The 222,577-nt window shown below is 38.2% G+C and overlaps 9 protein-coding genes and 1 long non-coding RNA gene across 20 annotated transcripts; 6 read left to right on the forward strand and 4 right to left on the reverse strand.

Moving 5' to 3' along the window:
* The first annotated feature begins 230 nt into the window (after positions 1-230).
* On the forward strand, positions 231-5,908 carry LOC117297964 (bifunctional polynucleotide phosphatase/kinase-like). Its single transcript, XM_033781160.1, has 5 exons — positions 231-699; positions 1,416-1,597; positions 2,598-2,933; positions 3,979-4,213; positions 4,506-5,908. The coding sequence occupies exons 1-5, from the start codon at positions 306-308 to the stop codon at positions 4,751-4,753; spliced, it is 1,395 nt and encodes a 464-aa protein (XP_033637051.1). The 5' UTR covers positions 231-305; the 3' UTR covers positions 4,754-5,908.
* Positions 5,909-8,211: 2,303 nt separating this feature from the next.
* Positions 8,212-22,147, reverse strand: LOC117297512 (delta(24)-sterol reductase-like). 5 transcript variants are annotated; one of them, XM_033780588.1, is made up of 10 exons: positions 22,066-22,147; positions 20,720-21,057; positions 19,919-20,042; positions 17,526-17,663; positions 16,627-16,745; positions 15,141-15,407; positions 14,001-14,141; positions 11,150-11,347; positions 9,698-9,876; positions 8,212-9,133 (listed from the first exon to the last, which is right to left on the reverse strand). In XM_033780588.1, the coding sequence occupies exons 2-10, from the start codon at positions 20,960-20,962 to the stop codon at positions 8,980-8,982; spliced, it is 1,563 nt and encodes a 520-aa protein (XP_033636479.1). In that variant the 5' UTR covers positions 20,963-21,057; positions 22,066-22,147; the 3' UTR covers positions 8,212-8,979. The 5 variants fall into 5 exon arrangements, with proteins under 5 accessions (XP_033636479.1, XP_033636484.1, XP_033636485.1 ...); XM_033780593.1 differs by having other exon boundaries at positions 22,071-22,109; XM_033780594.1 differs by lacking the exon at positions 22,066-22,147 and adding an exon at positions 21,876-21,959.
* An 11,861-nt stretch (positions 22,148-34,008) lies between these two features.
* Positions 34,009-39,888, forward strand: LOC117297513 (E3 ubiquitin-protein ligase RNF170-like). The gene is made up of 5 exons (XM_033780595.1): positions 34,009-34,197; positions 35,891-36,171; positions 36,649-36,722; positions 38,013-38,126; positions 38,816-39,888. Exons 1-5 carry the CDS (start codon positions 34,064-34,066, stop codon positions 39,086-39,088), a joined length of 876 nt encoding a protein of 291 aa, XP_033636486.1. The 5' UTR covers positions 34,009-34,063; the 3' UTR covers positions 39,089-39,888.
* Positions 39,889-42,249: 2,361 nt separating this feature from the next.
* On the forward strand, positions 42,250-100,534 carry LOC117297528 (ubiquitin carboxyl-terminal hydrolase 24-like). Its single transcript, XM_033780615.1, has 52 exons — positions 42,250-42,662; positions 44,174-44,369; positions 46,416-46,627; positions 48,178-48,339; positions 49,488-49,559; positions 50,312-50,452; positions 51,180-51,338; positions 52,311-52,422; positions 53,347-53,450; positions 54,381-54,488; positions 55,473-55,730; positions 56,235-56,315; positions 57,254-57,403; positions 58,472-58,603; positions 59,480-59,668; positions 60,427-60,567; positions 61,232-61,398; positions 64,694-64,871; positions 65,413-65,511; positions 65,951-66,055; positions 66,880-67,007; positions 67,461-67,545; positions 68,331-68,462; positions 69,138-69,334; positions 70,654-70,876; positions 71,511-71,679; positions 72,335-72,481; positions 73,692-73,861; positions 74,043-74,107; positions 74,756-74,817; positions 76,111-76,302; positions 77,145-77,259; positions 77,916-78,060; positions 78,521-78,640; positions 79,117-79,332; positions 79,746-79,828; positions 80,353-80,491; positions 81,517-81,636; positions 82,035-82,255; positions 83,964-84,109; positions 85,626-85,788; positions 86,977-87,205; positions 88,382-88,485; positions 89,351-89,464; positions 90,643-90,868; positions 91,811-91,903; positions 92,960-93,071; positions 93,974-94,095; positions 94,886-94,999; positions 96,739-96,877; positions 97,333-97,487; positions 97,807-100,534. Exons 1-52 carry the CDS (start codon positions 42,384-42,386, stop codon positions 98,098-98,100), a joined length of 7,785 nt encoding a protein of 2,594 aa, XP_033636506.1. The 5' UTR covers positions 42,250-42,383; the 3' UTR covers positions 98,101-100,534.
* A 6,020-nt stretch (positions 100,535-106,554) lies between these two features.
* LOC117298086 (glutaryl-CoA dehydrogenase, mitochondrial-like) lies at positions 106,555-116,476 on the reverse strand. The gene is made up of 9 exons (XM_033781325.1): positions 116,206-116,476; positions 113,498-113,689; positions 112,082-112,315; positions 111,403-111,532; positions 110,654-110,876; positions 109,684-109,787; positions 108,979-109,104; positions 108,199-108,359; positions 106,555-107,725 (listed from the first exon to the last, which is right to left on the reverse strand). The coding sequence occupies exons 1-9, from the start codon at positions 116,330-116,332 to the stop codon at positions 107,652-107,654; spliced, it is 1,371 nt and encodes a 456-aa protein (XP_033637216.1). The 5' UTR covers positions 116,333-116,476; the 3' UTR covers positions 106,555-107,651.
* A 198-nt stretch (positions 116,477-116,674) lies between these two features.
* On the forward strand, positions 116,675-145,527 carry LOC117298087 (MAP kinase-interacting serine/threonine-protein kinase 1-like). 4 transcript variants are annotated; one of them, XM_033781326.1, is made up of 10 exons: positions 116,675-116,823; positions 134,752-134,823; positions 135,373-135,523; positions 137,257-137,397; positions 139,203-139,300; positions 139,728-139,849; positions 140,438-140,574; positions 142,654-142,808; positions 143,516-143,716; positions 144,337-145,527. In XM_033781326.1, exons 1-10 carry the CDS (start codon positions 116,806-116,808, stop codon positions 144,790-144,792), a joined length of 1,551 nt encoding a protein of 516 aa, XP_033637217.1. In that variant the 5' UTR covers positions 116,675-116,805; the 3' UTR covers positions 144,793-145,527. The 4 variants fall into 4 exon arrangements, with proteins under 4 accessions (XP_033637217.1, XP_033637219.1, XP_033637218.1 ...); XM_033781328.1 differs by lacking the exon at positions 116,675-116,823 and adding an exon at positions 121,456-121,755; XM_033781327.1 differs by lacking the exon at positions 116,675-116,823 and adding an exon at positions 128,498-128,667.
* Positions 145,528-154,143: 8,616 nt separating this feature from the next.
* Positions 154,144-157,906, forward strand: LOC117298010. Its single transcript, XR_004519934.1, has 3 exons — positions 154,144-154,162; positions 154,656-155,780; positions 156,437-157,906. It is a non-coding gene; the product is annotated as an uncharacterized LOC117298010 (long non-coding RNA).
* A 6,538-nt stretch (positions 157,907-164,444) lies between these two features.
* On the reverse strand, positions 164,445-185,013 carry LOC117297940 (structural maintenance of chromosomes protein 2-like). Its single transcript, XM_033781131.1, has 24 exons — positions 184,766-185,013; positions 183,736-183,885; positions 183,146-183,268; positions 182,556-182,594; positions 181,119-181,229; positions 180,786-181,001; positions 179,945-180,157; positions 179,016-179,205; positions 177,328-177,503; positions 176,324-176,442; positions 175,362-175,500; positions 174,829-174,975; positions 174,091-174,213; positions 172,717-172,798; positions 171,474-171,609; positions 170,507-170,631; positions 169,594-169,787; positions 168,627-168,770; positions 167,871-168,065; positions 167,414-167,614; positions 166,829-166,954; positions 166,326-166,477; positions 165,565-165,712; positions 164,445-164,994 (listed from the first exon to the last, which is right to left on the reverse strand). The coding sequence occupies exons 1-24, from the start codon at positions 184,931-184,933 to the stop codon at positions 164,749-164,751; spliced, it is 3,663 nt and encodes a 1,220-aa protein (XP_033637022.1). The 5' UTR covers positions 184,934-185,013; the 3' UTR covers positions 164,445-164,748.
* Positions 185,014-185,105: 92 nt separating this feature from the next.
* On the forward strand, positions 185,106-190,812 carry LOC117297605 (2-(3-amino-3-carboxypropyl)histidine synthase subunit 2-like). 4 transcript variants are annotated; one of them, XM_033780726.1, is made up of 7 exons: positions 185,106-185,188; positions 186,238-186,395; positions 186,887-186,999; positions 187,925-188,151; positions 188,772-189,491; positions 189,994-190,176; positions 190,521-190,812. In XM_033780726.1, the coding sequence occupies exons 2-7, from the start codon at positions 186,243-186,245 to the stop codon at positions 190,640-190,642; spliced, it is 1,518 nt and encodes a 505-aa protein (XP_033636617.1). In that variant the 5' UTR covers positions 185,106-185,188; positions 186,238-186,242; the 3' UTR covers positions 190,643-190,812. The 4 variants fall into 4 exon arrangements, with proteins under 4 accessions (XP_033636617.1, XP_033636619.1, XP_033636618.1 ...); XM_033780728.1 differs by lacking the exon at positions 185,106-185,188 and adding an exon at positions 185,357-185,379; XM_033780727.1 differs by lacking the exon at positions 185,106-185,188 and adding an exon at positions 185,382-185,421.
* A 2,705-nt stretch (positions 190,813-193,517) lies between these two features.
* Positions 193,518-207,126, reverse strand: LOC117297572. The gene is made up of 3 exons (XM_033780670.1): positions 206,669-207,126; positions 205,666-205,800; positions 193,518-193,673 (listed from the first exon to the last, which is right to left on the reverse strand). The coding sequence occupies exons 1-3, from the start codon at positions 206,804-206,806 to the stop codon at positions 193,584-193,586; spliced, it is 363 nt and encodes a 120-aa protein (XP_033636561.1). The 5' UTR covers positions 206,807-207,126; the 3' UTR covers positions 193,518-193,583.
* Between the last annotated feature and the right edge of the window lie 15,451 nt (positions 207,127-222,577).

Below are 222,577 nucleotides of genomic sequence, written 5' to 3' on the forward strand. Positions count from 1 at the left end.
AGGTTAGTGAGTAGTTATAACAAAAACTGATGTATTTGACCATTCCAACTGAGTTCCGACTTCAAATGCAATACCATTATCCGAAAAATTTCATTTTTTTAGCAGTTCCGGCAGATCAGGCAGATCAGGCAGTTCCGGCTTTTACCAATTGCCCTATAATGTCAACAGAGAAGATGTGACAGAACCTTGTGTGAAATCTGTTTGCTGCCCTCTCTAGGGAGCTCTCGACAAGAAACACCCCAGTATGGTGCTCGCTGCAGTCTCCTATTTCTTAATCACGTGTAGAAGTGCAGGATTTTTTAGCGATGATTTTGAACTCGTTTTGTGGCAGCAAACTTCCTCCAAACTTGTTCAGACAGGCAAAACAATTTTCAATGTTAATAAATACCAATGGAAATAGTATAAAAACTCAATGTCAACGCAGGATTAATTATTTGGTTGGAACTGCTGAGTTAACAATGCCGAAGAGAAAATCAAGCCGGGCCGCTGACGCCACTGCAGCGAAGAAGGCCAAACAGGCCGAATGGGAATTGAAGTTTGATGCGGACTGGAGTGGGCACGCCCCCCGGGCTGGAGCGAGCAATTTACCGCCAGTGTTTGTGCTGAGTGGCCCGGCGATAAAGGGGTCGTCGAAGATTGCTGCTTTTGATTTGGACATGACGCTCATTGTGCCTGCCAGTGGGAAAACATTTCCGCAAGGTTCAAACATTTTGACATAATCTTTTATTTTAACTAAAAATAAATTTAAGCCCTGCCAAGTGCCATGCCCAGGTGAAAAGACTAAAATTTTGGCGCAATATTTGAAAATGGCAAGTTTAATTTTAATTTTTAAGCAAGGTAAATAGGAACTGGAATGTAGAGATTTTTTACTGTGTTATTTGATTTTTTTTTACTGTGAAGGCTTCTAATAACTTGGACCCAGCCAGATGGTAATTAATTCCAGCTCATAAAAAAAATTGACATTTTGCAGTTCCCTTGAACAAAATGTAAAATGTCAAAATTATTGTAAAATGGGTATACATTACAACAATCCCCAGTTACTCACTACTGGGTCTAGTGTTGGACTTTTGTCTTCCTTGTTCCTAATTGATCTGTGCAAAATGTGAGCGTTTTTCTAAATCAAATGAGCGGGCTATTTTTGATCTTTTACTGGATTTAAACAGTTTATTAATATTATATTGGTAATCTTTATTTCCCAGGCAAATGCTTTTGGCCGAAAGTCAGCTGTGGGACTTGAATTTTTCAGATAATTTTGAACCAACTGTAAGTAAGCTGCAAAATTGTCAGGGGTGAATTTTTAAAGTTTTCATCATTCTGGAGGGGTTGTCAGATATTATATAGGCCTAGAGCCTCAATAGAGAAGATCGTATCCTGTACGAAAATTTTAACAATTTATACTTTTGTAATCTTTTTAGGTCCAAGTGACTGGAAATTCATCAATGATGAAGTAAAACCAAAATTGGAGGCTGAGCGCAAAGATGGCTACAAAATAGTCTTGATCACCAATCAACGAGGAATGGAAAAAGGTCACGAAGATCCAATAAGATGGCAGAAGAAGGTCAACACGATCATAAATGAGCTCAATATTCCTATACAGGTATGTATCCAGTGTTGTAGCCACGGTGGGCGGTGCTGGGCGGGCCTGCCCTGAGCTCACAATGTTTGCCCAGCACTCTGAGCAAAATATACATTGTGTCGCCCACCCAGCGCAGATTTTTAAAATATTGTCCACTACTGTGCATTGATCTTAGACCGGCATAGGAGCATCAAAATATGTCACAGAGAAAGTCAGTCAAAAGCCATTCAACTTAATGCATTGCCCTATAACACAAACAGTTAGGAAACCTGGTCCCACTTCAGCTACAATGGCCCCATAATTAAACATGTTGATCCGCTCGCCTTTGGTGGAGTTGATTTATTGGCAACCACTATAAATGTTCTAGCGTACAACCCTGTATGTATTGAAATATCAATAGCATTCACATCAGGGCTTGGAATCAACACTGGACTGTAGGCCACAGGCCAGTGATTTCAGTGTCTGGCCAGTAAACTCATGAGGTAATTTCTCACTTATTATATTATGTAAAGACTGAAAGCACAGAAACTTGTGCAACAACAGTGTTTTTTCAATCAATATTCTCTTGCAACTTCAATGACCAAATTTTCACAGATTAAATCTGTGAATGTTAGGATTCAAAGTGAGGATACTGGTCTTTGACAATTACCAAACCTGTTCATGGGTCTATTTCACAAAGAGTAAGGACTAGTCTAGTCCGAGGAAATATTACAAACTTAACGCTTGTCCAAAGTTAGGATGAGTAACTTGTCTTAACTCGAGATAAGACTAGAGTCTTAACTCTTTGTGAAATCCACCCCAGTGCCTTTAAGCTACTCGTCAAGGTTGTGTGAAGATACATTTGTAATCACACATGCACTCTTGGAATACAAATATAGTGCGCCTGCGTCCCATATCCAACTCCCCGGGTATGGTATGCAGAACACTGTATTTTTCTAGAAATGGAACAATTCAATGTCAGTTTCATCAATAACCGTCGTCATGATTTTTTAAAAGATAACTGACTGAATGTTGAGTTCAGGTTTTTGTAGCTACTGGTGAGAACGACTTCCGTAAACCAGGGACGAAGATGTGGGATGTAATGGTGAAACATCACAATGATGGTATCAAGCCTGACATGTCTGCATCATACTACGTCGGCGATGCTGCTGGAAGAGCCAAAGACTGGGCACCAGGGAAGAGGAGAGATTTCTCCTGCGGGGACCGGATGTTCGCTGCCAATGTGGGAATCAATTTTAAAACGCCTGAGGAGTACTTCTTTGGAGAGACGCCGCGGGTGTTCGATTGGCACTCAATCAACCCTGCTGAGGTTTTGAAAAGTTATGAGGGAAAACATCATAAGAGCTATCATTCTAAGGTAAGTGATGTTTGAGGCTTTGAATGGTGTGGAAAGGAGAAGTCAGTATAAACAATCAATTTGCGGGTACAACCATGTGTAAAATCTCTGTTTTTGGATAAGTGTTGGCTCTCAAAGAATAGCCATATTATGTAAAATCTCTTTAAAGAGGAGTTTTAGCTCTGAGAAGAATAGGTTGTTCCCAGAGCCAACACTTCTCCCAAAAGAGATTTTACACATGGTTGTACTGCAATTTTACAATTTATAGTTACTTCACATTCTAAAGATAAGATAAACAGGGCTCGCCCTTAACATTAGCCTCTGTATAGTCTAGTAAAAAAATGTGTATGGTCTGATTTTTGTGTCTTGTGTTTCCCTTGCTTGTGGCCTGGCGTTTCGACCCTAGTAGAGTCTTTCTCGAAAATTATCAAAGACTAAACAAATGCAAGGGTAGGAGTGTCGGACTACAAACTATTTTTTAATTTGAAGTGTGTTTTGTCTTTTTAATTGCCATGTACTTTTCTCTGTGATGTTTTCATCGTCAATTTGCAATTCATGCTGTATTTTGGGGGTATGTACTGAGATTTGTGTATGTATTGTGATGCCGGAATGAATTATTTCAATTCTTATTAATGAGCATAATGATTAAAGCATTCTTCAAGGGTCGAAAGGTCGGGCCATTAACTATTTGTTTTGCATTTATACCATAGGTTCTTTAAGTCCTGCGTTGCTTTGTCTACTTTTTAGGTCTTTTATAGTTGTTTTGTGATTTGTGGGATCTATTGTGCTGCATGTTTATGCCCTTTCTTGCCTTAATATTTTCCTGGCTTTTCCTAAGATTTGGGAGGCATTAACACCTTTTGGCGACAGTTAATATAAATGTAACTTTTATGCTCTCCTGGGCATCCCACTATTGTTTAACTTTAAAAGTTTTTATTATATTTTTAATGTGTGCATATGTACTTGTGAATGTTTTGCCCGAATAAATATGATTAAATTATTATTTAGTTGGTAAGCAGTTTGCAACAGCTAATTCTATTTTATCAATTGGTATTACCTTAATCAGAAAAAGGAGCTGATCATTATGGTCGGCTTTCCTGCATCGGGAAAGAGCACCATCGTTAAGAAATACCTTCTACCCCACGGTTACACTCACGTCAACAGAGACACCCTTCAGACACAAGCAAAGTGTATCCAAGCAACAAAAGAAGCTTTAAAAGGGGGCAAGAATGTGGTCATAGATAACACCAATCCATCAGCAGTTGCCAGGGCTGACTACATAAAGCTTGCCACGGATGCCAGTAAGATATTGATAACAAGTTTTACTTTATTTAGGGATACCAAATAGTAAACCACAAGGGAAACTGATTGGGAAAATTTTAAATGATTTGAGGTTGAACCATAGAGCTAAGAAACATTGACTAGAGCAGGATTCTAATCCATGACCTCCAGATTAATGTGCCATGCTATCTAGCCATTATTTTGTAATAGGAGATCTTGCAAATAAATTGTATAATTTGTTGGTCTTGATCAGCAATTTGTATAATTTGTAGTTAACTTGTAATTCATTCTCTTTATGTCTTTGCTGCACAGAATACAAAGTGCGTTGTTTTGTAATGGATACGTCAAGAGAGCTAGCAAATCACTTGAACTTCATGAGGCAGACACAAACTGACGGCAAAGTACGCCGCGTCCCAAAAGTGGGCTTCAATGTCTACAAGAAGAACTACAAAAAGCCGGTCAAATCGGAAGGTTTCGCTGAAATTGTAGAGATACCGTTCCAGCCTGTATTTAAGAGTGACAAGGACAAAGCACTGTTTCATCAATGGACTTGTGAATAAGTAATAATTAGTTTGGCAATATCCGGAGACTGATGACAGAAAGAAATGTAATGTTCTGCAATATATTCTAGAGTTTTCATTACAAATGCACTTATAATTAAACTTTTGTATTTGTGTGTTTCATTGTAATACAAAAGGTTTATTTTTAGAGGAAACATTCAATTTTGAATCAAAACAATAGAAAATGTTTTTAACTCAATTTATAATTAGGTTAAAAATAAAAGGGTTATAAGAAATCCAAGTTAAATATATGTATATTAGATTTTATCTTTTTTATATGCAGCAATACATATTATGTGTGATTGTCGCTTGTCATAAATTTTAAAATACAGACAGTCGTTATTAATTGATTAGTTGTTCTTTATTTTTTCGCCACTTGATGTATTCATAAAATATTGCACTTCCCAAATCCTTTGACAAATCTTTGTCATTTTTATGGAATATCGTCAGTCAGTAGTTGCCAGGCCTGTCTACATCTAGCTTGGCAGGGCTGCAAGTAAGATAACTACTACGGTATACTTTTTTGCAAGTCTGCAAAGTGTTTTCCTAATAATGATCCGACAGAAATCTTTATGAGAGGTCGCCTACAATCACGAGGCCGGAAAGCTACTTTAAGTTGAGTGCTACACTCGACTGAAAAGGGGGCGGTCGGGTGTCACTCCAAATAATTTTTCCCCCAAGGACATGTTGCCACTTAAACCTAATTTACAGTTTATAAGGAAGTAGGATGAAGGTATGGGTATCATCCACTAGGCTTTCTGGCTAATAGAGCAGGCTGTACCTACCCACTTTTTTTTACAAAGCATTTTTGGTCAAGTGCCTTGATCGATAGCACAAGTGTCGTGACCAGGATTGGAACCTAGACTCTGCTGCTAACAATGCCAGAGCATGGGGTTTGGTGTACTAAACCACTTGGCTTTGACAGGCCAAATTATTGGCAATGAGCTTCTGGGCTAGAATTTGGGGGAGAATCCTCACGACCGAAGGACTTGTTGCTCGAAGCATTAAAGGCAGTGGACACTATTGGTAATTACTCAAAATAACTATTAACATAGAACATTTGTTGGTGACGGGGAGGGAGGGGTTGAGGGTCTTAAACATTGTGAGAAACGGCTCCCTCTGAAGTGCCATAGTTTTCTAGAAAGAAGTCATTTTCCACGAATTTGATTTTGAGACCTCGGACTTGGAATTTGAGGTCTCGAAATCAACCATCTTAATGCACACAACTTTGTGTGACCGGGGTGTTTTTTTCTTCCATTATTATCTCGCAAGTTCGAATGCCGATTGAGCTCAAATTTGTACAGGTTTGTTTTATTATGCATATGTTGAGATACACCAACTGTGAAGGCCAGTCTGGACCCAAATTGTTTAAATAAGACCAGAATCAACATGAGAAATACTTCCTGACAGAGTTTAACATGCATTTAAATGTTTTATTTGAACAAACACGTTGGACATAAAAAATACAATTCTCATTTGTACTTTGTATACTTCATCATTCAATAGAATTGAAAGGTATTACATCGGCCTCAAAGTCAACAGTTGAAACATAATTTGTTTTTGTTCGAAATATTACATAGTGAGGTGTCATTATACAATTAAAAATTGTCTAATCCTGTGTTTACTGGCTCAATACTAAAACTACTGACCCTGGGCTTGTGGTCCAGTGTGAAATACATGCCCGAGCTCATCAGAAAGCAATGGCATTGACAATCTGACATCAGAATCAACCTCGGCTCCGAATAACTTTAAAAATGACAGTTTGTATATATTTGTCATCTTAATTTTAAAAGCTCATCATTTTGAGGAAGAAAAATGTAAAGATATCATTACCTTAGTGTAAACTCATTTGACTGGTAAAAATAAACTGCATTCCCGCTTTGTTACTCAAAGTTTACAGACATGCAGACTTGTTGTGGATAGATAAGTTGTTCAATTTTTGTCACAGTGATAGTGGAGACTCTGTGTAAAAGCTTAACACACTCTGTTCTTCATGATTGAAGACTGCTCTCACTATTCTTGCGCCAGGCTGCTGGGGTGAGTCTGCTGGCTCCTGACTGCTTCCCATTTGGATGAATCCATAGTCACGACAGCAGTAATCTAGCGAAGGCCAGCAGTCTGGCGAGAACATTGCCAGTGTCACAAAAATCGAGGAGTTCGAACACTATCATCATAATACTAATGACCGTATTTATAGAGCGCCTTTTCCAAAGGATACAAAACGCCAATCGCTTTACATCTTGTAACAGACAACAATAATGAATTACTTTAAGTCAGGTTGACTTGTAAACAACCTTCAAAATTATACAAAAAATAAATTATTAAAATTATACAAAAAATAAAACCTCTAAAAATTATACAAAAGTAACAAAGCACGCAGGAAGTGAAAGCTCTTTTTGCAAATCAATGTTTGTACGGTATTTGTAGAAAATATGAGACTACTTTTGTGTTAAATGTTATAAACAAACTTGTGACAACCGTTAACAAACATTTAACAAAAATTAAATTACTACATTTTTAATAAAATTCAAAATTTAATTACATGTTTTGGTGGTTATGTTTACTGTGACGCTATTGCATAAATCTGACCTGATGATTTTGTTTCTCTTTAAAATATTATAAGTTATCACACAAGCGCGAGTGGAATACAGAAAAATGTAGCGCTTCTGCGTTCCATATCCAACGAGGCTGGAGGTCGAGTTAGATCTGAGACGCAGACGCCCTATGTTTTCCATATTTCCACGAGTGTGCGTGTGATAACGTTTTTATCTTCAAGCAAACTTGGCGCGTGACATAGAACACACAAGACGCAGGTAGTGATATTAGCCGTGAAACTTAGGTTTTTATCACCACTTCATTCTGCGAATCTGATTGGAGGATTAGCGCGTACTTGAAGATAAAAAGTATGGTACATGTATTGTAAATATTAAATATATAGAATCAATAAATATTTTATTATGTTTGGACAGAATGGATCAGCTGAAATATAAGAACTATTTCAGATTTAATAAAGTAAAATTTACCATTTCAGTTTCCTTTTTGGTTCTTTATTTGAAATTGATATAAACCAAATTATGTCACGGGAGTCGTTAATTCTGATTGGCTGAAAATATTTTCTTCTACCAAAACGGCTGCAAAATTTTATCCATTTCCATTCAACCAAGGGGGTCAAAGTAAAAGTCTAGGCGTCAAATGAAACTTTTCCAGTGTTTATGTTTTAAACTTATTTTTGTTGACCTTTTTACTAAACAAAGTGATTTAAAGGCAGTGGACACTATTGGTAATTAATCAAAATAATTATTAGCATAAAACCTTTCTTGGTGACAAGTAATGGGGAGAGGTTGGTGGTATAAAACATTGTGAGAAAGAACTCCCTCTGAAGTGCCATAGTTTGGAGAAAGAAGTAATTTTCCACGAATTTGATTTCGAGACCTCAAGTTTAGAACTTGAGGTCTCGAAATCAACCATCTAAACGCACACAACTTCGTGTGGCAAGGGTGTTTTCTTCTTTCATTATTATCTCGCAACTGCTAGCCACGTACATGAATGCGGATGAATTTACAGAAATGAATGGCCTTTCAAAGTTTACAGAGCTTCCAACTCTCCCAGATTCTGCAGAAAGTTCCGAAAAAATAAACCAATCTTTTCGTTTTCTGATGAATAAATTTATAAGCCTCCCTACTTATGGAAACTTATTACCTATTATGTTGAATGCAATTCTCAATATCTCCCCGCTTGTTGTACAAAATCTCCTGGAATATGGAAACTTATTCCCTGTTATGTTGAATGTAATTCTCAATATCTCCCCTAGTACAACATCTCCCTTATTAAGTTAACTTGTTACCGATTATGTTGAATGTAATATCTCCCTCATTTGATCCCCTCGTATAAGATGCAACGTTGGCAGCTCTGGGGTTGAAACATTGTAAAAATATTTTGTAAAAAGGATATTTTATAGATATTTTATAGCATGCAACCTTTATCAAACAATAAAATTAAACGGAACTAAAGCCTGGTTCATACTTAAATATGAACCGGTTCATGCGAATGCGAAGCGAATGTTGACGTCACAAATTTGCAACAAATAATTCGCAGCAGTTCAACTCTGCTCAACTTACTTGCAAATGTCACTGCGAAAGGAGAGTTGTGACGTCAAATTCATGTCAAATTCGCTTTGCATTCGCATTAAGTATGAACCGGGCTTAATGCAAAAACCATCCCATCACTCAGATGCGGACAGCTCTGCTTATCTTATCATAGACCTCCGGAAAAGCTTGTTTACAGTTCAACTTGGCTCTAAGTTTGTCGTAGAGAGAGTGGTCGAACATTTCACGGAATTCCTCCTTGGTCATGTGAGTGTCGGCATACAGCATCTGGAATCTATAACAGAAAAAGAAGAATAATAAAGACTTGTTATTCGCATTTAAAAAAAAGATTAATGAAAAACAGACAGATAAAATTAGTCCTTGAAAACCTGTGAAACAAGATTAGTTTTGAGAAGAGATTTAAATTTTTGGTACAAGGACAATGTAAGATTAAATGGTGGAGAGTTCCAGATGCGTGGGGCAGCTGAAAAAAAAAGACCTGTCACCCCAGGAGTGTCAAGACTTGGAGTGTAAAAGACCATTACTGATAGGTGTTCCATGACTGGAAAACTTATGATCAATTAATTTAAACTGCAAAATTGTCGCCCTAAGGGTGACATATTGCTTGCTGCGACGAAACTGTCAGGATCACTTAGAAAATTTAAACTCAAGTCCCTATAAACAAGAAATCATGGGAATGTCATGGAACAAGCCTCACCCCGACACAACCATGCTCAAATCACTCACCGACAGTTGCGCATTCGACATTAACAGCCATTAACAGCCATGTGTGATTGCAAAAAGAAGAAGACATTTTTGAGAGTTAAATTATTAAATAAAAACTACAAAGCATTCTTACCCATTAACGCTGCGCACAAACTCCTCCAAACGTCTTGTAGTTTCAACAAACTGAAAGTTCTTTGTTTTTGGGGTACCATAAGCTCCGATGTCCAAGTACATTTCATCCTCGTTGCCTTTGGGATGTACCATTCCAGGGAGGGAAGGTAAAAGAAATGGACACAGCCAGAGGGGATAAAGCTGATGGGGAGAACATGAGTACGCGTAAATATTATTGACAAAGACCAGTCTATTAACAGGTATAATCTGAGCCAAATTTCATAGCACTGCTTAAAGGCAGTGGACACTAATGGTAATTACTCAAAATAATTATTAACATAAAACCTAAATTGGTAACGAGTAATGGGGAGAGGTTGATAGTCTAAAATATTGTGAGAAACGGCTCCCTCTGAAGTGACATAGTTTTTGCCTTCGAGAGAATTTGAGGTCTCGAAATCAAGCATCTGAAAGCACACAACTTCGTGTGACAAGGTGTTTTTTCTTCCATTATCATCTCGCAACTTCGACCAAAATTGAGAAGACTGGTCTTTGACAAATATCAATAGTATCCAGCCGTCGATTTCACAAAACTCTTCCTAACTTAAGACTAATCTTAGGACTTAGGACGAGTCCCAACCCTGCACTGTAGCATGCAGACCTTAAGATTAATCCTACGTTAGGACGTGTTACTCGTCCTAACTCGAGATAAGACGAGTCCTAACTCTTTGTGAAATCGACCCCTGGGTCTTTGAAGTTAAAGTATATCTTCGGTTTTGTTTAACCGTTAGTTGGTTTAATTCTATATAAATGTAGATGTATTCAATAAAACTAACCTGTGAAGTCGGTTTCAGAAAGTGGTAATGTTTGTGAGATATTAGGCTATGAGGTTTCGGTGAAAATCTGGAGCGGTTATGTCCATGCAGTACAAATAAACCGTAAAACTCAATCCGAGAAACCTCTTGGTTTTTGTTATACACACGAAAGTGCTAGGTATTGTAGTGTAGGCTTAGCTTGTTCGGTTAAGAGTTTTCGACGAGACGAGACGTGTTTTGTGAGCATTTCACAAGAGCTTTTATTGACACAACACAACACCAAACTTTACAATATTCAAGGGTAACTACGAAACACATCCCCGGCAGCCGGGTTACCCAATTGCCCCAGTAAAGAGCGGCCAGTGAAAGCTCCACTGCAGAGAGCTGTGCTGGTGCTCCCCTACCCCTACCCTCTCCTGAAGACGACGAGTATACTGTTTGAAACGTTGAGACCAAACCGGCTCTATTCAGAGCCACCACTCCTTCAAAAGAGATTTTACCCATGGTTGTACCAGCAAGTTTACTATTCCTATTTATATCTATAGTTACTCTTATTCTCCACACCATGCAAAGCTTCAAACACCATTCACAGCTGATTGGCGTCGCCTTAACAGTATGTAACAGTCAGTGCAAGTGGTCTATCAACCGAGTGTTTCACTTACCTTAGTCTCTCTATCAAAGCACTCAATGGTCTCAGGAAGCTTGCTCAGAGGTACTAACATATCCTGGAGAACGTGGTTCTGCTCATAGAGTTTACGAATCGTCTCTCCTTGGGTTAACTTGAGGAGTGAGATCTGGGGTGGCACCATCCATCCACACAGGTAACGGAATACGGGGTTGTTGCCAAATGGAATGATGTCCTGGTGGGGGGTTTAATAATTACGACTGATGTGTAATGTTGGCAAGGTATTAGGTAGAGTGATAGCTTGCTCCCGTTCTGAATGTTTAGTTCTAGCATAGTATGTAGTTTATTGGTTTGAAACTAAACTAAGTGGGAGCGATACCTTGGGCGAAGTAAATATAACTTTCATAAATGTAATTTTTTCGGTCCATCAACAAAGTTATTAGTGTAGGTAAATCTTGAGACCTTTAACCCAAGTAGCTATCCAGGCCCATAAATCCTAGCAGCCACCCAGGATCCTCAAACCCAGCAATTACCCGCCTGCCAACCCAAGAAGCTAATCAGGACCTAAAGGATCCTAGCAGCCACCCAGGATCCTCAAACCCAGCAACTACCCGCCTGCCAACCCAAGAAGATAATCAGGACCTAAAGGATCCTAGTAGCCACCCAGGATCCTCAAACCCAGCAACTACCCGCCTGCCAACCCAAGAAGCTAATCAGGACCTAAAGGATCCTAGTAGCCACCCAGGATCCTCAAACCCAGCAACTACCCGCCTGCCAACCCAAGAAGCTAATCAGGACCTAAAGGATCCTAGCAGCCACCCAGGATCCTCAAACCCGGCAACTACCCGCCTGCCAACCCAAGAAGCTAATCAGGACTTAAAGGATCCTAGTAGCCACCCAGGATCCTCAAACCCAGCAACTACCCGCCTGCCAACCCAAGAAGCTAATCAGGACCTAAAGGATCCTAGCAGCCACCCAGGATCCTCAAACCCAGCAACTACCCGCCTGCCAACCCAAGAAGCTAATCAGGACCTAAAGGATCCTAGTAGCCACCCAGGATCCTCAAACCCAGCAACTACCCGCCTGCCAACCCAAGAAGCTAATCAGGACCTAAAGGATCCTAGTAGCCACCCAGGATCCTCAAACCCAGCAACTACCCGCCTGCCAACCCAAGAAGCTAATCAGGACTTAAAGGATCCTAGTAGCCACCCAGGATCCTCAAACCCAGCAACTACCCGCCTGCCAACCCAAGAAGCTAATCAGGACCTAAAGGATCCTAGCAGCCACCCAGGATCCTCAAACCCAGCAACTACCCGCCTGCCAACCCAAGAAGCTAATCAGGACCTAAAGGATCCTAGTAGCCACCCAGGATCCTCAAACCCAGCAACTACCCGCCTGCCAACCCAAGAAGCTAATCAGGACCTAAAGGATCCTAGCAGCCACCCAGGATCCTCAAACCCAGCAACTACCCGCCTGCCAACCCAAGAAGCTAATCAGGACCTAAAGGATCCTAGTAGCCACCCAGGATCCTCAAACCCAGCAACTACCCGCCTGCCAACCCAAGAAGCTAATCAGGACCTAAAGGATCCTAGTAGCCACCCAGGATCCTCAAACCCAGCAACTACCCGCCTGCCAACCCAAGAAGCTAATCAGGACCTAAAGGATCCTAGTAGCCACCCAGGATCCTCAAACCCAGCAACTACCCGCCTGCCAACCCAAGAAGCTAATCAGGACCTAAAGGATCCTAGCAGCCACCCAGGATCCTCAAACCCAGCAACTACCCGCCTGCCAACCCAAGAAGCTAATCAGGACCTAAAGGATCCTAGCAGCCACCCAGGATCCTCAAACCCAGCAACTACCCGCCTGCCAACCCAAGAAGCTAATCAGGACCTAAAGGATCCTAGCAGCCACCCAGGATCCTCAAACCCAGCAACTACCCGCCTGCCAACCCAAGAAGCTAATCAGGACCTAAAGGATCCTAGTAGCCACCCAGGATCCTCAAACCCGGCAACTACCCGCCTGCCAACCCAAGAAGCTAATCAGGACCTAAAGGATCCTAGCAGCCACCCAGGATCCTCAAACCCAGCAACTACCCGCCTGCCAACCCAAGAAGCTAATCAGGACCTAAAGGATCCTAGCAGCCACCCAGGATCCTCAAACCCAGCAACTACCCGCCTGCCAACCCAAGAAGCTAATCAGGACCTAAAGGATCCTAGTAGCCACCCAGGATCCTCAAACCCAGCAACTACCCGCCTGCCAACCCAAGAAGCTAATCAGGACCTAAAGGATTTGGGTACTTTTTGTTACACAAAACACAATGTCCACAGATTTACATTAAACTTACACCATTGAAGATAATGATAGTAGTACCTTAAAATATTAGATGCTGAGGTGCTGTAGTTTTTTTGAGAAATGAGTAAAACAATGTCATGAAAATACGTTTTTACATGCTAAAATAATTTGCGTCTCATGATCACTGAGACGAAAATTATTTTCATGACATTGTTTTACTCATTTCTCAAAAACTACAGCACCTGAGCAACTAATATTTTCAGGGAAGCTATCTACAATCATTATCTTCCAACGGTGTAAGTTTAGTGTAAATCTGTAGACATTGCGTTTTTTTGTCCTACAATAAAGTACATAGACCCTTTAATAGATGGTAAATTTGTGGAAGAATATTACATTTAATTTTTTTACCCTTACATCGTGTTAGCACTGTATACTCAGTAGTTTCCCGAGTTCTGTGAAACATTTTTACGGGCATATTACTCGGGTGGGATACGAACCCACAACCTTTGCAAATCTAGAGCAGTGTCATTCTTTTTCAAGTTAATAGTTGTCCAGGACATTCAACCAAAAATGATGTCATGGTTATAGGCACTCACTTCTAATTCCCAGAAGATACTTCTTGTATGGCGATGATAGTAATGACGCAATGGGATGTACTCATACCCTTCACCAATGGTCAGGTATTGCTGGACATGCTTGAAGAACCAGGGTTTCCAGTATTTACCAATATCATTGATCTGTATGTAACAAACATGAAACGGATCTTGTTCAATTCAAAAATTAATTATAATAACAATAATAATAGACACCTATATTATAGTAGCACTGTAAGTCAGAGTGGACAGGGAGAAAAACCATAAGAGGCTCGGAAAGGGAAGTTCTAAACGAGCAACGAACGAATATAGCTGGTTCCATGCATTGAACTAGTAACAGTAAAATGTATTGAAGCATTGACAGGGGATTGCGATGCACGCAGCTTTAAATTACACAAGAATATACAAAACCTGGCTGCCTGTCCCCTGGTTCAGGAACCTTATTGACACTCAACAAGTCATGACATTTACACAAAGCAAAAGGCCTCAGCAGGTTCCCCGATGGGCCTGCAGGGAGACGACCAGCAGTGCTCCGACGGGGAGTTGTAGCGATCGATCAGCACTGCTGCTACACTATGTTGTTACAACAGTAACTGTGTAATTTAAGGATTGTTGATTCATTGAAATTTAAATAATTGTTTTTAATTTAATACTTAAAGATAGGCTCAAAGATTCGGGGAGGGGGTTCCAAAGTTCCTCCCACCCCCTTAGTGGTTACTCTAAGTTACTTGGACTTACCGATATTAAGTCCAAGTGCAAACAGCCAGTAACTTACCGGGCTGGTAAGTTAACACCACGGCGCTGTTAACTTAACAGGACGATTTGACCCGCAGTAGCTTAACAATGTTCACTTACAGGGACAAAATCTCCAATGCGAACCCACCACTCCGGTAACTTAACAATACTGTCACGTGACTTCTATTTATAAGCTCTGTTGATGTTCGACTCACCGCTTGCAATACGCACTGCTCCAAAAACGCAGGTTAAATGCAGCCAAAGCCGAGGTTTGAGAAAGGCCCCAGTTAAGTTACCGGACACAAATTAATCCAAGTGCGAACAGCTGTTAATTTACCGGGCCGGTAAGTTAACTCACCGCGCGGGTAAGTTATCAGACCCAAAAGTCCAATTCGAACGTGACTTTACCTTCTGTTCCTCAACCTCGTCCGTCATATTGGCGGTCATAATAACTGCAGTATTCTTACTGTACACCAGCCCTTCCACGAAATTATTTCCCGTCTTTTTTAGTGTCTCCTCAGTGAACACCTTGATGACTTCGCTCATGGAATGTGCCGGCTTGAAGTTCACCTTCACGTATTTCTTAGCTGGCACTATTTGGATCTCTGCTGCAACCAGAAATCCAAGGGTTCCGTAGGACCATGGCACTGCATGGAACAGATCAGGATGTTCATCCTGAAATTAGCAAAGCAGGCAAGAATATTATGAAGCAGAATATTTTAAAGGCCCGCTTGGTCATGACTCTGAAAATTATTGCCAATAAGAACTTAAGTGGTATGAAGCACAGCAGCTTTGGATAGTATTATGCATTTTGAGAAACATTTCAGTTGCGAAAATACTGGGGCTATGGAAACAATTTTTTTATATCTCTATAGGATAAAAAAATCAAATGGTTCCAAAATCCAAATGTATACCCTTTAAAGACAGTGGACACTATTGGTAATTGTCAAAGACCAGTGTTCTCACTTGGTGTATCTCAACATATGCATAAAATATTAAACCTGTGAAAAACTCAATTGGTCGTTGAAGTTAATGATAATAATGAAAGGAAAAACACCCTTGACACACAAAGTTGTGTGCGTTAAGTTGGTTGATTTTGAGACCTCAAATTCAAAATCTGAGGTCTCGAAATCAAATTCGTGGCATATTACTTCTTTCTCAAAAACTATGTCTCTTCAGAAGGAGCCGTTTTTTCCAATATTTTATACTATTAACCTCTCCCCATTACTCGTTACCAAGTAAAGTTTTATGCCAATAATTATTTTGAGTAATTACCAATAGTGTCCACTGTCTTTAAGACATTAAGTAAGGGTAATAGGTTTTAGAACCTATCTAGAGATATCGAGTAACAGAGATCTACACATAAGGATTCAACATCATCTCCTACATCAAAACTGCCATTTTCAAAGGGAACATGTTTACAAAATTGGCTATCACAGAGATAAACAGGGCAGTAAAAAGTGGAATAAGAAAGTACTAAGAAGACTGATGACAACAGAGGAGACAACACAGGTCAGCCAGAACTGACAAAGGAGGTGTGACAGTCCAACCCGGGCCCAATTTCAAAAATTTGTTAAGCAGAAAACACAGTTTAACAAATTCTTTTGCTAAGCAAAAAATGAGTCAGACACAAGCCACAACAATACAAACTTAATGTAATTTGGGCTGGTAACCTGATTCTGCTAAGCAATACTATGCTGTGCTTAGCATGTATTTGTGTTAACGGGCTTTATAATATTGGCCCTTAGGTAAAAAAGTCAATGGAAAAAAGGAGATTAACCATTACACATAACAAACAAGCTTACTAAAGAAACAAACAAAACAATTTATCAAACAAACACCTCAACAAACAAGTATTATGAAACAAAACATCAGGATGTAATCGTAAACCTACCTTTGAACACCTGACTAAAGTACCGTCTGCCATGACCAACTCAAAGGCCACACATGTGTGTTGAAATAATCCAAATTTATGAGATGATGTTTCTATGCCAACACCCATAACCATACCTCCTAAAAATGAATCACAACAAATATCCACAGAATTGGATGAAAAAGAATGATTCAAACTTACACATAGAAAAGCACTGCAGCTAGCTATTGATAGTATCAACTGTTTTAGGAATAGATTCCCTTCAAAGTAATCAACTTTCGATACTGTTTGTTCAATATGGCATTTACCTTGGAATATAAATATCCATTAGTTGTTGAAGTCCAATGTTTTCATTTTTCAAATTTCACTCTGAAAAAGTCATCCTATGAACAAAAAAGAGAGACCCGTTTGTCCCAAACAAATGGCATCAGATGTTTTGGATGTTGACAACAATTTTTTTCGAAGGGTATTGAATTCAATTTGGCAATTTACACCATAGAGAGTGTTTTTTTTCTCACTCACATCCGTATAGATTTTGGAATATGTGGGTACATCACAAAATTTAATAGGTCATTTCCCTTCCTCTTTGCCCATAGGCTTTCCACACAGGGCTAATAATTATTTGCCCCAAGAAGTTAAAGAAGCAGTTTTCATGGTTAAAGGAAGGTACATTCAAACACTCAGTGAAAAACTAACAACAAATCTAAATTTGTTCTTACATCTGAAAAGGAAGAAGAGCATGTTCAACAAGTTGTTTGCACAGTTTGTAGTACATAGCCGACAGAGCAAGTTTATTAGGTTGGCCTATAAAAGCCAGTAGAACTTCTTACTAAACGAGGCTAGAGTTTAGGGTGAGCCCTGATGTATTGGAAGGTTTCTTACAGCTGAAAAGAAGGTTAGAATAAATACTTTTGACGTACCAACAGTAAGAACATCAAGCTCTGGTAACACAGGGAGTGTCCATCCTAGTGGATTAAGCATGGCAGTGATCTGGCCCATCGAAACGAGTGGTTCAACTCGTACCACTCTTCGCTCTGTGTCCACTCCAAGAATGTCAACTGCAGAGAGTTAAAATGAGAGCAAAAAATATATTACCAAACGATTGTAGATTTATATCATAAAGTGTGTTGGTGAATGCGAATTACTGTGTGAGTTATAATACAAAAACTCACACTCGAGAATAGTTCCGCATTTGAGATGGCCAGTGAATTTCAATCAGGGTCCTGTGGTCCCCTGTGTCCACCGGCCCTCTATCAGGGGTTCCTTGGTCCTCCATCAGGAGATCCGTGGTGCCTAGATGTCAGGGATCCTGTGGTCCTCTGACAGGGGTCCTGTGGTACTCTGTCAGGGGTCCTGCGGTACCCTGTTAGGAGTCATGTAGTACCCTGTTAGGGGTCCTGTGTTACCCTGTTAGTTGTTAGGAGTCCTGTGTTACCTAGCTGTCAGTCCTGTACGTGGTACCCATAGCTGTCAGGAGTTATGTGTGCCCCTGTAAAGGGTCATGTGGTACCCTGTCAGGGGTCATGTGGTACCCTGTACACTGTAAGGGGGCCTGTGGTACCCTGTTAGGAGTCTTGTGGTACCTAGCTGTCAGTCCCGTACGTGGTACAGGAGTTATCTGCCTCTGTAAGGGGTCATGTGGTACCCTGTCAGTACCCTGTCAGGAGTTTCAAGGTCCCCTGCTAGGAGTCCTAGCTAAGGTCCCTTGTCAGGGGTTCTGTTGTCCTAGGCTCAGACTTTCCATGGGCCCCTGTCAGGAGTCCTGTGGTTCCCTGTTAAGAGTCCCGTTATACCTTGTAAGGGGTTCCTTTTGCCCCTTTCAGGGGTTCTGTGGGTCACTGTCAGGGGTCCAGTGAAAGTACCCTTATTACCAGATGAGGGTTAACAAGGCAAAGAGATGAAAGGTGAGGAAATCAAAATGTAGAAAGATGCCTTGAGATACTGAGACTTTTTTAAGTAAAACTGCACATAAGTTTTAAGGAGAATTGTCAATTGTAATTGAGACAATATCATATCTGGTAGGCCTTATAAAAGAAAATAGTCTCATATTTGAAATAAATGTTTTTCTGAGAAACATATTGCCTTCTTTTTGCCAAACAATTAATTTGAAGACCTCTCTCTAGATCAATAAACTCCATTTACTAGGAGCTCCCAAAAATATGCAAAACCATTTTTATGAAATCTACACAAACTACAAACAAAAGTCACCAAACATAAGTTATAGTCCACTCTCAGGATATGTTTAAACCAAACCAATGACTATTGGACCGATATAAAAATAGGATTTGCAGTGCAAATAATAGCAAAGGTGAACACTCAGCAATATGTATCATATCATTGAACTTTATCAGAACAGTGATAATAAGTCTATTCTTTATAAGGAAAAATCAGTTCAACTTTCTGACCTTAAATCAATTTGTTTCCTCACAAGCATACTCCAGAGCACTTTGGTCTACTTTAGCAGAGCACTCTGGTTTCTTGTGAAATTATTGATTGATCATTTTTAAACAGAAAGGGGGGGGGGGGTTATGCTCTTGATTTGTTGGGTTCAATGATTGTGCCAATGAGCTATGTACATGATGTGCAATATGTGCAGACTGCAGGTCTGGAATTACACTGACGCAATGTGACTTGATGCCCCTTTCCAAAGTTTCCCACAGACTTTAAAGACACTGGACACTATTGTAATTGTCAAAGACTAGCCTTCACAGTTGGTGTATACTCAACATTATATGCATAAATTAACGAACCTTTGAAAATTTGAGCTCAATCGGTCATCGAACTTACGAGATATGAATAAAAAAATAAAACACCCTTGTCACACAAAGGTGTGTGCGTTTAGATGGTTGATTTCGAGACCTCAAGTTCTAAACTTGGGGTCTCGAAATCAAATTCGTGGAAAATTACTTCTTGCTCGAAAACTACGTCACTTCAGAGGGAGCCATTTCTCACAATGTTTTATACCATCAACCTCTCCCTATTACTCGTCACCAAGAAAGGTTTTATGCTAATAATTATTTTGAGTAATTAACAATAGTGTCCACTGCCTTTAATATTCTAATGGATTGATCATTTGCAAAAAATGGAAATGGCCTTGCCCCCTGGAAGATAAAATTCCAGGCCTGTGATTGCAATTCATACTAGAAACTTGGCAACAAAGGCTCTCTGAAATATTTTAAGAAAACATAAAACTGTATATTACTTTCCTTCAATTCTTTGGCCATGATGTTAAGGGAAAAAATGAAGAAGAGAAAATCGTCAACTAGAAACAACTACATCTACTTTAAAACAAAACACATTGGCCTCTTCTTACCTAGGTTAATATGAACATTATGGTGCGTTTTCTTGTATTTTCCAACGCGTAAGCTGACAGTCTGGTATCCAGGACGCGATGTACACATAGGTTTCTTGGACCCATTTGATCTCCACTCCAAAACCTGTGTAAATAAAACAAGATTGTTGAAAAGCGTTTTCAGATATCTGAATCAGATTTGACTTTGATCATCTTTAAAGCCAATGGATACTTTCGGTAAACAGTATTGTCCAAAGGCCCACACAACTTATATATAAAATAACAAACCTGTGAAAATTTAGGCTAAATCGGTCATCGGAGTCGGGAGAAAATAACGGGAAAACCCACCTTTGTTTCCGCGCGTTTCGCCGTGTCATGACATGTGTTTACTATAATCCGTACTTCTCATTGTCGAGAATTGATAATTGTTTTAATGTTTTCTCAAAAAGTAAAGCATTTCATGGAATAATATTTCAAGAGAAGTCTTTTACCATTACCTTCTGTAAACCCTGTAAGTTATTTGTAAATCTGTGAACTTTTTTTTCTTTTTTCCTGTTCCAAAAGTGTATAATGGCTTTAAAGGCATGTTAGTATTTTGGTAACTTTAACTACCAAAAGTTGTATTCAAGTCAATGACAATTACTACTTACTAATTACTACAAGTATTTTCAAGAAACAAGTCGACTTTAAACCCCTTTTTCACAGCTTTATTCTCTCACATCACTTGGTGACATTGCTAATTTCACAACTTTTGAACCAAATGTGATATCAACAGTTTTAAAGCAATAGGTTTGCTCTACTCAACATAACACAAAGCTGTACCTGTTTTTGTATTTCCTTGACGCGCTTGTCATGCTTCAATGGTGCCGTATTCAGCCTGAACACCAGCCAGTTCCGCACGAAGGTCAACACATCATAGACGACAGACAACGGCAGAAGAAACAGACAAACAAAAATCCATCGCTGGTTTACAATGGTGTACTCCAGTCCTTTGATGCGTATCCAAACCAACAGGCTTACTACGGGAGCAACACAAAGTGTCACTAACCATAGTGGGGGAAACATCTTCAAGAACGCCAAAGTTTTGAAATGTCTAACGACTAGACGAAAATAGAGTGTATTCTCTTGTTTTAAAAACAGGCCTGGTCACACGCCCTTCCCTGCAAAGAAATAAAAGTAAAGAAATAAAACTTAACAGTGGGAACAAAATTAAGTGAGGTTGGCAACTGCACCATGTGTAAATCTCTTTTGTTGATTTCTTTAAAAAGATTTACATACGGTGCTACCCAAAACCTTCTTTTCAGAACCAACACTACCAAAGGAGATTTACACATGTGACATGGTGCTACCGCAAACCTTACCTAATGTTATTGAAGACAGTAATGGACAATTCATGACAGCGTAGTTTGGGATAATTTCATCAAAAGATGTGAAACTAAATGCTCCCTTGTTGAACCTTGAATCATTGATGGACTTTGGATTTGAAATCAGCTGCCTATTGCTGCTAAATCAAGTTTGCTAAAATGCACTGTGCAGGATAGTAGCGATATCAATTCATAACCCTCCTGCTGACGGCGAAGCCAGAGGGTTACGTTATCGCAACTATGTTGCAGGTAAAGCTAGCCACAGCACAAGCACTGCTACAGTGCTAGGTAGTAGTAGGCCCCAATTACACTAGCTAGAAGTACTCTACTGTTCTAGTACTACCACGCTACTTTTATACTTATTAGTAGATTACCAAACAAAAATTAGTAAATTTAGAATAAGTTATATTTATAATAAAAACTATCTGTGATTTTTTTTAAAATTTTTTAAGGGGCTTATTTAGGAAAAATGCAAATGAAACTACCATTTTTAATTGCGCCTCAACTCAACCTCCCTAGAGAAGTTCGGACGAAACTCCCTCTTTTAAGAAAAATATGTTTGCCCCCTGTCAAGACTCAATGTTTGTCATTTATTACCAATTACCCATCCCTACACTGTCAAGTAGAGCTGTGTGAAAAGTTTGTTCCACCATCCTGAAGAAGTGAACGAAGTGAACCGTTGAATCAGCACAGCGTTGAAAACATGAATGTTCCTCATCAGACAAAATGGATGTTCTTAATCATATAACAAAATTTCCAAGTCTAATTACACATATTAATACTATTATTTAATAAAGTATTTACCCTACGGTTTCGTCTGAAAGTTAAAGCCGTCTGTTTACACACACCCAGCCGGCCGTCCGCCGTGACCACCCCTCACTCGACCGTTGTGCACACTGATTGTGTAATTCGGTACATCCCCCCCCCCCCCCCCCCCGCCGTCCGCCGACTGCACCCCTTGGTAACATGTTTGACAACAGAGGGCGCTTGTTTCCAAATTGATTGTGGCACTTTTCGAAACCAGTGGCATTGGCTTATTGCACTCCGTTTATTATTACTAAGATGTTTTGGTTCAGACATTCCTAGATCATTGTTGACTTCATAATTAAACACAGGCAGACCCAAGATAGATAAGATCTCCAGGAATACCTTTTTGGGGGGAAAATGGACTTCAAGTGTTTTAGACGATAATTATTATGGAGTTGCCATCTCAGGCAAACTAACTCAACTTGGGCCTACACGATCTTTCTTTTATTCATGTGGCGGCAACAGCTTCAGTAGATAATTTTAAAAAAAATACATTGTCTTTATTTATAGGCTAAACATGTCTTCGAAGTGGAATGTTTCTCAATTAAAACGCTGCTGCAATAGGCTAAAGGTTTTTTCTTCATTTAAAGAGTGTCGGATACCCCCCCCCCCCTTGCATGTTTCGGTGCAAACCGGTACTTTTTGTACCCATTTAGGCTAATTTCCTTTTAACCCAGCCACCCACAAGGAACCACTTTTCACCCTTTCGAGGGGGAAACGTGCAGTCTTTCCTTGTGTAATTCTCTAACTAGGTACTTTTGTTGTACCCCGTTGTTGACTTCCTCTTGAACGCCCACAGATTCACTTTACTCTTAACGGGGGAAAACAATCAATGAGGTGAACTAAAACTAAAAAGACATAAACAACAGCAGCAGCAGCAGCAGCAGCAGCAACAACAACAACAACAACAACAACAACAACAACAACAACAACAACAACAACAACAACAACAACAACAACAACAACAACAACAACATCAACAACACCTCAACAAGAGACTCAAAGTCAACACAAGGTCCATTATGACAAACAAAACGAAACATAATGGAGGCCTATAATAACAGTTTCTCATTCCCTTATATCAGATGCTTAGTCAGTTCCGCATAATATGAGAAAACTACCTATAATAAGATCACTTAATCTCATACGATTAATTTTTATACTAGTTGGTCTCTAAATCTTTCCCACTACAAAGAGTTAAAATACTGTAAGTGAATTATGATGACGTAGTTTACTGATTGTGCAATATTGTTTTTTTATCAAACTTCAAAATCATCAGTTTACAGTTCCTAGATACTTGTATTCTGGTAACTTTACGACCTAAAAGCCCACTAATCCGGCTATTTTGGGTACAAATAAAAGGGTAACTTAAGGCCACCTTAACACACACGGGGAAGTACCTTTTTACCAGATAGGATATGAGAGTTTTAGGGTCACGGATACTCCTAGCCATTGTTGATTCTGGACCAGCAAAAAACTAGAACGCTGAAAATCATTACAGGCCTTTTATTTTAAAGGCACTGTACACTATTGGTAATTACTAAAAAAAAAAAGTTATTTGCACCAAAACCTCCTCGGTAACGAGCAATGTTAGTATCATTGTGAGAAAGCGGTTTTTGGTAAAAAGATAATTTCTCACTCAAATGATTAAAGACTTCAACTGAACACTTTTATTATATGAATCTTTAAACACACAAAGTTGTGCAACAGGGGTGTTTTTTCTGTCATTATTCTCTTGTATTTTTAATGACCAATTGAGTCTAACTTTTCACAGGTTTGTTATTTTATTCATATGTTGGGATACACCAAAATGAGAATACTGGTCGTTGACAATAGTATATCTGACAATGCCCAAAGATGTCCAGTACCTTTAAGCACTGTTTTAAAGTATATACGTGTTTGCTAATGCCGTTGTTCCATGTTATTTACGCCGGACATTAATATGATGGATATCCTAGAACCTTTTAGACAAAAGAAGGCTACAAATTATACCAACAAAAAAACAAAATTTAAATGCAGAAGAAAAAGGGACGAGAAGACAAATCTCTTGATATTGAATACTCTCTAAATGAGTGAAAAACACCACTCTTTACATTTCGAGCTGTCCCTCATGGCTCTTCAAACAGAGTGGTGGTTATTTCAATCTGTTAGAGAGGTTTCACTCCGGGACAGAGTGAACAAATCATTCAAATAGATGCAAACTTCAATCTAAAAGAGTGGAAGACCACTCGAAAAAGACTAGTCCTTATAATATGGCTTTTCAAAGAGTGCTGTTTCACTCTTTTCTAGGCCCTATAAATAAAACAAAACTCGTCGTGTTCGCAAGTGGTATATCAAAAAAATGCTATAGCCGTTTGATCGGTGGACTTCTCGTTGTTAAAACATAACATACAACTTTTATCTTAATGTAGATAATATAAACAAAAATTCATTTTTTTAAATAAATATATATATATATATATTTTTTTTTTATCTACGAAAAACCGGAGCGGTAACGTCCACGCAGGAAATAATTAAATTGGTAATTGGAATAAACAATCTGAGAACATTTTCTGATATAATTATTCAAATGTTGGCGGATAAAACCTGATGATATCTTAACATAATTACTTTTCTAAATGAAATATTTCTCAAAATACATTATACTATCAAAAGCTGCTGTTTCTTTAAAGACATTGGACACTTTCGGTACAGAAAAAAAAAATAAAAGTTCACAGATTTACAAATATTTTACAGGGTTTACAGAAGGTAATGGTGAAAGACTTCTCTTGAAATATTATTCCATGAAATGCTTTACCTTTTGAGAAAACATTAAAACAATATCAATTCTCGATAGCGAGAACTGCGGATTTATTTTAAACACATGTCATATATGACACGGCGAAACGTGCGGAAACCAAGGGTGGGTTTTCCCGTTAGTTTCTCCCGACTCCGATGACCGATTGAGCCTAAATTTTCACAGGTTTGTTGTTTATATAAGTTGTGATACACGAAGTGTGGGACTTGGACAATACTGTTCGGAAGTGTCCATGGCTTTAAAGTAAAGTTTATATTGCGCTCATTTTAGGAGTGGTATATAACCAAACGAGTAGGCCTATCCTTGAATACTATCGTTTTTTAAAGTTTTTTTTACTACTCTGATGGTGGTGGGTGGGGTGCGGTGGGGAGGGCTCCCCCATTCAAAGCTGAAAGACAGTGGACACTATTGGTAATTGTCAAAGTCTAGTCTTCACAGTTGGTGTATCTCAACATATGCATAAAATAACAAACCTGTGAAAATTTGAGCCCAATCGGTTGTCGATGTTGCGAGATAATAATGAAAGAAAAAGACCCATGTCACACGAAGTTGTGTTCTGATGCTTGATTTCGTGACCTCAAATTCTAAACTTGAGGTCTCGAAATCAAATTCGTGGAAAATTACTTTTCTCGAAAACTACGTCACTCCAGAGCGAGCTGTTTCTCACAATGTTTTATATCAACCTCTCCCCATTACTTGTAATCACTGAGAAAGTTTTTATGATGAGAATTTTTTTGAGTAGTTACCAATAGTGTCCACTGCCTTTAAAACGTTGCATTTGTACTAATTTAGTTTGAATATTACATAGGCCTATTACGATGAAAAGTGCTTCAAGCAGAACCATAATTATCACAATAACTTCACACACAATATTGTTTTTTTTTTAATTGAGCAGTGAGCTACGCCGACTGCAAACAGCAAAATATATTTTAATTTGCTTCGGCGCGTCGGGCTCAGTATGACCCCCGGATGTATAGTACTGATGATTTGGACTTGTTGATAAGCTTGTGTTGAAATAACATCCAACCGGAAAGCATATCAGTCTGGGTTTTTTCTTATAAGAATGATAATGAGCCCCAATTGTTGTTGTCACATGGCATGCAGTGACACCACATTTTCTTTAAGTATTTTTTTACAATAAATAAATTTTCACAATGAATACAACTGTTGAACAGGGTCGGCCAATGGTATACAAACAGTCATCGAAACTTATGTTCAATCAGACCCCCTCGACGATAAAAACATAGTTAGACAATTAGGGCCTACTAAAATTGAGACTGCACACAAAAGTCTTGTAAAGATCACACAACAGTAAAACACAAAACAAAAGCATTTCCAAAACCTGGCAAACAAAACAAACCAAGGCAGGGATGAAAGATCATGAAAGAGCCTCCCAGGCTCATACGAAGTGGCCTTTTGTCAAGGCGTTTGGAGAGCTGCGAACGGGAGCATGGGAGAACACGCACGCATGCAAGTGGCGCTGTTTACGCCACGAAGGCATTGACAAAAGGCTACATGAAGGGGCTAATAAAACCTTCCAAAAAAACTTTCTGGTATAGGAAACTAACAAATTGATGAAAACTTAGCAGCAATTTATAAGCTCGTATCCAATCACCAATGCATGGTGTGATTTATAAACCGAATATTATGCCCTACCGGTACTTTGTTTAACTAAACACAAACACACGTTTTAAAATCACCCTTAAAGCCATACACTATTAGTGATTACTCAAAATAATGCCCCCTCTAAAGTAACGTAGTTTTTGAGAAAGAGGTAATTTCTTACTCAAACATTAAAAGGCTTTAGGCCTGAGTCTTTTAAAATTTTTGTAGGCATCTGTTATTATGTCCACCGATTGGAAAAGGAATTGCAAGGAGATAACAGGTGTGAGTTGCAATGTAAAAAGGATGTTTTATTTTAGGCTCTTCTTTAATGGAACACAGATGTTACAGATGGGGTGAAAATAGCCAATTACATGTAAATAAACTTAGTAATCTAAACAATTGACATCCATCCAATTTTACTTATTGTTTTTTTCCAGTTTATAATTTATTTTATTACAATATGCATAACAGCACAATATGTGCTACTCAAAGAGCTGAAAAAATACAGCTATTGTACACGAGATGTTTCTTTGACCAAGGATGAATAATATATTCATTCACTGGTTTTACGCATTCAAGGTAATGATAATGATATTAACAAATATATAATAATTTATATAAATAAGTCTTTTTCTATATGGTGCTTTAAATAAATACTTGTTAAGGAAATACTAATAGTTCAGACAATGGCAATGTTAATATAATATCATAAATAGTACAGGTCACTGTGCTTTAATATACGTTGGCTCGGTCTATTAGCACACTGTAACGACATTGTCGGTTCTAAAACTTTCGATTATGACCTTGCCTCTTTAAATATAAATTGACCTCGTACAAACATGTTTCAAACAGTTTTATAAATAAATAATATGATAGATTTACGTATTGTTAGAAATGCAGCAAGAATTAAGTCAAAACAGAATAAGTTATAATTAATAAATTATAACATAAATAGCTTATAGTTATTGCTTAAAATATAAATAAATTTTCTAAATAATTTTATAAATTTATATAATTTTGTTGTCATTATGTTATACAATTATCTGTTATAATGATAAAATGTTAATGATATTTCGTCTGCTCAGAACTATAAGATCATTAATGGCAATTTCATAATATTCGTATTGATCAAATGGGCATTAACTGAAATCCAACAAAAGAATGTCTTAACTTCAAGATCACTCTTGATCATTAAACCCAATTTACCATCACATCTCGAGTTAAGACGAGTTATACTCAACCTAACTTAGGACTAATGGTTTTTAATGTCATAATAAATAATGCTCTTATTCTTTGTGACATCGGGAGCCCCAAAATATGCAAAAGCAATTTTATGAAACCCGTTCAAATTGCGCCAATGACCTTTTAAGATACGAACAGATGATTTTGTGGATTTACGCAGTGATAATGCTTTGTGGATAATAATTGCACCAAATACAGCGTGTGTAAATAATAAACACACGTAGCCACTCCATCCAAATAAAGCGAAGCTTACAGTGCAGGACGCACACACGTACACGCAACAGGAACCTCTTCGTAATAACTCTCATATCTGCAAGAAAAGATGAAAAACAAGATTCCAACTTAGTGAAAACTTAGTCAAAACTCAAACCTAAGCCAACTTTGCAAAAAACAAGATGGCATTATCATCTGTGATTAAAGGGGCTGTGTCGTCATAATGTGAACTCTCAACCAGATACCATACACGTGCACCCTCACCGTATCATCTGCAGTAAATAATGCACCATGTCTGCCATGAATGACACTCCTGGGGCCGAAACATCGAATTTGTGGGGCTCGTTTAGAATGATTTTAAGAGACCATAAATACAACATCTTGTAATATAAAGGGGAGGTGCACATAATTATTGCTGCTAGGAGACCAGTCTGAAACACCGGGACAAATTTGTGTGCATTACACAACACACAAGACAAACGGCTTTACATCCCATCAAAATGTCGAACAAAATTGGTGAAGTGTCTTGCTTAAGATACAAAGTGTCACGACTGGGACTTGAACCCACACTCTGCCGAACAGAAACACAAGACTCATGGAATAATTTGTTACGCTTTTCTTTGGTAATAAGAGAGAAGGCTAAATGACACCACAACAACAGTGTCAGTGTAAAATTAATACTTACATCTGAATTCCATTTTGGCAGGAGACTTTACGCAATACTTTTACACTGTAGACTATGGGGCGACAACTGCCCTCTGTTGAAAAGCTCTGCCCAGTTGGTTGAATACAAGACGGACACGAGCACTGAGCGTAAGCCATCTTCTTTGGGTGCCTGAAAAAAAAAAAAAAAAAAAAATAGTTATAATAACAGCTGCTTTGATGAAATACCAAGTCCTCAAATGATTTACAGTAGTTGAAGGGATGGCACATAATATTTCATTTATTTCATTGTTTTCTCTAAAGTGCATTGCCATGGGGAGTCAAAGTCCTTGCTATCCCAGACTGGACTATTCCACATAAGAGGAGGGGTCGGGTCTCACAGTTGTGTAGTGTCGGTTTTTTGAGTGGTGACAAATATTTTCAACCATATACCTCGTGCACACAAAATTGTACAGAATATTAAATTTGTATTGACCTATACCCAGACCCGAACCTTCTGACGAAATACAAGTTCTTTGTTAGGGTGCATGGCTTCCAGATCAATTGCAGAATGCTTGACTTTCTGGGGTGCCAGAATCCAGTGGAATTTTATGTATGTGTAATGTTTGAGGTTACTTCCCCAATTAAAGTTAGTAACTTAAGTCTCACCTGTTCTCGTCTGTGTGTTCTACGTATGTCCATGGACATAGTGTCCTCTCGTTTACTGCGTTGCTACCAATTGACAGCAAGCTTGCAGGACATTCGTCGACGGCATGTTTGAATTCAGCGATAACATCCCTGGTCCCTTCAGTGACATTTGAAATACATCCAAGGCTCACACCAGCTTGTGCTGGCAGTACCAGTTGTTGAGAGTTACTACTATGGTGAACAGCTTGCATAAAAGGTTCCACTTCATCACCTTCGAGGCCCTCGAATACGGCGAAGCCTTGGGTCTGGGTACTCCCGTTGGTATCGGCGGCCACTGACCGCTTGTGGCCTACCAGTGTCTCGCCGTTTGTGGCCGGTAGGAGGATCTCGGAAGCCTGCTGGCCAGAGCCAGACATGATAGAGCTACTGATAACTTGAACTAAGTCTGGTGCTGTGGAATCTGTGAGGACACCATTGTTTGTGTGTTGATTGGACGGTATGACGTGGCAATCGGTCAACAACCCGTTCAAGAATACAATAAGAACCAAAGTAGCAGTTGCCTGTAAACAATACAAAAAACACAATATTATTTGATATCTATTGAGAACAATGTCATACTTCGCATTATATCTCTACTGCAAAACCTACATTGTGTTTATTACAACAAAAAATACACAACGGTTGTCACATTTTTGTTACAGATACCGAAACAAGAAACAAGATTGAGACCAAGGGTGACTTATTAACATCAATTTATGCCAACACATTTGCATTGACGTGATGTTATCAATTGTAATGATTTGTATTGTCTCTTGGGTATCTACAAAATGACAACACCCATGCATGGTGTCAAAGTGAACACCCCATCGTTTGTGCATTGTGGAAATTAAACTGCCAAATATTAATTCGAAGTTCTAAACACAAGCACCTATAAGAAACCAGTAACAAAGTAGAGTTGCCTGCTCATTTGCCTAAAATGAAATGCAAATCAATCTATAATTCATGCATGTTCACTGTCACAATGTGGGATCATTTTGTGAGACTTCCAACGCGTTTGAACACGTTTGGTATCTATCCAGTCAAAGTTAATTGGCATAAAACCTTACTTGGTATCGAGCAATCGAGTTGCTGAATGCATTGTGATAAACAACTCCCTCTGAAGTAACGTAGTTTTTGAGAAAGAGGTAATAATTTCTTATATAAATATTTCAATCTGAGAAATTTCTCACTAAGCTATTTGAATCTGACAAAATAATTCAGGCCTGAAGCCTTTCTCAGGAATCTGAAAGCACACACATTTTAATCAACAATAGGGTGTTTTTTCTTTCATTATTTTCTCGCACATTCGATGACCAATTGAGTCCAAGTTTTGTACAAATTTGTTTATATTTTACACACCAACTATGAATCTAGGCATTAAATGTGTATAAAATAATTAACACAACAAAGTTGTGATGAATCTTACCTTATTAAACATCTTGTTTAGAGTCTCGCTCTAGTCTTGTAAAGAACCTTGGTGTACAAAATGCAAGCAAACAAACTGATCGTGTAGCAAAAAGCCTTAATTAACAAAAGTCGGCACTGGATAGTTGTATCGTGCTTTGAAGTTCGCAGCAGTTTGCAGCAGTTAATCACAGAGCTGGTTCGAAGGGTGATCTTAATTCTCCTCGATTAAAATTGGGTTATATAACTTTTCAGAGTGAACGTGGATCCGGCATTTATTTCTTAATCTTCTAAAAATAAACGCCTTGCGCCGCTTTGCAAGGCTGAAAAGAAGAAAAAACCCTCGGTGGATACAACAACAAGAAGCAACTTAATACCAGGTAATTATTTCACTCGTGGCTGATTCAGGTCCCTTAAAAACACCGGCAGACTGCGGTCAGTCAGTTTAAGCTAATCGTTTGTAATGTGGATCCAAGTCCGGGAATTCAACACAATTTCCCCTAACTCGATTTCCGAATCCGGACGTCAAGCTAAAAATATGAAATGAAGCATAGGCCTTATGTGTGCTGAGTGGTGAGTATGAAATATCAATTAAATAATATTATGATGGGTCAAGTCAGAATATTAAAATGTTTAAATGTTTTTCTTATTCAAATTGTCGGGTGGGCAAAACAAATAACTGAAAATCGAAATTCAGTTTTTGTTGACAAATGTATATTAAGATACGAAAAAGATTAAGACATCATACCAGCTCGCCAAGATCATCAATTTCAACCCTGATTAAACTACAAAGTTGTTTGTTTCAGCCATGAAAGGCCAAGTTAAATTAGTCAGAAAGTGTGGTGGTGATCGAAGGCAGCGTAAAACAACTTACTGGGAAAGTGCCCCCTGACCGTTTAATGACCAATTTTTGCCATCTCTCGTCTCAATATCATCTTCGCCCCATAGTGACAAGCCCCCCCCCCCCCACATCCGTTACCCTTCTGCTTCACCCGAGCCCAAATCAACACCCCCTTCATGGTGTTACAGCATGGCCCAATTTCACAGAGCTGCTAAGCACAAAAAGTATAGCCGCGCTAAGCACAACAGAATTGTGCTTATTACCAGAATAAGGTTACCAGCCAAAATACCATGTCATATGTACAATTTGTGACTGCTGGTATCCTGCTTTCAGATAAGCAGAAAATTTTTAAGCAATATTTTCTGCCCCCAAAAAATCATAAGCCCCATAAGCCCCTGGGCTTATGATTTTGGGGAACGCAAAACCCTTGCCATTTTATGAAATAAACACAAATGCAGAAATAAAGATTCATTTGACGAAAAATGATTAAAAGACCCCTCCCAAAGTATGTTTTTGCACGTGACAAAATCTGGGCGTTATAACGCCGTAATAGGGCGTTACAACGCCGTACACCGTAATTTTGGCTTAAAAACGTTATAACTCGTCAACGTTACTCGTCTCTATAATTTGCAATGGACCAATTTCTTTATTTTGCAGAAGAAGGGAACAACATGTTCCTCGCAAGATCTTTTGGAATCTGAGATATCAACAATTATTATTAATAGTTTTTTTGCACAATGATCGGCCAACGTTTGGGCTAAAACCTGTTTTCATCTTTTCATTTTCAATGATATAGACTTCCTTGATACTCTAAGAAATAATTCCCGCCATCAACTATAGGCTTCGTCACATGGAAAATCCCTCCGCCAGAAGCAACGATTATTTGGATGCAATTGTGTAATATGCCTACAAGATTATGTTTATTAAAGGGAAGGTACACGTTTGGTAACTACTCAAAACAAATATGAACTTAAAAACTGAATTGTTAGCGAGCATTGGAGAGCTGTTGATAGTAAAAAAACATTGTGAGAAACGGCTCCCTCTGCATTAGCATAGATTTTGAGAAAGAGGTAATTTCTCACTATAAAAATAATGAAAGACTTTTAGTCTGTTTGGTAAGACTCAAAATATATGGCACTAAAAACCTGTGGTTAGAAGCTTACAGCAGTTTGACTGAGAAACATTGAATTCGTATAAAAAATTATGATATCAGTTTTTGATTCCCAAATTTGAATCTAAGAAGCTTAAAAATTGAGTCCGTGTTTGTGTTCAAGGGGAAATAACCCATGGGTACAAAAAGTATAGTTTGAGTTACACCAGGAAAGACTGGATGCAGTTCCCCTTTTGAGGGTCCGTGTGATGGGAAATCAACCCACTTGGGTACCCGGCACATAAACACCGGGAAGCACGGATAGGTGCATAAATGCGGTTACATTCAGGAAGGCGTGGAAAATAGTGGCTGAAATGTTTTAAAAAGGGAGGACGTTTGCTGTTAATCCCTCTTAAAATTAATGGCAATAAAAACCCGTGGTAACAAGCATACGGCAGCATTAAAGCATTGGAGAAACATTCTTGACTTCGAAGAATATGGTTATGTAAAAAGATTTTGAATCTGAAAAGCGTTACCCAGTAACTTAAAAAAAAAAAAAAATGTGTATTCTATGCCTCGGGATCATTCTTCCTGCATGTACATAATTCGCGCCGATATCTGGCGATATCTTATAAACACACGAACACCAGTGTTCAATTCAATTCAATTAATACGTTTATTCATACTCTTGTTTGAGAAAAAGAACAATCGTGAGAATTAAACAGTATAGGCCTAAATATAGAAATGTATATAAATCAAGAAGCGCATAAAATGGTTTTAATGAAAACATAGTACATTATTGCTATCAGGAAGACCGGTTTGCAACATGAATGTGTAAAGGCCTACTGTGATATTCCGTTTGTTTTTTTTCTGATATAAATTTAATGTGATATAAACTTTTAGGCTGTGTTTGAGAAGTGATGATGCACATAGCATAGGCATACAACTTGACTTCACTGATGCACACTTTATGAAATGCTTTAGGGAAAACTTAGATGTATATGAGATATCCAAACGGAACAGTGCTTTATGATTTATCGATGTCGAGTCTGCAACAGTTGCCAATAAAACTCTATTTCAGGGGGCGGGGGCAAGGGTGGCAAAGTGCCCCCCCCCCCCAAATGGAAAAACACAGAAGAAACAACAATTGTACTGTACGGCTACGGCTATGGTTCGATTTCCGTGTCCTCGTGCAGACAAGGATGTCCTTAGCAACATTACAGTTAGCAAGAGGTCGTAGCCGTAGCTCTAGATGTAGCCTAAGCACGTTGTCAGTTGTTCAATATTGCAATTGTTCAATTGACAGACTACGTCTGAAGTCTGTACTTCTATTATTACAACTACACAATGAAGCTATCTCTCACTAGTTTGTACACGAAATATAGGTGGATTTTGTGTGGAGATTCCCGACTGGGAATTGAACGATGAAAGATTGCACAAAATTCAACAAGGTTACTACAGAGGAGGATTAAAGATGGAATCGTTCACTGGTGTTGATTCTCCAAGATCAGGAACAATCATAGAGGGCGTTGGAGATGAGATTGTGCATTCTGTTTTCGGTGTTTTTATTGTAATTGCAATTCCTCTCACGATTGCTTTCCTCAACAGGTGAGTGAGACTAGTCTAAAAGTCACGGAAGTGGGGAGAGTGCCCATACAATACATAACAAAACAATAACATTCGTCATTTATGCACGACTAAGAATTTTTTTATACTATTCAGTATTCTTATTTTGAAAAAGAAGTCATTCGTCATAAGATGACTAAACAGTCAAGAAAGTATCTATTTTAGCCGTTTTGCACCCCTCATCATTGTTGCTCTGCTGTACTGTAGGATAACTGATGGAAAAGTTTCCGTATGGCGCCACCACTTTTTCATTCGAAATAAAATAATATAGTATCTAATTTACCTGATAGATATATCCCTTTTTGTAAAATAATGAGTGAAGAAGTGGTGGCGCCATACGGAAAGTTATCCTAACTGATTACTGAGTGATATACATTAGTCATTAGTCATTACTAGGGCCACACAAATTATTAATATCATCAATAGAAATCTTATAAATTAAAAGTTGACAGGGATCTCCCGTCCCCGTTGACTGTTTCAGCTGAATACATTCAAGTGTCCACTTCATTCAGTGAACAGCAAAATAACTGTCATCATGTTTTCGAGAATTTACTGAGAGTGGGAACCAACTTTCGGGACCCAACTTTCGGGAAGGTTTCATTCAGGTTTGGAACGGACCTACTTGCACCTGCACCATTGATATCCCGAGAGTGGAGTTTGTGTGCAGTACCGAACAGATACAGATACTTACAACAATGAGTACAAAACACCAAATTGCCATATTGGTAACTCCATAAAAGACCATACCTTTTGCCCTAGACCCAACTTCATACTTCTACTTCTACTTCTACTTCGATACTTGGCATAGTCCTTCAGTCAGGATATAAACGCCAAGGATAGCTGCTTATGTGCGGGGCCAAGTGTTGCAGGTGCATTTTATTGTACAAGGTGCGAGTAAAAAGTTGGGAGGTAGCTAAATGATTGCTCCAGACCCTGATGGATGGGAGCTCGAGGATCTGGCTGGGGAGGGCATTCCACCACAAGACTGTTCGTTGGTAAAACGAATATTTGTAGAGCTGGAGACGTGCTGGGATGGTTTGGTATTTACATTTGTGGTAGGATCGAGTACTGCTTGGGATCATGGGTATGAGGTATTGGGTTGGATTGATGGCTACTAGCTGATAGCAGATCTTGTACATCAAGGAGATACTAGCAGCCTGTCTGCGTTTTTCAAGAGAGTCCCATTGAAGGTCATCTATCATTTTGGAGACGCTGTCCCTGCTGTGGTAGTTGTTGGAGCTTACAAAGCACACTCAGTAGTAGACACAGTAACTGGGGCCCTGTACTCTTTTTTTCAAAATTTTGACATTCTCTGTCGAAGACTACTTTTTTCGAAATTTGGACATTCTCTGTCAAAGACAGAGAATGTCAAAATTTCGAAAAGACAGAGAATGTCAAATTTTTTTAAAAAGGAGTACAGCGCCCCAGTTACTGGGTCTGACTCAGTAGCTAAAAGCGCAACAAAAAATACTGACCAGATTAAGGGTACCAGCCAAACTACCATACGTCATGAATATTTGTTGTACTGGTAATCCTACTCATTTCCGCATAGCACAAAATTGTTAAGCAATATTGTTGCTTTTAAAAGCAGGTCTATGCAATTTGGTCCTGGTGCTATCACTGTACAGGCAAACTCAACCTTGTATAAAAAGTGTGTTTGTTTTGATTTTTTCAGAAACCAAACTGGTTCAAGAGTTATCCATCCAGACAATGTGCAGAGGGTTTTTGAAGCAAGGCAACGATTAGGGGTTGATTCAGAGACAGTGAGCGATCGACAACAAGAACAACAACAACAACAACAACAACAAGGTCAACATCAACATGATGAGCAGCTCCAAAATGGCAATGCCCAAACCCCACCCATTAGACGGAGATACAACTTGGACCCCACATGTCCTGTTTGTCTAGCAGAGTTAGCGTACGCTACAGAGACAAATTGTGGTCATGTTTTTTGCGGTATGTTTTTCGCTTAGCTGTATTTGTGAATTTAAGACGGTTTTCTTGCAATGCTCAAACTGAAAGAGATTCAACAATTTGTGTTGTAGTGACTTTGTTTTAAGATCATGCCCAATTTCATAACTCTGTTTGCTGCAGAATTCTTTCCTTACTGGCCATAGAGCTGTACAGGGGGCTGTAGCTAAGTGCAGAATTTGGCGGTAAGCAGCACCTTGAAACTTGGCTCAGTAGGCCTAAGTTGTGTTTTTTAGCCTAAACTCAAAACATCTTCATTCTGTTATGTCTACATTTTGACCCACTGGTCTGTCAACAGAATTAAAAGAAACCCAAAAACAGTGAATGAGAGTATGAAATTCACACCCAGAAGTTTCTTTCAAATTCGTGTATTAATTTATTTGTGTTTTGCTGTTTTTTAGCTTTTATTACCATGTATTTTATCAATCATTAGTGTTTTTTATTACAAATTTTGTACTGCAGGAAACTGTTTGATAACCTACTGGAGGCATGGCAACTGGCTTGGGTCAATCAGATGTCCAGTGTGCAGACAACAGGTGTGAAAATCATTACTCAATTTACATTTTTTTTAGAAAGAAAAAAACATTTTCAAGAGCAGTATATCCCTTTTTGATGAGTGTCGACGTGAATATTTCAACTGTGTGTCATGGTCACCGTACCTCCTGCTTCCTCTGTTTGCATCCTACTCCTTTCTTTTCACTCCTTTTCCACCTGACTGCTATTTGATTAATTACACTAAATGAGGTGTCATGGCCGAGCAGATAAGAGCACGGAACTCAAGCTCTGGTGTTTCTGTTCAGCAGAGTGTGGGTTCGAATCCCGGTTGTGACACTTGTGTCCTTGAGCAAGACGCTTAACCACAGCTTCTCTCCACCCAGGGGGTAACGGGTACCCTGCGAGGGCAGAGATGGTTCTTGTGATTGATTAGCTTAGTGTGCTACATACTTGGCAGCACGAACTGTACTCCCCAGGGAGCTGAGATGGTTTTAGGAAAGATTTAAGGCCCAGTGACCAGGGGTAATAATGTGGAAGCGCTTTAAGACGCCCTTCGGGTGTATAAAGCGCTGTATTAAAACCGACTATTATTATTATTTTTATATTGCACTCACCTCTTACCCCTGTGGGTGGCCCTGGTTCAATTCCTAGCCACATGACATTATTTTAGTTCAGTTGTGCATTGGTCTTTTCTGAGCTATGAGGGTTTTCTCCAGGCCCTGTGGTTTTCCTTTCTTTGGACAAATTCAGCACTTTCTGTCTCTGGCTTTTCTCCATGTACTGGCTACCTGAGGCATCTTGCATGCCTGTGGCTTTCCCATGTTGTAGTCACATCTTTCACAATTCAGCTTCTCAGTCAAGATGACTAACCTCCCAAATTATTATATTAACGACAGTGGACACTATTGGTAATTGTCAAAGACCAGCCTTCTCACTTGGTGTATCTCAACATATGCATAAAATAACAAACCTGTGAAAATTTGAGCTCAATCGGTCATCGAACTTGCGAGATAACTATGAAAGAAAAAAACACCCTTGTCACACGAAGTTGTGTGCTTTCAGTTGCTTGACTTCGAGAGCTCAAGTTCTAAACTTGAGGTCTCGAAATCGAATTCGTGGAAAATAACTTCTTTCTCAAAAACTATGTTACTTCAGAGGGAGCCGTTTCTCACAATGTTTTATACCAAATGAGGTTATATGCTAATAGTTATTTTGAGTAATTGCCTTTAAATACATTGTTTTGGTGTCTCTCAGCCTTTGAGAAAGACTCTGCTAGTGTCCAACCACCCCAAAAAATATTTCCATTTTCCTTTTTATCAATTAATACACAGGTGACTCTCTTATTGCCATGTTTCCGTGAAGTTGATCAAACCACAGATGATGCCCAGCAAGTTATCAATGAGATCAATGAATACAACAGAAGATTCTCTGGCGAGCCGAGACCAGTAAGTAGAAAAAGTGTTTACAGGCATAGGCTTCGGCCACACCTAAATGAAGCAATTTTGGCTATGGCTAAGTGCTTAGGCCACACACGAATGAAGCAATGTTTGCTAGGGCTAAGGGCTTAAGGCCACGCCTGAATGAAGCAATGTTTGCTAGGGCTTAGGGCTTAGGCCACACCCAAATGAAGCAATGTTTGCTGGGGCTAAGGGCTTAGGCCCCACCAAATGAAGCAAATTCAGCTATGGCTAAGGGCTTAGGCAACGCTCACATGAAGCATTTTCCGCTTTTGCTTAGGGCTTAGGCCACGCCTGAATGAAGCAATTTCGGCTATGGCTAAGGACTTGGGCCACGCCCAAATGAAGCATATTTGGCTATGGTTATTAGGGCTATAGGCCGCATGCTCTCTCTGTCTTCTCCCACTCTCCAAAAACATCAAAGCCGCACAAACTCTGGATCAATTTCGAAATAGCTTTAAAAACGTCATTTCAAAACTCATTTGTTAAACTACCTATGACAAATTTTTTGTTTGTTCTCTATTTACTTTGTACAGGGCATTGAGACTCTATGTGTAATGCACTTTATAAGAATGGGTTTATATTTGGTGTGTTTACTGAACACTTGAGGATTGTAACAAATTTATACATTCAAAAACCAATGATGTAATATATAATTGACCTTTGACCTTCCTCAGCTGATGGACTACGTCCGTGACCTCCCGACCCTCTTTCGCCACGCCATGAGAGAGTTCTTCACCCTTAGTGGTCTCGTGTGGATGTTCCGTCTTCGCATCATCATCTGTTTCTTCGCCGCCCTCTTATATTTCATCTCGCCGTTGGACATCATTCCCGAGGCGGTCTTCGGCATCCTGGGTTTCCTTGACGATCTGTTCATTCTCCTTTTGCTCGCAATTTATGTCACCATCATATATAGAGGATTTATCGCAGCTAGAGCCGGGGTCGCCTGAAACAAAAAAACAATCAACAAATCATATTTTTTATATCTTTCACAATGAAATGGTGAACTCGTTTTGGAGATGCAGCTGCAATATACACGTGGTATATGGAGGAAATTTGAATTTTTGCAACTTAAGTTGGTGTGTTTCATTCCTTGATATAAATGTTACGAATTCTTTTGAATTTTACGGGCGGTAGGATTAAAACGAAAACCAGAATGTTGTGTAGGATTCTGCTGGATTGCTAATGCTTACATGTAGGAATCCTTGAGATTTAACAGGTTTGAGTACATCCGGGCAGTTGTTGCTTTGTAACAGTTGATGATGATGATGATGCGAGAGTGTAGTCTATCCTACACCAACTCGGGACTTGGTGGCAGCCCTCTACTCTCTCCTGTCCAGCATTAAGGTCCTCATCTCCCTGTGTCACTGAGGCCAACATCTAGCCATAGAGTGTCAATGAATGTGGCTCGCCTCCCTCCCCTTCTGCCAGTTAGCTGAGTGGAGGGCTGCGACCAAGTCCGGGGTTGGTGTAGGATAGACTACGCTCTTGCATCATCATCATGAATATTTTTCAGGCAAACGTAGCGACCGCTAAGTTTGATGTCATCTGTAGATCTGTCAACATTCCAATCCTAATTTCCAATTCATGTCTTTGAGTTGGAGAAGGTAATTAGATACCTTGAGCCTTGCTTGGTTCCAAATGAAAAGTTCAAGTGCACTTTTAACTTTTAAACAAATAGTTGTTGTACCCATCAGGAACACACGTCTACCTTAATAATGGCTTGTCAAAAAACAAATTCTTGCTCAAACATAACAAAACCAAGTCTACAAGGATCAGAAAGTCTGGTTCCTTTCTCAAAATCGGAACTGGAACTATCAACTGTGTATTCAGGGATCCAGACAAAGAAGGCAAGGGATTTTAAAAGTGCAAACACTGGGGCTGTGATGTTGCAATAGAAAGGTCTATAGGGAGGTTGTAAAACTTGTCAATCATTGTTTCCAGCATTCGCCTGAAGATGATCAGAGCATACTGATCGAAATGTTGAGTTTTCAAGCACCGGTTCTTTCAGAACCACCACTGCTCAAAAGAGATTTACACATGGTGCTACCGCAAACCTCACCTGATCATACTCCCATCATGCAAAGTTTCAAATCCTAATATTTTTTCTCTCCTACCTACCATTCCAAAAGCCCTAAAGAAGTAGGCCTTCTAGTCTGAAAAGTTTATGAAGATTTAGTCTGAAAAGTTTTTGAAGATTTAGCGCAACCAACAGGCATGCAACTTTGCAGCTGATCTGGCCCAGTTCGATAAAACTGTTTTCTGTAATTTCTATAGCAGAAAAAACATCCATAATTATTATGCAAAAAAGCATTTCATAAATGAATGGATTTGAATTGTTGCATCACTAATGTGCTTAATAGAACCACAGAAACAGTTGACCAGCCAAATGTACCGGTACCTTGTATCATAAATAATTTTGACCAATGCTTTGTGTTCTCCAAGGTTTTTTCTTTCTTCTTCTTTTTATTAAGCTCTACAGACAAAACAAACAAACAAAACTTGTTATATTTTAAATTTTGAGGAAAGGGGAATTTCAATGAAACGTTTGTTTTAGTAGTTTTGTTTCTATGGTTTGTAAATTCAATCACTGTATATGAAAACAATTTTGTATTCATTTGGAACTTTTTGTAGAAATATAACTTGGAGAATGCTGAGTGTGTATTGATTTGTCGTTAGCTAATATATAGACCGCCAAAGGTGCAAGGTGGGAAACTCAAGCTGAAATGTGCACTTGACGCCATTTTAGCAAGCAACTCTTGTGACGCAACACTAAGTGACTTTTGACAATGATCATTGCTATTAATGATACAACAAAACGTTTGCTTACTGAAATGGGGCGCATTGTTTTTGGTTTTTGAAGAGTTTGAAGTCATGTCCCTTTGTGCATTTGACATTTGTGAAAAGCTCCTCTGAATGGATGAGTTCTAGGCCATTTGAAATTTGGAAGGCCTCCATCAGTTTGTCTCTCATTCTTCCAGCCTCCATCTGGAACAGGTTCCCCGGGTCAAAATTCCTGTTAAACCCAGTTAACTGGGGGCAACTGGTTCTAACTGGACAGTGTCTAATTTCCATATTAAACCAACTGGTTTGAACTGTGTTCAACTATGTGAACTATTCTTTATAACAGTATAAACCCAAATTCCATAATAAACCACCCGGTTTTAACTGTGTTTAACTAGTTTATCAACTGGTTTTCAACTGAATCCAGTTAAACCCAGTTTAGGTTCAAATGGATTAACTTTTTAATAATGATAATATTATGAGAATCATACATATATGCCTTTTAAAGTGCCATTTTTCTTGGTTAGTTATTGATAGTAGGAACTTAGTAACTTTTCAAGGAGTGTATTCATAATTGCTTTAAAAACCAGCCTTGTGTGACAACTAAACTAAAAATTGTGGTGTTATATATTTTTCATGTTAACGCAGAAAATGCAATTTTTGCAGTAAATGGCAGAAATATAATAAATTTTAAGTTCAACAGCTCTACTAGCTTTGTTAAAGGAATGTTATTTTTTCAAATTAGGTACAAGATTGCTTGCACATTTCACTTTTTGAACCAAGCCTTTGCAATTAAATTATGACAAATGACTTTGTAAATAATAAATAATAATAACAATAAAGAACTTTTAACTGAAGTTTGATTAATTCTCGAGTTTTAGAATGTTTGTGTTTTATTTATGTATTTTTCTCATAATAATAATGGGATGAAAGTGTAAATTTGTACAACAATTGGCATTGCCTATGCGTCGGGAAGTTGTGACAAGTATAATGGGGGGTGGGGTTGAGGCTAGGAGGGGGCGGGGCATGTTATATCTATCCAAAACATCTTTTTTTTTAATTTATATTTTGTGAATAATTTAAATTGTATATTGCATATCAAGAGAGAGGAGAGGATGTTTTGGTGCATTCACCGAAATTATAAACTAAAGTCATGATCTTTTAACTATAACTTTAGTTCGTTTTGAAATTAATGAGATCTACTGAATAATGTGAAACATCACGACACAGGGCTGGAGAAGGACAAAAATCATAGTGCGGGTTGCAAGACAAGCGCCCTCTCGTGTCCTCGTTTCTAAAGTTGATATTACAACATGGCGACGTACAGTGCGGTTAATTTTGGGGTGTTGCCGTCTTGAAATATCTCCACTTTGCAACCACTTCTAGGACGGTCTACCCCCCTTGATTGACCCCCATCGTTGAGAGGGAAAGAGGGCAAGAGCCCCACGGATCGTCTCAACCATGGATCCGAATGAAGACAGCCTTCAGATGCTCATCGGAATGGGGTTTTCCGACCTGACCGAGATAAAACGCGCGCTCTCCCTGAGCAAGAACGACTTGAATGAAGCCGTAGCTATTCTCACGAACGAGCAGCCAGGCTTGTCGTACGACACGGTTGATGAAGTCGTTGAAATGAAGGACAGAGGAGGCTCTGGGAAGTCCAAAGGGGATCGCCCAGACCAGGTGCGCTTCTCAGACCCAGCACCGCCCAGTTACGACGAGGCGGTTGAACCAGACGAGGTGAGGTGTTTACTCACTTTCATACAAATGACTTGCTCACAAAAGTCAAAGTGCTGCAGGAGAATGCATGCAGTCTCTGACTTGAGTTTGAGTGTCACGTCCAGGCCTGGAATTACAAGCAGGCCACGACAAAGGACATGACCTTGGTTGCCCCTGGTCTTGGCCTGTGCCCCTTCGACACTTCAAAGTGGAAGTTTCCAATTGACGTTTAAGATTACCCAATATGGAAATGCCCTTTGCAAAATGAAAATGACCTTGCCTTTTTTCAAAGCTGAAATTCGTGGCTTGCATGTTTTATGGGAAAAGTTTCAGTATGACACCACTTTTTCAATCGATATGAAGTTATATAGTATCTGATTTACCTCAATGAGATATCCCTTTTTGTAAAAATCAGTGAAAAAGTCTCTAGTCATTTAACTCATTACATGTACAAGTAATGTTGTTTGTTATCATACCATAAATCCTAAAGAGTGAAATGGAAACACCACAATTCATAATATTCTGTGACAGACAATGAACGAAATGCATTCAATATTTGTTTTATTTTACTCATAAAATAGTCATAATAATATATATAGTCAAATTGTCTTTTGAAATATTTTCATAAATAAACACTACATACTTGACACAGAAACTTGTCCATCCCAGCCCACTCTCTTAAAGGAACATGTTGCCCGGATCGGACGAGTTGGTCTATAAAAAGCGTTTGAAAACGTTTGTTATGAAATGCATATGGTTAGAAAGATGTTTTAAAAGTAGAATATAATGATCCACACAAGTATCACTCAAAATTGCACGGTTTTGCTTTTACGTCGTAAACTAACATGGTCGGCCATTTATGGGAGTCAAAAATTTGACTCCCATTAATGGCCGACCGTGTTAGTCGACGAGGTAAAAAGAAAACGACGCACTTTCGAGGCATACTTGTGTAGATCATTGTATTCTACTTTTACAACATCTTTCTACCCATATGCATTTTATAACAAACGGTTACAGAACGCTTTTCAAAGACCATTTCGACCGATCCAAGGCAACGTGTTCCTTTAAACTCAATCTGAAAACACTTTCCAAATATAAATCCCCCAAGAATGTATGATAAAATGAGCCAACTCCATCCATCTGCATCTGTTTGCTACTAAACTGTGCAAACATTAATCAACAATTGGCTGGATATCTCGAATAAGAGCAGACACCAACCTTATGATCACATAATCTTGAATTGTTTGGATGAATGAGCGGGAACAATTGTCCTGGGAATGACTCTGAAAAAAAAAATCATTGGTAGACCTGATTTTTCACACGCAGACGATTGCCTCCTTGCCCCCTGGTTATTGCCTTCGTGCCCTTAAAAATACTCCAGTAGAAATTTACAATTTCCTCATTGGGTGCTCTTTACCAAGGAGAAAATGCCGTGGTGCCATTGCTCTTTCAAAAATTAAGCATACAGGCTTGTGCCACCCGTCTGCTTCAAGCATTTCGATCATTGATTCATGTTTAATATTTTCTTTCAGGGAGCAAAGGTTAGTCCAGAGCAGTCGACCATGGATACCGGGGAGGATCCCAATGCAGAGACATCCAAAGAGTTTCCGGCAACCAACTTGTACGAATTGGAAGGGAGGGTATTCACCGACCAGTGGTCCATTCCTTACAAGAAGGAAGAGTCTCTTGGAAAGTGTCTCATTGCAGCGGCTAGATTTGCAGAGGAAAGTAAGTATGAAACAACAATAACAAATATAGGATTTGAGGCATTACATGGTTAGGTATCAATGTATATTTGGTTTGTGGTAACACCATGTGTGTATCTACTTGCCAGGTAGAGTTTGTTCTTAGAGAACTGTCTTGCTTTATTCTACTGCCGCGGAATAGATAATCAGAGTTCGGGACACTTCTCAGTTCTGAAAAGAACTGTCCTGCTTTTTAACTATTACCAGGGCAGATGGTATAGAAAATAGACTGGACTACTACTTAAGCTTTTAGGATCATAATTAACTGTACTGCCGCGGAGTCAGTTCTGAATTAGTCTCAACGTTTCAACTAGCTTGCCCTAGTCATCGTCAGGAGACAACAACAACAAAGGAGCTAATGGTCTCTACAGGGAATGAGGAGTAATATAAAATTTCTAAGAAATTACGACATTCTTGAAATGAGTATACTATATAACTTTAAGGCACGATTGATTGGGGTTTTGAGGAAATGTCCTAAAAGTTATTGTCGAGGCAGAAAAAAGTATTCCAATGAGAAAGAATTGTTTACCATTCATGAAAATTGAAGGTTTGACACTTAGCTGGGGGGCTTCATGTACTACAGGTAGATAGCTAACAGGGTTTAATGGCTAAGCGGTTTAGAGAATTCAATTCAAGCTCTGGTGGTATTTGGTAATGATGTGGGTTCAAATTCCGGTCATGACACTTGTGTCCTTGAGCAAGATGCTTTACTATAATTGCTTCCCTTCACCCAGGGGTATAAATGGATACCTGCGAGGGTAGAGGATGATATGGTGTTTGAAAAAGCCTTGCATGACCTCTGTGTAATTCAAGGCCTGTAAAATGAATGCAGAAATTCGTACTTTTGTTCACAAACTTTCTGCGATTAAAAATATAGGCCTAAATACTGTTTATTATCACCATTATTATTTAAGTTGGTGATGCACAGTGATGCATTCAGAAATATTCCAGACAACTGAAGACAGAATTCAAACAACTTCATGACTGCCTTAAAGAGAGAACCTTTGGTAGTACTAGTTTACTCTAACAATTATTTATTATAAAAACTTACTTGGTAAAGAGCCCTGGAGAGCTGTTGATACTTTACCACTTAAAAACAAACACAAACACAACACAAACAAATGGCCCCACCACAAGATTGAGAATTTGATCTGAAGTAAACAAACAAGTATCAAACATAATTTTGTTATTTTGTACTGGCTGCAATGCACATGTATCAGCCTGCAATTTGTGCATATTTGCCTGTTCTGCCAGTTTGCTCCTAGGGAGAATCAAGTTTCATTCAGAGAAGTCTATGATGAAATTTCCAGTTTTAGATGTTTGAGGAAAACTGTGAAGTACAGTTACTTTGGTCGGCAAATGTTTTATGGAGTAGGCCTATTTGCTGCACTATATAATTTGTGGAAATTTGTTATGGAAATTGTAGCTATGATGTGTACATGTATCTTTCAAGTACCGGTAGGTCAAAGTCCTCATTGCCAGCAAACCATTATCAATAATCAGTGGATTTGGGGAAATCCAGGGTTTTACACTGCAGACTCTTTGTTGGGAAATTCCTGTAAAAAATCCCTTTGTATACAGTTATTGTATGATCATGAATGTAAGTAAAATGCATACAGTAGGGTACAAAAAATGTACACATTCATAGTAATTTTGGTTTTACCCATACGCCGATGTGTGTTAGCACTGTATACTCAGTACTTCCCCGAGTCCTGGCTGGTGACCTATTTTAGTTGAAGGGTTTTTAAAGGTTATTTTCCCTTTTCCCCCTCATATTTTGCATTTTGTGAACGTTAAATTGATCTCACTCACTCAAATAAGAATCTCACTCACTAAAAATCTCACTGACTGAAATCTCTTTAAGATATAATTGGGTCTCAGAGTTCATAAGCCAGTAATATTTTCAGGGAAGCTTTCTACTATCATTATCTTCAAACGGTACAAGTTTAGTGTAAATCTGTGGACATTGTGTTTTTTGTCCTACAAAAGTTACATAGAGCTTTTAATATTATTATTATTTATTATACAGATCTGATTGACACGGATGAGAACTGCCAGCGTTTTGTGAGTCGATGCATGCCAGAAGCCATCAAGAAGTTGATGGTATCCAACGCTGTGCATCGATGGGGCGCTGAAATACAGGAGGGTATTTATAACATGATGCAGCTGACTGTGGATGTGATTGCTGCCAGACTCAAACACAAGCCAGTCCCTGTCGAGTTACTTGGTGTACTCACAATGGTGAGATTCTGTACGAATTTCAGAGGCTCGAAAACCCCACTGGTCCTCATTGGGCCTGCAAGCTCACAGTATGATTGCTCACTCTCCCACATGTCCACGCCAGACAATTAAATGTGTTTATGTAGTTGCTGGGCACCTCTGAAAACAGTGTTTCAGTGAGAGGTTTCTCCAGGGTAAATAATAAACAAATAAATAGACCTGGCCCAAGGCCCAATTTCATGGTTCCGCTTACTGCTGAATTATGCGCTTACGATCACCATTTCAATCACTAATCCCTCAATGATTTATAATCAACAAAATCAATTTAGATAAAATAGTTTTACAAAATAAAAAATAAAAATTTTGGTCAAAATAATTTCATAGAATGCTCAGCACCATAAACTATCTTTGTTACATTTCACCTTCCGCACAGAAAGAAAATTACACCATTTTGTCAGGGTCATTAACATAACAGGATTAACATGACCTTACCTTAAAGTGTACTTTGCTTTCGTCACCTTTACAAAAACATCAGACAAACTATCAGACAAGAATCCCTCTTCCGAACCTTGTCTCCATTTAGTTCAATAGCCTGAACCACTTCCTCCTACAAATAGTGTCCACTGCCTTTAAGGGCCATGTGACTTCCTGTACACTCACAGAATACTGCTAGTGTTCAGTTATCAGATCTTGGAGCCAGGCACTCGGCTTGTTTAACAAACCTCTCACATTGCGTGAAGATAGATAGTCTTCCCCTTTTGACTTAAAAGTGGATGCTAATATTGAAAATTGGGATAAAGTTTCTAGTTGAAATTTTCTATTTAATGAAATTTCTTCTTCTTCCTTTTTCCCTCTTCAAATTTAAAGAAAATGTCATGACTATGGGGTGCTGAATATATTGACACCAGTTTTGTTTCCTAGATAAATTTTAGTGGTGGGCTTTAAATCCAATCAGTCCACCAAGGGCGGCTCAGCAAAATTATTCATGTTTAGATTCGGGAAGTGCAATCTGGGGGAAATCTGTGCTGGGCAGCATAGTGTATTTTGCACAGAGTGCTGGGTAAAATTTTTTAGTTCAGGGCAGGCCCGCCCGGCACCGCCCATTGTGGCTACCAGGACTGCTATTTGCATTTGTGTAACCAGTTCCAGTAATAATAATAATAATAATGATGACCCGTTTTTATATATCGCTTTTCACACCCGAAGGGTGTCTCAAAGCGCTTCCAACATGGCTACCCCTGGTCACTGGATCTTAATTCATTCCTTAAACCATCTCAGCTCCCTGGGGAGTATACAGCCTGTGCGCAATATATGCGCTACTTGGCTAAACCAAACACTAGAACCATCTTTGCCCTCACCCCTGGGTGGAGAGAAGCATTTAAAGTTAAGTGTCTTGCTCAAGGACACAAGTGTCACGACAGGGATTCGAGCCCACACTCTGATGAACAGAAGCATCAGAGCTTAAGTTCGGTGCTCTTATCCACTCGGCCACGACACCCCAGTGAGTGCTTGGAACCCAAATCAGATCTTAGAAATGTTTCTATGATTTTGTTTTTGTTTTGTTGTTGTAGGTTCTAAATCCAGAGACGGAGTTCCATTACAAGAATCGATCCAAAGCCTGGGAAAAGAATCACTGGGAGGACACCTTCGGAGTTGGTCAGACTTATGCCGTCCCTCCACTCTTCAATACCTATAAGGACCCATGTGGATGGCTGGTTAACCTGGTCAACAGGGTGAGTTTCTATGTGGGCTGAACAGTATAGAGCTGTTTTAAATGCACCGGACACTATTGGTAATTGTCAAAGGCCAGTCTTCTCACTTGCTGTATCTCAACATATGCATAAAATAACAAACCCGTGAAAATTTCAGCTCAATCGGTCATCAAAGTTGCAAGATAATAATGAAAGAAAAAACACCATTGTCACACGAAGTTGTGTGCTTTCTGATGCTTGATTTCGAGACCTCAAATTCTAAATCTGAGGTGTCGAAATCAAATTCGTGGAAAATTACTTCTTTCTAGAAAACTACGTTACTTCAGAGGGAGCCGTTTCTCACAATGTTTCATACTATCAACAGCTCCCTATTAGTCACTACCATGAAAGGTTTTATGCTAAAAAAAAAATTTGAGTAATTACCAATAGTGTCCACTGCCTTTAAATGCATCGGACACTATTGGTAATTACTCAAAATAATTGTTAGCATAAAAACTGACATTGTAATGAGCAATAGAGAGCTGTTGATAGTATAAAACATTGTGAGAAATTGCTCCCTCTACTGTAGTACTGTAGTTTTTGAGTAAGAGGTAATTTCTCACTCAAATAATATTAAAATGCGCCTTTTTTTATTACGCATCTGAAAGCACACAAATTTGTGCAACTTCGATGACCAATTGAGTCCCTTTGTTCACAGATTTGTTATTTTATCTCACTCAAATATTAAAAAAAATCTGAAAGCACACAAATTTGTTCAGCAAGGGCGTCTTTTTCGGACATTATTCTTTTGCAACTTTCAAAGATTTCTTATTTTGTGCATATGTTGTGATACACCAAGTGAAAATTCTGGTCTTTGACAATTACCAAAGGTGTCCTGTGGTGGATATCACAAAGAGTTAGGACTAGTCTTATCTCGAGTTAGGAAGAGTTACTTTTCCTAACTTAGGACTAGCTGTACGTTTTTGTTATCTCTTAGGACTAGTCCTACATGTAAGTTAGGACTAGTCCTAAATCTTTGTGAAATCGACCCCAGTTCCTTTTTAGCTTAGTATACACAGATAGTATGATGCGGTGATCGAGCTACAGCCAGTAAATCAGACATGGCATTCATGCTAAAAATGTCCTTGGAATTCATTGTAGTCATATGTTTTTTTGTTTTTTTCTTTCAGTTTGCTGAAAAAGGTGGTATGGAAGAGCTCAAGACCAAAGCACTTGAACCGTTCGAGGAGCTTGATCCAGCGGTGAGTTGTCAAATCATAGACAAAGTTGTTTTCTAAATTTCTGATTTTGAAAGTAAATTGTTTCAAAATGGAAGATTGGTGACCTTTGTGAAGATTGGTGACCTCTACCTGTTTGGTTAACCAATTGTGTCGTTCATGACTACTCACGGCAACATAATTTACTTACAAAACACAATCAGACATCAGTAACAGAATCCTTCAATCCATTCAGCGTGAATTTGACTATCGGCAAATATTAAAAAAACCATATAATGCCGCCCCAGATTGCAGAGTGGGGGCTTTTTAAAAGGGTAGGGAAAGTTGAGTAGTGCCGCACAGAAAAAAAATGATTTCATTGGCAGAATACGGATTTTTGGGCTTCAGAATACGGATTTTCTCAATTGAGGGTTGGCAGCTCTGCGTAACGTATCTTGGTAATTGGAAAAAGTTTGAAGCCGCAACTATTTGAGGCGCGTCTAGTTGAGTAGTGAATTTTACTAGTGGCCCAGGCCTACCCTCGGCCATCAGAACTTGAGTTTGATGCTCTTTAACTGCTCAGCCATGATATGCTTCAGGTTTAGGGTTAACCAATTTATATTGGATGATGTCGTTTATCCGTTTTGTTTGTTTGGATAAACAGACGCACGGACATGTTTTGTTTAAAAAGATGTCTACAATTTTCAAAAGAGTAAAATTGGCCACCCGGAGACTTTTCTGATGCACTGTGTACTGAATCGTTTACACTCTAAATCAATTTGATGTTTATTTGACAGATCATGGCAGCCCTGCTGCAGCCTGTTGGGGTGTGCTCAGAGTACCTCAACCCACTACGAGTTGCCACCTTCCTGGGCCCCGTGTCTAAACGTACCCTGACGTATGTCCGGGAACTCGCTGATAGTGACCTCAAACAGAAGGTAAGAATCGAACCGCTTTATTTTAAGATACTTAAAATCTGTTGTAAAAAATGCATTGATATGTGTGGCTCTGCGATGTGTGTTGTTGTTAATAGTTTCGGGTTGAACATGTTGAACAAAGATAAATTTAACAAACGCCTCTGAATTAATGTGGTGGCGCTCTACCAACCGATATTCTCTTCATCCAGACGTATAAATGGGGACCTGCAAGGGTAGAGTTTGAAAAAGCCCTGGACACTATTCCCTGTTTTTGTTTATACTCCACAGAGAGCTGAGAGAGATTACAGGAATGTTCCTCAGCCCAATGACCAGAGCACTTATATAAAGCGCATTGATATGGTTATTGCCAACTTTGCTAAATAAGAACTTACTCTGTTATTGTTATTAATGGGGCTTGAACCCACACTCTGCTGATCAGAAACACCAGAGCTTTAGTCCGATGTTCTTAACAAGGCATGCCATTTCGGGGTGTAAAGTTTTTGACTCCATAATATTGCCAACCATGTTAGTTCGCAAAGTAAAAGGAAAACCATGCAGTTTCGAGGCATGATTGTGTAGATCATTATAATTCTACTTTAAAAACATCTTTCTTACCATATGCATTTTATAACAACTGGTTTCAAACGCTATTCATGGACCAACTCGACCGATCCAAGGCAATGTGTCCCTTTAACCGCTCAGCCAATACAGACTATTCATGCCAGTGTTTTCTGTTCTGACTTTTCAGAAAGCTGGCAGCGTCTCGGATCTACTTTCCACCATGAAGCTCCTATGTCTGAACTTCTGGACAGAGGATGTGAAGGAAGTGGATGACCTGAGGCTGGACATTGCTCTCAGGATGCTGAAGTCACCTCACTTCAATGCCAAGATGAACAGCCTCAAGGAGGTACTGACTTTCATACATAAAATAACTACTTACAGTATGGGTAAGGGAATGAAAGAGTAGGCGACGAGGTCTTAAGCGGTCATTTAAAACCGACAGGGTAGTGGTCGTATATTGAATGCGTTACGCATAAATTTTCGCTACGCGTAAGCTTGCGTGACCACGCCTATGTTTAAACACTTTTATCTGTGATTATATCCCAAGATTATATCACGCGATTCAGAATGGATAAACTGTTCCTGGTATTTATGAAGCAATTATCAAAGGGCTTGACACCAGTTTCAGACAGGTGCGCTAGAGTCACGCCGAACCAAATAAACTAGGAGTGACTATAGGTCGTACCAACTGTTGGTTTCAGAAATGCGAACTAAACATTTACATCAGCTCATGACAGGATCGACGTGTGAAACCAAGGCACTCCAGAGTCGCTCCGACCGACTGCAACAGGCGATCTTGCAACTTCTAGCGCGCCCAGACATTGAACTTTTCATGCACTTTATTCAGAATTTGGTTCGGCGCGACTCTGGAGCGCCTGTCTGAAACGGGTTGTACACTATTTACTACCCCATTCATTGTACCAAAAGCATTTTCAACCCCTTGGAATTTTAGCCTTGGCTGACAAATTGTCACATGTAACAACTTCCCTTTTATGGTGCTACATAAATATGGTCTCATGTCTTAAGCCCGGTTCATACTTCCTGCGAATGCGAAGCGAAATTGAGGTGAATTTGACGTCACAACCCTCCTTTCGCAGCGAAATTTGCAAGTGAGTTGAACTCGACTCAACTCAGTGCGAATTTCGTTGCGAATTTGTGACGTCAACATTCGTATCGCATTCGCATTCGCAGGAAGTATGAACCGGGCTTTAAATGTTTCTGTCCTATTAGGCGCCTTGAGTTCATCATCGGGAGATACGTGCGCTTTATAAGACTATACATATTATTTCTGTACATGTATGCATTTTTCTATGGACAGATAACTAAACTGATTGAAGACTCTTCAGCGAGGAGCAATCGTAATGCGATCCAAGAAGACGTCATCTTAGATTGGTTGGTTGAAAAGAAAGTTCTGTCAATCGCTCTTGAAGGTACTTCATCCTTTGTTGTTTGGTTATTGCGATTATTTGGCAGCATTGTGCAGGGACTAAATCATATAGCTGCGTAAGCAGAAATATTGCTTTACATTTTTGGGGCTAAGTAGAAATGAGCAGGATACCAGTCACAAATTGTACATGTGACATGGCATCTTGGCTGGTAAACTTATTCTGGTAAGCATAACTTTGTTGTGCTTAGCACGTTTTTTTTATATGTCAGCAGCTCTATCAAATTGGACCTAGGCCTGATACTTTTGTTTTGTGAGGGCAAGGTGTTTTCCTTAGTAGAGGGAAGCATAGAGGGAAACAGCAGTTTGTAGTAGCACATTTCAAAAGGCAACAAGGCAATAAGTCACTTTGAGATCGGGTACATGCAGGCGCTTTACTAGCGCACTATTTGGTTTGTGTGAATATGTCTATACACACCCAAACCACATGGTGTACTCCTACAGTGTCCTGTGGGATTTTGTGGCAAGATTCTGTTGGGCAGGATGTCCTGGCGGAACGGATAAAAGCACCGAACTCAAGCTCTGGTGCTTCTGTTCAGCATAATCCTGGTCGTGACACTTGTGTCCCTGAGTAAGACACTTTAATTGCTTCTCTCCACCCAAGGGGTAAAAGGGTACCTGTGAGGGCAGAGATGGTTCTTGTGATTGATTTAGCCAAATAGCGCATATTTGTTGCACAAAGCTGTATACTCCCCAGGGAGCTGAGATGGTTTAAGGAATGATTTAAGGCCCAGTGACCAGGGGTAATAATGTGAAGTGCTTTGGGATGCCCTTCGGGCGTAAAAAGGGCTATATAAAAACTAACTGCATGTTTTATTATTATTATTATTATTATACAGATAGTAATAAATAAATGATAAAAACAGTTCAGTGTATCTAAAATATTAACTTTCGACCTTAAACTCTGCAGGTAACATTGATCAATCCCAGTACTGTGAGAGACTGAAAGGTATCGTGGTCTTTCTGGGAACAAAGCTGTCCCTCGATGAACTCACTGGGATGTGGAATATGCAGGTAAGAAAACAATCAGGAAAAGTCGCTGTTTTCTCAACAATTTTTCTTCAATAATGGGCATGCAACTTTTTTTCACAGATTTTGGTTTCTCTGCTGTGTCATTGAAAGTTGACAAAACAGAAAGAAAGTATTTCTGCCCCTGGAACTCTCTTGTTTGTCTCTGATTTGGGGATTATTTTGCAAACTGCAGTTGTATGCCTTCAATAATTTCACTCTAAAGCCCGGTTCATACTTCCTGGGAATGCGAATGCGAATTTTGACAACAAAATTCGTAACCCATTCGCATTTTCAGGAAGTACGAACCAGGCTTAAGTGTTTAACAGCTACCTGAGCGGAATGTTTTTAATGGAAATGGTATTTTAACTTGTTTATAATGCACTTGTTGACCATTTTAATGTAATTTTGAAATGTGTACACTTCTAAATTGTTCGTAATTATCGATTAAAAAATCTGGCCCCAACCTAAAGGTTTGTAAAAACTAAAAACACTTCTGCCGTTGAGAGGGCGCGTCAAAGGACAATGCCGCTGACGTCATTTGTGGGAGTTTGCTTTGTTATACCTCCACGCTGCAACAAAGCGGCTTTACAAATTGGAGCTCCCAACTATGACGTTTTGAGAGTGATTACGTATGGGGCTTTTTGCAAATCTCTCAGAAAAGCGTTGGATAAGGGTATTCGAAATGATTGTTTTTTTACACAATCAAAAGCTATTAATAATCATATGACTCGATTTCCTTATTCATTGAAAACATTTTAAATGGAACTCAGCAAAGTTCACGACTTGACATTTTCGTTCAACCAGGTCTTTAAATTCAAAAGTTTAATTCTAGTCTTGGAAGGAATTATTGCTAGCAAATGTTTTGGGGTGTTTTTTGTGAGCTGGTTACAAGTAGACTTTGTATTGATTTTTGTTTTTTGTTTCTCTTTGCAGAATGATCAGCCATTGACTGTGGTGGAGAACATGCATTCTATAATGGCCGCTGCTGCAGTCAAGTTTAGCTCTGAGCAGCTGGAGCATCTGTTCTGTCTCATACAGAAGGTAAGTTTGGGGCCACCACAATTCAAAGACAAACTTCATTCTAGATTGTGTCTCTACACATGAAGTAGCCTCTCGAGGTGGGCAGACACTAACCAACGTGGACCAGTTGCGTTGTGATGCTGCATTAACTTCTGCAGCTGAGATCATGACAGCTATGTGTGGCGTGTTTTTTTAGTGTGATGAGAGTTGAACTGATGATGATGATGATGATGATGATGTGTTTCAACCACGCCTTGAACACCCAGTAGGGTGGATATGTGCGCATTACAAGTCTTATTATTATTATTAACCATGCAAAGATTAAAATGGTACTTATCGGGTTTCATGGCTTAGCGGTTTTGCGCATCAAATCAAAGTTCCGTTTGTTTAATTATCGGGGTGTAGGTTGAAATCACGGTCAGGACACTTGAGTCCTTGAGCAAGATGCTTTCCAATAATTGCTTCTCTTCACCCAGGGGTATAAATGGTACCTATAAATGGTAGAGGTTGATAATGTATTTGAGAAAGCCTTTCGGAGCACCACGGCATCCCGGGGCTGTATAGGGAGCTGATAAAGATTACAGGAATTTTTGGCCCAATGACCAGGCCACTAATGTATAGTGCATTGATACGTTGACTGTAAAATGCACTATATTAAAGGGTCAATGTAACTTTTGTAGGACAAAAAACACGATGTCCACAGATTTACACTAAACTTACACAGTTTGAAGATAATGATAGTAGAAAGCTTCCCTGAAAATATTACTTGCTGAGGTGCTGTAGTTTTTGGGAAATGAGTAAAACAATGTCATGAAAATAATTTTCGTCTCATGAGACGAAAATTAATCTAGTTAATTTAATTAATTTGAAGGGAAGCTTTCCACTATCATTATCTTCAAACCCTGTAAGTTTAATGTAAATCTATGGACATTTTGAAAAGGTACCCAAATCCTTTAAAACTAATTGTTAATGTCATTAATTTTTTTATTTATTTTTATGAAACAGGCCTGGACGGGGGAGAATGACCGCATCCAAGAGAAACTCCTCAGTTTGATTGGCCGTATCGGCCGCGAAGCGCGCAACGCCAAGACCACTTGCAAGGTCCTGGAGCTACTCTGGGACTTGGCGCATCTGGCCGGTATCGCCACGCCCCATCTGCAGCATGCTCTGGACGAGCAGTTGGTCATTCTCAGTGATTCCTTTACAGTGAACATGACGGTCAAACAGAAGTACATCAGTAAATGTGTAGGAGATATAAAGAAGGTAGGAGTTCATGGAATCAGCTTCTTTATGGACAGCCATCCTTGAAAAATTTACCCGATAATTTATGTTTTATTTATTTTAAAAAAAAAAAAAAATTGGGGGAGGTTAAATTCTTATGTTTATTGAAGCCTGTGTGCATTGATTAGAATTGCAAACTGTCTCGTTTGCCCATGAACTGCCCCGATCTCAAAGTTAAAAAATTACTCAAGATGCCCCAATTTTTAGTGAAGGATTTGTGGTATAAAACATGATAAATAAACATATGTTTCATACTCCGCTGAATGTAGCTCCGCTGAATGTTGGAGCGCCATGAGCGTCACCAAGTGACGGATTAAAGTGTTATAAAAACCAATCACTATTTTAAATATGGACCAATTAGCAGCCCTCTTCTGACCTCTGCAAGTGGGCGGCCTACTTCGATGATTATCCTCCATAAAGTCCCCCAAAGTCTGCCATTACAACGTTATCTACAAATAGTAACTGTAATTGTGTTTTAACTTACAGGGTTTGTTGGTCGTCCCTGCATTGAGGCAGTTGCATTCAATCACCAAGGGCATCACAAAGCAGAGCTATACCAAAGACAAGGTCAGTAGGTTTCCTCAATTACTTAAATTGACCTCATTTCAATGTTTCCGCAAACAATTTAGTGAACTGAATGGTTGCTGTACACAGTCGTTATCACGTAGCGATAGACAGCCTATAATATGTATAATGGTGTCGTTGGTATTGTCAGCTGCAGAACACGGATTTGATACCCAATCATGACACTTTTGCCCTTGAGCAAAGCAGATAGAACCGTAAGTGCTTCTTAAGAAGTATAGAAGGCGGTACTGTACATTTTGCTCTGCCAGCCAGGCTCCTACTGGATAACACCCAGTTCTAAGATGCTTACACCTCCTCATGAGTAGGTGGCAGCATGCCCCTGGTGGCAGTTGATTTGGGTTGATAGCCCAAATCAGTTAAGTGTAGACCTCATCTTGAAATTTTTCACCTGTCCTTGTAATGTCAACGATCTCCTATAAAAAATAGAAGAGAAGAAAAAAAAACGAAGAAAAGAAGAAGACAAAAAACTGTAACAAGCAAATAAATGTAACTCAGATCTTTTTCACTCCATTTGAAAGGATTGCATAATAGCAACCTTACTAGAATTTCATTTTACTGTGATTGGAAATATTTCTCTTACCAACCATTGTAACACGAACAGAACCACAAATTCATAACCAATGGTCTGTACTCGGGCTTGAGTGTTTTGTTTTGTTTTTGTGTTATCTTGGTGTGCAAGAAGTCACCGAGGGTAATAAGGTGGGGGGAGGGGTAAGAGTGCAAATGTCTTAAGTTGCCTATGGTAAGGAAGAGGGGGTATGAGTACTTAAAACTAGAGGGGGTACACGTATGAATGCAGTCAACTAAAGTCGGCAAAGGTAAGGAGGAGGGGTATGAGTGCGATCAACTAAAATTGCCTATGTTAAGGAAAGGGTTAAAGACTGATATCTAACCACCCTTATCACATTTGTTTTGGACAGGGCTTGCCCCAGGAGCTGAACAGAACCTATGATATCATCAAATTAACTACGCAGAGTCTTCTGAAGTATCACAAGATGGCCGTCTCGTCATTAGAAGGCATTCCCTTAGAACCTCAAACTATGATGGATGGAAGATACTCGCATGAAGAGGTCTGTAGTTATTTATTTATTCTGGTTGTGAAGCAAATGCTTCTCAGAAAATAACATAATTTCAAATATAAATCTATTTAAAGGCACTAGATACTGTTTGTAATTACTCAAATTAATTGTTAGCAGAAAAAAACTTACATGTTAATGATCAATGGAGAGCTGTTGATAGTATAAAATATTGTGAAAAACAGCTCCCTCAGAAGTAATGTAGTTTTTTAAGTATTTGAATTTGATTTTGAGACCTCAGAATTAGATTTTGACGTCTTGAAATCACGCACCTGAAAGCACACAACTTTGTGTGACAAGGGTGTTGCTTCTTCCATTATTATCTTGCAACATAAACGACCAATTGAGTTCAAATTTCCTGGTTTGTTATTTTGTGCATGTGTTGAGATATGCCAAGTGAGAAGACTGGTCCTTGACATATACCAAAGATGTCCTGGGGTCGATTTCACAAAGAGTTAGGACTCGTCTTGTCTCGAGTTAGGACGAGTAACTCGTCCTAACTAAGGATTAATCTTAAGGTCTGCATGCTACAGCGCAGGGTTGGGACTCGTCCTAAGTCCTAAGATTAGTCTTAAGTTTGGAAGAGTTTTGTGAAACCGACGGCAGTGTCTTTAAAGGGTTTTGATGTAGATCAAGTTATTTGGCCATGACATAAATCCATACTCACTGTCAATGAATATTTATGTAACATAATTTACCTGTAAAATTTTCAGCTTCCTTAGGCTTTAAGATTTTAAGAAAAAAAGAGTTAAAATCACAGAGCAATGTTTTCAGGAGAGCTGTGTAAATGTACATGCTAAAATAATTGTTGTCTCACTGAGACAAAATTTATTTTTGTGAAATTGTTTTACTCATTCCTCAAAAAGTTACAGCACCTCAGCAAGTAAAATTTTAAGGGAAGATTTCTACCATCATTATCTGTAAACTGTGTGAGTTGAACGTTAATTTGGGGACATTGTGTTTTGTGACGTAATTAAAGTACCCAACCCCTTAAAATATAAAACTTAAAAAAAAAAAAAAATACCAGATCTGTAAAAACTCATAATATTTTTTTGTCCTCAGTATGTGGATGTGCATCTAAGGTTCCTGGCCTTTATTCTGCAAGAGGGGGCGCTCTATCTTCACTGGCATCGAGCTAGAGATATATGGGACTGTCTAGTTGCCAACCCAGATGCCTGTGAATTAGACAAAGAGGTAATTAGTTCACTTGACGTAGTCATCATAGTAAAGTTGGTGCGCCATTTTGGGAGACGGTGTCCCTGTGATTTGAATGTTCAATACTGCAACTTAACTTTCAAGATGGCGAGTGTGGCGGACAGTATCAGGTGTGGCAGGCGTTGCTTCAGAGGGTCCATACACAAGACCATCTTGAAAGAATTTTTCTTCATTTGAGAATTTGACTGGGATTTTTTTCAAACAAAATTTCCTTCTTACCTGTTTGTTAGATCTTGTCTGTTTGGCTTTGTACATGTTGTAACATGTCGTAGCTGAGCCGATAAGAGCACAGATTCAAGCTCTTGTGTTTCTGATCAGCAGAGTGTGGGTTCCAGTCCTCAGTCGTGACACTTGTGTCCTTAAGCAAGACCTTTATTGTTGTGTCCTTTGGGCGCGGCGCAAAGCGTTGGTCTTGTATGTTGTGTTTTATCAAGTAAAAGAGTCTAATGCGCTTAGCGTAAAGAGTAGGGGTTTGACCCAGTGTTCTTGTATGATTGGCCGCATATTGTGCCATAGCACCTTGTTAATCATTTAACGGGGGTATAAAATATTAGGTTTCTTTTTTCAAATCGTAGCTCATAAAATTCCTTGCAGGAAAAACCCAAAAAACAGTGCTTTGATACATCCAAACCCTGTGTTATTCATAAAAAAAATAAATACATTTTAAACCAAGTATGCAGCACCCACAGCCAAAATTGTACACAGGTTGCTAATCATTAACATCAACAATCTCTACCCTCACAGGTACCCGTTTACCCCTGGGTTGTGAGAGGCATTTGTAGTTGGGTAGCTTGAGCTGGGTGCCGCTAATAATAAAAAGTTGATGTTTCCTCTTGATTTTTTTTCTTTCTGCAGACCTGCTTTGAGTGGTTCCGCATTGGTCTGACGGATCTGGAACCGGAGCCTCAGATGCAACTCTTCAAGGAGAAACTCCTGAAGCTAGACCCGACCACCCTCTCACCGACAGGCTTCGAGTGTGTCAAACCATTCTTTGAATCCATTAATATGAACAACCATTGCCTGAAGAAAACCTCCTCCGGTCTGGTAAGTCTAGAGCATGAGATTAGACCAAACAAGTGCTCGAAACAAAATGTACAAACACAATCAATTGTGATCTTCAATAATTGGCTTGTGATTTAATAATAATAACCAATTCTTATATAGCGCATTTCACAATAACCGTATCAATGCGCTTTACATTAGTGCCCTGGTCATAGGGCCAATAACATCCCTTTTTAATGTTTCTCAGCTCCCTTGGGAGTATACAACCTGGGCAACAGTTGATATCGCTCCAAAGGCTTTTTCATTCACAATATCAACCTCTACCCTCGCAGGTACCCATTTATACCCCTGGGTGAAGAGAAGCAATTATAGTAAAGTATCTTGCTCAAGGACACAAGTGTCACGACCGGGATTTGAACCCACACTCCGGTGAATTCGCAACAGAACTTGAATTCGATGCTCTTAACCACTCGGCCATGACACTTTACACTCTATTATTTGCCATAATAATAAGCTGCGAGCGTCAATTAGTCAAACATGCACTTCATTCTCAAAAAAGTCTTTATTTTATCAGGTGTGAAAGTTACACACGTGCACTCAATGCATGATGTGTGTGCAGATACATTCTTATAATATGGCACTTCTACGTTTTGACTTGATTTTTATACATACAGGAGCTGTGTGAAGCCTTTAGAATATCCCCCAAAATATCATTCATATGTGTTCGCTACCACATCAAACCCTCTCATCATTTAACTCCCTTTTATTGTATTCATTTTCTTGGTCATTATTTTGTGAAGGTTGTTGAGAAGCTTGAGCTATACGGCCTTGACTTCATGTGGCAGATTGCTCTGGAGACGACCTCAGAAGAAATTGCAGATCAGGCCATTAGACACCTGATGAAGATGTGCTATACCAACTTGTCACCCAAACTTAAGAAGGTATGAGGGGGGAATAGATGGGGTATAGTGGGTAAGAAGTAAAGTGGTTTTGAACATGTAACATGGCCGGGGTGGTGTAGTGGTATCTTTCCTTGCATTCCACCTCTAGGACCCAGGTTCAAATCACACCAGGGGCCGATTTCACAAAGATCTAAGATTGATAGTAACTGCAAATCAATCATAGTTGCTATGAAAATGGTGATGTCACAATACAAATTACTATGGTGATACTGAAAAATTGTCTTGCGATTAATTTGATTGCTTTGTGGATTGGGTTTCCTCCCACATCTATATGAAACTTTCTTCCTTGTCTTCTCTCCATTTGGTTCTTGGCTAGTAGTACAGTGATTATTAAAGTTCGCTTTTTCTGAGATTCATTGGCTTCACAACCAGAACAAATTAAATGAAAGTGAAATGAAAGGACTCGTCTCCACACCAAATGAAACTTTCTCTCCATACTTCAATATTTTTAATTCTTGATACGTTCTCACCCCTGGCTTCTACAGGACCTTGTAAACCATTACATAGTGCTATGTCAAAGGAGTAGGTCTCATAATTCAAATGAATTCCCACATACGTTGCAGGAAAATACTGAATGTGTGCTTAGAAACAACCGTATTAAGCACCTAATAAATGTTGTGTATTATTATGTTATTGTCAACAGGACCCTGTGGCACTACACAAATCCTTTATAGCTGAGTGCTACAGGAGGTTAGAGCTGGCCTCCATCACTATTGGAGGTACGGCAATAGCATTTGTCATATCCCAGGCCACCAAGACTCTGACTGCTGCCACCGTGCCGGAGGTCGCCACTCTACCAAGTCCCTCAAGGTGAGACACTCATTTATTTCCTTAAAGGAACATGTTGCCTTGGATCGGTCGAGTTGGTCTTTGAAAAGCGTATGTAGCCCTTTGTTATAGAATGCATTGATTAGAAAGACATTTTAAAAGTAGAATATAATGATCCACACAAGTATCACTCGAAATTGCGTGGTTTTCCTTTTACCTCGTCGCAAACACGGTCGGCCATTTATGGGAGTCAAATTTTTGACTCCCATAAATGGCCGACCGTGTTAGTTTGCAAAGTAAAAGGAAAACCACGCAATTTCGAGGCAAATGTGTGTTGATCATTGTATTCTACTTTTTAAACATCTTTCTAACCATATGCATTCTATAACAAACGGTTACATATGCTTTTCAAAGACCAACTCGACCGATCCAAGGCAACGTGTTCCTTTAAAGACAATTCTGATTTAGACTTGACTCAGTGGCCTGTCGGAGATATGTGTGCTGTTGTTATGATTTAGACTTGACCCAACTCCCTGTTGGGGGATGTGTGTACAGTTTATCTGTTTTAGACTTGACTCAGTCCCCTGTCAGGATGTATAAAAAAACATTCTGAATTGATGCCTGTGATTTGTTTCACTGAAATCAGTTAGTACTGAGTATACAGTGCTAACACACATCAGTGTATATGTGTAAAAACCCAAATTAATAGTTTCTGCTTTAGTTAACAAGTTTTTGTGCTTACAGGCTTCATGAAATCTGCTCAGTGAATTTTGCCCTTGATTACCAAAATGGAAAAAACAAATTCCCACTCAGAACCAATCTTTTTAACAATTTTTTAAGAAATATTTGTGTGATACTTTCATTCCCCCCTTATTTATAATAATTCCTCCCTTAATTTGTTTACCTGTCCAAAGAAAGCAACCAGTAATTGCGTTAACCAAACCAAGTGACAGGTAAGAACCGAAAAACACAACACAAATTTGACACCCTCAAGTGTTCCCTAAATGACATGAATGACCTGACCATTTCCAGGAATCTCCCCATGCACAAACTAGCATCTTGGGCCAATATGCGCAATTTGCAGGTCACTACGTGGTAAACCTGAGGTTGCCACGGGGAAAACAACAGTCCCTTTTGCATGCCAACAAGGTTTAGTTCCCCCCTCCACCAAAAAAAATAAAAATAAAAAATGTGGAAGTGAAGTTGTCATTTTCAAGAAGTCCACATGGTGAATTTAGTGGTGAAATATTTAGAGCCACTGGAATGTTGTGAATATATGCAAACTAGGCTTTTGATGTTTTGTCCAGCCTTTTGTGTAACCCAAGGGCCGTGCAAATCTTGTGTGTATTTAAAGGCAGTGGACACTATAGGTAATTACTAAAAATTGTTGTTAGCATAAAACCGGAGAGGTTGATAGTATAAAACATTGTGAGAAACGGCTTCCTCTGTAGTGACATAGTTTTCGAGAAAGAAGTAATTTTCCACATCAAACATCTGAAAGCACACAACTTCGTGTGACAAGGTTGTTTTTTTTCTCTCATTATTATCTCCAACTTCAACGACCGATTGAGCTCAAATTTTCACAGGTTTGTTATTTTATGCGTATGTTGAGATACACTAACTGTGAAGGCTAGTCTTTGACAATTACCAATAGTGTCCAGTGTCTTTAAAACAACTGAATGTTTCCGAAAACCAAAGGTTTACTTTGCCTTTGAGGTGTCCTAAAGTTATCAGGCATGCTTAGTATTGGCTGAATTCCTCTTGTGAAATTGTGCCATAGAAACAATTTAAGACACTGTACTTACTTAAAGCTTGGTCATTTTTTTCTTTTTCTTTTTCCAATTTTCCAATTACAAATTTGCATGGCATAATTTTAGTGGGGTTGAAGTAATTGCTTAAATGGAAAAGCAAGTGGTTTAACTCTAGTAGTATACCCAGGTTCGTTGGTAATTTAGACCAATTTAGGGATTGTGTATAAAGCATTCCTATTGGTTACAACACGCCACGCAACCTTAAAACGACCTTTATGAAGGTTATACTTGTCACCGAAATAAAGTTTCGGCAGTTAGCTTTGAACTTGTGTATACTCGACTGCCGCCATTGTACACCATTGTTTTTGTTTTTCAAGTACATGCACTGGAGTAATTTTAGTAGGAGTTTAGATTTGCATACCGAGTGGTGGGCCCTCTTGGGGGTTAGACTCTATCCCTTAAAGGATCTATGTAACTTTTGTAGGACAAAAAACACAATGTCCACAGCCCTGAAAATATTACGTGCTGAGGTGCTGTAGTTTTTGGGAAATGAGTAAAACAATGTTATTGAAAATTATTTTAAGCATTTACAAACATATTTTCATGACATTGTTTACTCATTTCTCAAAAACTACAGCATTTTAGTAAGTAATATTTGCAGGGAAGCTTTCCTCTATCATTATCTTCAAACCCTGTACGTTTAATGTAAATCTATAGACATTTTGAAAAGGTACCCAAATCCTTTAAAACCCAACTCCCGAGGTGTACCTCATATTAACATGTTCAGGATGGTGTTTGTTGGATTCTCCCCTCCACCCCACAGCACACACTTTTGAGGTGACTAATGATATTAACCAAAAACACACATTAATCCGAAACATGTTTGAGGATGAAACCCCAAAACCTTTTGCTGCACAAGCAATTCTTGAGGTGATGGATTAACATTGGTTCTTTTGCATTATATCTAACCCTAAACAAAATTATGGTGGAATGACCTTATCAGTGTGATGTACATGTACCTTGCAAGTAACTCACATGAACTTCACATGTTCATTCGCATACCTCTTGTACAACTAACCTGTACCTCACATCTACATGTACCTCACATGTACTTGTAATGTACCTCACACACACACACAGTGCGTAAACACCTGCAATCGGTGACCCTCCTTTGTTCAATTCTTTTTGAGAGCAACCGGGGACCACAATTATTTTCTTTGTGATAGCCACCCTGGACCCATTTTCCCTTTTGTTATAGATCCCCGGTTTGAATGTGGATACCTACCCACACACACACATCTACATACCTCACATTTACTTGTAATGTACATTATACCTCACACACACATGTACAATGTACCTCACATGTACTTCACATGTGCATATATACACCTCACATGTGTGTACCTCACACACACATGTACACTGTACTTCACATGTGCATGTACCTCACACACATGTACAATGTACCTGATTTGGTGATTTAGTTTGGAACCTCTTATGTACCTCACCTACTATTCACCCCCACATACTCCTTGTAACATTATGATTATGGAAAGTCTCCTTTTTTTTTCCCCCACCAACAGGTCAGCAAAATTGTTGGTAATTGAACGCCTCCTGAAGCTTGCAGAGACATACATCACCACGGTTGAGGATCAGCACCTCTCCCCTCGTACAATCCTACCTCACGGTGCCTCCTACCAGGGTCACCCCATCACGATGCAAGTCACATGCGACTCACCAAAGTATGACTTTGTCCTCGTGGTGAGTTTAGAACATCAAGCCTTCTACATCTTCTTCTCTACATGTATTTCATAAATGAGCAGCTTCGTGAATGCCACACCGTGCCACATATCGAGCACTAAATGATTTCAACATGCCTCCTACTAACCCCGCCACACATAGATGCCACTTCTACTGCGATGGAAAAGTGGCCGAGAGCGTGGCACATCGCGAGCCAAACGTGGGAGGATCCCCATGAGAGTGGTTTTCATGCTCGGGTTTGGATCTCCAAGGTTGGAATGCTGCATTCTTTGTGAAAATGCACAAAATAAGCGTAGCCGGGTCGTAGCTAGCAGTCAGTCGTGATGTAGTCTTTAAGTTGCAAAATTGCTGGATTTTGACATGGTAGTGCCCCGATTTGGTAACTTTTTGAGATCAGGGTGATCAACATTGTCTTGGTAAGGTCGTTGGGCTGTGTGAACGGGGGTTTTGAGCCTTGGTGCATACTTTTTTATCATCAATAACTTGCAATCCTATCAACCGTCTTTCATGTTAGTTACGGACTTGTCTTTTTTTTGTACAGGGTCACGGAAATGAGACATTACAGAGTGTGCGTCAACGTATTGCCCATCGCATGAGAACAACAGTTGAAAACATCCAGATTGCTGCAAATGATAGAATGGTAATAATAATAAAAGTTCAAAGATAATAATTATAATAATAATAGCTAATTCTTATATATGTAGTGCATTTCATAACTGAAATAAATACCAATGCGCTTTACAAAAAACAAAAGGCAAAGGGCAACAAAATAACAAATAATACACCTTTATAACAGGCAAACTACATTTTAAGGATTAAACTTAAAAATAGAGAAAAGAAAACAAATGTGGTTGAACTGAGTTTTGATTTGTTCTATGCTCTGTTGAAAGCTGATGTAGCTGGGAAGATAAGCCCAAAGTGTTAGGGCAGCACTGGAGAAAGTCCTTGAACCGAAAGATCATGAATTCAAAGAAAAATTCAAACCGGTACTCGACAGGGACTCAACAGGGACACGAACCCACACTCTGCTGAACAGAAGTTTGAATCTCAGATCTTGAATTGTTTATTTGTTTTTGTAGTTGACTTCTAGCAAGTATCCAAAGCTACTGAGGCAGCTAGAGTTTGAAGATCAGCAGTTGCTGACTGTGAAGCAGCTAGGAGCGACCGTGTCAAGAATGGATGAGGTGTGGGAAGATAGATGGGTAGACAGATGTATATTAATAGTAATAATAACTACAGGCCTGTATTTTGTATTATTTGTCGCCACACACACAAGGCTTGAAGGCCACTTCAAGGTGTGGGCTACAATTATTTTTGTCAAGAGGCCGTTGCCACCTACTCCTAGGGCTGAAACAGGGTTACCCCTTTTACAGTTCATACGGATGTAGGCTTGGGTATCATCAGTCCGAAGCCTGGCCTGTAGAGCAGAAAGCACTACCTCCCCATTTTTAGGTAGTAAGTGTCACGACCGGGATTCGAACCCACACTCTGCTGATCAAACACCAGAGCTTGAATCCGGTGCTCTTAACCGCTCTGGCAAGGGCACCGAGGCATTTTCTTTGTGGTAAAGGGCACCCTATGAGGACATTGTAAACTTCTACTGGAGCATTTCAAGGGCACCAAGGCACTGACCAGTTTGCCTTCTCTGTCTGTAAAGTATTAGTCCTGTAACCAGCTCTTATATAGCGCATTTCACAATTAGAGTCTCGATGCGCATTTACATTATCGCCCTAGTCATTGGGTCAATAACATTCCTTTAATCTTTCTCAGCTCCCTGGGGAGTATACAGCCCCGAGCTGAGGGCAAGGCCATACTTCCGTCATGTCCTTTGGAGAATCTTTACGTCTATGGGGAACTTTTGAAGGCCTGCTATTAATTGGAAAATGAGTTCACCACAAAATTGAATTGGACATTTCCCTTTTCCTCTTTATATTTTTTTATATCAATACATCACACCATTTAATGACCTGATATTTTCTAAAATATTTGTAATGATTTCGTTCTGCAGAGCATACCATTCACTGGCAGACAGTCCTACATGGCCGAAGTGGAGAGGTCGTTACCGGGTGTTGTCATGGCGATGGGAGGTCAAGTCTTTGAGATGTTGTACCAGCTGGCCGAGCTCGAAGGCTCAAGGTTCGGACTTTGTTTAAGATTTCTAAGATTATTATTATTATTATTATTTATTCAGCCATTTCAACGATGCAAGACAATAAAAAATAAATTCCAAATGGGCAAGGAGAAACAAAAGCAATATCGTAACTGATCCATAGACCCGCCTCCCCACATCTATCTAAGCTGTTTGTGAAATTGAGCCCACCAAGATTTATGTTAAGACGGTGATTTTTGACATGTGCAGTGCCTTCAAAGTATTTTGTCAAATGTCCTGGATGCGCTAGAGATTAATTCTATTAGGACTCAACATCCTTCAACACATTCAAGTCACTTCTGAAAGCCCACTTGTTTCAGGATGCCTACCATCAATGACTTTATTTCTTCTGTGCCACAGCGCCTTTGAGCAAACCTTTGATTTGGGCAGTTTGTTAATGATTGATTGATTGATTTACTGATTTGGCGTCTTTGTTGTAGGTTAACAGAGCGAGTTAGGAATCTCCTCATGCTTATACCAACGGACCCTACAGTACAAGAAGCTTTAGACTCAATATGCAGACAGGTAAGCCAAGATGAATGAGAATTACAGTGGGTCGGCAAATCTTGTTTGTGTTTTTTTGTCAGGACATGATCTCAAATGAGTTTTTTCCTATGTTGGAAAGATTTCACCAGAAAGTAACTTTGACATGATCATTTCTGTGCACACCCTGGACTGCGTACATACTAAGTGTCAAGTGTCTGGTAAACTAAGTGTAGGTCATAGAGTTATATATAAGAACTAGAGGGCGCACTGGTGATGCTTCTTGCACAAACGCGACGGGACCGCGAGAAAACACGCGCACCATTCTGCACGCGCGTTGAATATGAAGTACATGTTGGAGTTTGTGTTTATTGAACGCTGACGCGATCCTGTTTTGTCAACTTACAAAATGGCCGCACAAATACATGCTAAGCAATGCCTGTTTGTTCAACTTAGAAAATGGCCGCCTGCGCGCATGCCAGGGGGCGTATATACATAAGTCAGTGCGCCCTCTAGTTCTTATATATAACTCTATGGTGTAGGTTCAATTCCTGGTCTTGGCAATTGTGTCCTGAAGCAAGACAGTTTGCCATTTTTGCTTAGTCCTTTGGATGAGGCATAAAACCACAAGTCCTGTGTGTTGTGTAATGCACATCAAAGAACCCAGTTACAATTATCACTAAGAGAAGGGGTATATGCCCCAGCATTACTGACTGTGGCTGCAATATTATTGTTATAAGTATTTAGTCACAAATTTTATGAATGAAGAACTTTTAAAAATATCAATAACAGTGAAAGCTTCACTCTTGTTTTGTTTTTTACCCCAGAGTGAAGGAACATCAGTGGATTGGGGCGATGGTTCCAGTTCTCCTAAAGAAACCACCAAAGCCACACTGGATTCCCTCTTCAAGACTAACTCACAAAGCATGTCAGCATTCAGGCTACTCTATAATCTAGAGGTAAGGGTTAAGGCTAGTTTAAAGGCACTGTACACGTTTGGTAATTACTCAAAATATATATTACCATAAAATCTTACTTGGTAACGAGCAACGGAGAGCTGTTGATAGATTAAAACATTTTGAGAAAAGACTCCCTCTGAAGTAACGCAGTTTTTGAGAAAGAGGAAATTTTTCACTAAAATAATATAAGACTTCTGGCCTGAAAGCACACTATGTAATCTTTATGCACTCGTTTACCTTTCTATAACAACTTTTTTGGACAGTTGAGACAGCTCGACCATTCAGACAACTTGACTAAAGACCAAGACAAGTTGACGTATGGCCGAGACGGGGGCCTCAGCACGGGGCGTGCACAGGGCCGGGAAGGGGGGGGGGGTTAGGGTTAAGGTTAGGGTTAGGGTTAGGTTGAGGATTTACAGGAAATACGTGTAAACATGTCAGTAACGGAGGTCGACAGTTGAACCATCGACTTGTCTTGGTCATCCGCCGAGGTGTCTCAAAGTCGAGTTGTCTGAACCGTCGAGTTGTCCGGACGGTCGAGCTGTCTCAACCGTCGAATTGTCCAAACCGTTGAGCTGTCCGAACCGTCGAGTTGTCTGACATCCAAAACAACAATAGTCTTCATTTCATTCAAGTTCATCTCTAAACATTGCATCCTTCTCTTACTCCCTCAAGGTTCTAAGCAGTCGGCTAGTCCCATCCCTTCAGGAGGACAAAGCAACGCAGATGAGCGCGCAGACGTTCCGAGAGAACTTCCTGAACGCAGGTGGACTGAGTCTAGTGATTAGCGTTCTACAGAGAGAATCTATACCACAAGATATGGATGAAGAGACGCGCAGAGGATGCTATATCATATGCCTGCATTTAGCAAGGTGAGTTGAAGGCAAAACATTCCATCCTGAGAAAAAAAAAAAAACCCCAAAAACCAGCAGGACTTTCTTTGTGCTCTTCAGCATTTCTGCTGATTGACACCAGCAGTAGGCTTGTGGGTCAGGGTCAGGGTCACTGGCCTTTGGGAAGTGGGTTCCAGGGTGAACGTTTTCTAAAACAATAGACCCTTCCCATGAAATATGTAAATTGCACATAGCGCGTGCGCACTAACGTTTTGGTTGGCAAAATGAGGGAACATCGCGCTGTTATGTACACGGCTAATGGGTGCGTGACGCACACGCGATTGCGCGTCTGCTTAGTGCACAACTCTATGGTGTTTGCCAACCAACAGGGTCTGTACGCATGCGTGAATGTAATTAGCATATTTCATGGGAAGGGTCAATTACTTGAACAGCTGATAAGAGTCACAGTGATACTGGTGAGTAGAGACCAGGGAGTTGGTTAAAGGCACTGGACACTATTGGTAATTGCTCAAAATAATTGTTAGCATAAAAACTTACTTGTAGCGATCAATGGAGAGCTGTTGATAGTATTAAACATTGTGAGAAATGGCTCCATCTGAGGTAATGTCGTTTTTGAGGTAGAAGTTATTTCTCACAAAAGTATTTGAATTTGATTTTGAGACTTCAGAATTTGATTTTGAGGTCTCGATTTCAAGCATCTGAAGGCACACAACTTTGTGAGGCAAGGGTGTTTTTTCTTCCATTATTATCTTGCAACTTCATCGACCAATTGAGTTCAAATTTTCACAGTTTGTGTGTGTGTGTATATGTTGAAATACACCAAGTGAGAAGACTGGTCTTTGACAATTACCGAAGGTGTTAAGTGTCTTTAATGCTAAATTCACGTAATGGGCACCCTAAACAAAGACGACAACATTAGGAGATTGCCAACCGCTTCATGAAGACGGCTCAGTTGGTGGAGTGCCACTTTGTCCATTTGTAGCCACAGGTTCAAATCCTGCTTGAGTAAATTTGTCTTTGTCCATCTCAAAACTAAATTCATCTTTGTAAAGTGGTGGAGGATTACCTAAATAGGCAAGCCCAAATTGACCATATTTTTTACAGCATAAGGGTGGATGTCTTCCTTCACAATTACAGTATCATCTTACTTTAACTTACTATGTGTAGCTTTCTTGCATCAATGACGAAATACCATAACATGTTATTAATATTATTTTTTTTAAAACCTGTCTGCTTACTTGTTTTTGAAGTCCTCACGCCATCAAAAATCCAACGATTTTTAAATAAATATATACATCCAAACACCTTTTGAAGATGTTTTTCATTGCTATCACCAGATTCCTACTCTGCGGAGAGACCACCACTGACGTAATGGAAAGTGATCTGTCCCTCACTGAGAGCCAAGCTGAGGTTTCAGCCGATACCTCGTCAGGAAATTTATCATCGAGCTTTGGAACATCACCTCGTAAGATGAGTCTTGTGGAGAGGATGTCTAGCGTGGAGGCCAGCGGCGATGTCGCATACCGGGAAGGGACGTCAAAGGCTATAGCTGTCATACAGGTAAAGGTTCCTGTCAAAATTAATCCAGGTAGTTGGATAACAATTTTTGTGTGAAATTGTTTTGTTGACAGACAATATTTTAGTAACAAACACAATGATAATATGGTGCCTAATCACCGGAGAATTTAAATAACCTAACATGGGATAAGAGAAAAATCAAATGGTCCTTATTGGGATTGGAACCCAAGACCCAAGACACTGCGGGCAGATGCTCTACCAACTGAGCTATGAGCCACAGTGGTATACTCCCTTCAGGTTTTTCCTAAGAACCACATTTTTCTCTCGGTGTTGCATGGATGCGCAACTGGCAAGGTTACAAACACAATATTTGGTATGGTGCCTAATCGCTATAAAAGTGAAAAAAACAAACATGGGATAAGGGAAAAATCTAATGGTCCTTATTGGGATTTGAACCCAAGACCCCTGACACTCCGGGCAGATGCTCTGATTTTTCCCTCATCCCATGTATGTTTATGATAATCATTGTCCAAGATGCTGTTTGTTGTATCTGAGAGCTAAGTATTTCATGTCCTTCGCCATAAAATTCCAGCGTTTTAAAAAGAATTTGACCTCTACATAAACTTTGCCATGATTTACAGATTCATGTTTGTTCTCCATTCTGTCGCTCCCACAGACAATGAGTACATCTGAGTTCTCGTCTATGATTGGCTGTCTAATGCGAGTATGTTGGGCAGCAGCTGCAGGCCAGTTGCGTCTAGCCAGCTCAGCCAATCAAATCAAAGAGAATTCCCTCGGTGGATTCGCCATGGGGATCAACAGACGAAGCAGACATAGCAGCGGAGGTAAATTTATCTCCTTGCACCTAAACAAGCAATTTTTACAGTCGTATTAACAGTATTACATGGATCCACTTCAAATTCCTGACAAAGTTTGAATTTTTGTTTGTTTTCCGATTTACATATTCAATTGTTTAGTGGCATGTCACGACCCAGCAGATAAGAACATGGGACTCAAAGTCTGGTGTTTCTGATCACTAGAGTGTGGGTTCAAGTCCTGGTCATGATACTTGTGTCCTTAAGCAAGACACTACACAAGTATTGCGTTGTCCTTCAGATGGGACGTAAAGCCGTTGGCCCTGTGTGTTGTGTAATGCACCTATAAGAACCCAGTGCACTTATTGAAAAGGGAAGGGGTTCGTCTGGTGTTCCTGGTCTGAACGGCAGCATATTGCCCCACAGCACTTTGTAAACCATCACATGGTGCTATGTGCTATGAAGGAATAGGCCTCATACTTCCAAACATTGCAGGAAAAAAACTAGGAGTGTTTCAATACGCTCCTAGGGGTGTGATGAGGTGCTACAAGAACCCGGTATTATTATTTAACCAAAAAATTGTATTGCTTTTAAACAAAAATAAATTGTTTAAATTTCAATGACAACAGGAAATTTATTTTACCCAGTTGAATCCAATTTGTTCAACTCTTTGTTCTTTTGACAGGGAGTTCCAGCAGTGATGTAGACAGTCAGAATCTTCATGCTGGTGTGTGTCTCTTAGCAACCCACGTATCCACCAAGGACGCCATGATAGCTCGAGAAGCTCTGGAGCTACTGATTGCCTGCTTGCAACTCAGGAGTCACAACCTTTGTAAGTAACAAAAATAATAACAATAGTTAGTTATATTATAGCGCTTTTTACCCCTTTTTTTTATTATTACCCCTGGTAATCATGCCTTAAACACACTGGACACTATTGGTAATTGTCAAAGACCAGTTTTCCCAATTGGCGTATCTCAACTTATGCACAAAATAACAAACCTGTGAAAATTTGAGCTCAATTGGTCGTCGAAGTTGCGAGATAATAATGAAAGAAAAAACACCCCTTGCTACACGAAGTTGTGTGCTTTCAGGTGCTTGATTTCGAGACCTAAAAATCTAATTCCGAGGTCTTGAAATCAAATTCATGGGAAAATACTTCTTTCTCGAAAACTACATTACTTCAGGGGGAGCTGTTTTTCACAATGTTTTATACTTTCAACAGCTCTCCATTACTCTTACCAAGTAAGGTTTTATGCCAACAAATTATTTTGAGTAATTACCAATAGTGTCCACTGCCTTTAAACTACTTAGCTCCCTGGGGAGATACAGCCTTGTGCAACAAATTAGCGCTTTTCGGCTAAATCAATTACAAGAACCATCTCTGCCCTCACCGGTACCCATTTACCCCTGGGTGGAGAGCAGCTTATGGTCAATTGTCTTGCTCAAGGACTTAAGTGTCATGAACGTGATTCGAACCCGCACTCAAACACCAGATCTTGAATCCGACTCTCTTAACCGCTCGGCCACGATACCCCACCCGACACTCCTGCAAAATAGCACACAAGTAGCAATCTCTGAGGAACACTCGGGCTTTGAATTTCATCTTTGAGAGGGCAAGGCCATTTTCATTTTGCAAAGGGAACTTCCATTAAGTAGTTACCAAGTAGTTGTTAAGAAGCAGGACAGTTCTTTTCAGAACTGAGAAGTCTACGGGATTCCGAAAATCTACTCGACGATAGTAGAATATAAAGCAAGACAAGTTCCCAAAAGAACATAATCTACCTGGCAAGTAGATACACACATGGTATTACTACAAACAAATATATATTGATACTTCACCCTGCAATGCCTCAAATTATTTGCCCTTCCATTTGTTATTCAAATACTCCTTGATTTTGAGGTTCAATTATTGGCAGCTCTGCTACAAAATGCCCCCACTTTTAAATGCTCCTTTACTCTGCAAAATCTTAATGTCCTTACTTCCAAACGTGAATTAAAATCATTCACTCTTTTCCTTCCATCTCACATCTTTCCTTCAGCCTCGTTCTACAACATGGCAGCCATGGGTGATTTTGTCATCGACATCCTCTTAGCCTGTCCCCACGGTGAAGTCAGGTCAACTGCCATGGAACAATTCTTCACACTCAGCACAACCAGTGTCAACCCAGAGACAATACGTACTCTCCACCCTAGACACTTCCTTCTCCAGGTAACATTTTCCCATCAAACACATCCCAACCCTGAGACTATACGCACCCTCCACCCTAGACACTTCCTTCTCCAGGTAAAATTTTCTTATCAAACCCAGCCCTGTCCTGATGAGACTATAAAAACAACAAACTTCAAAAACATGTTTCCTTTCTTTTATTTATTTATATGAATTAATATAGGTTTTGTTGAGGGTACCAGTTCCTTTGTGGACATCTAGCTGCCTGGTCAGGGGAACCAACCAAAGGTGCGATATTATCAGAAGTCTAAATTTCAGTATCATGCATTGGCTAAATGTTATAGAGCTGCTTAAGCAGAAATTATTGCTTAACATTTTTTTGCTAAGCACAACTATAGACACCAGTTACATTTTGTACATGTAAAATGGTATTTTAGCAGGTTACCTTATTCTGTTAAGCTCAACTTTTTATGCTTGAGCAGCTCTGTGAAATTTGGCTCTGTTCAAGGTGTTTTATTATGGTTGCTTTGCCTGGTGAAATCATTATTTACTACAATCTTGGTACGTTATAAATGTACTTTAGGGAAGGCCTGCGATCGAGCCGGGACGTTACTCGTCTTTCCATCCCAAAGAGTAGCAGACGGATAGGCGATGGATCGTTCAGTGTTTTCGGGCCAACTCTCTGGAACAAATTACCTCATACCATAAGATCCTCTCCAACAGTTTTAGCTTTCAAACGCAACCTCAAAACGTATTTATTCTAGTGCATTATAATTGCTATTGTTTGTAAAGCACATTGATTTTTTTTTTGGAAATGCGCTATAGAACAGCTGGTATTATTATTATTATTATTATTATTATTATTATTATTATTATTTAGTATTATTATTTAGTATGGTATTGTTTTAACGTTCCTGTTCCTCTCTTATATTCAAGGATACTCGGGCAGTGTACACAGTACTTTGAATTAAGATGCCGTCTTTTGGAGCAACTAACGAGTAAGAAAGAAAACTATGTTAAATTTTCAATCAAGTAAATGAGATGTGGGTTCAGATTCATCGAAGAGGGGCTCGAAGGTCAAATTCAACTTTGTGATCCACTCATTTTCTCTTCGATAGAGTCGTCATGAAAATGGGAAGAAATTACCAGTCTCTAACCTCTGGTTAAAATGGTGTAAAATGCCTCTGTGTTTGATACCCTTAAAGGGTCTATGTACTTTTTGTAGGAAAAAAAAAACAATGTCCACAGATTAACATTAAACTTACACAGTTTGAAGACTATGGTAGTAGAAAGTTTCCTTGAAAATATTACTTGCTGAGGTGATGTACATGTAGTTTTTGAGAAATGAGTAAAACAATGTCATGAAAATAATTTTCGTCTTGGCGATCATGAGGCGAAAATTATTTTAGCATGTAAAAACGTATTTTCCTTAAGATCCTTATTTTCATGACATTGTTTTACGCATTTCTCAAAAACTACAGCACCTCAGCAACTAATATTTTAAGGTACGCTTTCTGCTATCATTATCTTCAAACTGTGTAAGTTTAATGTAAATCTGTGGACATTGTGTTTTGTGTTACAAAAAGTACAATTTTTTGGTCAATTGTTTTGGGGAAATTTTTCGTTTGTCCTTAAATTCTAATGATGTTCAACCAAAATGGCATTCAATTTTTGCTGATGACTGGGCAGAAATACCTCTATGGAATAAACAGACCCATTCTTTGTTGCTTTTTGATGATGTTGTTAAATAGTCAATCATTTTGAAATCAGCACCAGCTGGAATTTCTGAGAGATTTTTTAGATTAGAGGGCAAGGCCATTTTAATTTTGAAAAAGCACTTCCAAATGAAATCTTAAAATCTGTGAAGTATAAACACTTATTGTTAATATTATCAGTGGTTTCTTAGAAATGCAAACATGGCGGCAATAAAGCTGAATTGCGGTTGCATATACAGAGAATAAACATATTACAAGTTTTATTCATAAAAATACACAAGGAAACGGGTATAAAAAGACAAAAACATAGACCAAAATATTGAAACACTTTAAAAAACTGTGCAGGTCATTAATTTGTAAACCACAGCAAAAAAGCTAACATTTGTGATTAAGGAATACAGCTGTTGTTATATCTGCTGGTTATGAATTTAAGAGCTGTAAAGCTGTGCAGGTGGTTGTTAGGTGGTTGTTCCTATTAAGAGGGAGCCATTCTCGGAGACTACTGAAATTTAAAATAGACTTACCAAAATTTAATAAATGTTATATTTTTAATTTTTTGCCCCCTCTCTCACCTAGTTGAGGACCAGCGCTTCGTCAATATCAACCCAATGTCTATGATACAAGACGAGATCGACTGGTTGAATAACTTTGAGCCGTGTGACGTTGAAGAATCCAGCCTCTCACAGACGGACAACATTATCATCGCTGGGCATCTACAACTCGCCAAGACGTTGCTCACTTGTGAAGGGGTCGACAAGAGACAGATAGGTGAGAGAAGTTTGTGCATTTTTACAGTCCGAGATTAAGAGAAGTTTCTGCATATTTATCGTCAGTCAGAGATTAACGACACTGGCGACTTTGGTAATTTACCGTCAGTCAGAGATTAACGACACTGTCGACTTTGGTAATTTACCGTCAGTCGGAGATTAACGACACTGGCGACTTTGGTAATTTCAAAGACCAGTATTCCTACCTGGTGTATCCCAACATTATGCAAAAAATAAAATACAGTTTAAAAAAATATAATTTGGGCTCAATTGGTTTTCGGAAAAAACACCCTTGTTGTAAAAATTTGTGCGCTTTCAGATACATTATTAAGGGCTTTGGGCCTGAAGTCGTTAAACATTTGAGTGAGAAATTACCTCTTTCTCAAAAACTACGATATTTCAGAGGGAGCTGTTTCTCACAATGTTTTATACTATCAACAGCTCTCCATTGCTCGTTACCAAGTAAGTTTTTATGCTAACAATTACTTTGAGTGAATACCAATACTGTCCATGTCTTTAAGAGATTAAGAGGTAGTTCAAAGGGACCTCAGTGAACAGAGACCTTTTCAGAATTAATCCGGGATAGTAACCCATCATTAATTTACCTTATTTGAGTGGTAGAGGTCGTGGGTGCGATACCCACCCAAGTAACATGTCTGTGGAATTTGTTTTCACAGGACTTGGGAAAGTTCTCAGAAAACATTATTTTAAACACGTCGGTGTTTGGGTCAAACCAAATAACATTCTTTATCCTAAAAAAAATTAACATCTTTTCATGATTATTACTGAACCTCTTTCACCAACTTCCTGTTTTATATCTGATATTTGTTATTTTGTTACCAGGGAAACAGTTGATTGACACCTTGCTGAACGACTACCTGTTCCCAGCCTCTAAGCTGATCCTAGAGAGCTCCAGCAATCCAGATAAACTCAACCCTCAGGCGGAGTACAATCCCAAGTAGGTCCAACATTTTGGTTTACAATTGCACAGGTTTTGCTTGAACTGTGTTTTTCTCTCAAAAAGACTCAGGGTTCTCACCATGCACAAGAAAGCGTATCCGGCCGATTCGCGCGAATTGCGTGCCGATACAATCAAATTTCGGCCGATATGCAAAAAGAAAATATATTTATTATTATTGTTATTGTATTATTTTGTGGACCAACAGACTGCCACAAAGTACTATCATATCGTGACCATACCTTCTAGGCTAGCATTGGGTACATGGGTTTTCTTCTGTTAGTACAGCTGGTATTATGTGGAAACCCCTATGGTTGTTGTACCGTGGACTTCGGAAAGAGCAAGTTGGTCAAGAGAGTCCACCGACAGTATTGGGTTATTGCAAGGAAAATTGGATCTAGATTAAATTAAGAGAGTGAAAAATCCCTTTTAGAATGGTTAACAAAAACATTACAATTCCTATAACAGAAATTTAACAGATGTTATAACTAGAAACAACGGATGTTTAGATTCCAAAAATACAACTTGAGCATAAAAAAAGCAGTTGTCTGCCAACATTGCCAACTGTACCGCATCTTGATTCAAAGAGAGTAAGCATATCCATAGCAACAGAGTTAGCATGTCACAATTTTTCATACATTTTTATTTGATTGTAGAATCTCTGGAAGGGAGAGTCGCATCGCGGCCTTTGACCTCTTGGTGACCCTGTGTGAGTTGTGTACGGAGAATCTACAACAGGTCGGCACTGAGCTCATGAATATGCATCATCAGCCTGACCTTACTATCATGAAAGAGTGGGACGTAAGTTATCCCAAGTTATGTTTGAAGCTTTGCATGGTGTAAAAGATAAGAATAAACTATAAATAAGTCTTTTCGAACAGTGTACTCTGCTCGTCTTCAGGAGTAGGTTAACCCCCCGTGAGCCAGGCTCATGTTTCCATTGAGTGACTATTGATTAACTACTGACAAATTACCAAAATAGTTATTGGTTACAGCCACAGAAATGCCCATCTAATTGTTCCAATATTCGCTTTTGCGTGTTGTATTAACCATGTTTTGATTGCACAATTTATTTAGATTGTGATACTGGTCCTTGAAACTGATTTCAATTTTGAGTTCAATATGACAGGTGAGAATTCAAACAAAAACTTTAAGCAGAGTTTGGGATTCTTAGTGGATCTATAGAGAATATTTCAAAGGCATTTCTTATGACAAAATTCAGACTGTTTACTTCAATTTGGCACTTTTTGTTTCCACCTAGTACCTTCCACCAGTGGATGGGCGGTCACCCAGCAAGTATGTGGGACTGAAGAATGGAGGTGCAACATGTTACATGAACTCAGTTATACAGCAGCTGTATATGACACCGGGTATAAGAGAGGTAAGAAATGAAACTTTGACGTGATTTTGGAGGGTATCAAACTTTCCTAAATCTACTGAAATTCCTAAGCTGGTTTTTCCTTGGTATAGACAACTGAGAGACTCACTACACTGCAGGGAAACCAGAAATACCACAGGGCCAGAAATACAGATACAAAGAAAGGATGTTTTTTCAGGTTTGCAGTTACACCATGGAAATAAAATATTTGGGTCCCCTGCCTCTTCAAGGATTTGGAAAAAAAAAAAAAATATGTAGTTTCTTTTATCAGAATTTGGTTTCTCAAATTATTCATACTCATGAGCCTCATTAAGTAAAGCAGATGCACTGGTGGTATCCAATTTATCCATAGTCCAGGGTCTTGAGACTGATGAAGACTTTTTCTTCCACCAGAGTTTGGTATTCATTTTATTCATACTCCAGGGCCTCATCAAAGTAATATAATTTGCACTTATTAATTTGATTTATTCATATTTCAGGGCCTTCTGAAGGACTTGGAAACAGACGAAGACACCGTCTTCTACCAGATGCAGTCTGTCTTCGGCCACCTAATGGAGAGCAGACTACAGTACTACGAACCAGAAAAATTCTGGAAGGTCTTCAAGCTGTGGGGGCAGCCAGTGAACATCAGAGAGCAGCAAGATGCCTTTGAGTTCTTCACAAATCTCACCGATCAACTCGATGAGTACCTCAAAGTGAGTGTCTGTTTCTGAGATATTTTAGTAGCCGTAAATGCTGGCCTAATACTACACGAATGAGAAAGGATGAGAAAATGCAGTGTATAAAACACGGGGTCTCTATCGGTCATGCTTGTCGGAAAAACACTCATGATGAATGTGAGCTCCCTCAAGTTACACATATACCTATATGTTGCGAAACAAAATCCAATACGCGGCTGACATGAACGGCTACTGTTATCAAAGCCGTATCTGTATCTGTATCCGCACGCTTACGAAACCTCTCAAATAATAAACATATGGACCCAATTTACTTGGTGGTCTTGTGAAACTTATTCCAGATTGGATTATTTGTTTGCTTATCTACCAGCTTTAGGACATTAAACAAAGGACTTGGTATTGAAATGTGTAATTTTTGTTTTTATTTTCAGAAAAATAAACGGAAAGAAGTTTTTAAGCCCAAGTTCCAAGGTTTCTTCTTGGACCAGAAGATTTGTGAGGACTGTCCACACAGGTAAATACCGCTGACTTACACTCAATCAGTTATGTCCAATGAAAATCTACCTGCCGGGTAGATTATGTTCTTTGGAGAACCGTCTTGCTTTATGTTCTACTACCCCGGAGTAGATTTTCAGAATTTGGGAGACTTCTCAGTTCTGAAAAGAACTGTCCTGCTTTTTAACTACTACTGTACCTGGGCGGAAGGTAGAAAATTGGCAGGGACTACTTCTTTAGCTTTTAGTGGATTGCTGTTAACTTCACTATTGCGGAGTGAGTTCTTAATTGGTCTCAACGTTTCGACTATCTTGCTCTAGTCATCATCAGGAGACTACCGCACACCAAATATATATTGATACCTTACCAAATCACATATTAGTAATTATTGCTTAACAATGAAAATATTGGTGCTTACCATCTTTAGCCATGGTTTGTTTCTGCATCACCACCAAACCTATTTGAGACAGTATACGCATTTGAACAGTTCGTCAATCGGTTAACCTATGGCCTTGTGACATTTGACCTATGACCTTATGCTAGGTATGAGAGAGAGGAAGAGTTCTTTGCCCTCAACCTGACGGTCAAGAGTCACAGTCTTGAGTCCTCTCTGGATCAGTTTGTACGAGGGGAGATGCTAGACGGAGACAATGCTTACTTCTGTGAAAAATGCAACGAGAAGGTAAGTTTTCATCCGCCAACATTTTCTAAGTAATTATTGCAAATAGGCTCAAGTTTTAAAACTGAGCAACTACATCTGTTATCGATTTGTCTATTTGGTTCATTAGTCATCTGGGGGTTTGTTTGTTGGGGTGTTTGTTTGTTTGCTTGTTTGAGATAAAAAAAACCATCTTTTTAGTGCCACACTTGGGTGTTTTTATATATATATTTTTTTAAGGTTGACTTCCCATTTAAGATTGTTTCCATGGGTAGAGGTGTCTGTCTCATGAAAAGTTCAAAACATTACCAATGCCAGCAGGGATAGGCCTGTATGTAATAAGCAACTTTCAGTTCCCTGTGGGCGGGAAAGATGCATCCCTACGTTGTGGTTTAGGCACTGACCAGTTTGGTTTCTGTATCATTTTCCTCCATTCTATGCATTTTAAAACGTGTTAAAGCCATTGGACACTTTCGGAACAGAAACAAAATTAAAAGTTCACAGATTTACAAATAACTTACAGGGTTTACAGAAGGTAATGGTGAAAGACTTCTCTTGAAATAGTATTCCATGAAATATTGTTGAGAAAACGGATTTATTTTAAACACATGTCATGACACGGTGAAACGTGCGGAAACAAGGGTGGGTTTTCCCCGTTATTTTCTCCTGACTCCGATGACCGATTGAGCCTAAATTTTCACAGGTTTGTTATTTGATATATAAGTTGTGATACACGAAGTGTGGGCCTTGGACAATACTGTTTACCGGAGGGGTATAATGGTTTTAAGCCTGCTTCATACTCCTTGCGAATGTGATACAAATGTTGACATCACGGGGCTTTTTTTGCAGTGAATGTTTCGCACAGTTTCGGGGGTTGAGCACAGGGCAACTGATGCGAATTATTTGTTGCGAATTTATGACGTCATCATTCATACCGCATTCGCAATTGTAGTAAGTATGAACTGGGCTTTTTGCGCCTTTGATCGTTTTTATGAAAGGGGCCCAAAACACATCTTAAACTTTGCTTATTTTTTATGATTTGCTTGTAGCGGAATACAATTAAGAGAACGTGTATCAAGACGTTACCGCCAGTGCTAGTCATTCAACTCAAGAGGTTTGACTACGATTGGGAGGCAGGACGAGCGCTCAAGTTTGATGACTACTTCAAGGTATAACTTGGTTTTTACCAAAACTGAAATTTCTTTATTGTCTTGTTTTCAAAAAGTTGCAGTTTTAAAATTTTGATGTGTTTGTAGTTGCTGGGCACCTCTGGCTAACAGTGTTCCACTTAGAGGTGTTTCCAATAGGATGCTTTGCCTACTGTATAACTCAGACTTAGTTTTACCCAAAACTGAAATTTCTTCATTGTCTTCTTTTCAAAAAGTTGCAATTTTAAAATTTTGATGTGTTCGTAGTTGCTGGGCACCTCTGACTAACAGTGTTTCACTGAGAGGTTTCCCCAGGGTAAAAAAAGAAGAAAAAAAAAAGTGATGTTTCTAATAGGATGCTTTGCCTACTGTATAACTCAGACTCACATTCAGATTCTCAATCCACTATCTTCATTCAGTTTCCATGGTTACTTGACATGGAGCCATACACGGTTCGAGGCACAGCGAGACGAGAGAGTCAACAACCAGTCGAATCTCAACCCGATGCCAGCCCCGAGACTCACAAGGAGAAGTTACTCACTCAGAACTCATCTGAGGATTGGTACCAGTTGGTTGGAGTGATTGTCCATAGTGGTCAAGCCAATGCTGGTCATTACTACTCCTTCATCAAGGACAGATGGTAAGTTAGGGAATAGGGAGGTGGGTTATTCACACTAACACAGATGGTAAGTTAGGGAATAGGGAGGTGGGTTATTCACACTAACACAGATGGTAAGTTAGGGAATAGGGAGGTGGGTTATTCACACTAACACAGATGGTAAGTTAGGGAATAGGGAGGTGGGTTATTCACACTAACACAGATGGTAAGTTAGGGAATAGGGAGGTGGGTTATTCACACTAACACAGATGGTAAGTTAGGGAATAGGGAGGTGGGTTATTCACACTAACACAGATGGTAAGTTAGGGAATAGGGAGGTGGGTTATTCACACATGACAGATGGTAAGTTAGGGAATAGGGAGGTGGGTTATTCACACTAACACAGATGGTAAGTTAGGGAATAGGGAGGTGGGTTATTCACACTAACACAGATGGTAAGTTAGGGAATAGGGAGGTGGGTTATTCACACTAACACAGATGGTAAGTTAGGGAATAGGGAGGTGGGTTATTCACACTAACACAGATGGTAAGTTAGGGAATAGGGAGGTGGGTTATTCACACTAACACAGATGGTAAGTTAGGGAATAGGGAGGTGGGTTATTCACACTAACACAGATGGTAAGTTAGGGAATAGGGAGGTGGGTTATTCACACTAACACAGATGGTAAGTTAGGGAATAGGGAGGTGGGTTATTCACACTAACACAGATGGTAAGTTAGGGAATAGGGAGGTGGGTTATTCACACTAACACAGATGGTAAGTTAGGGAATAGGGAGGTGGGTTATTCACACTAACACAGATGGTAAGTTAGGGAATAGGGAGGTGGGTTATTCACACTAACACAGATGGTAAGTTAGGGAATAGGGAGGTGGGTTATTCACACTAACACAGATGGTAAGTTAGGGAATAGGGAGGTGGGTTATTCACACTAACACATAGCAGACCCATTTCGCATACTTTTCGTACCACACAAAACACAAACGTCCACAGATTTACACTAAACTTAAATGGTTTATGGAAGAAATCTTCCCTTAAAATATTACTTGCTGAGGTGTTAAATTTAGCACTGAAATAAATGTTGCCGATGTATAGCCAAAAAACAACTCGCTTCTCTTGTACTGTGTTTCTACAACATGGGGTTTCAATAGTATTAAAGCATAAATTATGCTCTTTTGAAATGTGTTACAAAAGTTACCTGGGTCAAAAACGACTCCTTTTGCTCGTATATCATATGTGACCCACTCTGTGAAAATGAGTCACATGTCGCCCAATGCAATATTAAGTTATGGAAAGTTTAATGTGGAAAATGTATAAATAAAACAATTTAAAAAAAATCTTTTTTCTCTTTTGTAAGATCTTTAGTTGCATGGTTAACCTTTAGAACACTTACTTTGAGGCAATAAATCTATGAATACAACAATTTTGTGATCATACTTATGTCTAATTTGTATCCTTTTGCACACAATGGTAGTTTAACATATCATTTTACTTGTAATTCGTTTTTCACAAAAAATGGTGTAGTGGCTAATTTCAAACGGGAGTAACTCAGCAACGCGATACACCCCAAAGCTTAGACACATACCAAATTACTGCTGCTGATGTGTTCTTTCCAGCCATGCATATAACTCAATTCTTGAAATTGCCTACATGTGACTCATTTTCACAGAGCGGTTCACATATGGAGTTGTATGAAAAATAAATGTTCTATTGAATTGATTTGAATGACTAGGGGCACAACAATGACCAACAACACCAAGGGGAAATGGTTCAAGTTCAACGATGTGGTAGTCGAGGATTTTGATATGTCGGAGGCTGCTGTTGAAGCTGAGTGTTTTGGCGGCAACTACAAACCAAAGATCTACGAGCCCAGTGGCAGTAAGTAGTACTTTCACTTTTGAATGTAAGGGCCAATCATAGAGCTATATATATTGACTAGAGCGCTAACTTGCTCCGCGTTTTGAAGCCACCCCGAGCGCAGACATGTTTGATGTGTTGCGTGACTACGGAACGATTTTAATTTTAAGAGAACACACATTGCTGCGATTTTTTTTAATTCGGCATGTGCGCTTACGTACGCGACTGCCCATTCGCGTACGTCAGCGCGACGAAAACTGTTGATTGACGTACTAAAAAAAGTATATGCGCCTTTTAACCATGACGCACATGACGCTCGCAGTTTTGTACGCTCATCAGCAGATTGTACGTTCGCATTTGCTGCTTTTTTTGGTTCGATGACGCATACAAAAGAACAAACGCACTATCATGCAAATAGCCGTACAATTGCCGTACAAAATTTCGAGCTTTTATATTGGTTTGTACATAAACATGGATGCGCCCACACGGCTTTGAAACCTTAGTGCGTGTATAACGGGGTGTTAGTGCTCTAGTCAATATATATAGCTCTTTGGGGTCAAGTCACACGAGGCAATTTACAGGCAACCAGTTCCAGGCAATCTTAAAGAAGAGAATTCATTCACATTCGAATGGTCACTCACATAATTTTCTTGGGGATCGTTTGAAACATTACCTATGTGCTACCAAAGTGGTCCTGTAGCATGCACTGCAGTTGTTTGCCGCTAAGTTGCCTGTAAAAGTTGCCTCGTGTGACAACAAAATGGTTGTGGTGTCCTCTTGGATGTTGTTAAAGGGAAGGTACATGTTTGGTAATTACTCAAAACAAATATTAACTTAAAAACTGACTTGGTAACGAGCATTGGAGAGCTGTTGATTGTATAAAACATTGTGGGAAAAGACTCCCTCTAAAGTAATGTAGTTTTTGAGAAAGAGGTAATTTCTCACTAAAATATTAAAAGACTTCTAGCTAGAAGTCTTTTATTCTTATCTGAAAGCGCTTAAACTTTTCCAACAAGGGTGTTTTTTCTTTCATTATTTTCTCGCAACGTCGATGACCGATTGAGCCAAAATTTTCACAGGCGTGTTATTTTATGTTTATGATGGGATATACCAAGTGAGAACACTGGTCTTTGACAATTACCAAACGTGTACAGTGCCTTTAAAGGATTTTATTTGATGATCAGCTGATTTTCTCTCTCTTTTTTTTTTTATTAATCGACAATTGAAAATACTGCACATGTACAATTTGTGACTGTTATCCTGCTCGCTTCTGCTTAGCAGTAATGTGTCAAGCGATATTTACTGTTTAAGCAGCTCTATAAAATTGGGCCCTGGTAATGAAGTTGCAAATTTTCTGAGTATTAAGCTGAGCCCAAGCTCTATCCTAAACCATGTTTTTTAAAATGGTACTGAGCATTTCTATGGATCTGAGGGTCAAGCAAAGTTTTCATGACTACAAGCTTCTGAAATCGTTTCCTTTAGGAAAAGTTGCATGCATTCCCGGAGAGTTTTTTTTATTCATTTCTTTCTTTCCTAGGTTCTTACTCATCTGAGACCAGGCTTCGTTACTGGAACGGCTACATGCTCTTCTATGAACGACTGGAAGGAGCCAATACCCCACTGGGACCAATGAGCAAAGTACCAACCGGTACCAACAGAGTCACGTTACTGAAACAAGACAGCGAAGGCGAAATCCACGTGTGAGTATTTTATAAAAAACTCCATCACTGCAAACCAACATTAACTTAATCCATTGATACATTTAGGTTTGCCTGAACTAAAGTAGAAGCCCAGGGGTGGATTTCACAAAGAGGACTAGGACTAGTCTTATCTCGAGTTAGGACCAGTTACTCGTCCTAACTTAGGACTATCAATGCAATTTGTATATCTCCTAGGACTAGTCCTAAGTTAGGACTAGTCCTAAGTTAGTCCCTGAGGCAGATTTCACAAAGAGCTGAGATTGATCGTAAAGGCAAAGTATACCTTTGTTTTTTGGGACCGTTTGATTGTTTTAGTCCTAAATAAGTGTACATGTGTATAACAAAACTGAAATGTAAAAATTTCATTTTAAAGCAATCGCACAACATCGGTAAACAGTATTGTTCAAAGGCCCACACTTCGTGTATCACAACTTATATATAAAATAACAAACCTGTGAAAATTTAGGCTCAATCGGTCATCGGAGTCGGGAGAAAATAACGGAAAACCCACCCTTGTTTCTGCACGTTTCGCCGTGTCATGACATGTGTTTAAAATAAATCTGTTATTCTCGATATCGAGAATTGATAATTGTTTTATTGTTTTCTCAAAAAGTAAAGCATTTCATGGAATAATATTTCAAGGGAAGTCTTTCACCATTACCTTCTGTAAACCCTGTAAGTTATTTGTAAATCTGTGAACTTTAAATTTTTGTTTTGTTCAGGAAGTGTCCAATGGCTTTAAAAGCTGGTCTTGTTTTTATGGTATCGCCGAAAAATTGGGAGTGAATAATTATGCCCATGCAGAAAGAATAATCCCTGATAAGAATACACAACCTCTATAGTCAGAGGAATTCAAATTTAAGCAATAGGTGGTGACTAGGCAAGTCATTGTACTCTAGTAAAATCTAATTCGCAACGGCTTATTAAAATGGCGCTATTTACAGCATACAGTGATTGCATTGGTCACAACACATGTGACTTTAAAAAAAAATTAAATTCTGCAAATATTGCCAGGTCGCCAACAAATATTTTCTCAAGACATTTGCAAAGTCGGCAATATTTCAAAAGATTTTTTTGATAAAAGTTGCGACGTTGGTAATACTTGCAAAGATATCTGAAGTGAATGGTATACCTCTTTAGCACCACCATGAAATCATATTCACATAACCATTTGTAATTCGTTTGCAGCATGGAGCCAGTCAGCTCACCTGAACTCTCTCCCCACCATGACGGGGATCGGCTAAGTGAGCTCACAGCCCTGGTGCGCAAGGGCGAACACCGGGGGATGTTTGTGGACCGTATGCCCCCCGGGATCCAGCGAGTTATACGAGACAACAATCTACAGTTCCTTCGCAATCGGGCCATCTACGACCCGGACTACTTCACCTTTCTATACGCCCTTGCTACGTGCAATATGGTAAGATGGATACTAGACTACAGTAGGTTTTCCCCTGCTGGTGAGGGAGGGGCACCAGTGAGTGAAGTGAAACCTTTGGTTTTTGCCCTAAGAATGAACTTCTACAAAAAGTAGTTAATAATAATAATAATAATAATAATAATAATAATAATAATAATAATAAATCTTATAAAGCGCTGGTACCTAGAAAACTATTCACTGCGCTAAAATATGACCAAGGGAAAAATTAATGGTAGGCTTGACTGAAGAGGTAAGTTTTGAGATTGGATTTGAATGAAGAAATGTCAGGTTGTGATCTAAGGGTGAGAGGCAAGCCGTTCCACAGGCGGGGGGGCTGCAACCGAGAAACTTCTATCCCCATAAGTTTTCAACCTGGAAGGTGGAACGGCAAGCAAGTTGGCAACACTGGACCTTAGCTGGCGAACGGACCTGAACCTCTCCCGTTTCCCTCACTCTATAAGCTGTTCCCAGCATAGGAGATACAAAGTGTTAGCGCAGACATCACGCTATAGTTTCTTAAGTCCAAAAATTGTATCTGGATTGTGCTGTACATTGTATCTATCAAGAAAATTCTCTGTTCATAAAAACGTATGTCTGCGTGTATTTGTTTTGTGTGACCATGCAATTTGAACAAGATACAACATTTTGGCAATCTCAAACTTGCTCGTAATTACTATTTGTGACCCACTCTGTGAAAATGAGTCACATGCCGCCCAGTGCAATATTAAGTTATGGACAGTTTAATGTGGAAAATGTAAAAAAAAAATATAAAAAAACTTACTTTTAGGCAATAAAGCTATGAATACAACAATTTTGTGATCATACTTATGTCTAGTTTGTATCCTTTTGCACACAATGGCAGTTTAAAATATAATTTTACTTGTAATTCGTTTAAATAAAAATGGTGTAGTGGCTCATTTCAAACGGGAGTGACTCAGCAACGCGATACACCCCAAAGCTTAGACACATACCAAATTACTGCTGCTGATGTGTTCTTTCCAGCCATGCATATAACTCAATTCCTGAAATTGCCTACATGTGACTCATTTTCACAGAGCGGGTCACATTTTAGGAGGTACAATGTTATTGCATTGACCTGATGATATATCTTTTGATGATAATGCAATATCTGGATAGACACCTTGATCCCAACTTTACATGATATCTTCCCTGTAGTCCCTTACATTGAGCAATCAATATGACTCCTTAGCAGTCACCAGCCTCCAGCTAGCCTTCCAGTTCCTATTCAACACATACTTCAGAACAAAGAAGAAGTTAAGGTGAGTAGTGGTACAATTTAAATTTCTGTAATTTTATTTATTTTTGATCAAATAAAAAGCCCCATTCCCTTAAAGGATTCAGGTACTTTTTGTAACACAAAACACAATGTCCACAGATTCACATTAAACTTACATTGTTTGAAGATAATGATAGTAGAAAGCATACCTTTAAATATTAGTTGCTGAGGTGCTATAGTTTTTGAGAAATGAGTAAAACAATGTCATGAAAATACCTTTTTACATGCTAAAATAATTTTTGTCTCATGATCACTGAGACGAAAATTATTTTCACAACATTATTTTACTAATTTCCCAAAAACTACAGCACCTCAGCAAGTAATATTTTCAGGGAAGCTTTATACCATCGTTATCTTCAAATTGTGTAAGTTTAATGTAAATCTGTGGACATAGTGTTTTTTGTCCTACAAAATATACACTGTCCTACAAAAAGAACACAAACCCTTTAAGTTGACCGCCTAGCTGCCGCTTCTCATGTTGTATTGTGAACTTGGGTGTGATCCCTGGCTACACAGCAGTTAACAATTGCATGGCTTCTGACTGGCACCCCGACCATGAAAGATATTAACAAACATGGAGACTGCCAATATGGAGCACAAGAACGTTAATCTGGAGGTTGATGGTTCAAACACCGCTCTAGTCAATTTGTCTTTGTTCAACCCCAAATCATTAATGTATTTTTTTTACAAACAACCCATTCCAGCCAGCTCGGTATGGTCTAAGCTTCATTAAAGAAAGAGGCCAGAATAATACATCCTTTTTGTGATTACCAACTCACACCTGTTATCTCCATGTAATTCCATGTAATAATAGCAATAATACTAATAATAGTATTTGTTTCTCTTAGGTGTGACATATCAGAGTGGTGCTCTTGTATCGAGATACTTGTTGCTAACAGCAAAGAGGTTTGTTACTGGGCTCTCAACTTCATGGCTAGTCCACAAGGCCAGGCGTACATCAAGTGAGTTTCTTCTTCTATTTGGTATTACCTGGGAAAGTGTTTTTTTGCCACAGCAATTGTCGTGGTGCCCTGTGCTTTTGCTGTGGTGCCCTTTGCACAAAAGTGCCCCTAAACCAGAGGCAAATTGCTGTGCCCCTGCAAGGATGATATTCGAGTCCTGATGATTACTTTCAGTGTATAATAAGGGAATCAATGTGTGGTGAAGAGGTTTTCAACTAGTGGTTTTCAACTAGTGGTTTAATCCCAACGAGGCCTGGTTCTTAGAACCAGGCCTCGGCGGGTTTAAACCACTAGTTGAAAACTTTGATTCCCATTCATAAATACCCTTTCGGTCAAAATCATCAACACTTTTTGGTTAAAAAGTAAAATAAATGCAACAATTTTAATTGTTTAATGATTTCTTTCAACACAACACCTCTCCAGCTATGAAATGGTAAAGCCCTTCGCAACCCTCAGGTAAACAACTCCTTAAAAGGGAATGCTGTGCGCGTCGCGCGTATCGCGTGATGTGGCACAACTGTTTCAGCCGTTGCTCTCGACCAATAGGAATGAAGAAACTGTCTTATAAGATCAGGTGCAAGCTCGCGTATCACGTCCATGTTTCAACACTTTTTACTAGTCATAAACAAAGGTTTATACACACCCACGTGACGCGCTCTCCACCAATAGGAATAGCGAAACTGTCTGAGGTATTTATGAATGACCAATTAAAGGAATTGGGTACTTTTTGTAACACATAACACAATGTCCACAGATTTACATTAGACTTACATCAATTGAAGATAATGATAGTAGAAAGTGTACCTTAAAATATTAGTTGCTGAGGTGCTGTAGTTTTTAAGCAAATGAGTAAAACAATGTCATGAAAATACGTTTTTACATGCTAAAATAAATGTTGTCTCATGATCACTGAGTCGAAAAAAATTTTCATGACATTGTTTTACTCATTTTTCAAAAACTACAGCACCTCAGCAAGTAATATTTTAAGGTACACTTTTTACTATCATTATCTTCAAACTGTGTAAGTTAAGTGTAAATATGAAGACATTGTGTTTTTTGTCCTACAAAAAGTACATAGACCCTTTAAAAACTCTTTTGACCCAAAATGAAAAACCAAAGAATCTTAAAAGATTAACTTATAAATAACTTGTCTTTCTACCCCGTTCTCATTATTCCAGACAATTCCTTTTAGAATGTCCGATGCTACTGCCAGAGGTCCGCATGGCTTTCTGTCGCATCATGCAGTACATCGTGGAGCATTTCATCTCCTATACCCGCTCCACAGACTCCCCTCAACTGAACTCCATCATTGAGTATCTACTCTCGCTGCTAGACAGGGAGGTACCAGACCACTGCAAGACGTGTCAGCAGTACTTTCTGCTCCTTAGTGCTTACTTGGATGCGGTGAGTAAAACCTAGCCCCATAAATTGGTCCAGTCCACTCTGTATCCTTGGCCCCAGCACCATTGACATCAATTTCTTTGGTTTTGTTTTGTTGAGTTCCCTTAACCACTTATCAACAATTGCTACAATTGAAGAAACCCGACTAATAATGAGAGCGTGTGCACGCTTCAAAGACGGGCAAGTTGTCAAGATCATAGAGAAAGTTTGCACTGAAAAATCATTTGATTTTTTTTTCCAAAATGTGTGATGTTTTTTTTTAACAAATCCAGGCGTAGGGCTATCTCTCTGTATGGTTCATAATGCAGATCGTTGCAGATCGTTTTTAAGAAATTTATATTAATGGTGCTGGGGCCAAGGATATGGAGTGGATTGGACCAGTTTATGGGGCTAAGTAAAACCCAGATTCTGTTCTCTTGTCCTAATCGTTCCTCTTGTTCTAGCCTGGTCCCCTGTCTCTATCCGCAAGGTTAAAGACAGGCACTGGTTCCCCAAGCGCCCAATGATTTTATCTGATACAATGATTTGGTTAGATAAACGTGCTGTGACGTAATCTTTCCAAATCTGTGTTATGATTTGTGCGAGGTGATGTAGTGTCCGTCTCCTTGCACTTTCTTTCGATCATCTGCTCGAGCGTCTGGTGCATAATGTGGTGTACATCATGTAGTTTTATTCACTATGTATATGTGTGAACTGAATGCAAATCCCTGTGTGAAGTGACTGCGAGGTCAAAGGTGCATTTGGCAACATCTTGTCAGGCAGGCATCTCGTGTTATAAACAAGCCTCAAAGTGTGACGTCATTAAGCCTTTCTGGAAATTTCCTCATAAGTGTAGGTGAAATGACCTCTCTGAATCAACCTGCGCTGAATTAATGAATATTCAGATGGTAGTAAGCATGTGACCTCATTGATCATAACGATGACCTTTGTCTTGTTATTTCTCAGGATATCATGTGCTGCCAGCATCTATTTAATAAGTCAGCATTTCGTCATCTTATAACATTCCTCTTAGGTAAGGAGGATCCTCAGAGTGAAGAGGTGAGTTCCAGACATTTTAGACATTTTTTATTTTGTTTTATTTGTTTATTTATTTCCAGGCAAACAGTACATACAAAGAATAGGCAATAAAAAATAAGACTACACAGAGAACAAGCCTGGGGATAACCAAAATAGCGAAAATAATCACTATCTAAAGGCGATCCAGACAATAAAAATAACAAAGGCACAAAAGGGCACAAGGACAAAAACGACATGAAAATTTGAAAAATTGCACATCTAATACCATATCAAATATAAATATAAATAAAATCTATAGACAATCAATTAAAATCCAAATAAGGGCATGACAGCAAATTTGGTATAAAAAAAATGGATTAACCAGAAAAGACCACACATCCTCGCTCCTTTCATAAAAGGTAGGATGCCAATCATTTTCCCTTTAATTATTCCTTTAACCTTAATACTTGATGTCCTACAAAGCCAATAATACATTACATTACCCCTGTTCAGTCCCTTGAAACCTTTAAATACATCAGGGGCCAATTTCAAATAAAGTTCAGAATCATCTTAAAATGGGGATCGATCTCAATTGCCAAGGAAAATGTGGTGTAACAGTAGAAATCACTACGGCAATATTGGCAATATGGAAAGGTTTGCGGTAACACCATGTAATGACTGTCTCTAAATGAGTTGGGGGGGGGGTGGTTCTGAAAAGAACCGTTGGTTTCAGTATGCTCTGATCGTCTTGCCAATGGATTATATCCCCAAATTCAAACCCTGGTTTGGGAAATGAAGCTCAATGATGTACAACTTCAGATGATTCAGAACACAGTACCCCTCTACAGGTCGCACAGGAGAGGGTGTTTTGAGTTGACTGCTTTGGGGAAAATGGCCTCTACAGGGAAACTTGTAAAAGCCAATCCACAAAGTGTTCCCGGCAGGATTCAACCAGGGTCATATAGAGGTGGAAGGCGAGGAAAGATACCACGACGCCAACCTGACGACATGAACAACTCAATGTTTATTTCTTCTTGACTTTCCTTGTGTTTCCTACCTCCAAGACTGACTTGTCAATGACTTTCCAACTTCTTTCAGGACATGCAAACCAGACGGTGGACGTCGCTACAGACCAGAGAGTTTGGATTCCTTCATACAATGCTAGCAGTCATGATACTGTACTGTGACGCTTCAAAACTAAGAACAGTTGGTAAGTTCAGAAATCTGTGTTAAAAACTTAATCTTTAGGGAAGTGATTTCTTCGTTTTAAACCGGGAATCTTTTTTTGCGCCCCCCCCCCAAAAAAAAAAAAAAAATCAAGGCCGTAAAAACATGAAGATAAAAACTGTATGAAATGCCCCATATTGCAAAGTAGGGTTATTAAAACTAAAGATAAATGTATATAAGCAGGCTTCTTGCTCCCAAGCTTTCACGCTTCTTGCTCCCAAGCTTTCACGCTCCTTGCTCCCAAGCTTTCACGCTTCTTGCTCCCAAGCTTTCACGCTTTGAGCTCACAGTTCATTTTTTTTAAAACAACCTATCACATCCCTGAATCTTGCATTGACTATACTGTTTCGAGTGCAGTGTGTTGTTTTCATGTTAGTTTAAAATTGTTGAATAAAATCTCCAAATTATTATATACACGAATTGCGAGTTTGGAAGTGTAAAAATGCTGTATCACGCTAAGCTTGTCGCTGATGTATATACAAAACCTTAAAGGGACACATTGCATTTTGGGCTTTAAAAGCGTTTTGTATGGTTGGAAAGATGTTTTAAAAAGTTTAATATAATGATGCGCACAAATATCCTTTTACCTTGTGAACTAACACGGTCCGTAATCTTGTAAAGTGAAACATTTGTTCCACAACATTGCTGACTGTGTTAGTTGGTGAGGATGCCATGCGCATAAATCCCTTTTGAGTACAGATCTAGGGGTTTGACAACACAGGGTTTCGATCAGTATACTCAAAGAGCAAACTGATTGAAACGCCGAGTTGTCAATCCACCTGTTCTTCTCAAAACCACACATGGTGTCACCACAAACCTCGCTTGATTAAACTGTTCAAGTGGTAGATTAATCTCTCTTTTTTTTGTTTATTGATGTAAATTCAGAGCAAGGTGACTATCCATCAAGACAAAGGACGCTAATCATCCCGACTGATAAACCACTGCCGATGCCCATCGATATGGAACAAATCCTGTGTGGACCGAGGGGTGTCAAGTACATCAGAGAGGTGTGTTATGTAGATCTATTCAGTTCTTATATCCATGTTTTGATTTGTCATCTTTTTTTTTATTCACCTTAGTATGAAGGCCTCATGTGTACATGGAGGTCAGCTCAATACAATGTCCCTTTATTTTTTAAGAACCAAATGTCAATCCTGTATAATTGCCATGCACAATGATCGACAAAGTTAGTGCATACAGAATCTCGGGCATAATATTGTTATTATTATTATTATTATTATAATAATAAATATTCTTCCTCTTTTAGTCTGATTTCCGATTTTTTGCCATTGGAAAAATTTGAAAATGTGTGATTCCAGAGCCTGAGAGAGTCTATTAAAGTCTACTCCATGTGTACATGTAGGTCAGTCCTTGTACTCAATAAATTGTTCCTACTTTTTTCCAAGAACAATATATTATGTCTTGTTTAATAAAGACAACGTAAGTGGATATTGGCACTTTAAAAATGTCTATTATTGTTATTGATAGACTTCTTTCACTGCCGTCGATTTCATAAAGAGTTAGGACTCGTCTTATCTCAAGTTAGGATGAGTAATTCGTCCTAACTTAGGATTAATCTTAAGGTCTGCATGCTACAGCGCAGGGTTGGGACTCGTCCGAAGTTCTTAGATTAGTCAGAAAGTTAGGAAGAGTTTTGTGAAATCGACGGCTGATGTCGCACATGGATAGTGTCTGCCGTGATCTACCATTTCATAATGTATGTAAAGACACAGTGCGCATATAATCGCATACCTATCACCTAAACTGCCACTTTACAGTAACTGTTCTTTTCTGCAGGTGATTCTGATGTTCCGAGAGGTACCCAACGTGACAACTGCCTTGTTAGATATGCTACTACACTGCTGCTACTGCAATGATAACTTCACCTTATCGGTCATGCTAATGATTCACGTAAGTTTATCTTTGTTTGTTTGTTTGTTTGTTTGTTTGTTTAGATGATCTTCCCATCAAGGGAACTCGGCAAACTCCCACAAGGAGATATAAACACCAAACTGGCAACAGCCAATCTCTCTCATAAACATTGGTTTAACGTCTATGATTATGAATTGCACAAATCAAGAAATCGTACAAATCAAGAAAAAAGTAACAAGAGTCACTCAAAATCGCGTGGTTTTCCTTTTACCACTGTCCTCGTCGACTAACACGGTCTGCCATTTATGGGAGTCAAATGTTTGACTCCCATAATGGTCGACCGTGTTAGTCCGCAAAGTTAAAGGAAAACCACGCAATTTCAAGGCAAATTTGTGTGGATCGTTGTTGTATTTTACTTTTAAACCATCTTCCTAACCATATGCATTTTATAGCAAACGGTTACAAACGCTTTTCAAAGACCAACTCGACCGATCCAAGGCAACGTGTTCCTTTAATTTGGTTAATCTGTTATTGCCTTATTTTATGCTGTATACATATTGCTTTGTTTTGTGCTTTAACTAATGTTCTGAACTGATATAGCATTGAAATGATACTTTTAACCCTGTGATGTGATTGTTAAGAAGTTTATTGTCATCCTTGCATTATTTTGGTTAATATGTTGTTGACATTGTTGTGTGCTTCAATTATTGTTCTGGCATTAATGATTGAATATATTTTTGATGTGTTTATTCTCGATTGTGTTTTTGTTCTGTACTGCTGAACCCACTTCCTTATGACCATCCTGTATCACTGAAAAACTGTTTTTTCTTCATATTTTATTTGCATCTTTTGTAGTGTTCGTGTAAGTTCATAGCTGGGATCCAGTGTTTTTAATGAATGTTTGTTTCTGTGGAACCTTTTATTCTTTTTTTCTTTATTGTATTACTGTAGTTTTGGTGTGAGCTAGGATCCAGTATTTTTAAGGATTGTGTGTTTCTGTGGAACCTTTGGTTCTTTTTTATCTTTAGTTCATTTTTGTAGTTTTGGTGTGAACTAGGATCCAGTATTTCTAATGAACTTTAAAAAAAACACACAATTTATTGCATTTTTGTAGTTTGTATGTGAGCTCGGATCCAGTGTTTCTAATGAATGTGTAATGTTTTTCTCTGTCAATTTATGTACATGTATATATATATTTTTGTGCATTTTTGTAGTTTTAATGCGAGCTAATAATTGGTACTTTTAACGAAAGTATAATGTGTTTGTTTTGGTAACCTGTTGTTCTTTTATCTTTGTTGCATTTTTGTAGTTTTTATGTGAGCTAGGATCTAGTGTTTTTAACGAATGTGTAGTGTTTTTCTCTTTAAACTTTAATTTAATTTTTATTGCATTTTTGTAGTTTTTATGTGAGCTAGGATCTAGTGTTTTTAACGAATGTGTAGTGTTTTTCTCTTTAAACTTTAATTTAATTTTTATTGCATTTTTGTAGTTTTTATGTGAGCTAGGATCTAGTGTTTTTAACGAATGTGTAGTGTTTTTCTCTTTAAACTTTAATTTAATTTTTAATGCATTTTTGTAGTTTTTATGTGAGCTAGGATCCAGTGTTTTTAATGGAAGGGTATAGTGTTTTTCGCTGTAACCTTTTGTTTTATTTTTATTGCATTTTCATAGTTTTTTGAGAGTAAGCTTTTTGTACTATGATCTTGTTAATTGGTGGTATTTTTGATTGGCAGACAATACCTTGAATCTAATCCTTTGTTTCTGATTGGTCCATACAGGATCAGGTGTCTTCAGCGCCCACCATTGAGCTTAAGCATATCTTCATCCTACTACTTGAGTTATTGATGATGGAGGACCCCCTGCAAGGCAAGAGACTCAAACTCGCTGTTGAGGGCAACAACAACAATGGACTGCTGGGTAAGTTTAGGGTTCTATGTTGTTATCAGGGATGAGATTTCTCCGTTTTAAACCTGAAATTCAGTTTCCCCCCCCCCCCAAAAAAAACCAAAAAACACAAAGTTCATTTAAAAAATGAGGATAAAAACTATATAAAATAGCCTATCACATCCCTGTGCTATACATTAAGTTGTAATTAGGAAAAAAAAAAGTATTTAACAAGATGTGTTTCTTCTTTTAGCAAAAATCAGCATATGTTTTATCGCGATATTCACATTAATGGTAGGGGTTTGCCACGGTGTTTCTGGCATGGTTGTCAACCATAATATTACTATAAAAAAAATTATCTTATAATCCAAACTGTTATTAAGTGTTTTTTTTTGGGGGGGGGATGTTTGAGCATTCCCACAGTGGATATCTTCTAATAAAAAGATGATATTTCGTACAAACACCTTTTTTTAATGAATTTTACGCAGAGATTATTCGAAACTGCACGTCCACCGACAGTCGGCGATCGTATCAATGCATTAAGTTCCTGGTCCATTTATCCAACAAGTCACCAATGGCTAAGGAATATCTGATGACCATCTCGGGACGCTGGCAGTGGGCGGTCAACTGGCTCAAGAAGAAGGTATGGTCAAATCAATGGGAGACCCACGCCTGGAATTCCACGGAGGCCACAGAGGTCACATTTTTTTTGATGACATTTTGTTTTTACTTGACCCTTTCATAATTGTAATTTTTAACTTTATATATATATTTGTATTTTTATATTTTTACCTCGTCTTTAATGATTCCTGTAAGTGGCGGTTATCAATAATAAATAAATAATAAAAAAATGAAGAAGACAAAAAAAAGATTATTGTATTGTAGAAATATAAAATAAAATTAAATAAAAGTAGTGTTTGACAATCGCAATAGAATTATTAACATCTCTCTTCCCTTCACAGATGAGCGAGCACTACTGGCCACCTCAAAAAGGCTCCAACGAATCCTCGGCCGGAAGGTCATTCCAGCGCACCATCAGCGCCCAGGACACGCTTGCCGAAGCGACCGCCCTCCTGGATGAGCTCAACACACGGGATGGGGAGGATGACGAGGACATGGAAGATGACTCGAATAACAAGATGGAGGTCAATGGGTCATCTGAGGGGTCAGAGGTCAACGGGAATGAAGACAGCTCCGAGTCTTCCAAGACGCTGGTTCAGGATGATGTTGGTGATCTGGACGATATTGACACATAGTAAATACCACTACAGAAGAGTTGCCCTTTATTTTCCCTTCCTTGTATATCAAATGAAATGTAACTAATAATTATGGGGTCAAAGGTCAGAGTTCATGGGGAATTGAGACGGTTCTGAAGAATTATGCTTAAAATGTAGACAATAGACCTTATGCATTACGCATCCAACCGCCATCTTAGAGATGAAACGATTACGAAACAATCATAACGCACAGATTTGTACGCGCAACGCACATGACTGGCCAATAAACAACCACCTTTTTACCTGTCGGCGAGGGCGTCCTACTAAAATGACGTCATGTGCTTAAGGGGGCTAGATGTATGGTTGTACGCTCCCTAAAGTGAACGCTGCTAAAAGGAGTAAACCAACAAAATGATAAAAATTGTATTAGTGCCAAATGTTAAACAGGGCTTGCCTGGAGGTCACCTCTTGATAACAGTTGAGCCAAACATGTATAGTCCTAGTGTTTACTTTTGTTCTCAGGCTGTGTATTCGGCTCTTGGAACAAAGTATGAACATCTTTTTGAGGACAAGGGGTGCCATATGGTGTAGAGCCGGCCCAGGAGGGGTGGGGCTCTGGAAGGATGGGGCTCTACATACATGTAGGTTTTGATAGGCAAGATTATTTTTCTGAGGGTATAAAGAAAATTGGGAATCAGAAATAAGTAGGAAGAACATCATGACTACATTAGCAGTTACTGCATATATCCTATATGTATTTCATGGTAGTCCCGATGCACAAATATTGTACCAATTGCACTGGTACGTCAAAGTATATTGTAAATAAAACCAGACGGGTTGTAAGTAGACTCTCAGTTTTTATAGAAAAAAAAGAAGAAAATTGTAGAAAATATAAAGTGCGTGGTGACAAAAGAAAGCAATAGATCCCATGCCAGTAGTGGATATGGAATACTTGCGCCCAAGGGAGCACAATATTTTTCAATAATTTTGCCGCATTAGAGCAGTAGGACATTATAATGAGTTACTACTTTGCTGTAATAACCGATCTTTCAACACCAACAGGGTCGATTCTCTTTTAACGAGTCCTGTATATGTACAGTGTATGCATGAAGCCAATGGAGTGAGATACAATACACTCTGAGCCGTCTTGTGAGACCAAGGAACAGAAAGTTGCGTCACAAGAAATTTCAAGTTAATCTGGTCACTAGTTTTGTGAAGTCACTCTGTACGTCTACAGACGAATGTACACACAGTTATCGCCATGGCTTGGATCAGCCACGTCGTGTAGAGCCTTGACTTCATGTGTCTTCTTCTTCCTTTCAAGTGCTGCTTCAATAATTGACGATTACCGCACTGCGGCTGGGCGCACGCGCGAAACAATGAAACCGTAAGCCAAATCAGGTGCAAAATATTTATGGTGCGAGTAAAAACTGGCCAGCAAGATTACTTGCATTTGTATTGGTTTTATGCATCTGTTTGGATGAAAGTATCATTACATTACCGCAACAATGAAGACTTACCTGATGGGTGTAATCTTTCCTCGCCTTCCACCTCTAGGACCCCAGTTCAAATCCAGCCGGGAGGCACTATGTGGATTGGGTTTTCAGCCCCAACCTGACCGCTTGGGTTTTTCCCTAGAATAATTCTCTGGAGTTTTCTAAACTTCCTTGTCTTCTCTCCATTGGGTTCTTGGCTAGTACGGTGTTTAAGTTCTCTTTTCTGAGAGTCCTTGTCTTCACAACCAGAATAAATGAAATAAATAAATAAATAAATGAAATAAAATTTAACTGTTTTCTATTTACTGTTGTTTCCAATTTGAGGCTCTACACACAAATGGCTGATCATGCAAAGGGCGATTAGAGACAAACTACATATAGCCTTGTTGGACGCCAGTCTCCGTTGCATTGCACTGAAGGAGTCCAACCCGGGCTCAATTTTATGAAGCTGCTCAAGCAAAACATTGCTTAACAATTTTCTGCTAAGCAGAAATAATAATAGTAATAATAATAATAGTAATAATAATAAGACTTGTAATGTGCACTGATCCAATTTTTTTTTTTCTTTTTTTTTTTTAATACTATCCATTGAATACACAACTATTTTGTTACAACTAACACAGCTGATTATACGTCAAGTTATTTTTACACACTGAAACTTTCTTCCTAAAATAACCATGAACCCGGTTGTATGGATGGGTGTTTGTGTCTAACCTGCTTGCTTACGGGGGGTAGGTACTCCCGGTAATACTGATGCAGTAAATGACAAATGACTTTGCCTCCTCCGTGTCTGCGGCTGCATCCCGGTGTCATTTCACCACACAAACAATGAATACCATAAGCAGTTACAACATTGATAATTAAGCCCCACATCGTTCAACGGTGAAAATTTAGTTACAACTTTCATGCGTAAAGACAGTGGACACTATTGGTTCTTGTCAAAGACCAGTCTTCTCACTTGTTGTATTTTAACATTGTGCATACATAATAAATCTGTGAAAATTTGAGCTCAATTGGTCAGCAAAGTTGTGAGATAAAAATGAAAGAAAAAAACCCCTGTCACACGAAGTTGTGTGCTTTCAGATGCTTGATTTCGAGACCTAAAATTGTAAATCTGAGGTCTCATTCTGAAAATGTTTTATGTTATAAAACCCCTTACAAATATTCTGCCTTTTGCACTTCGCATGATAATGTCTTATTTTTACTAGAAACGTATCCACCCTGCTGGGTGTTCAAGGCGCAGAAATGAGCAGGATACAGTCACAAATTTTGAATTTGACATGGTAGTTTGGGTGGTATCCTTATTCTGTTAAGCATAATTTTTTTATGCTTAGCTACTTTTTGTGCTTATTTTTAAGCAGCTATATGAAATTGGGCCCTAGGCTGTTAAGAGGCAAACCATCAACCAAAAACACGTCGCTTATGCATTGTTTTGATGGTTTAAGTTATTAACAGATAATTAATTTCATACATCAGAGATTGGTGTGGCACTCTAAGTACTATGTGATAGCAATATTATGCAGATTCTTTGTCACACTTCCATGTATATATTAATTTTTAGAACAATTTAAGTTTGTACACAGAACAGTTTTGCAATTTGGAGAATGCAACTTCTCATCAAAAGTGTAGTTATTGTTTTAGTTTGGATATTGTTAGTAAACTTTTACGAGTTTGTTTTCTCTAATTCTTTAGTAGATTTTTTCAAATCAGTGTGGAATGGTATTTCTCTATCACAGTTGATGCTAATCTGATAGTTTGTAAGTTATTCACTCCATAAAAAAATGTTTTTCGAGGCCAACCTGTGAATGTAACACCATGGCAGATAATAATGCTGAGCCATTCATGTATATTTTGTAAATAAAATGTCATAAATTTGTTAGTTTTTAATTGCCATAAATCGGTTGTGTTTCATACCCTAAAAATATATTGTTTAGGAACAAAATTATCATTCTTATCTTAATTATTAGTGCAGATTATTTTACTCTAGTTTCCTTTTTTTCTAAAGGGGGGGGGGGGAATAGTATTGTTCCTATCCTAGAGGGACAACTTAAATTATTCAAATTAAGTAATGGTGCCATGGTACCAGTCTTTTTATTTCATGTTTTAAAAATAAGTGAGGTTTATCTTTTAAGATACAAGCTTTTTCCAGAAACACTAAAATATGATTTTGCAATTTATTTCAATACTGTTGTTTTATTTGTGTGTAACCTATAAATCTGAAATTTTGAAAATTTGTTTTATGGTGCTCAGAAGAATATTTACTCATTATTTTAACCCCTTGTTATTTTGAGTTTTCAAACTCACCAGCGAAAAAAAAATGGAATTGTAGAATTGTCCAGCTTTTAAATTTTTTTGAGTTGTTCTCACATTAAATTCATTGTACATTATGGTCATGATCTGGAATTTTTTGGTTCAAATGTTATAGAAAATAATCTACAAATCTGTGATCGTAGTAGAAAGCGTTCTGATGAATTTTCCCACCATTTTGAATAGGTCAGTTGATCAAACATGGAATTTGGTACAAAGTAGAAGTTTTCAAAATGACATACTATATTAAAAAATAAAATACTGAAAAGAACACAAAATTAACTGATTTTTTTACCAGGTAATGTTTGTTTGTACATCTTTTGGTTTTGATGCAATGGGAGACTTTAGGATGCTTGGTGGCAGCAGACTTACCGGGTAAAATCCATTATTCTCAGTAATGTGCGCACGCTCAGAACTACGTACATTTACCTGCTAAGTCTGCTGCCACCTTTCGTCCAAAAGTCTCCCATAGCACTTTGCATCAATGGAAGCACTTTTGCTCAAAATACCTGGCGAATATTCCACTCAAGCCATCACCATAATAAATCATTATCTTGCCAGGTAACAGTGGTACAAGTACAGTCAGTACAGTTGTTTGAAAAAAACAAAGTTTGGACATTTACACAAGTAGTGTCATGACCGGGATTGAACCCACACTCTTTAAAGCCTTCCGACATTGATAAGATACAAAATAATAATGTTCATGATGGTCATGGCGGAAAACTTTAGGGATTTAAACAAAACCTAAAGTTTTACAGGTTTGTTATTTTATGTATATGCTGGAGACTGCCGTCGACAATTGCCAATACTGTCCCTGTACTAACTTCAAAATGACTCGTACAAAGACATATATGCATCATTGTGTTTTTATGTTGATCCAGAGAAACCATTGGGTTGTTTACACCAGGGATTCACAACAATCAACAACAACAAAATATCCAAAGAAGTGCATGAAAGTTGAGCAAATGTTGTTTTTTCTTTCCTGTTGCTATCTATGATGTACCTTACCATTCAAATTGTGAATTTGCTTGTTTTATATTTCGAGAAACCACCTCGATTGTAAAGTATATATGAGAATTGTGTAGGAGTTAGTCACATACATGTAGGAGCCATTAAGAATCACCAAGTTTTAAAAAGTTCTTTGAAAATTTCCTCCTGCTTTGTCAACTACAAAGTTGAATGCTGATTTAGAATCTGGAAAATTGGAAAAGCCATTGAAATGTTCTGAGCTGTGAGAGCAGTGCTCTAAAATATCTGTTTCTTTTGAGGCATCAATTTTGTCCTTCAGTGTGTAGGATGTTTCGAGTAGCCAGTCAACATGTTTTAAATCGAGGATTTGGGGAGGTGGATGGGTCAATTTCGGGGAAAAAGGCAAATGGAATATTAAGACCATGGTGGTAGTACCTCCATGGTTGGACCTATAGTTTGTTAAGTGAAGCTGGGCTTTATTTTCTCTTTAGGCAAGCCAGGGCAAGTTGGCATGGAGGACGATTGATACAAATATTTTTTTAACTCCCATAGCTACAATTCATATTAAAATGATTGTGTATTTTTGTGGAAAAAAATTTGTGTCTTTGTTTCGAAAGGAGTCACTTTGAACGCTCCAAGGCATTTCAGGCAAGATAGTACATTGGTCATAAATTTGGAGATATGTTGCATCTGATCTTCATTTTAAAAGTTGATCTAACATAACAGTAATAAGAATCATACACTGTCATCTGTTAGATGAAATGTTTCTTTCATCACGGCACTTGGCGTACACACTCTTGGCTCTTAGGCTCTTATTCAAAGACGATGATGACATGATTAACGTAATTCTATAGGTGCATTATCACTGTGTGGTCGTCACTTGTCAATTTTCACCTCGCCGAGGAGCAGAATCTTAAGTGCATAAATGGGACAATCCCAACTAGTGCAGGTGGCCAATTATACACCTGGGTGAAGAGAAGCAAATTATGGGGACAAATCCACCATGACTTGCATTAATAGGATTCAAATCCCACTTCTGCTGAATCAGCCATCAATAGATAAATGCCATCTTCGTGGGCGACTTGAGTTTTGGCTTTGGGCTGCGTCCAACACTCTGATTTTTCTAAGCAGCAAGAGGGTTCACACATGCAAGGCATTTGATAAAATTCATGAGTGTATTTGCACAAAATGTATAGTTGCGTAGTCAAGAAATGATACTATTGCCATAAAGATGGCCCACTTAACACAGCAAGAACTTTCTATACGAGTAAAACAAATGCTGCACAAAGAAATGGGTTTGTCTTTAAGATATGTTAGATGTTAATTGAACTGACATATCAGTCGGCCATTGCTTTTATTTTTTGTTGTACAATTAGTTTTATTTAAACATTTTTGGGAAAGTGTGCTAACATAGGTCAGTTAAGACCCGAACACTTTTTCACTTATTTGTGCAAACATGATTTCGTACAAACCTGTTTGAATTGTTACTATTTTTTAGAATTTAAAACAGCGTTATATAGGCACAGCTTAGGGAAATCGTATGAAATATGTTTAATGAAGAGAGAATATATTCGGTAAAATATTTTTTGGAAAAACAAAAATGAAACAATTATTGGTATATTTAGCTACACAATGTTCATGTGCACATCTAGACTGATGTTACATACGTAGGATCCCCCCCCCCTCACATTTTGTGTGAACTTGCATTATTGTTGTAATTTTCTTTTGGCATGGTTCAAATTGACTTCTGTGCTTTCGAATATATCAATTTACACAGACTGAAAAAAATTGTTTAATTTAGTAAATCAGGCATGAAGACTGATCCAGTTTAAATCACATCAATATAGGCCCAGTTTCATAGAGCTGCTTTAAGCACTAAACATTGCTTAACAAGTTCCTGTTAAGCAAAAATGAGCAGGATACCAGTCACCAATGATAGAGACATGGTATTTTTGCTGATAACCTGAATCTAGTAAGCATAATTGTTGAAAGAACGGTAAAGAGAATTGACGAGTTTGATTTCTATTGTGTTAAAAGTAATAATTAAGGCAAGTTGTAACATACGTTTTTTTTTTTAAATGCCTTTTGAATTTGAATTTTGTTAATTTCAATTTATTTGAAGAAAGAAGATATGAATTAAACCGTTCAACCGTTGGTCGAAGTATATGCCTTATAAAGTCTTCTTTTGTTATTACAATATGATAACAATATCATTCCAGAGCCGCAAACATGCATATCTTACAACCAGGAAGATTTTGTACAACAATCCGGGAGAAATTTAGAATTACATTTTAACAAAATAAAGGACGTGATTCCGGAATCAGGGAGATTTTCAAATTTGTATCAGAACGTGGAAAGATTTTTTAATTTTCAGGGAACTTTGTGCAGAATCAGGGAGAGTTGTTAGCTTGGTTCTAGTTTTACCCATACACTGATCGAATTGTGATAACCCCTTTTTAAAATCCACAGACAAAGATAGGATTTGAACCAGCAAACATGGGTGGCTGTTGCCTAAAACACTTGCCTCTCACTTTTGTCTCTGGTTGTGCTCCATGGTCATACATGGGTAGACTGGTCCCTAGTCTTTATCCGCAAGGATAAAGACTGGCACTGGTCTTACAGGCCTAATGATTTCATTGGATACAATAATTTTATTGCTTAGTGCAGTGGCGTAAGCTTTCCGTGTGTTACGATTGGTCCGATGTAAGGCGCTTTATAAGCATTACATAGTCATCACACAAGTGCGAGTGGAATACGGAAAAATATAGTGCTTCTGCATTCCATATATACATGTATGGATATGGGACGCAGACGCGCTATATTTTTTAATATTCCACGAGCGCGTTTTATAACAAATTTATCTTCCAGTTTCACGTGCAACGCACAAAGTTTAAAATTTCAGAACATTATTTTGCGACGAACAGCATATAAGTGCACAAAGTTTTGAATGTAATTTTTGCACTGACCGTATACGGAGCGTGACGCATTGACATTCACAATGCGCACTGTGCAATAAAAACAGAAGAGGTACATGTAGTATATAAAACAGAGGAAGTAGTATAGGTTTTTTATACAACCCTCCAGTTAGAGCATCTGATTAGTGGATTAGCGCATACTGGAAGATAATTATTATTTATTATAGCTGCATTGTTTACTTGGGACAAAATATATCCCGAGACAACTTTGAACGAATACAAAGTTGTTGACTGCTAAACTTCACTTTCCCTTTACACAAAACCATGATCGGATACACAATGTAGGAAATGTCTACAACAGTTCTGATAGATTTATTGAGCACTGCAACATCTGTCTGTGAAATAAACTTTGACATGATTGTTAATAATACATTTTATCTGTACACAAATGTATATGCATGAATACCAAACCAACCCAGCCCTCACGTGACATGCCTTAAAGGCAGTGGACACTATTGGTAATTGTCAAAGACTAGCCTTCACAGTTGGTGTATCTCAACATATGCATAAAATAACAAACCTGTGAAAATTTGAGCTCAATCGGTCATCAAACTTGCGGGATAATAATGAAAGAAAAAACACCCTTGTCACACGAAGTCTTGTGCGTTTGGATGGTGGATTTCGAGACCTCAAGTTTTAAATCCGAGGTCTCGAAATCAAATTTGTGGAAAATTACTTCTTTCTCGAAAACTATGGCACTTCAGAGAGAGCCGTTTCTCACAATGTTTTGTACCATCAAACTCTCCCCATTACTCGTCACCAAGAAAGGTTTTATGCTAATAATTATTTTGAGTAATTACCAATAGTGTCCACTGCCTTCAACGATTCCAAAACTGTTCAAACCACTACAGGATTCATTATTTAAAAAAACTTAGGAAAACTTTATTGCCTAAAAGTTTCAATCTGAAAGTTCACTGATTTTATATAAACTATACTTGCATCTCAACACTAAGGCAGAATGCTTTTGAATTTCCTCCAAATCACTGTTTACTTCAAGTGTGCCCATAATCAAAAACAATTTTCAATAAAACTAACCATCGAGTTTGATGAAATTTCCACAAACCAGTATCGGGCGTTGTTATTCAATTGGTCAGGTCAATTAAAAACCAGTCTCTATCAGTCCTAGAACTACACAGAGGTCGCGACCATTAAAAGCATTTCAATTTTTCAATTACCAAACAAAATTGTTTTAAACAAAATAAACTTTTTTAGTTAAAGCATGGGACCTCCATGGATCAACATTATCAAGAAAAGCCATGAAAAATAAAATTAACAGCTGGGAGTGGCGAACCTTCCAATTTCCTATATAAAGTGAAACATTATAGTTAAATTTGTTTTAAAATTTAGCTAAAAAACATAAATAATATATCAAGGGTTGGACAGTTTTTGTGGGTGAAAAAAAAGCAAATGTGACAAACTGTAGTTCAATAAACTGCATGAAAAAATAACAATAAATGAATAAAACCTCTTCTATTTCACAAACAAACATATTTCAGGAAAACCTTATAAATTAAGCATTATTTAGCAGCAGCCATCTTTGTCAGATTCCTTGTCTCCGAATACTCTAATACATGATGAGGGACTGCAGTGACTTAATTTAAATGAACACCACAGTGGACAGTACACAGGGATTTTTTTTGTATTCCTATTGTAAGGAGTGTGGTATAGGGTTATTCTATGTTGAAGACTCATACACCAACTTTTTATTTCCATAAAGAGAAAGGGTTATACGCATTTTGTTCTTTATTTCCATGATGAGGAGAGGTTTTCTTCGCTGTACTTCTGTGATGAACACTAGCCTATACTCTCGACAGACTGTCGCCACATTGTAATGAAGTTTGGTTTACTTAGCTGGAACGAAGGCTTGAAGACCAGTGATGCCACGGCCGATGATAAGGGCATGGATGTCATGTGTGCCTACAAAACAAAAAATGCGCAGAAATAAATAAAAATGTTCACATAATACTTTCTGATGAAACTCATTGACTAAAACTTACAATACTTGGTTCTTATTTAGGGTACATTTTCTATAGTGACTAGATTGTCATAGATGTTAAATTTGCATCGAGGATAAAGAATATTAATTTTGGTTTTTACCCACATACCCCTACATGTATGTGTGTGTTAGCACTGATACTCGGTACTTTCTTGAGTTGTGTGTTAAAAAATCACAGGCATATTACTCGGGTGGGATTCAAAACCCATTGACTGTAATGCCCCCAGCGGATACAAACGCCATATGTTCTCAAAACCAATTGACTACAATGCGCCCAGAAGTTACAAGTGCTATATATTGTCCTCAAAGCCCATGGACTATAATGCTCCAAGCAGATCATCAAAATCAAAACCTCCTCAAAACCCATTGACTACAATGCTCCCATCAACCTTACCTTCGTATGTATTGACAGCTTCCAGGTTCATGACATGTCTGATCACATGATACTCATCACAGATGCCGTTACCGCCGAGCATGTCTCGGGCCAACCTGGCAATGTCCAACGCCTTCCCACAAGAATTCCTCTTGATCAATGAAATCATCTCTGGAGCAACCCTGCAAGAGACAGAAACAACTCGTCTTTAAAACAAATTCATAAATACCCCCAGACAGTTTCACTATTCCAATTGGTGGAGAGTGCGTCATGTGGGGGTGTTTAAACGGTTGATAATGACCAGCTGGAGTTGTTAAAGACCGGCTTGCTTCGCGTGTTGGGCGCGCAAGCTCATGTACGCCAATTTAACTTATGCGGAACACAATTCATAGCTATTAGTAACAGCCCGTTATATGTGTCTACATGCGTGTATACACACAACCCAATGCGCATAAAACATTTTCACAAACTATTGTGTAAATTTTGCAAACTTCAACAATTCGCAATGGAAACAAGTGGCTGATTGTTTAGAATTGTGCAACTGTTTAGCCTTTTGACAAAAGGGCATTTTTCAGCTCAGGCCTTTATCACATGGCCACGAATCTGCCGGTTTTAAACGGCCGTTTAAGAACTCTTCGCTACCCATGTGGCGTCAACATTCATATCGCATTTGCATTCGCAGGAAATATGCACCAGGCTTTATTAAATCTGTTACTGGAGCAAAAAAGAAAAAAAGCCGAAACCAGAGTGAGCCTACATAAATCAAGAGTTTTTTCTTTTGATACTCCCACTACATCTTACTTGTTCTCGTCCTTCATTCGACCGACTTGGATGCAGGATTGAAGTCCCAGTGAAATCTCAGTCAACATGTCCGCCATCTTCTTCTGCATCAGCTGGTTCTTGGCAAGTGGTGACCCAAACTGAACCCTGAATTGCATAAAAAATCATCAAATATGGTAGTGTGATGTTGTTTTTTTGTAGAAACTGTTCTTCTTCTTTAACCCTTTCTTCTATTTTGAGTGTTTTTGCAAGTTATCAATGCTGATTACTTTACATATTAGGGGGCAATATAATCTTTTTTAATAGTCTGTTGCTTTTTGGGATAATAGCCTCTCGAGGATAAACTGAAGAGGGCCCACTGTATTGTGAATGTACCATAGAAAAGGCAATGTATTGTTTTAATCCTAATGTAGAATCCTCAAAATATTTCATTTTAAAAGGTGGTCACGCTTGTTAGTTATCGCTGAAAATTTGGAGCGACTTTGTCCACTCAGAAAGATTAATACATTTAAAAATAGGATTACACAAGCTGAGAAAAGTTACTAACAAGTGAGTGAAAGGTTTCTCAAAATGCTTTTTACTATCGAAAGCTGCTGTAGGCTTCTAACCAAAAAGTTTTGTTGCCATTAATTTTAAAAGTGATTACCAAAATAAACCTGTTTGTTATTAAGAGGACATCCAAAAGTTTAAGCTGGAGAGAGAGGGTATTTTGCTAACATAGCTTACCTGTCTAATGTGTACTGCCTGGCTGCATCTAAGCAGAACTCAGCTGCACCTAGTGTGCCCCATGCAATGCCATATCTGGCATTGTTCAGACATCCAAATGGACCCTATAGTGGTAAACAGTTGAATACAAACATAATCAATATATTTCTTCAAGTTTCTGAAGACGAGTATACTGTTCCGAAACGTTAAGACTACAGCGGCTCTTTTCAGAGCCAACACTCCCACAAAAGAGATTTAATAATAATTGTATTAGCGACCTCTTATATAGCGCTCAATGAGTCTCATGGCACTTCAGCAGTCAGTATTTTCCTACAAGGTATGTTGGACTGCGATTGAATTATGAGACCTATTCCTTTTACAAAGCCCCATGTAATGGTTTACAAAGTGCTGTGGCGCAATATACTGCTAATCAAACCAGGAACACCGGAGCAAACCTCTCTCTTTTTTATAAGTGCGCTGGGTTATTTTACATGCGTTTAACAACACACATGAAAACGCCTTTACGTCTCATCTCAAGGACGAAGCATCATGGTCAAGTGTCTTGCCCAAGTGTCACGACTGGGACTCGAACCCACACTCAGCTAATCAGAGACACCAGAGCTTGAGTCCAGTGCACTTAAACCCTCAGCCATGACACGCTATGATATAGACGATGTGACCTATGTTTACATTCAAACCGCCCTCTGTTGACAAAACACTATATACGTCATGTTTCGCCGGGCACTGAGTTGCGTAGTCATAGTAAGATTGCGTACACTTTCTAGCTGGCTGCCAAAACACAAAGGTTTTCGCCGGGCACTGAGTTGCATAGTCATAGTAAGATTGCGTACACTTTCTAGCTGGCTGCCAAAACACAAAGGTTTTGCTCGGCGGTATGCGCACGAATCATGTTATGGTTTTCGTGTGACGTCAGAGGTTACATCGTCTATAGACATTTCAGATTTCAATGATAAAGACTTTATTTTCTTACCCCAAGTCCTTTAGCATTTGGCAGCATGTTCTCTTCAGGAACTTCAACGTCCTCCATTACAATTTGACCTGTCGTCGATGCCCTCAGAGAGAACTTCCCCTCGATGGTTGGTGCAGAGAGCCCTTTCATGCCCTTCTCTAGGATGAAACCTCTGATCTTACCGCCCTCTGCCTCGTTCTTTCCCCAAACTACAAAGACGTCTGCAATGGGGGAGTTTGTGATCCTAGAAAAAGAAAACACCAAAGATATGGTTTAGCTATTTAGTGAATAGATATCCGGGTAGTTTTTAAGCTTTTAGAAAGCTTCAACAACAGTGTTAACCATATTTGTATTACGTGGAGTGACCGTGTACAACTTTCAAAGGTGTTCTAACATTTACATGTCTGCTGCCACCTAGTGTTGCAAAGTGTCTCTTGGGAGAAATGTTGACGGCTGAGAGGGAGAAATTTCATCCAGCAAGTATGCATAGCAAAACATTTTGACTGACCTTATTTTAAGCACAGTGAATGCCAATATTGAATAGCAAATCCTGATTTTTGTGTATCATCATCATTCGGCATAGACTTGCATCCGTGGCCGCCTCGTCCTAAGATTGTAATGGGGGCGCACTCCTGGAGTCGCTGCCATCACCTGGTGTCTTTGTGTAGCAACTGATTTATTTTGTGTAGCATTTTGCTCTGCTATGCAAGGAAAATCGTTCACTGGGTGAAGGGGTGGTGGGAATGAAGGCCCCCATTTTGTTGCCTTACCATGATTTAGTTCCATTGAGAGTGTATGTCTTTCCTGAAGGGTTATAACGAGCTTTTGTCTCCATTCCTGCTGGATCACTCCCATGGTTTGGTTCCGTCAGGCCAAAAGCACCTACGAGTTCACCCAAGGCTAGATAAAACATAGAACTCATTTATGTTAGCCCTTGCTAAATAGAAAAGGTGCCAATCTGACAAAAATTATGTGCCTAGTTTCGTCATTCAAATAACTTGTTCTCAACATTATATTTTCCAGTGTTTATCTAACAAAGTTGTGGTTTATTACTTGAACACTGAAAAAAAGTGAATAAATACTTGGTATTGTATTCCAAAGCTGAGATGAGAGTCAGTGCTGACAGAAGGTCTAAAACCAGGATCCCATTTTTATCCCCAGTGCTAGGAAAGTAGATCAAAGAGCAGGATATCAATGTCAAAAATGATAACTATCAATTTTTTTGACAGGAAGATACAAATAAATTCAGAATTCAAACAAATGTCTGCCATTTCTCATCCTTGAAATTGGGATAGTTGAGGAAAACAATGCAGTTTTGGTTGACAATTCACTCATGGTTGATTTCTCTCATGACCAAACAATACAATAATTCATTTTTATAATGCTTTTTTCACAAAACATTTAGCACCTTTTCATTTTGGCTTTCAAAGGTTCACAAACAATTTGTACCTAATTTTGGAAGATACTTCAGTCGCTGTTCCTCAGTTCCATATGCATGGATGGGATGCATAACCAGTGACGACTGCACGCTCATTGCCGATCGGTAGGCGGAGTCAACTCTCTCTACCTCCCTCGCAATCAAGCCATAGGCAACTGATGACACACCGGCACACCCGTAGCCCTTAATGGTAGGACCCAATACACCAAGCTCACCCATTTCATTTAGGATCTCTCTGTGGAACACTGCATTTCAAAAAAAGGTAGGATTAGTCTTCACTGCCCATCTGACCTGTATTTTCTTTCTTTAGGCCGCAATGACTAAGTAGAGACTGTATTCAGAAAGCTTTGCAATGATTTTAATTTCTTAAATTCTTATAAGACACCCTTGCCATGGCTTTTTTTTTGGGGGGGGGGGATACACCAGACTGCAGGGCTCATAGCTATAAATGTTCACATGACCAGAATGTTTTTTTTTTACAAAACCAGAATTAAAATGAGAAAAAAATACATCAAGGTGACACACAATTTTTAACTTTTGAGCTATTTTAATATGAACAGGCACTACGAGAAGATTGATCTGGATTGCGATAAGTATTCTTCAATAATAATAAGATTTTTAAATAATCCTTTTCAACCCCAAAGTCACCATTTGAACAAAATCACAAGACAGCCGGACTTTTTTTCAGAAATGAGATTACTGGCCTGATGCCAAAGTCACTCAATTTTGAGCACTGCCTGCTTTAAAGGCAGTGGACACTATTGGTAATTACTCAAAATAATTATCAGCATAAAACCTTACTTGGTAACGAGTAATGGGGAGAGGTTGATTGTATAAAACATTGTGAGAAACGGCTCCCTCTGAAGTGACGTAGTTTTCGAGAAAGAAGAAATTTTCCACAAATTTGATTTCGAGACCTCAAGTTCTAAACTTCTCGAAATCAACCATCTAAACGCACACAACTTCGTGTGACAAGGGTGTTTTTTCTTTCATTATTATCTTGCAACTTCAACGACCAATTGAGCTCAAATTTTCACAGGTTTGTTATTTCATGCATATGTTGAGATACACCAAGTGAGAAGACTGATCTTTGACAATTACCAATAGTGTCCACCGTCTTTAAATGCCAAAACCAAGGATATAATACACAAACATGAGAACACTACTTTAAGTAATTTACTGCAGTAACACTTTCTCAGATTCAAATTTTTGCAGGATAAAGAGTGATATCTTTTCCCATAACCACGGTACTTCATACTAAAAAGTTTTCAAAATGCATCATACTTTCTAAAGCTGCTGTACTTTCTAACCAAGTAAGTTTTCATTGCCATTAATTTTCAGAGCGATTACCAAATATATACCTTCCCTTTAAATGAACAAAAACTCGCAGAGCAAATCCCTCCCTCCCAGTGCCACTCAGCTCCTACCTTCATTTCTGTTGCCCATAAGGATCCTTGGCATGAGTTTCTCCTGGCAGTAAGCATGCATCTGATCTCTAACCATCACTTCCTCCTCCGTTAGAAGTCTCTCAAGATTCAAGGCATCCTTCCAATCAAACACCACAGCTTGTGACGATGCTGAGCGAACAGAACTTGAACTACTCCCTGTTGTGGAATCACCTTTGGGAAAACTAGGTTAAGGGTAACAATATTGACAACAAAATAAAATAGCTAAACTTTCAACCCGTCAACCTGAGGGTGCTCTATAAAAAAGTGCCATTTGATAATTGATAAACTTTATCCGATGTGCAGTGCACTTATCCTGTCTACCATTTGGGATTCAAAATGTACACAAAGGAATTGACTCCCAAAATGGCAGAAATGGTCGATGCACATTTTAACAATAACTGTAACAATAATAATAACCTATAAAGCCATTGGACACTTTCGGTACAGAATTTCTTGTTTAAAAGGTCATAGATTTACAAATAAGTTACAGGGTTTACAGAAGGTAATGGTGAAAGACTTCTCTTGAAATATTTTTCCATGAAATGCTTTACTTTTAGAGAAAACATTAAAAACAATATCAATTCTTAATATCGAGAATTACGGATTTATTTTAAACACATGTCATGAAACAGCGAAACGTGCGGAAACAAGGGTGGGTTTTCCCATGATTTTCGCTTAACTCCGATGACCGTTTGAGCCTAAATTTCACAGGTTTGTTATTTTATATAGAAGTTATGACACACGAAGTGTGGGCCTTGGACATTTACTGTTTACCGAAAGTGTGCAATGGCTTTAAGTGCACTTTCTGCAAAAAAAGAACTTTGCAAGGCGCTAGCTATGTACAGAAAAGTTACTACACACGACACATGCTCTTGAGAAAGGCATTTTATCATAATTGCTTCTCTCCACTCAGTAGTACAAAAGGGAATCGCTGAGAGTGAGAGTTTGGGAGTAGCCTGGGATGGACTGGCATCATGTCCTGAAGGAAAAGAAATATTCTAAGTTGTTTAATGCCAATGATATGGGATATAAACACTGGCCTGATAAACCATACCTGCCAATTGGTACAGACTGAACTTTATTTTCCATGATTTTACTGATTTTTGGCAGCATATTGCGCCACAGCACCTTGTAAACCATTACATGGTGCTTAAGGATTAGGTCTTATACATGTATCTCAAAAATTCGCCCCACTCCTCTGTATCCTTTGGCAAAAGGCGCATTATAAATACGGTTATTATTTAATTATTGTTATTTAGAAGTTTGATTTATAAAAAAAACCTTTTTGGACAAGCAGTGATCCTTCACAAAGAATTTCATTGTTAGAATGTTTGATTTTTTGTTCCATAAATACTTTGTCAAAATTACTTTTTTTTGCATTTACAAACTTTTATCAAACCCTGGGGAAAAGACGTTGGTCAGATTAGCCGAAGAAAAAAGAAAAGAAAAATGCATTAGGTCCTACATGACAATTTTCCTCATAGGATGTGAGTCACACTTGGCCCCAACAGAATTCAAGGTTAAAAACACAAAAAAGAAAGAAATTTAAACAAGTTATCGCCAGATGTCAATGACAAAATGACCATGGATTATCAGTAACTAATCTAATAATTTTTTGAATTTTTTGTTGTTAAATAAACTGTCTTCAAGTTAAAAATAAACTTGAATTGAATTAAATTGTCCCAAATTCTTGACTCACTGCCCTTTTATCAAAACAACTATTACTCAGATTCAAACCAGATGACAAGACAGGTTGTCATGGCCGCATAAAGGGCCGAGCCGAAAAAAACCAAGGAGTCGTCACTCTTTTCATAAATGATCTTCGTTTAAAAATAAAAGCTTTTACAATTTAGAGGTTTGTACGCAGGGTCGCACTAAATACCGACAACTCATGACCCCTCGCAATTTCCGTTTGCTACTAAACTCGGGGTAAAAAATACTTTTTTTACAACTAAAAATACAATTTTTTCACAGTGCATTTAAAAATTGTTGTCGTGAGTTGTCGTGAGGGGTCGTGAGTTGTCGATATTTAGTGCGACCGTGTACGCCTATAAAGTTTTAGCGCAAGGTTTGTTTGTAAGCCCCTTTTTCCATCCCACAGTGCCTTTCGGCAATTCAGCAAGATCAGTCGGATGGTAGTTGTGATAAACCTTATTGAATGTATTACACGTAATATTGATTGAACACATTGTAAGGGTGCATGCAACACGCATGTTAAAACTGGCTACTGTCACAGTCTGGTATTTTTGAATATTTTGCTTTATTTTTCAAAAGATAGATTTCTAACATAAAGTTGCAGAAACATTATGTTTTTTAATATGACAAGCAGAATTATTTCAGAATCAACATTTAATTTACAAACAAATCTGTCATCATTAACATAAATAATGGAAAGTGTGTTGTGTGTGATGTGACCATGGAGATGAAACTTTTTGTTTTACTTTTTTAGAATTTTTTATTTAAAGTTTAATTTAATTTTAAACTTTTATATTAAAATTTTAAAATGATAAATTCTCTGTAATGACAAACTGCTACAAACATAACTTATGTCTGTAGCAGTTTAGCAATACAGTATACACTTTGAATGATCAGAGGAAAAAACAATAATTTTGTAAACCTAAATCAAACAACTCCATGAAAGAGGAAAAAAATAGGGAATTGATTAGTTGACAAAACAAAAAGGATACCGACTTTAGCATTCCCTTCTGCTGAAAATGATACCGCCGCCGCTGCCGTTCCTTGAAATCGTAATGACGACGAAAGTGCTGCAAGTGGCTGCCAAAGTCTTCTTGACGCGATTTTATTCAAAGCCATTTTTAAATGTTATTTATATAGTAACCAAAAACAATGTATCGGCTAATTAAAATGAACTGATGAAAAACACGATGAAAATCGAATAATGCCTTCCTTCACATACGTAATCAAGCCAAAAGCGAAACTTTCATAATACTAGTCTGGAACTATTTTGCGTAGATGCAACACACGTTATTGTGACATGTATCCTGACGTTGTAAATAGAAACGTGTCCCCCGACGCCCACAGCAAACAATCACTGAAATAACAAGTGACGGAAATGATTACGTTTTGACTCCGACTAAGGTAATTAATATTCATGATTTGTTTTGGAAAATTTGAAGGTAGTTGAAAAAACAAGAGAATTTTAAATGAGCTTTCTACCTCAAGTGCTTTTTTTTATGTGAGCGAAAGGCTGCTGTTGTGTGGTTGACAGTATCAACAGTGCATGGTGTGGAGGAGACAGAGGGTAAAGCTGCTGGACGGCGTTGGAAATGAGCCACAAATTCTGGGTAAATTTAAATTTTGTTTGTTTTTCTGTTTAAAAAAATCCTGGGACGTGTGGTTTTGGGGGTGTGGTTGGGGGTGTGTGAGTGGGCCATTGGGCCGAGGATCCGGGGTTGGTGGACCGTGCGGGGAGGTCGAATGCGGGGGCCAAAGGGGAAGAAGGCACGACAGCATCCAGCTGTGTTTTTAATTCTGAGGGAAGCTGTTTAGGGATAAAGATAAAAAATGAGATGCAAAATAAGTAAAGGCACAATATTATTTTACAACAACAACAGGCAACAGCAATATTAGATACCAGCCAGTTTTATTTTTATTTTTATTTTTTTTATTTTACCATTTGCAATTTTGGTTGCTATTAGTTGCATGTTTTTCCATTTCTCTTGTTTGTGGTTTTTTTAACAGACATGACAAAGGTAGAAAAATAGACTACCCGTACCTCCAATTTTGTAATGACAAGTCCCAACAAGTCTCATATCATTCGATATGAAATGATATAGTATCTAATTTACCTCAATGAGATAAAAATTTGTAAAAATTTGTAAAAAAGGTGTGGCGCCATACGGAAAGTTATCCCTATAAATAAATATGAAAATGGGTTTGGGTTTTTCGTTTTTTCTTAGGGTATCACTGGTTAATATTGATGTTTAGTTGCGATAAGTCAGGAGGAGGGTTACGTTATCGCAACTAGTTATCGCAACTAGTTACGACACTACATCCTATACTTTGGATGCTGGTCACCTGTTCCTCCTTGTCACCCATTGGCTTGGAATTGGATTTATATTTTCATTTTTCCCCCTACTGTCAGCGTCATATTGCAATACTTTGCTCTATGTTTTGTGTGTTGTAACTTTTACTCTAATAATTTGTTTGCTAGTGTAGTGTCGGATGTATTAAATTGAAATTAATCAGTCTAAGGTGGACAATTTTGATTTATGAAAGCAGTGCCTGAATATTTGTTGGCCATAATTTAAAAAGGTGATATTTTTCAAAGCAAAAACTCATAGTTTTATTTATAAAAAATAAAATGTTCCTATTTTCTTGTCAAATAATCAATTTTTTAAGGCCCAAATAACAAGTGATTTGAGAGGGCTCTATTTATTTTTAAAAATTTCAAAGGGAAAACTTTTGATGGCGCATTAAACAAAAGGCCAAAAACAGGGGGACCAAAGTCCATGCCTCCCTGGCCTTTTTGTTATTCCAATCCTGCCATACTAATCTGATGATTAAGTACAACATGTCCTCACTGTTTAGTGACCATATAGAGTAAAATAGTGGAGGATTAAGGTTGGGCATGTGGACCTTGGAATTATGGAAGTAATGATAAATTAAATCCTAAATTTGTTTTAAAAACACTCAAAATCTAAGCATGGCTAGTATGTTTGCAATGTTATAGAGCTGCTTTAAGCAGAAAACATTGCTTGTAGACAAATTACTCGCACTGAGTAAAACTAGCAGTCCTGTGCCAGTCACAGATGGTACTGATAGGCCTACTAAGTATAATTTTGTTCTGCTTAAAATTAGCTACTTTTGTGCTTTTAATAATAGCATAGCAACTCTCCCGAAATTAACAACCAAACCGGCTATGAAAGCAAACTTTGATTTCAAAATGTTATAGGTGAGGGACATCCTATCATTAGAAATGGGTTGCTGGGAGGGAGCTGTAGTTACAATGGCATAGAACTAATGTTCTTGTTGAATTAAGAGACTAAGCCTATAAAGAGAACAGCACGTCTATGTCAAACATAATCTCATCATGATCAGTTCAAATACTATTTTGGTCATGGCAATTTGACCTTGAGGGCCTTCCTGTTTAGGATCTGATACATCAGGTCTGGATTTATCATGAGATTTTTAGACTTGATGTTCCGGCTTTTATCACTCTATATTGCTCCATGCTAAAACATTCCCAGCATTTTATTTTTATCCCATCCAAAACTGAATCTGGAGAGCAAAGTAGTTTTGGGTCCTTATGGGAATCACACTCAAACAACGTTGCCACTTGACACAAAAGGTGTACAACAAAAGATCATTGATGAGATTAGGGATCAAAGGACATGACAAGGGCACTTAAAATCTGCTTGCCCCTCCGGCTTCGAAGTTCAGGGGCATTATAAGACAGTTTCAGCTCACCATTGTTGTAGTGCCCCAGAGATATTTTTGCTTTTATGTATCCCCAGATACTTTCTGTGTTTACTGAACGTATACTGACTTTTTTCCCCCATGATCAAAAGACTTGACAATGAAACTGGAAAACAAGGTGTAAGCTTTGTATTCTTCGATCATGTATCATTTGCAAAACATGACACATTTGGTTTCTACATGTTGATAACATAGCAAAAAATAATGTTGTTTTCAATGATTCAAAATATTTTGTCAGTGGGCCAAAGATTCATGTTTAATTGTTATTCTTAAAGATGCTGTATTGACAACTGGTTCACCAGTGGTTGTCAAGAATCTATAGCTCGTCGTCTTGTGAGCAAATCAAATGTAGGTGGCCTAGGAGTGTGATGTAGGTGGGCCTACTTGATGACTTTTATAACTAGTTCATTGAATTTTTTTAAAGTTATCTAGTTAAGTACATGAACTTGAAATACATGAAGTAATGTCAAATGTCAATGATACAACTCCTTCGATTTGAATTGTATGAATGTGTGACAACAGATGTTTGGCAGTTATGCATGCCTTAGAACTTTTTGTTTGTGCCGCACGAGTGAACTGTAGTGTAGGGCCTCCACGATGAATCCGAACCCATGTGTGCACATTCTTGGGATACTGATGATGAGTTTAAACAAAACAAATGCAATCTCCATGGTCACAGGAATTGACACAATTTCCAGTGACCTAAGATGTGACGAAACATGGCTCTCACACAAAAAAATGGGAAGGAAGGAAATTCCTCCATGATAAAACTGAGTAAACTGAGGTGTATTTCATGGAAATTCACATGACCTCAACCCCACCCCCCAACTGGGTCCCCTGTCTGATGCAATAATGCATTAAATTGCAAGGCCATAGACCCAGCACTCTACAAAGAATAACTTTGTTGGCACAGTGCCCTCTTATAATAGCCTGCCCTCCATACACAATCTTTAATCACGTGAGTCCTATTATCAGTAGTTTCCAAGTAGCTCTCTATCTAGCTCTGTGTGCCAAGCTACTATGGTTTGCATTTAACCTAGTCATGTGATGGCATGTTGTGCCTCACTCCAGGAATCCACACCAAGTTCCACGTCACTAAAATTCCCAGTCAATCTCCTTCCCATTGACCTCATTGATGGGCCAGTACACTTTGCTTGGAGGGGTGGGCAGAAGGGGTGGGCAGAACTAGCACGTAGGCTGTATGATACATGTATGGTATGGTATGCTAGTTTTAAACTTATAATAGTTCTTTAAATTAAAGGGTAGGCCTAGCCTACACCTTTTGTAGTTACTTGCCAGGGATCACAATTCCGCCCTGAGCCATCAAATTATAATCTTCCCCTTTGAATGTTGCAACATAAAATGTGTCCAAACAGCAAAATGATGAAAAAATGATCCCAATGGTCGAGAGTGTTATTGCAATTATTGACAATGAACAGAGTGTCCTTCCTACATGGTTTGCTCAATATTTTACCTTCTGGAATCACCCCATAAAACTAATGTAAGTAGCATTGCAGCTGTTGGTTATAAATGTGTAACATTTCGAAGAATGATTTGATCTTCTTAGGAACAGAAAGCGATTCAAAACATTTCGCGGGATTATTCTTCCTCTGTGGGCCAAGCCGCTCCAGATTTCCGGCAACATCTCAAAATAACTACCACCTTTCTAAGTGAAGTTTTCATGGGTTTTAAGTTTGATTGTATCTGGGCTATAAGCTCCCTGTTTTACTTGTAGGCATTAAAACAATCAAACAGTTCCAAAATCCAAAGGTATTTATACTTCCCCTTTAACCAAACTTCCCTAGGAGAAAAAAAACACAATTTTGTACACTCCTCCACTAGTTTCTGCAATAATGTAATAAGACATCTGTCTTCAGGATGCTTTGCCCCAAAGAGGAAGGGCCACCCGAGGCTCTTGTCTTCTTCCTCCATGATCACAGCATGTAGAAACTATCACAGAGAGAGTGCCCCATTGAGACCCATCCTTCCTGGAAAGCCAAGCTAAGATAATCTTATTACAAGAGCACGCCATCCATATCACCTTTCACAGGGTAGGCCAGTCTCACCTGAACCAATAATGGATCAGACCATTATTAACAGAAGTAAACACAACTGGCCTTGAGTTGCTTCAGTCCTTTGGTGTAAAGTTTGTCTACCCCAGGAAGACCACCACATCCCAAGATGTCCTTGTGCGATTTAAAACCTTTTCTGTAAACATTTATTCACAAATGATACCTTGTTTTCAAACTTTTTCACATATCTTGTGAAAATATGATAGCCCCCTGAAGTTGGTGTAAATTGTTTTAAACATTAGATCATTGAGTGAAGCAGACCTTCTGCTGAGTACAGTGTATTTGAATTGTAAAATGAGATCAAGGGATTGAGACAAGTTTATGTGACCTTATTAAACAAGGGACCTCCAGGGGTGGCTATGCCAGCTTGGTGTGCTGTGTTGATCAACAATGGTTTTTGTACGGATTTCGTATTCCTGAACCATAGAGTCATAACAGAGAAGGAGACCGATAGGGAAGGTACATTACGCAGCCTGCAGGCTGGCACTAGCTCTGGCAGGGCCAGATAGATGGTAGTTACCCATTTTAGACCTACCAGAAAGCAAGGTGTTCATGAATGACTAGTTTTTCATCTACCTCAGTAGCTGTCCAGATTCAGAAAAACTGTCTTTGTGAGGAGCATTGTTGCTGTCCGTGCATTGAGTACATCAAGTTTGAATGTGGTGCAAAACAAGTTGGAAACTGTAAAACCTTGATTGGTCACTGACTTGAGTCTGAACCCAGAGGGTAAGTGGGTTTTGTTTGTCTTTGTGGGAGTAGTATTTTGCTTGAGGAATCTCCACATGTCATTTTGTGCAACCGAAATTCAATTCATTTCATTTGAGCCTTTGTGTGTTACTGTCATGACTACATTACAGACACTACCCTATGCTTGGCGATTTATTGAGTGGGCTGTGTGTACTCCTGGAGGTTCGTGTCCGCTATCAATTCCACGATAGAGACGGTATAGCGGAACGAACCTCTAGGAATATGAGGTTCGTTCCCCTGTCATCTCCGCTATCGACTCCATGATGGAGACGATAGCGTTAGTTGGCCACCTCTTCACCTGTTCACTGTGGGCTGTGACTGACTGATGCATTTTTTTAATACAGGTTCATGTTGTCACAGATTGTCCAAGGACATGCTTTATTTAAACTTTCCAACTCATTAATTTACCACATTAAAATTTCAATATAGAATGTCAAACCTTGATGCTTTTAAATCTGGTCTTGACAAAATGACATGTTTCATGTTTCAGAGGTACCCATAGATCATAAAATTCATAGATGTCAAAAAAGGAAAAGTTTTTAGCTGTTGGAAAATGCTTACCAAATAGTGTTTAGTGCAAAAAATAGTTAATGGTCACACCTGTCGTTCCTGGCAGAGTTCTCATTAGCCTTTGAGGCAGACTCTGCTAGGGTCAAAACGTCAGGAAATTAACTTGTTGGGTCAAAAGTTTTAATATTATTGTTGTTGTGATAATAAATTGTACGCTTGTGTCAGCTAACCCTTTGAATTTTATAAAATGTGTTTCGTCAGACAGTAGTGTAATGGCTGTGGAATGTCTGAAATGTGTCAGTATTCTTATTGATCGCCTGCTTTCTTCTAATTTTTTTCTAATTTTAAGAGATGAAGGTCAGTAGGGAAAATAAAGACAAGGCCTCTGTACATGTACCACAATTTATAAAAATCTGTTCCTGTTAGACTCTGAGGACATACCAATAGGACTAATTTTTCAGGGTTGTTCACTCGCATTGTACAATCGCAACCCCGCCGAATGTATTCAAGCTGACATACGTCATTTTCTTGAAGATGACAACGTTTTACAAATTATTTTACTCTTTGGAAAACTACAGGAAGATTTTACCAGTATAACATCTAGTTTTAGATTCTGTAGGTAAAGTGCTCCCTCCTAACACCGCTGTTTACAATTTTTCTCTTTTGTGACTGGTGCACAACTGGCCATGAACTTCATGCATCACTGAACAAAGGCAGGTTGTGGGCAACACCCAATATTTTCTGGATAGCCATTGTGTTCGGATTCAATCAATAGTTTCCATAGAAATTATTGTGCGTTGCTACCACTTTCTGTATATAGACTTCCATTATTGTGTACTCTGTAATCAGGATGCAAGTTTACAACAACAATGTTTGTATGCACAAATTTTGGAAAGTTGTTTAGAGTTCCTGTAACATCCTTCAGGGCAAGTTTCGTACAATTTCTAAAATGAACTTGTGCCAAGACTGCCAAGTGGATGCACCATGGTACTACACATCCTTATTTTTTTTTAATTGACATTTGATAAAGAACAAAGGTCATGGCTACTGGAGTAAACACTGAAGACACTCAATTTTCATTCTATCACAGATAACTTTTAAACACTGTACATTTTTACAGTTTTTCACCCATTTTAGATTTTACCCTTTTGCAATTTCATTCTTCTTTGGATGATCTGCCCCTCGTCAAATGTTTTTGCACAAATTATTTCACCCGGAAGTTCAAAAAATCTCAACCAAACTCTAGAACAGGGTTTAGATTCATGTGCTGTAAGGATTTGACAGGTATTTTCTGTCCATGTACATGTAGATTTCCTTGAAAAAATAATTTCTGAAGGGGTTTGCCCCAGTGGTCTAGCACAGCTGGCTCTCAAGGAGGAAGAACATTTATTGTGCCTTATCATAGAACCCTGACAAGGTGGGTTGTCCAAAACTGGGCATGCCTGTCTGAAAAATTGTTTCAGCATTGAGATTTCAAAAATCATACTTCCCATTAGGAAAATGAAAGTTTCGTTTTGAAAGCAAAAGCAATGTTCAAACAAATAGGCTATTGGGCAAATTACTTAATTTACTTTCAGATCATCTTAAGAAATAATGCATTAGAAACACATCCAGAAATGTTCCTGTTTCCAAAGTATCGCCTTTCAGCCCATTATGCTCATGATCTGCATGGGTGTGGATACATAGCCTACTATATACATACTGAGTACTGAAGACATTTTCCTCGGTAATCTTTGGCTGTCAATGGGGCATTTCCCTTTCTCAAACAGAAATAGCATAGGTTTTGGCACCATGCCAACTCACCGGATAACACTTCTGCCCTGAACCATTATAATCGTCCCTTTTGAATGTCGCAACATGAAATGTGTCCAAACGACAAAATGATCCCCTAATGTTAAAAAGAAATCCCCTAATGTTAGGAGTGTGTCGCAATCACTGACGATCCTAGAGTTATATATTAAAGTGCAGTTTTGTTTCCTTCACTCTGAGTGTGCACAACAAAAAATGTAAAATAAAAAATAGAAATTCACAGTTTTGCACATTCACTTTTATGGTATGTATTATAATAAAGATGGTCATGGTGGAACACTTGCTCAGAAATATTTTTGCCTGAAATGCTGTATAATTGTAATATGTAGGCCCAAAAGGTAGTTTTTGAGAAACGAGTAAGTTTGTATTTTTTAACCTGGCACAGGTTTGAAAAATGTGAACACACATTTTAAGTTGTTGAGGGTTTTTTCCTGCACTTTCTTGAGACTCCAATTACTGATATGAAGCCTAAATTTCCACAGGGTTAATGAGCTATAACTTGGATCTTGTCCATGTGCTTTAAATGATGCATTTATGATGCAGTTAAATAAAACCAATAAAAACAGCAATGTGGGCAGTCTGCCAAAGTGACGTGGCCTTTATTAAAATTCCCCTAGATTATTGCATCACATGTTTTAAAGTGTTTGACTTTTTGGATGATGTGGGTGTGCAGGTGCATTATTAACTTCTTCTTTGAAAGACCTATGAAAAATATGAACTATATACTTTTGTATACTTTGTTAATTTTTTGTTAATTTTTTTTTTCGCATCAAGTTATATCTTGCATCATCTTTCAATACATTTTGTAAAATCCCCTAATGTCCAAGTGTGTTGCAATGAAGCTTGCAGAGTGTACTTTTCTATTAAAGTGCAGACCTTTAACCAACAACTACAAAAATACACAATCATAGGTTAGCTGAAATCTGTCAAAATCATTTCAATTTGTTGGCATAATTTTAAAGGCAGTGATCACTATTGGTAATTGTCAAAGACTAGCCTTCACAGTTGGTGTATCTCAACATATATGCATAAAATAACAAACCTGCGAAAATTTGAGCTTAATCGGTCATCGAAGTTGCGAGATAATAATGAAAGAAAAATTAACCCTTGTCACACAAAGTTGTGTGCGCTTAGATGGTTGATTTCGAGACCTCAAGTTCTAAATCTGAGGTCTCGAAATCAAATTCGTGGAAAACTACTTCTTTCTCGAAAACTATGGCACTTCAGAGGGAGGTGTTTCTCACAATGTTTTACACCATCAACCTCTCCCCATTACTCGTCACAAAGAAAGGTTTTTCTGCCAATAATTATTTTAAGTAATTACCAATAGTGTCCAGTGCCTTTAACACTGGAGACATGACTGCCAAAAATAAAACTTACTTAGCCGCCATAACATACACATCACTGTCATTTGTCATCTTCACACCTGTGTGCAAACAATAACACACATGATTTTAATCTGCCATGACAATGCCTGGAGGAATGCAAACATAACAGAACAATGTGTCATTGTATGGTAATCAAGCCACGGAACCGAAAATTGACAACTGCAAATGTTGATTGTTTCAGTCATACTTTCTGGATTGGATTGTATTTCATTCCCTTTTTGTCATCAAAGAAACCCTGGTGTGAATTGTACTTTTGCTCATTGGTCTACTCTCACCCTAGTGTGAACTCGAGTCTGTCAGCAGAGTATTGTATGTAAATCAAAGTTTCATGCTTTAAAAATTCATTGGTCTAGTCACCAGTGAAAAGGGCAAGGTCTTAGTATGTGCCAACTTAGTTTACTCTCTCTATGCTCTCACTGTCTGTGATGTTAATTTGTATTTTGCAACTTCACTGCTCATGGGCTCCCAAAGTTGTTAAGAAAAACAAGATAAGGCCTAGGTAATAACAAGACGCTCTCCTTGAGTCTCCATCCTGGTGTTTTGTTGAACCTTTTCATGTGGTACTGTCTAGGCTTTCTCTATGGCATGTATGGTAAGAAGTTACAAAACCGCATCTTGACCTGGTCCCGTGATGTACTGGTAGCGCACTTGTGTACATGTACATGTACTGTACATAGTTGTGTGCAGGCACTGGGGGTCCTGTAGAGCCATGGTTACAGCTTTAGTCACAATACTAGGAAATGTGCTGTTCTTTTAACTAAGGAGTCGAGTCCTTGCAGGGTTACATAAATGTAATTCCAGACACTGTGAAGTTGGTTTCTAGACATACACTTTATGCATTTACCAAGGGAGACAAAATCTGTCTGTGACTGAAAAATACTAGCACATGAACACTAGAAGTACAGTGTAATTATATTTGTACATTGCTGAGAACTTTCGGACTTTCATCTGAAAGTCAGACATTTTCCTATTTATTAATCAATTATTTAAAATTATTGATTATTATTATCATTATTTAGATGGTGAAAAAAGTACCTCTGTTATTTTCCTGTTCTTTGAACAACTTCTCTAAAACGTGCACCCTACAATTTACCATGGAGGCTCCATGAATTTACAGACCCTTAAAATTTAGACAAATGGTTGTTTGTTGTCTGGATCTGGTTGTCTCACTCTCAGCGGTTTCTCTCCCTGCCTTTCACCTCTGTTGACCTCCGATTGGAATCCTGTCTAAAGCTGACACCTTCCATGTGAAATGAGTTTTCAGTCTCTACACATGATTGCATCATGGGTTTTCCCCATTTAGTTTTCTTCCTCCCACATCTAAATGGTTTTCTTCTAGTTTCCTTTTGACCCACACTTGGTACTAAGTGTGCTGTTGGATGTGTAATAAATAATAAAATCAAATTTAATTAATTTATTTATAATTATTTATTTAAAATCTTGAGACATACACAATAGTTACAAGTTGTACAGGGGCTGTCAAGGTTAAAATAAAAGTTTTAAAAACTGTCATCAAAAGATGTGTAAAACCAGACCCCTGCTGCCAACGATAAAAATACATGCATAAAGAGATAATATTCATCTTAAGTTGAGTTGTCTGATTTACCATAGTGATTTGCATCGTGACCTCATACTTTGCTTAGCAGTTAAATTAGAAGTTATAACTCTTTTGACAATCTCCCCCTGGGTTACCATAGAGCAAGGTTTTACCATTATTGTTTTCGCAGACCCATATAGAAAATTCACTACAAATCATCAACTCCTTAAAGTACACATTAAGCATGAACAGTGAATGATTTTCCTTGTAGCAGAGCAAAATGTTCCACAAAAGGCACTTGTTTGCTATGCAACATTGCTGGATGAAATCATTCCCGCTGATGAAACATATTTTTCTAAAATTATGCCCTTTCTGGAATCTTCACTCTCCGGAATATTCCACAAGGCTCCGGGACCACTACTGTATCCTTCCTTTTTCTATAGAAAGCAAAAGGAAACAATACAATGGAAATATTCAGTAGGCCCTAAATGTATTCACTACTATGACATCATTATTTTTTATTGTCATATTTTTATTGTCATCCTTTTGTTATAAAAAACAATACTGTGAAATTAGTGAAATCTGCAACCTTTCAGTTTGTGAAATTATTTGTTTAATTTCTAAACTCAAAGCCACCCCCACAACAAGGATGGAGTGGTCCGAGATTGTGTTAATGTAGGGTGTTCCATTTACTTCCTGGGGATGTTCTACTACTAGGATGTTGTGTTGTGATGGGAGTTAATGCCCAAATTGGAAGGTGACTCATCAGCCTGTGCCTGGTTAAACTTGCTAAAGTCCTTTGTACTTGAAGCTGCCCTTAACAGTTTTACTGTACTTGTTGGCTGGAACATGGAGGTAGAAACAATAGATTGATGGTTGGAACAATAGATTGATTGAAGTGCAGATTGTAAATTCTGTTTTATCTGTTGTGTATTATTGTATTGTTTTATTTAAAACAAAATGAAAATTGAGGGGGGTTGCTTTTTCAAATTTGATAGCTGTAAAGATGTACATTACGAATTCACAAATTGTTGTAACCCAGCGCAAGTTGCTGTCAGCTCGCCCAACACAATGCAATGTTGCGATTCTTCCATGATAAGACTCCCTTGCTCAATGACTACACAAACTCTCTTCAAGGATGAGCAAGTGTTCCTGGGTTTTAAATGTGTCCGAAATTTTTCTGGAAAAATGCAGATTTGGTTTTTGGTTTTTATTTAAAAAAAGCATACACTATTACATTGTTTACCTAAAGCAAAAACACTGACAAAACTGACTTCATAATTTGACATACCATACATCACATGTCTGGTACACAGGTTGGCCATTGGCTGTTCGAAATGATATCTTTTTTTTTAAACATGATTTCAACAAGAGATAACTAAACCAGAGGACTTGATTAAGTTTAGTGTTGTGCAGCTGTTGTTATTTCTCCCATGCCATAGTCCCATGATGACGTGGTCTACGTGTATTGTGGTGTGTGTTGAGTTGACATCCGTGGTGCAATTATGGCAGGATAGGGATGTTGCAATGAATGCAATCTAGTGTGTGTGGGTTGTTGGCTTAGTTCCTCCTTGGATATCAAGAGAAGAAGACCTACACCCAGAATGTGCTTGTCTGATCAGAAAAGAATCTCTTTAGAATTGGAAGGTAATAATTATGCATGGCTTTTATTTTATGGCTAGAAGTTGAAGAGACAAAACAGACTTGGTTTATATTTATGGAACATTGTTGTTTGTAATTGTACTCATATTTTGCAGTTTGATATCACAATAATGAGTGAAATGCAAACAAAACTCTCGTATTCAACGAACATATTGTACAACACTCAAGGTGCTATTTGTAAAATAGAAAACATGTTTTCGTTTTAAATGGAACAAAAAGCTTGGAAATGTTCATTGGTAATTAGTAAAAAAAATACAAACCAAGTACTGAAATACTTGGGTAGCCTAAATGAGAGTTTGGTTCTACACTTTCACAGTACTTTTGTTCATTGTTGATAAACAGAATAATTGTTAAGTTAAGTAGGATTTGAGTTGACTGCTTGGTGGAAAAACAATCTACACTTCATAGCTTCATGCTTGAGCCATAATGTAAAATTGTAACCATGGAGGAATAAAATCCTCCATGCTTGTAACATGTTCGACTAGGTTGCATTTTGCAAACCCCACCTACGTAATATTTATGAACTTGTGGTAATAGACCTTATGCACATGACGTCATTTCAGTACGGCGCACCCGCATTGAGGTCAAAAGAAGGTTGTTCATTGGCCAATCTATGTGCGTTTCGATTGTTTCGTCACCGTTTGACCTCAAAGATGGCGGCTGGATGACGTCAATGCATAAGGTCTATACCATGTACTGCATCTTGAAGCCACTTGACAATCTGTGTATGGAGCATCTCTATTTATATATGTCACAACTGTACATGTTCAGTTCTGAAATGAACCAGTGATGTATTGTAATATTAATTGTTACTCAACGTTGCGATCATAGTGCTTTGAATTTGATCGTCTTCAGGAGAGTATGTTTTAGATTATTTTATAGGCTCTTGTGATTTTGCCAACTTTTAGGAATTCATTGCTATAGTTTTGGATTGCAATTTATACATTATAAATAAAAGTGTTGGTGTAGTGTTATGTAGTGTAGCCTAGTACTGTAGTGTATCTGATTTCTTGGGACTGCGGTTGCATTGTTTTTGTTTTTCCATGATAATTCTGTTCATATTACAAAGCACACATAGTTCCGATATGGATTATTTGCCATTTTGGGGGTGTTTAAAACTTGTTGTCGGCGCTCTGGACTTGTTGTCGGCTTGTTGTCGGCTTTTAGTAGGAACGACTCAGTCTGTACACTACTCCACTCCCCTGGTCATAATTGCCTTGGTGAAGTTTTTAAATTCCTTTAAAGACGTGCCTTCTTAAAAAGAATGAATACCTTGCCCTTACACAAGATTGAAGTGTCAGGCCTGGTTCATTAAGTCTCATTAAGTAATTACTACAATTGAACTTTCAAGGTTAGTAATATACGTATAGTATGGACACTTTAGCGCACATTTTAGCCTTGGTCAATCACGTTCCTATTGTCCTTACAGTTAGTTCTACTGTGGTCATTATCTTGGCGCACAGTCAATGTACTTGACTCTCTATTGACCGTTTGAATAAAATGTACATTAATCTGGATTCAATGTCATTCATTAAATATTCATGAGATATTAATGATTATTCATGAGATGCAGCTGATTGCTCCTTCTGATTGGTCATTGTAGGCCATCTGTAGTGTATTGGAATGGAGATAGGGGTAAATTTAGGGCAATGGCGGGATTGTCTCAGTATGCTGCCCACCCAGGGCTGGTCATTGTCTTGGTGAGCCTTGAAATGTGTCCCAGAAAGCAGTTCCCATTACCCATTCAATACAAAGGTTACTTAAGTGCATATTTTTTATTCAAGAACATAAAAACAGGCAATTTTTATTCACCTGTAGGCACGTACATACAATACATCCTTTGCAAACATAATGGTAGTTCTACTGTTTACATTTGGATAAAAATACCATTTGATAAGTCATTGTACATTGTACTTTGTGTTGATTTACGAGTACGTTCAATTTAAAATCGTATGATGCACAAAGATAGACGTTTTGTTTATCAACACAGTTGAGCAGTAAAAAGGTTAAGTTTAAGATTTTTGCATTATTTTGTCTGGATTTTTAAAACCACAGTCTAAATTCATTTACAGTAGGCGTCCACATTACACTACAGTAAGATTAAAAAAATACCAGTTGAAAACTTTTTATTATTTCCTGTTCGCTGTGCCTGGTAGGCCTACGTATACGTATACTGTAGTATATACTCATTTTTGTTAACTTACTCCAGATTTTGCTCTTGAAGTGAAGTAGCGAAATTTGTGCTGGTACAGAGAATGTGCACGTGTGACAAATACGGTAAACATTGTGTGCATACATGTATGGCACAGATTCCACAAGCTACCGATGTAATTATTACTCAGAACGGATGATCAGATGTTGCCTAAAAATTAAAAGTGTTCATAAACCTGTAGAATGATTTTATCATTCACTACCTATGGTATCTGGTGTTTAATACTTACTCCTGCTCAACTCCGAATTAAAAATTCCAAAAGACAACTACGTCATGAACATTCACCCTATTGGCTGTTTGTTTGTCAACATGTTTGGGCATGTTGAAGGTTAAGAGAGTATCATTGCATTGTTCTGTTTTTATTTATGTACATTGTGGAGCTGTTTTGCATTTCAATTGTAAAGTAAACAACTCGGATTACTAGAAGTAAAGAGGATGACCTTGCAAGTGATTGTATGCAAATTGCTTTTGTGCAGCCTTTGAGAAAGACTTGCCAGAGTTGAAACGTGAGGCCATTAACCATGTTTTTTCTTCTGTTTGGCAAATTACTTCTGCTGGGTTAAATATACCCACTGAGATGGGCAGAGGATGGGAGCCCATAACAAATTTTCTCAAACACTGCCTGAGTCCAGCAGTGTGTGCCAACCCTTTATCAGAGACCTTCAGTGCAATAAGCTATGGATTATTAATTCGTTGTAACCATTGTGTGTGGTTGAAACATGGAGAGCAATCAAAGGAACTGGGGATATAAATAACAAGCGTTGCTTGAGTGAGGTTCTTAGACCAAGGTTTCTGGACCCCCCTTCTTCTTGGATGGTATTACAGCAGGGTTGATGTTGTTTTGACTGTCATTAGATTGATTGTTGGTTGTGTAGGAGCATTATTCCTCCATGGTAGGAGGGAGGTGCAAAGCGAGTTGTGTTTCTCTGGTTGTTGGTGTGGCAGGGAGGCGCACATTAACGAGCAGTGTTTCTCTGATGGTTTGTTGATGGTGTTCAGGGGGCGGTGCACAACTTACTTGTTTTTCTCTGAGTCTGATGGTGTGGCAGGGAGGCGCACATCAACGAGCGGTGTTTCTCTGATGGTTTGTTGATGGTGTTCAGGGGGTGGTGCACAACTTACTTGTTTTTCTCTGAGTCTGATGGTGTGGCAGGGAGGCGCACATCAACGAGCGGTGTTTCTCTGATGGTTTGTTGATGGTGTTCAGGGGGTGGTGCACAACTTACTTGTTTTTCTCTGAGTCTGATGGTGTGGCAGGGAGGCGCACATCAACGAGCGGTGTTTCTCTGATGGTATGTTGATGGTGTTCAGGGGGTGGTGCACAACTTACTTGTTTTTCTCTGAGTCTGATGGTGTGGCAGGGAGGCGCACATTAACAAGGGGTGTTTCTCTGATGGTTTGTTGATGGTGTTCAGGGGGTGGTGCACAACTTACTTGTTTTTCTCTGAGTCTGACTGATGGTGCCATCAGAAGGAGGTGAGCAACAAGTGGTGTTTTTCTCTCATGGTTTGGGATTGAGGTGAATGGAATGTTGTGTAATCTCGCTGATTTTGCAGTTTTCAATCTCATTATTTAGGTATGTTTGAAAGAAAGTGTTTTTTACCCACCCACTCCAAATATTTAATGGCTTCTCCAGTAGGAATGTTCAATTGCTTTTCCTGTCTTTTAAAAACCAACAACTTTTACTTTGTAGTTAAATCATGATTGAAAATGACGATCTTGGCCAGAATTGGGTATTTTGTCTTTTTCTTTGTTAGGCCCCCTATTTGTTTTATAGGGCCTCCTAGGCTATATAAAAACTTAGTTTGATTTTCATGTACATTTCTTTTGACCCACCAACCCACAATTTTGAGGCAAAATAAATTACAATTTGTGGATTATGTACATGCATAGAGTAAGGTACATGTAAGTAGGAAATCTACCTCCATGGGGGAATCTACCTCCATGGGTGGATAAAGAACAACATGTAGGTAGGAAATCTACCTCCATGGGTGGATAAAGAACAACATGTAGGTAGGAAATCTACCTCCATGGGTGGATAAAGAACAAACTATGTTACTTAATTTTGGCCATTATTCCAAGTCTTAGATTTGTCTACATGTATGTCGAATGGAACGTGGTTCTAAAACAGAAGTCTTAAATTTACACCAATTTGGTTCACGATCATTCAGTAAAAACAAATGAAATAGGCCTAATTATTGACAGTAACGTTGTTAATAACAACTTGTTTACTCCAGCTTGTATTTGGGCCTATCAAACAATGTTTTATTACATTGATGGTTTACCCCAAGAACCAAGGAGGTGTTTCACTTTAAATGGCTTTCGTTTTTAAGCGTAGAAAATGAAGTCTTAAGTTGTAACATGGGATTAGATATACATGTACATGGAAGATGGCTTCTACTGACATAATGATTCGCAGAGGAATATTTTGATGATGAGATTCAATGAAGTCCTTCCGTACATGTTACCACTGACCTAATGGACACGACTGATGCACATGCATGGCAATCTTTATGGCGTGGGTGCCTGTGTAATTAGGAAGGATAGGCAATGACATGACTTCCCTCAGTTCCACAGACGTCACTGTGCTCAGGAAATAATCAAAACAGATATCAGGGACATTAGCCATAGTGATGACATTTACTCATGACAGTGCTCTGCATGTAATTGTAACCTTTCTTTCTTTTTACCCATGATGTTACATTTTATCTTCAAGTACGCGCTAATCCTCCAATCAGATTCGCAGAAAGGAGTGGTGATAAAAACCTATACTGCACGGCTAATATCACTACCTGCGTCTTGTGTGTTCTATGTCACGCGCCAAGTTTGCTTGAAGATAAATAGGTTATCACATGCGCGCTCGTGGAAATGCGGAAAATATAGCGCGTCTATTCCCATATCCAACTCGGCCTTCGGCCTCGTTGGATATGGGAAGCGCTATGTTTTTCTGTATTCCACTCGCGCTTGTGTGATAACTTATAGTATACAAAAGTACATTGTATACAAAAGTACATTGTATACAAAAGTACATTGTATACAAAAGTACATTGTATACAAAAGTACATAGGTGCTAGGCTTTAGTATCAATATTAACATCCAAATCTGTCAGGTGACTTGTTGTTGATGAAATCATTTAAAGATAGGGATCCAACAAAATGGCAACGCAGAATATAAAATTGATTTTCATCAATCCTTATTCTGTACAATGGGTATAACAAGCATTGAGCAGGTGAAGTTGAAGCTATTTTGTGTACATTGTCATATGCCTAGAGAGCCCCTACCCTTCTTCCACACTAACACTTTTTCCACTAAAAAGCTGTAAGTTGTACTGTTAGCAATCAAATGGCCTCTGACTGGGAAAAAAAATGAGGCATAACTGTTACATTTTTGTCGCTAGAATCACCCGCAAAGAGATGTTTCCCATAATTTCCATTTACCGAACAAATTGTGCACAAACTTGTTCATGGGTCCTAGTTCTATGATTTTTAATGATAGGCCTAGTGGTAGCATTGAAAACTAACCAATTACCAAAACGAAAACGCGCGTGGGCTTTCATTACAGATAATATTCATAAGGTGCAATGTACAATGTAATGTAGGTTACATGACATGATGTACACATATACTTGTAAGTTGTATACGTTTCTGAGGTTTCTGTTTATAGTTTGTAATGCAGTTTTTGTCTTCATGTGATGTCATAAACATTGCACGTACTAGCACGATATTTACACAATTTATCCCAAGATTGTTCTACTTTTAGAAGATTTAGCTCATAGTTAACAGTGGTGTTGAAAGAGAAGATCTTTGTTTAAGAGTTGGCGTTTGTATAAAGAGTGGTTGATTCTTTTCTTATTTCAGGCTATGCCAGAATCAGTGAAGGCTCACACCAAAGGAAACCAGGAGATGAACCAGTTGCAAAGTCCATTTTCAGTAAGTCACTCGAACTCCATTCTCATTCCCAGTGGTGTGGGATCTTGTTCTAAACCACCCCCCCCCCCCCCACCCCAACTCTGAGAATGCCTTACTTGATGATACATGGATATCCCAAAATATTGGATATTTAATATTTCCTGTGGTTAATCAACTCTATGTGCCTGCTGCAAGCATCAAGTCCTAAAGCAACTGGTCCCCCTCGCCCTTCTTTGAACTTGTTATAATGTCTAACTGTATGCAGTTTAGGGTGACCATGTAAAAACATGATTCAAGTGGATTGCCTAAAAATACTTGCATTTTGACACATACATGTAAGTAAATAATGAAGTTATTTAGAAATACTCTTTGCTTGTTAATGTGACTGCCCGAATAAATATTATTCATGGCCCTGTTACTTTTAATCTTAAAGTATTTTCTTTCTTATATAAAGACTCAGCTAGGGTCGAAACGTCAGGCCATTAACTATTTTTTGCATGCATTAACACCATGGTCCTTCTGGTAAGCAGTTTGCATTGGCTAATTCTATTTGCTCATTCTGTCTAATAGTTCAACACGTTGCCAACTCAAATGGATGACAACTACCTGTCCATGTCGGGGCGGACGCCGTCCATGCCTGTGGATATTAAACAGTCGTCATGTGTTCATGACGTCAACATGATCAACAACAACTTGCCACCTCTACTCAACAGTGTCATCGGTAAGTAACTTTAATTTATTTATTTTATTTTATTCATTTAAAAAAATTCTCCAAAAAAATGAGAAGATAAAAATACCATAAAAGGTACATAAATTCAAATTCAAGGAAACAGGATATAACCTGACACTCGCGTATGACCCCCAGACTATCTTGACAAAGTATTTTACAAAGTTAAGATGTGATTGTAGTATTATTTATTGTGGAGGTTGTAAGGACGAAAGGGAGGGGGGGCACAAATTTCTACTCAAAATATAACATTCTACATTAAATATGGGAACAAAATTATGATCTCGCTTAAATGATTGCAAAGATTTATGATACGCACTTGTGGCTTTTGTAGCAATTTTTTTAGGGGGTGTTGCATTGTTCAGAAAAATATTGATTTGAAAAAAGATATTGTTGAATGGGAGTAACTTTAGTTGTTTTTCTGCCGGGGCCAGTCAAAGAGACTGAGGTGTTTGGCTATACTATAGGTCTTAATTCTTGTGGCATTTCCTGCAGTCTGGCTGGAGTGAAAGGTTGCAACTACAAATGAATACAATAGCCATACCAAGAAATGCTGCTTATTGATTTTCATTCCCTGCTCTGACGAAACTGGATTTTCTGGTTTCTCCTGTTGCCAAATAACAAAAATAGAATTGTTGTCGGGTGCAGAACCTTAAGGTGATGCTCTGATTGGCTGGATTGGTCTCTTAATGATGAGTGACCTCAATTTACAAATGTAGCAGTGACTTGTTTCACAAACGCAAGTCGGGTCCTTGAGCAGTGTCTCACGTCATCTCACAGGGAGTGGACGGCCATGGATTTCTCGGTGTGAGGTATCCCTCCTCACTGCCGTTCTCCTTCGTCTCTCTGTCTCTCTCTGGACTTATATGTAGTGGGGAATCTCTCCCATCTTCAATTTGACGCTGCGGCTTGGTACACCTACGGCAAGTCAAATACAGTCTGAGTATTTTTCCTCCTGCTGTACGGACCGAAGCAAACCGTCTATGATGAATGTGTTCTTGTATAAACCGGGGCAGCGTCGGCTTCTGTCGACTGAGACGGCTTTTAAACGACGTTCTCCACGACGTTCTCCACGATGCCTGAAAAGTATGCTCTTGTTGTTTTTCATTCGGGAAAATAAAAGTTGGCGAGTTGCTCTTACTTTTAAAAAGATGCAGTTAACAGATTTTGGTTGACAGATGTTGTCTTGCGTGGTTTTACTCGAATTTTGTTTTGATCATTATGTTTTTCTTGTTTACAGGTGTTTTATTGTTTCATTTGAGCTTTATTGATTCGTATTTTAACAGGATGTGCCAGTGCATTATCCTGGATTTCTGGCTGTACCAGTGATAACATGTACTTGTTATAAAATGTAGAATTGCAACAAAAAGTGTTTTAAGTTTTTGCCAACTATTCATTCTACATGTTTTTTTTTTAATTGTTGATCGTCATACCAAAATATATATTTTTTTTTTAAATTGTCTCTGATTTGACATAACTGTTTGAGAGAAGAAAAAACAGCTAAAATTCATGAAGCTGAGAAACAAGGAAAATCTTAAAATTGCAACAAACTGAAAAAAAGAACAGAGAATTATTGCTTAGATTATTGTTATTCTTTAACCTTGCAAAAAGTTGGCAGGGCAACAGCCAAGCAGGCAACACTAATTACACAGCACTTTAAGAAGTGCTTTAAGAATTCTCGGCTCTTTATCTAAATCCTTTTTTTGATTTTTTTTTGTTCCACAAAGAAGCCACAGAGAATCTCCAGATATCTATGACCTCCAGCGATGATCTGAATCAGAGTTTGATCAATGTTGATGCCAATCAGAACACAAGACGCAGGAGGAAGAAGAAGAGAAGGTCTAGTGTCGGACCCAGCAAGTTTGAAGGTAAGATGCCCTTTCATGTCGGTTTTAAGGCCGTTGTATGTCCAGTCTGTTCGATACATGTTAAAAGCACTGGACACTATTGATAATTACTCAAAATAATTTTTAGAAAAAAAAGGCAGTTGTGCTGACAGTACGACATGCAAAAGTTCTCCATGACCTATCTCCTGTCTTAATATCCTCTTTTATTCTGCTGGCCAATCCCTACTGACTCAAACTATTATTTCACTTATTTCACTAAATTCAAATGTCAAGGGTGATGGATATGTCTTATTAATTTCACTATCAAAAAATTAAATATATCACTCTCAATTGCTTTGCTTGGAGATAAATTCCCCAATCCATCATTTTCATTCCGTTCCAAAACAAAATTGATTTTCGTGAATTATAACATGTCTGCAACTTCAGGTAAAATAATATTTTTACATGTTACAAACATTGTGAAAATTTTGTATTGAATAAAATCTGGGGGAGGTGGGAGGTTGGTCAACAAAGAGTAGAGAGAAAGCCAGTATGCAATGGAAAGATCCTGAATTCAGAGCACTGGGTTGGCAACAAACAAGCTCAGTGAGTAAACAATGATCATTTACTCCCTGACATTTGATAAATGCGTAATCAATCTGGGGCCGTCGCGCGGCCCTTTCTTCTGGCTGATATCAGTGGACTGCGCCTCTTTCTTTGGACCCTCGTCTCACCTTTGAATTGTTTCTTCAAATAGAAACGCAGGGGATATCTACCGCTGGCTTGACATTTCGAAAGAGAAATAACATGATATTTGATATGTTCGCTTAATAAAATTTATGCGGCTGCTCGTGGAGAGAGATCGAAAAGTGTTTTTCTCAACCATATGAAATTGATTTGTTTTCTTGAGACATGCTTGATACCAATAAGCTACATGTATAAAAGATAACTGTGGCTGGAAATAATCAATAAACCCTTCATAATGAAAAAATTAATGCAACAGATTTTTAACCAAAAAATACAGACCAATATTTTGTAGGAGGTGTCCTGCAGATTGGGTTTTAAAGCACGCACATTTCCCTATCAATCATTCATCTAACTGTATTTTACAGAACATTGTTCCTCTTTTGTTTCCCGTCTAAAGTCACATCTGGCAGAATGCCATTGACATTGCATCTGTTGTGATACTCCTTTCAGGCCTGTAATTTCACGGAGGCGTTGCCCTGGTCTTGGCCTTGGTGCCCTTTCAAAAATTCCCATAGACTTTAAGATTTTCCAATGGAAGTGCCCTTTGTAAAATGAAAAATGGCCTTGCCCTCTAAAAGATGAAATTCCAGGCCTGACTCCTTTGTTTTGTTGTTAACAGCGTTCCTTTAGAAGTAGACTACTTTGTGTCTGTCCATGATGGTCAAACATATGACATGCTTTCAAATTTATGTTATTGCGCAGTCTTTTGTACTTAAGTTTTTTGTAGGAAAGCCCAGTGGGCTAGTATACTCTTGTGTTTAACTTCCCCTGGGAAGCTTCAGCAAGCTAGGTTGTAAATATTGTACATTCTGATATATTAATAGTAGTGATCGTGACAATGTACACCGGGCTAGCGTTATGGGCATGCTCTGATGGGTTTAGGTCTTTTTGTCTTTCACTGACATGTTTTTATGGACTATGGGTGTTGATATTTTTTCAGCTTGATTGTTCCTGTAATGTCATCTGTGTTTGTATTGTTATAAATCTGTTATTCTAACTAAATATTTGTTGGTCATTTAGTCCTTTGCATCATTCATGACATTAATAAGATGACATTAATAAGTTGACATTAATAAGATGACATTGTCTTTCTTGTATAGATGTCTACCTCGTAACAGATGAAGTACTTGGAATAGGAGCGTATGCCTCCGTCATAACATGCACACACATACCATCAGGGAAGCACTATGCTGTAAAGGTAAGCAGCTTTTGAATTTAGTTACTGAGTACCCTTTTGAATTTAGTTAATGAGTACCCTACAAGTTTATCTTACTACATGTTTAACAGGGGGGTAGGCAGAGTTTATTTTTGGTAACTGTCATAGACCAGCTGTCGGTTTTCACAAAACTCTTCCTAACTTAGTCTTAGTACTTTGGACTAATTATAATGTAAGTTCCGTAATAGAAGTTAGGGTGCATTGAACCCATCCCAAATAAGAAGTATCCATGCATAAAATAACAATTTTGTTCTTTTTTTTCTGAATCTGTTTTTGAAGCTGAGCTTTAAACCGAACACCTTGAGTTTGTTCACAAACTCTCCATGGCTAGTATTTTTTATTTTGGGGTATTTAGTTTTTGGGGTGGTCCACTCCATAATTTGTCAAACTGTTTTTCTGTATTTTGCAGATGATTCAGAAGAGACCGGGTAACAGTCGTGCCAAGGTGTTTAGGGAAGTAGAGACACTGTACCATTGCCAGGGCCACAAGAACATCTTGCAGCTTATTGAGTTCTTTGAGGATGATGAGAGGTAAGAAGGCCACCCAAACATTGGGATTGACGTACAACTACATGACCTATTGATTCTATGAGATTAGCAATGTATGAAAGATAGTGTTCTGTGTTTTCAAGATGTTTTGTGAAGCAGGAAAAGAGAAAAGGTAACACGCTCGTTAGCCATTTGTGAGTTAGGGCTACAGCTAGATTTATGTGTCATCATGCCCTGAAGTATAAGATGTCCTCAGCAACACCCTTTGCAATAGTCGTAGCCAGAGCGGCTTATTTTGTAATGATGGTTCTTGATGATAACCTTCGCTTGATGAGTTAGTCTCAATAAATATGGTTTTAAATAAAGATACTTCACTGCAATTCAAAAAGATAAATGAGCCAAAAAGGAATCATATACTGGAGTGTTGTTTAGTATTCCTGATTGCTGTTAGATATTGGGAACATGACACATACATTACCCATTTTTATAGCGTCCCACAAAGATTGGAGCGCTTTACAAAAGCTGGAAAAAAAGAAATGATGATATAAACAAACAATGCAATGATACAGATACAAAAACAAAGACCAAGATGGTATCAGCATCATAACTTCCAACTCTTTTCTTCTACAGATTCTATCTTGTATTTGATAAGATGGAGGGCGGGGCTTTGTTACATCACATCGAGCAGAGGAGAACGTTTAATGAGCAGGAAGCAAGTACCGTGGTCCGAGACATTGCTAGCGCACTAACCTTCCTACACAACAAAGGTATGCTGTGCTTTTGTCATATCTGTGCCTTGTGCACAAACTAGTAAAGTGCCCCTAGGAACTATATAAACTCATGAGTAGTACCTTAAAGGTAGTGGACACTATTGGTAACTACTCAAAATAATTAATAGCATAAAACCTTTCTTGGTAACGAGTAATAGGGAGAGGTTGATAGTATAAAACATTCTGAGGAACGGCTCTCTCTTAAGTGTCGTAGTTTTCGAGAAGGAAGTAGTTTTCCACAAATTTGATTCCGAGACCTCAGATTTAGAATTTGAGGTCTCGAAATCAAGCATCTGAAAGCACACAACTTCGTGTGGCACGGGGGGCTGTTTTTTCTTTCATTATTATCTCGCAACTTTGATGACCAATTGAGCTCAAATTTTCATAGGTTTGTTATTTTATGAATATGTTGAGATACACTAAGTGAGAAGACTGGTCTTTGACAATTACCAATAGTGTCTAGTGCAGCCTGGTCCATTGTCTCTTAAGGTATTTGGAGTTAGTTTTTCGAGGACAACTCTCGTGAGTTAACTAGGATCCTTCCTCAATTGGGCTACCGGGGTTAGGTTTTGGGCTTGGGTTTGGGAGTTTGGTTGGAGGTTGAGAGATGTTTAGGGGTTAGGAGAAACTGTTGTGTTGGGCGCCGGTAGGAATTGGGTTGGCATTTGGGTTTAAGGTAGTGATGAAGGAGATAAAGTGTTCGGGCAGGGGTGGCAGTTGGGTTTAGAGTTTTGATTTGGTTAGGGGTTACACATAGGTGTTGGGTTTGGGGTTGGGAGTTGAGACAAACCTTTTCTGTTGGATTTTGATAGCTGACAGGGGGTTCGGTACAGATAATAAATCAGATACAGGACAATTGGCGATTCCGAATATAGAACAGTATTTTTGTTTATGTATTTGTTACCTGAATTGCCTTGACATGGTTCTTATTTTGGTGTGATGATATCTAAAATTATCTGATAAAGAATTTACTTGTTAAGATTAAAAACAAACAAGTGATGCAATATGACACAATAATCCCACCTCAACAATGCCCTTCAAAATCACCTGATCTACAATCACATTCCAAAGGTCACCGCTTCATCGGGCAAAGAGTTCAGCTCTGTTTATGATGCATTTCAAGGATTACATGGACTTGTTGATATTGTCGCCAGACCTGTATGTCAATACTCTTGACTTATAAATCAGGGGTAAATGTTGACTTGAAAGACAAAAATTCACAGTGCACCGAGCATAGACCTTTTCGCAAATACCGGGGCGCGCGCGTAAAGCTTGGAATTAGGTGCATTGTGGTCTTGCTGGTATCCAAATTTGATCCATATATATCCCACAATGCACCTCATTCAACAGTCTGCGCTTGCGCATTGGTATTTGCGATAAGGTCTATGAGATTGGGCTGATTATAAACAAATTACCCTCTCTACCTTAATCTGGGTATGACATAGTTATTTGCAAGTTCAATCTTGGTACACTGTTCCACAATTCCTAGTTTGTACCTCAATTAGGTTGTGTGGTAATGCATCACACCTTGATCTAGCTGCATTGTTTCATTTGTTCAATGTCTGCCTTTGTTCTGTATGTACCTAAGTATTAGATATTAAATTAGATTGTTTGGCATTCGTACGTTGATGCCGGTACATTGTGTTAATTTTCCTTACGCTCTATGTATCCTAATCAAGTATTACATGTACATTAAGTTGTTCAATAATCATCATCATCATACATTTATTTCATTGCTGTCCTTACATTTCACAATTCAAAGCAAAGTTTGTCAATTAGGTTCAAATTATAAGTAATACCCAGTAATACATAGAAAATAAAGATAAGAATTTTTTTTTGTTAATTTACAATGATTTATATTATTGATCATTAATACACGATAGTTATAAATTAGCAGTTATATCTAGATCTGTGTACATTGTTTCAATATTACCTGTTCACTATCTGTGTACATTGTTTCAATATCACCTTTTCACTATAGCTGTACCTCAAAAGAGGTATTAAGTTAGGTATTACTTTATACCTATATCTGGCTACATTATTTCAATCTCATTTCCTCACTTTACCCCAATCCAGGTATTGCCCACAGAGATCTCAAGCCAGAGAACATCCTATGTGAGAACACACACTCCATCACACCCATCCAGATCTGTGACTTTGGTCTCGGTAGCGGAATCCATATGAACAGTAGATACAACACTCCACTCACAACCCCAGAACTCCTAACACCTGTAAGTTGACGACTCTTCTTGGCCCAGGGGCCGATTTCACAAAGCAATAAAATTCATCGCAAGACAAGTTTTTAGTATCACCATAGAGATTTGTATTGTGACATCACACTTTACTTAGCAACTACGATTGATTTGAAGTTACGATCAATTTGAGACCTTTGTGAAATCGGCCCCAGTTTCATAGAAGCTGCTTAAGCATACAAAGTACATTTGTGCTAACCAGAATAAGGCTACCAGCCAAACTACCATGTCACATGTACAATCTGTTAAGCAATATTTGCTGTTTTAGCAGCTAATTAAATTGAGCCCTTGCCCTAATTTTGTATGCTTGCCCGAATAAGATTACCAGCTGAAATAGCGGTGTACATGAATCATATGACTGGTATCCTGCTCATTTTCGCCAAACAAGCAAAAGTTGTTTAGCACTAATTGCTGCTCAAAGTAGCTCTTCAAAAAACATTTTGCTTTTTAGGGAAAACGAGCAAAACAATTTGTTCGCGGCACTGCTAACAACTGCAAAATTCTGCACTTTTGTCTTATATTTTCACACGTTTTACAAGGCTCATAAGTGCACAATTCTTTGGTAAGCAACCCTGAAATTAAGTCAATGGTTTTAGACACAACTACCCCCAGAACATTAAAAACATTTTTAAACAGAAATCTTGTGAAAAGTTTTCTTAAATTAATTTGATGATCTCAATTTGCAGGTTGGTTCTGCAGAGTACATGGCCCCTGAGGTTGTTGATGCCTTCGTTGACGACCAAGAAGCCTCGGCCTACGACAAAAAGTGTGACTTGTGGAGTCTTGGTGTCATCCTGTACATAATGCTGAGTGGACGGCCGCCCTTCGTCGGCAACTGCACGGAAGACTGTGGATGGGACAATGGCGGGGCATGCCAAGAGTGTGAGGTGAGTGTTTTGACTGAGTGTTAACCCCGGAGAGTTTGTGTTTGGCAAAGAACGAAGTCCTTAAAATGAGTCAACACACGTACTGAGAACAATCAGTCTACTCTTTTCTTAGCCAGTACTTTTCATAAAGATTATTACATGTACATGTAGCCTTAAAAAGCAAGAGTTAAAACTTTTAGAGCTAGCTAACTGCCTGGATGTTTGTGAATAAATAAGACAGAAACAAATCTCATAAAGATTAAAATGACTGGTGGTGTGTCTCTGCTGAGCGATTAAGAGCACTGGACTCAAGCTCTCATATTTCTGATCAGCAGTGTGTGGGTTCTAGTCCCAGTTGTGGCACTCTTGTCATTAAGCAAGAAATTTTACCATAATTGCTTTGTCCTTCCAATGGGACCACATGAGCCGTAGGTCCTCTGCACTAGGGTTGGCCTTGAACACTTATCCTGGAAGAGTAAGGGATAAGTTTTGGTGTCACTGGTTCTTTGCAAGCATCCTTGATTTCCTCAGGCTTGCGACCTATAGTGGTAAAGTACACTTATGAGGCATTCTAGGTTTCATCATCAGAAAGATGTAATTATATAATAATAACAAACCTGTACTCTGTGTTTCTCCCTCAGGATATGCTTCTTCATAGCATCCAAGCAGGCATCTACGACTTTGAAGGTAGAGAATGGGAGAACATCTCAGATGACGCTAAAGATCTCATCTCTAACCTCCTAGTCCGCGACGCCAGCAAGCGTTTCACGGCAGAGATGGTCCTCGGCCACCCGTGGATCATGCGCGCACCTATGACTCCTCTCCTGACTCCTTCCATCATCAAGCGTAACAACAGTGCCAAGGATCTCTGCCAGTTTGCCGCCGAGGCCGTCCTCTGTAATCGCCTCGTCGCCCAGAAGGAAGAGCAGGAAGATGACCTCGACGCCACGCCCACCAACGACTGGAACATGCAACCGGCTTTACCGTTCGGCCTGTCACCGCCGGGCGAGTCAGCACTTGCCAAGCGCAGAGCCGCCCTGCACAGCGGCAGCAACGGCGGAGGCATCTGCATCACGGTCAGCTCTCACGCACCCTAAGTTTGTTTTGTATCATATTCCTTCCATTTATTTAACAACAAAATAATACAAAAAGTGTACATAATTATAGCACATTTTATCGGTGCAGTTTCTGATATCCTGGGTTCATATTATTTGTTGATGCACGCACGGTTGCAAAACAAGGCACCACAGTATAAATTAATTTGGAACACTCCGAGTTTTGCAAAGTGTAACCACCAGGAACAATACTTTCATTTGTGTTCAAGAATCTGGTAACCCAAGAATCCTCTTGTTTTAGATGTGTTCTTGTGTAAAAAATACAAGCAAAATGCACATGCACCAAAATGGAAGAAAAAAAATGGTTTTCTAAGGTGTAGACTAAAAGATAAATTTCTGTTGGGTAGCATAAAGAGTTGGCCACACTCTTAAAAAGACGCCAAAGCCGGCTGCTTAGACAAAAAGTTTCCAATTAAAAAAAATTGTGGGAATCGGTTGTACATTACCCAAGCGTGCACTGGCAAAAGTTGATCCCAGTTAATAGGAGCTCTTTTGAAAAGTACATGTTTGTAAATATCGGAACAAATGAGATGATCGGAGATTCGAGTCATGAAGTTCGCCTGTCAAATGTCATAATGAGCAGTGCCAATATGGCTGATGTTACACTTTCCTGGGTTGACAGTTATTGTATTAACTGTCAGCTATGTCTTTCTCTGTGAGAAAGCTCAAATAGTACAGATTTCATTTCATAAATTATCATGTATTATTTTTGTAAACTTATAACTTGTACTTGACGCAGTTGTCAACCATAAGGATATTTTTATTTTGTTATTGTTTTTTGAAGTTTTTTTTTTTTTTTTTGGATTATTATTGCAATTGTTTTGTAAAATGCAATCTACGAAAAAACAAGCTTTTGGTTTATTTGATGAACTTTAGAGAGGCCTGGAATTATATGTCATGTCCAAAATGTGGCATAAAGAGCTCTGTGATTCCCATGACACAATGAAAACACAGTTGACCACCAAATGTGGAATCAAATTCACAAAGTGGATAGACCAGTGTTTGTGAAAAGAGTACTTACTGTAGGAGAACAAAAGACCACCCTCGACTCTGAAAGGCCCTCAATAGGTAACACAAGGCGCCTGTAAAAAAAAATTCACTTACTTTTTTTTGTCAGGCCAGCGTCCAGGTTCAAAAAGCTGCTTAAGCAGAACTATTGCTCAGCAAATTTCTCTCAAGCAAAAAAATAACCAGGATAACGGTACATGTGACAAAGTATTTTGGTTGGTAACCTTATTCTGGTAAACATGAATTTGTTGTGCTACAGCTACTTTTGCTTAATCGGCTCAATGAAATTGGGACCTGGTCTGAATTAGTGGCTAGGTCTGTGGCTGTTGCTAAGGTGTTGCTATGTGCACTCTATGCTTTATCACTTGTTTACATGTACATGGGGATCAAGCCACAGCCACTCATCCTAAAATTGCCTTCTACTCTCTCCATTTCTTTCACCAATGACTAATAGGTTCCTCACATTCTTATGATAAAAATTTGGGGGTTATTATTTTCCCCATTCAAATTCATGATTAGGAATGAAGGTTTTATTATTCGTAGGCTTTTCACCGGCACTCTTACAAGCCATTTCTTCCAACAATGTATTTATTGGACAGGGTACCACAGGGAATAAGATTGAGACAAATAATATTGATAATGGTAATTGTTAATATTGATTTATGGACAAATATCAAAGATGTCAAGAGGCAGGAGAAACGACTATCTTTGTACTTACATGCCTGGAGTTACATTGAGGCTGTGATCTCTATTGCCCTGGTGTTGGCCATGGTGCCCCTTCTAAAGCTTTCTATAATCTAATTTTTTTTTTTTACAAACGCCCCCTGCAAATCTAAAATGGCCTTGCTCTTTCAAAAATGGCCTTGATCTTGCTTTCTGTAAGTGTAACTCCAGGCCTGTATTTATTTGTTTAAATCCCATCTATCGTTAGCATTTGTACTAATTTTATTTTTAGTTAGGTGTTCAGCCAACAATCGATTAACCTATTATTGAACCGTTTGTTTTTTTATGTATTTGTTTTGTACTATGTTTGTATGATTTCAATATTTGTCTTAATTTGAGGGGTACCAAAAAGGTTTGTGTCCGAATATTCCAAACTTTTTTTTTTTAAGTTTGTGGTTAATGCATCAAGGGGTTAATCAAATTCTTTATATCAACCTCAAAATTACTTTCAATAATACATTTTTTCATACTTGTAACTGCATCTTCTTTAAGTTACTTCTTTTTTTCTTTACTTTAAGGAAGACAATTTTGTATTTTGGTACAAAACCCCTTGGTGCAGATGCAAATAGAATGAATATCCTCCATCTTTTTATGATGAAATATTTTTGCAACTTTTCAAGATTAATTTCGTCTGAACCCACTGAATTGTGCTAAACTGAATTACGATGCTACTGTTTTAAAATTATTTTTATTTAATTTTGTTCATTTGGATAGTGTCTGTTTCACACAGGAACAGGCATTGGAACGAACGAAAAAATATCTATCCCTCGGCAAAACAATTGTTAAAAGTCTAAAATATGGGCAGTGGTTGGAGCATTTCTAGTTGCCTTCTGAACCAAACAAGTTTTACTAAGTTAAAGTTTCAACTATTTTCACTAAACGTTTTATTAACAGTCAACATTGGAACAACATTCTATACAATATTATTTATTAAAATGGTCAAAGATAACTTGTTTTGCATATTAGTTTTTTTAATGAAATGTTACAGTTCGTTGTTCAATATTTGTTGGATTTCCACCAGTTTGGAAACAGTTTGTTAAGTCTGTCCAAAATACCATCAAATTCGTCTAGATTTGATAGTAATTTGTACAGACTAACAATAAAGGCGTTAAAATTTTGTATCAGATTCATTCTGGGAACCGATGCATTCATAGAGAATACTCTATGAATGCATTGCAAAAGAATGTCTTTGCAGACTTCCAGGTTAATTTATACAATAGACCCCTTGCATATGATGACGCAAGTTTGAACAGCGCCCTCATTGAAGTCAAATAAAGACATATGATTGGCTGAGAGCTGTGCGCGTTAGGTCGCAGTAATGGCAGCCTGTGCAAGGGATCTAGTCTGATTTACAGATTACTTACAACCTAACGAGAAGGTATGAATTTGGCCTTATTTTATGACTGCTGCCTCTTGCAGCATTCTAGACTCGCAGGGGTGCATTTAGCGGTCGTAACCAATAACTGTTTCGGTTGAACTTGTCATTGGTTGATCACTGGCCATTGACCGAAACAGTTAATAGTTCCCACCACGCAAACACACCCTGGTTATCCCTCACTACGTGTAGGGTTGACGATAAATTAAATCTATGTTACTTCTATGCAGGCACATTGGAGGGAGACTAGCCATGGTCATAGCATGTCTCTGCTTTCAAATGGAACCATAAACTCTACATTAGTAACTACACATGTGTACGCACTGGCAGTCATAAGTGATGTAATAGCCAATGCGCGCATGTAAATTGGGTCAAAGGTCATAATTCCATGTACAGCCACAGGCCTGCTGTTATCATGGCAACTGTGTTCCTTTAAGCCATCATCATCTTATGACCATGAGAATACCATATTGTGAGCTTGGTGTAAACACCACCATGCAATTTGCCCCCATGACATTAATAAAAATCAACAACCTTGTATCAGCAAAAAGTTAAAAACACATTGGGAAATTTTCAGAAGTTTTTCCTGAAAGCAGCAAAAAATAAAAATGTAAAAAAAAATTGAAGTAAAAAAAACAAAAAAGTTAAAATGTGTGTCATTAAATATGGCTTTATCTTTCAGATAAACAAATTGTGAAAAATTGGACAAAGGTAATGTTTCCATGAATTGGTTAATAGCTGCATTTGCAAAGGAAACAAAAATGAGTCAAGGTTACAACAAGCGATTTGGTTTATAAGCTGGTAACATGGGCCTTATTTCATAGAGCTACTTAAGCAGAATATCTTGCTTTTGTAACAGATTTCTGCTAAGCGAAAAATTAACAGATTTCTGCTAAGCAAAAAATGAACAGATACAAGCCAGAAAAAGATGCATGTAACAATGTGTTTTAGATGGTAACCTTATTAATATTCTGGTAAGCATTTGTGCTTAGCTACTTGTTGTGCTTACGCAGCTCTGTGAGATTGGGCCCTGGTTTTGCTGAATACCTATCCCATGACTAAGGGTTTGTGTTTTTAAAGAACTACACAAACCCACGTAATGTGCTTCCCCTTAAGAATCGGCTGTGAAGGTGTTCAGAAATGTGATTAAATTGGTTTTTCCCCGTAACTTGTTGAAACGTTTGAAGTTTATTGTTCCCTTGAAATAAAGTGCAATTGAAGAAGAATATTATTGTGTGGATTGTTTGTTTTTGTTTGTCAAATTATCACCAAATGTTTCTTGTAAGATGTTTAGGTATTAAAGGGACGGTATATGTTTTGGTAATCACTCTAAAAATTAATGGCAACAAAATCATTGTTAAAAGCATACAGCAGCTTTTGATAGCATGAAGCAATTTGAAAAACATTTCACTTGAATAAATGTGTTTATTTAAATATTTATCGGTTATTATGACCAATAATTTGAATCTTGGAAGCGTTACTGTCAGTAACGTTTCTCAGATTGTGTATTTATTTGGGATTAATCTTCCCAAGTGAGCATTATTTTTTCCTCCGGATTTTCCACTAAATCTATAAAAAAAAACGCGGCCAAAAACAAACAAACCCCAAACCCACAAAACGACCCAAGAAATCGTTGAAAACGAAAGAAAATACGACGAAGACAATTATTATGCAACGCCCCCTCCCCCAAAAATAAAATATAAATAAATAAATGCGACGCACAAAATTCAAAAGCACCCAACCCTAACAAAAATAGCATGCATTGGACACAAGTTAATTGTACGAAGAAAACAATCGACGCAAAACAAAAGAGGCGATGGATAGAACAACAACCGTTATCTGAACCCTTTCTGATCTCCTACTCCCCGCAATGTTTATCTCGCCCTGGAGTTAATAAATTAAATCACCTGGGGTTGAAACTTCAACTCAACCAAGTCTCTCCACACATTCCTAGGACCGGGGTTTTACTGTGGAATGTTCCCTCATTCAAGATACTTCTTTGTTATGCGAATTTCCAAAACTCTTTGTTTTCAAAGAACTCATTGTGTCGAATCATTCAGTTGGACCATGGAGACAGAAATACCTCCCTGGTTGGACCATGGCAGACTGGACAGCAGCATATCGCGGCCCTAAACGTGGGATATGGACGTGTGTTTTTTTAAAGAACTCTTTCGGTAAATTTATCAAAATTTGCCACACCTAACATTGTGCATGAGGCCTTTAGCGAAGGCTTGAGTGTATTTATCGTCAATCAATACAGCTCTCTAGTTCCGAATACGGAATAAAAACATTAACATTTAACTTCGGTTTTTGAGCTTGCGGGTTGAAAATCACCTTAGGCCTACCACAGTGTAAAATTTCACGACCGAGCCCAGCAGTCCCTTCCAACATGGCATCTTGTTGGGTTCTTCTTTTTGAGGTAAAGCTCACAATCGACTGTTACTGTGGCAGTTTATCTGTGGATATGTGGTTTGTGGACGTACATTGGAGTCTTCGCCGGATTCACGTAAGAAAAACTTTGCCGTATATCCAACCTCCACTGTTTAAATTCGCCCACGTGCTTGGCCTTCTTTGTAAATGATGGACAAATTATTTCCTAAACTTCCCTTCCTTCGAACAACGGGCAATACAATATACAGACGTAAGGTTTGCTCAAAATTTGTTTGTAAACTCTTACTGCTGAACAAAGAAAAACAAAAGTGACCTTTGAAGTGTCCTTCTTTGTACATCGTAGACATTATTTGCTTTGAAACTCTTTTGTTTCGGTATCCTTTGGGAAACGGACAGTAAATATAATCTATAGTAAGGTTGCACAAGATTTGTGTGGGATTCTTTTAGAACAAAGAAAAACAAAAACAAAATAGTTAAGTTTTGTTCACATTGTAAATAAATAAATTGAATTGAACTGAATTTACCGAAAATGTCCTCTTAAAAGAACCGGCGGATAGGCTAATTACAAATTAAGTTAATCACTGACCTTTCTAGAGAAACAAAAATAGGGGGGGGGGAAATGAAAGTTTGGTTATTGATAGAGCACTATAGTGGAGGTTGGATAACGCAAGTTAGCTTTCAAGATCAAGATCAAGACAAGATGAAGGCTGCGAAGTGTAAGAGAAGATCTAACCCGTTCTCTTGCAGAGTCCCACCCCTCGTACTGCCCCTTGCCCCAATCTGCGATCTTGTTGATGTTGTCCTTACTTGTAGAGCTTTCAAGTTAAATTCAAACTTTCTTGGCATTTTCTTGAGTTGCATATTGGTCGAAGCCAATGATGCTTTCCAATTAGGAGACTGGTCTTACTGGAAACTTTTCATCAGGGTTGGTATTTCAAGTCGTCATTTGTCATGTTTGTGTTTGTTGTTGTTTAAAAAAGCAAGAGTACAAAATCCATTTGAAACTTCATTTGTAATGTAAGATTTAACTATTCTTCTTTAATATTCTTTTAAAGAAAATTAAGCCACAAATCTTTTTAAAAATCAGTCGAAAAATAATTTAATATATAGTCTGTAATTTTCCCCTCTGCTGCTGCACTTTGTACTGGGGGGGGGGGGCACAACCATTGTTTAAGAATATTTGTTCAATGAAATATTCCTGCCCAATCTACATTCATTTGATGATTAGTGCTTGATTTAGGAAGTATTAAATAAGTAATTTAGACAAGCTAAATTGCTATTTAATTATTCCCAATATCAGTACGACATCTTTACTGAATGTAGACATTTTCACCTAGGCAGGTCTTTGAGAACTACAAATATTAAGACAATGATAAAGACTCAGAGCGGTAACCTTTGGTCATTTAGATCAAAGCTCAAACAAATAAGGAAATACTCTATACAGCTGCACGCCAAGTTGCAAATAAATGTTCCAGTCATTCTAAATTCATTTGATGATTAGTGTTTGATTTAGGAAGTTTTAAATACGTAATTTAATAGTAATTTAGTCAAGCTTAAATTTATTTACTTATTCCAAATATCAGCATGATATTTCTAATGAATGAATGAAGACATTTTTAACTGATCGGTTCTTTGAGAGTTAAAAATATTAAGGCAATATAAAAATGTTATTAGAAACTGTAAGTCTTGTTCATTTAAGGCAAACAATTTAAGAAGCTGCACGCCAAGTTGCAAATAAATATTCCAGTTTAATCTACATTCATTTTATGATAAGTGTTTGATTCGGGAAGTATTAAATAAATAATTTAGACAAACTAAATTATTATTTACTCATTCCTAATCATCTGAATGATATCTATTCTGAATGAAGAGATTTTTAACTGAGCAGTTCTTTGAGAGTTAAAAATATTAAGACAATATTAAGGCGCAATGCATAGCTGTAACCCTTACTTATTTCGATTTAAGTTTTAACAAAATTAAGAAGGAAACTCTTTATGAAGGTGACGCCAAGTTGCAAATAAATATTCCAGTTCGATCTGCATTCATTTGATGATAAGTGTTTGATTTAGGAAATATTAAATAAATAATTTAGACAAGCTAAATTATTATTTACTCATTCCTAATCATCTGCATGATATCTATTCTGAATGAACACGTTTTCAACTGAGCAGATCTTTGAGGTAACATAGCTCATTTAAAATAAATTATAAATTTTTATAAATTACAAAAAATAGGGAAACACTTTATGAAGCTGCAGGCCAAGTAGCGAAATAAGCAAATAAAAAAACGACAAGCGCTGCGAAAAAAACAACAACAAAATGGAAAATAAACAAGATAAGTTCGAGAAACAAATAAAAAGAAAGTATGGAGAAAAGAAAATAATAGTACGAAGGAAAGACGTCAGTGATGCATGGGTGTGTAAGTATGAATGGTAAGACGGTAAAGGGATATCTTATATCTTATCTTATCTCGAAGTCTTATTATAAGGCACGTATCTACCAAACTAGTGTAAGAGTATGGTAATTAGTTTCTTAAAGCGTCAAGTACCTGCTTCACAACTTATCATTAACTCGAGTAACTCAAGTCAGGTGTCTCATTTGAAATTACTGGGAGTAAACATTCAGAGTGACCTTAAATGGAACTTGCATATTACTGACATTATTTCTAAAGCTTCTCGCAGACTTTACACTCTTTGTATTCTTAAGAAAGCTAAGGTTCCTGTTTTTGACATACTTGCGGTTTACATCTGTTACATAAGACCAGTTCTTGAGTATGCCTGCCAAGTATGGCACACTTCAATAAGCAAGGAGTAAAATATATCTTATAGAGCGTGTTCAGAAATGAGCCAGTCGTATTATTTTAGGCTATGGATATATATCCTACTCACTTGCTCTGTCTAGTCTTAATAATCCCACTTTAGAATCTAGATGCCATAATCTGTTGCTTAAGTTTGGTAATAATCTTCGTTGCTCTCAAAAATATTGTCACTTACTACCTCTTGCCAGAACTAACACCACTAACATGCAACTCAGAGCAGCCTCAACTACTAGCTTTCATATAACTAAATGCAAAACTGAGCGCTACAGTAAATCCACGCAACCCTCATTAGCTAGAATATTGAAATAAGTTTTGGGGCTGCTTGGAAAGTTTTAAGCTTTTTGTCTGTTTTTTTTTTAATGTATGTTTTTGCAATTTTTTCTTATTTTTATATACTTTGGGTTTTTTTATGGCGTGTTTCTGCTAGCTAATGATTTTTTTCTTTTAATTTTTGTGTATTTATGTATAGATTTTGCCTGTGTTCATTCAATATTTCTTAATTTTGTATAAACTTTGTAAATTTGAATGTTGTCATCCTTTTGGTTGTTTTTTTCTTCAGATTAAAATAAACCATTAATAATATTAATAAGGTGCTGAGGGCGCTGAGTAGATACAAACTTTCAGAAGGATAGGGTATTGCAGAGATGAATTGAGACCCAATTATTTAGCACATTATAAGGGTTTACAAGGTGCTACGGCGCAGGGGCGAACCCCTTCTCTTTTCGATAAGTGCACTGGGTTCTTTAACATGCGTTACACACCACATGGGACCAACGGCTTAACGTCCCATCCGAATGACGAAGCAATGGTTAAGTGTTAGGACACGGGTGTCACGGCTTGGGATTCGAACCCACTAGTGTCGGCCTAGATACGAGACTAACTCTCCATTCTTACATCAGATTCAAACCTTTTCTTTCATAACCTTAACCATGTCTATCGTTTGTGTTTGTTTTCCAGTCCGGTCCTGTTCTTCTCAAATCTGACGAATTGCGGCAGATTGCAACGCGTGCCATTAGCAGCACAAACGTTGGGTAACAGGTAGAGTATTGGAGTATGAGGGAAGGCAGTAAAACATGTTTCTTCTCTCTAATAATGCAACAACTTTGTTTTTGTTCTCCACAGATAAACTGTTTGAAGTGAATGCCGTTGCAGATTATTGTGGTTTAAAACTGCCAGGGCCCAACTTCATGGAGCTGCCAATCACAAAAATGTGCTTAGCATGAAACTTCGTCCATGATAAAAACAGGATTACCATCCGAATTTCCATTTGTTGCAAATTGCTTGTTACTTGTATTCAGCTGTTGTTTGCTTGTACCGAAAATCACTTAGAAATTTGGTTGGTAATCCTGTTTTTATCAAGGAAGAAATAACATGCTATAAGCAAACTTTTGTGCTTAGCAGGTTTGTGAAACTAGGTCCAGGTGTTTGCAGCAATAAGGTGAATTGGTAACGTATGAGGGCAAGTGCAAAAAGAAAACAAATTTTTCCTCCGCACCTCCTTATCTTATTTCCCTATGTTTTTTTTCCACAGAAGTTCTCATTTTCAAGCTGATGTTGTGTCAGGTGACAAGACGCCGATGGCCGCTCTGGGACACAGATGACAACAGTTTTGCTCCGGTAATGGGTAGCCTATCGATGCATGATACTAAGCTATTTTAAAAATACACGAACAATATTTAGAACATAGAAGTCTCACAGCTTTTACAAAAGTTTTCAAATCGTTTTCAAAAAGTCTGAGCGTCAATCTTGAAAAATGTCCCTACACCTCTTAGCAAGTACACCAAGTTGGAAGTCAACAACCCCCAGGTTACAATATTTGGAACATTTTGTTTAACACTGAAACCCTTTTTGGGGGGTTCTGTCTAATACAGAATATTTTGAGGGTTTGCAAAAGTTTCCAACCCCACAATACTTGGTACTAACCTTTCTAGTGTTTTTTTCTTCCATGAAGCAGATAACCTTTTTTGAAGATGATGAAGAAGTGAACTGAGCCAGCAGGGACTGGGGTCATGCGAAGATTTGGTAATGTATCGAGTTATAATTACATTTTACCGTTTAAGAAACTACCTATGGAATGTGAAGACAACCCAATCAAGAAATGTGCAAAATCTTTAACAAGTCTAAACATTAGTTTATTAACAACTTTGAAGACAAAGCGATACATGCATTAAAAATTTGCTTTTGATAAAAACCAATCTCTCACTAACCAGTAAAGACAGCTGTATCTAGCAGTCAAAATACTTTTTAATAGATGGAACATTTGCATTGAGGATAAAGAATATTCCATTTGGTTTTTATCCATATACACTGATGTATGTTAGCACTGTTTACTCACAGTACACCCGAGCTGTGTGAAACAGAAATCACAGGCATACTTGGGTATCTATTTGAGATTCCGCAATAGAAAACATGACCTTTAAAACTTCCTTTGAAACGTGTGATTGTACAATCCCCCAAAAATTGCAACCCTCCCTGAAACAATTGAAGTCAGCTGGTCTTGCATTTTTTTGTTTCTAAAATAAATAAATATTGACAACTTTGTCTTGGCTTACTATTCTATTCCCTCAGTCTCTTGTTCCATTGGGACTACAACCGGACATGTTGGGATGTGAATTGGTGGAGGATACATCATGCAGACAAACAACAACAGAGCTCGGTAAGTTTGATGAAGAAAACAATTATTCTAAACGTTTTCTTTGGAGAGAAGGTTCAAATAACAAGTTAAACAAAAAGGTTTCGTGTTTCAGAGTTAGCACTTTTGAAGGTTTCAATTTGTCGAATATTGAAAAAATACAATCATTCCCTTCCTTAAGTTTCCATTCACCATACAACCAGCTCAAAGAAAACATGATCAAAATAGGACGAAACGTTTTGTTTATGAATAAATCCTGAAATAATGGCAATAAAAACAGCAGCTAAAATGCATTTAAAAAAAACTTTTCACTTATAAGTAATCCTACTGCGGATATGGATACTTTTTATCCACAATGATTTAAATCTGAGAAGCGTTACTGACAGTTATATTTCTCAGATTGTGTATTACAACTGCAGGTTACTATTCCTGCGTGGACATATACCGCTCCAGATTTTCAGCTGCCTCAAAAACGCTACAAACTTTTTAAATTAAACTTTCCCATTAATCAGAACAACTGTTATGTGTGTGCCTATAATTAGCCTTTTGGAGGTGTGTGGACACTATCAGACAAATTTACCCCGAAACCTAATAGTGCCACTATCGTGTCCACCATATCTCAAAATGGATTATTGATAGAGTTTCACAAATATCTTGAAAATGTTTATTTTCTACCACAGGTTGAGATGATGACTTTGGAGAAGACATACCCAAACCTTGAGGCTAACCATCGCTTGTTTGGCTGTGTGCCACCAGCTGAAGGACTGCATCAAGTCTACCGAATGACTCTCAGCTACAAGTTACCGATGGATGTTAGGGCGACATTGTAACCAAGGGCCATGTCACATGATGCAACTTCACAACAGGCAATTTGGAGGCAACCGCAGGGTCCGGACCACTTTGGTAGCACATGAGGAATTTTTCGAAAAACGTATTACGATCAGCGAGAACAATAGGTGAACATTGAAATGTGAATGGATTTCTTTCTTGTAGATTGCCTGGAACTGGTTGCGTGTAAACTGCCTCGTCTGACTTGGTCCTCAAACAAGGCAATTTACAGGCAACCAATTCCAGACAATCTCAAAACAGAGAATCTATTCACATTTGAATGTTCACAGTGTAGTCTTGTTGTAGCAAAGTGATTGCCCCCAAATTGCCTGTTGAAGTTACCTCATGTGACAAGGCCCTACGTCACCATGTAACATCTAGCCAGAAGATCTCCCTTGTGTTCATACTGAAACACTCAAGCTGGACCCTCCATGACTGGACCAAGACGGCGCCTTTATGAAGACACTACAGAAGAAGAGCAGGGCCCAATTTCATAAAGCTGTTAAGCAGAAAACTGCTTGACAACTCTGTTTCTAAGCAAAACTTTGGGTGGTGCACCAGTCTCGGCAATATGTGAACTGTTATAAATTTGGCTGGTAACCTTTTTATGTCAATGGGGCATTTAACAGGCAATCTCACTTAAGAAAATCTTTGCTAGAAGATTGTCTCTCTCGTGTTTATTTTCCATACTGTCTTCAAATTGCCTCTTTAATTACCCCATGTGAACATAGGGCCGTGTCCAAATTTGTGACCTCAGCTTTGGCTGTGGCCGTTGTCAAGGATGTTGCTATGGGCCTTGTATTGATTCTTTAAATCGTGTTCTTGTGAGGATCAGGTCACATCCAAAGCCACAGCCACTCAATAGGGACATGTCCACAGCCACTCAATAGGGACATGTCCTTAGTAGAATGAATAGTCAAATAGCTTTTCTTGGATCCATCAAAATCCAATACCACTATAACATTTGCTCGGTAGACACATAAATGGCATGCATTGTTGGTCTGTCACCTCTAGTCACACCAACAAAAACATTCGTTAAATTAAAATGAAATAATCTTTTGATTTTGATGGATTTGGAGTAGACCTATTTTGTATTAGTTTTTATAGTGGTATAAGTTAATTTTATAAGATTAGCATGGGTTATTGGAATTGTAAGGCCACAATATAGACTAAGAGGTGTCATCACTGAATGAGTAAAATTCAAAGATATGTGACATGTGGGAAACTCAAAGTGTACGATTGAGCGCAAATAGAGAGAATTCATGTTTATAGAAAGATTCGCAAAAAAAACCCACTATGTTGTAATGCAAACCACGGCCACATTTGCACAACACAGTGCTCGGTTTGGCAAAGAACTTTGTAGATTTATCATTCTTAATTACATGGCAAAGTGTGTTGTCACAATACAAACCACTGTATTATTGACAACTCATCTAATTACATGTATTAATATAAATCTACGGCTGTTTTGTGAAATGAACCAGCGCGCACTCGCACCCTCCTTCTTCACGAAACCCTTGCACTAAAACCATAATAATAAAACACTAACAATAATATCATCATTATTAACACCCCACTCACTGCACACACACCCTATTCAATCCGCGCATACTACATTCATGCTCTGAAAAAGAAAAAAAAACACGCATTTTCTCTACTTGTGCTCAAAACACTTCTTAATTATTAGTGAAAAATAGTCATAAACTGTTGACATATATTGCAGTATTTAATACATGAAGTTTATATTGATATATTGTAACAAATCTCAAGTAATCATTAATCTTTGTAATAAATAGTAATATATCAAGAGTGAAACTGACTGATTGAGTTGTAAATATTTGGGGTTTGAATAAAGAAACTTCCCTAAAATGCAAAAACTATAGCCTTATGATTTGTTTGTGCATTTTAGAGCAAAATTTGATAAAAACGCAAGACTACAGCCTTATGATTTTTTCGTTCATTTTAGAGCAAAAATTTATAAAAATGCAAGACTAAAAAAATGCAATTGAAAAAAAATGCCTTATGATTTTTTCGTTGATTTTAGAGCAAAAATTGATAAAAATGCAAGACTATAGCCTTATGATTTTTTCGTTCATTTTTGAGCAAAAATTGATAAAAATGCAAGCCTTATGATTTCGTTCAGTTTAGAGAATTTTTTTTATAAAATTTTTTCGTTCATTTTAGAGCAAAAATTGATAAAAATGCATCACTATATATAGCCTTATGATTTTTGCGTTCATTTTAGAGCAAAAATTGAAAAAAAATGCAAGACTACACAGCCTTGTGATTTTTTCGTTCATTTTTGAGCAAAAATTGATAAAAATGCAAGACTACAGCCTTGTGATTTTTTCGTTCATTTTTGAGCAAAAATTGATAAAAATGCAAGACTACAGCCTTGTGATTTTTTCGTTCATTTAATAGCAAAAATTGAAAAAAAATGCAAGATTGTGATTTTTTCGTTAAATTTATAGCAAAAATTGATAAAAATGCAAGTACAGCCTTGTGATGTTTTCGTTCATTTTAGAGCAAAAATTTATAAAAATGCAAGACTACAGCCTTGTGATTTTTTTGTTCATTTTACAGCAAAAATTGATAACATTGCAAGACTACAGCCTTATGATTTTTACTTTCATTTTAGAGCAAAAATTGATAAAAATGCAAGACTATAGCCTTATGATTTTTACTTTCATTTTAGAGCAAAAATTGATAAAAATGCAAGACTACAGCCTTGTGATTTTTTCGTTCATTTAATAGCAAAAATTGAAAAAAAATGCAAGACTATAGCCTTGTGATTTTTTCGTTAATTTTAGAGCAAAAATTGATAAAAATGCAAGACTACAGCCTTGTGATGTTTTCGTTGATTTTAGAGCAAATATTGATAAAAATGAAAGACTATAGCCTTATGATTTTTTCGTTCATTTTTGAGCAAAAATTGATAAAAATGCAAGCCTTATGATTTTGTTCGTTCAGTTTAGAGAATTTTTTTTCATAAAATTGCAAGACTATAGCCTTATGATTTTTTTCGTTCATTTTAGAGCAAAAATTGATAAAAATCGAAGACTATAGCCTTGTGATTTTTTCGTTCATTTTAGAGCAAAAATTGATAAAAATGCATCACTATATAAAGCCTTATGATTTTTGCGTTCATTTTAGAGCAAAAATTGAAAAAAAAATGCAAGACTATAGCCTTGTGATTTTTTCGTTAATTAATAGCAAAAATTGATAAAAATGCAAGACTACAGCCTTGTGATGTTTTCGTTCATTTTAGAGCAAAAATTTATAAAAATGCAAGACTACAGCCTTGTGATTTTTTTGTTCATTTTAGAGCAAAAATTGATAACATTGCAAGAATTTTACTTTCATTTTAGAGCAAAAGTTGATAAATGTTGCAAGACTATAGCCTTATGATTTTTACTTTCATTTTAGAGCAAAAATTGATAAAAATGCAAGACCACAGCCTTGTGATTTTTTCGTTCATTTAATAGCAAAAATTGAAAAAAAATGCAAGACTATAGCCTTGTGATTTTTTCGTTAATTTTAGAGCAAAAATTGATAAAAATGCAAGACTACAGCCTTGTGATGTTTTCGTTGATTTTAGAGCAAATATTGATAAAAATGAAAGACTATAGGCTTATGATTTTTTCGTTCATTTTTGAGCAAAAATTGATAAAAATGCAAGCCTTATGATCTTGTTCGTTCAGTTTAGAGAATTTTTTTTCATAAAATTGCAAGACTATAGCCTTATGATTTTTTTCGTTAATTTTAGAGCAAAAATTGATTAAAATCGAAGACTAAAGCCTTGTGATTTTTTCGTTCATTTTAGAGCAAAAATTAATAAAAATGCAAGACTACAGCCTTGTGATTTTTTTCGTTCATTTTTGAGCAAAAATTTATAAATATTATGATTTTTTCGTTCATTTTAGAGCAAAAATTTATAAAACTGCAAAACTATAGCCTTATGATTTTTTCGTTCATTTTTGAGCAAAAATTTATAAAAATGCAAGCCTTATGATTTTTTCGTTCATTTTAGAGCAAAAATTGATAAAAATGCAAGACTACAGCCTTGTGATTTTTTCGTTCATTTAATAGCAAAAAATGAAAAAAAATGCAAGACTATAGCCTTGTGATTTTTTCGTTCATTTTAGAGCAAAAATTGATAAAAATTGCAAGGCTATTTTACTTTCATTTTAGAGCAAAAATTGATAAAAATTGCAAGACTATAGCCTTATGATTTTTACTTTCATTTTAGAGCAAATATTGATAAAAATGAAAGACTATAGCCTAATGATTTTTTTGTTCTTTTTAGAGCAAAAATTGATAAAAATGCAAGACTGTAGCCTTGTGATTTTTTTCGTACATTTTTGAGCAAAAATTGATAAAATTGCAAGACTATAGCCTTGTGACGTTTTCGTTAATTTTTGAGCAAAAATTGATAAAAACGCAAGACTATAGCTTTGTGATTTTTTCGTTCATTTTAGAGCAAAAATTAATAAAACTGCAAGACTAGTATTTTTTCGTTCATTTTTGAGCAAAAATTGATAAAAATGCAAGACTACAGCCTTGTGATTTTTTCGTTAAATTTATAGCAAAAATTGATAAAAATGCAAGACTACAGCCTTGTGATGTTTTCGTTCATTTTAGAGCAAAAGTTGATAAAAATTGCAAGACTATAGCCTTATGATTTTTACTTTCATTTTAGAGCAAAAATTGATAAAAATGCAAGACTATAGCCTTGTGACTTTTTCGTTCATTTAATAGCAAAAATTGAAAAAAAATGCAAGACTACAGCCTTGTGATGTTTTCGTTGATTTTAGAGCAAATATTGATAAAAATGAAAGACTATAGGCTTATGATTTTTTCGTTCATTTTTGAGCAAAAATTGATAAAAATGCAAGCCTTATGATTTTGTTCGTTCAGTTTAGAGAATTTTTTTTCATAAAATTGCCTTATGATTTTTTTCGTTCATTTTAGAGCAAAAATTGATAAAAATCGAAGACTATAGCCTCGTGATTTTTTCGTTCATTTTAGAGCAAAAATTGATAAAAATGCAAGACTACAGCCTTGTGATTTTTTTCGTTCATTTTTGAGCAAAAATTTATAAATATTATGATTTTTTCGTTCATTTTAGAGCAAAAATTTATAAAATTGCAAGACTATAGCCTTGTGACGTTTTCGTTAATTTTTGAGCAAAAATTGATAAAAACGCAAGACTATAGCTTTGTGATTTTTTCGTTCATTTTAGAGCAAAAATTAATAAAACTGCAAGACTATAGCCTTAGGATTTTTTCGTTCATTTTTGAGCAAAAATTGATAAAAATGCAAGACTACAGCCTTGTGATTTTTTCGTTCATTTATTAGCAAAAATTGAAAAAAATTGCAAGACTATAGCCTTATGATTTTTACTTTCATTTTAGAGCAAATATTGATAAAAATGAAAGACTATAGCCTAATGATTTTTTTGTTCTTTTTAGAGCAAAAATTGATAAAAATGCAAGACTGTAGCCTTGTGATTTTTTTCGTACATTTTTGAGCAAAAATTGATAAAATTGCAAGACTATAGCCTTGTGACGTTTTCGTTAATTTTTGAGCAAAAATTGATAAAAACGCAAGACTATAGCTTTGTGATTTTTTCGTTCATTTTAGAGCAAAAATTAATAAAACTGCAAGACTATAGCCTTAGGATTTTTTCGTTCATTTTTGAGCAAAAATTGATAAAAATGCAAGACTATAGCCTTGTGAATTTTACTTTCATTTTAGAGCAAAAGTTGATAAAAATTGCAAGACTACAGCCTTGTGATGTTTTCGTTGATTTTAGAGCAAATATTGATAAAAATGAAAGACTATAGGCTTATGATTTTTTCGTTCATTTTTGAGCAAAAATTTATAAAAATGCAAGCCTTATGATTTTTTCGTTCATTTTAGAGCAAAAATTGATAAAAATGCAAGACTAGCCTTGTAGATTTTTTTCGTACATTTTTGAGCAAAAATTGATAAACAAACCAACCAACCAATCAACCAACCAATCAACCAACCAACCAACCAACCAACCAACCAACCAACCAAACAAATCAAGAAAGGCTCATCACCCCACAGAAACAAAGACAAACAGGTTCATGAAACCATCATAATCGATGTAAGCAAGCTTTGTTTTAAAACCATTTCCTATTCACAACATTCTATCCGTATATACAATATGACTGTTAAAGGCCTAATAGCAAGTCCTAACAAAAACAAAAACCCCAAGAAGAAAAAAAATAAGTCGTGGAAAGTTCATTTCACATTTCAAATTGAATAATTTGTTTTTGTAATTTGCAATCAATTAGTTTAATGTGATATATACAGTTATCTTTCTTTCCGAACCATAGGTTAGATTTGCTCAAATCTACTGGTTCCTTACAAGATAAATTAAACATGTCAATAAAGGCAGTTTACTGTGAAAATTTGAGCTCAATTGGCCATCAAAGTTGCAAGAAGATAATGAAAGAAAAACCTAAGCTTTCACTCTCATTAATTTTTAATTATATACCCTCCATTAACACCCAAAACATGAAACAATAAAATAGTCGATTTTAATGTTTAAAGGAATCTAATCCTAAATGTTGTGACTACTTTATATACATTTTATAAACCATGATTATAGCTAAACAAACACAATTTGCAATAGCTACATGAATATGTACAATTTCTGAAACTTTTGTCGATCCGGGAAGACTTTTTAAAGAGCAAGACAAAAGTGTTTAAAATTATCAACCTTCCAGATTGCTTTTACACAACTTTACTTATCATACAAATAGGTTGAAAATGAGGCTGCAAGGGAAACAACATGGCATCTTTTAAGAATTGATCAGTACAGGTACATGTAAGCAACTTTTTAGCCGTTTTCCTTGTTAAAGCAAAATGGTAACAGCATTATGAATTGTTCATTTACCTAGGTCTAATCATAAAGTAGGTTAAGGGCCAAATTTCATAGAGCTGCTTAAGCACAGAGTATTGCTTAACAAATTCTTGTGCTAAACAGATATGAGCAGGATACCAGTCACAAATTGTACCGTGATATGGTAGATTGGGTGGTATCCTTATTCTGGTAAGAATAATTTTGTCACGCTTAGCTACTTTTTGTGCTTCAGCAGCTCTATGACATTGTGCCCTGGCCCCTTTTTCAATCTTGTATAAAAATAGCCCACTCTCTTAAATAAAGGAAAACAGATTTTTAAAAGTATCTGGAGTCTGTTAAAATCTGTAACTCTCTTTGGGTTTTGAATATTGGATGAACAAGAGGCAAGTAGTCTAACTAAAACCTAAAAGCCAGGACACAATTTCATAGCAGTCAATAAATGTTTGGGTTTACAAAGACACCACAAATGCCATGGTCTCCAGAGCCTCTGGAGAGGTTACCTGCCAAAATTACATGAAGTTTAGATGTTGTGAATGGTGCCTCACTCAATTTTTGCTTAGCAAAGAAATTTGTGAAGCAGTTTTTCTGCTTAAAGCCATTATACACTTTCGGTAAACAGTATTGTCCAAGTCCCACACTTCGTGTATCACAACTTATATATAAAGTAACAACCCTGTGGAAATTTAGGCTTAATCGGACATCGGAGTCGGGAGAAAATAACGGGAAAACCCACTCCTGTTTTCGCGCGTTTCGCCGTGTCATGACATGTGTTTATAACAAATCCGTAATTCTCACTAACGAGAATTTATATTGTTTTACGGTTTTCTCAAAAAGTAAAGCATTTCATGGACTAATATTTCAAGAGAAGTCTTTCACCATTACCTTCTGTAAACCCTGTAAATTATTTGTAAATCTGTGAACTTTTTATTTTTTTTCTGTACCGAAAGGGTCCAATGGCTTTAACAGCTTTATGAAATTGGACCCTGGTCTCTTCAAAAGTTTCCCATAGACTTTAAAATGTTTCCAATAGCAGTGCCCAATGCAAAATGAAAATGGCCTTGCCCTCTCAAAAAAGAAAATCGAGACTTGAAAGGCGATGGCCTCAGTTGCCCTGGTCTTGGCCTTTGTGCCCCTTCGAAAGTTTCCCACAAACTTTAAGATTTTTCCAATAACAGAAGTGCCCCTATGCAAAATGAAAATGGCCCTGTCTTCTCTAAAAAGAAAATCCAGTCCTGAAATCGCCCTGAGTACTCTGCACCCTGTGGCTGTTTACTGTCCCAACTCAGCCAGTGGCTCCATCCTAGCCTTCTTAGATCCTGCAGTCTTTTTGGTGGCGCTCTTCCCCCTGCTGCTCAAACTCCCTCCAGATACACTCCCGCTGGATCCAGAACGGCCTGCACTTGATGATGGGCTTTGGGCGTAGCGTGTCACGCAGGAAACTCCATCCACAAATTTGGTCTTGAAGAGAACGTTGGCGTTGTTGAACATTCCATCCTTGAGGGAAACTACAATGAACTGCAAGGAAAAACAAAAGGTATGTTACCGGTATGAATGATAACCCCCTCTAAAACTGAATTCGTCCATGTAGCATTACGTCACTGTTTGTATAATTAATATTCATCTTATGCAAATCACGCTCAAATAAAATCATAATGCATGATATTTGGTTCTTGGAATAAAACTAGGAATATTTTATTAAGTACAAAGGCTGACCCAAAGGTGGAACCGGATCAATAGACATTATTTAATAACACATTTTCTGGTTTTTGAAAGGGTAAAACAAACAGGAAATCAGCTTTAAAGACACTGGACACTATTGGTAACTGTCAAAGACCAGTCTTCTCAACAAATGCATAAAATAACAAACCTGTGAAAATTTGAGTTCAATCAGTCATTGAAGTTACGAGATAATAATGAAAGAAAAAACACCCTTGTCACATGAAAGATGCTTGATTCCGAAACATTACTTGTTACCAAGTAAGGTTTTATGCTGATAATTATTTTGAGTAATAACCAATAGTGTCCACTGCCTTTAATAAGAAAGAATATCATGCCCGCTTTACTTTCCTTTTACTTTGTACCTACCTGTGAATGCCTGAAGTGGGTTCGCAACATCTGACCGATATTCTGGGTATGTGAGAGATCCAGAGCAGCATCTACTTCATCTAGGATGTAGAGAGGTGCTGGCTTGAAGAGTAGAAGCGACAGAATCAGCGATAACGCCACAAGAGATCTGATGGGAATAAATCATTCATCAAATGTAGCTGAACAAAGACAAACTTGCTAGAATTAAAGACCACGAGAACTAAAGCCCAGTTCATATTTCCTGTGAATACGGAAGTGATACGAATGTTGACTTCACAAATTCGCAACTAATATTTGCATCAGTTGACTTGGGCTAAACTCCTGCAAAACATTCCCAGCACTAACAGCCATGTGATGACAACATTTGTATCGGATTAGCATTCGCAGAGAGTATAAACTGGGCTTAACTGAATGCATTTTTATGAACCTAAAATTCCATTAAGCATTTCAACATTCTTTTCTTGCTACAACTTGACACATATCATGTTCGCACAACATTTTTTTCAAATGCATTTTGAGAAAAGTGGTGTTGTTTTTGTTTTAAAGGCAAGGGTGGAATCTGTTTTTTTTTTCATTTTATTTATTTTTAGGTGTACTTTTTAAATATTTCATTTGTCATATCTATTCTTAACTATTGTAATCACTCTGTAATTTGACCTTTGGGTCACGAAATTTGTCAATTAAAAAAAAAAAAATAATCATCATAATAAACGATTCTTCTGGTCAATTTTATTATATAAAAAAACCCAACAAATTCTTACCTCTGTCCACCACTCAGCTCTGACAGACTCTCTTTCCATACATCACCAAAAGCCACTTTTACTTCCAACCCGTCCAGAACGGAGCGCCCCTCTGTGGGCTGCAGTTTGGCTTGAGTGCCAGGCAGAAGGGTGGAGAAGATGGAACCAAAATCCTGAAAGGGAAGGGTTAAAAATTACCTTCACTCTTCACGTTGCTTCACCGAGTATAGTACATCCTAAATAAAGGGATGTGAAAGGCTGTTAAAAAGAAACCCCTGAACTATGAGCGCAAAGCAAATCAAACACATGCCTGAAATTTTATATCTCTGAGAGGGCAAGGCCATTTTCACTTTGCATGGGGATTTATCATTGGAGAGTCTATAAATTTTTTTTTAAAAAGGTGACGGTTGAAGGGGCACCATGAAGGGGCACCAAGGTCAAAACCACGATTACTGAGTAGTTAAAAAATGGTAGTCGCGACTTGACTATTGGCAATCACTAGTCTCCCAGGCTTTTAACCTTACCTTATTGACTTGTGCCCAGGCTTTCTTGAGTGCCTCATTCTTCTTCTCATCGAGCTCCTGGATGGTCGCCATGATCTTCTTCTTGTCGTTCTCCACGATGCGCTTCTTCTTCATCAAGTCATTGTACTATATCAATAAATAATGGACAATAAATAATAGTAATATTGTACAACTATGCCACGCTTAACACTGCATTTTGTCCCAGGTAGCTGCAGGGAAGGTGTGGAACGGTCTACCACATTCCATCAGAGCCATCCAGACAATAGACACTTTCAAAACAACCCTCAAGACTCATCTTTTTGTAACAAACATTTCAGTAACTTTTCATCGACATTGGATTTTTTAATTTTCTTGATCTTTGCACCGCTGGAGGACAACCAAGAGGGAACTTTTACATTGAAGCGAGCGCATGAGTACTATTGTGGATGCCGGCCCTATCGAAGAATTCGTTACTATTTATGTATAATTGTTTCTGTGGTGTGGTGCTTTTTTGTTTGGAGCGATCAGGAATATCCAGGAAAACAGCTCTAATATGCGAAGCCCAGAGGTCAAACCTAATTGCAAATTCAACCCTACCCCCCTCACCTTCTCTTCTGCTTTGCTCAACATATTCATGGCCCTCATGTTGACATTGCGGCTCAGCTTCTCCTTGGTCTCTTGTAGTTTCTGCAGCCGTCTTGCGACCTCCCTGGGCTCGCTGTTACTGAAGTCGTAGGCCGTGTTAGGCTGACCAAAGTACTGCTTCTCTGTAGCGATCCATTCATACTTGTCCATCAGGCTGGTCACCTACAAAGATAACACATATTCATCAAGTAGGTTAGTCACTTTGTCGTGAGGTTGGGATGGTTAAAGTTTTGTAACCATTTAAAGTGGGAAATATCATTTTAGTGACACTTTTAAAACCAAATTCTCAAAAACTACAGCTCATAAGTAAGTTTAATGTAAATCTTTAGACATTGTGCCAAAATTAACTTAACCTTTAAAAACAAACCCCCAACAGTAAAACAAATTGGACCCCTCCCTCTCCCTGATTATTATTTACCTTATTAGCGGCATCCTTGCTGTCCCGTTGGAATTTGGCCATCTGATGCTCCAACTCTTTCATCTCTAGCTGGATCTCTTGGTCCTCTCGCCCAAGTTGGTTCTTCTCGCCCAACTTGCTTTGGATGTCTTGGTTCCTCTCCTTCAGCAGGTCCTTCTGTCGCTCTAGGTCTTTCTTGGTCTCTGAGACGGCTTTCTGTATTATTAATAATAATATTAATAAATAGGTTTTTTTAAGCACATTTCACAATAACGTTAGTGCATTAGTGCCCTGGTCATTGGGCCAATAACATTCCTTTAATCTGTTTCAGCTCCCTGGGAAGTATACAGCCCTGAGCTGCCTTATGGTGCTAGTGGCTTTTTCAAACACAATATAAACCTCTACTCTCGCAGGTACCCCTTTATACGCATTGGTGAAGAGAAGCAGTTAGGGTAAATTTTGGGAGTAAAAATTGTGCACAAAAGAAATTGACTCCCAAAATAAAACGGTAGACATGCATTCTTAAGGGGTATGTTCTTAGGTTGTGAAAAGGGTCTGTTAGGGAAGATTGCAAAATTTAACATGAGGTATTTACACCCGTTCCACTGCTTTTTTTGCTCATGAATAATTCTATGATGAAACAGCTTGTGTGCGCTGACCTATAAGTTAATGAAAGTCAGTGAGTAGATTATCACAGCCAACAAGTACTGCTGCTAAAAAAAACCAATGGTGTCGGTGTAAAAAACGCATTTTAGTTTTTAATCTTCCATTACATACCTTAGTTTCCTTAGCCTTCTCCTCAACCTCTTTGACCTTTTCTTCAAAGCCAGTGATAGCTTCATCTACAGCAGCTAGTTGATCATCATACTTGGTCAGTTCCTTCTTCAAATCCTCAACCTCGAGCCTCAAGGTTTCCATTTCCTTGAAATGGGCAACAAGAAATGAGACAATGTCAAACTTTGCTGGAGGCCAGTTAATAGTTATTAATTGCTACGAGTGCTGTGGTTAAAACTATGAACAATGATGGAGCGAAAAGGTTTGGACTACGCCTGGGCGACTAGTGTGACTATCGCAAAGTTGCCACTATTGATTGCTTAGTCGAGTAACAACTACTGTTTTTCAACTACCCCCGCAATCGTGCCGCCAAGACTTCTAAAAAAATAGTTGCAACTACCTGCTTGGTAAACCATACATATCGCTCACAACTATTCAGGGTACATAAATTACTTACAAAACGTTGTTATAGATCAGTGACACAATCCTTTAATCCTTTTAGCCTGTATATTACGCCTGCGGCAAACAATATGCCACAATGCATCTTCGGAATTAAATATTAGTCGTGACTAGTGTCAAAGCCGCGCCATATTGAGGCTCGACTAGTCGAGTAGTAAATTTCACTAGTCGCCCAGGCCTAGTTTGGACTAAGGAGCGGAAGGCTTGGACTAGTGAGATGAAGTGGAAGGTTTGGACAAAGATGAATCCAAAAGTTTGCACAACAATGCAATCAAAGGTGTAGACAATGATCCAGCGGTAGGTTTTGATAAAGACAGATCCAATAGTTTAGACATCCAGTCAGCAGAAAGGTTTGGAAAACATTGGAGGGGAAGGGAAGGTTTGAACAATGATGGAGCGAAAGGTTTGGACAAGGTAAATCCAAAGGTTTGGACACTGACTCAGCGGAAGGCCCAGTGGAAGGTTTGGACAGAGATGGAACGGCAGTTTGGGCAATTTTTGGCAAACCAACCTGTTGCTTTTGTTTCATGGCTTTGTTCGTCTCCTCTGCTTTCTTCTTAGCCTTGGTGACTCCTGCCTCCGCTTCTTTCAACTCTTTCTCTCTGAAGGACTTGGCGTCTTTGATCTTAGCCTCAAGATTCTTGCATTTCTCTGACTGCTCCTTATGTTTCTCCTTGGCAGCTGGGATAGCTGCTTCTTGCTCTCCTGCAAAGAAATCAAGACATCAGTTATTTTAAGCACAACAAACTTCTTTGCTGAGAGATTTGGAGTGGCCACATGGCAGTGGACATTCTGGGTAAACTCTTGTTCCACTCAATTTTGAGCCAGAAAATAGAACAAGGTGTTGCAAACAGCTTTCCAACCTAAAAGACCTATTGTATCGAAACAAAAGTGTTGCTCATAGACTCAGGGGCCCATAAAGCCCTTATCACAAGACCACTTTTACAGGCAACTTGGAAGCAATCAACTGCAGTGCATGCTGCATATTAACCACTTTGGTAGCATGCAATGTCTTACGATTTCTAAGAAAAATATGTGAACAATCAAATGTGAATGCCTTTTCTTCTTGGAAATTGCCTGGAACTGGTTGCCTGTTAATTGCCTCGTGTGACATGGACATGTCGGTCGTTTGTAATTTTTGAGCAGTACGCAGATTTCAAAGAACAATGGATTAACCTGGCAAGTCTGCTGCACCTAGTGTCACCACTATATCAGTCAAAAACTATTTATTGCAGAGATGGGATAGGCTGTTGAAAAAAATAATGAACTATGAGCATAAAGCATAAAAACTTCCAAGTGCGTCCCTGCTTACTTCTTTTTTTTTTCTGGGTGGGGGGTTTGAACAAAAAATAGATTTCCGGTTAAAAATGGAGACAGGGAAAAGTTAATTGAAGTCCAAATTGCAGATGCTGAATCCGGCTTACCGACAGAGGCCTCAAGAGTCTGAATCTCTTCAAGTTGTTTATGATGGGAGCTCTGCTGGAGTCGCTCCTGAAGTAAAGTTGTCTCATGGACTTTCAAGTCATACTGCTCCTTCATCTCACGGAATCTAAAAGAAAATAAGATGCGCGGAAATGTTAACATCCACAGTGGAACATACACTGGTCCAAGCTACAATCCTTGGCCCCATTTCATATAGCTGCTAAGCAAAAATATTTGCTTAGCATGAAATTTCTTCCTAATAAACAAGATTTCAAACCAAATTTCCATTTCTTGCATATTGGTTGTCTCTGGTATTCAACTGTTGTTTGCTTATCCTGAAAATCACAAAGAAATTTGGTTTGTAATCCTGTTCTTATCAAGACAAAACTTTCATGCTAAGCAAATTTTTGTGCTTAGCAGCTCTATGAAATTGGGTCCTGTTCCTAACTCCTTGGTCTCCTCGCCCCCCGATCTGCGCTCCAGCTGTGGTGGTTACTATTATTATTATACTCATAAAGTATGATTGTTTTTGACGCTGATTCCAACTGATATGCAACAAAACAACAAAGTTATATTTGTAACAGTTCCATTATTAATGATGTAATGGAACAGTTACAGAAAGGCAAGAACTATTGCAATCAGATGACAACACAAACTCATTTTAAAAGGGCAAAGGGTCGATCTCACAAATAGTTAGCACTAGACCTAAAGTAAGACTAGCCCGAGGAGATATTAAAAACTTAAGACTAGTCATAAAATAGGACAACTAAAGACTAGTCCTAACTCTTTGTGAAATCCAACCCCGGATTAATGAAAGTGAATCAAACCACTATTACTAGAAAGCAATCAATTCTTTAAATTATTATTTTTTAAATTAATCTAAACTGAGTGGGGGACAGGGAGGGTTTGTCAGGTGGCCCAGGCATTTTGGCCAGTATTGCAGGTATGAAATGGCACAAAGTGACTCACTTATCAGCGGCTCCTTTGAGGGTGTTAAGTTCCTTGTCTACGGCCGCCAGCTCTTTCTGTTTCTGCTTCAGTTCCCCCTCAGCCTCTTGCAGTTCCGTCAGCTTGGCTAGAATTGTCGACCCTTTGGCTCTTGCACCTTATCATTCAAATAAATTCAAGACTCACATTTAGTTTTATTATTCAAAATGGAGATTATCGAAAGCAATGTGAGAAAGAAAAAAAAATTAAATGAAAGGAAATCATCGACAAAGCAGACAGTAAAAATACTTTGCTATTGCAAGGGCGAGGCAGTTCCCTTTAACCCTAATCCTTTGAAACCCACACAAATCTTCTTCATGGTGTTGAAGGAGTGCAGAGGATCAGGCATGCAACTGCCCGTTGAAAAAAAAAGAAGAAAATTTTCAAAGGCACAACGCCAGTGCGGAGCGAGGCAGCCGAAACGCCACGGGACATGATACCCACAATGGTACCTTAGAAAATGTTGAGGTTTATTATGCTCTTAGGTGCATTTTTAGCATGTACTAGGCTTATTTTACATGATTGTAGCTGTACACTGTTAATGCCAGGCATATATTAGGCTAAAAAAATCCGAAAAAAAAAAAGTGTTTTTTTTCTCTTTTTTTTTTTTTTTGTTGACGTAAAAAAACAAAAAAAACAAACAAACGGAATTCCGCGGAAACGCGGAAGAGTTGCATGCTGGCGGATTAAGGACTGTAGGCCAAAACAACAATTGCTTATCACTGGGCCAAGTGTACCAACTTTATCCGGACACGTTGGTTTGAAGTGACATAGGAGTGGAGTCTAGAATATACTCCTGGATTATACCTATAGGTAAAAAGGGTTTGATCGTCTCTGAAAACTGCATTGAATTAGAATATTTTAAGGGCTCAAAGCAAAAAAGAGGAACTGCCTGTAAAACCTAGTTCATACTTCCTGCAAATTTTGACATCACAGTCCTGTTTCCGCTGCGAATGTTTCTCAAGAGTTGAACACATTTCAACTGTTGCGAATTATTCTTTGCAAATTTGTGACGTCAAGATTCCTATTGCATTCACATTCACTGGAAGTATGAAACGGGCCTTAGGCACAAATATTAGTACTGACAGTGGTTTTCAGATTTTATTGCCACAAAAAAACAAAGTAAAAAAGAGGAAATGATCTGATCCGCTGATAAGCTGCATGCCTGTATACATCATGCAGTTCAGTTCCATGTGCTTCCAGTAAACAAAGCTGAGTAACGTACCACCTGTTAGGGTCCCAGATGGGTCGAATGTATCTCCAGCTACGGTCACGGTTCTGATTCTAACTGTGGGATCAAAAGTTACCTTGGATAAAAGAAAAATTAAAACAAATTAAAGCTAATGTATATTAATTGGTTTGCGGTGACTAAATTAAAGCTAGTCAATCATTTCCCTGGTGACCTGGTCCCAATTTTATAAAGCATGTACAAAGCAGAAGTTTTGGAGAGGCCATTAGCAGAATGTTAACTTGATACACGCTGCTAACTGTTATTCATAAATACCTCACAGTTTCGCTATTCCTATTGGTGGAGAGCGCGTCAAGTGGGTGTGTATAAACCTTTGTTTATGATCGGTAAAAAGGGTTAATTCATGGGCGTGACACGCGACCTTGCACCTGTTCTTATAAGACAGTTTCTTCATTCCTATTGGTCGAGAGCAATGGCTGAAACAGTTGTGCCACATCACGCTATACGCGCACAACATTCCCGTATAAGGAGTTGTTTACCCGAGGGCGTCGGAGGGCTTTACCATTTCATAGCTGGAGGGGTGTTTTGTTGAAAGAAATCATTTAACAATTATAATTTTGCATTTATTTTACTTTTTGACCAAAAAAGTGATGATGTTATGAATGGGAATCAGTGTGTTGAATCGGTTTTCAACTAGTTGTTTAAACCCGCCGAGGCCTGGTTCTTTATAATTTACCTCGACTTCGTCTCGGTAAAATTATCAAGAACCAGGCCTCGTTGGGATTAAACCACTAGTTGAAAACCTCTTTACCACACATTGATTCCCTTAGTGCACATTAGTTAGCCACGGTCCTACAAATCGTCTACTCAGAACTATAAAGGTTCTTGGTGCAATTTATATAGATTTTGTAAAACTGCTTTTCCATATTTTGAGCTCCTGGTAAATGGGATATTGATCAAGAGTTGTCTTCAAAATATTTGTTTTGCAAAAAGAAACATCTGTTTTCTAAGTAAAAGATTTTCTTCATTTCCCCTTTTCTTTTGCCAAAGTTGTACACGCTGACCGGTTGACTCCCAAAATGGTAAGCTTTAAGGTGATCCCTCTGCTGCCACTAAACAGGTTGTATCCTCACTAGCTCTACGACAGTTACACTAGTGTAACCACACGTAGTTAAATGGCAGATACAGATTGAATGGCTTCTGACTGGAACCCCTGAACAAAGATCTTGATAAAATAGGTAGACCTGCTCTTGTCATTTGTTCTTTGTTCAACCCAAAAGTTTTTTTAATTTACGCAATTAGTTTTCCTAGTGGTTTATGATACTTTAAAAAATAACATAACAATATTTCATAACAATATTGGTTCGTGTAATGCTACAGAAGTTATCCTCATTCAATCTCTTAAAATACCTTCTTGGCATGGTCCATTTGGCTGCAGACTAGTGAGCTGCCAAAGACAAACTGCATAGCGGCTTGCACGTCCTTCTCAAAGCCAACCAGAGACAAGGCAGTGTGGACGTTGGACTTGCCAACCTACAATATAAAAACAAACAAAATGTGTAAAGAACATTTCCATGATAGCTTCTGCAATAAAAAAAAACCCAGCCAAAATATTCCAGCAATTCAAAATAAACAACACAATTAAAAAGCCCCATTAAAGTTAAATTCAGTTTTGGAAAGCGTTCATTTTCCAATAAAGAGTCCAAATGAAAACGGGGAAAAAACTTACAAATCTCTAACTTCACGATAAAACAGAGTATGCAATTGTATTTGATACCCCCTTCCAGGAATGAATGATGATGTAGTCGTTGCTACAACAGCTCAAGCAGCTTAAACAAAAAACGGTTAGTCTTTAAGTGATACTACTACCTCCATTCACAGGTTCATGTAGATATGCCTAAAGCCTGGTTCATACTTCCTGCGAATTCAAAGCGAACTCTGAGGTCACATGGCTGTTTTCACAGTGAATGTTTTGCAGGAGTGTTCAACTGTTGTGAATTATGCGTTGCGAATTTGTGACGTCAAAATTTGTAGTGCTTTCGCATGAAGTATGAACCAGGCTCCAACCACAGATGATTTATAGGCCATGGTTTTGAAAACGCCCTATGGCTGAACTCCAAATAATCTATCAATGTTGCCGACCCTTACCAGATTCTCCGCTGCTTTAATCTTATCAGCATTGAGTGACCTGGCAGCGATCTTGTTGAGTGGTATGATGGTGTAACGACGCTTCAACTCTCCCTTCTGCAGAAGTTTCTTACTGGTCACCTCAGAGTCCACAACAACGTTGTACAACTAGGTAAATAGAAAGGATAAATGGAATAATTCTTTTGTAGGATTTGAAACTTTACATAGTGGAAGTGTAACTATGAGAGGTTTTCGGTAACACAATGTGTATTGTTGGTTCTGAAAAGAATCAGTGATTAATGACGATTCTATAGTATGCTCCTGAAGATGATCAGAGCATACTGAAATCAGTTTTAGGGATTTCAATAGAAGGAATTATTTTTGACAAAGGTTTATCACTGATGTCACTGGTGGAGCAAGGAACACTTACAAAATGTCTGAATTTTATTGCTACTATACAGGAACAACTTCTGGATTTTTTTTTTTTAATCTCGTCGCCTAAGTGGGTTAACTAAAGATACATTAATCTCAGTAATGAGAGAGAGCATGGTTACCTTCCTGCCAGCAGTCACTTCTAAGGCTGTAGCGTTGCGTACATCTTTCACCTTGATGAGTCTGGCAACCAGACCATGGACTCTGGAGTGGTCAAAGTTCTTCTCAGGGTCTTTGTATTCAAATTGTAGGTTGGGAAATCTAAGTAAGAAAAAAGAAAGTACATTAGTTGATTGCTGATAGGAGAACCTCAAGACAGGGTTCGGGATGTGGCTCTGGGTTTCACTGCCAAAAGTATTTTGTGGGTGAAAATAACATTAAAGACACTGGACACTATTGATAATTGTCAAAGACCAGTCTTCTCACTTGGTGTATTTCAATATATGCATAACATAACGAACCTGTGAAATTTTGAGCTCAATTGGTCGTTGAAGTTGCGAGATAATAATGAAAGAAAAAAAACACCCACGTCACATGAAGTTGTGTGCTTTCAGATGCTTGATTTTGAGCCCTCAATCGTTAAATCTGAGGTCTCGCAATCAAATTCGTGGAAATTTACTTTACGTTACTTCAGAGGGAGCCGTATCTCACAATGTTTTATACTATCAATCTCTCCCCATTACTCGTTAAGAAGTAAGGTTTGATGCTAATAATTTGTTTGAGTAACTACCAATAGTGTCCACTGCTTTTAACAATTACTGCATTATGTCATTTCTAGGAAAAATAGCAGGTAGTTTATGAATTTGACATATCTTGAAATCTTGCACCATGAGGCCACACGATATGGAATTATGGCAAACTATTCTGGGGAAAAAAGAGGAAGAATATTCTCAGGTGACATAATGTGATCTTATCGTCCTTTTCAGGACTCACATTTTTTTAATTTCCCATGTCTCCACAAAAGGTGAGTTGATATCTAAAAAATTGTGTCATATTTAGCATTTCTGACTACAGAATTAAATTATACACAAAACTTTATAAATAACTGAACCTTTATTTGTTCATTTATTGAAGGTGTACTTACCTTGCAGTTAGGGCGTTGACCTTGTCGTTGAGATGGTCTACTTGCTGTCCGAGAGTCTTCTTCTGTTTCACCAAGGCATCTTCTTTCCCATCCTCAAAGCCGACTTTCTTCATCTCGGCCTAAGAGGGTCAAAACATGTAGACTGGTTATTAACCGAGGAACAGACATGCCTGATCAAAGACCCTGCGGGATTAAAGGCACTGGATACGTTTGGTAATTGTCAAAGGCCAGTATTCTCTCTTGTTGTATCCCAACATATGCATAAAATAAGCAATCTTTAAGATTTGGACTCACATGGTCATAGAAGTAACAAGAAAAAACACCCTTGTTGCACAAATGTGTGTGCTTTCCGATGCCCACTTCGAGGCAAACTTGTGTGGATCATTGTATTCTACTTTTACAAAATCTTTCCAACTATATCCTTTTTATAACAAACGGTTACAAACGCTTTTTATAGACCAACTCGTCCGATACAAGGCAAGGTGTTCCTTTAAAGGCAATTACTCAAAATAATTATTAGTGTAAAACCTTTCTTGGTGACGAGTAATGGGAAGAGGGTGGTGGTATAAAACATTGTGAGAAACGGCTCCCTCTGAAGTGACGTAGTTTTTGAGAAAGAAGTAATTTTCCACGAATTTGATTTCGAGACCTCAGATTTAGAACTTGAGGTCTCGAAATCAACCATCTAAACGCACACAAGTTCGTGTCACAAGGGTGTTTTTTTTCTTCATTATATGATCTCGCAAGTTCGACGACCGATTTAGCTCAAGTTTTCACAGGTTTGTTATTTTATGCATATGTTGAGATACACCAACTGTGAAGGCTAGTCTTTGACAATTACCAATAGTGTCCACTGCCTTTAAGGACACAGGTGTCACGACTGAGACTCTACTGATCAGAAACATCAAAGTTTGAATCCGGTGCTCTTAACTGCTAGGCCATGACACGCCACTAGTACAGCTTTTATTTTACATATTGTTGGTATTGTGAAATTTTATTGGTACCTCTAGTTTTGCTTTGCTCTTGTTCACGGCTTCTAGGTTAGCAGTGTCTTTCTGGTACTCTTTCTCCGTCTTCTTCACCTCCGACTGTTTCTTCTTCAACTCTGACTGGGCCGTCTTAAGTTTGCTCTGTGCTTGCTTAAGATCCGTCTCCGCAGAATTCATTCCGTCCTTACAAGCTGGGTGGAAAAAAAAACAAGTTAATTATCATAATTGCTGGGAAAACTACCACAAAAGACCATCAGTCTCCTCTGCGCTCCTTAACATGAACATAACACTGGAGTTGATTTCACAAAGAACTTAAACTCTTTGTGAAATCCACCTCATCATCATCATCATTCTCTGAATCCATCATGGGGGACAACCAATTCTGCTGCTTATTGCCACAGCTGCGCAGCCCGAGACTCGAAGTTCGCTTCCACTCGGCCCACCCAGGTGCTGCGAGGTCAACCTCTTGGCCTCTTCCAGGCTGGGCAGAGGCGGGATCCTCCCCGTGCTTCAACGCTCAGCTTGAAATCCACTCATGGGCTCTTATATACCGCTTTATCTAACTACTAGGGGTCTATCAAAGCACTTATTAATTGCTTTTTGACAGGATAAGCAAAACTAAGTTTTGAAAATTGAGACCTATTTCGCGTATCAAAAAATACTTTGATACCCCTAGGACAAATGAAATAAATCTTCTTGTAGTGCTTGTGCAACTATAAACAGTTTACGACTATGAACAGTTTACATATTATTATGTGGAATGCTATTACTCAATGTGATTCCCAGTCTTGTAAAAAAAAGACTTGTGCATATAAAAATGTACGTATTCAATTTTTTCCGTCACGTAACACTGACTGCCAAGTTTCCAAACAGTACATCCAGCTTGTGCGTGATTAACGCTCCACACAGAATGGAGGCACGCAACCACAGGACTAATTGAAATATCCCTCGTTTACTTTTATGCTAAGCTAAGTTATTATATTTTGTGTTTATTTGTAGTTACTGTACAGCGCTTTGTAACTTTTGAAAAAGGCGCTCTATAAATATTTATTATTATTAATATTATAACAATTTGGATACATTCAAGTCACACTTCAAGGGGGTTACGATTAGGCCTGGGCGAATTATTTGAATATCCAGTTAATGGCGAATAGGTTTTCCTATCCAGAACCGCGAATGCCTTTTTTTTCTTAACCGGATATCAGCATAGGGCGCGAATAGCTATTTATAAACCGGATAGTTCTGTAATTACAACCAAGTAACCGGATATTCTTTTAATATCCGAATATCCGCGGACGTCGGGCGACAACTGACAGGAATGTTTTGTCTGAATCCTTATGAAACTTCTATTAAAACAGCATAAATAAAGTATTGAACTATGCTCACCTCCGTGAAGAGTTAAAACAATGAAATTTCTGACGTAATTTGTTCAAAGATTACGAAAGTTTTCCTTCACGTAGAGTCAATCACGATCAAAAGAAAAAGCAAATCGCCATCTTTAAATTAGATCTGGTTATTTTTATGAATGAACCAAGTGACACTGTCTAAAACTAATATCAATCCGCCCATACGATCTCATTCACAAACGAGCAGCGCCCTCTAGTGGCAAAAAAAATAATATTTTTAGTTGGCCAGCGGTATCCGAATATCAAAATTTCACTGCGTGCGAGATCGAACACCACTGGGACAAGGTTGGTACTCACCCATAAGCTGATCAGCTAGTGTCTTTGCTTCTCCGTCTTCACTGCTTGACAGGCCAGAGGACACTGCCTGTAGGTGTTTCTGGGCTGCTGCAACGGCTTCAGTGTTCTCCTTAAATGAAGCTTCTACTTTCTCAAAGTTAGCACTGTTCTTGTTGATGTCTTTCTCTTTGCCCTTCAGGGTGGCTTGGTCCTGCGGGGGAAACGAAGTGCTGTAAATTTGTTTTAGTCCTTTAAACCAGGAACTTCAACTCAGTTATATTTTTTGAAGCACAACATTGGTAATTGTGAGAAACCCCATACATGCACTTTATGTGACTGAACATATTCATGAAAAAACAAACCTGTGCCAATTTGAGCTTACTCAGTAATCAGATTCACACAAAAATAGTGCAAAACACTCTTATATGTTTTCACCGTTTTCAAATATCGAGTAAACATCAATTTGTTACATCACCGATTCAGATCCACATCACTACTCATGTACATAATGAGCCAAATTCATAGCGCTGTGTAACGGTAACCCAATTTTCAAGTTAACTATATAGCAACAAAAATTGCTTAAGCGCAAGAGTATTTAACAGGTTAGCAAGCAAATTAGGCAGCCAGCTTGCATACTCACCATGGATTCAGTTGATAAGCGGCTTTATGAAATTAGACCACAGTGGGTAATGACTGGTCAGCACTACTTTGTAAACATTTATAACATTAATGTTTTGCATAAAAGGGGTCAATCTCATAATTAAAAGAAAGTGTCACTGTCAGGAAGTTCACACTAAGAGCTTTTAGACACCCGTAGATAAAGTGCGGTATAAAAACAAGTTATTATTATTATTATTATTATTATTATGAATAAAAAACCTAACTAGATTCTATCCCCATCATGCAGGGTTTATACAAATCCTACTTAATGCAGTAGTTTACACACTGACCTCTTCATAGCTCTTAAGTATTGCCTTCTTATTCTTCTTCTCCTTGGCCAGAGCTTCCTTTTGATGTTGAACCGAGCTCTGCATCTTAGTGTCAGTGTTCTGTCTCTCAGTAAGGGCCTTCTCAATCTCCTTCATGGCCCCACCGGCCTCCGAATCTCTCTGCCTCTCAAGATCCTTGATGAGCTCACCGATCTCCACAATTTTAGCGTCAATCTGAAACAATGCAAGAAAATCAAATAAACAATGCGAGAGAACTAAATAATCAATCTGAAATATTCTTCACTTGCACTTCTGATCAAAATGCCTTCCCATTCAATAGTAACCCGTAGAGACCAGAGCGGCTGCAAGCGGCTAGTACCAAAATGCCCAGAGTGGATGCAAATGACCACAAAATTTGATAAATTTATTTCTCCAACAATGGGGTAAAAAAAAAAAGGATATGGACTTAATTTTTGTTCCATTCTTTCGCAATGTTTGTTGAAAGGAACCCCCGGAGAGATTTGATTGAAAAATTCTTGCAAATACATGCGAAACAGTGAACAGCACCTCACTAGTCTGGATTCACTAGTCCGGATGTTGAGTGAAAACAAACGTTTAAGTCACTGGACACATTTGGTAATTGACAAAGATGAGTGTTCTCACTCTGTGTATCCCAACATATGCATAAAATAACAAACCTCTTTCTCAAAAACTATGTTACTTCAGAGGGAGCCGTTTCACACAATGTTTTATACTATCAAATGCTCTCAATTTCTCGTTACCAAGTTAGTTGTCATGCTAACAATTTTTTGAGTAATTACCAATAGTGTCCAGTGCCTTTAAAGGAAAAACTTTGTCATACCTCCGCAAGTTTCTCTCTGAGTTTGGTCATCTGATCAGCCATCTTGCCCAGATCTTCAGCGGACTTCTTGGACATCTCCTCAGCGCCAACAAACTGATACGCAATGTGGAGACGGGAGAGATGCTCCAGTTCCCTCATCACTTTCTGATACTCCAGGTAGTTGGATCGCTCCTCCTTCAGACGGGTGAGGGTGGGTGTGATCTCCTCCGACATGATCTAAGGAGGAAAAGGGGGAAGGGGGAAACAATATTATCATCAAAGGAATTATTTTGTTAGGAAAAAACAGTTCTATAATGCTCCTTTAAAGATAAATGTTAGAATGAGGGAACACACCGAGTCGATCTCTGTGAGTTTGGCATCTTTCTTCTCGATAGTCTTCTGGGCAGACGCTTTTTTGTTCTCGTACATCCTGGTGCCAGCTGCCTCCTCAATCATCGCAAGAATCTGAAATGGATTTCAAACAAGTTGATTTAAACTGCACATCATACATTTGCACTGTTCTAAACGTTGACAGATGGAGAGTCAAGGTTAATTGTTTAATTACTTTATTACCATGGACTGGGCAAGGCCTTTTTATTTTGCGAAGAGCACTTTCGTTGGAAAACCTCAAATACTACAGGAAACTTCTGCAGGGATACCAAGGCCAAGACCAGGGGCAACAGAGGCCATGTGTCAATGCTTGTGTTACACTCTATAACCGTAGCAACCTTAACCTTACAGCGCCTTTTCCTAAGTAGGAAAAGGCGCTATATAAATGGTGTTAATATTATTATTATTATTATGATAAAGTTGTTAGTAAAGTCCTCAGTTTTCTTTTAAATTCACTAAAAGCCTATTTTGTTTTAAAAAATTGCATGACTATGGAAATATATCATGACTACATTAGTCACTAAACTAGTCATTGGTCACTCTCCATCACTCTCTTATTTCAGTGGTTTGAGGCACAAAAAGATCTGAAACTAGGACCCATATTTTAGGAGGGATGTTGACTACCGGTAACATTTTTTCAATCGAGTTCAATAATTTTTTAGGAACAGTATCCTCAGCAATAGATACCAGAGATCTAGATTTCTTTTAAAGCTGAAGAAAATACCGTCTTTCTAAAATATTTTATTGTACACGTATCAAGGATACATCATACATTTGTATCGCTCCAAACATTGAGTGATGGAGTGTCAAGGTTAACTCTTTAAATTACTTTATTACCAGGCCTTGAAGAATGTCATCTTATGACTGGGCAAGGCCTTTCTACTTTGCAAAGAGCACTTTTGTTGGCAAAAAGCTACTACAAAAAAGTTTGCCTAGGGCCCAATTTCATAAAGCTGCTAAGCACAAAATTTGCTTAACATGAAATTCCTTCCTTGATAAAAACAGGATTACCAACCAAATTTCCACCTAATTTTCAGGATAAGCAAACAACAGCTGAATACCAGTAACAAGCAACATGCAACATATGGAAATTTGGTTGTTAATCTTGTTTTTATCAAGGAAGAAATTCCATGCTAAGCAAATGTTTGTGCTTAGCAGCTCTACGGAATTGGGCCCATGTGTTTCTGGCATGGTAGGCTGAAATCTGAACATTGAGGAATAAGAAACCCACTGCTCACCCACTGGGATATGAAAAGAATGTGCACAGATGTGCCAACGTCAAGGCAACTCTGCAAGCTACAAAGTGCATAGAAAAATGCATACCCCTAGAACAAATAAGAAGAGCTTTGGAACGCCCTTCAGATTTAAGAAATGAGTAGAAAAACATTCAACGAAACTTACCTCTGGAGGTTTCATGTTTAATACCTTGGTGATTCGACCCTGGAAAAAAAAAAAAAGGTTTTTAAAAATGTCACTAAGTTTTAATTATTCAAAGAGCTCAAAAGTAAAACCCTACTCCAGGCCTGTAGGTCTATGGTTTGGTTTTGAAAGGGCAATGGCACCAAGTAAAGGGCACCCTAAATAAAGAAATTGTAAATTTCTACTGGAGCATTTCAAGGGCACCTAGGCAATGACCGGGGGCATAGAGGCAATGGCCTTCTTTGCCTCCGTGAAGTATCATCAGACTCTGCTACATGTAGGGTCGTAACATCAGGCCATTTACTATTTTTGTATTAAAAAAACAGACTTATGACTATGCAAGGTCCAATGTTTGCAGACATAACTTTTTTTTCTGTGGATGAATTTTGACAAAATGTAGTTTTAACTTGATAAAAACCAAAAGAAGCCAACACTTTTTCATCCACAGACAATTGTCCGAAAATCAGACTTAGCAGCCGTAACTATTTGAATTTCTTTTTGCAAGAACCTTCTCTTGTTTTATTACTTACGGGTAGTTGGTTTGTAAAGAACATGGAGCAGATGTTACTTACTTGCATAATGAGGAAGTGTGGATTATTGACGTTAAGTTGCACAGAGCAGAACAGATCCTGCACCCGGCTGTTGTTGGCATTGCTGCCATTGATGAGGTACTTGTTGCGGCCACCAATTACCACCTGCAGAATTTGGAATAAAGTACATTGAAATGATTGAATACATAATCATTATCCATGATATATAGATACATTCTTAAACTTGGAGCTGATGAAATGAAAAGTCAAACTGCAAAACGGAAGTCCTGCTGGGATTTGTTACTCATTGGCGAACTCCAAAAACCCAGTCGATTCCTTTCTCAGGGACACAAGTCTCATGACTGGGAATTCAAACCCACACTTTGCCGCTGACAACAACAGAAGCTTGGGTTCGGTTAACTAGATAATGTAAATCAGCCACAACACACCACAAAACATTTTAAAGTTAATTTTTAAAACTTTGATATTGAGTTTAGTACAAAAAGCTTGGCAGGTGCTTCCTAGTAAATTTATCAAAATCGAACAGAACAAGAAGCTTGTTACAATTTTCAAAAGGAGGCACTCAGGGGAAGTGGAAAGTCTGATGTGTGTAAATCTTGTTTTTCGTTTACCTGTCTGGACACTGTGATCTCATCAAAGGTCTCGTATCCCAAGGGGCTCTGCTTTTTGTCTCGATTGTCAAAAGTGATGGTCACTGTTGCCTTGGTAACACCTGCCTGTCCACCCTTGTAAACAAGCTCTTGAAGACTACCTGCTCGGACCTAAAACATTTCAAAAAAACAAATGATCAACAATGTGTACATTACATTGTGTACATTACATGTAGGTGGCAGGGTTTGCCCTTAACTTGTTTAGTGACTAGCCAGCAGGACAAGTTAGCTTGGCATTTCACTAGTCCATCATCTTTTTCACTGGTCCATATTTTCAAATGAAAAATTGAAGTTTTTCAAACTAAACTAGCCAGCCGGACTACTTGGAGTGAATTTTAACTGGTCCCCAAGTTTTTTAACTGGCATTTGGCCAGCGGACCACTGTTAAGGGAGAACCCTGAGTGGGGATTTGGGTGGTCAGGGTGGTGGGGGATATTAAAATGTTTTAGTTCTACGGCCGACAATGGTGGTAGGCCTAGATGTACCTGGGAAGGATTTAAATTTATATACTCCGTTGTTCTCTTCTTCCTTGTGAAGTGCAGCCTTCAAATGATTGAAGATGTACGCACTGCGTGTGACTGTGAGCACATGGACATGATGGATGGGTTGACTTTTAAGCAACAGGAATTTGTGTCAGGTGCAGAGAGAATTATGTACATGTGTGAGTAAAAAAGCTGGAGAAAAGGTTGCTGGAGAAAAGGGTACCAGTTTAAAGGTGTCAAAAAGAAAAACAAGGAATTTACAAAGGGAGAATTTTCCATGTATATGCCAACCCTGTCCCTGCCACCGATTTTTAAATTATTTTTATAAATAATAATTATAAAAACAAACGGAATAATTTTGAGTAAATTAGTTTCTATGTAACGAATGACAAAGAGGTGGCAGGATACGAACAATTTTCCTTTAACTAATATTACGGCCCAATATTACAATATTCTTTGTTGATTTGTTAATTTCCGATTGAGTACTGTAAACAAGAGTGTAAAGTTACCTGTGTAAGATTGGAGATTCCCAACAGAAAACAAATGGAATCCAAAATGTTCGACTTTCCCGATCCGTTGAGTCCAGTTATGGCGTTAAAAAGCGGGTCAAATCCTTTTATTTCTGTCCTCTGTGCATAGGACTTGAATCCATCGATGACTACTTCCTTGATGAACATTTTGAATCAAGATTAGATACCTTAAAACTGTTAAAAAGTGAGATTTTTTAGAGTTACATATTATTTGGATACAAACTTCATTGAGTCGAATTCGGCGCCTGAATTGACGGTTAGGGGCCTGTGCGCAAGCGTAGAAAGTCCCACAATCCTTTGTATTTTAAAATGGCGGCGCCCATGAAGATTGCATGAGCGAGTGATCAGTGAACAAAACAAGTTCTAATGACGAGCTAGAAGTTCAATTAAGCGTTCATTTTGGTAATTTGTGTTTCAACTCAACTTATATGTCACTACTTTTCGTGTGAATTTTCTGAAAACTGTAAATTTGGGGGAGAAAATGCGGGTGGAACTGGAAGTGACTTCATTTTCAACTTCGCCATGCCTAAGATTAAGAAGCTAGTAGATAGGAGAGAGGGCGCCCTTTCTTGCAATATTGGACAATTTTGTTTGTCAGTGATGTTTGTTTGTTGATGTTGGCCTTTGCTAAAAATGTTTAGTAATAGTATTTATTACTTCAAAGTATTTTAAACAAGGGCTGATTTGACCCAAAAATTTAGGATTAGGCCTATATTTTAATTATTTATGTAACTTTTATTGATTTATATTGAATTTTATATTTCTATTTCAGTATTACTTGTGAACGTTTACAAAATACAATACAACAACTTTTATTTTTTAAATTGAATTAATATTTTAAAAAAATTAACAAGTAACACGATGACACCTTTCAAAACTGAATTATTGTCGGGATTCTAACGTCAATTTTTTTACTCAAATGGACAAACAGTTTTGCTTGTTACATTTGATTTATTAATTACTTATTTATTCCTTGCACTGTTCATGTAATTTTGTTTTTTTTAAATGGTGCAGCATCTGCCACCTGTCAAAACAGTCCTTTTATTCATGAATCAATTAGAAGTTGCATGCACATTTTAATTTTTTTTTACCTGAGGTCGAGGATGGCTGTTTTTTAAACCTGAGAGTGCGGGTGGGTATAGGGGACATTCTTTGTGACAGGACGGCTTGGTAGAGGTGCTCAGGTCACCTTCCTCCTTGCCACTGACTGACTTGGTATTTTAATCAATTTTGTTTCTTTGGTATCTTATTTTACCTATTGAATTTTGTTATGCCAGTGTGTAAAGCGCAAACTAAAACGAAGCTCGTGTTCTTTAGTTTTTCACATACACGTTTAGTGTCAGAATAATTCATCATGAGAGCTTGGTTGCAGTGTATTCAGCTTCAGGTTGTGGTTTCTGAGAAAGCCCAATTGCTAATAAACAATTTCCTTTTTTATTTTGGAATGACAGGTACCATGGCTACAGCATTCAGTACAGATGGGTCGGAGGTCATCCAGAGGTCACTGGAGGTCAACACTGTTGAAAAGTCCTCATCTGAGAATGCCCTACTAACGTCCTTTGAGATTCCTCAGTGTGTGGACTTCATCCAGAAAAATTCATATCAAAGGGTAAGAGCAAACTGGTTAATTTGTTTCACCGTCTGCCCATGGTCTGCCATCTGGGTGTGTGGAATTGCACATATAGATTTGAATATTATTTGGTTTTACCCATACTCGTACATTCAGTACTTTCCTGAGCCATTTAAAAAAAAACCTTGTTCCTTTAACCAAAGTGCTCTGGGCTGCCGGTCTAATACCTGAATTACTTGAATAGGTGAACCACAACCTTTACGATTCTAGAGGTGATGTCTTACGACTAGACCACCAAGATTTCTTGGTATCTAGAGGCAGTTTGAGTTGTATCTTTTAGCAGCGGGTACAATGTACCTCAGCACTTTGAAATAACATTGTACTTTTGTCCAACTCAACTTAAAGGTTACAGACTTTAAGCCAGCAACGCTGTAACTAACAATGCCGTCTCCAAATTTTTAATGTTAATAAGGAGTATCCTGTTCATTTCTATGTATATGATCACGAAAAAGGGCTTCTCTTTTTTGCAGGTTGCGTTGCAGTTTCCGGATGAGCTTTTATCAGATGCAGCATCAGTCATTGGCATTCTACAGAAAGAGACCGATGCTGCAGTCTTTATTCTTGCAGATACCTCATATGGAAGGTTCATGAATATTACTCAATTTTATGATTTATCTTAAAAGCACTGGACACAATTGGTAATTACTCAAAGTAATTGTTAGCATAAAAACTTACTTGGTAACAAATAATAGAGAGCTGTTGATAGTATAAAACATTGTGAGAAACGGCTCCCTCTGAAGTAACATAGTTTTTGAGAACGAAGTAAATTCTCAGTAAAATATTTTCATTGATTTCCATTCACGCGTGAGGTCTCAAAATCAAGTATCAACGCACAAAACTTTGTGTGACAAGGCTGTTTTTTTCTTCCATTAACTTTGTAACTTCGATGACCAATTGAGTTCAAATTTCACCGGTTTGTTATTTTGGGCATATGTTGAGATACACCAAGTAAGAAGACGGGTCTTTGACAATTACCAATAGCGTCCAGTGTCTTTAAAGGAGCCCAAGTGTTTTGCCTTTCAGATTCTGTATAGTCTCATGAATTTTTTCTTGTGAGGATTTGAGGCAAAATTTTGACGCTCTGCTTACTGCTGAATTTGGTGCTAACCGTACTAGCAAGCTTTATTGGGTTGGGAGTTCTAAGGAAAAAGTTTACAATGTCGTTGGGCCCTGCACTTATTAGAATAATCAATGTTTTAAAGTTTTCAAAATGGAAATGGCCTTGCACTCCCAAAGGCGAAATCTCTATACCTGAAATTGAAGTTGGCAATTTGGGCATTGCATACATCCAATAATTTTACTGTACAATATTTTTGTCTAGGCAAACTAAAGTATGGTTTTAATGTCCCCTTGCATAACGTAAAAACTAACCTTTGCACTATGCACTTTTACCATTTATAGCATTTTGGGAGTTGATTTCGACTCTTAAAATAGTGGACAGGATATGCGCGTGTAAGTTCACTGCAAATTGTGCAGAGGTCAATAACTACTTTATTTTTGGATCACAGCTGTTGTGTGGATGAGGTTGCAGCTCAACATGCCAAAGCAGACAGCATCATTCATTTTGGCAAGTCGTGTCTCAGCCCAACATCGAGGCTCCCTGTACTTTACGTCTTCGGTCATCGAGCCCTTGATGAAGACAAATGCTCTGGTGTCTTTCAGGAATTCTTTGGTGGTGGTGGTGCTTCCCAGCCTGTTGTAGTCATGTATGACGTTGTGTTTTCACACTGCATAGGTGAGTCAGTTGTATTTTTTTTTTTTTTTTTTTATGCAAGTCGCCTGACACACAAGGCATGAAGGCCACTTCAAGGTGTGGGCTACAATTATATTTTCCAGAGGCTGTTGCCACCTACTTCTAGGGCTGAAACAGGGTTACCCCTTTTACAGTCCATACGGATGTAGGCTTGGGTATCATCAATTCGAAGCCTGGCCGGTAGAGCAGAAAGCACTACCTCCACAATTTTATGTAGCAAGTGTCACGACCGGGATCCGAACCCACACCCTGCTGATCAAACACCAGTGCTTGAATCCGTTGCTCTTAACCGCTCGGCCATGACACTGTCACAGTGCTAATAAAGGCATAATGGGACAAATAAATTTGCAAATGAACATTTACTTTTTCTGAATTCTTGCGTTCTAAAACCACAAGATAGTTATTTTTTTGTTCACATTACCACATAACTTCGAAGTATGATGATTTCTCCAAATGCTTTATACTATCGCAAGCTGCTGTATGCTTCTAACCACTAGTTTTTATTGCCATTAATTATAAGAATGATTATCAAATGTATACCTTCCCTTTAAGGTTTTTTAACTTCTATAACCAAAGTTAAAAACACCCTTCTTTGTTTGCAGATTCCCTTGCGAGAAGATTCCAGGAGATTCATCCACAGGTTGTCATATCAAGACTCGTAGACCCCGGAGTCTTCACCGATGTACCAACTCAGAAATCCCAAAACTCAAATGGTAACGCCTCCACTGATGAAGGAACAGATGTGGACCTCGCTCTGATGTCCAACGCACACACATTCTGTCAATTTGGACGTAGGTTTACAATCGCGAGTCAACAGTCGCTCGATGATTATGCTGTGTTCTACATTGGTTCCAATCAGAGTGCAACTCTTACCAACCTCATGATGACATATAATAAATGTCCGTTCTTCACCTTTGACCCTAAGAAACAGCACGGACAACGGGAAACGCTGAACGTCAACAGAGCCCTGATGAAACGGTTTTACATGATTGAGAGGGCGCGAGACGCTAATGTTGTTGGCATTGTGGCTGGAACCCTTGGCGTTAGGGATTATCTGACAGTCATAAACCAACTCAAAACTCTCCTTAAAAAGGCGGGGAAAAAGACATATACATTTGTGGTCGGGAAACTCAACGTTGCCAAGCTGGCAAACTTCATGGAGGTTGATATTTACGTCTTAGTCTCATGCCCGGAAAACAGCTTGATCGACTCGCAGGAGTTTTACAAGCCCGTTGTTACGCCATTCGAAATGGAAATTGCTTGCAACAGAGCAAGGGAATGGACAGGAGACTACGTAACAGACTTCAGGCAACTATTACCAGGTATAAAATTATTCTAGAAAGAAATGCATAAAGGGTCAAAGTATACGCACAGTGTAGTAGAGGGTTCACTTCATCCCCAATGAAAACTTGCTTCATCAGGCATCTCGTGGAAGTGCTGCTTTTTATAAAACCATTTTTGTGTTTTGTCTTCTAATAAAACCAATGGATTGTCAAATGCAACTAGCACTGAGGCTCATAGGCGCAGGCATGAGGAAACCTTGTGTAAAACTTTCAGTTATATATGCAAGTGGAAATTTAACCCAACCTTTTAACACGAGGCAACATTTACAGGCAACCTGGAGGCAACGAACTGCATTGCATGCTACAGGACCACTTTGGTAGCACATGAGTAATTTTTAAAACCATTATTTAAGGTCCCCAAGAATAATAATATGAGAACATTCAAATATGAAACGGGTTGCCTTGAATTTCATCCGGTGACATGACCAATGACCTTTACAATTCTCCTCAATTGAAACGACCCTCCTCTCTCCACAAACAGGTGCTTCTAAACATGTTGAGCTTCCATCTGATGATTCTGGTCCAGACTCAACCGCAGATGTCTCACTAATAACTGGTAAAGTGAGATCCATGAAGACAGCCGAGGACATATCTGGAGAATCTACAACTGCTGTGATGAGAAGGGATGAGGACATGACTGTTAGCACAGTGCATACTAATGCCGGTAAGTGCACGGAACGATTCGTCACCAATACATTTGCATAGCATTTTGCTCTGCTAATAAAAATAATAGTAAAAGCTGATTGAGTGCCAAATCCATTGAAAACAATGCTCCATGGCACTATACAAGGGAAATTGTTCACTGAAGTTGGCAGGCCTCTTTTCGGAACTGATGAGACGTCTCCCGAATTCTGAAAATCTACTCCGCGGTAGTAAAATATATAGCGAGACAGTTCTCTAAAGAACATAATCTACCATGCATGTAGATACACACATGGTGTTACCGCAAACCAAATATTATTGTATCAAATCCTTCACAAATTCATTGCATCTTTCCTTCCATGACAGGTGAATTCTTGGCAGGGAGGTCTTGGCAGGGCTTGGAGCAGCAACTTGGACAAACACCAGTCACTAAAGCCACAGAGGGAAGAAGAGGAATTGCAGCCAGCTACAGCGAAGAAAATAGCTAATAGCTAACAATAAGTTAGCGATAACAATAACAGTTTATGCTGCCAACTCTCCCTGATTGTGCAGAAAGTTCAATGAAAATAAACATGTCTTCTGACAAAACGTTGAGACCAATTCAACAACTGACTCCGTGGTAGTACAGTTAATTACAATCCTATAAGCTAAAGTAGTAGTCCCAGCCTATTTTCTATACCTTCCGCCCAGGTAGTAGTTAAAAAGAAGGCGGTTCTTTTCAGAACTGAGAAGTCTCCCGAACAATCCGATAAATCTACTTCACAGTAGTAGAATATAGAAAGACAGTTCTCCAAAGAAAAAACTCTACCTGGCAGGAAGATACACACATTGTGTTACCACAAACCAAATATATAATGAAAATAAACCTTTCCATGTTCTTTTGAAATCTCCTTGATTATGAAAACTTTTTCTAAGTTAAATTTAATGAAGATAAAAATCTAGGAAGCTCTGAATGTATCTCTGGTTATGGGTTAAACAAAATAATTGTTTCGATGACCTTCCGAGTTAAAGGGAATTCGGCAAAGCTCCCAGTGGGGATAAACGCCACCCTGTTTTAACATCTTTGATTGTGAATTGCACAAATAAAAAAAAAATTGATTCAGTAACCAGGAAAAAACACTTTGGGGTATTGGCCCCTATGCCAAGTTTCATATAACACTATTGGTTATTTTACTCAAAACGAGTTATTCTCACTCAAATAATAATAAAATACTTCATGTGAAGCCTTTTCTTATGCATCTGAGAGCACACAAAGTATTGCAACAAGGGTGTTTGTTTTGTTTCAAGCTTGTTATTTTATGCATGTTGGGATTATAGTACACCAAGTGCGAATACTGGTCTTAGATTGTAATTGGTGTTTCAGGCACAACAAGTAGCTTAGCACATCAAAATATCAATTTTCAGGATTCCAGGATTTCAGGATTACCACCCAAATCATATGTAACTGGTATCCAGCTTACTTTTGCTCAGTAGAAAATAGTTACATGTAAGCAAGACACTGGACACTATTGGTAGTGTCAAAGACTAGCCTTCACAGTTGGTGTATCTTAACATATGCATAAAATAACAAACCTGTGAAAATTTGAGCTCAATCAGTCGTCAAAGTTGCGAGATAATAATGAAAGAAAAAACACACTTGTCACACCAAGTTGTGTGGTTTCAGATGCTTTATTTCGAGACCTCAATCTAAGGTCTTGAAATCAAATCCGTGGAAAATTACTCATTTCTCGAAAACTACATTACTTCAGAGGGAGCCGTTTCTCACAATGTTTTATACTATCAACCTCTCCCCATTACTCGTTGCCAAGAAAGGTTTTATGCTAACAATTATTTTGATTAATTACCAATAGTGTCCACTGCCTTTAAGCAGCTGCATTGAATATGGACCCCCGTTGTGGTGGACCTTTTTCGTCAGCAGTGACTCTCACACACTCTTAAATTAACGTCAATACAGAATCTGTTGTCAGTGATTAGAAAGAAAGAAATTTATTAACTTAAATAAAAATCATGCCCAGAATATGGAATACAAATTATAATAAATAAGTTTATAAGACTGATTCATCTTCATTATGCATCAATTTTTTCTTAATGAGTTAGTTATTTTCATTCAAGTTCACTTTTAAACCAACTAGGCGTACAATGGGTGCGTTCGATAAGCTTCCCTGGGTCTACCCCGGGGTGCTCACCAGGGTGAGCCCCTGACAAGAGCTAAACGAACGATCACTCACCGCTCTCGTAGTTACGTAATGCACCTGGGGCCAGCCCCCAAGTGACCCACTCCACAAGCAGGGCACTGAGGGCTGACCCGGGTGAGCCCCTGGAATGACGTCAAAGCTATTTGAGCGCACCGGGGGCAGACCGGGTCGACCCAGGGAAGCTAAACGAACGCACCCAATACAGTCCTCACCATGTACCTTGGTTATTATATTACACTGGTTATATAGTTGCAATTGGTAAGGAAATTGTGAATTTGGATAATGGATAAATAAAAGGTCAATTGTAAACAAGAAGCAAACGATACAATCGATTGTATATTTACTTTGAGAAGAGTCCGGAATGGACCTTGTGCATTGACGTCATCATGCCAACATCTTAGAGGTAAAACAATCGTGAAACATTTGAAAACAAATCTGTGTATGGTACAAGCAGCACACAGGATTCACCAATGAGCAACCTTCTTTTGACCTCTAGCCGAGGGCGCCCTACTCAACAATAATATTTGCTACGATCAGACAGTTTTGTTTAAAATATTTTGTGTGCTGGTTGCTCCCTGTTACTTTCTCGTTTCCGATAGTCTTCATTTGAGTAGCTTGATACAGCTGATGCATTCCAGCTGGTATTCACCATCCTTAGAAAGTTGCTGATTGATAAGCAGGCCACCTCTACGTAAGGGTTGTGATCTTTGGTTGTTTTTGTCTAAAAGAGTAAGGCAAGTGGAGTTTTGTTCCGTGTGCAATCCCAGGCTTGTCAGTCTTCCTTGTAACTGGTTGGCTGGGATTGCCAATGGTTTTTGTTACATGTGAAATTCCAAGCTTGGAAATTCCCCTTACACATAACTGGCTTGGCTGGTGGTTCGAGAGGCAAACAGTTTTGCTACATACATGCATGTATGAAATTCCAGTCTTTACATGGCTGGCTGGCTGGCTGGTCGACTGCAAGCACAATTATTTTTGTTCAGGAATGTGAAACTCCAGCTTTGTCAGTTTTTTTACACTGTACTGCAAGTATATAGTACATGTACACAACTTCGTGTGACAAGGGTGTTTTTTTCTTTCATTATTATCTCACAACTTCGATGACCGATTGAGCTCAAATTTTCACAGGTTAGTTATTTTCTGCATATGTTGAGATACACCAACTGTGAAGGCTAGCCTTTGACAATTACCAATAGTGTCCATTGCCTTTAATATCTTTGACCTGATCCTGGGGTCAAAGGTCAGCCTTGTTAGCTCTGTAGACGTTTTTTCTCCAGCAACCCTTAAATGATGAGGACCTGACATCAACCTCTCCATGCTCCAACTAATACACAACAAAGAAATACAAAAAGCAAGATCAATAAACACTTTCACATGTACATGTATGTTTTGTAACTTTTCTGTTTTTCCCCCCGGGTAAACAAGTCGTTAAATGATTATTTTGCGATGATAGAGTTCTCATGCAACTATATTACTCCAGCGAGTAGTTCTGCAAGACTCTTTGGTGTCAATTCTTGGTTTGGGGGGGGGGGGGGGCAGTATTTGGGAGCCAGTACTCTTGTGAGAGCAGTATAAAGCCCGGTTCATACATTCGCTGCGAATGCGAATTGAAGTGCATAGCGCTGTCTCAGGGCTAAAAACACTCTGAAGAGCTTCTGAAGAGACAATTTGTGTGACCTACAATGTAGATAAACTTTAATAACATACACTCGTTGTTTATGCATTGATTTGTATGCGACGGGCTGCTAACATACCTTGCTAGCGCAGTTTTTAAGAGGAGAAACTTGTATTAAACAGTTAATTACTCATCAAGCCCGGTTCCCACTTCCAGCGAATGCGAAGCGAATGATGAAGTCACAAATTTGCAACGAATAACTTGCAGCAGTTCAACTCTTCTCAACTCACTTGCGAATATCGATGTGAAAGGGAAGCTGTGACGTCAAATTCACGTCAAATTCGCATTCGCATGAAGTATAAACGGGCTTAACATGTACTGGTATAATCGCATGAAGTTGGAACAAACAGTCTCCTAAAGCACTATAGTTGCAGGTAAGCCGTTACCTCAATCATTTCACAACTCGTCCACAATTCTGTTGTGTTTTATACCAATTGTCAATTCAGAGCTATGCCAGTGGTCAAGTGGAGATTAAGTCTTGTGTCAGATAAGTGGCTAGAAAAAGTAACCCAACAACTTGTCATAAGGTTTAATCAGAACTTTTGTTCTTTGGTGTATTGATCCCAGGCATCAGCAATATAGCGAGCATCAATGTCGCACATAACTACTGCGCCTTGTATCCTTTGGCAATTTGGTGCTTTATAAATACTGTTATTGTTATTATTGCTGATATCAACTGTCTGGCATACAAGCCATTTTGAGAGTCAAGTTGCTTGTAAAAAATTATGGTAATTATGGTAAGTGTGCACTGGACCGTATGGTAGTTACTCCAAATAAAGCGTAAGAACATACTTGGTAATGAGCACACAAATTTGTGCAACAAAGAATGTGCAACAAGTGGGTTTTTTCATTCATTATTTGTTTGCATCTTTGATGACCGATTGAGCCCAATTTTCATAGGTTTGTTATTGAAATGCAGATGTACTGGATAGACCAATAATACTGGTCTTTGACAATTACCAAACGTGTCCAGTGCCTGTTATTGATGATGAGCAGTACACTACACATTTGGACATTGACTCCCAAAATGGTACAGCCAAGATTACTGATTTAGTTCAATAGACATAAGGTCATGAAACAAAGCATTAAGTTTTACATAAATAAAAACCCCATTGTAGCTTAGGGCCACTGATTTTCCGCGATCGCGGAAAACGGACGGAATTCGCGGAATCCGCCCTTTGAAACGGAAAACGGGATTTCAGAAAATTTGATTTTTTTTTTTTTTTTTTTTTTTTCTTGACGCCAAAACTATTGAAATTGCATTCTTTATTAAGATTCTTTTTGTTAAACTAAAAAGGCATCAGAAATCAGACCATTAAAAAGTACGAGATCGTAACCGTGGATCATTCTGTTCTACTTCACACCATCCTCAATGTTTACACACATGATGTACACACGTTGTTAACATGGTTAAGCGAAGGGCATTATTCGCGGCACGTTTTAAACATTTTTTGTTCACCCAAATTGCATTTTCTCCCTCTCTTTTACCAACAATAATACACAAACTAGCTTACCTATGATCTATAAGAACACATACAATGTTTTTTCATCTCGGAAAGGTCTAAAATAAAACCGTAAACTGTCAACATTCTGTCGCCAAAGCGAAAACAAAATGGCTGACATTTTGTTTGTGGATGGAGAATGGTCACGTCCATAGACTTGTTTCCAAGTCTTTGATCATGCTGAAACAGCGCCCTCTTGTGGATACACTCCTGTCATTAGCCTACAATGTGGCTGATGCAGAGAATCAACTGCAGTTTTAGACTTGGAATCAAGTCTATCACATCATGTGCATTGATACTGCAGTCACAGTGCAACCTTTTTAGAACAGCAGTATACAAAATAATCAACAATTATAAAAAAAAGTATTTTTTTGAAATTTGTCAGTTCAAATGAACATTTTACGAAGTCAACAGTGCAACTTATCTCAAATTGATTTTTATAAGTGTGTCCCTGGGTATTAAACAACCTTTTATCTAATTAAAAAAACATGAAACGGAATTTTTTGTGCCTGAAACGGAATTCATGTTTTTGCCAAACGGAATTTGCACTTTTCTGAAACGGAAAATCAGTGGCCCTAGTAGCTTATCTATCGAAACGAATCACCACCTTTGGAACTGCCTTTCTTTCTTGTTTTTATGATCATAGCTTGTAAACATTTCTTTCTAGAAAAATTTCATCCTACAATTTATGTACTTGCACGGTTTAGGATGTTTTATGCTTAGAAATGTGTCAACATTTAATTATTTCCTACACATGTTTTATGTCCAGATGTACAAAATGACAAATTTTGAATTTGCAAGATTGAAGATTTACAACAGGGCCCAATTTCATAGCGCTGCTTAGCGGACGATTTTGTGCTTACTGTGCAATTTCTATTTCATAGCACTGCTAACCGTAAGCACTCGAAAAGGCATGCTAACCTTCCGGTGCTTACCGCACGATAATAAATGACGTCACAATGCAAATCCACGGTAAACACACAATATGGCCACCCAATTTTTCTGCTAACCTGTGAAATACGCTAGGGCTTAAGCAAATTTTTCTGCTACAGTAAGCATGCAAATTTGCTTACCGTTAAGCAGCGCTATGAAATTGGGCCCTAATGTGACAACTCATTTCACCAACAACCCTATTTGATATTGTCTTGCGGATAAAAGAGGCAGTTAAAATAAAACATAATTATAAAGAGTTATAATAAGGTAACTTTCTGTTGTTAAATGTTTGATATTGTCCTTTGTGTTAAATATAATACAAAATTCTTTTTCTTCCACACCAAAACCTAAGGTCTGTTTAAAAAAAAAAATTTGTAGTTAAACCCTGTTATCATTCTTCTTTCTGTCCCAAATCCCATAAGTTTTGTCCACAAACCTTTTCATCAGGCACTTTGTCATATCAGTCAGGTTCCATAATCAGTAGTCTTTTTAGGGTTTTGTTTTTGTCTGCGTAATGCTGATTTATAGCAACATTTTCCAAGACAGATACAATGAGATTCATTTTTAAAACTTTCAGTTGATTAAAGAGTCTCCTTGATGAGATACGGCAACAAAAATGGCTTAGTATTTTCATCAAGAATGTCAAATCCATTTACGCTTAGCGGGTACCAATCGCATCTCTGGTCAGCTTTAGGGCAGCACAGAAATTTCAAAAAACTGTCTGAAGGAAATCTTTGGAGATTCAAATTCGTTGACATTCTTTAATTGATAAAGTAGAGGCACGGGAAGGAGGTCGGTTCACTATTTTAAAGGATGAGCATTCACCAAAATTCAATAAATATTTTTAAAAGCCAAATAACGACATCGAAAATAGTGTGATCTCCTGTACTGGCACTGATTTAATCTTTCAATACTAAATAAACAATACATACATCCAAGAACTCATAACCATGAAATCCCTCTCTCAGTCTCAATCAACCTAACGTCTCAGGAGTTCTCAAGATCCCACATTGTTATCTCACCCATCAAGGAAATCTAGGCCCACATTAGGTGATTGGGCATTTGCATACGCCGCTCCAAATCTGTGGAACAATCTCCCACCTTGAAATGGACAGTCTTCTTCACCCAATGTATTTAAATCTACCGGTAAGTTAAAAACCCATTTGTTTACTTCACTCATTTAATTCATTCTTGCTCTGTTAGTGTATTTGTTTTTTTCATTTTTTCTCTGCATTTTTGTATACCTTGTAATGCGCAGTACAGTATATTTATATAGGTAACTGCGTAATAAAAATGTCAAATTTTTAATTTTTTTTTTATTTTTAGTATACAAAATGTACAACGCACAGCACAGTCACTTAAAGGCACTGAACACTATTTGGTAATTACTTTAACATGAACAACTTACTTTTGGTAACGAGCAATGGAAGGCTGTTGATAGTAAAACAATGTGAGGAACGGCTTCCTATAAAGTAATGTAGTTTTTGAGAATGAGGTATATTTTTCTCACTCAAATATTAACTATTTTTTTAGGTATCTGAAAGCACACAGACACATTGTGTTAGGGTGTTTTTTTTTTCATTATTCTCTTGCAACTTTGGTTACCAATTAAGTCAAAATTTTCACAGATTTTACGCATGAAAGGATACACCAAGTGAGACTTGCCAATTACCAAGGTGTCCAATGTCCTTGAGAAGAAAGGCCTTTCCACCAGCACAAATTTGCAGTCTGCTGTAACGACCATAACTAGTACAAGTACAAGTTATGCTTAGGCATGTGGACAGATTCCAGACCCCCACTTTGGTTGGCAAACGTCATAGAGTTGTGCCCTAAGCAGGCACACAAATGCGTATATGCGCCATCATCCACATACATTGCGGAATGATGTTCACTCATTTTCATTTAACAAGTGGCTTTGTGGTTTACCCTTGGAGTGCATTCCGTGTAATTCTAAACCTTTTCAAGCATGGTATTGCCTTCAGAAGTCCCTGGCGAAAGCCTCGATACTGCAATGTGTAGATAAACGGATTAGCACACATGTTAAAGAAAGCAATGCAAACGGTGAATCCATAAAGCGTAACATCAACATGCTTAAAGTTATTGATATTGTAGTAAGTATAGAGGACCTGGTTCGGCAGCCAGCACAGAGCAAAAGTTGTGCAAACGAGAATCAAAGTTTTAATGATGTTATGGCGGGCAGCGGCAGAAAGTTGGCTCAACTGAATGAGTGGTGCTTGTTCGTTTGTGGTGCTACCCACTAGCTGTTCTCGTATCGCTCGATATATTCTGACGTAGGCAAAGATCATTAGTGCAAGGGGAATCACATAAATCAGAGTCACCAGTGAAACAGAGTACAAGATTTTATATGTGTGACTTTTGAATTGACAAAGCTTACAGTGGTGGTCTTTAGTAATGTAGTGTATTGCCGGATTGTGAAGTTCGTACAAGAACGCCAACAACCAGGGAAGAAGGACCAAGAGGATGGACCTAGGCCACATCATCCATCGCTGAGTTTGGTACTTTATGGGATGTATTATGGCATAGTAACGCTCATAGGTAAGGCAGAGGAGATTGAATGTAGAGGTCACAGTTGTGGCCCAGAAAAGGTACTTTGAGTTCCAAATGAAGCACACAAACCACCCAGTTGATGTGGTTGTTAAAGAGGGTTGAGGCACGATGAAGCACAAGATCAGCAGAATAGACGCTACCAGGTCAATCAGAGACTGGTTTATCAAGAGGATGTTTGTGTTTCCGCGGCCTGATTTCACCATGTAGGCAAGGACATACATTGCCACGCTGTTACCGAGGATTCCGAGACCTGCAATGATGTAGTAGACGATCCTCTGGGCTAGTGTGAGAGGAATGAAATCTGGCCCATAGTCTATCAGAATCACAGGTAGAGGAATGACATCGGATCCATTGTCCTTAAGGATCACTGACAGAGGAATGAATCCTGGCTCCTGGTTGGTCATTTTCTTGAGTTTGAAGGCAAATAAGTTCAGACATAGAAAAGGTAATTTGATGTCGTGAAATTGATCTCCTGCAAAGCCTCTGCAACACAGTTACATTTAGTTCAACTGCTTGCAGAACTACCAGTAGCTTGATCGTTACGTTACACAATATATGCAGAACAGTGCTTGCCTGCACAACACTCGTACATGTACATCCAACAAAACTAATAGGTGAAAGTATTCTTCAGAATATGCAAATCAGTCAAATGCAAATCAGTCAAATGCAAATCAGTCCTAAAAATGTTCTCAAGAGTATGCAAATCAGTCCTCAAAGTAAATCTTCAGAATATGCAAATCAATCCTATGCAAATTAGTCCACACAGTAATCTTCAGAATACGCAAATCAGTCCTATGCAAATCACTCCTCACCGCAATCTTCAGAATATGCAAATCAGTCTTTAAAGTATTCTTCAAAATATGCAAATCAGTCCTCAAATCATCACATCCAATTCCAACAGTTACTGGTAGAGCTTTGAGCGAAGTTCCTGCTGATTTTAAAACACAATATATCTTCTGTTTACCTCATTTCAAAGTGTCATCAGCAACATTCAATTTGCATTCATATAATGTGGAAAATCAACGAGTAGCACTTAGCCCCGATGGTCAGACAATATCTGTGAGGTTAGCCTTTAAAAAATAGCCAGTACCAGTACAACCAAGACTATTACAACTCCCGTTTTTGTCCAGCTTCCTTGTTCTGTTAGGGAAAAGTCCCTAACATTACAGTATGGTGTAATATCAGACTTTAATCTGGGGGTTTTATGGTTAGCTATAAATAAACAACAATGGCATTATCTAGTTTTTTTATGGTTCTATAAATAAACAACTCTGTACTTATGGCCTTAGAAAAACTTCCACTTGCAAGTTTCAGGAACTTGTTGACTTTGCGTCAGTAGTTGTATCTTGAGTGCTACATATACAGCGGAGAACTGAAATTTGATTATCAAAACCAGGAAAAAAGGAGGGCTTTTTCAAAGTTAAACTTCATTTTAGAAAGAAAGTTTACGGACGTTCAGGTGTTAACAGCTAGTTGCACTTGCAGGATGATCCAAACAAATGGCCCCCATAACCATTGCTGATTGTAATTCAATTCAATTTAATTCAATTAAAAAAACTTTATTTATCCTTTACAGGCAATTACAACAGTAGACCAGCTCCATATAAAAATATTAAGAGAAATATACAATATACAAAAATATAAAATATAACGATTACATGACAAAATGACAAAGCAGATATGTACAAATGGTTAAAACCACAGCAATTATATACAAGTGTACATATAAAAACATTAAAAATTTAACGTACAATATTAAGAACCACAAAACAAGTAAAACATAAACAGGTAAACTGTGGCGAACCAGACCTCCAAATAGTTGACGTCCCACACACGAAAACAGTTGAAAACAAGTACAAAACGTCAACCATTCAGAAGTCTGGTTGCCACTGGAATGAAAGAGAACTTCCTTCTATTTGTTTTGTAAAGGGGGAGTTTAAAACGACGTCCTGAAGGAAGGAATTGAAACAGTTGTTTGAGTACATGACTGTCACTGGTTAAAATCGATTGTGCTTTCCTAAGAACCTGTTGCTCACAGAACTGGGTCAGATCTCTCTGTGACTCTCCGATAATTTTAGACCCAAGTCTGACAATTCTTCTCAAACTGTTTTTGTTCTTTACACTTAAGTTTAAATACCAGGAAATGAATGAAAAACACAACACACTCTCAATGAACGACTGATAAAAAACACTAAGGATAGTTGTGTCAACAGAGAAGGACTTTAACTTACGAAGAAAATATAACCGTTGATGACATTTTTTAACAACTAAATTGGTGTTAAAATAGATGTTAAATTTGCATCAGGGATAAAGAATATAATTTTTTTTTTACCCATCACCGATGTGTGACAGCACTGTACACTCAGTAAATCGGTGTTCTCGTGCCATCTGAGTTTGTCATCAAAAATAGTGCCCAGGTATTTGTATTTAGCAACAATTTCTACTGCTTGATCGTGAACAATGGTCTACAGTCAGGTGATACATTTATGTTGTTATTTTAATCACAGTAAGTATAATTAATGAGTAATTAACTGCTTAATACAAGTGTCTCCTCTTAAAAACTGTGCGAACAAGGTATGTGTGCAGCCTGTTGAATACAAACCAATGCATACAAAACGAGTGTATGTTAGTAAAATTTATCTGCGTAGACGTTGTATAATTTATCTACATTGAGGAGTTAAACCAACGGTTCTTTTCAGAACCACCCCAACTCATTAGAGACAGTCATTACATGGTGTTTTACCGCAAACCTTTCCATATCATATTGTATATAGCTCACACAAATTGTCTCTTCAGAAGCTCAAAACGTAGAGTGTTACTAGCCCTGAATCAGTGCTATGAACTTCAATGTAAAAAGTGGCAAATGTAAATGTTGCTGTTTGTGAAAACGCAAAAGTTGAAGTTAAATGGTCCTTGTGCTATTATTATTAGAAAATTATTTCGATTAAGCACTTGAATTTTGAGTGAAATGTTGATGTCACTTTCACTAATAATATCCAAAAGAAGTATAAAAACACACTTGCCAAAATGAGCGATTTTTCCCCAAATTTCCTCTTCACAAAAAACAGTGACAATATGATAACATGTACCTCAAATCAAAGTGGCAGACCATACCATGTAGCAATCCCTAATGCAAAATGTATTATAGCCCTTTTATCGTGGCACAACTCTCACTTCACATTTATTTCCTCCTAAAAAATAAACATCGTTTGCCCACATTTCATTTTGCACTCTAAACATCACAAGACTTTTACATTAAAGGCACTGGACCCCTCTGGTAGTTGTCAAAGACCAGTACTTTCACTTGGTGTAGCCTATCCCAACGGACGCATAAAATAACAAATCTGGGAAAATTTGTTTTACTCAGTTGGTCATCCAAAGTTGAAAGAAAATTATGCCAGACAAAACACCCTTGTTGCACAATGTTGTGCTTTCAGATGCCTAATAAGCGATAAAGGCTTCAGGCCTGAAGTCTTTTATTTGAGTGAGAAATTACATGTACCTCTGTCTAAAAAACTACATTACTTCTGAAGGAGCTGTTTCTCAATTTTTGTTATACTATCAACAGCTCTCAGTTGCTCGCTACCAAGTAAGTTTTTTATGCTAAAAAGTATTTTGGGTCATTACCAATAGTGTCCAGTGCCTATAATGACTGTCAGTGAGTGTTCTTTAAGTGTCATCATATGATCAAGTCTTCACGTGCTTCCGACACCCACATTTTCTTTAAAAAGTGAAGCATGACTTTGGTTTATGCTTTGTACTTTCTTTCCTGGTTTTGGTGATCAAATTTCAGTTCCTACTTTTACAACATACTACTTGTACGTACTTCCTGGTCGATATACTCAAAACCAAAACCTTCATACAGTTACACGCAAATTAATTTTTTTCCAAGACCATACTGACTAAAGAGATACATTTTTGAAAGGAAGCATAAAAAAAAAAGGTAAATTTTTTTTTCGTTTACAGCTAATGTCACCGACTTCTTTAAAAATAGAACAAGGAAGCTTAATAAAACCCCAACACAGCGATACTCTCAGACCAAAATTGGTTCTGGTTTTCAAAAGATTGTCGCAAAAGATATTGTTTATGCGACCGGGCTAAACACTACTTGTGGCTTCTCCACATGGATGCTTGGTGATTTAATGTGCACTCATGGTGACAAGATAACACCGTGTGTTTTAAAAGCAAGCAGGAACTTCGCTGAAAACTCTAGCATGAAGCGTTGGCATTGGTCCAGGTGATTACGATGAATTGAATGGCTGATTTTGTATATTTTTGAAGATTTATTTCATGTATTGCTTTCCTGAATTTACATTGCCCTTGACTTAACTTGATTGTTGTGCAAGTTAGCACTGTTGAACTGTGTCCAACATTCATGGATGGAACATTGAGAGTAATCTATTGTTCGTCTGCAAGCTGTTGAACCATGAACTATGTGTATGTACATAACGGCATGCTACACATTTATACACCAAAATTAAGCTTTTTAGAGACTGAACTTGTTTGCCTTCAAGATTCAAGATTTCTAGTCTACTGATTGTTCTGCAAGCTGTTGCACTACATACAAAGCTGTACGGTATAGAGAGGCTTTGCAGCATACAACATAAATTTACATTTTTTGTGCCTGAACTTGTTTGCCTTCTTCAAGATTCAAGAAATTCTGTGCCGCGCAAAATGACCAACCAGGAGCCAGGTTACATTCCACTGTCAGTGATCCTTAAGGACAATGGATCCGATGTCGTTCCTCTACCTGTGATTCTGATAGACTATGGGCCAGATTTCATTCCTCTCACACTAGCCCAGAGGATTGTCTACTACATCATTGCAGGTCTCGGAATCCTGGGATAACAGCGTGGCAATGTATGTCCTTGCCCTACATGGTGAAATCAGGTCGCGGAAACACAAACATCCTCTTGATAAACCAGTCTCTGATTGACCTGGTAGCGTCTATTCTGCTGATCTTGTGCTTCCTCGTGCCTCAACCCTCTTTAACGACCACATCAACTGGATGGTTTGTGTGCTTCATCTGGAACTCAAAGTACCTGTTCTGGGCCACAACTATGACCTCTACGTTTAATCTCCTCTGCCTCACCTATGAGCGTTACTATGCCATAATACATCCCATAAAGTACCAGAACCGGCCATGTCTAATATGGCCCAAGTCCATTCTCTTGATCATGTTTCCATGGTTTGGAGGTTTTTTATTTGAATCTTATTTTATTGTAGTACACACAATGAAAGACAACCATTGTAAGCTACGGCAATTTAAAACGCACACAAATAAAATTGTGTACTCTGTTTCACTGGTGACTTTGGCATACCTAGTTCCTCTTGCACTTATAGTCTTTGCTTACATAAAAATTTATCGACAGCTACGAGAGCGGCCAGTGGGTAACACCTCAAACGATCAAACTCCACTTATCCAGTTAAGACAACTGTCTACAAAGAACAAGCATGCTTGCCGCAACATCATTAAAACCTTGATTGTTGTTTGCACAACTTTTGCCTTGTGCTGGCTGCCGAACCAGGTCCTCTATACTTACTACAATATCAATAACTTTAAGCATTTTGATGTTACGCTTTATGGATTCACCGTTTGCATTGCTTTCTTTAACATGTGTGCTAATCCGTTTATCTACACATTGCAGTATCGAGGCTTTCGCCAGGGACTTCTGACGGCAATACCATGCTTGAAAAGGTTTAAAATCACTCGGAATGCAATCCAAGGGGAAACTTGAAACAAAGCAACTGACGTGATGGATAGTGAGTGAGTTAAAGGCATTGGACACTATTGGTAATTACTCAAAATAATTGTTAGCATAAAAAACGATCAATGGAGAGCTGTTGATAGTAATAAACATTGTGAGAAATGGCTTGATCTGAGGTAAAGTAGTTCTTGAGAAAAAAGGTAATTTTTTGCTCTTTTTTTCCCACTTTTTTATTTTGCATATGAAAGCACAAAAAGTAGGGCTTTTTCCATTCTTTATTCTCTTGCAAATTTGATGACCAATTGAGCCAAAATTTTCACAGCGTTGTTATTTTATGCATACATGTGTTGGGATACACCAAGTTTTGACAATTACCAAACCCGACTAGTGCCTTTAACCACTTAACAAGTTTGCACTGGAAGAGTATCAAATACAAATAGCACTTTAGACCTTTTTATAAATATGTAAAAAAAAATAGGTCTAAATTGAAATTTTGTAAAGTTAGAGATTCGTAACTTTTCCCCCACTCACTTGAGGACTGTATCTTTTGGAAAAATGAGAACATAATAATTAGCGTTTTTGAGATATGGTGGACACTTATAGACGATGTGACCTCTGACATCACTCGAAAACCATAACATGATTCGCACGAATACTGCCAGGCAAAAACTGTTGTGTTTATGCAGCCAGCAAGTGTATGCAATCTTACCATGACTAGGCGTCTTTTTGCCTGACGAAACATGACGCACACAGTGTTTTGTCAACAGAGGGCGGTTTGATTGTAAACATAGGTCACATTGTCTATAGGAGTGCACTGTTTGGTTTGGGTGTATACTGATAATTTTACCCAGTGTCAAACCATTGTGTCCACCACATCTCAAACATGCTTATAAAATTGAGTTTGTCATTTCCCTTGCACTTATAACATACCTCATCATGGCCGTATATTTCCATGTAGCACTCTGGAGCTGTACATATCCTTGCACATTTGACCAGGTCCAGCCCTTGTTCTTGACTGCATTCGTATCGTTCACATTGCCTCATGCTCAGTTTAAACTGACGTTCCTGAATAAAAGAATGTTATCGGAAATGAGAAATGCTGTTCATGAGAAAATGAGAAATGCTTTCACACATTCCAAAAAGATGGTGGTGGATGTCTATAAAATAATTTATCAAGTCTCAAAATGAGCAAAACAGCACCCACAGCGATTGCATTGGTGCCCTGTGCTTTTGCCCTTTGCAAAGTTCCACTACAAATTCAGGTTTTCATTATAATGGTGTCCCCTTATCAGAGAATAGCTGTGCCCCTTCCCAAGTGCCTGATTTGTAATCACGCCTCTTATCTATCCACATCTCCCTGGTTGGCTTTAACCATAGAGTTATGTATAAGAACTAGAGGGCGCACTGGTGATGCTTCTTGCACAAACATGACGGGACTGCAAGGAGACACACGCGCGTCATTTTGTACGCGCATTGAATATGAAAGACACGTTTGAGTTTGTGTTTATTGAACGCTACGCGATGCTGTTTTTCCAACTTACAAAATGGCCGCACAAACACACGCTAAGCAATGCCTGTTTTGTCAACTTAGAAAATGGCTGCCTGCGCGCATGCCGGGGCGCGTATATAGGCCAGTGCGCCCTCCAGTTCTTATATATAACTCTATGGCTTTAACATGTGGCTGCATGTGTGGTTCAATAGCGTAGGCTAGTACATATTGCAAACAAGTGGCAGATTGTCTAAAAGTGTAAAGCTGTTTTACCTTTAACAAAACAGCATTTATGAATGGGAACAAAAGGGTAGTGACTGGTTCTTAAACTTCCGTTTAAAACTTTGCAGGGTCGCTGCCGTCACACAGCCACGACCCTGCTGGTTTTAAACGGCTGTTTAAGACCTCAAAAGGTAGCACAATAAATAAATGGCAAATCCTTACCAGTTTGGGTTTCTTCTTGTAGGAATAGTAAACAAAATTGTAAATCACTTTCCCATCTGAGGGCAAGATGAAGTAGTCACCACAGATTAGAAGACAGAGAAGTGTAGCAATAATAGTTCGACAAGAGCAGGCGGCCATTTCTCACTGCATCTGGCTGGGATGGTACGATCCGCACACTACACTACCGTCAGAATATGAGGGCTCGTTACTCCAACCATAACAACAATCTTCATGCATGACCTGTTGGAGATTACAAACATAATATCGTCACTTTAAACTTTAAGAAGTTACACTGAAAATTATTAGATAAAAAGGGCGTCAACTGAAAATTTTTCACAGTTTTTATTTCAAAAAATAGATGGTTTAGAATTAGATTGTATATTGTAGGGTTAACTTAAAGGAACGTTACAGAATTGGTAAGAAACAAAAACCGTGAAGATCACAGATTTGCATAAAACTTACACTGTCTAATAATGATGATAGTTGAAAACATCCCTTGAAATATTTCTGTCTGATTTTACTCATTTTTATTTTGGCATCGGTACAATGCAAAATTTGTAATCGGTTTTCACCATTCTCTCGTGACCCAGATGGCTGATGGATCTCAGACTTCTACAGGTTTGTCAGCTTATGTATTCGGTGGATTACATACAGTGCTTTAAATTTCACTCCTGCATATGCCTGAAAGAAAACAAGTTCACATTTGTTTTCTTTCTTGCACACAAGAACCTTGAAACTGTTTGTAGTTTTGGAAGCTTCAAGCATCTGAATGAATTGTGGTTGAATGGCAACAGACTTCGACATGTTACCTGTTTGAAAGATAACCTCAGAATTCTCATCTCTTCCTGCACACTTATACCACAATCCTGTTGCCCAAGAATTTTTTTACATTCAAATGGATTAAAGTAATTAACCGCAAAATTTGTGCTTTACTTTTAAAAGAAGTACATTGAATGTTAGAAATGCTGTATCTAATTTGGAATTATATTAAACCAGATGAATATCTGAGTAAAGTAAAGTCTTCAGTAGTTAGTGAAAAGTTTGTATGCATCAACAAAACTAGTTAACGTAACCCTACTCCCGACGGCCGCCATAACGTACGTAGCCCTCCTCCCGACGGCCATTAGCCCTACTTGTGTGGCAAAATATAGCTGAATCCTTGGCCACACAAGTGGGGCTAGACGGCCATCAGCTGGCCGACGTCTGGAGGAGGGTTAAGTTATCGCAACTACAATAAACGAATCATATTTTAGTAACTTAGTATAGTTGTATACAGCTGTGCTAAATATAGCTTTTATTTCATTTTTGTTGTTGTTGTTCTATTCTATGGAGGAAATTCATTCGCTGGCTGATTGCAGTAGAATCATCCAGGATGCAGGTAGCCCACCTTGTTGAGCTGTTAATGGCTCCGATTTTAACATCGGTCTCATATTTACAGCTCAACAAGGTGGGCTAGGATGCAGGTGTAGCGTTTGAACTTTCCGCTGTGTTCAGTTTTCCGAATGACCAAATACGGTAGCATTACGTCATGCGATGCCTGCGCACAGCAAGCGAAAGTAGTCCGTTTTTAGTGTCGTATTGAGTCATCCATTACCCTCCGGTTGCTGTCATGGCGGCGTCCACGAGTCGAGTACAACTAGCGGCAAACGCGTGGATCGTATGAGTTGTTTTTTATGCAAGCAGAGTGTGACCTGCCTAAAGTTGTACCCATGAATACATGTAAAGATGGGACAAGAGATTATGTGACTACACAGAAAAGAATCGTAATATAAACAATTTGGGGGTCACTGCTGAGAGAACTACAGTACTCGCCAGGGTACTCGCGGCGGTATCTGACAGGTCACCCGGAAAACTGAACACGCCGGAAAGCTAAAACCGTTTGAGCAACGTGTCGAAATTTCCGGCTACGTCACCCGGAAAACTGAACACGGCGGAAGTCTGAAACTGCCACACAGGAACATGAGTGATCATAATGAATGGGTCGCACTAAATACTGACAACTCATGAACCCTCACTACAACAATTTTTAAATGCACAAGAGTCATATGCATCTGAATCATCTTCAAACTGTTGAAAAAGTTGTATTTTTAACTGTAAAAAAAGTGTTTTTTACCCCGAATTTAGTAACGAACGGAAATATCCCCATGTTGTCTTTCCACCTACTTGGACGATTCCATTACACTGCAGGGGTGATTAAATATGCAAGATGATTTACCATTTTTTGTGCCTCTCGTGGAGTTTTAAAAATATTATATTTGAACCTTCCAAAGAGTGGCGGCTTAGTTACTAACAAAAACAAGAATAAAAAAAAGCAGCTCAAAGTTCAAACCAAAACTAAAAAAATACAACTCGGCCCTCAGAAATTTTCCCTGCCCCATGCAGTGTAATAGAATCGTCCAAGTACGTCGAACGACAACATGTCGAATATTTTCGTTCGTTTCTAAATTCGGGGTAAAAAACAAATTTGTTTACAGTTAAAAATACAATTTGTTCAACAGTTTGAAGATGATTCAGATGCATATGACTCTGTGCATATATTTCACAGTTGACTTATGTTTAAATGTTCTGCTAAAGTGCATTTAAAACTTGTTGTCGTGAGTTGTCGTGAGGGGTCGTGAGTTGTCGGTATTTAGTGCGACCGTAATGAATTGCTCTGGCAGAGTCAAGAGTGTTACTTGTCAAATATTATAACCGTTATTTACAATCTCACACAACAGGAAAAACAGAATCATTATACATTACATTCATAGAGATATGGGATATGTTTCAGTAACAATAAATTGAGTAAATGAAGAAAATATCTATTTTATAAAGGAAATACACCAACCTCTAACCATAGAGTAAACTGTGGACGTGCACTGCAGGTACTACATGTTGACTTTCTGTTTTGACTGCTACATGTACGTTACAAACGTGTGTGTAGCGCCCTCTTGTGGTTTGCGTTAACCTTACAACTTTTGTTCCACATTATTGACTTAAGCCGCTTTATCTTATTTCTTTTTCAACAATGGAGGAAGGAAATAACTGACAGAACTGCATTTAGCAGAAGACACCACCTCTATGTGTAAAGCACAGTGTAAACGCATAATGCAGTTTCAACCGTTGTCTCTAGTGTTCATTCTACCTCATGATACCACCATCCAAAACAAAAACCACAAAGAAAAAAACATATCCATAGTCGATTAGGTCTCTCTCAAGTTTATTTTTTGTAAGAAGTGCACTTTTTATTATAATAGCACTCTAATTGTGACAGACAACAATTAATAATTGTCTACTTGTCAAGAAAGCACGTTTTGCTTTAGGCGAAGTAAACTACTCATACTTTTAAGCGTCCGCATCGCGCCGCCCGCTTCCTTTGTAGAGGGCTGAATTCAAACAAAATGTGACTCGAAAACGCCCATCAAGCGATAAGCTCCAAATGAGAAATTGGTTGTATTTATTCTCACCAAATTAATATGACATTTTAGACACTGAAATTTCAAGGAACATTACAGAATTTATAAGAAAAAAAAATCGTCTAAGGTCACAGATTTGATAAAACTTTATGGTCTTCTTTGATGACGATAGCCTAATAGAAAACTAATCTTGAAATATTTATGTCTGAAATGTCATATTATGTTGATAAGAAATAGCCTTAAACCAAACAAATTTACCATTTGAGTACATCGCTCAATGAGCGTTTTGTTTTTTAAATCGATGTCATGCAAAAATGATTTTTATGTGTAAACGGTGTTTTACTACTTTCTCGCGACCCAGATGACCGATCGATCTCAAACTTATACAGATTTCAGTTATGTATGGTGGATTACAGGTGCTTACACGCCACTGCCAACAGTTGTTTTGGTGCAGAAACCAATTCTGTATTGTTTCTTTAAAGAGACTGGGAGCAATGACAGTCCAACAAGGATATCACCCATACACAAGGTTGGTCTTTAAGGCAGTGGGCACTATTGGTAATTACTTAAAATATGGGCATAAAAACCTTACTTGGCAACGAGTAATGGGGAGCTGTTGATAGAAACGGCTCCCTCTGAAGTAACGTAATTTTCGAGAAAGAAGAAATTTTCCACGAATTATTTTGATTTCGAGACCCGCTCAGATTTAGAATTTTGAGGTCTCGAAATCAAGCATCAGAAAGCACACAACTTCGTGTGACAAGGGTGTTTTTTCTATCATTATTTTCTCGCAACTTCGACGACCGATTGAGCTAAAACTTTCACTGGTTTGATATTTTGTGCATATGTTGAGATACACCAAGTGAGTGAGAAGACTGGTCTTTGACAACTACCAAGAGTGTCCATTGCCTTTAACTGAATTATTCGTAGCCACGAAAAATGGTTCACTTGAAAAATACTAATAAAGCCAGAGGAATTGCAATGAGGACCAACGATCTAAATGAAGAGTTGCAGATTTTCCTGAAATAACTGGGGCAAGAACACTAACTTTTGCACTGAAACTACACCATGAACTTTTAATTAAACTTTGAACACTGATGTATGGACAATTCAGAAAAGTTTACTTGAAGCCAGTGAACTCCAGATTAAAACCAAAAGTACAAAACATAAAATAAGAAGCAACAAACCCAACACAGCACTAACAGCGAAACATTACAATCAGAACGAATCATGTATGTATGTCTGTATGTCTGTTTGTTCGTCTGTTTTCCTGTCGTTTATATACACCTGTATGTATTACTATAATAACTATTGTGGAAATGTTTTGTGGAAATAAATGTATATTTAATTTAATTGAAGTGAATTGAATCATGAATAACCAGAATTATTGAGCAAACAGGAAAAAAGAGCAACTTGATGTCCAAACTTTTAAGATTTGGAGGACACAATACAAACTTTTCAATTAGGTCTGCTCACTGACCCACACTAGCACATGTGGACATTGGAACACAAAGCATGCAGTAGACTGGTGCGCCTCGCATTAAGTCAAGGAACTACGCTGGGGTGCAACTCCTATAAAACAACCAGTTACTTTGTGGAACCAATGTGCAAAAAAAATCAAAAACCCAAAAACAACATGGTTTACTGAGAGATAATGAAAAAAACAAAAACACGATTGGTCCACAAAATTAGTTTGTGTGTTTTCAGATGCCTAACAAAAGGCTACAGCTGAAGTATTATTTATTGAGTGATAACTAACCTCTTTCTCAAAAACTACGTTACTTCATGAGGGAGCCGTTTCTCACAATGCTTTGTGCTATCAACAGTTCTTCATTGCTCGTCACCAAGTAATTTTTTTAAGTAACTACCAAAAGTGTCCAGTCCAGGCCTTTATAATTTTCCGAAACTTGATAGTCCATTATTTGTATCAAATTTTACAAATTTTCTAAGTTGCAATTTTAGGCTTCCGCCATTATTGTGCCTCTCGCCAGTAAAGGGATTCGAACCTACCTGTGTCAGCACCATAAAAACGACCCTTTCCACAATACGCCACAGTTCCCTTTACATGTAAGGTGGGCCTACACGATGTTTAATAGAGTAAACAAACACGTAGGCCTATGGGCGTTTTCCGAATTCTTGTTGAAATTTCTTCAGTGAGGCCTTCGAGGATGCTTTGAGGTAATTTGATTGTAATGTGATTGCAAATTTAACATCTCTTATAATGTGATTGTTGTTTAAACTTTTTGACAGAGTGTTTTCTTAAAAAATAAATGTATTTTTCTAAACGAAAGGTAGGGAACATAAGTACTAGCTTGGCAATGACTGGCATTTGAATTTGCATTGCGGATTTGGTTAAACTATGCGCCCAAAGTGTTGTATTTCACCGTGTATATAACAATGGTATCAGCATTTACAGATAACTACTTTCAATTTTAAAAGAAAAAGTCTGACTAGTTGAGATCAAAAAACTAAAATTACAATTGACAATTACATTAAAGGTGTACAATATATTCCTTATTTGAATAACACAAAATAGCACTAAACAACAGACAAACTAAGTATTATGTTTTACAAGCAATCGACAGCTGCGAATGATCCCAATGGTGCACAGATCGAGTGCTTCACTAACATTAACTCGTACCGCATTAATCGCTCAATCAAGATCAATAACAACATTTATAGATCAAGGTGTATACCAATATTGAAAATATTTATACGTGCTCCAAAAAGAAGGCATAGCTGAAGTTTGAAAGGTTTTTTTTGGTGTATTTCATGACAGCGTGCTGGTGCCTTCGAAACTCGTCAACACCTACGTTTAAATGCGATGACGTCATAAAATGAAGTTTTCATTGATTTGTTGTTACTTATAAAGGAGGAATAATTCGTTTACATTAACGCAACCGTTCAGCTCGATATATCAATAGTTGATCAATGATCTTGTTCAAAGTCAATATAAGAATAAATCCTCAAATCACTTTAAAAGTAATGTTGGTGTTTCGCCCTTTTGTCTTAAAATTTGTAGTTTGTTAGTTGTTGAAATAATAACAAGAACTATCCGTCTGGATATCTTCTCTGTCAGCATGTTCACGAGTGACGTCATTGAGCTGGCAGATCTGCTCCCCGCTGCTCCCAAGTCGTACATTGAAGGAACAGCATCGAGGCTCATCGCGGCACGCTGAGCCACACGCGACCACTCCCTTGATCGGTAACTCCTTGATGACATGACCTGTCAGGCAGTGGGATGCGAAGCGGCCGTTGGTGTCTGCTTGAAGGCAGTACAGGCTGATTGGCGGGATGGTTGGTGCGGCGGCAGGGCGCTGACAGACCACCTTACTCTGCCAGTAACACGGAACATCAATCAACTGACTATTGTAAATAGGTCTCATCCTGACGCAGCTGATGTCCGAGTCCGAGCCACCATTTGGCTCTCCTGGATACCAGTCGAGGAAACTACACTCATTGCCTCCCTGACCATACTCCACCCACTTGCCTTCTTCCTCCTCATCAGTACAGCCAACCCAGACAGTATCGGTTGCAACTTTACTGCCCATCTCCCAGATAAACTGATGATCTTTGAGTGACGTAGGGATTGCAACACGGCCGCCAGTAGCATTACAGTTGATGACTGCCATATCGAAAGTCATTTTCCCGATCAGTGACTTGTAGCACAAATCGCCAAATAATTCCCAGTCAGTGGGGCAGATTAAGTGTGCACTGTAGCTCGATATCATGAAATAAAAAGTTACAGTGATTAATTGAAATAAAGTCTCCATGTTTTACATCAAACTGAACGATATCAAGGATATTCTGGACTCTCTGCTGGAGAAAACTCACTCAGTGATGCCGGCCTGGCTACAGAAAACTCGAATATGGACTGACACTACGTTGACTGCGTGAGGATATCAGGTACTAGTTGTTTTCGTCATTTAATCCTCTATTTTAGTTATTTATCACGAACCTTCACAAGCACTTTCCTGAGTTGTTTTTGTTGTTGGGAACTCAGTTACTAATAATCCTGTTCAGTCGGTCCTTCATTAATTTTTAATGCGATACGGCACAAAATGACAATGACCCTACAATGTCGAGGGCAATACAAGCCTTTGAAATTTTAAAGGTATGCTGAATAAAACATCGATTGTTGCCTCAAAACACTATCTCACAATTTGGTTCAGCAAACTCCCAATATTTGAAACACTTCAGTCTGATGGGTAAGTAATTGCACATCCAAGTCGTACATTGAAGGAGCGATACAAGGTTACCGTTTTCTCAACAGATATGAAAATACAAATGTCTGCCCTATTTTAATCAACGAAATATTTGATGTATCCCGGCAAAGTGGAACTTTGAACGTCAACACAGGCTGGGAAAACAATCACATGTTGCTATAGTTGTAAACACGGGATGTTTAATAACGTAAAAGAACAGAAAAGGTGTTTTTTTTATTGTTGGGGATGTAAATGTCTTTACAGTGAGGCCTTTAAAGGCACTAGACACATTTGGTACTTGTCAAATACCAGTTTTCTCACGTGGTGTATCTCAACATATGCATTAAATAACAAATCTGTGAAAATTTGAACTCAATTGCTGCATAATATTGGTCGTCGAAGCTGCAAAAGAAAAAACACCCTTGTTGCACAAAGCGTGCTTTCAGATGCATAATGAAAGCTTTCAGATGTGTTTTACTATAGTGAGACATTTCCTCTTTGTCAATAACTATGTTACTTTAAGAAGAAAAATATAACAAAACACTCATTAACATCATGCATTTAGTTAGCCTTGCAAGTTAAAACCTGTGAATAACATCGGCCGTGCATAAAACTTGGTTAGCTCTCCACTAACATTTTCCCGTTACTCATTACTCATGAACTTTCTCTGTTAGCGATCGATCAAGAATAATTATAACATATTTTATAGATCGAGATGTATTTTACCAATATTAAAATCTTTTAGAAATGCACCAAATAGAAGGCAGTAACTGGAGTTTAAAAGTTGTTCCATAATTGCGTTTTATGAGAGCATGGGGCATCCAAAACTCATCAACACCATTTTATCAAAGACAATGACGTCATAAAATGAAGCTTCCATTGATTGGTTGTTAGTTGTAGAGTTTGAATAATTCATATAAATTACATTGTTATCTAAAGTTGTTTAATTATTTTGTTCATTAAGATATCTAGTCAATCTAATAATATAATAATTCATTCGTTATTTCACTTTTAAGTAGTTTTGGTGTTTCATCCTATTGTCTAATATGATTTATATTTGGTCAGTTGTTGAAGTAATAACAAGAACTATCCATCTCGATATCTTCTTCGTCGGCATCCTCACGAGTGACGTCATTGAGCTGGCAGATCTGCTCCCCGCTGCTCCCAAGTCGTACATTGAAGGAACAGCATCGAGGCTCATCTCGGCACGCTGAGCCACACGCGACCACGCCCTTGATCGGTAACTCCATGACATGACCGGTCAGGCAGTGGGATGCGAAGCGGCCGTTGGTGTCTGCTTGCAGGCAGTACAGGCTGATTGGCGTGGTGGTTGGTGCGACGGCAGGGCGCTGACAGACCACCTTACTCTGCCAGTAACACGGAACATCAATCAACTGACTATTGTAAATAGGTCTCATCCTGACGCAGCTGATGTCCGAGTCCGAGCCACCATTTGGCTCTCCTGGATACCAGTCGAGGAAACTACACTCCTTGCCTCCCTGACCATACTCCACCCACTTGCCTTCTTCCTCCTCATCAGTACAGCCAACCCAGACAGTATCGGTTGCAACTTTACTGCCCATCTCCCAGATAAACTGATGATCTTTGAGTGACGTAGGGATTGCAACATGGCCGCCAGTAGCATTACAGTTGATGACTGCCATATCGAAAGTCATTTTCCCGATCAGTGACTTGTAGCACAAATCGCCAAATAATTCCCAGTCAGTGGGGCAGATTATTGTGTGCACTGTAGCTCGATATCATGCAATAAAAAGTTACTGCGATTAGTTGAACTAAAGTCTCCATGTTTTACATCAAACTGAACGATATCAAGGATATTCTGGTCTCTGCTGGAGAAAACTCACTCAGTGATGCCGGCCTGGCCACAGAAAACTCGAATTTGGACTGCCAATACGTTGACTGCATGGGGATATCAGAACAAAACTTTGACCTCGTACATTTATTAGATCGATTTGAGTTATTTATCAAGAACCTTCACCCAAGCACTTTCCTAATTGCATTTGGTTATGGATCTTCAATAATTAATAATCCTTTCTCGCGTGTCCTTCATTAGCGTTCCATGCTATAATGCACAAAATAATAATGAGCCAATGTCGAGGCCAACAAAAGAGTTTAGAAGTTTTTAAGGTGAGCTGAAAAGACCATTATTGTTGTATATCAAATTGTTGCCTAAAAACACGTTCTTTTAATTTGTTTCATATCAGTAAGATCCCAAATGTTTGAAACACTTTTGAAAGATGGGAACAATAGTTTTTTTTCATTCTGTTTTCTCAACAAAAATAAAGACGGAAATGTCTGACCCTTTGAAATCTAAGAAATATTGTGACTTTTTGTTAAAACCATCCTCCCAATTCAACGCACTGGACACTTTTAGTAGTTGTCAAGACCAGGATTCTTACATGGTGTATCCCAACATAATCATAAAATAAGGAACCTGGGAAAATTTTTACTCAATTTGTCATCGAAGTTTTAAGAGAATAATTGTTACATAACACCCTTGTTACATAACTTTGTGCGTTCCGATGCATAATAAAAGGCTTCATCTGAAGTATTTTATTATTTGAGTGAGAAAATACTTCTATCTTTGAAACTACGTTAGTTCCGAGGGAGCCATTTACCACAATGCTGTATATCAACAGCTCTCCATTACTCATTACTAAGTGAGTTTTATGGTAACTAACTATTGTTTTTAGCAATCACCACCAAAGTGCCGAGTGTCTCTGAGGTCCCTTCATCTTGCAGTATGTAAAACAAAGATATCACCATGTACGGATAATTATGTTAAACTTATCTTGCAGTATGTAAAACAAAGATATCACCATGTACGGATAATTACGTTAAATTTATCTTGCAGATATGTAAAACAAAGATATCACCATGTATGGATAATTATGTTAAACTTATCTTGCAGTATGTAATACAAAGATATCACCATGTACGGATAATTATGTTAAATTTATCTTGCAGTATGTAAAACAAAGATATCACCATGTACGGATAATTATGTTAAATTTTAAAATAAATATTTCTACTCATCTATTATCTTCTCTAAAGAGTATGCAATTGACACTCACACCAAATAGCATACAAGTTTTATGTTGACTTGAAAACCAAATATAAACACTCAAAACACGAATGCAGACATGTAACATGTTTAAAGCATGCACGTTGAAAGCTTTGAATCAGCCGCGCAAAACACTTGGCTAGCTCTCCATGATTCACTCGTGACTTATTACGCATGTGAGAGCATGGAGCATCCAAAAATCGCCAATAACATTTACTTAAAGACGACGACGTCATTAAGTGAAGCATCTATTGATTGGTGTGGTCTTACACTTTCGTATTGTACTACAGTGACGTCCTGGATATCACTATCAGGGTACATTTCTGGGGCGGAAAATTTTCAAAGCTTCATAACTCAAATTTTACCTGCAAGAAACCACTAATTTCAACAGATTCACATTCAATAGGAGCATATATTTGTATACGGTGGGTTTTGATCGTCATATATTCTTCACGTCATTGAGTTGGCAGATCTGCTCCCCGTTGCTGCCAAGTATCAAAGTAATTCGCTCTATTGTCTTAAAAATTTGTAGTTTGTTAGTTGTTGAAATAATAACACGAACTGTCCATCTGGATATCTTCTTTGTCAGCATCTTCACAAGAGTGACGTCATTGAGTTGGCAGATCTGCTCCCGATCCCCGTTGCTGCCAAGTCGTACATTGAAGGAACAGCATCGAGGCTCATCTCGGCACGCTGAGCCACACGCGACCACACCCTTGATTGGAAACTCCTTGGTGACATGACCGGTGAGGCAATGGGATGCGAAGCGGCCGATGGTGTCTGCTTGCAGGCAGTACAGGCTGATTGGCGGGGTGGTTGGTGCGACGGCAGGGCGCTGACAGACCACCTTACCCAGCCAGGTACACCGAACTTCATTCCAATGACCATTGTAAGAACTCATCATCTTTGCGCAATTGTCACGGTCCCAAATATCGTTGGGCTCGCCTTTATACCAGTTGAAGAAACTACACTCCTTGTTTCCCTCACCAGCCTGCACCCACTTTCCTTCCTCCTCCTCATCAGTACAGCCAACCCAGACAGTATCGGTTGCAACTTTATTGCCCATCTCCCAGGTAAACTGATGATCTGTGAGTGACGTAGGGACTGCAAGATGGCCGCCAGTAGCATTACAGTTGATGACTGCCATATCGAATGTCATTCTCTTACAAGTTGTAGTATGACTCGCCAAATAATACCCATTCATCAGAGGGGCAGATCAAACCTTCATTGCAGCTCGATACCACAAAATAAAAGGCTACTGCGAAAAGTAGAAATAAGGACTTCATGGTTTTATCAAAACGAATAAACTAAAAGATAAACAAGACTACTTTGTGGAGAAAAGGGTTATCGTGTAATGTCAATGCTAACATGTACCAATGCTCAGAGCTCGAACTTACACAAATAAGCTATTTTTGCGCGTTGGGTGTCATAAAAGAGATTTGTATTGTACTCAAACAAGCATGCTTAATTCAAAAATTCTTTTGTTGCACTGCAACAATGAAAAGCAATCTATTTTTGTTGATATGTGTGTGACTCCATCATGGTGTTTAATTATCTTTCATGTTGTATGAATACTTTGTCATGCTGCTGTAGCGTATCAAGTACTGTATACAAAAAGTAAATACGAAAAAACACACGAAAACCTCCAATAATTTTGCCAATTATAGCTGGGTATGCAGCTAGCAGCTATTATTTGAGCTTGAGCGATGATGAGCGATTAAATCTGAAGTCCGTACGACCATGTTCCATTTTAAAGATGGTTAAGCTATCGGTACACATGAGCAAGTTCGGGTGGGCGACAAGACTTGACCAGAAACTGTGACGTAGCTCTCGAATTTACCATGATACGACCATGCTCGAGTGTGTGATTCGTTGTAGTCAACCTCCCTGTGCGCAATGGTTTCTGGTTAGTCTAGTCGAGGTAGTCAAGTGTAGTCGCTCAGTCGAGCTTGCTCCAGATTGTCCATAGTTTCACACTTTTGCCTTAAAAATGTTTATTATTTGTAGCCGGTGGTGGGTATATTGACGATAGTAATTCAAATTCTACCCCGACTGCACATCTAGTGAAAGTACGTTTAGGAGTGAGTTGCGGCTTCAAATATCGAGTAATAACATTCAACAATATGAACTGGTGTTAAATTTTGCCATTATGACATTTTATTGCTTGCATACAAACATGATAATGTTAAGCTTACAGAATAAGTTACTTAGTTTTTGCGTAATGTCTGAATGGCACTGGACACTATTGGTGATTACTCAAAATAATTGTTGGCACAATAACTTATTTGGTAACGAGGAATGGAAAGCTCTTGATAGTATTTAACATTGTGAGAAACGGCTCCCACGAGAATTAATTTTTCACTGAAATAATTTGATTTGATTTCGAGTCCTCAGTCGAGGTCTCGAATTCGAGGCATCTGAAATCACAACAAGTTGTGCAACAAGGGTGTGTTTTCTTCCATTATTCTGTACGGCCAACGGGTCCAAATGTTCACAGGTTTTCTATTTCATGCCTATGTTGAGATACATTCAAGTACTAATACTAGTCTTTGACAATTATCAATAGTGTCCATCGGTGTCTTTAAGGGAAAATGATACAGAGTGTTTTTAGATACACCTTTTTTAAAAACAGGCTTGTACAATGTAAAATATCTAACACAAAGAAAAAATTGTTGACAAATGTTGGCAAAAGGTTAGGGTATCTCAAATTACACCCTTTTGTATATACAGTGATTATGCCATTCGCACAGCTTCTTCCTTAGACACAAGTCATTTAAATTGCAACTAAAACCTATTTGTTTCCTAAGTCACTTTAATTAGGCACTCTTTTGATCCTTTTCTTTGTATAAACTTCTTTGTTTCGGTTTCTTTTCCTCTCCAGCGCCTCTGATTAGTTCTCTAAATAGATGGCGCTATATAAATGCTTATTACTATTATTTATGAATCTACACCTATAAATTGCGTAAACGATGAGCCGGTGTGCTCCTTTAACACGACATGCACCCTTCATGCAGAGAAAAAAAATAAAAACCTCAAGCCATATTTTGCAGTCAGAACAAAGTAACTCTTTAAAGGCAGTGGACACTATTGGTAATTACTCAAAATAATTATTATCATAAAACCTTTCCTGATTACGAGTAATGGGGAGGGATGATAGTATAAAACATTGTGAGAAACAGCCCCCTCTGAAGTGACGTAGTTTTCGAGAAAGAAGTAATTTTCTACGAATTTGATTTCGAGTCCTCAGATTTAGAATTTAAGTTCTCGAAATCAAGCATCTGAAAGCACATAACTTCCTGTGACCATGAAGGTAGAAACGGTGTGACCATGGTGTGACAGGGGTGTGTTTTCTTTTATTAATATCTCGCAACTTCGACGACCGATTGAGCTCAAATTCTCACAGGTTTGTTATTTTATGCATATGTTGAGATACACAAACTGTGAAGACTAGTCTTTGACAATTACTGATAGTGTCCACTGTCTTAATAAAAACGTGTATTATCGAGAAAAACAGCTGTGCAAGAAGGTTGGCATTTATGAGATAAATTTAGTTATATATTACATACTGTTTTTAAATGGTACTCTAGACACGTTTGGAAATTATTCAAAATATACATTAGCATGAAAACTTACTTAGTAACGAACTACGGAGAGCTGTTGATAATTGTGAGAAAGGGCTCCCTCTGAAGTAATTTCTGAGAAACAGGTTTCTTCTGATGTAAAGTATTTGGATCTAAGAAAGACTTCAAGTATCTGAAAGCACACACATTTAATGCAACAAGGGTGTTTTTTTCTTACATCTATCTTGCAGCTTCGATGACCAATTGAGTCAAAAATGTTAAAGATTTTTTATTTTATACAACTGTTGGGATACACTAATTGAAAATATGGATCTTTGACAATTACCAAACGTGTACAGTGCATAAATGATACTAATAATATTAATAATATAAGCTACCTCATAACTAATATTCAGAGAAGATCAAAACACACATCCAGCAAGCAAACGAATGGTATTAGTCGATGCGGAACAAAAATGTCACAACTTTCACCATAACTGTCTAGTGTTCACATTAAAAAGCATAAAGTAATACGATTATGTGTGCATGTTTATTTCACATTTTCAAAATATTACCAGATTTAAGTTTGGTACCAAACCAGCCCTATTTTGTTAATTCAATTAAGTCGCTCCTCTGAAGTTTGATATTCAGCATATTATTCCATACAAATTCAACGTACAATTTGCATTATTGTATACAGTGATTTGAGTGTACTGGAAAGTTTCTTCAGGAGAAGTAATATTACTCGTGAACATCATCAGTGGCTCTTCAGTGCCGTACTTGCCGACCGATATCTGGCTGTTATTGAAAGCTATCCAGTAGCGAGACGATCCATCCAAGTTGATGCCTTCGTTGAGCTTTAATCTGTCGTCATATTTAGACTCGTCCCAGATACAGGTTTCGTCCGGTGAGGTTCGAAACCCTAAAAAAAAAAGAATAACAATGGGAATGGCTTTATGTATACAAAATATGTTACCATGACACAGAAGGCAACAATACATAAGTACGTCCCCCACCGTCTATTACAAAACCAGGATGAGATCTTTGAATGTATCAGGCTTAAAGGCCCGGTCCCACTGCAGCGATAACGAGAACGACAACGATAACGACGCAAAGAGAACGCATTCTATTGGTTGAATGAGCGTGTGCGTATTCTGCGTGGAGCAATTCAACAATAGAGCTATAGACCTTTTCGCAAATACTGGGGCGCGCGCGTAAAGCTTGAAATTGATGCATTGTGGTCTAGCTGGTATCCAAATTTGATCCATATCTATCCCACAATGCACCTCATTCAACGCTCTATGAATTCAACCAATACAATGCGTTCTCTTTGCGTCGTGATCGTTATCGTTTTTGTTATCGCTGCAGTGTGACTCGGCCTTAACGTAGCGCCATCTAAAGGCCGAGTCACACTCAATGCAGCGATAACAAAAACGATAGCGATCACGGCCCAATTTCATAGAGCTGCTTAAGCACAAAATTTTGCTTAAGCAAAAAATTCCTTGCTTAGTAAAATCAGAATACCGGCCAATACTCCACTCATTGTTATCCTAAGTAAACAACAGCTAAATACCAGTTACAAGCAATATATATGGCATGAAAGTTTGGCCGGTAACATGTGTAAAATAAGCGAGCTATTTTCATGCTTAAGCAAATTTTGCTTA

The sequence above is a fragment of the Asterias rubens genome, chromosome 12, assembly GCF_902459465.1.
Source record: "Asterias rubens chromosome 12, eAstRub1.3, whole genome shotgun sequence".
In the NCBI taxonomy this organism is placed as follows: Eukaryota; Metazoa; Echinodermata; class Asteroidea; order Forcipulatida; family Asteriidae; genus Asterias; species Asterias rubens.

Coding starts and splice junctions, on each gene's coding strand:
- LOC117297964 (XM_033781160.1), top strand. CDS start 306: ATGATTTTGAACTCGTTTTGTGGCAGCAAACTTCCTCCAAACTTGTTC. Junction 700..1,415: donor TGGGAAAACATTTCCGCAAG/GTTCAAACATTT, acceptor TAATCTTTTTAG/GTCCAAGTGACTGGAAATTC. Junction 1,598..2,597: donor AGCTCAATATTCCTATACAG/GTATGTATCCAG, acceptor TGTTGAGTTCAG/GTTTTTGTAGCTACTGGTGA.
- LOC117297512 (XM_033780588.1), bottom strand. CDS start 20,962: ATGTTTCCCCCACTATGGTTAGTGACACTTTGTGTTGCTCCCGTAGTA. Junction 20,043..20,719: donor TCAAGGAAATACAAAAACAG/GTACAGCTTTGT, acceptor TTATTTACACAG/GTTTTGGAGTGGAGATCAAA. Junction 14,142..15,140: donor ACGAGGTTGAGGAACAGAAG/GTAAAGTCACGT, acceptor TGTTACATACAG/ATCAATGATATTGGTAAATA.
- LOC117297513 (XM_033780595.1), top strand. CDS start 34,064: ATGGAATCGTTCACTGGTGTTGATTCTCCAAGATCAGGAACAATCATA. Junction 36,172..36,648: donor TTGTGGTCATGTTTTTTGCG/GTATGTTTTTCG, acceptor TTTGTACTGCAG/GAAACTGTTTGATAACCTAC. Junction 38,127..38,815: donor TCTCTGGCGAGCCGAGACCA/GTAAGTAGAAAA, acceptor GACCTTCCTCAG/CTGATGGACTACGTCCGTGA.
- LOC117297528 (XM_033780615.1), top strand. CDS start 42,384: ATGGATCCGAATGAAGACAGCCTTCAGATGCTCATCGGAATGGGGTTT. Junction 64,872..65,412: donor AGTATGACTTTGTCCTCGTG/GTGAGTTTAGAA, acceptor TTTTTTGTACAG/GGTCACGGAAATGAGACATT. Junction 73,862..74,042: donor CTAGACACTTCCTTCTCCAG/GTAACATTTTCC, acceptor GAATTAATATAG/GTTTTGTTGAGGGTACCAGT.
- LOC117298086 (XM_033781325.1), bottom strand. CDS start 116,332: ATGGCTTTGAATAAAATCGCGTCAAGAAGACTTTGGCAGCCACTTGCA. Junction 113,690..116,205: donor AGAAGGGAATGCTAAAGTCG/GTATCCTTTTTG, acceptor GTTTTCCCAAAG/GTGATTCCACAACAGGGAGT. Junction 112,316..113,497: donor TATGGGCAACAGAAATGAAG/GTAGGAGCTGAG, acceptor TTTGAAATGCAG/TGTTCCACAGAGAGATCCTA.
- LOC117298087 (XM_033781326.1), top strand. Junction 134,824..135,372: donor AGTTGCAAAGTCCATTTTCA/GTAAGTCACTCG, acceptor TCTGTCTAATAG/TTCAACACGTTGCCAACTCA. Junction 137,398..139,202: donor CGGACCCAGCAAGTTTGAAG/GTAAGATGCCCT, acceptor TTTCTTGTATAG/ATGTCTACCTCGTAACAGAT.
- LOC117297940 (XM_033781131.1), bottom strand. CDS start 184,933: ATGTTCATCAAGGAAGTAGTCATCGATGGATTCAAGTCCTATGCACAG. Junction 166,478..166,828: donor CCTGGGCACAAGTCAATAAG/GTAAGGTTAAAA, acceptor CTTCCCTTTCAG/GATTTTGGTTCCATCTTCTC. Junction 164,995..165,564: donor CCCACTTCAGGCATTCACAG/GTAGGTACAAAG, acceptor TTTTCCTTGCAG/TTCATTGTAGTTTCCCTCAA.
- LOC117297605 (XM_033780725.1), top strand. Junction 186,396..186,886: donor AGAAAAATTCATATCAAAGG/GTAAGAGCAAAC, acceptor TCTTTTTTGCAG/GTTGCGTTGCAGTTTCCGGA. Junction 189,492..189,993: donor CTTCAGGCAACTATTACCAG/GTATAAAATTAT, acceptor CTCCACAAACAG/GTGCTTCTAAACATGTTGAG.
- LOC117297572 (XM_033780670.1), bottom strand. CDS start 206,806: ATGGCCGCCTGCTCTTGTCGAACTATTATTGCTACACTTCTCTGTCTT. Junction 205,801..206,668: donor ACAAGAAGAAACCCAAACTG/GTAAGGATTTGC, acceptor TCTTTTATTCAG/GAACGTCAGTTTAAACTGAG. Junction 193,674..205,665: donor AAATATACGGCCATGATGAG/GTATGTTATAAG, acceptor GTTGTGTATTAG/TTGGAGCATGGAGAGGTTGA.